The following is a 288,358-nucleotide window of genomic DNA, read 5'->3' as shown; positions in this document are numbered from 1 at the left end:
CAACTAAGAGTTTGCCTGCTGCAACTCGAGTTCACCTGCTGCAACTCGAGTTCACATGTTCTGCAGCTAAGACCTGATGTAGCCAAGTAAATAAATACAAAAAAGAAAAGAAGCCAGGCATCAAATCCAGACTCGGGAGGAGGGCAGTGAGGCTTCACCTCTTGAAGAGAGGAATGTCAAAGGGCAGGTGGACATACTGTGAAACCACCAGATGTACCAAGTGTATTTTGAGGTTTTAGTATCTTTCCTTAAAACTGGCCAGATGATAAAGGAGGAACTCTATTTGTTAATTAAAATAGTATCTTAGGGACTTCTCTGGTGGTCCAGCAGTTAAGAATCCACCTTGGAATGCAGGGGACGCAGGTTCAGTCCCTGGCCAGGGAACAAGATCCCGCCTGGTGTGGAGCGACTGAGACTCTGACCCACAGCTGCTGAGGCGTGCACCACGCCTTATGCACAGCAGAAGTTCTCGACTGACACAGCTAAGACCCGATTCAGCAAATAAATAAATAAAAATATTTAAAAAAATAAAGTAATATCTTAAACAACAAGGACCTACTATGTAGCACAAGAAACTATATTCAGTATCTTCTAATAATCTATGGTGGAAAAGAATCTGAAAAAGGATGTATTTGTATATAAGTAAATCAGTTTGCTGTGCTCCTGAAACATAAGTCACCTATACTTCAGTAAAAAAAAAACAAAACTTACAAATTATTGTTTTTCAACCTTTCATGTACTAAAATATAATATCTACCAGAGGCAACACAGACAACAGTTTTTAAAAATGTGGCGAGTTGGTATATGTGCTTTTCCACACTGGCTTGAGTCAGAGAAGGTGGAATCAGAAGAGGAAGCGTGCATGCATGCTGAGTCACTTCAGTCGTGTCCCACTCTTTGCAACCCCATGGACCATAGCAGGCCAGGCTTTTCTGCCCAAGGAATTCTCCAGGCGAGAGTACTGGAGTGGGTTGCAATTCCCTTCTCCATAGAAGAGGAAGACTGAGGAGACAAGAGGAAGATGCCTGCTGTTTGAGCTATGGCAAATGACTGAGGTATTAAAAGTCTTAAAACACTATGTCACAAATGCAAGTCTTCGCGAGATCACTGCGTGTAGCTTAAATACTTGGCTTCTTAATCCCCATGGGAAAATACCCACTGGTGTGTCTTTATTATCTGTTATCTCTCTACACCTCATTTTCTGCCTCCCTCATGGATCAAGATTGGAAGCAATGTGTCCAGTACTCAGCACAGCATTTGCTTGAGCATAAATTGGAGATGAGGCCATAGAGGCAGGCTGTGGCAAGGTCACAAAGAGTCCTCAAATTGCCATGCAAACGAGGTGCTGGATTTTATTTTATTTTTAAAGCCAGGAAGCATTTGCTATCATTTAAAGATCTGTGTGGCCACAGCATTAAGGATGAATAGTTTCCTTTGTTTATACTCTAACCCAGAGCCACATAATTTGACACTTCATAGATTTTGATTTCCATATTTGTTCATAGGCAGAGAAGATTCTGTCTGGAAGCAGGGCAGTTGGTAAGGAGTTTACATAATCCATACTAGCAGTGAACTTGTTACACCTCTGTTTGTGGGGGTGAGGGATTGATTTGATGGAGGGTTAAGTGGAAGGAAGAATGTAGAATACTTTCTAGGTTTTTTAGGTAGATGTGATGAGGGAGAATTGTGATATTTCCTAAAAATAGAATATGCAAAAAGAGAATTGGTTTGTGGGGATGGAAACAGTTGGCTCTTTGGGGGGCAGTGGGTGTGTATGTTGTTTTACTATTACTTTCTCCTCTCTCCTCAGGTCTAGTGGTGTGTCCCCATCCCCACTTTAGGAGGTGATCTTGCTTACTATTTCAGTGAAAAACAGAGCAGTTAGAGGAGTCCTTCCACAGAGCACTTGCCCATCTCTTTTCCCCACTCCTGTATCTGACTTTATACCCTCTAGATTACTGCCTCCCCCCTCCCTTTTTTTTTTCTTTCTTTTTTAAGTTAAAAAAAAAAAATGTTTAGCATCTTTCCATGTATTTGTTAGCCATCTGTATGTCTTCTTTGGAGAAATGTCTGTTTAGTTCTTTGGCCCATTTTTTGATTGGGTCATTTATTTTTCTGGAATTGAGCTGCAGGAGTTGCTTGAGATTAATCCTTTGTCTGTTGCTTAGTTTGCTATTATTTTCTCCCAATCTGAGGGCTGTCTTTTCACTTTGTTTATAGTTTCCTTTGTTGTGCAAAAGCTTTTAAGTTTAATTAGGTCCCATTTGTTTATTTTTGCTTTTATTTCCAATATTTTGGGAGGTGGGTCATAAAGGATCCTGCTGTGATTTATGTCAGAGTGTCATCGCTCATTATCAGAGAAATGCAAATCAAAACCACAATGAGGTACCATTACACGCCAGTCAGATGGCTGCTATCCAAAAGTCTACAAGTAATAAATGCTGGAGCGGGTGTGGAGAAAAGGGAACCCTCTTACACTGTTGGTGGGAATGCAAACTAGTACAGTCGCTATGGAGAACAGTGTGGAGATTTCTTAAAAAACTGGAAATAGAACTGCCATATGACCCAGCAATCCCACTGCTGGGCATACACACCAAGGAAACCAGATCTGAAAGAGACACGTGCACCCCAATGTTCATCGCAGCACTGTTTATAATAGCCAGGACATGGAAGCAACCTAGATGTCCACCAGCAGATGAATGGATAAGAAAGCTGTGGTACATATACACCATGGAATATTACTCAGCCATTACTAAAGAATTCATTTGAATCAGTTCTAATGAGATGGATGAAACTGGAGCCCATTATACAGAGTGAAGTAAGCCAGAGAGATAAAGACCATTACAGTATACTAACGCATATATATGGAATTTAGAAAGATGGTAACAATAACCCTATACGCAAAACAGAAAAAGGGACACAGATGTACAGAACAGACTTTTGGACTCTGTGGGAGAAGGCAAGGGTGGGATGTTTAAAGAGAACAGCATCGAAACATGTATTTTATCTAGGGTGAAACAGATCACCAGCCCAGGTTGGATGCATGAGACAAGTGCTCGGGGCTGGTGCACTGGGAAGACCCAGAGGGATCGGGTGGAGAGGGAGGCGGGAGGGGGGATCGGGATGGGGAATACATGTAAATCCATGGCTGATTCATGTCAATGTATGGGAAAAACCACTACAATATTGTAAAGTAATTAGCCTCCAACTAATAAAAATAAATGGGAAAAAAAATGTTTAGGGTTTTGGGGTTTTTGCTGGTTTTTTTTTTTTCAATTAAAATTTTTTTTTGACCAAGTAGCATGTGGGATTGTAGTTCCTCAACCAAGACAGAACCCTATGCCCTTGCATTGGAAGCTCAGAGTCCAACCACTGGACCATCAGGGAAAGTCCCCTCTGATTCCCCTTTGACTTTAACTGTTTGTGAAATAGCAAAGGTCAGCCTCGCAATTGTGCTCTCTCATCCATCTCATCTGCTCAAAGACAGCCCAGCAACTCCTCCCTCTATGTCCAGAATCACCAAAATTCACCTCCTCCACCAAATTGGTTTGTCAGCATCAGTTCAGTTCAGTTGCTCAGTCGTGTCCAACTGTTTGCCACCCCATGGACTGCAGCATGCCAGGCCTCCCTGTCCATCACCAAATCCCAGAGCTTACTCAGACTCATGTCCATCGAGTCGGTGATGCCATCCAACCATCTCATCCTCTGTCGTCCCCTTCTCCTCCTGCCCCCAATCCTTCCCAGCATCAGGGTCTTTTCAAATGAGTCAACTCTTCGCATGAGGTGGCCAAAGTATTGGAATTTCAGCTACAGCATCAGTCCTTCCATTGAACACCCAGGACTGATCTCCTTGAGGATGGACTGGTTGGATCTCCTTGCAGTCCAAGGGACTCTCAAGAGTCTTCTCCCACAGTTCAAAAGTATCAATTCTTCGGTGCTCAGCTTTCTTTATAGTCCAACTCTCACATCCATACGTGACCACTGGAAAAACCATAGCTCTGACTAGATGGACCTTTGTTGGCAAAGTAATGTCTCTGCTTCTTAATTTGCTGTTCAGGTTGGTCATAACTTTTCTCCAAGGAGTAAGTGTCTTATAATTTCATGGCTCAATCACCATCTGCAGTGATTTTGGAGCCCCCCAAAAATAAAATCTGACACTGTTTCCACTGTTTCCCCATCTGTTTGCCATGAAGTGATGGGACCAGATGCCATGATCTTCGTTTTCTGAATGTTGAGCTTTAAGCCAACTTTTTCACTTTCCTCTTTCACTTTCATCAAGAGGCTCTTCCGTTCTTCTTTGCTTTCTGCCATAAGGGTGGTGTCATCTGCATATCTGAGGTTATTGATATTTCTGCTGTCTGTCTTGATTCTAGCTTGTGCTTCATCCAGTCCAGCATTTCTCATGATGTACTCTGCACATAAGTTAGATAAGCAGAGTGACAATATATAGCCTTAACATACTCCTTCCCATACAAACATGCTATTATTTCTCCCATCTTAAAAACAAAACCAAATGCTCATTGGACTGCACATCTCCTTGCAGAGACCACCGTTTCCCTGATGACCACAAGAGCTAAACTCTTTGAAAGAGCTGTCCCTGTTTGTCGTTTCCATTCCTCCCACTCTCTGGAGCATAATCCACCACAGCCTCCAGTCTCACCGCTCTATGGAAACCACTCTGCAGGGTCGCATGGCATCCACGGGGCAAGAGCTAGTGGTGAGAATGCATTCTCACCTCACCCTGTCTGTGGGCGGCCTGTGACGTGGATGAGCACTCCTCCCTCCAGGACAGATTGTCTTCGCTTGCTTTCCAGGACTGCATACTCCCCAGTTCTTTTCTCCTGTCTCTCTGACTGCCTCTCTGTCACCTTAGCTGCTGCCTGATCATCACAGTGGTGCTAAATGGCTCAGCCCTGGGCCCTCTGCTCTGATACGTAGTCCTTATGTGATTTTATTTACTCTCATGGTTTTAAATACAATTTGTGTGCTGACCAAACTTGTATTGCAGTTGTATTGTTTCTTCAATGTCAACTCATATATTCGACTGCTTACTTCTCTACCTATATATGTCTAATAGGTGTCATAAACTTTAACATATCTAAAACATCACCCCTGATCTTCCTTCCCTCTGAACCTGCTCTGTACTTCAACCCCATCACAGTTAACTTGTCCATCATCCCAGCCATTCAAGCTAAATTCCTTACAGGCTAATCTCAGGTGAAATTCATGCCCCCCGCCCCAGTATATATGCAGCTGTCAGGAAAACTCTTGATGTTCCCTTCAGTCAGTGATCTCCACCTGCAGTTCTGCCTCACTGGAGCCTCGGCATGGAGCGCCTGAATTATTACAGCAGGCTTTCCCACCCCAACTGATGTCCCTACTTCAAGCCTTGGACTTCCTGCAATCTAGTCTCAAAATGTGTTTTATAAAACTTGTTAGATCTCCTCTCTCCCCTGCTTTAAACCTTGCAATGGATTTCCCCTTCATGCTCTAAGTAAGAGAGGTCCCGCCTGGCCCGGCCCCCGAAGCCCCTCGGATCCCACCTGCTCTCTCCCCACCGGTCCTCTGGAGGACTGCTGTGTTCTCCGCAAATCAGGCGAGCTCCAGCCCTAGGCCCTCTGCATGTGCTGTCTCCTTGTCTGAAGTCCCTTCACCTTGTTCTCCACGTGGCTCACTGTCTCATCTCCATCAGGCTTTTTTTGTTTGTTTTAAAATATTCGTTTATTTATTTTTGCTGTATCAGGCCTTAGTTGCATCAGGTGGGATCTTTTGCTGGCTCACGCAGGCTCAGTAGTGGCGGCACATAGGATCTTAGTTCCCCAGCCCCAATCTAACCCACATCCCCTGCGTTGAGAGGCAGCCACTGGAGCACCACTGAAGCCGCTCCGGGTTTTTTCTCAGGTGACGTCTCAGGATGAAGTCCTCAGCCGTCCGTTCTGACTGCTGCTGCGCTGTGCCGTGCCCAGCCGTGCCCGGCTCTTTGCCACCCCGCGGCTGTAGCCTGCCAGGCTCCTCTGTCCATGGGGTTTCCCAGGCAAGAATCCTGGATTGGGGTGCCATTTCCTTCTCCAGGGGATTTTCCCAGTCCAGGGATTGAACCAGCATCTCCTGCATTGACAGGCAGATTCTTTACCTACTGAGCTGCCTGGAAAGCCCCTCTTTATTGACCATCAACCATTATTTCCATCTGTGCTAGTCCCCATTAGACATACTGTATGTCAACTTCCTGGTTTCTTTCAGTTTCTCCTCCCGAGACTGAAGACTCCATGAAAGCAAGGTGAGACAAGAATGCTTACCAAGGAGATGAGAGGGTGACATTTAAACTGCACGCCTGGTGTGCAGTAACCTAGTTCACCTGAAATCTACTTAAAGAAAAAAGTGTATCTTTGCCAGTTTGGAGCCTGGAAATGAAATCAGACAAATAAAAGGGAAATTTAATTTAAGAAGAAGAAATTTAAGAGTAGAAACTTAATCAAGACTATGCAGTTAATAGCAGTAGTACTTGGATCTTTCTGCCAACTTTTAGAGATCAGAAATAACTGTTTTGTGTTGACATCGTCATCCCCATCTCAGATGAAGATTTAAGGACTGGGTCAAGTTAAGGAAATTTCCCAATATTTCATAAATGTAAAGTGGGAGGGCTGGAATTCAGACCCATGTCATCTTATTCTAAGGCTGCATTCTTCTCACCATGAAATAGTTACCTTGTTCATCTTTATTCATGATTGCACCTGAAAAGCTACCAACCAACTCTTGTACTATTTTAGTTTTGGAAAATGCAAAGTTATGGACTGGAATAATAGAATGATAAAACCCAGAGTTGCCAACAGTGATTCCCAGTTAATTATTCAGTGTATTATGTGCACAGCTGTGTGGAGGAGAGCCCGTGTCTGTGCTGGTAACGCCTACTGCTCGGAGTTCTGCTGGTGAGACTGGTGTCTGTTTGCATCCGAGCTTTTGTGTATGGTTATCTTTTAAGGCTCATCCTCCATCTTGGAGGAAAAAACACTTAGAGATAAAATACTATAAATTATATTCTCTATATGAAAGATTTGTTGAATGTAAAAAAAATTATAAACACACACAGATTTTCCCCCTGGGTCTCTTAAGTTAAATGTTGTGAATATCCAGCTTCCGTGATGTGAATATCTAACTGGCGTGATGCAGTTCGATGGGCTAGTAGACAAGAACACTGATCTAAACACTTAGTTCAGCTCCCATTAGGAAGGTGTTCCCTCAACCCTGTGATACCAGCTTTAACTTGTAAATGAGGTTCACCCTGTTCAGTGTCTTGATGCACGAAACTCGCTTTCTGCCACTTTTGCGGTTGCTTCTCTTCTGTGTGTGTTAGGTGCACGTTATGGGCACACCCCTTTACCCTGTAATTATCAGAGAGCTTCTCTAGAGCAGCATCCAGCCAGGCTGTAGAGCGTGGACCTGTTTTAAGTGTAGGCAGTGCCAGAACAGACTCCATCCTGGTTTGATGGCATCCAAACCCAACGGCACTGTCCGGGTGAAGCCTGTGCTTCTGCGGGCCAGCACCTGGCAGAACGCAGGACCTCTCCCTGAAAATAAATCTTAGCTGTTCAGTAGATCCCAGGCTCTGAAGTCATTTTGGGCAATGACATGTGTAAAGGTGGGCGTCGACAGTGATCGGGTTATTCTGATACAAAGTGCAAGTGAAATTTGTACAATCTATATTGAGTACACACATTTTTTATTGTTATTTTGGACTTGCTCCCAATTAGCCAAGTGAGATCGAGTTCAAAGGAGAGAGTTACAACCGTAGTAAAAACAGCTTAGTCTTGAGGGCCGGCTTACGGTCAGTGACTGCTGAAGAACCTCTCTTCACCTCTCTGTGTGAAGGTGACTCGTCTGGGAAGCTTCAGCGGGAGGTGCAAATAGCGGCAGTTTTGACGGGGTCCTAGTGAGACAGGAGTGTGACAGTGCCCACCGCAGGGCGTGTCGCCTGATGAGGGTCAGACAGTGTCCGCGTCCTCCTCGTGGAGTGATGCAATGGCAGACAAATGGAGGGATGGAAAGTTACATAAACACAGCAAAGGCTGAGAGCTCCCTGCCGTGGCAAGGACAGCAGGCTCTTTTCTGCTGTTGCAGTTTGTAAAGGACAGAGGAGGAGACAGTTTGCTCAGAGCAGCTGTGTGCGGCTCTGTCTCAGACCTGAATCCCTGTATCCCTGGGATAGAGACGGTTTAAAAGGAGGAGGCAGGTGCCTGTGGTTCTAGGTTTCAGACCTTCACCTCATCACTTAAAAACTGGCGTAGCAGAGGTTGGCTGTTGGCAAAGAAGAGGAATTTTTTTTTTTTTGGTGCAAAGGGATAAGAATAAATACTCGGGTCAAGAATTATGCCCAGCATCCCCTTGTGTGGAAGGAATCCAGTCTCAGGTTGGCACCACTCCCACTGGATGTTCCCAGGGCGGGACAGCTACTGACCCCCAGGGGTGGATGTGCCCCGGCGCGGCCCGGCAGCCCCTGCTCTGCCGGCAGCACGGCGCGCGTGGTCAGAACCTCAGCTCGTCCCTCCGTGACCGGGGCAGCCGGCAGCTCAGCGCGTGGACCGCCACCTTACAACATCGTCAGCAGTCACCAGCTTACTTCTAAATACTTTTTGAAACTAAGGTAAAGTTTACATACAGTGAAATATGTAGGCCTTTGTGTATTGTACAATTTGATGAGTTCTAGCAAATGTTTATACATCTGTGTAAATAACACCCCAATCAAGATAGTGAACACTTTCATCACCCTTGTCAATGTGCAAGAGCCATGGGCTACCCAGTTCTGACTTTTATCACCATAGGCTTATTTTGCTTTTTATTGAATAATCTACTTATTTTTGCAATTGCATTATTATCTAGTTCCCCCTGAAACATAGGACTTTTATGTTATGTAAGTAGTTCTTGAAAATAAAAACGTGTCACAAGATTTATAATAGGGAGTCTAAGAAAACAGAACTTTAAGCAGCCACTTTGGATTTGATTTTGTCTCGTTTTAAAACTGTTCCATTCCCTTTGATGAAAGCATGCATTAACAAGATAAGCATATGTATAGTGTCTGAAGACAGTCCTGGGTATACTGGGAAAATGTTGGTCTTCATGACTCCTCTGGTTTAAATCCTAGTACTTAGGAACCTGTATTTTATATTAGTTCTGGCTTCACTTTCCCCTGCAGGGAGTAGTGGAAAGATCATGGACTTATGGGGTTATACCTGGAGAAGCTTTGGGCTCTCCACATTCTTGCACTGCCTGGTTAACTTTTCTGAATATCAGCCGCTCTTGTGATGAAATAGGAGTAATCATATCGACCCAAAAGTGTTGTGACAACGATTAGAAGGATTAACAGGGAAAGTACCTGTTACATTGCAGACCGTTCCTTCTCCTTTTTTTAAATGGCAAAGTTCTTGGCATTATAAATTTCTTTCCTTTTTTGACCAAGAGTGGGTTTTTTAACTATATTAGAGCCACTGGCCATTGATAATGTATTCCTGATGCCAGTTATCTTCAGGGCACTGCTGTTTATATCTTGCAACTTCCTAAAAGTTTCTTTTCACCCTGACTGCCTCTTCTTGGCCACCCAGGCTGCGAGAGTAAAAGCATCCACTCCTGTAATCTTTCTTGTCTTGTCTCCCAACTCAGGAAGATCCATAAACATATTCTTGAAAGAAATAGGTATAGCTTGACTTGTGCATAATAGTTGGATAAAATGGATCACAACCAAGTAAAGTCAGCCTTACCAGTCATTTAAAGAAATAAGAAACTTTGATTCTCAAAAAGCCAGACAATTCAAAACAACAGTGCAAAGGTCAAAATTGGCAAAGATACACATTGGCAACACAGAAAAAGAGAACTGACATAGCCAATAATAATTAAAAAGTGTTCATTCTCTGTAGTAATCAGGGAAATGCAAATTAAAGCAATAATGAGATACATTTTAACCAACAGATTGACAAAGATTAAAAAGCCTAATCATACTAGGTGCTGGTTAGGATGTGAGGTTAACATAACTTTTCTACGCTGATGATAAAGGTAAAAATTATATAAACCTTGGAAGCTTTCATCAAAGAAACTCTCATGTGTGTGTGTGCATACTATGTCACTTCAGTCGTGTCTGACTCTGCAACCCCGTGTACTGTAGCCCACCGGGCTCCTCTGTCCATGGGATTCTCCAGGCAAGAACACTGGAGTGAGTTGCCATGCTCTCCTCCAGGGGATCTTCCCCACCCAGGGATCAAACCCATGTCTCGTGTCTCTTGCATTGGCGGGTGGGTTCTTTACCACTAGCAACACTTGGAAGCCCCAAAGCTCTCACACATGTGTACAAAGAGTCCTGTACAGATATGTTCATTGTGGATTGTTTGTAATAACAAAAAACTGCAAATATCCCAGACATTTGGCATGAAATACCATGAGACTGGGAAGGGAAAAGTCCAATTTGATGTTTTCGTAATTTAACTTAAAAAGAAGAAGCATTGCCAAATACTAACATTGAGTAGTTCTACATCAGCGGCTATCGAAGTGTATTTTGTCCGTAGACCAGCAGCATTTGGCATCACCTGAGAACTTTTAGTAAACTTTTAGAAAAACAGATTCTCGGACACCAACCCAGATCTCTTGACTCCGACACTCTGGGGGTGGGACCCACCAAGCAGTGTTTTAACAAGCCCTACTTTCCTACTGTTTTAGATGACAAGGGATAGATGTTTACTGCCTCATTCTCTGTGATTTTCTATATTTAAAAAATTAAAACAGTCTCAGACTTTTCTTTCACACTCTTCCAAAATCCTTTTAGGCTATAAGTTTCAACTCCATAGCTAAAGACTTATTAAGAGTGTGTATTTCTTACTGCCACATACGTTTCTTATATGAGGACAGAACTCTTAATAGCAACTGAAGAAGAGAGGAGAAATGGTGAAATATTATGAACTGTTATTCGGATGTGAATTGTCCAGTAGGCGCATGTGTGCTGAGTCACTTCAGCCGTGCCGACTCTGCGACCTTATGGACTGTAGCCCACCAGGCTCCTGTGTCCTTGGGATTCTCCAGGCACAGATACCGGAGTGGGTTGCCATGCCCTTCTCCGGGGGTCTTCCCAACCCAGGGACCAAACCCGGGTCTCTTACATCTCCTGTATTGGGAGGCAGGTTCTTTACCACTAGCACCAAAACTCCAGTAAGTACATCACCCTAAAACACTTTGATTTCTCTGACCCTTCTTCCCTTATCATCAACAGCAAATATCTGTGAAGCATTGAAAACAATGCCAAGGCATAAGATATAAATCATGTCCTTAGGAAAAAATTGTGTTGCAAATATAGGATGTAAGTAGAAGGAATGAGGTTAAAAATGAGAATACCTCATCACCAGATTATGGCACGCTTAGCTGCCACACAGAATTTTAAAGGACTTTGAAGGCAAGCTCTTTGGAGACAGCCTTAGTTGAGAAAGTGGAAGATAATTTTTCAAGGGATGATGTGCGCCAAGGTCATTGTGGCATTGTGTGTCAAAGACCCTTGTAAGTGATTTTAGTTTATGTTGAGTGTATGGAATCAGAATCTTCCATTTTTTTTGTGCTATAGATGGATGGATGGAACCATTAAAAGCTTTGAATAGTGAGATAATTTTTGTGTGCAAAATAGTGTTCCAAGAAGAACACTATAAATTTGGCATAAGTGTCAAAGGTGGACTGAAGGCAAGAACACAACAGCAGTGAGATGTCAGGGCTTTCAAAGAAAGTGAGGATTTAAACGGTGATGCACAAGATATGATATGGGGTGAGGAAGAGTGCGCAGGAATGGGAGCATGTGAGGGTAATGCTAATGGGATGTGGTAGTTTCTTACTGCTGTTGTGAGAAAAATATTGGGGTTTCATGGCTTAAAACAACACAAATGTATTATCTTCGAGTTTTGGAGGTCAGAGTCTGAAGTAGTTCTTAGCAGGCTGGCTCAAAGTGTCAGCAGGGCTGTGTTTCTCTGCGGAGTCTCTGGAGAAGAAATCTATCCTCTTACCTTTCCTGCTTCAGTGGGCTGCCCACATCACTTGGCTTGTGGCCCCTTCCTCATCTTCAGAACCTGCAGCTGCATCTTAAAATCTCTAACTCTGACTTGCCTGCCTCAAACTTTCTGTCATAAGGATTCTTATGATTACATTGTATGTGCTTAGTTGCTCAGCTGCGTCTGACTCTTTGTGACCCCATAGACTGTAGTCCGCCAGGCTCCTCTGTCCATGGGATTTCTCAGGCAAAAATACTGGAGTGGGTTGCCATGTCCTTCTCCAGCTGATTTTCCCAACCCAGGGATGGAACCTGAGTCTCCTGCATTGGTAGGTGGATTCTTTACCACTGAGCCATCAGGGAAGCCCTCTGATTACTTTAGGATCACCCAGATTATTCAGGATAGTCTCCAGATATATAACTTACTCACATCGCCAAATCCCTCTTGTCATTTGAGGTCACATAGTCGCAGGTTCTAGGGAATAGGATGGGACATCCTTGTAAGTCTTTATCTTGCCTACTGCATGGAACGTGGCCATCGTTTGCTGATTGCCTAGGATTTGGAAGAGAGGTGAAAAAGCCTGGAGTAGTCAGATCAACCTATCTGTTTCATTTTGTCTGTATAATAGGTGTGGGCAGGGGCACGGGAGTAGGATTCCCTTCCAAGTGTAACAGCCTGACTAGAATGTCAGCTCCATGAAGACCAGATCTATGTCTGTCTTGTTCACTACTGTGCCCTCTTCATTGTCTAAACCAGTGACTGGGACTTTCATGGTGCTTACTAATTATCTGTTGAATGAAATATTTGTTGCTGAATGAATGACTGAGTTGGGAAAGCTTGAGGCAGGGCACTAGGCAGAACTCTCCACTGTCTCCTGTCTGCATTAAGTTCCTGTTTTCTTGGTAAAGTTAGGTTTTCAGCTCAGATTGTAGATGGTCTGGAATAGCGTCATAATGATAGAGACATTCTGCTGGTGGGAGAGAGAGACAGCTAAGATTGTAGAGGCTTTTTCTTCTCTGTCTGACTTTGAGCCTCCATGCCGAGCATCCCCTGGAACTAGGAACAGGGAGAAGCATAGAAACTGATGTATGGCCTCAATGAAGGTCGGGGCAGCTGCTGATGGAGGAAGAAGTCGTTCGCTATGGCATTGATCACTTGTCCCTGCAGCGACCAGCTGTCACATTCCTCATTGCTCACCCAGCCAGAGCCAAGTCTTGCCCTTTGCATTCCTAAAAGAACACTTGACCCTGTGAGGACATGATATGCATTTATGCTGTGAAAAGTGTCAGTGAAATAGAAAACCGAGACGCTTCTTGATGCTTTAAAAGATAGCATTTAAAAAAAATAGCATAAAGCATTGGTGTTCGAGGGCCCTGCAGGTAGTCAGCGGGTAAGCAGAAGTGATTGGGCTTCTGATATGGAAGCTAACATGTTTAGGGGCTTCGCCTCTCAGGTATGAGGTCTGACAAATACTTTGAATAAAAGCTGTCTTTGTAAACTGACAACTTTAAAAACTTTGAAAACCTTGTCTTGAAGGAAATTAACTAATTTGTTGAAAGGAGCAATAGTTGATAGAAAAAGGAAAGACTTTTTATTAACACAAGGAGGAAATGGGGTACATGCTTTGCTGGGCTCTTTGAAATTTGGAGAATCCAAGTCTTCTGGTCTTTTACTGTTTTATGTCACCTTGGACAAACACTGTACCTTTTCTCAGATTTTTATCTGTTGTCTTTATCAGTGCTGTTTTAAAAATGTCATCCATCTAGGTACTGAGGCACATGTAAGTTGTTTTTTTTTTTTTTAATTTTTTTTCACATGTAAGTTTTATATTTTCCTGGTCTAACAGTCTCTTGAAAGAACTTGGCTGTTTTTTTGAAAGACTATATTATTTCTATTTATCATCCCTTAAATTAACCTCTCTATCTAAATCTATAAAATTATTAGTAAGAGAAATAATTGGTTACCACAAAGGATGGAAAATTCATCATTGGAAGTCTTATTCCATAAAGTTGCCTAATGATTAATATCTTGTTGTAATGCTAAGGAAACAAAATTAAATATAGGAAAGAGCTGGTTTTCAGGGTGTACACAGTAGGTTTTAAAGCCTGTGAACAAGATTTCTGGTCAGTTTGCCAGACAGAACAAATGCAGAACACCACCCCACCCCATCCCTATTCTGCAAACAAGTGGAGGATAAAATTTCACCAAAAGCGATTTTTAAAATGACAGATGATCTCAAGAAAGGGAAAACTCAGGTATTAGATAGAAGGAGGGGAACTCAGGGTAAGCAATGTGAGTGACCAAAGTCCAGATGGAGTACCGAGTGGTGAGAAAGTCTGTGGGTAACAATAGGGGCGGGAGGGGATGAGTTCCCTCTGCAGGAGGTGTCCGGGGAGGGGAGGGGCTGAGCTCCCAGGGCAAGCCGAGGCTTGTGACGGTTCCATCCATGGAAGCAGGCCAAGAGAACCCCACTGGTAGCCAGAAGCAGTAGCAGGGAAGCTTGCCTCTGTCTGCAGTTGCCAGAGGCGAGAGCCGAGCCGAGCTTGTGCCCCGCAGGGGATAGAGTTCAGATTCACACCCTGAGTGCGGTGCCAGGTAAGGAGCAAGTTGTGTGCCCGACACTTCATTCTTCAGGGGACGTGGGAATGTACTTATGCTCAAGAGTATGTTCAAAAAGATGAAGGACAACTGCCACTAGTATGTAAGGGAAAAAGGAGGCGATACAGGCAGGTTTGAAAAAAAAAAAAAGAATCAAATAGAAATTCTCAAAATGGAAGATAGTTACTGAACTCCATGAACACTGTTGTGTTGGTTGAAAATTGTCTTCCTTATTAGTACATTGTTTCATTAGTACATGGTTCCAGATACAAACAGCAGATCAATACATACTTTTTTTTTTTTTACTGTATAATTATTTGAGGAGGTTTGCACAACAGTCTCTTTATCTGTTTTAATCTCATTTTCTTGAAAATGGAGATTTAAATCTTTTATCAAATGCTTAGACAAAAACTCAAATGTGATCATTTGTGAGAAACTTTCTCTTTTATGCATATTTGGTCACCCTTCTGTGCCCTTAGCAATCTGTTATAAAAGTAATCCTGTCATCCTCTATACTGTTAAGTGTATGTTTATGTGTCACCCATTCTTGAGCTCTTCCAGGTAGCCTTTCTTCCAGTTTCATCACTCCTTGGTACACAGCAGGACCCACAGTATTGTTGAGTAAAAGGATGAAGACGTAAAGTCACCCAGTTTTACCGGTAGCACTATGTATTAGACCCCAGACCTTCCCGAGGCTCCCCTCAGTTGTGTTTAAGTGAGTGTGTCTGTTGCAATCCTGATGTTCTGACCTCAGACAAAAGCTTCTGTAAGCATTTAGTCATTGAGATTGGAGCCTTGAGAAATCTGTTAACCAAGAACTAACGAGTGTAAGATAGGTACGGGATAATTGGATGATTCTGCTTTTTAAAAGTCAGTGTCCTTGTACACTGTCATGGGGTTGTAAAGAAATGTGTTGAGAAGAGCAGAAAACCGCATCAGACAAGAATGTTTCCCCTTCCTTGCTCCCCTTCCCCTTCACAGGATTACTTCCTTGTGTTAGAGAGGAATTTTGTTTCCATTTCTTAAAGCTAAGGGACTAGGATGAGCTAAGAAAAAAGGATGAACTGTCCACACAAAACTAAGGACTTTATTCCTCAAATATAATCATTTAGAGCATTATAGCTTTCTCCACTAATTAAATTGCAGAAGGAAGAAAAGAGTGGAATTTTTAGTAATAAAGAGGAAGCAAAAGTAAGTTGAAGGTCTTTATAAAACTGAGGTAATAATGGAAACTAAGTTGGAACTAAATGGGTAAGTAAAATATACTTTAAGCAGAAAAATGAGAAGGTTTTTAGGAGTCTTGGTAAGTGTTTTGTGGAAATGTAAGGCACATTTCCAGAGTTTAGCTCAGTCTTCTTAAGATGTAGTTTATCTTTCAAACACTTTCTGATTTGAAATCAGGCTCAGTCTGTTAATTTCTTGTTTGATTTTTCAATAAAACTTCTTCTCCCCCAAATAAGTCTGTTGATGGTAAGATAATTTTCAAGGTCAGAAATTTCCAAAGAAGTTAGACAACATTCCTACATTAGGAATTATTTTTACCCTAATTGGTTCTCCTGTATTTTAAATTCTGTGACTGGGCTGTTGGTCCTGTTTCACTTGCAATAAAATAACATTTAGCCCATTTGAAATATTATAGTTAAAACCAATATAAAATGTTCATTTTGTCATATATTTTATTGAAATGTAATATAAATTGTGTTTATTTTTTATTAAAAAGTCATGAAAAATACAATAAAAGTGATTGCCAATAAATTTCTTTCACAGAGCAGCATGAAATTCCAAAATAAAATATAGTTTGGGACTCAAGAAATTAGAAACATTGAACTCTTATGAGGAAAAAAAAATCTTATAAAATGCTAGGGAACTAGTTTCAATGCTGAGGGATTTAATTTTGTAGCTATTTGTTTTAATTTTGTAGCTTATTGCTATTTTAAAGCACATGTAGAAATTCTTCTGTAAACATGCTTTGGTGAACTTATACCAATAATTTCTGTCAATGAAATTATCAATGTTCTCTTCTTTTACCAGGTTGTTGGTGTAGCCCAGGCCATCAACAAGAAATCAGGAAATGGTGGGACATTCACTGAAAAAGATGAAAAGGTACCAAAACTTGTGCCTGGTATGATCTCAATTTAGGAAGATGCTTTCTCTTTAGAGTGTATAGACCTTTGGAATTGGCAGTTGTCAAAACTGTTGATCACAAAAGCAGTATGGTTTGAAAGGATCTGAAATCTTCAGAGGGGTCTCTTTCCTCTGGCTAAATCAGTACTGACCTGTGGTCCTCAGTCCACAGAACCCCCACCCCCAAGCCTTCCTCGCCACGCCCCCAAGCCTTCTTCAGGGCTGTGTGTATGCTGGGGCTATCCAGAGAGTGACATGATATTTTAACTCTCCCATTTACTTTTCATCACTGCTATAAAGAAATTCAACATTAAGTTAAAAAAAAAAAAAAAAGCCCTAAAGCACTGCTCCAAGTTCAGCACTCCACGTTCGCTAAAAATTGGAATTGCCTCCTGGTGAAGCAAATTTCAGAGTATTTTATAAGCTTTGCACACAGACGATGGGGCGCCAAGGTGTGAATTCAGGCTGGATGATGTGAATTTAGCTTCAGAAAGGGCGGCAGTCAGCGTTATTTTATTACCTTTCTCGTCCAACTCTGAAGGGATAGATTCCTTGCACCACATCGATGTGTTTTCCGTTAAGGACGGAAGCCCTGAAACCTGTTTATAACTTCATTCTGTCAGTAGGTTTTATTATTTCTCTTCCTGGATATGTAATTATATGTATATCATGGAGCCCACTGAATTCTTCCTCTTTAAGCCCGTTGCTATTTCTGACCCTCCACTGAAAATTAGCAGGAACTTTTGGAAGACATTCCAATAGGACAGAGTTATTTTTGTCTCCTGCTGTAGGCTGTATTGGCACTGGTGTTGGTCCCCATGTCTTAATTGCTTCGGAACATAGCAAGTACCTTTTAAAATGTGTAGTAGTCATCTAGTCTCCTATTCTGTTAACGACATCTGAGAATATTTGGTGGGAAACATGGTCCTAGATTGGCTGTTTATTCGATTATTTGTCTATAATCCATTCAGGTAAACCCCTCTTAAAAGATTGTCATTCTTAGTCTGTATCATCTCTTGGCAGAATAAATTCATGATTGTGAATAAAATATGCTACTTCTTTTAATCAATAATTACTATTAACTGTGAACAGATCACCTTGGTATAGTATTGTGAGGGTGGTAGCCCGTGTTTAAAAGAATATATTTAATATTTGCAACTTAGTATGGGACTGCTGTTGCCAGTATTCATTCTTCTAACAAGTATGTGAGCTTTCAGTTTGCCCAAGTAATAAGGTACGGACTATTTCTATAGTCTTAGCTTAAATCCAAGTCTTAATATCATTTAGAGACTACACCAACTTTTGCATAAAGTAAATTCCAATATTAAATCATGTAAAGAGGTCTGTGTCTCTTTCTCCTTGCTTATTTTATAACTATTTTATGAAGTTAGGCAATTTTATTAACACTTGTCATCTACTGATTGTATCATTTAGCTAACACTTGCTTTGCATCAGTTTCTAATTTTATGCAGAATAAACATCTACTGTGTTTATTTGGTGCTGTTGGCTTTTTAATATTTATTTGAACTATAAATATTTTTGGATGCTGTTTGTGTTTCCAGCAATATAACAAGACAGGTTTATTGACAGTTCTTACTTGGCTGTTGTCTGTTTTCTAGGACTTTGCTGCTTACTTGGCATTTTGTGGAATTGTTCTTCATAATGCTCAACTCTATGAGACTTCACTGCTGGAAAACAAGAGAAACCAGGCAAGTCTGATTATAAAGAGAGAGTATAGAAATTCTTTTTAAGAAAACAGTTAAATTTTTATATTATATATATCATACAGATTCAGTTTCTAAATATTTTAACTGTTTCTACTATTCTAATAGACATTTTTTCCATTTTGTATTTTTCTGTGAGCTATTGCGTTATCACTGTTAACAGATTAAGATTTACTTTTAACTTTACACCACGCTTTGTCATCATGGTAACAGTATTATGATGTCACTGTTTTAAGTTATTGAATGAATTGCACTTGTAATATTAAGGATTTAGTTCTTATTTTATCACTTAGAGATATCATCTCTTGATTCCCTGCTTTATAAGATAAGGATCTTAACATCCGTCATCTCTCCTTCCAAATTACTACTCCTTACCTCTGCTTTTCCTATCTGGATTTTTTATTTTATGTTGCCCACACTGATAACATGTACACAGATGGTCTTCAATTTACACTAGTTATTTAGACTTACATTTTCAACTTTGTGATGGTACAAAAGCTATACACATTCAGTAGAAACCATACATCACATTTTGAATATTGCTCTTTTCCTGGGATTGTGACATGTTCTCATGTTGCTGGTCAGTGGCAGTAACCAAAGCTCCTTGCAGCCATGCCATCATGAGGGTAAACAACTTAAAACCATTCTGTTTCCCACACAGCCATTCCAGTTTTCACTTTTAGTACAGTATTCAGTAAATTCATTAGATATTCAATACTTGATTATAAAATAGGCTTTGTGTTAGTTGATTATGCTCAGCTGTGGGTGAATGTAAGTGTTCTGAGCATGTTTAAGCTAGGCTGGGCTAAGTTGTGATGTTCAGGTGGTTGGGTATATTAAACAGATTTTTGACTTGCAGTATTTTTAACTTACAATGGATTTATCAAGATGTGACTCCATCATAAATTGAGGAAGATCTGTATTGTTCTACAACCATGATTAACTTTTCTAAAGCTTTGTCTGGATTAATTCCAAAGTTGCAATTAAAAATAAAGTCTTTAATAAGTACTATGATATAAATATTGCTCGTATTACCTTTGTTATATAATTTAGTTTTTCTTGTTGATTCTGAAATTTATTCCTTTTTCCTTGAACTGTTTGCGCTGGTGTAGCCTCATGTTACTGCCCTCCCCTGACAAACTCTCCATTATTTAGGCATTCTCTGGAGTTCTTCTTTTTCATGGAGAATCTCCAGATTGAGGTTCTCTTTCTTTCTCCTTTTCAGCAAACCTATTTCTCCTCATGCCTGCTGTGTAGGGTTCCTAGTAGAACTTTCCCTCACTGCTTTCTTAGGAAGACTCCAGTAGTTACCCACTGAATCCCAGAGCTCCTTCTTTCTCACTTTACTCCCTTGTTCTGTTGTAGCACATTCTCAATTAACTACTTGCAACAGGTATTGTGATGTGAGCACCTTACATGTATTAAAATATTATTATACCATCCTGCCAATTTGGCTGGGTATAAAAATTCTGCATTGAAAAATGTTTCTCAGAATCTAAAGGTAATGCTTTGTCTTCTGCCAGCAATTGCTATTGTTCTGATTCCTGGAACTCTTTTTTATCTATAAGCTTTTGGGATTATTTCTTTGTCATTGCTCTTGTAACTGAATTTCACAATATGATTCTTGTTTTCATTCATTATGCTTGTACCCGGTCATTCCTTTTGGTCTGGAGATGTAAGCCTTTAGGTTTTATGTATTTCTTTTTCATTATTTCTTTGATAATTCATCCCCCCACCCTTTAATTTCTCTTTTTAGAACTTTTGTTCATAAGACCGTGGACTTGCCATGGCTTTCAACTGCAGCATCTTCCTAACACCTCCCTGCCCCAGTCTCATCACTCATTAATCCAGTCCTCATTTTATGAACACACCTGTGATCTTGTCCCTTCTCGACTACAATCCATCACAGTCTAGACCGCTTCAAAAGGCAGACAGGGCTTTTGGGGTTCTTTCTCTGTTTACCTCTGCAATATCATCTGCCTAGTTTTCCCCTTTACACTCTCTATTCTTAAAAAATTTGATCAAAACTTACAACATGCTACTTTCTCTCAATGCAGTTCTTTTTGACTGTGATATTTTCCTTCCTAACTTCACCTGAATAATTCCTGCTCATCTTTCAGGCCTCACCTGGCATAGTATTGCCTCCAATAAATCTTAAATAATAACCCTTTGTCTCCCCTCCATGCACAGATACTCCTGTGAGACTAGATGGAATTCTGTGGAGTTAAAGGAAAGAGAAATTATCAGGAGAAACGTGAAAGGAACTCTGAAAATTTTGTTTATTTAGGAAAATATTTATTTCATTCTGTGAAAATGTTGGCAATGTTGGTAAATGTTGCTCTCAGAAGTCTGGATCAACAAAAACAATAGTGTGTTTTATGTATCATACACTGTTCAGTGTTAACTTATTTAGTCTTCACAACAGCCCCATAATTTTGGTACTATTATTCTCATTTTCAAGAAACTAAATCACAAAGCCCACAGGAAGAGAAACCAGAATTAAAAACTCTTGGCTGTGACTTCAGAGTCTGTGATTGTAACCACTGTACTAATTGTACTAACAATCAATAGAGAAGTTTTCTTTTTAAACTTGGTTATAATTTGTTAGATTATATATAAACCACTTACAACCCATATAAGTCATTGTATTGCTTTAGTAATTACTAAATCAGAGCTCTTAATTTTTTTGTCTAGGTGCTGCTTGACCTTGCTAGCTTAATTTTTGAAGAACAACAATCATTAGAAGTAATTCTAAAGAAAATAGCTGCCACTATTATTTCTTTCATGCAGGTGCAGAAATGCACCATTTTCATAGTGGATGAAGATTGCTCCGTGAGTACAGAGTATGACTTTTTTATTTTTAGAAAGACAGAAACTTACGGTCCTTAAAGCACTGCTTTTAAACCTCATGTTGGCCTCAGAGCTCTCTCTCAAGTCCAGCTGAACATGGTTGTTTATGCAAAGCTGCTTAAAGAATGAGTCGTTTGGCTGACAAGGGTAGAGGTGCGGTTGGAGGATGCCCCGTGCACCCTCACCTTGTTGACCCCTAGCTGAGTGGTTACCATGGCAATGTCACTGTGCTGCTTTCATCAGTGGCTGCACTACCTTGATGGAGAAGTGCATCGTCATTACAGCCTGCAGACCTTTTTTGGGCAGGAATAGTGGTGCCCTCTTGCTGTCAGCAGGTAGACCTGTTCTGCCTGTTGATTCTGAATGGAATGGGGGTAAAATTTTTTTACCTGAGATCGTGCGGAAATCATAAGGCATGGCCCAATGGAGGCAGTGCTGTTAAAGGTACCTGTGAGTCCCAAATTCTTCACCCACCAGGGAAAGTTGCTTATTTATTCTAAGCGGTAGATTTCAAGCCATTGATTTGTAATGTAAAGAAGTAAGATCTGTGTGGAAAGATGGAGTGTTCTCATAGAGTGCTGGTTACTTACAGACAGGCCAGCTGAGTTTGCTGTTAGCATCAGCACCTTTAGCCTCAGGCCGTTTTCTTTTATGCCATTTCTTTTCCTTCTTAACTGATGAATCACTGCTTTTGGTATATTTCTTTTTGACATAGTTGTTTGTTTTCTTTTTCCTTTAGACCCTGAGAACATGCTCTTCATTGGTGGGTTAGGAAAGAAAATAGGGATTCTCACTTGCATAAAGTCAATTACAATCTGTATAGAATATTTGAATTGATTTTTTTGGGGGGCGGAATGGGCTATAGTCCATAGGATTGCAAAGAGTCAGGCATGACTGAAGTGACTTAGCATTCATGCATGGAGGGAGAAAAATAATAAAAAATTTTTAATACTTATATTTTAAATTTTTAATTATTTTATTAGATAGGAAGACAGGACTGTGTGCTATAGCATTATTTGAATCATTGTGTTTGTGTGTGCATAACTCTGATTGATAGGAAATCAAATCAGAATTCACTATGCTATAAGTATTCTCATGGAAATTATTTAAAATATTTTCAGTCAGTTATAAACTCCCTAGTATAGAGACAGTTACAAGATTGCAGCTCTCCTTCTGAAGCTCAGGTCTGAATTTACTGCAGGATGTCAGCTCACCGTTTTTGCTCTGTTGACTGCTCTTTGTCATTTAATTTTGGAAAGTTACACACAAGGCACTCTCTTTTTTAGACCATTTAATTATCACTTTAATTAACATTCAGCTTATCCTTCTACCAGTTAACAGCTATCATGGCAGCAACTGACTGGTATCAGAGTTGCTTTAAAGTATAGCTCAGCAGTATGCCCATTAATCTGTTTTGCTCACTTTTTAATGACTTAATTTGTTGGGGGTAGCAATTAAGTGACTTGATGTTCATTTATACTGTAATTATTTTTTGATAAAGACATTTCAACACATGAGCAAAAATCCAAAAGTGAACAAGAAAAAAATGTACTCAGTTCTTCTGTCCCCACATTAAACTGATACCATTGTTTCATTTGTTTCCTTCCAATTTTTTATTCAGTTATAGTATGGGTGCAGATACGTATGCTGCTTTTCAATTTAACATGTAAATCCATGGCTAATTCATTTCAATGTATGACAAAAACCACTGCAATGATGTAAAGTAATTAGCCTCCAACTAATAAAAATAAATGGAAAAATAAATAAATAAATAAAATCTGCTCCAGGAGGAAAAAAAAAAAAAAAACTTCAAAAGTATGTCTCTTTATTGCTAAAATCTTCATAATTTAATAATCTCATAAAATGTTATTGAATTATGTGTCTTTTTTTTTTAAAGACCCAAGAATAGCAGTAAATGTATGCATAAAAACTGAAACTTGAAGATTTTGACTAAATATACAGAAAATTTGAAGCTAACATATTCATTAACAGCTGGTAGAAAAGCAAAAACAAATAGTACTCAAATAAGTACTTCTGTAGGTCAGTATCAGAAACAATAGGAGTATGATTCTTAGTAATGGGAAGTAGGTTTGAGAGTGTCATGAAGTGAGTACTTGGGTTAGTTTTGTCTGAGAAAGTGAAAAAGTACAAGAAGTGGTGTCTCAGTTCCACAGACTTGCACGTCTGTGTCTAGGTAATTTTCATTGTGTTCTCAAACTCATTTCTCAGTATGTGGTGTTGCTCTGTTTCCAGGATTCCTTCTCTAGCGTGTTTCACATGGAGTGTGAGGAATTAGAAAAATCGTCGGATACTTTAGCACGGTAAGAACTTAACGGTCTATCTGTTGTTTTCACATGTACATAATACTGGTTATATAGCTATTTCATGACCTGTTTAAGTCACAGAAGCTGCAGTTGCCTTTTTCCTCCTACAAGTAACTTCATTTGTGAAAATACTTTACTCTTTGATGTTGTAGTTCCAGGTTTTTCCCACTGCAGCTGACCTGTTGGAGAATTCTTTCACAGAGTCAGTGGTGTCACAATTAATACAGGCCTGGGTGCAGTGTTCTCTGTGAGCTGATTCATTCAAGACCCACAGACATATATTTCAGATGTATTTTTTCTTTGTACTTTGGACCCTCAGTGAAAATTTGATAGGCTTCTGAGTCTTTTCTGATTTGGAAACAGCCTTGGGATTTAACTGACCCCAGAAGGGCGCCTGCAGTCTCCATCACACCAATACACATATGCATGGCGAGAATCGGAAATCTATTGTTCATTTCTTTTTCATGTTCTTTGTAATTTTAAAATTTGTGTTCATTTTTTGTTAGTTGGTACACAGAAACAACAGAAAGTCAAGGTTATGTGTATCATGGTTATAGACGTTATTGGCCCAATTTTATATGTGCTTTCTGAAGAACTTTAAAAAGGATTTAGATTAAACTAACAAATGTTCTGTCTCATATTTCTTTTTGTACCCTTAGCAAAATACTGGTGGTGTTTGCTTAAGCAATTGGATAATCCAAGGAATATAAGTCTGCCAAGGTCAAGTGTCAGGAATTCTTGAGCATAATGCCATTTTATTGTATTTTTCATTATTTATTTCTTTCAATTATTTCACTCCCTAAAATAATTCATGTCAATTTATACTACCCTTTATTAGTGACACTGTAATTAAAAGCTGCATATGATCATGGAAATAGAATATTTAGCTTTACTATTGACATTAAAGTTCCAGAGTTTTTACTCTACAGTTGACCTAGCAGAGAATTATTTCATGTTGGTGAATGATGTCACAGTAATATCCTCAGGAACCAAGTTCCTTGGCGGTAGTTCTTGAAAAACAACCTCTATGCAAATCTATGGAACATTCTGTGAGATAACTGGCCTAGTCTCTTCAAAAAGTCAACAGTCATTGAATAAAATGGAGGGAGGGGCTGTCCTTGGATATAACAGCCAAATGCAGTACATGAACCTTGATTAGATCCTAGTTAAAAACAAATAGCTATCAAAGACATTTGTGAGGATAATTGAAAATCTGAATATAGACTGGATACTGGATATTGGTGTGGAATTATTGTTACCTTTTCTTTGGCATTACTAAGTGGTTAGTAGAAGAATGTTCTTATTTTTAGTAGATTCGTGCTGGATTTTATAAGGGTAAAGTGTTAGGATGTCTACACCTTAGTTTAAAATATTTCAGATGGGCCAGCTGGGGAGGGAGTGGGGTGTAGTGGGGTGGGTGGGTGATAAATTAGGAGGTTGGGACTAAACCTATATATACTACTGAATATAAAACAGATAACCAATAAGGACCTCCTGTATAACATAGGGAACTATACTCAATATTTTATAATAACCTATCAGGGAAAAGAATCTGAAACAGGGAAAAGATTCAGTTAGTATGTTTATACATAACATATATGTGTTATACACACATATATACACATACATAGCATATATACATATACGTATATTGTGTTGTACACCAGAAGCTAACATGACATAGTAAATCAACTGTACTTCAATTAAAAAAAAATTTCCTTCAATTAAAAAAAGGTATTTTCAACAAAAAGATAAAATATGGTTCAACCAAAAATAAATAAAACAGTAGATAAATCTAAATATAATAAAGTAAATATATCTAAATTTAGTATAAGTAAATGAATATATTTGCACATATGTAGATATAGCAAATGTGGTAAAATATTAAACATTGTTGAATCTAAGAGTAGGATATTTATTTTGCTTTCAGCTTTCTTATGTATTTCAAAAGTTCACCATAAAAATTTAGAAGAAAATGTTTGTAATAAAAAGCTGGAAATAAAATGAAAATCATCTTTGTAGATCACATAAAGCCAAACTGTCTGAGCTTGCAGCTGCAAGAACAAAATGCTTGCGTGTGCAGCCTGGCTGTGTCCCAGCCCTCCTCGTTAGGACTCACCCCGTGGGTCAGTGTGGGGTCTGCAGACGCTGTCTTCTGCCCGTGTACCCTTTCCTTTCCTCTCTTCCCTTTCATGACATTGCCTGTCTTTTTCTGTGTTCCCCATCAAGATGGAGAAACTGTTGACTCTAGTGGTTTAAAGTTGTTACTTTGTTAAGTGATTGTATTTAAATCAAAACATTATATTAAGAGTATTATTTTAACAATATGATACAGTGAAAGACCTTTTCTTCTAATGGAAGTGCTTCAGGAAGCAGCCCAGGAGCGGATGTAACTTGGGGACAGATAGGGAACATGCTTGACTTGCAGGGCACACCTGACCTAGGCCAGGACTGTGACTTGGGTGTGGAATGGGTAGTCGGGGTACGTAAACCATGGAATCTCTACGCCAGAGATGTTTCTGCTACCCTTGAATTTTTGTTTCATAAAATTATATCAGAATAGCTGACCTTTATTTCCCTTTTGGCATTGTTGGTCATGAACTGAACTTTGTTTCCCATCTCCACATCTGTTCTCTCCTAAGCTGCTATGTCTGTATTTTCTGGCATATTTAACATTGCTTTAGTGGATTTTGAATCCTTTTTGAATATGTGATAGTATGCACATGTCCTGGTGAGTATGTATGTATCTTTCTTAAGTGCTGGTATTGGGCTGTACTGCCTAGGTCAGTTATGAAGTCTTATTCTTAGGGGGAACATTAATAGATACTATTTAGATTTTATGACACCATAACATTTTTGTTGCTTTTTATAAAGAACATTTTAGAAAGCTTTTAAACATTAAATATTTTATTATTATACTTTTGGCTTGCATAAATGATGATTACTATGTAGACAAAAAATGTATATACATGTTTATTTACAAATTTATGTATATACAGAGGAGAATGGGAAAATGAGTATGATAATGCATATTAAGTGTATAAAATGATTCCCTGGCCGTCTAGTGGTTAGATCATGGTGCTTTCACCACTGGGGCCTGGGTTCAATCTCTGGTTGGGGAACTAAGATTGCGCAAGCTATGAGGCACAGCCAAAAAAGGAAAAAAAAAATGTATAAAATGAGGAATTATCTATATTTACCTTTAAATGTATTTGTGTCTCAGCATATTTCTGTGTACTTTTATGTATTCACATTTGGATTTTTGTTATTAATTCAGACAAGTTCTCTAATTCTTCTGATAGCTGAACAGTCACTTGGTGTAATAGTGACCTCTACTGGTGAATATGCATTAAAAAAACTAAAATCTTAACAATATATTTGATTTGTGCTACTGTATATTTGATTTGTTTCTGATGAATATCACATTCCCTCTCTGTAAAAGAAAATATAATATATCTTTCCACTTTTAAAAATTATTCCAAGATACTCTTAGTGTAAAGATTTTTTTATAAAGGATAAATAAGTCAGTATGATTACCTTAAGAGAGACTAATTTACATGGGACATTTTAACTGATTCATTAACTGAGTTTACAGTAATGAAAATTATCCAACATCAACGCCTTACATTAGCTAATCAGTTCACTTCAGTTCAGTCACTCAGTCGTGTCTGACTCTGCAACCCCATGAACCGCAGCACGCCAGGCCTCCCTGTCCATCACCAACTCCCAGAGTTCACTCAAACTCATGTCCATCGAGTCAGTGATGCCATCCAGCCATCTCATCCTCTGTCATCCCCGTCTCCTCCTGCCCCCAATCCCTCCCAGCATCAGGGTCTTTTCCAATGAATCAACTCTTCGCATGAGGTGGCCAAAGTATTGGAGTTTCAGCTTCAACATCAGTCCTTCCAATGAACACCCAGGACTGATCTCCTTTAGGATGGACTGGTTGGATCTCCTTGCAGTCAAAGGGACTCTCAAGAGTCTTCTCCAACACCACAGTTCAAAAGCATCAATTCTTCAGCACTCAGCTTTCTTCACAGTCCAACTCTCACATCCATACATGACCACTGGAAAAACCATAGCCTTGACTAGCCTGACCTTTGTTGGCAAAGTAATGTCTGCTTTTTAATATGCTATCTAGGATGGTCATAACTTTCCTTCCAAGGAGTAAGCCTCTTAATTTCATGGCTGCAGTCACCATCTGCAGTGATTTTGGAGCCCCCAAAAATAAAGTCTGACAGTTTCCACTGTTTCCCCATCTATTTCCCATGAAGTGATGGGACCGGATGCCATGGTCTCAGTTTTTTGAATGTTGAGCTTTAAGTCAACTTTTTCACTTCCTCTTTCACTTTCATCAAGAGGCTCTTTAGTTCCTCTTCATTTTCTGCCATAGGGATGGTGTCATCTGCATATCTCAGATTATTGATATTTCTCCCGGCAATCTGGATTCCAGCTTGTGCTTCTTCCAGCCCAGCATTTCTCATGATGTACTCTGCATAGAAGTTAAATAAGCAGGGTGACAATATACAGCCTTGACGTACTCCGTTTCCTATTTGGAACCAGTCTGTTGTTCCTCATCCAGTTCTAACTGTTGCTTCCTGACCTGCATATAGGTTTCTCAAGAGGCAGGTCAGGTGGTCTGGTATTCCCATCTCTTTCAGAGTTTTCCACAGTTTATTGTGATCCACACAGTCAAAGGCTTTGGCATAGTCAATAAAACAGAAATAGATGTTTTCCTGGAACTCTCTTGCTTTTTCAATGATCCAGTGGATGTTGGCAATTTGATCTCTGGTTCCTCTGCTTTTTCTAAAACCAGCTTGAACATCTGGAAGTTCATGGTTCATGTATTGCTGAAGCCTGGCTTGGAAAATTTTGAGCATTACTTTACTAGCCTGTGAGATGAGTGCAACTGTGTGGTAGTTTGAGCATTCTTTGGCATTGCCTTTCTTTGGGATTGGAATGAACACTGACCTTTTCCTGTCCTGTGGCCACTGCTGAGTTTTCCAAATTTGCTGGCATATTGAGTGCAGCACTTTCACAGCATCATCTTTCAGGATTTGAAATAGCTCAACTAGAATTCCATCACCTCCACTAGCTTTGTTCATAGTGATGCTTTCTAAGGCCCACTTGACTTCACATTCCATGATGTCTGGCTCTACGTGAGTGATCACACCATCATGATTATCTGGGTCATGAAGATCTTTTTGTACAGTTCTTCTGTGTATTCTTGCCACCTCTTCTTAATATCTTTTGCTTCTGTTAGGTCCGTAGCATTTCTATCCTTTATCGAACCCATTTTTGCATGAAATGTTCCCTTGGTTTCTCTAATTTTCTTGAAGAGATCTCTAGTCTTTCCCATTCTGTTCTTTTCCTCTATTTCTTTGCATTGATCACTGAGGAAGGCTTTCTTATCTCTCCTTGCTATTCCTGGGAACTCTGCATTCAAAGGGGAATATCTTTCTTTTTCTCCTTTGCTTTTAACTTCTCTTCTTTTCATAGCTATATGTAAGGCCTCTTCAAACAGCCATTTTGCTTTTTTGCATTTCTTTTCCATGGAGATGGTCTTGATCCCTGTCTCCTGTACAAGGTCACGAACCTCTGTCCAAAGTTCATCATTAGCTAATAGTTAGCTTTTAATCTAATGTCAGAGTACAAGACCTCATAGTGATGCATGTTTTTATTTTAATAAAAATTAGATATCAGGCTTCATTTTGTGAAAACTAAAATGGTGTTTAGTAACTTTAGCATTGTCAAATGACTAGCTGATACTGACCCTTGACCAGCAGATTCTTTATTACATTTCTGAAATTTCTTATTGATAGAATTTAGGCCTTTCCAGTTTTCATTATTAAACACTTTGTCAATCCAAACCTCTTTCATGAGATGAAAGGCTTGGCAGTTTGGTGATGTTAGCTATGAGCAGATCATTCTTTTTAGGCAATTATGTGTCAGTGGAAAAACATGGTTCACTTAGTACTCTTCTAACCAACCATCTGATTAACTTTTTAAAAAGAAAATAATTGTTGAAGACAGTTGTGAAATGTTAAGTATAAAAATAAAGAATAGTGAAGGTGAACATTATATATAATTATTAGAATCGTATTATCAATGGGATAAAACACAGTAAGCTCTTGGGGTTTGTGTCACCCAAGAATTTCAGAAGTGAAGATCATTTCCAGATGGTGGGAGATTTCAGAGTTTTCTGTGCTTCAATTCAGAGAGCCACCTAATTAATAGGAAAAGTGAATGTTATGTTATACAGATTTTGTAAGCTCTTAATTTTAAGAAATAGATGTTTTAGTGCTACGATTCCATATTAGTTAACTTCATGTTAATTTTGTGCTGTGCTTAGTCTAAACTCAGTCGTGTCTGACTCTTTGCGACCCCATGGCCTGTAGCCCTCCAGTCTCTGTCCATGGGATTCTCCAGGCAAGAATACTGGAGTGGGTTGCCATGCCCTCCTCCAGGGGATCTTCCCGATACAGGTATTGAACTCAGGTCTCCTGCATTGCAGGTGGATTCTTTACTATCTGAGCCACCAGGGAAGCCCCATGTTAATTTTAAATGCACATTTTATCACATCATGACAAATCCATGAAATTAGTCCTTTAAGCTCATGTTCTTGGAATATATGTACTACTTGTTAATTATAATTATATTGGGAAACATCATTATAGTTAAATGCAGGGACACCTATTATTTTTAAAATAGTAAAAAGATGTTTACTCCTTTAAAAAATGGTCAAACTGCTTAATTATTTGGGTTCATCTGGCTCCCTCTGTTGAAATAATGATAACAAAAGTCATCTATCATCATCATCATCATGATCATCATAAAAGACATTTGAACAAAGGTATCCTTTCCAGTGTACTTCTTTCTTTTTGTAGATACTTTTTCATTTTTCTTATCTTTTCTGTAGCTTCTTTTCTTTTCCTGAGACTTCCGTTGTCCATGAAATATTTATTGTTTTAAAATAGTTTTGTTAACCGAAATCCTGCACGTATCTCGTAACCTTTTCTTGGGATTCTCCCCCGGGTAATTATGTATGAAGTATTAGGAAGCCAGGAGTATCCTAGGTCAGATATGTCTAACAGATATGCCTTCCCAGATTATCAATTTACACTCAGAAATGTTCAGTCTGAATTTCTTCTATTTCTCTGTTACCATGGTCATTTCCTTTCATTCTTTTTCCTTTGAATATAATACTGTACATATGGTCATTACCTGACTTGGCCAAATTGCACTTAACCTAAAGTGTACATCCAAGAACTGAAGGTCACTCAGTCATGTCCGACTCGTTGCGACCCCATGGACTATAGAGTCCATGGAACTCTCCAGGCCAGAATACTGGAGTGGGTAGCCGTTCTCTTCTCCAGGGGATATTCCCAACCCAGGGATCAAACCCAGGTCTTGATCTGGGTCTCAAACCCAGGAGAGGAGAATGGCTACCCACTCCAGTATTCTGGCCACATCAGAGAAAGGAAAGACTGAAATATCTTGGCCAGGAATGAGGCCATGACTTCAGGAGTCTTTGTGATATCACTAGTGATCAAGAACACCATTTGAGACCACCATCCTAGAAGCAGTTTTGGCAGGCTGAGTGAGAAGGATGGAAGATAGGAAAAGATTGGAAACTTGAGAACTCAGAGCAAGTGGACAGTTTTCCTTAGATACCACTTTATTTTGAAATGTTTCCCACTATTCAGTTCAGGCAGTTCAGTTGCTCAGTCGTGTCTGACCCTTTGCAACCCCATGGACTGCAGCACGCCAGGCTTCCCTGTCCTTCACCAACTCCCAAAGCCTGCTCAAGCTCATGTCAGTCGAGTTGGTGATGCCATCCAACCATCTCATTCTTTGTCATCCCCTTCTCCTCCTGCCTTCAATCTTTCCCAACATCAAATGAGTCTTTTCAAATGAATCAGTTCTTCGCATCAGGTGGCCAAAGTATTGGAGTTTCAGCTTCAACATCAGTCCTTTCAATGAATATTCAGGACTGATTTCCTTTAGGATGGACTGATTGGATCTCCTTGCAGTCCAAGGGACTCTTAAGAGTCTTCTCCAACACCACAGTTCAAAAGCATCAATTCTTCGGCACTCAGCTTTCTTTATAGTCCAGCTCTCACATCCATACATGACTACTGGAAAAAAACATAGCTTTGACTAGATGGACCTTTGGTAGCAAAGTAATGTCTCTGCTTTTGAATGTGCTATCTAGGTTGGTCATAGCTTTTCTTCCAAGGAGCAAGCATCTTTTAATTTCGTGACTGCAGTCACCATCTGCAGTGATTTTGGAGCCCAAAAAAGTAAAATCTGACACTGTTTCCACTGTTTCCCCATCTATTTCCCATGAAGTGATGGGACCGGATGCTGTGATCTTCGTTTTCTGAATGTTGAGCTTTAAGCCAACTTTTTCACTCTCCTCTTTCACTTTCATCAAGAGGCTCTTTAGTTCCTCTTCATTTTCTGCCATAAGGGTGGTGTCATCTGCATATCTCAGATTATTGATATTTTTCCTGGCAGTCTTGATTCCAGCTTGTGCTTCATCCAGCCCAGCGTTTCTCATGATGTACTCTGCATAGAAGTTAAATAAGCAGGGTGACAGTATACAGCCTTGATGTACTCCCTTCCCTATTTGGAACCAGTCTGTTGTTCTATGTCCAGTTCTAACTGTTGCTTCCTGACCTGCATATAGGTTTCTCAAAAGACAGGTCAGGTGGTCTGGTATTCCCATCTCTTTCAGAGTTTTCCACAGTTTATTGTGATCCACACAGTCAAAGGCTTTGGCATAGTCAATAAAGCAGAAATAGATGTTTTCCTGGAACTCTCTTGCTTTTTCAATGATCCAGCAGATGTTGGCAATTTGATCTCTGGTTCCTCTGCTTTTTCTAAAACCAGCTTGAACATCTGAAAGTTCATGGTTCATGTACTATTGAAGCCTGGCTTGGAGAATTTTGAGCATTCCTTTGCTAGTGTTTGGGACAAGTGCAATTGTGTGGTAGTTTGAACATTCTTTGGTATTGCCTTTCTTTGGGATTGGAGTGAAAACTGACCTTTTCCAGTTCTGTGGCCACTGCAGATTTTTTCAAACTTGCTGGCATATTGAGTGCAGCCCTTTAACAGCGTCATCTTTTAGGATTTGAAATAGCTCAACTGGAATCCCATTACCTCCACTAGCTTTGTTAGTAGTGATGCTTCCTAAGGCCCACTTGACTTCACATACCAGGATGTCTAGCTCTAGGCTCTAGATACCCATCATGGTTATCTGGGTCATTAAGATATTTTTTGTATAGTTCTTCCCACTGTTAGGCTTTCCTATTTCTTCAGTTAATGATCTTACAGTTACTGTAGGCACATCCTTTCAGAGATTTATGGAGGAAATTTCCGTAACCTAACCATGTTTGTCAAGTTTATTCCCATCACCAGGGAGTGTAGGAAGTTTCCTAATGAAAAGACATATTCTATTCTGTTTTCCCAACTCTGGCACTAGCATTATCCTTATGAACCCTCTGACATCAGGTTAACTTTTTATGTTCTACCTGTTAAGCAAGAAACTGGAAAAAGAGCTGGGAAAATATTGTAAGTTCAAAAGCATTGTTTTTAATTTAAATACATGTCTTAAAGCACCTCAAAGCAAGAAAATGAAGAGAGAAAAACTTAATAAAATTCTAGACCTGCTCGATTTTTCTCTTCATCTAAAATGTGTAAAAGATTATTTTATTGGAATGAGTAGACAAATTAAATAAGGAATTAAAAACAGACACTCGACTTTAGTCATTCTATAATCTGGTGAGAGAAAAAGACATAGAGGAAAATTCTTATGGATTTCACATTAAATGGCACAAAAATCAACATGACTGTTAACAGTGGTAATAAGATTACCTAATGACATTTTAAACTTATTTTCAATAGCTGAAAAATTGTGAGCCTTTGTTTTTTCATAAAATCTCAGTTATAGTAACTACTAAAGTTGTGCATCATCAAATATGTTTAAAGCTTCATTTTCTAATTAACTTGTACACCGTGCTCTATCACTTAAGACAGATATGTTTCTCTTATAACCATCTGTTCTGCCTGTGTTTTTTCAGTGCTTGGAAAGAACTCATCTCTGTTCTTTCCACAGGGAACGTGATGCAAACAGAATCAATTACATGTATGCTCAGTATGTCAAAAATACTATGGAACCACTTAATATCCCAGATGTCAGTAAGGACAAAAGATTTCCCTGGACAGTAAGTAACCCAGTTTTAGACTTGGAGCTTGCCGGCTGTTTTCCTGCAGACCTGCTCTATGCTAGTTACTCTTGACTGAAGGACTGGCTCTAGCAATGGCTCTTTGGAAGTGACCTGTGCTTGCCCTGATCTGAGGAAGGAAAATAAAAGAGCTCAGAACATCTGTTGAGAGGTGGTCAGCTATACTTATGTATTTTTCTCTGTACTTTTGTCAGTTTTTAAAACATGTACTAATGAAATATCATTAACTTTGACATAGTTTCACTATTACCTACTTAATATCAATTGCCACTCTTTAGATAGTGTTGCTAGAGTTCCTGACTTTGTTTTCAAAAATTAAGTTCCATATGGCTTGAGTGTCTGTAACTGGTTATCTACCACAGTGAACAGCTCGTGAAAAAAAAAATGAGTATTTGTTTTTCTTGAAAGCTAGCCTACAAGGGTCAGTTTCTCAGACACTGAAAACTTTAGATTCTAGTACTTTCTCTCATTTAACTTCAGAAAAGCCTTGCAGTTGGAGGCAGCTGCCTTGACTTGGTTATTTGCATATCTAGGAGACCTTTTTAGGACTGTAGCAATATGGACAATAGAAACAGTGGTAAAACTAAAGAAGGAGAAATTTGTAACATGTAGAATCCTTGGTGGTGTAAAGATTCTGATTTCTACTCTTCTTATTAAGTTACTTGAGACATCTACTACACAGGGATAGTAGGAACTCAGTAAATATTTTGCTTAGTACTACTGTAAGCTACTTAGAAACTTTAAAATGGAAAATAAAAGAAATATAGGTAAATAAAATGGAAAATAAAAACATTAAAACGGATACTTATTATTTTTAGTAAAGACTGATTTCTTTATATTGCATTTATATGAACTGCATTATAATTTGTGCATTTTTTACACTCTGATGTTATGTCCAGCTAATAAAAGATAAGCATACTAATAACTTCATATGTCCAATATAGTTTGTAGCATCTAATGGGCAGACAATCTGTTCATAGTATTTAGCTGTTTTGCTTTTTGTTTTTTTGTTTAGAATGAAAACATGGGAAATGTAAACCAGCAGTGCATTAGAAGTTTGCTTTGTACACCTATAAAAAATGGAAAGAAGAACAAAGTGATAGGTAAAGCCTTTTCATTGACTTCCACTTTGCACTTATAAAAGAAAAACATATATTCCCAGAAACTTCTTTCCAGTATAAATTTAAAAACTAAAATATGAAAAAAAGATGAAAATTGAAATGATAAAGAATTTTGAAATAATTTTACATTGATAAATGTCAACAAACATTTGTTAAATATCTTGTTAAATATGATATACTTCTGTAATTATAATCCTGTTTCAGCAGAGGTTTTGTTTAAAAATGACATGTTGAAAGTTAGTAGACTGAGAGATATCAAATTGATAATATATATTGTTTTAGAGCCTCACATCGTAGTTTATGATTTTTCTTTTTTGAATGATGTGGTTTAGATTGTAGGTTGTATTCATTGAACACTCCATGTTTTCGGCACCTGGAATAAATCAGTGAATAAGCCAAAATCCCTGCCTCAGGGAGTTTACATTCTTATATAAAGTTTAGTAAAACATGTCTACTGCAGGAATGGTGGAAGAAGACATTCTCTGAAAAATGAGATGATGTTTCCTGTTACTGACATGTTTGTTTCTTGGCACTGCAGGTTATATTAAGAGTAGAAAAGAAAATTTATATGCCAGTTATGGCTTCCTTGGTGGATCAGATGGTGAAGAATCCACCTGCACTGCAGGAGACCCAGGTTCAATCCTTGGGTTGAGAAGATCCCCTGGAGAAGGGAATGGCACCCCACTCCAGTATTTTTGCCTGGAGAATTCCATGGACAGGGAAGCCTGGCGGGCTCCAGTCTATAAGTTTACAAAGAGTCGGACATGACTGAGCGACCAACACATGCGTGATTGACACTGTGAAAATAGCCTGAACTGTTAAATATTCCCCCAAGAATTTGAAATAAAGGTTTAAACTTTTAAATAAAAACCCTAATGGTGCAAGATTTAGCTGTATAAATTTACCTTAAAAAATCTGATTAGTTTCCAGGTTGAAAATCAGTTTCCAGAAAAAAAAATTCTGGTTAGTTCCAAGGTTTGACTGTAATTTTATTAAAGAAGAGTGTCAGTCAGAAAGGTGGGGGACGGAGGTATTGTTTATGAAAGTGGGATGGGGAGACCAGTACTAAAACTGCCTCTCCAGTTCTGTCCAACAGCCTGATGACCTTTGCCCCTTCCGTGGAGATGGGTGTGGAAGGCTGGACCGGTGCACAGGGTCGCACAGGCTCTTCTGACCCCTCGACGAGACCACCCTTGGGTGGCCGTGCATGCAGCAGGTGGTCCCTGGTGCTTCCCAGTGATCCAGTCCTCCTGGTGTGCGTCCTCGCTTTGAGACAGATACACCGACTTACCCCTTAAAAAGCCCATCATTCTGACTTCCCTTGTTCTGATTGTTTACTTTCCAAGATACCTTAACTCAGGTGAAGAGCATGCCTTCTCCCTAGCCTCACGAATGCATGGCTCGCTTTGCCAGATGTTCCTTCTCCTAGATCAGCCACCTGGACTTGAGGCCATGGGCTGAGTTACAGGCGCACTGCTCGCATTCCTGAGGCAGACCCATTTCTTGTTGGGACCCATTTCTTGATACTCTTCTGGTTTTATAAGTCAGTCTGTGAGCTGAGGTACTGTTCTCCACCCCAGAGAGCAGGAGGTGTCCGTGGCATGGTAATCTAATTTCCGAGCCTCCGGGGCTGGACTCACTGGTAAATTGCCTCATGAGCCTCTTGGAAGACAGCCTGGCGACTCCCTGAAGGCTGTTCATCACTTGCACACCTCTCAGTTCTCAGAGAAAAAAGGAGAACCTAGTGAATTCATATATTAGCTCTTTTCAAGGGTATCACCGATCAGATCCCTAACAGAAACAAAAGAAAACTGACGGAGGTGCCCTATGGTATGACACTGAGTAAGTGTTTAGATTATGGAAGTTTATATCCTAGGGAGTTTGGTGCAAACTACATTGCAAATGTTATGCTTTTTGATAGAAGTGTAGAGCTTCCAACAAGCTGCCTTTGACCTTCGAAAATGTGAAATGAATTCCAGAAGTGATGCATCATTTATTAATACTAATATGTTTTGGTGAGAAGGAAGACAGAGTGGCAGCTGGCCACATTAAGTCATGTCTTCACTTTTTCTCAGCAGCATCTCTTTGGGAATGGGGAGTGGCTAGAGGAAGTTATAATCAGGCTTTTTCATCACTTTACGCAAGTGATAAATAAGAGTCACTTGGGGAAGCACAGAGATGGGAACAGGACTCAGGATATCCACCTGGTTCCACTCTCCGTTTAAGCACTGAAACAGTTATGGGCACCTTACACAACTAAGTCACACCCTTCAGATCCCTTCAGAAGCCACGTTCTATGGTCCTGTCACTGTTCCAGACAAGTGAACAGGAAAAGAACAGTACCAGCTAAAATAATCAGATTTCTGTTTGCATACATTTTGTGTCTCTCATATTTGATAACAAGGGTCAAAAGTAAGCAAATGTTTTAGGGAAGGAAAAATTCCCTACCAATTAAAAGAAAGAAAAATACCCTAGTGAGATTTCTGGTGAGGGTTCAAGGTAATTCCAATAGGGAAAATTTTCAGTGTTCCCCACTGTTCTGTAAGTGTGACAAAACAGAGAATTTGAATTCTCAACTGTACTTTATACTCACAGATGTAGCATGGAAAATAGCATGGTTGTAATAATTTTTCTTACATGTCACAGACCAGATTTTGCTATTATGTAATTCTAGTACAGAATCCCCACAGAGTTACATGCGGAAAGACAGACGGGCCCATGTGTTTTTTGTAATCTTTCTTTCCTTCCTTTTTTTCCATTACTGACAATTAGATGAAATTGTAGACGTTAGACCAGTGCAGGGCCTGTTGTATCATTAAATGTATTCTCCGAGGTATTTTTTTGTAGCAAATGTTTTCTCAGTGGTCTGGCTGATACAGAATGTTTCCACCACTTTGTTTCCAACACTGTTAAGAAGCTCCTTTCCTCATGAAGCATTCATTTATTTTAACCAATTATTTCCCCTATTTATTAGATTAAGTCTGTCTTTTTCTTACATTTACTAGAAATACTTATGCCTATTTTCCATGTCAGTTTCAGGGCATGTTTTGAAGAAATTAGTCCCATTCCCATCCAAAAAGAAAAGTTGTTGAGAACATTTCTACTTTAGATAACTTACATTTATATCTCTTTTTTTAAGTGAAAAAGTAATACAAATCATAGTGTTACACCACATGTTATTGACACAGTGAAGCTAGAGAGAGAAGTATGTGTTCCTTACTGAATGTATTTTCTAAACTCATACTAATTCTCTGCTCATCTATGTGTGGCAATATGATTCCGAGGCGTAAGTAAATGCTGTAAAATTATATAAGTTTAAATTTGACTATTTAATTTTATTTTTCATATTAAATTATATCATTTGGCAATCTATTCAGTTGTTTGTGAAAATATTTGCTAGGATTTTCCTAATGCAAACATAATTACATTGTGCAGTGTCATACGTGGTACGTATTGCCTATGTTGCTTAAGGTATCCAGTTTTTCCCAGTTAGAGAATTGTAAAATGCCTTTAATGACAAGAAGCACCAGAAAATAAGACTGTAGGGACAGTAGTAATTGGAAGAAAATGAGATATTATATCTTTAACTTATAAAAGTGAGAATCTACAGAATGAAAATAAACATAAGGATTATAGTTTCAAGAATTGATTGAAGAAATAGAAAAATAAGGGAAACTTCATAGTAGCCCTGGAAAACAGAACTTACCTTTGCTGGACCACAAACACTGCGGGATTTCTAGAACATATTAATATGAAGTGTATACTATTTGTAAGAACTTGCTGTACACAAAATGGGCAAAATTTGAATAGAGATAACAATATTAGTATCAGGGTAGATTTTAAGATAAAAGCATAATGTACAGAATCATTTTGCAATGAATAAGTTAAATTCACAGAGGGAAGTGTAATTGTCATAAATGCCTCTAATAAAGTAAATAACATCATTGACATATGAAAGTCAAAGCTATTACAAATACAAAGAGAAATGGACAAAATGGTAGTCACAATGAGAGTCTTTAATATATTTTTCTTAGAATGCTAAATAGGAAAAAAGGAAACATTAGAATTGATTTTAAAAATGAAATTATTTAATTGGCATGCATTTACTTTTATATGTCATAATTTAAAAACACAAATTTCTTTCAAATACCCATTAGAAATTTACAAATACACACATACAACATAAACTTAGTCATTTCTGGAAAGTAGAATTGAAAACCACTGTCATGGATCACAGTGCATTAAAACCAGAAGTGCATAATAAAAGGATAAATTAGAAGGGAAAAGCTCCCTTAGAAACTGAAAACATTCTCCCAAATGTCAAAGAAGAAATCAAAAGTCAAAATGAAAGTATAGAGAGTTGGCTCTATAAGCCCGTGGTAAGAAGTCTCAGAAACCCTTTTCATGAAGATGGCGCCAAAGGCGAAGAAGGAAGCCCCTGCCCCTCCTAAAGCTGAAGCCAAAGCAAAGGCGTTGAAGGCCAAGAAAGCAGTGATGAAAGGTGTCCACAGCCACAAGAAAAAGAAGATCCGGACGTCACCTACCTTCTGGCGGCCCAAAACACTGCGGCTCAGGAGGCAGCCCAAATATCCTCGGAAGAGCGCCCCGAGGAGAAACAACCTTGACCACTACGCCATCATCAAATTCCCCCTCACCGCCGAGTCAGCCATGAAGAAAATAGAAGACAGCAACACACTGGTGTTCGTTGTGGATGTTAAGGCCAACGAGCACCAGATTAAACAGGCTGTGAAGAAGCTCTCTGACACTGATGTGGCTAAGGTCAATACTCTGATCAGGCCTGATGGAGAGAAGAAGGCATATGTTCGACTGGCTCCTGACTATGATGCTTTGGATGTTGCCAACAAAATTGGGATCATCTAAACTGAGTCCAGCTGGCTAACTCCAAATACAAAAGTTTTCACTATGAAGAAAAAAAAAAAAAGAAAGTGTAGCATTTCAGAAAATTAGTGGTCACCTCAACTTAATATAAAAATGCAAGCTGTAAGGTCAAAACTGTACTCAGAGGAGATGTAGAGCTTTAAATATTTTGCTGTTATTCATCAGGAAATAATAAACGAAAGAGCCGCTTGATAAAAGTGAAAGAGGAGAGTGAAAAAGTTGACTTAAAGCTCAACATTCAGAAAACTAAGATCATGACAAATAGATGTGGAAACAGTGTCAGACTTTATTTTTCTGGGCTCCAGAATCACTGCAGACAGTGACTGCAGCCATGAAATTAAAAGATGCTTACTCCTTGGAAGAGAAGTTATGACCAACCTGGGCAGCATATTAAAAAGCAGAGACATTACTTTGCCAACAAAGGTCCATCTAGTCAAGGCTATGGTTTTTCCAATAATCATGTATGGATGTGAGAGTTGGACTATAAAGAAAGCTGAACACTGAAGAATTGATGCTTTTGAACTGTGGTGTTGGAGAAGACTCTCGAGAGTCCCTTGGACTGCAAGGAGATCCAACCAGTCCATCCTAAAGGATATCAGTCCTGGGTGTTCATTGGAAGGACTGATGCTGAAGCTGAAACTCCAATACTTTGGCCACCTGATGCAAAGAACCGACTCATTTGAAAAGACCCTGATGCTGGGAAAGATTGAAGGCAGGAGGAGAAGGGGACAACAGAGGATGAGATGGTTGGATGGCATCACTGATGCGATGGACATGAGTGTGGGTGGACTCCGGGAGTTGGTGATGGACAGGGAGGCCTGGTGTGCTGCAGTCCATGGAATCACAAAGAGTCAGATACGACTGAACGACTGAACTGAACTGAGCTGAATCAGGAAATAATTAAATTATTTCAACTAAGTGTTCATCTCACTCCCCACACTGCCCCCCAAATAATAAATGAGCAGGAAGAAAGAAAGCAGAAGAAAGAAATTGAAAAGAGAAATTTATGAAATGAAAAGGGAAAGTAAAACGAGATGATGGGCAAGCAATAAATGAACATCCAACACAGATAATGAGGGAAATAAGAGAAACACAAATAGGAATGAGAAAGCAAATGTAATTATAGATGCAGAAGAAATATGAAAAGATGTTAGAAGGTACACTGTACCAAAAAAGTGATATGTTTTGATGAAACAGAAATTCTATAAAAATTGATAATAACCAATACTAAGGAGCTTCCCTGGTAGCTCAGTTGTTAAAGAATCTGCCTGCAGTGCAGGAGACCCGGGTTCGATCCCTGGGTTGGGAAGATCCCCTGGAGAAGGGAATGGCAACCCACTCCAGTATCCTTGCCTGGAAAATCTCATGGACACAGGAGCTTGGTCGGCGGCAGTTCATATGGTCGCAAAGAGTCGGGCACGACTGAGCGACTCACACTTACTTACTTACTAACTTAATACTAAAGAGAGTTTAAAATTTCTCATGGAAGTTAGTTGAAAAAGTTATATTTTTTAAGTCATTAAAAAAAAAAGAACACTATTACCCAAAGTAAATTCTTACCAAAGCAACCAGAGGACAGGAAAGGATGAAATAAGGTGAGGTATGGAAAAGGAAATAGCAAAATAACTTACAATATGATACGATTGTTAAATGGAAAAACCCAGGAGAATCAGCTGAAAGTAGCTATCTAAAAAGAGAGTTGCAAAAGCGCCTGGCTTTCAAATCGTTAAAGGAGAATAGCTTTCTTACATGGCAAGACAAATTTGTTGGAAAATAATAATGGAAGAAAATCCCATTTAGTAACAAGGAATAAACTTTGTCAGAAATAGGAACATCTATGTGAGGAAAACTATAAAACTGTACTAGATAACTTGATAGATAACTGTACTAGATAACTTGAAAATCTTTAGTACATGAACTGACAAAACATTCCCTGAATTTTTTTAAGATGTTAAGTTTTTGCAGATTAGGTTTTATTTCAATTTTAATACACGTCCTGATAAGATTGTTTTTCAAAGGGGAAGGGAATTCTTAACAAACATATAAAAGATTCATCTGGAGGATAACATATGAAAAGAATTATTTATAAAATTCTTCTGGAAGGATAGTGTAAAATAATCAGAGTTGATGGATAGAGAATTGCCTTATCAGAAATTAAAATAATGCTGTATAAGTAACATAACTAAAAGTATTAAATGTGTGCTCAAAAAGATGGCAAGATTGATGGAACACAATAGAAAGTCTAAATGCCGACCCAAGTCCGATATAATTTGTGTTGGTATATAATAGACTACATTCTGTTTCTAAGATGTCATTGGTTGAAAGACACCATTTTATGTACCTCAAAGAAAGAAAAACATGATTTCCATTACACCATTACAAGCACTTGATGAGAATGCAAACTGATTTCATAAAATTTAAATGTGAAAAAAGCACATTGTTGAAATAATGTGAATTTATTATTTGAGGTGACAAATTATTAAAGGATGAATAACTATTTAATTTTCGTAAGAATCCAGTAGCAATTTAGTGGGGGGTGGGAGATTAAGTAGAATTAGAAGATTAAATATGATAGAATGAATCTGTAAAAGTGCTCGAAAATATTGGTTTATATGTAATCTTAAAACAGGAAGCTTCTTTTAAAAGCAAGACACTATAGTTGAAAACTTAAAAGATGACTTACTTGAGAAATTAAATCTTTTCTACAGCGAGAAACTTCCTAAATTAAGATAATTGGCAAATATCTTGAAGAAAATATCTTGAAAAAAATTTTTTGCGAGGTAGGTCAGAAGGGTATAAAAGGGCAGGTCTTGTGTGTGTTAGTCACTCAGTCGTGTCTGACTCTCTGTGGACCCCATGGACTGTAGCCCGCCAGGCTCCTCTGTCCATGGGATTCTCCAGGCAAGAATCCTGGAGTGGCTTCCCATTCCCTTCTCCAGGGGATTTTCCTGACCAAGGATCCAACCCAGGTCTCCCACAGTGCAGGCCAATTCTTTACTGTCTGAGCCGTGAATATTAACAGTTTGGGCATCTCCCCATGTTGTGTGGGAAAGAAGGCCTGAGACCACAGGCAGAATGTAAGAGGTGACGCCCTGCTCTGCCACAAAGCCAGCAGGAAAACTGGTTGGTAAGAACATCTGACCCCTGGAGTTATAGAAAAGGAAACTTCAGTGTGTGATTTGAGAAACTACCTAGTTCCCTTCAGCATAATTTCCAGAGGCCTTCAGCTCTCAGAACTGCTGTTGTGAGCATGTGAAATAATGTCTGTACAAGTACTTTGTGAACTAATAATATTACATAACACTGATATTTTATTATCTGTGCTGCTTGGTTTCACCTAATATGTTTTTGAATATTTTATTTTGTGGTTGTACATAGTGATTGATTTTGGCTGAGTGATTCTGTTTTAATTTTGGTTCTGCAGTGACTACTTTGTTTTTATATGTAAGTGCTTCTGATTTTATATCACTTGCTAGTAGATGTGGCGTTTCAAATGACCAGTTTTAAATTGCATTACTATCCTCTTCATCCATTCTTCCACATCTTTAAGAAACACATTGTGAAAACTGTCTGTAAATGGGTCCAAGCTTTACATTTTCTCAAAGAACCCTGTTATAAACCTTTTTATTCTTCATAGATTTTTTTTCCAACTTAGGTATTTCTGTTTAATAGAGTTAAATTTTACGAAGGGTAAAGAGATCAATGAGATTATCATGAACGCTCTCTATAAATGTGACTGCTTTCAAAGAAGAATCAAAAGTATATTCCTAAAGGGATCACTTGTCCTCATGCATTTTCTTATGCTGAGCATTACCCTGTCTGCCGAAAGGGATCACTTGTCCTCACCCCTTTTCTTATCCTGAGTGTTACTCTGTGTCTGCCTGTCTGTCGAGGTGGGTTCTGACACGTGCTCGCTGTTCTGCCCTAAGATGTGGTTGGTACAGACAACTCCTGCTGTTTGTATGCTGAATATGCCGTTTTAGTACCTTTCAATTCCTGGGGTATTAATTAATACCACTTACTGGGCTTCCTTGGTTGCTCACCAGTAAAGAATCTGCCTGCAATGCAGGAGCCACAGGAGAAGACACAGGTTCGATCCCTGGGTTGGGAAGATCCCCTGGAGAAGTAAATGGCAACCTACTCCAGTATTCTTGCCGGGAGAATCCCATGGACAGGAGCCTGGCGAGCCACATTGAGCCTTGTGATCCATGGGGTTGCAAAGAATCAGACACGACTGAGCGGCTAAACAACAATGTATTCATTCAGTGATTGACTGAGGCTTAGATCTGAACCCTTGTCCAGGAAAGAGCTCCTTACCTCGGCCCCAAGCCTAGCAGACCGGGTGATGACCACGGCTTGTCTTCTCCTTTCCATGTGTACAGTCAATCTTACGAAGTGACAAAAAGAAAAATCCTGTTTATGAAAAGTGGCCATCAAACAGGAGAAAACTTAGTAACAACTGAAAAGCTGTTACATTGTGCTATGAAGATAAGGAATGCATGACTCTCAAGAACATGTGATGTGGGAGATAGCCAGATGCCTACATAAACAGTCCCATGTTTATAATTTGGGGATTCACAAAGGTTGGAGGACATAACCCTTGTGTTTGCACTGTACATGGTATGTGGTCTTTTAAAATGATGCATGCTGATTGCCATTTACTCATGGTTTTTACTTGCAGTGTCCAAATTTTAAGTTTTTCTTGATGGAATAAGTGTTAGAGACGTAGCCTCTGCAGTGGTGATACTGGTAGATAAGGATGGCTTTACTAAATAGAAAAACTCCCACAAACAAAGAGCAGAAGGAGGATACAGATAATTTGTAGTGTTAAAAATAAAGTGCACACCAGTGGTGATAAAGGGACTACATGTGCAACCAGGCATCATTTCACACTCTCTGAAATCCTTTTGTGCTCCAGGAAAAATAAAGAGATAGCCAACCACAATCTTCATGGGAAAGTAATTGGGTCAGAACTGTAGTCTTGCATCCTTTCGTTAATTTGGTAAACATTTTTTGAGTCCTGCTGTGTGCCAGGCCTGGCTAGCTAAGGAAGTGGAACTGAAAAATAAAATCTCTTAAGCCCAGGATATGTACAGTCTAGAAAGAGAGACAGAAATAAAGCTCCCCATGATCCTCCAGCTGATAAAAGTTAAGGAGATAGGAGAGGTGTCTGCTTCCCCTGGGGAAGTGGAAGGCCTCTGGGAGCTCCCTGTGAAGGGCAGGTAGGGATCTACATGTAGGGATCTCCTGGACAACAGGAAAGAGACTGGGACCAGTGGAAGACTGCAGGCAAAGGTGTGGGTGAGCAAGAGGTAGTCAGGAAACTGCCAACAGTCATCAGACAGGGGTAAAAGGCACAGGGCAGCTCTACGGTAATAATCTGGTCTTTGGGGCTAGGCTGAGCTGGGGTTTCAATTTTAAACATAAGCACCCTGGAGCACATGACTTGACCTTCCTGAGAATCAGTGTCTTCATCTTTAAAGCGGATGCGAGCGTCCCTTTCTCATAGTGTGAATCATGCAGACCGGAGTCCATGTGTGTCCTGAAGCATCGAGCACTGCGCCTCCTCCACAGTGGGCCGTGATGGAAGTCTGTGTTATGTATGTAGAGACAGAAGAGACAGGACGTTAGCAGCACTGTTACCCAGAGGTACAAGGTCATCAGACTCCTCGCAGAGACCCCTTACGATCGGAGCCCCATAGAACAACGAGTTCAATTATGATTTGACATAGTCTTCCATTTATATATACTATGTGTTTGACTTTCTAAGAAAGACCAGGACTTGAGAGGTTTGGTTATGATTTTCTTCAAAGATTAATTCTGCTCTTATATCTAAGTAAATAGTCATTTCTACAATGCATTTATTTGCAGTATCAAAAATGATTGGAAATATTCTCCTGGATGCAGAGGTACATACTTGGAATTTGAGACTGTCTCTGTGAACTGTTTCCTGCATTCTGTTTTGTGGATAATTGTGTTTTTTAACTTCTGATTTCTCAGTAAGGAAAGGCAGCCTGGGTGACCCAAAATTCTGATGTGCATCAAAATTGTTCTCTTGGCAAGAGTACAAAAATCCAATTAGTCTCCAAAGGACAAATTGTCTTTGGGGATTCAACTGATATAAAACTTGTGACAGAATCTGGAAGAAAATAGTACTCTAGGATCTTTTTGAACATAGACAACATACATTTAGGACTGTGTGAAACAAGTTTGCATGTAAATTAACTCAGTTCATTGTTCTAGCTTATATGTGTGAGGATCCTTTTGCCTATTTGGAGATGCCAAGCACTCCTAAAAGAAAAGCCCTAGACCTTTGGGGGCCTGTGTTTAAGTCAGTGCATATTGTGATTATGAATAGTAACATCTGTTCAATTTCTTGGATTATTATAGGGGTTTGCCAACTTGTTAATAAGATGGAGGAAACCACTGGCAAAGTTAAGCCTTTCAACCGAAACGATGAACAGTTTCTGGAAGCTTTCGTCATCTTTTGTGGCTTGGGGATCCAGAACACACAAATGTACGAAGCGGTGGAGAGAGCCATGGCCAAGCAGATGGTCACGTTGGAGGTGGGTGCTCCGGCAGGACGCCTCGGTCTCCCTGAGCGCGCTCTCGGCCGACACCCCTCCCTGCGGAGTGCTCAGGGGTCTGTTACATCACTGTGCCCGGCCGAGAACCACGTGCTTCCTCTCTCCTCACTTAAACAGCTAAGGAAACTGAGACCCAGCATAGCTGAGAAACTTGTCAAAGGTCATACGACCACATCAAAGCTCAGGCCCCGGGCCCCTCTGTCCTCCGCTCTCTGGGCTGAAAGCGGTCCTTGGACCCTAGTGAGGAGCCGCTCACACTGATGATAGTCCCTGCCTTGTCTGTCCTTTCTCCACTGCCTGAGCCTCCCATTTCTCCTCATGAGCAGCTGTGTTTACACATCAAAACAACAAAACCACGTATCCCAAGCACTCAGAATCAGAAATGAGGAAAAGGGGAAAACTCTTCCAAATTACAGAATTGTGGATCTTGAGAAAATTCTGATTCAGTACGTCCTGGGTGGAGGCTGGGAATCTGTGTGTTCCTACCAGCCTCCCCCAGGTGATTCTGAGTGTGAACTACTGGCCTGGGGCCTGGCCTCAGACAAGACTCCCTCCCAAGCAGGACGCGCCTACCCACGTGGGCCAGCCGTCTCCAGACATCTCACTGACTGCCTGAGAGCATTCACTTTGTGCAAGATGGAAATTTCTTACATCGTGGACCAGTCTAGGGAGTTAGACTTCAGAAAGGGCATTCCCTAGTCATTCACACACTAGTGTGAAATATATTTTAGTGTTTACCTGCTCTTAGCCAGTAGAGATCAGTAGAAATCAATGTTTGAGTTACAGATTATAACTTTTCCTCCAGCTGTTTACCAGTACCCAAGATGGTATACTTTCTAATGTGAATATAAAACTCCAAACAATTTTAGTAAAGTACTATATAAGAGACTTTGGATTAGAAATCAGTAGAAATCTATTTCAAATACACACACACACACACACACGTATACATATATTTTACATTAAATGTATGCATACATATGTATGTACATGTTTGTGCATGTGTATATACAATCTTTAACATATTTTTTTACTGTTTCCATGATGTACTGAAGAATTGACTCTAAGCCAGCTACCAATTAGAAATTAATCTCTTTTTAAACATACTTCTTATTTGGAAAATTTCAAACATAATGCTGAAGTAGAGAGGATAACTAGGAAGCCCCCATGTCTTCATTAGCTGTCTTCAATAATTATTGACCTGTGGCTACTATCATTCCATCCATACTCTTGCCCACTTCTCTGCTCTATTCTTCCCTATTAATCCATTGATTATTTCGAGACAAATCCTAGGTATAATTTTGTTCAAAGTTTCTGAGTATTTTCCTCACTGAGGTTTGTTTCTGCTTTTACACTGTAGTTTTATTTCAGTTAAAAATGAGTACTTGTACTTTCACTTAGTATATACTGATTTCAATTCATTGTAGGAAATCATATCTATGATCACAGATTTAACCTTGAAAATCTTTTCTCCCAAGGCATTGGATAAAACCTAGGGACATAATCCCTTATGTTTTCTTCGGGAATTATTTTGAGCTAGAAGACATCATTATAATGACAGTAAAACAACAGTAAATAGCTAACCTTTATCAAATGCTTACTCTGTGTTCTCACATGTACTAACGAAAGTTAATCCTTACAACCCTATGAGTATGGTGCTGTTTTTATCTTCAGCGTGTGATAAAATTAATTTTTTAAACTTAGCGTGTCATGTTATTCCTTTATTCCTTTGCCCATCTTGCATTGCATTGATTTATACTAGACTAGTTCAGGGCCACCGTCTTAGCCTTTCTCAACAGACCGCCACCCCTGGTGTCAGCAGCTGTGACCTGTCAGTCTCATGGCAGCGGGAAACAGCAGCTCCGAGGTTCCCTAGGTTTCCTAGTGATTAATGGCTCAAACCGTAAGACAAGTCACATGTATTACCGTACTATAATGTTCTGAATCACAGTATATAGACATACTTACCATTTGACTTTAGATTTTTAATTGCTTACAATTTTAAAAACTAGTTCGAGGAAAACTGGTTTGGGCCACTGAATTACTTGACTCACTGTTTAAAGTCTGAAAATGAGGTACCTTTTTATCACTGACCCTAAAACTTTAAGAGATTTTAGTAAGTCTGTGTTAACTCTGTCAAAAATGAACTTTTAAAAATATTTAATATGATAGACAATTTAACATGTCTATTTAACATGACAATTTAACTACCCTGGTTTAGAAGAACATCTAAAATACTGTCCCATCATTTGGAAGTTATTGGTTTTGAAAATGGGAATTAATGATTCACATGTTAAGTTATAGGAAGATAGTAAATCTGCCTTACTATCTTCTTGTAACTCCACCAGGATGGTGAAAAGTGTACGAGATTAGGAGATGAAAGCTGGGTCCCAGGCCCTCTTCTCTCTGGGTGTGAGCTCACAGCCAAGTGATGAGACTCCCTGGGCCGAGGTGTCCTCTGCTGTTAACAGATAGATTTATAGGCCACTTCTGCTCTTCTCCATTCTTGAATCCTGTGAGTGGAAAAGTATCCCTGAATCTGTGTGACATTTATCTCTCTGCTATGCGGTTTTTCCTTATGAATTCTACAGTGGTTATAGGCCTCATCCAAGAGCCACTTCTAGACTGCTTTCTTCCTAGTATCAACATTACAATGTCAGCTTATGCAGAAGTCTTTTATCTTGGCTCAGTACACCAGTAAAATAGCTAAAGTCAGTATTTTTGTTTAAGAAAAGCAACACAGAATTTTCTGCCAAGTTTGAGCGAATAGTGTGACTTATAAATAATGTGTTTGTTGTATCAACATTGTCAGAGGAAAAGTGACAGTTTTGAACACAGGGAGTATAACTTTCCGTTTCCGTAAGAAGCATTTGAATAAAAATCCGAGATTTTCTCTCTGTTGAAGAAAGCAGCAAAGAAGATATGATGTTCTGAGGAGTCTAGATACCTCTGCAGGAAGGCTTGGGAGAATCCCAGGCTTGAAGTTGTGGTCTGTGTTGGGTATTCCTCTCTTGTATAACATGCATTCCTTCTGTTCTCGCCCCGTAGGTTCTGTCTTATCACGCTTCAGCTGCAGAGGAAGAGACCAGAGAGCTCCAATCCTTAGCGGTAATCCTCCTTCTCCTCCTCCTTCTCTGTAGAAATGACTAACCAGAGGCAGCTAATTAAGACGTAGATATGCTTCTCTCAGGGCAGCTGCTGCTGCGGGTAGTGGTCCCCTAGACCTTTAATTAAATGTGGTAAATATTTATATGGACATTTATTTAAAAAGTTCTAATCAAACCTATTTTCTTGCAAGGCTAGATAGAAGTTCAGTGATAACACAGAGCAAATGATAACATTGTATTGATTTTGTAACACATTAAATGATTCTGATATTTTCCCAGTAATTGTTATAATCTTTACATCTTTCTTAAGCCAAAATTAAATTTAGTTTTTGGTTCCTGGGGAAGTGTGGGCAGGGGATTGCAAGGTGGTTGTTTGGTTTGAGTACTAACAACAAAGATTTCATGGCTCATTACTGATAACGTACTCTGCGTTATTAAAGATGGAGAATGGTTTTAATTTCTAACCATACGGCTTGCAGAATGTTATTTGAAATTGGGTTCAAATAAGGTCAATTCCTGAATTCTCACAAAGTTCTTATTTAGGATGCTAGGAGACAAAAGCACATTGATATGTAAGAAGGTCTTGAGTTCGGGGGTTGGTTGAGATTGCCTTGGTTGAGGTTAATGAAAACTCGAAGCACTTCCACACTGACAAGCAAGCCTGCCTTCTCCGTTTCCGCTCACGTGAAACAGCGTAAAGTGTGTGTGGGACGTCCTGGGAGCCAGGTGGGTGAGAGCACCGCCGAGGCCACTGAGATTCCTCCTCTGTCATCGTCATTGTGGCTTGCCAAATGGTCGCCCCTCATGCCCTTACATACGCTTTCCCATGTAAACTGCGCAAGCCGTGCCGTGGATGCCGAAGCGTGCGGACTGGCCCAGGGTCGCCAGCAGAAGTGAAGAGTCAGGAGAGACACTCGCACCGTCGGTCTCCAGAGTGCCGCCCGTCAGCGCTGCCCTGTCTGTGATGAGCTTTAGGGAGGGAGGAGGTTAAAGATGCTTCAGGCGTTCTGGCCTTGGTAGTTCAAAGAATGATCATCCCCTTCATTAACCAAAGTGGAAATATTCAGAAGGAAAAGGTAGATTTGATGCAGAACACGGTAAGTTTGAGATGTGGGTGGAAAACCAAATAGACATCTTGCGCACTGGGAACGGCAGGTGCAGAGTTGGGAGGGGCTGGTGGCCAGAAGAGAGGCGGCGGTTTGGAAGTTAAGGGATAGGGCCTGGGGTGGAGTCCCAAGACAGTGAAATAATAGGAATGGAGCGAGTGCAGGAGAATGTGGAAAGACGCACAAGACTAAGGGCAGAACTGTTGGGGTATAGTGTAGATGGAAGGTGTAAGAAAAGAAACCAGCTAAGGCAGACACATGGCAGTTAGACAGGGAGGCAGATCTAGGGCAGCAAGCAGAACAGTTTTTATGAGGAAGGAGATCCCATCAGTTGTTGCAGGAAGGTTGAGAAACAGGACTGAGAAAAGGCTGCTGGATTCAGTGATTAGGTGATGGTTGAGAAGGCAGCTTCAGGAGTGAAAATGCAAAAGGTCAGACTAGATGGTGAGAAAGTAGAGGAAATGAATAGTAGTTTAAAAAGTATGTTTTGTATGAAAGAATGAAATAGCTACGAAGGGTGTTGGCTGCATCGTGTGAAGTTTTTTATTGTTTTGTTTTGTGTTTGTGAGCAGTTTGCTCACAAGCAGGGGAGGCAACACGTTCGTGGACAAAGGGAGAAGGTCCAGGGTGAGCGTGAGACTAAGAATGTAGGACGGTGACATAGATCTGGGCCTTGTAGTGGTCTAAGCATCACAGAGACGTCTCTTTGGCCAAGACCAGAGAAAAGGGGTGATAATAATAGCTACACTGACTCTGTTAGTCACTCAGCCGTGTCTGACTCTTTGCGACCCCATGGACTATAGCCCACCAGGCTCCTCTGTCCATGGGATTTTCCAGGCAAGAATACCACTCCCTTCTCCAGGGGATCTTCCCAACCCAGGGATGGAACCTGGGTCTCCTGCCTTGCAGGAAGGTTCTTTACCATCTGAGCCACCAGGGAAGCCTCACACTCACTGAGCACTTACCCCACACATGGTGTGTTTGAAGTTCTTTGTGTGTGTTAAGTGTATTAAGTCCACAGCCACCCTGTAAGGTCAGTATTAGCATTTTGAAAATGGAATCTGAGGTTGAGTTTAGATTGCCCTACTCAGGATCTCCCAGGTTGTGAGTAGGTACCAGGACAGACTGTCCAGACCCAAAGAATACACATCATTGCACAGCCCTGGAGAGAATGAGCTAGGAAAGGAAGGAGGGACCAGACGTGCAGATTCTTGATTAAATCACTGAGTTTGAAGCTGAGTCATCTGCCAAGAACAGTCGAAGGAAGCTGATTTCATCTGAAAGGTTAAGCTTCTCTGGGGGTTAGCCTCATTGGAATTGGCTGTATTTCTTTTGTTCATGATGATGTTTGAAGGAATGAGTTGTTTTTCAATTATTTACAAAGGTTTAAAAGTTTAAAGTATCTCTCACATCAGGCTTAATTGCCCATTTGTCTAATCCTCCTAGAGTGCTAGAGTTTTGCACTAACTGCATACTGTGAGCAGGAAATGATCACATGGAGAGAAGCATTTTGAAGTGCTTGCAAGCTCTGTGGGATTAACATTACTGCAAAACGAGGCTAGGTTACACTCTTCCATGTGTTGTTTTAGATAAAAACTAGCAAAGATAATGCTAAAAAATTCATTAGGATATTAAATTTTGCTTTTTACTTTGAAAATAGCATGTCTTTCAGAAAAATCTGAAAATTATTTTCTCAATCATGTTTATAATTTTAGCAAGAGAAAAACACTTTGGAAAAACTGAGCATTGCTGTATTGCAGTATTGTTCAAAACCATCTGTTGTTCCATTTGGAAAAGAGATTTCTGGCAGCTGCATTGAGAAATTTAGGATAACATAGGATAACATAGGTCAGATAATTCATTTAAATTGGTTGAAATTCAGAAAATGATTTCAACTCTGTTTTCTATCAACCTAATAAAAATTCCTTTGCAGCCCCAACTACACAGGTGCCTGCCTCATCCAGTAATTATCAGAATTGCTATCTTAGTCATGTGTCTGATGGTTCATCTCAATTTAAAACCTAAAATAATTCTAAAGCTGTCAACTGCTTAATTTTTATTTTTAGAAATGCATTCTTGAAATACTATGCTTAAGTACACTAAATATTTCTGTGTTCAGAAAAGTCTCAGTTACAGCAGAAAGTATAACAAAATTGATGGGAAATTCAGAATCCCTTTTTTGCCCTTGCATTACTTGACATTTTTGTCCTATTTTTAATCTTATTTTTTGTTGGCTTAAGCCTTATACAAGCATTTCATCATATGCCCTTTAATGATCTTTTGTCACAAGTTTTGAGATAAAAATAAAAGGACCCCAGCTGACCTGGCTATGATCATTAGAAAGTCATAGTTAAGATATCAGAATGAAATGAGTGTTTATTACAAGTAGCTGCGTATCTGATTGATCGGTTGCCTTTTCTGCCTTCTCTTGCTAGAATAACAGTAAATAAATATCTAGTAGAGCTTAGTTTTTTTAGATGAGCTTCCCAGTTTTGTCATGGAGTCAGTGCTGATTCAGTTCCAGTCCCTATAGCTTATTCTATTTTATAGCAATTTCTTTAATCACAGATGTTGTATCTAAAAGCAAACTAAGACCCTGTTGTGATCCTGAAAGTTCTGTACCAAAATAGTGAGAGAGGAAGAAACTACCCACTCAGACAGGATTTCCTAGGACAGAATTTATACCTCATCCTGACCTTCCCCTTTCAGTAACTTCACATGAACCCTCTTGAACAGGCATGTCTGTGAATGCCACAGGTACCAGCAGTAAGGGGCAAAACCAGATGCCTAATTCAAATCTCTTAATGCCGAAGGCAGTGTTAGAGGACAGAGCCAGTTCCTTATGTCAAGATGCTCATCACATTCCTTCTTTGGGACTTCTTTGGGAAAAATCTCTATGGATAATCAAATTTTATAAGTGGAAAATGTTGAGCAGATAATAATGAAGGAGAGTTGACCCTGTGAGCTTGACAACCAGTGTCACTGAGCTGTGTATAGTAACAAGGCATCCAGTAAGGCACCTGCTTCCTCACCAAGTGCTGGACACGTTTTTGAACAGTTTGGGTCCTTCCACTTCCTCTACATGGTCAGTTGATGCATCATTTTTATAGATGTCTATAACATGAATTGGGCTGTATGTCTTCCAATTGCCAGATTTAATAGATTCTGTTTGGTTCTTCCTACTTTCATTTGATAAGTGGATTAATTCCAATGGCAGTCTTAACTCCAAAGTATGGTGGCACTGTTCTTGAGCTTCTTATGTACTAACTGGATGTTAGCCAGATCTGTGTATTAGTCCCAATTGCAGTCACACATTTTCTCTGAAGTTTTACTTATAAGCAGGTATGGACTTTATTAGAATCTTGACACAGTCATGTGCCTTCTTTACATGGTTTTAAAAAACTTTATGCGAATTTTTCAGGGTTTTTTACAGTCTGTGCCTCTTCTGTATTGCGATTTAAAGGAATCCATTTATATAATGTTAAAAGGAAGGGAGAAATCATAAAATACATTGGTATAGTTACTGAAGAAAATACACTAATCTAGTCCCGGTGTGCCTTACTCCCTTCTTCATTCTCTTTAAGATTTGGTTCCATGTGTTGAGTTGGAGTATTCACCTCTTTTTGTATGAGTAATGTTTCTTTCTCATTTGCATTTGAATCTTCTTAGAGAAAGATATAGTCTAACAGCCTTATACACTAATTGTGTGGGGCTTTTTCTTTAAGAACACATTTTCTGTGCACATTAAACACGAGGAAGACATTAAACGTCTGTAAGGTGTAACGTGATGGCTGCAGTGTGGCTTTGTTCAAAGACCTGGCCCCAGACTGCTGTGTACAGAATGCCTCGGGGTGAGAGAGTGACTGAAGACTGATGCGGAGAGCTTAAAATACCTGGCTGGGCGTCTCTCCTTGCAGCTGCCAATAAACATGCCAAGTATCTTAATTTTATTCCTGTAGATAACTTCCTTAAATAATGTATCATTGGGGAAAATCTCTTTTCCTCTTTACATTTGTGTTGAATAAACATCAAAGAGGAATGTAACAAAATGCCTTCATAAAACACTGAAGCTAATTGCAAGAATTTGACATTTTATAGAAGACCAAGTTCAGTAGCCATCCTTCTTTTCAGAGTTATTATGATAAATAACTTTCTGAATAAGGAGCCTGTTGTTAACAGTTGGCTATTAGGAGTTGTTTCTCTGATTTTTGTTTTACCTCCTGATACTTGATATGTCAGACCTAAGGCAGGCCGAATGCCTTTGACTACAGTGTGACCTTTTTTGTCTAAAGATCATACAGTTGAGCACATTGTGTAGCCACATGTCTGTATTTTCTTCTGAGGTTATCAGAGACTTTGCCACAGGCTAAATATTAAACTTTGTTCATGAGCATCCACCAAAAATATGAAACTCAATAATTTTTAAATGACCGTTACATTTACCTTACCCAAGTGTATCATTATTTTCCATGAGCATGTGCTTTATGCTCATGGAGACTATGCATTTTTAAATGCATTCTCGCCTATCAAGTTTCTTTGCATGGTTGTGTAGCAGGGACTCCAGGCTGTCCCCGTCCGTTGTGTGAAGACTTGCTTCATAATAAGCGATAGTTGAGTAAGAGAAGGGCTGGCATGTGCCTTAAGTAAGGTACTGATAAAGCTCAGGACTGACTGTCCTTGACTTTATAAAGATAGATGACTTCATTAGTCAGGGTTCTCCAGAGACACAGAACCAGTAGAGATTTTGTATATACATGAGAGAGATTCTTAGGAATTGACTCGCGTGATTACGGGAGCGGAGAAGTCTGGCAGTCTGCTGTCTGCAAGCCAGAGACCCAGGAAGCCAGTGGTGTCGTCTGGTGGGGTCTGAGGGCCTGAGAACAGGGCAGGCTGATGGCTGAAATCCCGGTCCAAGAGCCTGAGAAGGTACGGGATGTCCCCACTCCAGCAGGGTGGAGGCAGCAAAAAGGGGCGAATTCCTCCTTTTCCCACCCTAGGCTCTGTGCAGGCCCTCCGTGGCCTGGCTGGTACCCACCCCCCCTGGAGAGCAGTCTGCCCTGCTGAGGGAACTGACTCAAATGCTCGGCTCCTCCAGGAACACCGTCACAGACACACGCAGAAGTGCTTAATTTGGGCACCCTGTGGCCAGTCAGAATTAACTATTCGAAATGACTTTAAAACAGTAAATGTGTACTTCAGTTCTCCATCACTGTGTTAGCGATCACTCATGCAAACTATCAGCATACTTGTGTTGTCGTTACTTAAAAATCTGTATATTTCAATTATTTATGTGTCTGTCTTCTCCATCAGACTGCTAGTCCTTGAGTCATATTTTAATAATAATAATAGAAATAGCTACTATTTAGTGATTGCTTAGCAGGAACCTGGTTTACATGCTTTGTTGAATGATTCTGGAAAATTCAGACTTTTAGAAAGTCTGTAATCTAGCATGAAATAACACAGTTCATAATCCTTTAAAGCATTCAATAAGATTATACTTTCTTTTTCCTTAAAATGATTATGAAGCTAGAAATAATTTAATAGTTGAATAAAACCACCTGCTAACTGGTCATAGAGCTGGTCGTGTTGAGGGGTGCTGAGATACATTTTCGTTGTCAGCTTTCAGTTTCATGAATATAGCATGATGGTTAAGAATGTGAGTCTAGAGAGAGATGTCTGGGTTGAGATTCCACCTCTGTGATGCCAGGCAAATCTGTGCCTCTGTTCTTTATGCCTCAGTTTCTTCCTCTAAAAAGAGGATAATAAAGGAACTTCCTTCAGAGAGTTGTAGTGCCCAGAGTTTCTGGTGCATCTGCCCCCTCCACATACACATTAAGTACCAGTTACTGTTAGTAGTGGTGATACTGGGAAGAAAGTCAGTTCTAATACAGGAGAAGCAACATTGAGGCCTTCATCTTCCCTGTCATGTTCCAAGTCTTTTTGCTTAAGCTGTCCTAATTACGCACACCCAGGAAAGCTGCTCGAGTAGGGGAGGAACTGAAAGTGCCCACTGACCTGAGAAGGTCTCTTTAAATGAGGCAGGCAGCTCCATATAAGCGATGGATCATTTTAGTGTAAGGTAACTTAGAGGGTGGGATCAGATGAGCAACAGTCTGGAAGCATCCAGTGCTGCACTCCACACCACAGGGGCCCATTGGGACAGTTTTATAGCCTCCCTGGGGTATGGGGGGAGGTGCGTAGAAGCAGGGAGTGCATTCCTAGGTCAAGATTTATGCATGGGTAACTAGTCTTACAGGTACTGGGAGTATGTTAGGGAAAGTCTTCACCATTGTTTGGAGCTAGCAGAGCATAGAGGTCACCTGGACCTAAACGATATCTATTAACTACAAAGCCCTTGATGACAGAGAAATTATTTACTACATAGTACAGTCCTGGGGAGGGTCAGTGGAAGGTCGACATGGGCCCACGCTGGTGTCAGTTGTGCTAACAGGTATATAAAAGTATATACTCATTTTTAATTAGCCAAAGAACAACAACAGGTAGGTGGAAAACTTACTGGTAGAGAAAAGCACCATGTGTTCTAAGATAAACGGAAACCTTTTGTTTATGAGTTATATATAACCAGTTCTCTACTTGAGGGAAGTCACCTTGAGTTGACCATTTTAAGTCACTTCCTATGAGAGCTGCTAAAAAAAAAGCAGAAAAGTTTTGGTAATTGTTTTCCCATCCTGAGTTTCCAGTGTTCTCGCCAGTGAATGAATCAAACTTTATTGCCACTTACACTGAGTTTTTAAAATTATAATGTGAAGTATTCATTGTGCAAATGAAAGAAGGAAGTCAGCTATAAATAAAAATTTTCAAAAGTAAATAAAGTGAATACTTGAACTATAAGAGAAGGCACAGTCTACAGTTTATCTGTTGTGTCTGACATAGCATGGTTCATTACCAATTTTAATGTTTGTATTATAGCTCTTACCAAATTAAATTATTGTTAAATATTATATATTATTAAATATTGTGTTAAAATATTATTAAATATATTTAAATATTATTAATTGATTAGGTGCTTGATCACAATTTGTTTTTAACATTCATATTTATCTCCTGTTTTATGTTAGGTGTTGCAGATATAACAATGAATAATCAATCTCTGCCCTCTTGGAACTTAAAGAATAGTGAGGGACTATATGTATAGCATAAGTATATAATATTATGTAATTATAATCAGGAAAAAAGGTGCTATGACTGTAAAATACAGGCACTGTAAATTATACTATAGAGACATATCCCAGCATGAGCGGTTTGGTGTGTGTAGTTACCCACCCCTTAGATATACCCCGGCCTGAGTGGTTTGGTGTGTGTAGTTACCCACCCCTTAGACATACCCCGGCCTGAGCGGTTTGGTGTGTGTAGTTATCCACACCTTAAACATCCCAGCCTGAACCGTTTGGTGTGTGTAGTTACCCACACCTTAGACATCCCAGCCTGAGCGGTTTGGTGTGTGTAGTTACCCACACCTTAGACATCCCAGCCTGAGCGGTTTGGTGTGTGTAGTTATCCACACCTTCTCAAATGTCTCAGTGTCATTCCTGGTGCCTCACTCGCTCCTGGTCAGTGCTCTGATGTTCATGTATGAGGTGTGGCAAGTCTGATTTCATCCCACTGTAATTCAGCAACCTGTAGGATAAGATTGAGCATGGGTTTTGGCTGCATTAGTGCTTCAACAAATAGAATGTTTTAGGAATGCCATAAAAACTCTTTCCTTTTCTGATCATGACTTGGCCTCACAGTTTATAGCCCAGAGCTTCTCCTTCCTTTCTGTAATCCTTCCACAGCAGCTGGAAGCAGCCTTCCCCCACCGTATGAACGGCAGCCATCACGGGTCCTCAAGAAGGATTTCCTTCTTTATAACTGCAAGTGATGACTTCAGTGACTGTTACATGCTATTGGTTATTAATAACCACTCTAATGCAGCAGTTCTCACAGCTCCACACTCATCAGAATCATCTGGAAGTTTCATTATAATACACGTGGCTGAGCGCCACTCCCAGAGTTTCTGATTGAGTAGTTCTGTGTGGTTGGTGGCTGTTCAGCCAATAAGCCAGGTCCGACTCTTGGCGACCCCGTGGACTGGAGCCTGCAGGCTCCCCGGTCCTTCACTGTCTGTGTTCTGTGTTACAGTCCAGGAATTTGCATTTTCAGCAAGTTCCCAGATGCCACTGCAGACGCTGGAACCAGACTGTGAGAGGTGCTGCTGTAACGGAAACTTGATTCTCTTCTGCCTTCAAGTCCAAGAGAGCTCTCTGACCCAAAGGCCTCACCCCGAGAACCTGTTGCCCACCGACACTTTGCCCAAAGAGCGCCATCAGGACTCAGTTGCAGATAACAGAAGCTCCTTGAGCTGTTTAAAGCAGAAAATAATTAAGTGCTTACACATAATTGGAGCGGGTGGATGGAGGACCTCAGGAATTAGTCCTGCAACAGAACTGTAGCTTTGGCTCAGTGTGGGAACCCCCATGGAAGCCAGAGCCAGAAACCCATTACAGCATCTCCTCCCAGAGTCAGCCAGGGCAGCACGGTTTGGGAGTCAGAAAGCGTCCGCTGGAACTGCAGCCTCCGCAGCTGCTGACGGCCTCTGGAGCCACATTTCAGGAACATGGGCTCCTCCTGTGTTGGTTTGAAATCCAGGTCTCCCTCAAGTACACCTCATGGGAGAAACCAGATTTCATCTGGAACCCTAGATGAGAGGGAGTCTGGGAAATAAATTTTTGAGCTTTCTTGACTCTTTGGAAAACGAGGGCTTGCTCGGAAAAGGTGGATGTAGATATTGTGTTAATAGAGCCTTGCTATGGTGTCTACCACAGACTGTTTCTCGGGTGCAGCTGAGACATACGAAAACGGGAAAGAACTAGCTATATGACAATGTGAGGGCTGTATTCCAGGCAGAGGAGGAGAAACAGGGAAACCCAGAAGTGAGGGGGTGTTAATTAACCTTGAAAACAGATGGCCACGATACAGACACCTCCCTACCCCTACATTAAAATAAAAAAAATAGATGGCAATTTCTGAAAGCTCAATTTTCATTTAGGTGTTACTGCAGTAAGTACAGAGGTCTCTCCCTCCTCTGCTCTCGTGGTGGAGGCTGGGATCCTGTGAGTGAGCCTTCTTAGAGGCGGAACGGCTCTTCCCCCCTCTGTGAGGAATCAAGCATGAAAAGCAGAGTATAACCATAACAGCTACGGTGCAGCATCTATCTAAATGGTTAGAGAACTGGAGACAGAGCCTGGACCTATACAAGAATGTCACTGGCAAGATTTAGTGTCACTCACAGGGGGGCCTTGGGTTCCAAAGTGAAAAGGCAGTAAGAAATCCTAGTTGTGTGGTCACAGAGATAAATTAAACCTTAGGGACGATCTGATCCAGCCCCCTCATTTTACAGGTGAGAAAACAGGCAAAGGTTGAATGGCCTGTTCAGGGTGAGTCAGTGGGACATCGGGACCAGATGTCCCTAACAGCAGACATGGCTTCACCATGTGCTTCACCTTGCTTTTAGATTTCTCTTTTTATGATCATTACCAGTTCAGCCACTCAGTCGTGTCTGACTCTTTGCGACCCACAAACCGCAGCACGCCGGGCCTCCCTGTCCATCACCAACTCCCAGAATTTATCCAAACCCATGTCCATCGAGTTGGTGATGCCACCCAACCATCTCATCCTCTGTTGTCCCCTTCTCCTCCCGCCTTCAGTCCTTTCTAGCATCAGGGTCTTTTCAAATGAGTCAACTCTTTGCATCATTATGCCAAAATGCAAATGTGGTGGCTGATCGGGGATGTTGCTGGCCTACGATCAATTTATTATGTAGTTCTTCATCAGTCAGATGGTATTCACAACTGTTTTTTTTTTTTTTAATATTTATTTATTTTTGGCTGCAGTGGGTCTTAGTTGTGGCATGTGAACCTTTCGTATACAGGCTCCGTAGTTGTGGTGCACCGGCTTTAGCTTAGTTTCCTGAACAGGGATTGAACCTGAGTCCCCTGCAGTGGAAGGTGAATTTTTAGCCACTGGACCACCAGGGAAGTCCCTTTAAATAAAGTGTTTGTTCATGGCTGGGCTGGGCCTTCCGCATGCCGGCTCTCTCCACTGCAGTGCATGGGGCTGCTCCCGGCGGTGGTCCTCTCGCTGCGGAGCGCTGGCTCAGGCGGCTGTGGCACGTGGAATCCTCTCCCACCAGGACCAAACCTGTGTCTTCTGCATTGGCAGACAATTCTTAACCACTGGACCACCGGGGTCGTCCAGAACAACTGGTTTTGATTAAAGATCACTGAGCAATGTGTCCAGTTTCACCCTTAATGAATTTCACTTCCAGAGTTATTTGCCTTTGTTTTTAATTTTTGCAAAAATGGTGAAAAGCGATCAAGGCCTTAGAAAAAGGAGTCATAATAAAAAAGGGACTTAAAATGAATTTACTCTAAAGAGTCATACAAGGAATAATTTCTTTATTAATAGTTTATTACTAGTTTCTTTATTAGTTTGAGTGGCAGATGTAATTAAAGGACTCAGAAGAAAAGTGACATTATATTACTAAACTGTTTGCCAGGTTAAATATTTAATCCAAGGAGCTTTGTATATTTTTTTTACATTCAGTATTTGGTTAATTTGACAGGGATTAGAATGCCCAACTCAGAAAGGCTTAACTCTGTCCAAATTAAGCAGGCAAATACCTAATTGCTTTTGCTTAAGAATTCACAAGCACTGTGCTCTCACCTGGGAGAATAAGCAGTGTGGAACTGTTGTTGTTTAGTCACTAAGTCTTGTCCTACTCTTTTGCAACCCCGTGGACTGTAGCCCACCGGGCTCCTCTTGTCCATGGGACTTTCCAGACAAGAATACTTGAGTGGGTTGCCATTTCCTTCTCCAGGGGACTTTCCCAATCCAGGGATCGAACCCGTGTCTCCTGCATTGCAGGCAGATTCTTTATCACTGAGCTACCAGGGAAGACCTTTGAACAGTGTTAGGTGGTATCATAGTTCCAGAAGTTCTGAACTGGGTTATTCAGTTATAATGCATACACATACTTATAGCACTGTATTGCTTTACAGAATCTATAAAATGTTATTTCTGTTAAATCTTCAATATCATAAGTTATATTATCCCCCAAAGATTTCACTTTGCAAATTCTGACAAATCAAACCATCCCTGAAAGGCAGAAGCTATGAAAACCCAGAATTGTATATACATAACCTCTCCCAGACACACCACATCTTTCCCCCTGCTTATTAGTAAGATGTAGAATATTATATTTTATAAATGGTAAGTTAGAATGACAAGCAGTATGTTTTATTTCAAATAAAGTAGTATGTTTTATTCAAATCCGCTGTATCCCAAGCCCTTTCAGGGCAAACAAAATTGAATTCTCTCATGATGGTCAGAGAAGCAATTTATGAGAGCTTTAATGATGTATGACTTTCTCATGACTTACTAGCAATCATTCCCAAGAATCCGGAACCTCTGTATCACTGACCACAAGGTCCTGAAGGAAAATGTCTGCACATCCCCCTTAGGTCAGCTCGAAAGGCTGAGTCATGGTGTGACGAGGCTGATCAAGCAGAAGAAAAGAGTCTTCTCTGGGAGGAGAGTGGTCAGGAATTAGTGCTGTGTAACAGAGCAAGGCACCAGGCATGTAGGCTGTCCTCATCCCGTGGTGTTTAGAATATCCTTTGTGGAAGGAGAGAGAGACAACTTCCTGCTCTAAGAATAATGAAGCCCTAAGGAATGAACATCTGTTCTCTTATGCAATGTTTAAGAGAAGCAGCTGTTTTCTGCTTTGAGTTAAAGGTGGGTTTGCTCCCACCTCCACACTTCCGAGCTCCATTCCAGTGCCGGCTCGGTCTATGATGCTGAAGGCTGCTGTAGATACCGCAGCCATTTACCCAGACATTTGTCTTCCTCCCTTCCCCTCCTCAGCCCATGCCTTAGCCCGTGCAGTTGGCTGGACAGAGGGCTTATTTTCTTGTGAAATTTGGGCTTGGGGAAAGAGACTTAGTTTGGAGTATGAGGAGGGTGACATTCTTTTAAAGTTGAAACACGTCTGGTATGCGTAAGTAAAAGATGCCAGTCAAGATGCACAGCGAACGTGCACGTGCCTGCAGCTTGGTAGTGGAAAGCTCTAGGTTGCTCCATAAGGTTTTATAACTCTGTGTGTGACCTTTTCACTTCACAAAAAGACGGAGTGAGAGCAAAGAAGTCATGTGGCAGATACTCAGAGGAAACTTCAGGGGGTTAGAGAAGAGCAAGGAAAAAACATCAGCAGGAACCTGGCTGAGATTTCTGTATTTTCTCCCTCTGCCCCACACCAAGTTAAAGCCTCTTTTTATCAGATGAATTTCAGCCAGATGTGGCTAAGGCCGCTAAAGTGCTGGCAGAATAAATAGTCAAGAGGGTTGAGGAGTGAGGTTCTTGTAAGTTTTCATGTGGTGGGGGCCTGGCAGAGAATCTGGGAGTGAGACCTGCTCAGTCTGAGGGGGCCAGGGGGTGTGGGGTGGGGGTGTGGGGGAGGAGAGCTGGCTGTGGCTTCGTGGGAACTGAAGCTCAACGTGGCCTGATTTTTCAGGAAAGACCAGAAATAGTGCGTTATTGTTAAAATCTCCCAATTTTTAAATAGTATAACAAATAATGGTGATTTTTAAAAATATTCAGTACCAAACAAAAGAGATTGGAATGCATGCATCTGCTAGTTTTCTAACTCAAAATTAATGGACTTCACCTTTCTAGGAGGATTTGGGACCTTAAAACCAGACCTTATAACTTGTAACTCAAATTAAGTGAAGAGAATGAGATTTTTTTCCCCCCTCCCATTCATTTAATAAGTATTCATATTAACAAATATCAGAACTATATCCATCAGTGGACACAATGGATACAAAGATGTGTAAGATTCAGCCCCACCTGTCAGTCCAGTGTGGTTAGGAGCAGATAAACAAGAAAGTACATTGAAATGAATTTTGTGTGATTAAACAGGTATTCCCACAGTGGGCTTGGCTCTGAAGGGCATTTATTAATAACTTTAATTTGGATGGGAACTGTGTCTTAAAGAAGTCCTTTAGTTAAAGAAAGTAGGAGAAGCAGGAGGTAAAAGGAACATTGATTTTTTTAAAAAGAGCAAGGTGTGTATTTGAAGAAATTGCAAGTGTTTACTACCACTAGATGATTAAAAATCAAACCAAGGATGGAGCTAAAGTATCCATTTCATAAAGTTGTCTTGAGAATTAAACATAAAATGCCTAGAACGTCATCATTATCCTGCTCACTACTTATTCTCAGTCCATAGTACTGGGATGGGAGCAGAATAAGTACTCAGTAAATACCTGCTGAGTGAATTGACACTGAGGAAATATAAGGCGGTCGGGTCCCTGGACTCCTTAGATCTGCCTAGTGTTCCAGATACAGTTACCCTCTCTCCACCTGGCCTTACTTGGAAACATATCACTTACCCACAAAGGGCTCAGTTTAAAAAAAAAGAAAAAAGGAACAACTTGTATAGTAAAATATTTCTAGCGTATGACATTAAAAAGAAAAAATTAAGTCCAACGGGCCATTTCCGAAAGCAAAGCGAGAAAGCGCGGTCGTTTGTGCCGCTCTGATTAACAGCTTCACTTCGTTGCTTCCTCTTGCGTCTCCCAAGGCTGCTGTGGTGCCGTCTGCCCAGACCCTTAAAATCACCGACTTCGGCTTCAGCGACTTCGAGCTGTCCGACCTGGACACAGCGCTGTGCACAATCCGGATGTTCACGGACCTCAACCTCGTGCAGAGCTTCCAGATGAAACATGAGGTGGGGACGCAGCGGTGTGCTCTGGAAGTGGGGTGTGTGTGTGTAAGAGGGTTAGTTTCGGGCACTAGCATGGAATGAAGTTTCAGTATGAAATGAAGATGAACCAAGTATGAATGAAGATTCATATACTGTCACCTAATACAGACCCAGGATGTTTGAAGGGAAACCATCAACCACTGGGAGGGCATGTACTGCGTCCCCCACACGTCTGGAGCAGCAGGTTGCAGAACAGGGCAGGGTGTCCCCGGCCCAGGGCACGGTGACGGGGGTGGGGCGGGAGCGCTGTGCGGGGTGACGGTGTCGGGAGAGCAGCTGCAGGGGAAGGAGAGAAGCCGGCTGCCTGGGTCCTCGTTCGCTGCTTAGAGGAGTTTGCATTTTATTCTGAAAACAATGGTGAGTCACTGAGGAATCTTACGCAGGGAAGTAATATGATCTGAGGTTATGATAACACAGTAGAAAGAAGGACCCAAACAGAGTGAATGCCTTTGGAAAGGAGGGAGCCGAGGGGCTGATGTGAAGCCAAGCTCTTGGTTCAAACAGGGTCACACATGTGGAGTGAAGATGAAGACTGGTTTTAACTCCAGTCAGTTACCTTACTTGCCTCTCAAAAACAGCAAGACTGAGATCAGTCCCTTCTCATACCAGTTGGGGGGATATCAGGGAATTCTAGTTTATTTCATAATGCCTGTGTTATTGTATCGAAGAATAAGGGAGAACAGAAAGGCCTATATGAAAAAGAAATTTAGTAATTTGCCTTTAAAGCCGTCTTTTTTTTTTTCCCCAATCAGTTGAATGTCTAGTCTCCTTGTATGGATTTCCTATATGGATATGTAAATACCTTGAAGGCCTCCACTATCCAGCACTCCATTAATTCATAAAATGACAATTTATTAACAATAAACCATGTGCCCAGCATTGTGCTAGGGATGCACTTTAGTGATGAGTTGTCCCTGATCTCAGAGACTTACTGAGGTCTGAGAACTGAGCTCTAATATAGTTAAGGTTAATACAGTGTCATTTCTGGTATTACTGGAGGCCCAAATCTGGTTCTTCCTTCAATTTAACCAAAGTTTATATTGTTCTTGGGTGAAAATAGAACCTGTACACTCCAGTAATCCTTCACTCCTATTAGAGTGTGTTGATTAAGGGATATCATATCATTTAATTATTTCAAGAACCTCTCAAGAAAGGTTCTTTGGCTATTATTGTCCCTGTTTTACAAATGAAGAAACTGACATAGTGTGAAAGTGAAGTAGCTCAGTCGTGTCCCTACTCTTTGTGACCACATGGACTGTACAGCCTACCAGGCTCCTCTGTCTATGGAATTTTCCATGCAAGAGTATTGGAGTGGGTTGCCATTTCCTTCGCCAAGAGATCTTCCTGACCCAGGGATCAAACCTGGGTCTCCCGCCTTGCAGGCAGACAGACGCTTTACCGTCTGAGCCCCCAGGGAAGCTCCAGACATAGCATGATGGAGTAGAAGATTCTTGGATTTGAGTCATAGCTCTACTGGTGATTAGCTCTCATTTCTTTGGGCAGTTAATTGCTCACATTTTCAAGTTTTGTAATCTGTTAATTGGAAATAATGGTATGACTTTCCCTATGGGGGTCTTATGAGAATTATACATGCATCTGTGTGATTGTCTGTTGGTATGTGTCCACACTTGTATATTTTGCTTAATACAAAAGTATTAAGTAGAAAGTTAATCCCTTCAAGTCAAATTTGACCATGGTTATATTACCCATGGTCAGATTTTTCTGTTGTAAGTCACAGGGCTCATGCATTAAAGCCTTTATTAATGGAATGAAGATCTCATATAGAGCCAGAAGATCTAAATGTGAGTCTCAGTTCTGCTGCTTGCTAGTTATGGGACTTACATAAATCTAGATAGCAACTCAGGTCCCTTTCCATTCCTGAGATCTCCCATACTTTGCACCGGTAATGGCTCTGTTGAAAGGGCCCGGCCAGAACAGGAGTATGATCCTTGTACCTACTTATGAAATTATTACATAAATTGATTTATTTCTTAAAAACATAAGCTCTAAACAAAATTCTGTAAAGCAATTTATCCTTCAATTAAAAGTAAGTTTTTTTAAAGTAAGTTTTAAAAAATAAGGTTTTAGATAGCATTTGAGTGTTAGATAAGAAGGTAGTCCTTAGAATTTCTCTCAGTGTTTTGTTTTTACCTTTTGCTGAATGTGTGTCCATTAGGCAGGTGTCTCTCCCCAGCGTCTCGTTCATCTCCTCTACTTTTCCACTTGAGTAACCACTGTTCCAATTCTGTCCGGTGTCAGCTTGAATGTCTCTGTTACTCTGATGGACCTTCCTGCCTTGGTGATTCATCCGTTTTATTTCAGATATTATTGCCACTATACAATTCAGATATAATTTTAGGATGGTAATTAAAATGTTGCTGCTAGAAAAGATGTGAGCATCATAAAGTGCCCTGACAAAGAATCCTCCTACTGAAAGATGCGACAAATCTTGTCCCTGTTGGCTTCCAGACCTTTTCTCTCCTGTAACTCTCATGGATCTCTGAGACAGATTCTTTTGCTTTCCTCTACCAATCTGCTGTGCTATGCCTGCTTTCCTTTGCCTTCTGTCTTTGACACATTATTCCTCCCATGAATGGACAGGATGGTCCACTCCCCAAGTGCACTCCACTTTGTGCCACAGCATACTTTTTCCTTGAAGCATGATGCAGAAATCTCTATTCCTGGGAAAACTCTAGGACTGACTTCATGCCACTTGGAATCCTGTTGACAGTTTATAAATTCGTGTTCTCATTTTTATGTGAATTTATTTCCTTTATATGTGTGCTTTTGTTAGTTTTGCTACTGATTGAAACTCTTGAAGGCAGGAGCCAGGCTGTGTTTTCTTTCTTTGCTTTCTCCCACAGAATCTTAAGTATGTTGCTCAGCACTTAGGAAGCCTTTGTCATTGTTGGAGACTGATTCACTGTATTGAGCATGCTCCCTAGGGTCTTCAAACTGCTCACAGCTGTTCACAAGTCCTCTATGAAAGGCTATTACAAGTTTGAACATTCCAGGCATATCCACCAAGCATTTAACAGATCTGACCATAATTTTCCTAAATGCTGTTAAGAACATTCTGATAACAGAATACAAAACTGTACTTGAATCTAGTTACTAATTAGATACAATGGGGTGGTCATTGGGTCACTCAGTTCAATAGGCCCATCTCAGTAGAAGCAGAATCGGGAGTTCCCTGGTGACCCAATTGTTAGGTCCACTTAGGATGACCAGGTTCAACCCATGGTCGGGAAACTAAGATCTCACAAGCTTGCAGCATGGCCCCCAAAAAGAAGACTAGAGTAGTCCATTAGGAATTAGGTGTCATAGTTATTTTGTCCATTATTTCCCATTATATGCTATACATGCCTATTTAATTATGCCTACAGATTTTATGATTAGTAGAGAGATATGCAATGGCAATGCACTCCAGCACTCTTGCTTGGAAAATCCCATGGACGGAGGAGGGCTGGTGGGCTGCAGTCCGTGGGGTCGCGAAGAGTCGGACACAACTGAGCGACTTCACTTTCACTTTTCACTTTCATGCATTGGAGAAGGAAATGGCAACCCACTCCAGCGTTCCTGCCTGGAGAATCCCAGGGACGGGAGCCTGGTGGGCTGCCGTCTATGCGGTCGCACAGAGTCGGACACGACTGAGGTGACTTAGCAGCAGCAACAGCAGAGAGATAGTCCCAAAGGTTAAATATCTGGGCTTTCCTGCTTATTTTCCTTGATTCTGTGATTAATCGCCAGTAATTTTCTACAATGGGAGTTCCCAGGTGGCTCAGCGGTAAAAAATCTGTCTGCAAGTCAGGAGACATGGGTTTGATCCCTGGGTCGGGAAGATCCCCTGGAGAAGAAGGAAACAGCAACCCATTCATTCCAGTATTCTGCCTGGGAAATCCTGTGGACAGAGGAGCTTGGAGGGCTACCATCCAGGGGGTCGCAAAAGAATCAGACACAACTTAGCAACTAGATAGTTTTCTACAAGACTTCACTGTATACTTTCTAAACAGATCAAAAGAAAGTTAATAATTCTTACTTAAAATTCTCCTAATAAGATGAATCTGTTATCTTCAGGGTCAACTTTATTCAGAGATGGTCATGCTATAGTGTATTTCAGGTCAGCACATGTCAGTCTTAGCCTTCGAAAATCCTCTGGGAAATATGGTTACTCAGGGGTGGGTAAAAGAGCTTGGGGACACTTAGGTTCCTTTTATCAGAATTCTCTGTGAACTGCGTCATAGAACAGGAAGAGAGAGACCTGAGAAGAAAAGGGAGGATATGAAAGCATTGATTTTTCTGCCAAATCCTCTATAAGCAATTTTGTACCAACAAAGAAGAAACCTTGTTTTTTGGCCTACTTTTGCAGCCAATCAAACTGTGTTGAATATTATTAAAGCAGGATTCTTTTCCCTGGTACTTTTTCCATTCCCCAGAGCAATGGCTTTTGTGTATGAAATATCCCCATAAATATACATAGGGAGAAGTACATATTTATTTTTAGAGTGCCTCCAAAGCATAGTAAATCATTCAGAATTGAAGAGAGGCAGACTCTGACGCTAACACAAACAAAATTATCATGCTTAGGGCCCATGAGTCCCCTGGGCATTTTGTTAAATCCACCACTTAGGAGTTGAATTAAACCCAGCTTGTGAGATTTTCTGAACAGTCTGTCCTTTTTCCCTCCATCTTTAAAAATATATAGATTAAACACACACACACACCAGGGCTTTATGTGTGTGTGTGTGCTTTAATTACTTCTTGGTAACCAAGCAGTAACTCTGCCTGAATATTTAAGAACCGTTTAAAGGGGACAGAGACTGCGACTTGGAGTTTTAGTTTGTCCTTGGATATGTGCTGCGTGCCTGTCTGTCCTGGAGAAGCCTCACGAACACCTCCGCAGACATAGAGAATGAGGGCATGAGAAGCGGAGAGTGACTGCCTGCACGGCCGCTGAGCGGAGTCCTTGCGCCTGTGACTGCTGGACTGCCCTGACTGATTGCACGGGGACACAGCACCCTTTATGAAGCCCGTCTGTGCCCCGCATTTCTTAGCGCTGCCTTGCCTTTTACATCTAGTTTAGTTGGCCCCATGGTTTGCGTGGTGGACTCTGGAATCAAACTGTTGTCAAGATCTGAATTTTGGCCCCATCCTTTACGTGCACCGTGAGCTTGGGCAAGCTGCCTCTCGGAATGTCAGTTTGGTCATCTGTAAAGCTGTCTCAGTTGCAGTGCGTCCCTCAGAGTCCTGGGGTCAGATGTCAGTGCTCTGTACAGTGCATGAAGTCAGTGTAGGATAAGCGTTAGCAGTTATTTTGACTACTTACCCTTTGTCTCCTAAAGGTCCTTTGCAGGTGGATTTTAAGTGTGAAGAAGAACTATCGGAAGAACGTCGCCTATCATAATTGGAGACATGCCTTCAATACGGCTCAGTGCATGTTCGCTGCACTAAAAGCAGGCAAAATTCAGGTACTTCTCAGAGTCATTTATATATTTAAGACGTTTTGTTGCTTTACCGCACATCCTTCCCGTTTTTTTTAATGTGCACTAGTGCTGATTGAGAATAATACTTACTGCCACTTAGAAGCAAATTGTGTCGTGTGCGCTTGTGCTCAGACATGGCCAACTCTCACAAGCCCGTGCGACTCTGACCCACCAGGCTTCTCTGTGTGTGGGATTTTCCCTGCAAGAATACTGCAGTGGGTAGCCATTCCCTCCACCAGGGGATCTTCCCAACCCAGGGAGTGAAAACCCTGTCTCCTGCGTCTCTTAATTCAAGAAGACTAATATGGCAAAATAATTTCTAATTTTCTTTCATATATAATATACATTGCATATTTAAAAAACTTTTTTTAAATAGCTTCATGTTAAACTTAATAGTCTTTGGCCAAATAAATGCCTCCTTCAGAGGAGACTCTACGGTAGAAGGAAAGTATCCCGTTTCTCACAGTCACAGTAAAACTGCTCCACAGCAGATCTTCTCAGAAACCACCCAGGTCCTGAACTCTGCTCCATAGATGGGCCCTGGGTCTTCCACCTCATTTTCTCTGGAGCACTAATTTTATATCATTTCATGGAAAAGGTTTTGGTTTCATACATGTGACCAGAGACCTTTATAAGGAAGATCAGTGCAGAAAACATTCAAGTAATTCGTTCCTTTCCAGGTCAGATTTTTCATATCTCTGGCCTTAGATTCTAACTTCAGTGGGAATTGACTAGTTATTCTAGGTAAGTGATTCCAGGCATCCATCACATGACTGTTTTTAATTCAGAGCTTCCATGCTCTTTTTTATTTAACAAACTCTAAAAATGTTATCCTCTGTCTTGACTTTCATTGAATGCACATTTTAACTGGCTAGAGCTAAAAAAAAAAAAAAAAGTGATTGTTGTCTTAAGAAGCCATATCAAATACCATGATTGTATTTTCCTACTCTAACATTTATAAGAAATAGGGTGCATTTATTTTGGGGTTTGAGACGGTCGTGAGGACTGTATCACTGAAGCCTGTCCCTGCTTTTTGTGAACAATAACAGAATGGTGATTTCTGTACCTGTTGTAGACATTACTATGTAGGATGTTAAGAGGTCCAACAGAACAGAGCTGATAATAATTTCACCTATGTTTTCTTACTAATGAAGGAGAATAGTTGAGTAGATAATACAAATGGCAGGTATTAAAAATAACCTGTATTTGGCTTTGGAATATATTGTGCAACTTTTCAAAGCCAAATTTTCACTCCTCATCTTTTTTTTCCTATTGTTGGCTAATAATCACATCTGTGCTTCTAATAAGAGTGAAGTATATAGCAACTGAAGTATATAGCAACTGGCAGACAGAAAAGGCCACAGAATCTAGAGGGAACTGCAGAAAGTTCCCTGCAAAAATTCAGAGAGAAGACAGTTGTTGAAAGTTTGGATTATTCTACATGTATGTAGATAATTAAGAATTAAAAACATTGACTGCACATGGACAGATTGTTGATTATGTGAGTCATCTTAATTTTTTCTGTTGATAATAACGATCCCATTCTGAAGACAAAATATGACTGATTCAGTCCTTGTAGGAAAGGATTCTAGCGTGAGTCCTCTGTGACTAGAAAGAAGCACGTATGTCAAGTGCTGAGGACAAAACCATGTGCTGGGTGAAAAGAGGTAGTATAATGCGCTTTACCAAATGGTTCTTTCTTTCTCTCCCCCACGGTCTTCGGTCTTGTAGAACAGGCTGACGGACCTGGAGATACTCGCACTGCTGATTGCTGCCTTAAGCCATGATCTGGATCACCGTGGTGTCAATAACTCTTACATACAGCGGTAAGACATTTGCCCCAGTGGCAGAAGAGGGTGTTTCTTTTAAATTGTTGGGCTGTCTTGTTAAAAGTAGAAGCCACAGCAAATATTAATGATACGAAATTTCAGTTGGTCAAGGTCCCGTAACATACTCTGGTTTTGTTTAAGGGAAATGGAAAAAATAGTGCAAGTCCAACATTATATCGGGAACATCTCTGGCCTGAAGTTTGAAAAGTATTTACGTTGAGAATCTTATTTCATTGGAGAATTACCAGGAGTTTTTCTTTAGTTTATGAACACCAGGCTTAAGAGCGTCATTGGAAAACTATTAAGACTAGTACAGAAAAGGTAGAATTTCACCCTGGAATAAAAGATAGTACTTGAAAAGTGCTTAGCTCAATCCTAAGTCCTTAGTAAGTGCCATCCATGAAGAGGCTTTTGGTCTCAGTGAAGGCAGTAGACCACGGTACTGGCCAGTCAGGGCTCTGAGGTCAGACCTGGATTTGCGTCCTCCCCCTCGCCACAGAGTCCCTGTGTGACTGAGCAGGGGCGCTCACCTCTGTGAAGTCAGGATTGCAGCATTCCTACTCATGGGGTGGACCTAAGTTTTTTAAGACATAACGCACATCACTACCAGGTAGAATGCCTGGCACATTTTTCAGTGTTAAAATCAATCTTAGCTTCAGGTGCTAGTGATAGTCCTGTCATCATCAGAAGCCTGCTTTGGGACTGATTTTGAGAGTAAGATACTAATTCTTCAGACAAGATTTCCAGGCTCTCTTGTGGACCGTGCTTACATAACATTTGCAATGGCAAATGTGATACTAAAGGTAATCATCAGATTTATGACATCATAAATGCTATCATGACATTTTTGTTTTCTTGGAGCAAATTAGTTGAAAGCATACATTTTTTGGTGAAATTTCTTATTATTGAACATTTTTTAAAGTATGCAAGTGATTCAGCTAATGCATGTATCTCGCTAGGAAATTCCAGATATCTGATATCTTGAGAGAACTTCAGAAAGCTCTCTAGTCACATCCCCCTCATCTAAATACAGTAAGTGGAAAACTTGATGTAGAAAGAACTGTAGCAATGCAGCAACCATGCCTTCTGCTAACCACTGATGGGAAAAGATAGCAAGCTCTGGCCTGGCTGCCGGAGGCTAGGTGTTTGCTCTCTAAAATCGAAGGTTTTGGAGAACTGGCTGTGTGACGTACCCTTTGTCCTCGGTGCTGTGTCACGTGACTGGTCCTGAGCTCCCCTCAGCACAGGAGCAGTTCCGAGAGGGAACGGTGATGTGGAGACATGTAGCGGAGAGTCTAGAGCAGCTGAGGGTCAGCCAGCCGGGCGGCCTTCTCTTCGCTCAGCCCTAAGCATTGTGTCATTAGGATGTGGACTGTTAGTGTATGGATGGCCATACTGCCCTGCTTCAGGGCGAAAGAAAGTACTCAGCTATTTTTTCCCTTTGTTTATTTAAAAATAATCACCCACAAAAAACATCTGGAGAAACGTCATCTTCTCTTCAAAAAAAAAAAAAAAAAAAGTCCTGGGAAAAAAACTGCAGGATCTTACTTCCACATATACCACAAAGTAGACTTGCACCAAGTAATAACAACTTTTAAAAATAAATTAAAGGAGTTTCAGAGATACTTATTTTTTCCTACATCCCTGTGGTTTGAGTAGAGGAAGCCAAGAATGTTCCAGGGATGTTTCTCTTTTTCTTTCCTTGGTGATAAACAAGTGGTATCTCCAGGAGGATTTTCTTAACCAAGGGACTCTTGGGAGACTAACAGTGTCAGAAACATTTCCATATAAAGAGCTGGCTTCTACAAAGGTGTACTGTGTCCAGACCTTTATCAAATATTCAAACACTCTGTAAAGAAACCAAAACAATAAAAGGCGGCACAGAAATGAAAGTTAATACATCAAAAAGAGAAAAAGCCCTTATGAAGTAGCAATGTTAGAAAGAGAACTAGTGTCATTTGTTCTTCCTGAAGATCTCCTCAGAAAATCTGAAGTAAGCTATCCCTTGTTTAGGAAACTGTTTAGATTCTTGATGGGATTCTCTGGTTCCTCCCTGGTTCAGGAGGAGGGCCTTTATGAGGAGCACTATGAGTATGCCAGTGAAATACTCGGAGGGAAAGGTCACTGCCTGTGCCTTCCTCCCCCACATGGCTGGATGATGGGAAGAGTGGTTTCAGATAGATACCGGATTATTCTTTTAAAAACAGACAGTCCCAGAACAAGTGGCTGAAGAACAGACATCTGCGTGTGCAGAGACATTTTCCCCCATTAGGCCTGTAGTCCGTATAGGAGGACTGTGGTAGATACATTTACTTGGTTAGATTCAGGATTTGTGTTTTATAAACATAAATATAGTGAAATTATCCTACATTTTAGGCAGATGGATAATGTGCGGTTACTGGGGCCTGTACTTTGTTAGGCAGAGAGCTATAAACGTGTAAAATTCAATCCCTGTTCTCCAGGAATGTTTATTATAGTCTCCTCAAACAGTGGTGATTAATGTCAAAGTATCTGGTAAGTCCTCTGTTCTTTAATAACATGGGCTGGAAGTGTTCAATAGAGGGAGATGGGTCATGATCAGCGTAGCCTATCTTTACTGTTAATGGAAGAAGTCAGAGTTAAACCAGATCTTTGAAGTGAGTAAGACGTGGAGAGGAGAGAACATGAAAATATTCCAGAAATACCAGGAAGTGGGCATTTTCATTGGCACAGCAGTGATGGCTAGCCTGACTAGTCAGAATGAAAAGTAAGAAGTCAGAAGACCCTTTCGAGGGAGGGCTAGAAAACCAGGCTGTGCATTTTATTTGGTGTAGTGACCACTGAGTGATTAATGGCATTGCTTAAGAAGAAAAAATCTGAACGTATGGTGCCAGGTAAACAGGTAATAATTAGAACCACAGAGTTCAGCCAGAAAGCTGTCAGGGGAAGCCTGGTGTATACGAACATCACATACCAGCTGGAGGAAGGAAGGAAACTGTTTAAATCTAATATTGAACAGTTAGTGATTTGCAAGAAGGAAGGGGGAAATCCTAACGCTGGGTCCAGGAAATGAGCAACACTGGTGCCACTGATGAGAGCAAGCGATCTGGGAGGGGTGTCGGCACGCCGTGTCCTTGGGGGAGCCCGAACACGGGACGGTGGTTAGGAGACGTAGGATGGCCAAGTAAGGCTTTTTCTTTCAAGATTAGAGATTCAGCCAAGCCAGAATGAAAGAACTTCCTGGTAAGCACAGCCCGATCACGTGTGTGTGAGTGTCCTGGAAGAACTCGCTCCGCACCGTGGTCCCCTCCACTCTCTAACGGAGGAGCAACAGTGAGCTGGGTCATGAATGGGCTGGTGGTCACAGAGGGTCAGCAGGATCTCAGAGGCTTCACAGGGCAGCAACGACAGCACAGGAACCACACAGTCCGAGAAGTTCAAACTGAGTCGTGTGCCTGAGCCAGGAATGAGGTCATCCTTGGTAACGCTGGAGAGCCTGAGAGACTGGAGGTCTGGATATGAAGAATGTGCAAGTTCAGTTAGTCTTAATGTCAGTAGCTAATAATAATAGTAATAACAGTAATAGAAGTTAACCTCAACATAGTCATAGCTTTTAGCCTTGTGGCATTTGGAACTCTTTCTAGCACTTTATATACGTGAGTTCAGTTAGTCCTTAGACCGGCCTGAGTGCACGTTCAAATCCTGACTCCTCTCACTATATGTCTTTGAGCCAAGTCATGGAAACTTCCTGTTTCCTTCTCTGTATAGTAGAATAATGACAGAATAATACCTGTCTCACAGGGTTTCCTATGAGGATTAAGAAGTATAAACCGATGCAAAGTGCTTGGAACAGTACCTGGCACAGATTACCTGCTCAGCAAGTTTTAGCTATTTTCACAGGACAGACAAGAGCTCAAGACCTTGCTCTGTCCCAGAGAGGGACAGGCACTAGCAGAAAGACTGTGCCCGGTAGCAGCTCGGTGCTGTGGAACAAAGAAGGGAATGTCTCCTGCTGTGAAAGAAAGACAATCAGTGGAGCCCAGGAGGTCAAAGAGCTGGAGTCACAGGGTGAAATGATTCCTCAGCTTGAGTGTCCGTGATCACAGAAAACAGGAACATAAAATAAGCCCTGACTGACAGGCGATCGTGGTGACTTGGAGAGAAATTATGAAGTTGAGAACTAAATGGGTTGGCATGGGTTACAAAGAGTAGCTGAGAGATTTGAGCCCAGAGCAATATATATGGATGAGAAGCCAGATTAAAGGATGGCTGTTAGAGCCAGTGAAAAGGAGTACTGTGCCGGGCGGCTGTGTTTTCTCCCAGCACTTTCATTTTCTCCTGACTTCTAAGGCACTGGTCTGATTGCCGCACCAGCGTCTTACTGCCGGTCAGAGATGGAGCAGCGACTGCAGGACAGGAGGAGGGGCAGGGAGGGTGTGCTCGCCCATGACTGGTCACGAACCGCAGTGGGGACAGTCCTGCAGCAAGTGGTTTAAAGGGTCCTTGTGACATGACCTTGAAGAAGGAGGCGATGTAGCCTCGTGTTTCAAAGAGTGAGAAAGTGACAGGACGGAGGATACACTGATTTCCAGGAATATCTTTGTAAAGACAGAATTTGGGGCATTTGTCACCCTGTCATTGATTCATAAATCCATAGTTTTAGAACATAAGGCAAACCATGTGTGTCAACATGTAAAAATGTCAGTAAATCTGCATTTGTTTATCTCACAAGCCAAGAATCTTCTCTAATGTGAAACAGTCCTTTCTGCATGGTGTAAAGACGCAAAATGCATTCGAAATTTTAAACGTGTTTCCACTGTACCTGCCTCGTGTTTCTAGTCTGGCTGCTAGGTCGGTGAGTAGGTGCTGGTGTCACGAGCCAGCGTCACGCGGTAAAGAGGATGTGTCTGAACCCCAGCTCTGCCATTTGTGTTGACCTTGAACAAGTTAGATGATCTCTCTGAACTCTAGGTTGTCTAAAAAAACAAATGCTAAAATGCTGTAGCGACGCCTGGGGCTGGGTCTCCCTGGAGCATAGCCTGGGACAGAAGCCGGCGTGCATAGAGCTCAGGGGTGCGTGTGATCCCAGGGGGCAGAAATGCAGGCCTGAGGGTGGGAAACGGACCGGAGGGGAGGCAGGAGGAGGCCGAGGGAGCCAGATGTCCACCCGCAGGGGCGCCCGGCACGCAGTCCTGCCAGGAGCTTGGGAGCGGTCTCAGGACAGGAGACGCAGAGCTGTCTGCAGAGGGACAGAGGACGGACGTAGCCGCGGTCACAGGTGACCTCCCCAAGCCTTCGCGCCTCACACTCGGGCTGAGCGGCTGGGGGCAGGGTGTGCCTGGGGGCAGAGATGAGAGGCGTTCTCGCTGGACCGGCGAGCGCCTCCTCACGGGCTCCTCACGCCTGTGTCGCAGCAGGCCTGACGCTGGACGCCACGACAGCGGCTGCAGTAGGAGGTGGGACTGAGGATGTGACGCGGTGAGCGAAAGCGTCCTATACCAGAGTACCGTCAAAATCAAACCAACTGCTTCGCACAGGGCCGGACATGTCACAGGCTCTTAGTGGAGAGTACTTGTTATCATTAGGGAAAGGGAATCTACCAAACTGAAAAGGAATACAGTCTGACAGGTAACAGACTTATAGACCACCAGCAGAGGAAGACAGATGGTGATACTGGATGTGCTTAGGTTTCTCATATAAATGAAAATAGCAGATACTCTAGGAGCTTTGCCTTTCCTAGGTGAAGGGGATGAGGAAGGCTGCAGTAGTTTTACTGAAGTGTAAACATGAGCGACACTAGTGGGTCTGGTCCGAGCGGAGAGAAAACACCGCTGCCACAGCAGACTGTAGACTCCAGGCAGGATGTGGGGTCTGTTTATGCTGGGCCCTCTGTGAGCCCAGGCCACCTCCCTGGAGACCTCATCTGCTTGAACGGCTGCATGCCAATGTGACCCAAGTCTTTCCAGTCCAGACATTTATACCCACGTGGTTGGACTGCAGCCGCCTTAAAATCAATAGATCGAGCGCTCACCCAGTCGGCTTCCCTTCTTCACCCCCATTCTAAATCGTCTTCTCCCTTTTTCCCCTGGGTCAATAAATGACAGTCCTGAAACTCGGCCTCTCTGCTTTCCCCCTTCATCTCTCTCAGCTCCACTAGTTCCCAACACCAGGACTCACTGCCAGCTCCTGACTCATCTACCTCCTTAAACAGCTCTATTTGGGATTCTACCAAGTCCAGTAGAATCCCAAGTTCTACCAAATCCACTCTAATCCAGGCTGTCTCTTACCTGGGTACTAGAACAGTTTCCCACTAGGTTTCTAACTAAATCCCAGTAGACTCCATGCATCTCCAGAATGGTTCTTATAGACCTGCTTGTTTTAGTTCATCCCATGGTCTTCCCGTTGTCCAGTGATCAGCACAGGATCTGACCTATGGTACAACTTACTAGACATGAAAGGAGCAAAGAAGACAAGGCAGGAGCTACTTTGGGAGAAAGGTTGCGACAATGAAGAGACGTGGCATCTTGGGAGTCGGCAGCGTTGGTTGTGCTATCAGGAGGAGATAAATTATCCATTCTCTTACCTTTATTTTCATTTTACTGTTTTTGTTTTCCCTTTAGCTGCTCTCATTCTTAGCTTATTTTTTCCTGTGTCACCTTTTTGGGTAGTGTCTCTATCTTCAACAAATGAAATGCAGAGTAAAATAATGATTCATAGAGTAGTATAAAGGAATAACCAATCAGTTGTATTATCTAACACTTGTATGATGCTTTACAATTCATAAACCCCTGTCCTCTAAATTTAAGAAACAGACTTTCAGGAACTATAATTTTCTTCTGTTGTTTTGAAAGAACAAATAGTGGAAATGGTGCTTTATATTCCCACGTGAAAGGTCATGAGAAATAGGAGACGGAGGACTCTGCTTATCATGCTTCAGAATTTGATTTGTGACTGTTACACATAACAAACTGACTGTAATATCCTCTCCTCACCCCTTTACTTAATATGGGCTTCTCAGGTGGCGCTAGTGGTAAAGAACCCACCTGCCAATGCAGGAGATATAAGACATGTGGGTTTGATCCCTGGGTCAGGAAGATCCCGAAGGAATCTTCGGGAAGGAAAGGAAATGGCAACCCACTCCAGCATTCTTGCCATGGACAGAGGGCCCTGGTGGGCTACAGTCCACAGGGTCACACAGAGTTGAACACGACTGAAATGACTTAGCACACACACACCACTTCACTTGGCCAAATGGTTCAGCATTGAGTCCTGCGCTGAAGTAAGCTGCATCCCACAGGGGGCTTTTTCTGACTTGGCTGTCTCCTTCCTTCCTCCAGTGGGCGAGACGTGCACGCACTGTCCCCCTTTCCCTTGCTTCTCACCGCTCATAACTCTTACATGCACGTGCAGAGACACTGCCTTCAGCCTTATTTCAGAACAAAGACTCATATGGAAATTTATTTCAGATTTTAAAGTAATTGCACTTTTGAAATTGCAAAGTATTGTTGGTACAGCTGTTTCAGGTGTTTTTATTTTTTCATGTGTAGAGAAAGTAATCCTTTGTTCTTATTCCTTCTACTATCATTATCTTAATAAATATAAAAATCAGTGAAATTGCTCGTACTGTGAACAGGGAGCAATTACATTGATATTTGAAAACAATTTGACTCTTGACATGTATTTCCCAGAGATGACCTCAGTCTTTCCAGCAGAAGGAGAGAAAATTGCTTGATTAATTTTTATGAAGTAGCCTCTTTTTCAGTTAACCAGTAAGAAATTGATAACTGATATATGTTGGGGAGATTGGTCATATTTTAAACTTTTTTTTCTTTCTTCAACTAACCACGTTTCAGAAGTGAACACCCACTTGCTCAGCTGTACTGCCATTCAATCATGGAGCACCATCACTTTGATCAGTGCCTGATGATCCTTAATAGTCCTGTAAGTACCTAATTTATGGTTGTGGACTTCCAAAAGAGAGTTTATAAATTCAGTTTTATTTTTAAGTTTTGGATTTATTCCCAGCATCATAAATTCTTGAGCACGCTTTATTCCTTTTTGGGTAAGAAAGGCAAAGCCAAAACATTTGAGATCTTCACAGCCTTACTTCTCTAGAAACCAGAAATGTCTTAATGTTGCCTGATAAGGGAAAACTGGTTACTTACCTCAGTTTGGTTATTCCAAATTAGAAACAAATAAAACTGGTATTTTATGGTTCTCTGTTAGTTGTTTTCGTTAAATGATGTGGTTTATACTGCTCTCAAATGTCTTTCACAGGCAATACCTTTTCCTCTTTTTATTGAAACTTCTGACCACTAATAAACATTTCTGTTAAGGAATAAAGTTATTCAACACTGACTAAATGAATATCAATGTAAGAGAGCATGTGATATGCTATGCTAGTCATATTTATGTTAAGGAAAATATTAAAATGATATACACCAAAATATTCACAATGGCTGTCTCGGTCTACTTAAATTATTAGCTTTTTAATTTTCTGATTCGAATTTGTTCATTATTCGCATTATCCATTGTATGCATATATTACCTTTATAATAAGAAAAAAAATGAAAGTTGTATACTTTTATGTTGAAAAGGCACAGTGCGTGGCATGTGATTTTAAAGCAATTTTATCTCCATCTCTTTATATTTGCCCACTGGGTTCATCTTCCCTGAGCCCTAGAAAACTTAAGAGGCTTATGACTTGTGGTGACTCTTTTTAAGTAAGCGCTTTCTAGTTACTGCTTTACATCACAAAATACAGTATACGGTTTCCAAGTTAGAAACCAGAATGTTCAGTCCCATGGAACAGCACAGATCTCGGACCCGACTTAAAGCTTCGGGTCCTTTTCCTGCCCTGGCTGGCCTCCCTCGTCCGTCCCTACGCTCCTTTGACTCCTTTCTCACACCCAAGTCCCCACGTCCTGGAGAACAGGGAAGAAGGGGGCCCAGAACGCTCAGCAGGCTGGTGGCCTTACGCCTGCCCCCTCTGTGCCTCACAGGGGTCTAACACGGGTTCTTTTCTCATGAGTAATTCCATGATCATGGCCACACGACCTATGTGGGCTTTTCCACTGACGTCCCCTTGATACGCGTGGCCACCTCTCGCAGTGTATCGCCTTATGACTTCCTCCTCGGCTCCTGGAACTCTGAGTAGTGACTTTCATCTCCTTTCTGCTAAGGTTCCTTGGCTCTCTTTGTGGTCCTCTGGAAAAGGACAGGGCTTCAAGGGACCTAATGCCTCCAAAACTCAGAAGAGGAAGGCCATCCTGAATGGAAGCAACCTCTCCTTCCTGCTCAGTCACAGGATCTAGCCAGCCTGGGTCTTATCTTTTCAATTTTCCAGACGTCAATGAGACACGAGTGCACTGTAGCCCCAGCCCACCCACCCAGCTCCAGGAGACACACAGCGACTGCAGGCCGCTCCCTCCTACTTGAGGGAAGAGGAATGCAGGCCTAACTCTCAGTGTGGGTGAAGGGCTGAGTTCTGTGGCCAGTTCTGGCACCTCCTTGTAAATTCTGCACATGCTCTAGTACAGACTGTCTGCTACAGATGTGACTTTTAACAAGAATTAGTGTGTGACTGGGAGGTAGGGGGATGATGTTGGTAAAATGTACAAATTGTACCGTTTCGTGCACAAGTTCTCTTGGGTTAGGTGTCAGAATTATGGGAGCTGAATTTCAGCCTTCAGCAAGAAAGGAAGAAACGCTCTGCTTGGCTCCTGCCCGAGCAGCCCTTTCCGTTGTTACAGGAGTACTGGAAGTGGGCACTTGCCCCGAGAGGCACCCCCTCGCCCTGGACTGTGCTGGGCCGTGGGGCGGAGGCTGCTCGTCCTCCAGGGCCGCCCGTGATACAGCCCCACTGTCTCCGCGGTCCAGTTCTATCTGCACTGCCCCGGGCCTCCATAAACCAGCATTTCCATTCCGCTGCTTTTGTGTCCGCTGCTTTAATGTCCTCAGAGGCAGCTGCCAGACGTGTGAGCCTGGCCTGTCCAAGTTTCCTTCAAACTTCCTAATCCGTGGTTTGTCTCGTGCTCTGGTTAAAAAGCTGCACGGGCTTTGCGAGGTCTGCCCAGTACTGTTCTTCCCATACACCATGTTATTTTTAGTGTGTGGCTTTTCTGAACTGAGACTTGTCAGGAATGTCTATGCTGAATTATAGCAGAAACATCTGTACCTTCATTGGAATTTGCTGTCTTTGCCCTTCAGCTCAAACTTCATTTTTAATATCCTATTTAGTTTTGAAGAAAACATGCTTAACCTTTTTCTTAAAAAGCATATTGTACAGTATTCCTATCACACTACTCTCTGTTATCAGATGACATAACTTAACGATGTAATATATTATAACATAAAAGGAATCTTGCTGTATATATGGCCGGCCTCATAAGACCCATCTCTACATTCTGTCTTTGTAAGCACGAACACATAGGAATTTATAGCTTTTGCTCATGGAAGGAAAAATTAAAATATAATACCAAAAGACATTTCTACTTTTCCATTTAACATAGTCTTATCTTAAATAAAAGTATCAGAAGCTATCTTCTGAACAGTACTGTTTTGTCCAGAATCTAAAGTGATTTAATATTTAAAATAGTATTTCTTGTATAATCACAGATTATTAATTAGACATGTATTACAGTTTCGGCATCTAATTATCCTCTAACCAATGTCTGACCCCAGCTCAGTAGCTTTCTTTCTTCAGAGCAAATCCTTTGCCTCTAAATCCTACTTCTAAGCTTCTGGGTTTTTTCCCCTCAGCGCTCTGGTTTAGGAAGCACATCTGATTCAATTTACAGATGTTGTTTTGAGTATAGTCTGAGTACCCAAAGTATGTTTCACTTAGTTCAAGATCAGTGAGTCACTGTGCTTTAAATTACAGGCAAGAAATTTAAAAAATGGTGACGTAGCAAAAACTTTAGATAATTTGCACATGGATTAGCCATCTTTGAAATCCTCCTTATAGTTGTTTCAAACTCTTCTTTTCTTGAGGAAGCACACGTCACTCATGCCTGCTACCCATCTATGCTGCACATGTCCCTAGGAATAAACACTATTCTCAATAAGAAGTTAAATATATATAAATCTGCCCCAGAAAGGTTATTGGATTTGTTACAGAAACCAGAGAAATGATTTTTAAAATAATCATTTACAGTTTCATCCCTCTGTTCTTCACATCTATTATATATTAAATCTATATGATTTTGATTTTTCAAAGTTTTACTGTCAGATTTAGCAGTTAACTTTCCCAAAGGAAAAAGGTATATAGTCATTAACTTTTGGACCTGGACTAAAGCCAAGAAGTACAAGAGTTGGAAAAACATGCTTACTTTGGTCCATGAACCATCATGAAGGTATTTTTTTTCCTCAAATGACAAGGTGGTGGGGTGGGTGCCTCAAGGGGAAACATTACTTAATGCTGTTTACTTGTGTAAGGAGGTGTCCTCTGTCTTCCTGAGTTCGGAATGTGTGTAAGAGATGTGACTGTATTTTCAGATTTTGTTCTCAGCAGCAGCGTCTCCAAGTGGAGTGCTTACGATGGTTTTCTTTTTTATAAAGGGCAATCAGATTCTCAGTGGCCTCTCCATTGAAGAATATAAGACCACGCTGAAGATAATCAAGCAAGCTATTTTAGCTACAGACCTAGCACTGTACATAAAGTAAGTTTTAAGAAATATCTTGATAAATAGATTTCGGATGTGTTTGCACAGTTTCCAACTTTAAAAATCCCCATTGGGATATTTTTAGATTATAAGAACCAATGTCCTGGAAAAGCTGCTTATCACACCATGGAGCAGTTTGTTAAAGGAAGCCAGAGAAGTATACTCAACGCTAGAAATGACAGAATACAGAATTGTTTCTGATATCTGTCTTTGAAGCTCTGCACAAAGCAGATAACCATCTCAAGGTCATTCTAAGCTTGGCTGGCCAATCTAAAGGATATAATAATGCTCTCTATAAAGGGCATCTGCTTCTTCTTCTGTCCTTCATTCCCCCAACTTCTGACCATCTCACAGTCCCTTAAACTGTTACCCAAGCCCATGTGGGCAGGAAAAGGAGCTGAGTCCCAAACAAGTAAATCTTATTTGTTTTTATTGGATTTTGGCAGAAGAGTATTAACGTAGAACTTTATAGTTAATGTAGTTAACGACTTAAGAATTAAAGTATGCTTGAGAGTGTATCAGTGATGTGGGTGTGTGTGTGAGTAACTAAACTTACTTTCTAAAAGAAAGGAACGATGTTGCTGGGTTTGGGCAGCGTCTGTTACCCACACAGAGTCCGGGCTCTCTGCTGCATGTGTGGGGGTGGAGGCAGATGGACAGTCACGCTCACGGGATTTCCTGGGAGCGAGGGCCTCTCCCCGCTGTACACAGATGCACACTGTGGTTTTAGCCACTCTTGAGAAGTAAAAACAAACAGAACAGACACACAAACCCGCACGCCAGAGAGCCACCACTGTACGTCCAAAAGTAACTTACGTCTAAAAGAGGCTGTTTTCTCGGACTTTGGAGCACTTTAATTAGGGTAAAAAATATATATTGTAAATTTCAGCTCAAAATGACTGCAGGATGATTGGTAACTGTCAAGCTACCAATAATTTGAAAAGTACCTGAAACCACAACGACTTCCTGACCTTTCCAGGCCACATGGTCTCCCCTCTGGATCCTTCCGAAACCTCTTTTCATTTTGGTACACAGTCACAGACAGGCAGTTTTGTTATGCAGGTTTCTCTTCTGTGTGTCTTGTGACTTTGACTAGTTTAAATGTTATGAAAAGAATTCATGTCTCGCTGTTTCCCAAGATGCTTAACCATGTTGAGCACATGGAGGTATTCACTATACAATGAACAGATATTAGTTTATACTTGGTCTTTCTTTGCTTCAGAAGAACTTCACAACTTCATACTGACATATTTTGGTATATAGTAAAAAATTATGTGAATGAGACATATGAAATGAAATTGAAGCCATGGAGATCTTGCACCATATGCAAAATTTCTTAACTCATTCTCGGCATCAGAATTTTAACTCACATTGTTTGATATTCAACTAAATCATATTCGGGAATCGAAATTTCCATTACTTGTGACTTTAGTTAAAAGTGAGAAAAGATTTAATATTTCGACCAAAGGATATGGTAGAAGAGAGGAGAGTAAAGTATTCAGGATTTTTATATGATTCTTACATTGGATTATATATTCTTATATAAGAATATAAGAATCTCATATGAGAAAAACCATTAGAGATTCTTTCCCTGAAATTTTACTTGACGAGCCTTTGTTGACCAAAGGGATAAGATCTCAGGGGACTCACCATAGCTTAGGGGACTCATCGTAACTACCAAATATTTTTCTTTATTTTAAAGGAGACGAGGAGAATTTTTTGAACTTATAAGAAAAAATCAATTCAACTTGGAAGATCCTCATCAAAAGGAGTTGTTTTTGTAAGTAGGATTACTATCCTTAAAGATGGTTTTGCTACCCAATTAATTTTACTGCAATTATTTGTTACAATGTGATGATCACAGAGGCTGTCAGAATTCTTACAAGTGTTATACAAAGGGCTAAATATGAATATTTACTTAAAAAGGAATGCATTTGCAAATTCAAAAGAATAAATTACTCTTTTTGTCCTAGAAGGACCTTTAAATGTGGTAGAGTAACATACAAGGCTGTAGGGGTCCCTTGTTCACACTCACAGTTCTTTTGAATGAAAGAGCTGAAAACAGCATCCTGAAGATTGCTGGAGCAAGAACATGACTGTGAAGTGTCTACTTCCCTCACGCGATGGCAGAGCAGCAGTCAGACCTTCAGCTCGGCTGGCTGCTCAGTCGAGTCCAACTCTCTGTGACCCCATGGACTGCATCACTCCAGGCTTCCCTGTCCATCACCAACCCCCGGAGCTTGCTCAGACTCAGTCTAGAGTCAGTGATGCCATCCAGCCATCTCATGCTCTGTCATTCCCTCCTCCTGCCTTCAGTCCTTCCCAGCATCAGGGTCTTTTCCACTGAGTCAGCTCTTCGCATCAGATGGCCAAAGTACTGTAGCTTCAGCTTCAACATCAGTCCTTCCAATGAACACCCAAGACTGATCTCCTTTAGGATGGACTGGTTGGATCTCCTTGCAGTCCAAGGGACTCTCAAGAGTCTTCTCCAACATTACAGTTCAAAAGCATCAATCTTCAGTGCTCAGATTTCTTTATAGTCCAACTCTCACATCCATACATGACTACTGGAAAAAAATATAGCTTTGACTAAATGGACTTTTGTCAGCAAAGTAATGTCTCTGCTTTTTAATATGCTATGTAGGTTTGTCATAGCTTTTCTTCCATGGAGCAAACATCTTTTAATTTCATGGCTGCAGTCACCATCTGCAGTGATTTTGGAGCCCAGAAAAATAAAGTCTGTCACTGTTTCCATTGTTTCCTCATTTATTTGCCATGAAGTGAAAGGACTGGATGCCATGATCTTCATTTTTTGAATGTTGAGTTTTAAGCCAGTTTTTCACTCTCCTCTTTCATCAAGAGGCACTTCAGTTCCTCTTTGCTTTCTGCCATAAGGGTGGTGTCATCTGCATATCTGAGTTATTGGTCTTTCTCCTGGCAATGTTGGCTCCAGCTTGTGCTTTATCCAGCCCAGCGTTTCTCATGATGTACTCTGCATATAAGTTAAATAAGCAGGGTGACAATATACAGCCTCGACGTGCTCCTTTTCCTATTTGGAACCAGTCTGTTGTTCCATGTCCAGTTCTATCTGCTGCTTCCTGACCTGCATACAGGTTTCTCAGGAGGCAGATAAGGTGGTCTGGTATTCCCATCTCTTGAAGAATCTTCCACAGTTTGTTGTGATCACACAGTCAAAGGCTTTAGCAGAATGCCTTAGTAGTCAATGAAGCAGAAGTAGTTGTTTTTCTGGAATTCTCTTGCTTTTTCTATGATCCAACAGATGTTGGCAATTTAATCTCTGGTTCTTCTGCCTTTTTTAAATCTACCTTAAACATCTGGAAGTTCTCAGTTCACATACTGTTGAAGCCTGGCTTGGAGAATTTTAAGCATTACTTTGCTAGTGTGTGAGATGAGTGCAATTGTGCGGTAGTTTGAGCATTCTTTGGCATTGCCTTTCTGTGGGATTGGAATGAAAACTGACCTTCTCCAGTCCTGTGGCCACTGTTGAGTTTTCCAAATTTGTTGGCATACTGAGTGCAGTACTTTCACAGTATCATCTTTTGGGATTTGAAATAGCTCAACTGGAATTCCATCACCTCCACTAGCTTTGTTCGTAGTGATGCTTCCTAAGGCCCACTTGACTTCACACTCCAGGATGTCTGTCTCCAAGTGAATGATCACACCGTTGTGGTTATCTGGGTCATTAAGATCCTATTAGTATAGTTCTTCTGTGTATTCTTGCCACCTCTTCTTCATATCTTCTGCTTCTGTTAGGTCCATACCATTTCTGTCCTTTATTGAGCCCATCTTTGCATGCAATGTTCCCCTGGTATCTCTAATTTTCTTGAAGAGATCTCTAGTTTTTCCCATTCTATTGTTTTCCTCTATTTCTTTGCATTGATCTCTGAGGGAGGCTTTCTTATCTCTCCTTGCTATTCTTTGGAACTCTGCATTCAGATGGATCTATCTTTCCTTTTCTCTTTTGCCTTTGACTTCTTTTCTTCTCTCAGCTATTTGTAAGACCTCCTCAGACAACTGTTTTGCCTTTTTGCATTTCTTTTTCTTGGGGATGGTCTGGATCCCTGCCTCCTGTACAATGTCATGAACCTCCGTCCATAGCTCTTCAGGCTCTGTCACATCTAATCCCTTGAGTCTACTTGTTTCCCCCACTGTACAGTGAATGGTGAGGGATTTGATTTAGGTCATACCTGAAGAGTCTAATGGTCTTCCCTACCTTGTTCAATTTAAATCTGAAATTTGTAATGAGTTCATGTAATGAGCCACAGTCAGCTCCGGATCTTGTTTTTGCTGACTGTATAGAGCTTCTTCGTCTTGGACTGCAAAGAATATAATCAATGTGATTTCATCATTGACCATCTGGTGATGTCCATGTGTAGAGTCATCTCGTGTTGCTGGAAGAGAGTGTTTGCTATGACCAGTGCATTCTCTTGGGAAAACCCTGCTAGCCTTTGCCCTGCTTCATTTTGTACTCCAAGGCCAAACCTGCCTGTTACTCCAGATATCCTGTGACTTCCTTCTTCTGCATTCCAGTCCCCTATGATGAAAGGACATCTTTTTTTGGTGTTAGTTGTAGAGTCAGAGCTTCAGGGTTCTGTTTTTCCTCACCTATTTTCCCTGTCCCTCCCTCCCATCCTTTGCTATACCATCACTGCCTTTTCCATGACGAGAACTAGACCAATAAAATAGAACTTAGTGTGAATAATAAAGACAGAAGTAGTAATAAGACTGAGGATAGTGCTCTATTACAATTTTATAACTAAATCTCTTAGATAGGTAGGTATTACTTCACATGCAAACAAATACACAAATAAGGAAACATAGGAAACATAAGGAAACTGTTCTGAACAGTCATGCTTCATATGAGAGCCTCAGCATGTTTTTTAGAGCAGTGCCTTAGAAAAGGATACACACACTACTGCAATCTGCGACCAGTTTTTCCCAATAACAAAGTTAAATGGAATTCCACCTCGATTCCAAGTCTGTGCCACCGTCTTCACTGCTATGCTCTCCTAACTTCCAACCTCGCGCAGAGCAGCGGCTAGTACACCCAGCGCTCAGGTGGCCTCTTCCACTCTTCACTGTCCAGACTGTAGTTAAGCTTATCCAGACACTGCATGGTCTTCTTTGGGGGAGACAGTTTGCATTGGCAAGCATTATTGAAATCCTTCATGATTAAACATTTCTCTGGTGTACTCATTACCTGTGACAAGAGTTGGTGTAAGAGAGTCTGAGGCCAAAAACCATTTTCTTTGTGGCCTAATATGGTTAGGGAGGATGTACTTTTATTTAGATTGTCCCTAGAGGTACAAGTGACACAGTCCTTTACCTTGAGTGTTCCTATATATGACAGTGATGACCTTTTTGCCTATGTCTTCAAACAGATTGAAAGAATTAGATAGCAGGTATTTAGACCTGACTTGGAAAAACACTACACCAAAGAGAAACCATTTTCACACAGTAGTTAGAGTATTGAGTTCTAGAGCACCTTGCCACAGACTCCAGAGTCCAGCATGGTTTTCAACTTCTCTAACAAGAGAAGGAGTAAAGAGCACCATATCCTTTCATTTCCGTCTTCTCTTCAGCAGGTACTGTTCAATAATTTAAAGACTTTTCACATAGGAGCCATGACGTGTGCTGAGTGAATTAGGATGACCCATCACAGTTCTTGCTGTCACGGGGGTCTTATCAATAGGATAGCTGATGATGTTTAACAGTTAATTATTAGTAATCAATGTGTTTTCACCATACTGTCACTGAGAATGGAAGGCCAGAGTAAAAAAAATAATAATAGCAGGCAAGTTTTTGCACAGAGGTTGGTAATTTCTCTCCTTCTGCTAATCTGGAGATACAACAAGGCAGTTTGAGGGCAAATTCCAGTAGTTCACTGGGTAAGCAAAACAACTGACACTGTGATACCATTGTATCAGTTCTGCTTCTATATAAATTCTATTTCTGTTTCTTTAGTCTTTGTAAACTGCCATCTCTATAGTTTATGGGGTTTTAACTTTTTATCAGCAACTAACTGTTTACTAGGGTTTATAGTCACATAAAGGTATATAGTCACATAAAGGAGTATTGGACCTCTTTTTCCTTAACAGAGCGATGCTGATGACAGCTTGTGATCTTTCTGCAATTACAAAACCCTGGCCTATTCAACAACGGGTATGTTGTTCAGTGATGAAAAAGTAGTAATTAAAAAGTCAAAGTATGTGATGATTTGGGAGAATAGCATTGAAACATGTATATTATCATATATGAAACAGATCGCCAGTCCAGGTTCGATGCATGAGACAGGGTGCTCGGGGCTGGTGCACTGGGACGACCCCAAGGGATGGGATGGGGAGGGAGGTGGGAGGGGGGTTCAGGATGGGGGACACATGTGGACCCATGGCTGATTCATGTCAATGTATGGTAAAACCATTACAATACTGTAAAGTAATATAGCCTCCAATTAAAATAAATAAATTTTTTTTAAATGTCAAAGTATGAAAAACCTTTACTCTTAAATATAGTTTTTAAAGTATATGGGAAACTTAATCTAAATTTTAAGTAGTATTAGAAACAGATAGTTGGACATAAACACTTTTTTTCTTTTTTTTTTTCACTTTTCTTTTTTATAAGACTTGTTATGACTTAATAATATTTGTAAGACTTATTAAGAAAGAGAGCATCTATATTAACACAGCAAAAACCTAGCTGCTGATAAAGTTTAATTCCAGTACTGCTTCTACCTCAGTTTTTTTTTAAGCACATCCCTTTATTAGTCTTAATAATTAGAAGATGCAAACTCCATTTTCTTGTGGTTAGCCTATTAGGCTATACTTCAACTCTAAATAGGCATTAACAAGTAGAACTTAAATCTGGTGCTCATAAATATAGGACATGTTGATATTAGATATCCAGAAGGTTCTGATTAGAGCCCATGATCAGGTGGCTAGAAATATATCGTCTCTCTAAGTAAGTTAACTGCCGTAACACTGTGCTGAGGCATAAAGGCCCTAGGCTACATACAAGGCGGGGGGCTGGGTATACATGCAATGATGTGTATATTGTGTTTGTTTTTTGAGACTGCATTTTCAGTCCTAAATGTACTGAGATTATTGACAGTCGCTGTTGGTCACAACTATGGGATACATAGTCATGGAGCCCAGGAGTGATAGGCTCATCTCCTGAACCACGTGCTGACAAAACAGCATCAGGAATGCACTCTCCAGGCGCCAAAGCTGACATGCCATAAGCACGCAAGAAATGTCTCTACAGACCTTCCTGCTCCATAGTAAATAAGACTACATGCCCATTTCAAAACAGGAAAGAGAATGGAAGAGGAAAGAATTTCTTTCTTTCTCTTTCTTTTGAATCAAACTCTGAAAACACAGCAGTGAAGCTAGGGTCCAGATAAAAAGCAGCACTATAAAGCCTCTATAATTAAAACAGTTTGGAATTGGTATCAGACCCATGGAACACAATAGAACACTGAGAATTGCATAGAACATTTACATAATTAAGATAGCATTTCAAATAACTGGGGGAAAGACAGACTTTACTCAATAATGTTAGGATGGTTTTCCCATTTTCCATAGCCAGATGGCAAAAGATGAAACCGGATCTATTCTGCATACTTAAATTCCAAATGGGGCATAGAGCTCAGTGTAGAGAATTAAACCATACAAGTACTAAGTAAAAACATTTGTGGATTCTTTTATAACTGAGGAGTGAGAAAACTTTCCTAATTACGGCTGCACATGCAGAAACAATAAAGACTGACAAATTTGATTACATGAAAATAAAAAATTAAGAAAACTTTTTTGCATGACAAAGACACATTAAGCAAAAACAGACAATGCTGCTGCTGCTAAGTCACTTGAGTCGTGTCCGACTCTGTGACCCCATAGACGGCAGCCCACCAGGCTCCCCTGTCCCTGGGATTCTCCAGGCAAGAGCACTGGAGTGGGTTGCCATTTCCTTCTCCAATGCATCAAAGTGAAAAGTGAAAGTGAAGTCGAATTAGCGACCCCATGCACTGTAGCCTACCAGGCTCCTCCGTCCATGGGGTTTTTCAGGCAAGAGTACTGGAGTGGGGTGCCATTGCCCTCTCCGAACAGACAATGAGGAACAGGTAAAAAAGTTGATAGAGAAAGAAATGCAAATGGCTCTTACTCATTTGGAAAAGGTCTCAGAACCTCAATCACACGGAAAGATACAAATTAAAACTGTACTGACACAAAAGGACTTGTACTGAATCTCATGACAGCATTATTCCTAATAGTCAGAAACTAGAAACCATCCAGATGCTCCTCAACAGGAGAGTGGGTCAATGTATTAGAGCACACTACCTCACACAGTGCCGCTCCGCAACAGGAGAAAGAAGCTGGCGCTGGTACAGGCAACGCCAGGGACAAGTCTCACCAGCAGTGTATGCTGAGTGAAAGTAGCTGGACGTAAAGGAACACATGCTGTGATGTCATTTACGTCACGTTCTAGGAAAGGCAAAACCAATCAGTGGTGAAGGAAGTGAGGATAGTGGCTGAGCGGAGAGGAAGCAAAGTAGGTTCCGTGACTCACACAGAGGGCCTGAGGGCAACTTCTGGGTGATATAAACACTGTTTCTTGGTTGGAGGGTGTGTTAACCTACTCACATGCATTTGTGACTAAAGACCAATGATCTATGCAATTCATTGAAAAAAAAAAACCACACTAAGACCATTTCTCAACTGTCTGATTGGCAAACATTTAAAGATTTTACAGCATACTCTGTTGGGGAAGCTGTGGGAAAACAAGAAATGCAAAATACTGTAACTGTTTGGAAGTATATGATTATACATAATCATTTACTATTACTTCTAGGAATCTTATCTCAAAGATATACTGGCAAGAATATAAAAATGCATTTACATAGGCTATTCATTTTAGTGCTGTTGGTAATAGCAAAAACAAGAAACAGCCCAAATGTTCATTAATATGGTACTAAGTAAGCTGTAGTATTTATTTATATGATGAAGTCTCTGCAACAGTAAAAAGAAAGGAGCACTTTCTATATTTCTACGGGGTGATTACAAAGATACAAGTGAAAAAGCAAGGAAGAGAAAATGGGTATGGTATGTTACCATTTATCCGAGAAGGCAATGGAATATGAACGTATGTACTTATATGTGCATATATTTTTAAAAAGCAGGAGTAACTGTAAAAAAGTTAATGATTTCCCACAGGGGAAGGAGGGAAAAAGATTGAGGAACAGAGGTATAAGGTAGAGTTCCTTGCATGTACTTGTTTTGTAGATTTAATTTAGGAACCATGTAAACTGTGTTTATAAAGTTGAACTTAAAAAAAAAAAATCACATAACCTGGGAAGTAAAATGAAACAATGTGATTTTGGTTGCAAAACCACACTGATGGGGACAGTTTTATTCCAAGAGATTTAAAACCATTACTTGACCATATAACTCCAGTGGGATGTACACTAAGAACAACAACAACAAATCCATTAGAGCTGTTTTTCAGTAATCATATTAGGGGTAATTTTCTATATATATTCAGTCACCATAGTGGGTGATGTGGGATAAAAGCAAATGAGAATTTATATTGATATTGTTGAGAGGTAGGATTTTCAGTGTGAGTAGAAACATAGAGATCCAAGATGGATAAGGTTTTGCAGAAATCCTGCAGTCCTGATTTGAATAGGAAATACTGTATAAACTTACATTGTGTAAGCTCCATTCATTAAAAAGGCTTAAAAACAATGATCACCCTGGTAGAAATGAACGAACCTAGTGCCCTGATTGAAGTTTCTAAATAACCTCAGTTTAAGAGAATGAGGACTCCATGAAGAAATGGCTGATTGCCCGTTCCAAAACAGGAAATGTACAAGATGAGCTAAGAACATCTTGTTATAGCAGAAAGCAAGAACTATCAGACTGATAACAACACCGTGTCAGAAAAGCAAAGAAGCCAACTCAGTTGGCCAAAGTGGAACAATGTGGGCATCAGTAAGGATTGAAATACGTTAAATATGTTTAAATCCAAAGTTCAAAATAATAATAACAATAATAAAACCTTCCTTAGTCATGTTTGTTGGATGCTTGAGAACTGAGTTATTATTTTTTTCTAATGGTAATTATAATAGAGAAAATCAAGTTATTTCTCCTTTATTTATACAAATTATACTTCAGGGTAACTAAAAATTGATGTGGGGGACTTATTCTATTTCAGCTATAACGAAAAAAGGAACGATTGCTTTGTATATTACCTTTTTGCAGCCTCTAAATTAATGGATCCAGGCAAAGCTCATGAAGGACTGTTTATATCACAAAGAGAGGCAACCAGGCATTCCATTGTCGACCAGGCATTCCATTGTCAGAAGTACATGGCAAAGTCTGAGAAACAGTCGTAGCAAAAAAAAAAAAGCAAACTCAATCTAATCAAGTGTCTAGATCTCATTACTGGTGTATGGAAATACAGGAAACAGAGAAACATTCACATTCATTATGGAAACACAATCAGCAAAATCCAGACAACAGGAAACTATAGGATAAACAACCCAGTTTATTCAACAACAGTCAAAATTATAAGGACATTTTTTAAGAAGAGAGAAGAGGAGGAATTGGTAGACTGAAAGAAACCTAAGAGGCATGTCAATCAGTCTCAGGATAAGGACCTGCCTGATGCTGTGCTTCCCGCGGGGCCTGGGATGGCTGGTGCCTAACCCCTCACTGATGACGCCCACAGGTGGGCACGCAGTGCTGTCTTCCCACTGCTGCTGACGGTGAAATAGCATGTTGCTCTTCTCTCTGAATTACAGATTACAGACTCTAGCCTTTGTGATTAGCTACACATTAAAATAAATTAAATATTTACTAGGTACACATTAAAATATTTCCTGTTCCTGCTTTATTCTAATTTTACTGATGTGGTTAAAAGCCACAGATTTGCTGGGTTTTATTATCTTCATTTAAAGTCTTTTACTGAGTGATATGCCTTTAATTACCCATACTTAGTCTGTTATTGATTTCAGATAGCAGAACTTGTTGCCACTGAATTTTTTGACCAAGGAGACAGAGAGAGAAAAGAACTCAACATAGAACCCACTGTAAGTATGAGACCTTGTTGGTAGGAATTATTCATATACATGGTTTTGTTGTAGATTCCTTTTTGTGCTTCTGTGAGATTTTAGGAAGACGATTTCTCATCTTTTATAAAGTCCTTTTTCTTACCTGAAGAATTAAACATGCTCATTATAGAAAATATGCAAATAACAGAGGACAGAAAAGACTCTGAGTTATCAAATCATACCTACTTTTTGTAATTTTTTCCATTTATATATCATAAGCCACTTTTCATTCTAACAGATGCTCTGTCCTATATACCATTTATAATGGTTACATGAAATAGTGCATGCATGCTCAGGCATCTCCAACTCCTTGTGACCCCATGGATTGTAGACTGCCAGGCTCCCCTGTCCGTGGGATTAGCCCAGCAAGAATACTGGAGTGGGTTACCATTTCCTCCTCCAGGGGATCTTCCCGACCCAGGGATCAAACCCTCGTCTCCTGGGTTTCCTGCATTGGCAGGCAGATCCTTTACCACTGAGAAGTGGTAAGCCCCACATGAAACAGATGCAACCATTATTTACTGTTTGGTATAGTGTCTGTAGAGTTTACTATTACAAATAGCACTTAGATAAACATCTCTTGTTAAATATTTATATACTGCATTTTTTGTTTAGGGTAGGTAGGGAATCTCGAATACAAGAAGATTCTTCTCAAACCACTGAAGAAGTTTTTCCTGAAATGGGTGAATTTTAGTTTTTCCTGGAGATGGTGCATAGAGTCATTCTTTTACTCAAATGAACATTTATTGAGCCCACATTAAACGGGCCGAGGTTACGAGAGGCCCCTCCTCTGCGTACCATTCCCTCTGCCTTACTCCTAAGCCGCATCCGGGCACACCCTATGTCTCATTAGTCTTCTGCAATTGTTTAGTCTCCGAGACACAGTCGTCGGGGCTTCCCTGGCGGCTCAGTGATAAAGAACTCGCCTGCAGTGCAGGGACACGGGTTTGATCGCTGCGTCGAGAAGATCCCCTGGAAAAGGAAACAAGAACCCGCTCCCGCATTCTTGCCTGGAGAATCTCATGGACAGAAGGGCCTGGCAGGCCACAGTCCATGGGGTCACAGAGTCAGAAATGACTGAGTGACTAACCACACACACAGTAATAGGCTTGTCAGAAGCGCGGAATCCTCTCAGAAAATGGTGGGTAGTGGAGTGATGGTCACCGCTAACGGAGAATCTGCTTCATTCTAAACAAGCACTGAGACAGACTCTGCTCCCCTCAGAGGTGCTGGCTTTGTCTGATGCCCAGGCAGGAGCTCCTGAGAATAAGCAGCAATGGTGTCTGCGTACTTTTCACTCAGAGAGCTCTCTCTATGAACTGAACTGTGATCGGCCGTGGCCTCAGTGGTGTCTTTCATGAAGCGGAGAGTGTGTGACTCCACATCAGTAGACAGTCAGAAGGCATGTGCGTTCTCCAGACACCTGTCAGCAGTGGTCTCTGGTCAGGGCCCAACTCTAGGTCACCAGCTGATCTGAGGCCAGTGATCAGTTCTGGGGGTCTCGCAGGGACAGTCACAGCCCCGGTGAACGAGAGACAGAGGAGCATGGCTTGGTGCAGGGGCGTCGGAGCCTCCAGAAGGTGAAGGGGCAGGTAGGCAGGTATCTGGCCTTCCTCAGCTAACCGAGGGATTCATCGTTTCAGGGCCAACTTGTGTTGCGTTAAGTAAATGCAGATCTGTGTGTGTGTTTCTGTGTTTTCAGGATCTAATGAACCGGGAGAAAAAAAACAAAATCCCAAGTATGCAAGTTGGATTCATAGATGCCATCTGCTTGCAACTGTATGAGGTATTTACTCTGAAAACTTCTAGAGTTTTGACTGTGTTATGAAGTAAATTGAAGCAACACATCAGGCACATATTTTTTCCTTCTTAATCAAGAAACTAGAAGTAAAATAATCAGGACATTTCTTTTACTAATGAACATGCTGTTTGTACTGAACAAGGAACACATTTTATATTTACTATTTCTCAAAAATGTTAATTCATTGATGTGTAACTACCTAGTGAGTGCCTACTGCATCCTAGGCGCCAGCAAATTCATGTAGCGAAGGCTGAGAAAAAGTATGTGCCGGTGCTATACTCAAAGGAGGAATATTCTGCATACTCTATGTTAGCATATTCTTTTTAAGGCTAAATTTTGGCCTAAATAAGGAAAAATAGTTATCTAACTGCGTCTCATACTGTGACTTTATTACTATTAAGAAAATTTTTATGAGGATTACAAGAAGGCAGCTAGGAAAATATTGCAGGTTCCCATTTTCATATACTTATTAGTTTGGGTTTTTTAAATTATTCTCCCTAACATATCCAACTGACTAGTTTAGATGTTATGCCCCAAATACAGAAAGTAGATGCTGTCTTCATCTTTATACATTTAAATAGGAAACTGTCTTAAGTTTAAGTATTTTGGGAAAAAAATATTTATCATAGGAGGAATCATAGACTGCCAAGACCGGAAGAAAGGCTAGAAATTTTTTAATCCAGACGTTTCACAGATTCAGTCATTGAATCTGTAAAAAGTCCATCTTCCAGGGAGATGGGATGCTTGTCCCAAATAGGTAGGTAAGAGGGAGAACTGTGTTTAGAGTTCAGTTCTCAGCCTGGGCCCAGGGTTCTAACCATCCGATGAACTGAGTAAAGAAGCTGTGGCTGAAAAAAAAAAAGAAGCTGTGGCTGATGAGGAAGAAAAGAGGAGGGAGGGCCAGGAGAGACAGCAAAGGAAAACAGGACGAAAGCGCGTGTGAGGCCCTGGCACCCCTGCCCTCCCTGCTCGGCAAGCTGGCTGTTGACTGCTCTGCAGAAGCGCTCCCAGCAGTGTCTCCATCACCTCCAAACACTCATCCTTTCTGTAACAAATGCCTTCCTTATGGACTGGATTAAGAGCTCCTCAGCTGGAGATACTAATGTCTCTCTTCATTTTTTTCCCATGCCCATAAATATAGTCAAATCACTCATTGTAAATTTTATCCTTCTACATTTCCTATTCATTTTATTTGAATCTACAGTTAAATTCTATGTGATATAGACAGGCATTTTTACTATTATTACAGAAGTAATAGGTTCTTACAGAAAAATTGGAATAACAGAGAAGCAAAAAGATAAAATCACTTATAATTCTACTACTCTGTGATAACCACTGTTATTTTACTATGTATTCTTTATGACATTTTCATATATTTTTCATTTAACAAAAATTGCTCTTTGAAATCTGTAATAGAATGTACATCTTTCTGTTTCAAATGTGTTTTCTATGACAGTTTTAATGGCTGCAGAATAGTAACACAGTATTTCTAACCCCACTGTTGGGTATTTAAGTCAATGTTTGTCTATGACACAGAAATCTAAACTGAACGTTCTTGTAAGCTGAATATTTATGGAGCTATAGTTGGTAAATAATAATGCCATATAGAGTTTAATCTTTATTATAATCTTGAATAAAAATCTAAAGTATATTGGATAAAATTATTTTATAGAAAATCCCAGAAACTAAGCACCTCCCCATGAAGTCAACACTTAGGGAGAGCCATCTGTATATATAAAAGCAAATGGATTATTTCTCTGCAGAGCCGATTCCACAGAGATCTGTCTCCACTGCTTAATAATGTTACATTGAAATGTGTGCATTTGCTCTTTGTCTCAGCATGTGTTGCCCGTCTGTATAGCTTAAGAGGAGTCATTCATAAATGATCTGTGAACACAGCTCTGTGAGAACAGTCTGTGAGAACCCCAGGAGTGGGTCTGCTTGTGAAGTGAGTGTGTGATGTGACCCTCTGGGACAAGCCTGGGGAGAGGGCTTATTTCCCAGTCGCCATCTCGTCGCCGGCTTTCTTTCTCCTTCTTTAGGCCTTGACCCATGTGTCGGGGGACTGTTTCCCTTTGCTGGACGGCTGCAGAAAGAACAGGCAGAAATGGCAGGCCCTTGCAGAACAGCAGGAGAAGACACTGATCAATGGTGAAAGCAGCCAGACCAAGCGGAACTGAGAGGCCTGTTCACGCAGAGCTGAAGTTGACAGATGGTGTTTCTGCAGTATGCCTAGTTTTGCTATACACTGTACAGATTTGGTGTATACTTTGCCACTGCTGTATTTTTATTTTTGCACAACTCTTGACAGCGTAGCATGAAATGTTTTTAGAGGACTGTTGCATATTTTCTGTGTATCTGTTTTATGCCACTGAACTGAGATTATCAATGACACCCACTCTTAGCACATGGATAAGAGCACTGTTTGTAATATTGTGTGTACTGCGAAGTACACGTTGCATTCTTGCACGGAGGCTTTTTTTTTCCCCTGGGGATTTTAAGTAATTGGTTTTGTGTTTTCTGAATTATCAATCTTTCAAGAATGTTTGGAATCTTTTCTTTCTTAAAAGTAATCTGGGAGAAAACTGAATATATTCGGTGACATTTACAACCTTCACAGAATAGAGAAAAATGTTAGCTTTTAAAGCTTGTTGGATTTTAAAAGGAATGGGCTATATTTTTCAACACTGTATTACCTTAACGAAAGAAAGTTAAAAGTCTAAACAAATGGAAAGTACTATAAGGCAGTATTGTAAAGAAAAGGCATTACTGAATTAATTTGGTTTTTTTGTTGTTGTTAGAGAACAGGCAAGAGAGAAATTTCTTATTTCAGTGCAATACATCTACCCAAAGGCTACCCGTAAATGCTCGCTTCGACCTAACAGACCTGGTGGAGAGCAGGAGCCTGGGAAGAAGACCCAGCCCCTGAGTCCCCGGGGGATGAGCAGCTGCAGAAATGGAGCGGCCAGGACAGCTCCACTGAAGACACTCCTGACAGTCAGGGGGTCACACACCGAGCTTCCTTTTCGCTCACCTCACGGGTCACAGTTGTAAGTCAACACTTTGAAACCCAACAAGGAAGAGAAAGAAAGAGATCACGGGCGCACAGGCCCGAAGTGAGCTGTGACCACTCAGGATAAGGGGGTATGCGCCCTACACTGGCCCCTGACCTCATACTTGGTAGGATTTATTTCTCAGACATTTAGAAAACGCTAATGTTTTCTTAGAACTTGAGCTTATTTAACTGTATTCCCACTGTACATATGTGCCCCTAAAGACACTTGTATCCCATATGAGAGAAGTAGATAACGAACTGAGAACCTGGTTCGGGAAAAGAAAATCTGCTCTAAACTTTAGTGCGGTAATGTTTAGACTTGGGGAAGAATAGGAAAACAGGCATTTCATCTGTTCACGTCCTTCCACATCCCTGAAAAAAGTTTGAGTTTCTATCACTGGTTTGGATAGAAAAGCTTTTGGGGATATGATAATGCAGCATTCTAGAAGAATTTTCACTAAAACATATTTTCCATTTATATGGAAAATAAGATAGGATGTTTTTCCCTAAGCATCCTAAAATTCAACATGTAAGTTTGTAAAATTCTAAGTGTGTATATGTATCTTGACATAAAGTAATTTTATTCTTACCCTTCAGTTTAAACAAAACCAAACAAAACAAATTGTATTGCCATCATTTTGTAGTGGAAGGGAGAGTCTAGAAGGTCATCAGTTGTTTAATGCTGTATGTGTTGCTGTGGTGACACTTGTAGCTTCAGCGTGTTCTTCTGGTTTTTTTAAGTCATACACATGAGATCTGAGAGTTTGCCTCTTGGTGGCACTGGTGTGTAAGTTACACAGACTGTCACTAACATATCTTCATACCAATATATGCCCATGCATGCATACTCAGTTTCTTAGTACAGAAAAATCACTTGAAGAATAACAGGCTTTTTAGTAACCTATCATTTTACCATACACATTGTGATTTAGTGGTTATGCTAAAATCTGTAGTCAAATATTTCAGCAATTTGTTCAGAGCCTCTCATGTATGTCATTAAGATTTTTACAGACATAGTAGACTATGTATAGAGAATTTGTATGTATGTCATTTTAACAAGTAAGAGGACATATTTAGAAATTCTTGGTTTACTTTTAGATAATGGCTTATTTTACCTTACTAGTTTAGAAACTGAAAGAAGTTGGGCAATGCTATGCCTATTTTATCTTTGGATATTTTAGTTCATACAGAAGAAGACTGCTTCTTGAAGCCTGGTTAGTTGGTTCAAACAATTTTTAACTCTTAGGAAAATCATTCCATACATGGATTAATACCTGGTACATGGGCACAAATTTTGTTCTTATGTGAATATTTCCTTTCCAGTATCTTCTCAAACCCTACCCTATATTTATATTTCCTGTAACTAGCAAGAAATTGTTCTAGATTAGTTTGCTTTTGTTATACCTGAGTAACATGATACCATTTCATTTCAATTTTCAGCCCCAGAAGTCCCCACTACTTTGCTAAGTTGTGAATGATGTCTGTAAGATTGCCTGCCCAGCCTTATACTTTCACAGGACTGACCTTTGCCAGTCACTAACCTGTGTGAACTCTAGTTTAAGTGTCTTAACTGCTGTGAGCATGAACAAGTTGTGCTGTTGAAGGAGTTGTGTTTGGGCTAAGCCTTCCCTGCAAGGAGGATGTCACAGAGGACAGCTCTGTGTCAGACCTGATGGGCCCCGGAGACCACTGTCAGAAATGAGATAGCAGGCCCCAAAGGAAGGTATCTAATCCCATATGTTATTTCCTATGTTGAGTTTCCAAGACTGGGGAGAAAAAAAAAAAAGTATATTTCTTTGGTTCCTAGTGCAGATCATTAGTTGTGTGAGATTTAGAGCTCTCTGAGCACCTCGCCTCAAGGTACAAACACCACTGATCTCCCTACTACAAATAACAGTCTCCTCCCATGGGAGGGCTGGACAGTGTCCTGGAGATAATGGGCTGCGGGAGGAAACGGGTCACAGATACATTCGCACCTAGCTGTGAAGTGCCTTTATTTTCAGCAAAGAGCACAAATGTCAGACCGACTCCAATTTTATGTTCTGTTTCCCTGTGTTTTCCACCAGACTGTACTCCTAAAACTTTATAGGCCATCAGAAGAAATGCTGTTTGTTTTGTTTTACAAGCTTGATTCAAGATGGGACTGGGGGAAGAGTATAGCTGCTCTCCTCTCCTAGGAATAATTATAGTTAAAACAAGGTAGTGTAACGCAATGCTCAGCATCTGGCGTGCCTCAGTCCACCTTTCACTGAGCTCCTGCCACGTCTGGTACTGCGCTCACAGTGGAGGCCAAGCAGTGACCTCATGGAGTTCCTAAGTCTCCGCAGGGAGTGCTGGATAAGAGACTTACCAGCTTCTGATTCTGCCGATTTAATGTGAAAATACAGGGTACAGTTATCACTTTCACTTATAACATGTGCTATACAGTTTTTCAATGACCTTCTTTACTTGGAACTTCTTAAGAATCCCTCAGTGAACACCCTGTCTTCTTATAAGTATGCTATCACTTAGCCTGTTGATAGCTTAAAGAACACATTATGTAAGTATGGAGTCATATATTCCACTATATGGATTATTTTTCCATGTGCTAGCCAGGTAGAGATTACTCAAGAGTTCTCTCAGACCGTTAAGCTGCACACGGTTTTGGACCCCTTCTGCTCCACCACAGGGAGCGAGGAAGAAAGTATTAAAGCTCACTTTGCCCTTCCCATATGCTTCTCAAAAGCCTATGTAAACATGTCTTAATGAATGTTGTTGAAAGCCATGTAAATAGTTAAAAATATAAATTTCTAATACAGTTTAAGGGAAGAAAAAACTTATGAATCATCACTAGCCACTTAATATCTATTTCTTATACCTTTTCAATACATTTGAACAACTATATAGTTTCTAGCACTATTTTTGTACTAGGATAAAGAGTTATTACTATGTATATTATGTTTAGCATTTAAGTCATTTAAAATAATTGTGAATGTTGGTTTCTTGTCTTTCCTCTCCCCCACCATGAAAACCATTTCATATGACTTTGACAAAATCACTTTAAAGGAACACTTACCCACCTGTGATGCCAATGATAAGGGTGGTTTTTCCATTGTGCAGGCTCATCACTTGTCAGCTGTTTCCTCATTTTGCCATGCTGTGTAAAAATAAAAAGAAGAATTAACAAGTAAGTATGAGTACTGTGTGATTCTTACAGGACTTTGAATTTTAGGTGAGGAGAATGGGCCCAAGAGTTTGAATGACTTTAATCCACAGCTAACCTGTGGTCCTATTAGCTGGGGCGGGGTGGGGGGAAGGAAATGTGGTCTAATAAACTCCTTTGTTCAGCCGAGACACCCGAGTAAAATAATCTTTTTGTTAATATCCTTTGCTACCAAGTGGAGGCCAACATTTTCCATACACCCCTCAGCATTTCAAGTCTCTAACAACAGAGACAGTAACTGTTAGCATCTTCAGGTTGCATGAGGAGCTAAGGCTTAGGAATTAAAGACTTGCCAAATGGCATGTTGGATGTGAGCCCAGACCTGTCTAGTTTGAAAGCAGGTATTTATTCCACTTAGTTCTCTTCTCGAATTTTAATTGTAAAAGATCCCGAATCCACTCTTAGTGGATCAAATGGGTTACCTAGGAGCATGAGATACAAGATTTCCTGCAGATGTGGTTTCACTGGGACTTTAGAGTTAACATTCCTTTGGTTCATCTGGTAATAGCTAATGCTATGCCGTCACAGAAGCCCAGGTACCACTGTGCTTCAGTGCTACTAGTCTAGAGGTGTGGAGGTATAATTAAAGGCAGTACTTCTGATTCGTTCTTCAGTTTTGCCACTAGACAAGCTCTCATGTTGAGCACAGAGCCTCTAGTCTATGCCTAATTCACAAAGCTAAAGACAAAAGTAAAATGAAAGCTCATGTAAAACAGTATTTTAGATAGTCTAACCACTAGATAGCACCATAATTTCAGTTGTATTTATTGAAGTAATCTTAACTGGGTACAATGAATAAACTGCTTTTAAAAATATTTTTACCGCCTAAAGACAGACAGGGCTCAGTTGATAAGGAATCCGCCTGCAAAACTGTAGAGCCCGGTTTGATTCCTGGGTCAGGAAGATCTGCTGAAGTGATTGGCTCCCCACTCCAGTATTCTTGGGCTTCCCTGTGACTCAGCTGGTAAAGAATCCACCCGCAATATGGGAAACCTGGGTTTGATCCCTGGGTTGGGCAGATCCCCTGGAGAAGGGAAAGGCTACCCACTCCAGTATTCTGGCCTGGAGAATTCCATGGACTGTACATGGGGTCACAAAGAGTTAGACATGACTGGGGTGACTTTCAAAGAAAAACAAATGGAAAAAAAAATCAATAGAGAATTAAGATTTGCTTACTTACTTCTGGCCAGTGATCATTTGATTAAGATTTTCCGCAAATAATAGCTGATCATCTGAAGTCTCTCTGATTGATACTTAATAGTCTATCCACAGAGACATCATCCCTTCTTGTATAAAATCCACATTTTTGCTATTAGCTGTGCTGCCTTCTCAGCAAACAGGGATATAGTTGATATATACATATATATTTGTTATATGCAAATATCAGTGTGTGATTTTCTGTTTTTAAGGCGTGTAAAAAATTAACAAACACCTTGAATTTGCAGAGAATATGCTCTGATTTTAAGCTAGATTCGGTCTTGGCAGGAGAAAAACTATGTTTCTAAACCCATTTTTTTTTTTTTCCAAAATAAAAATCCACTGGAATTATGAATGGAATCAAAATAATAATTGCCTGAATCAAAGGAAATCTAAAAGGCATGCCTGTCTCATTTTTAAGTGTATGTATGAACATGTATGTGTGTGTGTGTGTAAATATTCAGGAACTAAGTTGACTCTTTTCAATCATCTAACAGCAGCCCCAATGGCATGTTTTAGGTTTCATCTTTCTGTCTGAATTTAAGGTACAAGAGCACATGGCTAAGGGCGGGAAGTGGAAGGAATGAACTAGCACATGAACTACGACAACAGCTTTAAACTTTAATATCCCCTATATTAAATACTTTTAGAGCCACATTTCACTTCATATCGCTGTTTCCCTTACCCAACAGGAGTGTTTTCTAGGCTTTATACAACCCCCATCCAGCATACTGCTGTAAGCCACAAGCCTCCCCCTTTACCAGCCAGCTCTCTGAAGGCAGGAGTTCTCTGGTCATGCTGATGCGCCTTGACCAGGGAGGCGAAGCGCAAAACACGCTCACCAGTCACCTCTGCAGCTGTAGCAGCTCGCTCCCCAGAAAACCCAACGGAAGTGTACACCAAGGGTGCTCTGCCAAGTCTACCAGAATAAGCAATGTACTTCTCGGGGGAGTGCATGAAGGCAGGGCTGTGTCCCGTCATCATTGCCTCTCTTTCTTAAACCTCTGTTTCTCTTTTTCTATTCTGGCTCCATTCATAAGGCCTTCAAACATACTTGATTCTCCTGGCCCTAAAGAACAGCTACCTGGATCACACAGCCCTCCCACCAACATCTCTTCCATTCTGTTTTTGTTAATACTTTGAAGGTACTCAACAGTGAAAGAACACATTTTCATCCAATTCCCTTTGACATAAAATCAGATCTTATAAAGAAAGGATAAAGTAATTCTAGTGAAGGGCAACAGAAAGATCAATACAGCATTTTTAGAAATTCTCAGACAAGAGCTAAATTTTAAGATGGAAAAATAAACTGAATAAAATAATTTGGGGAAAGAATATTTGTTTTCTATTGTGAACAATAAGTCACCAGGCTTTCATTAATAAACTGATAACCACTGGTGGAGTTTTACTCTTTGGGAGTTTCACCATTTTGCTAGGAGCCAAGGAAAATTCATAAAAGGCTAACTAGAGGTCAGTGATCTTCTGGAGAAGATAAGACTCACATTTAAAAATAACAATACCCAACAAAAGTCAACAGAAGATGTCGATTCATTTCTAAATACTTGATTCTTTCCTAAGTATCAGGCTCGGGTAAACTAATACACATGGTCTCACAAAGCATCTAGTCCAGCAGAAGCTACAGAGGAGGGCAAACAGTCACGTCTCTGCATCAAGTGTGGGAGTGGAGGGCTCATGGGTGGCTTCCTGAAGTGTGTGACGACTGGCTCAGCTAAGTGCAAAGGAGGGAGCGCATCCCAGGAGTGAGCGCATCCCAGGAGGGAGCGCACCCCAGGACGGAGCGCACCCCAGGACGGAGCGCACCCCAGGAGGGAGCGCATCCCAGGAGGGAGCGCATCCCAGGAGGGAGCGCATCCCAGGACGGAGCGCATCCCAGGACGGAGCGCATCCCAGGAGGGAGCGCATCCCAGGAGGGAGCGCATCCCAGGACGTAGAGCATCCCAGGATGTAGAGCATCCCAGGAGGGAGCGCATCCCAGGAGGGAGCGCATCCCAGGATGTAGAGCATCCCAGGACGGAGAGCATCCCAGGCTGAAGGAACGTGTTAAGGTCTAGAAGCAGCAAATGTGAGAACCCGAAAGGCTTCCCACAATTTCAGTTAATTTTTCTAAAATTTATACTTTTAAATGATGAGGGTTACAAACATATTTATAAAGTATAAGTATTACGAATACTCATAAATGTATAAAATAAAGCAACTGTCCTTTATTTTTAAATTGAAGTTTAGCTGATTTGGGGCTTCCCTGGTGGCTCAGATGGTAAAGAATCCGCCTGAAATGCAGGAGACCAGGGTTTGGTCCCTGGGTTGAAAAGATCCCCTGGAGAAGGGAATGGCAACCCGCTCCAGTGTTCTTGCCTGGAGAATCCCATGGACAGAGGAGCCGGGGGGCTACAGTCTCTAGGGTCACAGAGTCAGACACGACAGGGCACCGAACACACACACACAGCTGACTGACAGTGTTATGTCAATTTCATCTGTACAGTATGATTCAGTATTTTTATAGATTATATATTCCAGCAAAATCTTTAAATGTATATCTGAGTTTTTAAGAAAATATAAGAGAAATCTCTAGAGGCCAAAGTAAGGCTAATTAAAAATCCAGTGTACGCACGTGAGCTGATACTATGTCAGGGCCAGGAGTACCTGCAGATCAATATCATGAAGGGATTTTAAATCAGACCTGGAAACATGGTCTTGAGAGTCAGGGAAGCACCTGGGAAATGGCCCTCCAAGAAAGACTGAACACTCTGAAGAGCTGTGCTCTCAACATAGAAAAAGTGCGGGGAAATTCACTCAGAGACACAGGACAACTAAAGGAAGCCTGCCTGTCTTAATCTGAGCTCTGGTTAAAAAATAATAACACACAGAGTCCATCTTCACATTAACCCAGATTTGGGGTTTGAAGCTGATGCAGGACTATCCAAGTTAAACAGCAAACAAGAAGTCTCAGGCAGGTAATATCCATGAATAACCGTTGAAAGCAAAGGCAAAATGTCTTTGGAAGAACACATCTTCAAACAGGCCCATGAAATTTCCACACAATCTATACCACTAAAGACAAACTCATAATTGCAATATACACGAAACAGTAATTCACAGTGTACAAAGTCAGAGTCCATAAGACTGTAGGACCAGATCCTCAAGCAATTCAGGCAACAGAAGCCCTAGACAGAGGCTGTGAGGAGGAATCACTGGCTCCTCACTGCTGTGCTTCCAAATGCAGGGACACCCCTCAAGTGACACCCGAGGCCTCCTGGTCCACCCTTCACCCAAACAAGCGGCTCCTGAACTTGAACACTACCACCATGGATTGATTTTTACATGGTAATAAACTAGGTAAATATCTCTTCTCTACTCAATTTCCTAAATTTTCATTGGAAAAAAAAAATCTGTCCTCCAAAACCGTGTTCTGGCATGAGACCAGCCTCAAACATCAGTGGGCAGACGCCAGACACAAGAAAACCACGCTCACACAGCCCACCCACAATGGGCCAGAGGCTTCCTGGGGCAGCAGGCCAGCACAAGCTTCTCCACAGCCTCATACCCAACTGTGTCAGGAGGCAGTCCGCCTGCACTGCCAGTGATCTGACACCTGCCCTGGGATCCCTGGGCCCGACAGCCCAGACTTCAGAACTCAGTCTGCCAGCAACTTGGCACCAACCCTGGAGCATTCTGGACCCAGATCCTGCTACTAGCGAGCCACCACTAGCCCTAGGGCCTCCTAGGACTCTGCAGCCTGCTGCCTCGAGACCAGGCCACACTAACCAACAGTCAGCGAGGCAGGGCCTGACAACCAACCAGGCTAGGGGCCTGAGAAAGCTACGACACCACCCACTAGTCAGCCCGTCACAGTAGGACTCACAGCTCTTTTACGGAGAACCCCTAGAGCATACAGCTTGGGTGATGAGAGGGGAGTGTGCGGTGGTGAGGCACAGTATCTACAGAAGGACACTTCTCCACGATCAGTAGACATAACTAACCTAGCGCGTGTGTAAAAATACAAACAGCGCTTAGAAAAAATGAGGCGGAAGAGGACCATGCTCCAGGTGAACTAACAAGAATAAAACCCCAAATCTACCCAAGAAAGAGTTTAGGTGTAAAGCGGACCAAAGAACTCAGGAGAAGGCTGGAGGGAGAGCAAGAAGTTACAAGTTTTTAACAGAGCTACAGAATATAAAGAACAACCAAAGAGAGGTGAAGAATACAGTAACAGAAATGAAAAATACACGAGAAGGAATCAGTGAAGAAAGGCTATATATATATAGACTACTACAGATGACTATCTTCAGTGTTATTTTAGATTCCTTCTTTGTGTGCGTGCGTGTGTGTATGTGTGTGTGTATACATACATATATATATATATGTGTGTATATAAATGCTTACTTTGTGTTTTCCATGAAGTGTTTGTATATATATAGACTACTGTACAAAAGCTGCTATACAAAAGCTTCATGGTAAACACATATCAAACATCTATAGTATATATATACACAAAAAGAAGAAGGAATTCAAAATAACAAATGATACTCATCAAATCACGAAAGGGAATAAAAGGGGGAAAAATACCTATGAAAACAACTCTAAAACAATTAACAAAATGGCAATAATAACATACATGTTGATAAATCACTTTATGGTGGACATCTGGAGCCGACTGAGTGAGAAATCTATCCTTTAAGATCACTTTTCCCTCTTCACTTTCCAACCTCAGTGAATCTGCGAAGGGCTTCTCTCAGTCTGTCTAGGAATTTACCAGGAGCTTCCTTCTCCTCCTGTTCTATGTCTGCCGATTTGCCATAGTTTAAAGGCTTAGAACGTGCCTGCCTGAGTCCTTCAAGAATACACCTACAAAATGACTCTGATCCCATCTTCCTTTACCGTGTTATAGTCCCAGGCTGGTTCTATAGTCAGGACCGCCTGATTCCCAGTGGGGAGGACGACTACCTAGTCCTCCTTCTTCCCTACTGATTCATTACCAAGCCATTCATCTCCACAGACAACCGCTTTCCCCAAAACTCAAGTTTTTGAGTCGGGGGTTAGCGTTCGTCCCAGGACATACATCACGTCCTTCCAAGCAAGGTCATGAAGCAGAGTAACACCCTTACAGGCTCTAATGTATTTTTCCGTCCTCTAACTAGTCTCCCAGATCCTCCGAGATTCTTTGTATTTCTTGGTAAGAAAAGGGCTTGTTAACTCTCATAGACTGATGATTTCTCCCGGTGGGTGCTTCATGAAGAGACAACAGCTTGTGTGGCTGTTCCTCAGCCTGTCTGGCTGCTTGGCGCGTATGATCCCAGGGAGAGATTGGACAGACCTGCTTTCCTTTTTCTCTTTGTCTCCTGTCCTCCATCTCATCTAGCAAAGTAGGAGGACAGGAGGGAGCTGAAGGTTTCACACCCAAATCTATACCCTTAGGACACAAGTCTGGCATATTTCACAGAGAGAAAAAGGGCAACACATATGCTACTTCCACCCATTTCCCTTGTTTCCTACAGAACCGGTCTAACCGTAAAACAGTATTATACTTAAGAGACCCTCCAACCAGCCACCGTTTGCCATCCTCCAGTGGATACCGCGGCCATGCAGTATCACATAGGAAGACCAGGTGTGTCTTCTTTAAGCCCTGGGGATCAAATCTATCCCAGTTTTTCAGGATACAGTTCAAAGGAGTGAGGCTGGAATTGTTAGCTCCCATCTGTAAGAGAGAAAAAAAAGCACCCAGCGCCAACTTTCTACCAGAGGCGTCCCCCCTGCTCTAGGTGGGGGTGTAGACAGACTTTACATCAAAGCTTTCCTTTTTTGGTCAGACTTAGTCTGTCCTTTACTGACGCAGATGCCGTACCTCCCTCCAGGTTCTACCACCGAGACAGGGTGGGGATGCACCAGGGGTAGACCTGATGGCATCCCTGACTGACGTCCAGCTCTTCACCTTTAAAACCTCGCTTGCCTCTGATGCCACTCGGGGTGCAACCAGAGTAACCTTCCAGAATGCCTCCCAAGCCAAGACCTCTGAGGGAAACATTCGTCACCTGAGTGCCTGTGCAGGACCCTGAGTATGTTCCTGACCACAGTAAGACCGATACAAACATGAAACTGAGATGTTCCTTCCAAGCCTCACCACACCGGTATAAGAGCCTCCTCTGGTCCACTAAGAGCCAGCGTTACCAAAGGGAAAAAAAAATCCCTTGTAGTTCCAATCTGAGTAAACTTTAACCTCAGAGATGCTCTTGGAGCTAGAGCTCCATCTAGCTTCTGAACTTTCAATTCCTAGCAAGGCTAGGTGCTTCCTGACTACCAATCCAAGTTGGGATCTAAGAACGGCACACAGTAACAGCATAGATCAGAAGTCCCTTGCAAGTCTATGATGCAACAGATTAGGTTAATACTTCTAATTTCCAAGGAGTTATGAAATGGTCAAAGAGACTGAAAAGTTTGTCCGAGAAAGGAGAGTTCAGTCCACACGCTTTGCCTATCTCTGGTCGGTTCCCAAAGGAGACGTTGGGTGCCTCTTGGCATTGGCAGGTCGGTATAAACCCCCAACAGGTTTCTGCCATAAGCCGTATGAGGTTACCATGGAACCACAGAGCAGTGCTCTTCACTAGCTTCACTCAGGCGTCTCATTCATTCATACAACCACACCGTAGCGTTAGTAAAGTACAGCGGAAAACGTGTTCACTAGGAGAACAGGGAACTAGAGCTCCAGGCATCCTTACCTTATCCTGAAGGATCCCGGATGAGCCCCCAAGATGAAAGGTTGTTGCTGAATCCACGAAAAGATGTCGGGATTCTTGGCCACTGGAGGAGAAGAATTCAATCCGGGGCCAGAGACGAGGCTTGATCACTCAGAGCTTTTGTGCAATACAGTTTATTAAAGTATAAAAGGGATAGAGAAAGCTTCTGACACAGACATCAGAAGGGGACAGAAAGAGTGCCCCCCTGATAATCACTTTAAATGTAAATGAACCAAATGCTCCAACTAAAAGCCACAGACTGCCTAAACAGACACAAAAACAAGACCCATATACATGTTGCCTATAAGAGACTCCCTTCAGATCTAGAGATATACACAGACTGGAAGTGAGGGAACAGAAAAAGGTTATTTACATGCAAACAGAAACCAACAGAAAACCAGAGTAGCAATACTTATATAAAACAAAATATACTTCAAAATAAAGACTGTTACTAGATAACAAAGAAGCACTCTATATAATGATCAAGGAATCAGTCCAAGAAGATACAATTGTAAATTTAGGTGCACTCAAGAGAGGAGCACCTAAATAAATAAACAAAATATTAATGGACATAAAGGAGAAATTGACAGTAACAAGGTAATAGTAGGGGACATCAATACTCTATATCAATGGACAAATCATCCAGACAGGAAAGCAATATGGAAACACAGCCCTGAAAACACATTATGAACTTAAAAGACACCCAGTGAACTTAACCCAATGAACTGATTTATAGAGAGCATGCCACCTGAAAGCAACTGAATATACACTCTTCAAGTGCACATGGAAATTCCCCAGGACAGATCACAAGCTGGGCTATAAAACAAGCCTCAGTAACACCAAGGAAAACTGAAATCATATCAAGCATTTTTTTTTTCTGTTCACAACACTATGAGACTAGAAATCAACTATAAGGAAAAAAAATGAAAAAAAAAAAAAAAAAAAAAAAACCCACACAAACACATGGAGGCTAAGCAATGTCACTAAGGTGATGGATCGCTGAAGAAAGCAAGTTAAAAAACACCTGCAGACCAGTGAGAATGAAAACTCAGCAATCCAAAACCTGTGGATGCAGCAAAGTGGTTCCAAGAGGGACGTTTAGTGATAAACGCTTAAGTCAGGAAACACAAAAAATATCAAATGAACAACATAAAATAGAGAAAAAAGAACAAGCAAACCCCAAAGTTGGTAGAAGAAAAGAAATCATAAAGATTAAAACAGAAATAAGTGAAACAAGGACTAAAGAAAAAACAATAGAAAAGATGACTGACACCAAATCCTGGTTCTTTAAAAAGATATCAAAAAAAGAAAATGACTCCTCAGGAAAAAAAGAGAGAGGGCCCAGATCAATGAAATCAGAAAGGAAAAGGGAGAAGTTAAACTGACACCACAAAAATACAAAGGATCACAAGGTATATGAGCAAATATACACCAATAAAACTGACAACCTAGAAAAAAGGGAGTATTCTTTTCTAAAAAAAAAAAAAAAATTCTTAGGTATACTCTCCTAAGGAACCAGGAAGAAAAAAAATATGAAGATACCAATTCAGTTCAGTTCAGTCGCTCAGGTGTGTCCAACTCTTTGCGACCCCATGGACTGTAGAATGCCAGGCCTCCCTGAGAGACCAATTATCCACACTGAAATTGAATCTGTAATTTAGAAACTCTAGAAACTCTCTGTAAACAAAAAGTCCAGGACTACATGGCTTCACAGGTGAATTCTACTGAACACTTAGAGAAGAGTTAACACCTATATGGGATTAACACATACAGCCTACTGTATTTAAAATAAGTAACCAGCAAAGACCTGCTGTTTAGCACAGGGAACTATACTCAACGCTTTGTAATAACCTGTAAGAGAAAAGAATCTGAAATAAATAGATGTATGTGTGTGGGGCTGAATCACTTTGCTGACACCTGAAACTAACACAGCATTGTAAATCAGCTATATTCCAATTTTTAAAAGTTGGGAGAAAAAACAAAACACTCAGATTGGCTCAGGCACAAAAAAGACACACAGATCAATGGAACAGAAGAGAGAGCCCAGAAATAAACCCACACACCTATGGTCAATTAATCTACAACAAATGAGGCAAGAATATACAATGGAGAAAAGACTGTCTCTTTAGTAAGTGGTGCCGGGAACACTAGACAGCTACATGTAAAATAATCAAGTCAGAACATTCTCTAATACCCTATACAAAAGTAAACTCAAAATGAATTAAAGAACTAAATGTAAGACTGGATACTATAAAACTACCAGAGGAAAACATAAGCAGAATAGTCTTTGACATAAGTCGTAGCAGTGATTTTTTTCAGATCTGTCTCCCAGAGTAAAGGAAATCAAAGCAAAAATGAACAAATGGGATTTAATTAAACTTCAAAGTTTTGGCACAACAAAGGAAAGCATTGAGAAAATGAAAAGACAACCTACTGAATGGGAAAAAGCATTTGCAAATGATATGACCAATAAGGGATCAATATCTAACACACATAAACAGCTCATACAACTCAACATCAAAAAAAAAAGGCAAACAATCCAATTAAAAAATGAAATGCAGATGGTCAAAAGGCACATGAAAAGATGCTCAACATCACTAATCATGAGGGAAATGTAAATCAAACCCTCAAGGAGATATCACTTCACACCTGTCAGAATGGCTAACTTCAAAAAGAGCAGAAATAACATGCCTGCAAGGATATGGAGAAAAGAGAACCCTTGTTTGTGTACTGTTGGTAAGACTGTCAACTGGTGCAGTCAGTGTGGAAAACAGTATGGTGGTTTCTCAAAAAGCTAAAAACAGAACCACCAAATGACCCAGCAAGTCCACTCCTGGGTATTTATCCGAGAAAAAAAAGTAATTAAAAAAGACACACACACTGCAATGGTAGCATTCACAGCTCACAGCAGCATTATTTATAACTACCAAGATATGGAAGCAACCTAAATGTCTACAAACAGATCAATCATTAAAGGTGGTATATATATTATATATTTTACACACACACACACACATAGATAGATATAATGGAATATGGGGCCCTGGTGGTTCAGTTGGTAAAGAACCTGCCTGCCAGTGGAGGAGACACGAGACGTGGGTTCAATCCCAGGATCAGGAAGATCCCCTGAAGAAGGAAATGGCAACCCACTCCAGTATTCCTGCCTGGAAAATTCTACGGACAGAGGAGCCTGGCGGGCTACAGGCCATGGGGTCACAAAGAGCTGGACACAACTGAGCATGTGTGTGCACACACACACACACACACACACACAATGGAGTATTATTCAGCTATAAAAACAAGAATGAAGTTTTGCCATTTGCAGCCACATGGATGGACTTGAAGGGCATTACACTGAGTGAAATAAGTCAGACAGAGAAAAAGATATTATCTGCTATCACTTTTACGTAGAATCTAAAAAATACAACAAACTAGTGAATCTAACAAAAAAGACACCCACAGATAAAAAGAAGAAACCAGTGGTCACCAGCAGGAAGGGGGACAGAGGCAGCCGCGGGGCGGCAGAGTATGGGGCACGAGCTCTAAGGAATGAAAGAACCCAGAGAAGTAAACGTAAGGCTGGACGCTGTGAGGCTAGCAGAGGGAAACATGAGCAGAACACTCTGACGTAAACCGCAGGAATAATTTTTGTGCAACACAGGGAAGACAGTATTTTATAATAATTACAAATGGAACAAAACCTTTGAAAACTGTGAATCATCTAAACATACACCTATATTATACATCTGTAATTTATATAATATTATACAGCAACTATAAGTCAACAAAACATACACACACAGACAGACACACAGACACACACACACACAAAGGAAATAGAGTTTGGGGTTCACAACAAAACTGAAAACAAAGTACAGAGCTCCCAGATACCCCACACCTCCACAGGCACAGTCCCCCACCATCAACATTCCTTAGTGGTATTATTTTTTACAGTTGATGGGTCAACACTGACACGTCACGGCCACCTAAAGTCCAAAGTTTACATTCAGGTTCACCCTTGAAAGTGAAAACGTCAGTCACTCAGTCGTGTCTGACTCTTTGTAGCCCCACGACTGTAGCCTTCCAGGCTCCTCTGTCCATGGAATTCTCCAGGCAAGAATATTGGAGTGGGCTGCCATTCCCTTCTCCAGAAGATCTTCCTGACCCGGGGTTGAACCTGGGTCTCCTGCATTGCAGGCAGATTTTTACTATCTGAGCCGCCAGGGAAGCCTCAGGGTTCACTCTTGGTGTGGTACACTCTATGGGTTTGGACAAATGTATAACAACAGGGATCTATAACTACAGTATCAAACAGTAATTTCACCACCCTAAATATCCTCTTCTACCTTGTCATCACCCCCAACACCTGACAATCACTTTTTGTTTTTCCAGTTTACAGACTATTCTTTTAGAGCATTTGAGGTTCACAGCACAACTGACAGCAAAGTATGGAGACCTCACATGCACTCCCTGCTTGTATCACTATAATGTCACACGTGCTCCACCGCCCTAAAAACCCTGTGTGTGCTGCCTATTCATTCCTCTCCTCTCCGTCAGCCCTGGCAACCGCTGACTTTTTTACAGTCTCCACAGTTTGGACTTTTCCAGAATATCACATGGTTGGAACCATACATTATGTATGTATGCCTTTTCAAACTGGCTTCTCCACTTAGCAACATGCATCTAAGCTTTTTCTATGTCTCTTCTTAACTTTCTAGTCCATTTATTTTTAGCTCTAAATAACATTCCACGGTATGAGTGTACCACATTTTTAATTCAAAGTGGCATATACACGGGCCTCACAAACCCAAGGAGGCTGCCGCGCCCCGAGGCCTCAGGAATATTTTCACCAGGTGAGGCGTGTACATGGTAAAGTAGGCTTTATGAAGTTTCTGAAGAATGCGTTAAGTCCCCCACACAGAAAGTACAATGAATAGGAGATTAGTAAACTTCTATTGTGGAGGTGATGGAATTCCAGTTGAGCTATTTCAAATCCTAAAAGATGATGCTGTCAAAGTGCTGCACGCAATATGCCAGCAAATCTGGAAAACTCAGCAGTGGCCACAGGACTGGAAAAGGTCAGTTTTCATTCCAATCCCAAAGAAAGGCAATCCCAAAGAATGCTCAAACTATCACACAATTGCACTCATCTCACAGGCTGGTAAAGTAACGCTTAAAATTCTCCAAGCCAGGGTTCAGCAATACGTGAACTGAGAACTTCCAGATGTTCAAGCTGGTTTTAGAGAAGGCAGAGGAACCAGAGATCAACTTGCCAACATCCGTTGGATCATTGAAAAAGCAAGAGAGTTCCAGAAAAAAACATCTATTTCTGCTTTATTGACTATGCCAAAGCCTTTGACTGTGTGGATCACAATAAACTGTGGAAACTTCTGAAAGAGATGGGCATACCAAACCACCTGACCTGCCTCTTGAGAAACCTGTATGCAGGTCAGGAAGCAACAGTTAGAACTGGACATGGAACAACAGACTGGTTCCAAATAGGAAAAGGAGTACATCAAGGCTATATATTGTCACCCTGCTTATTTAACTTATATGCAGAGTACTTCATGAGAAACATTGGGCTGGAAGAAGCACAAGCTGGAATCAAGATTGCCAGGAGAAATATCAATAATCTGAGATATGCAGATTATACCACCCTTATGGCAGAAAATGAAGAGGAACTAAAGAGCCTCTTGATGAAAGTGAAAGAGAGTGAAAAAGTTGGCTTAAAGCTCAACATTCAGAAAACTAAGATCATGGCATCTGCTCCCATCACTTCATGGGAAACAGATGGGGAAACAGTGGAAACAGTGTTGGACTTTATTTTTTTGGGCTCCAAAATCACTGCAGATGGTGACTGCAGCCATGAAATTAAAAGACGCTTACTCCTTGGAAGGAAAGTTATGACCAACCTAGACAGCTTATTAAAAACCAAAGACATTACTTTACCAACAAAGATCTGTCTAGTCAAGGCTATGGTTTTTCCAGTGGTCATGTATGGATGTGAGACTTGGACTATAAAGAAAGCTGAGCACCGAAGAATTGATGCTTTTGAACTGTGTTGTTGGAGAAGACTCTTGAGAGTCCCTTGGACTGCAAGGAGATCCAACCAGTCCATTCTAAAGGAGATCAGTCCTGGGTGTTCATTGGAAGGACTGATGCTGAAGCTGAAACACCAATACTTTGGCCACCTCATGTGAAGAGTTGATTCATTGGAAAAGACCCTGATGCTGGGAGGGATTGGGGGCAGGAGGAGAAGGGGATGACAGAGGATGAGACATTTGGATGGCATCACCGACTCGATGGACAGGAATTTGAGTAAACTCCGGGAGTTGGTGATGGACAGGGAGGCCTAGCGTGCTGCGATTCATGGGGTCGCAAAGAGCTGGACACGACTGAGCGACTGAACTGAACTGAAATGAAACTTCTATTATTGTTACTTTCATTATGATGAAGATAATGATGAAAGACTTCTATCCCAGATGTTAAAAGATAGTGGACACACGTTCGATCCCTGATGGGGGAAGGTCTCACATGCCACGGGGCCACTAAGGCCCTGCACCACAATACTGAGCCAGTGCTCTAGAGCCAGCGCTCTGCAACAGAGAAGGCGGCACAAGAAGGCCATGCCCCGCAGAGAGAATGCCTAGGCAAAACACAGCCATGAAGACCCAGCACAGCCACAAATAAATTAAAGAAAAACGAAAGTACACCTAGGATGAAGCAAACTTAAGACTGTGCTTTGCCATATACCAAGCTCTTCCACAGGCATGACTTCATCTCATTTTTAGAGCAGTTCTGAGATGCAGGCATTGTTTTCATTCCTGATTTTCAGAAGATGAAACTGAGTTTCTGAGACTCAGTTGTTTCAACTCTTACAACTTGCAAAGTTGCCATCTGAGTCTATATCAAACCTGGCGTAGTTTGCACTACAAAATAACGCCTCTCTCTAAGGTTCCAGATGGTCAGGCCGCTCTATAAACCAGTCACCTGCAAAGTGTGCTCCTGGCCAGCAGACTGGCATCACCTGCTGAAACTGCAAATTCTGAGCCCAGTGCCTGATGTACTAAGGGTCAGGCTGAGCACTCTGAGTTTTCATGAGCCTTTCCTTTTATTCTGATGAAGTCTGAGGACCACCAAGCTAAGACACTGCTCTTTTCTTCTGCTAACAATCCCAAGATTAAAGAGAAATAAAATACTTCCAAACAGAACCACTTAAGCAATGATTAAAGCTACATTTTCATTCAAGAGAAATTTGAAACAGCAAACTCACTGAAAACTCTTTTTGCCCTCTAATTATGTGGATCTTTCATCTCAACAAAAGCATAACATATTCCACCTATGTACGGAAGAGATGTCAAAATACTGACAGTTTGCATTGAGTTTCAGCAGGGCAGAAGCAGGACGGTCATGATGGTCTCCAGAATTTCCTCTCCTCCTGATGATCTGCTGCTGCTGCTGCTGCTAAGTCGCTTCAGTCGTGTCCGACTCTGTTCGACCCCATAGACAGCAGCCCACCAGGCTTCCACATCCCTGGGATTCTCCAGGCAAGAACACTGGAGTGAGTTGCCATTTCCTTCTCCAATGCATGAAAGTGAAAGTGAAGTCGCTCAGTCATGTCTGCCTAATTAGCGACCCCATGGACTGTAGCCTATCAGGCTCCTCTGTCCATGGGATTTTCCAGGCCAGGAGTACTGGAGTGCCATTGCCATTCTCCATCCTGATGATCTACAATTGCTTAAATAGGACTTTGAAAGATTGGCTCCATTATCAGCCCTCCCCCTCCTCCCCATGGATCATATCCTTGGAGAACACTTGACTGCAAAAGGTCAGGATGATGAGATTAAGTCCTCTCACAGTTGGAACAAAGAAAAATTAGATGTGGCTGAGAGAGGAAAGGGAGGGCTGGCATTTCATATGGCACAGATACTGCTTCCTGGTAATTCTCCATACTGTTTCTAGATCTGGGAGGAGAGGGCAAAGGTGCTCTTCCTGATTCATCATCTACATATGTCCTGATGGCGTGGATCAACAACCAGTAGTAATTTGGAAGAGCAAAGTTTCCTGCCAGCTGCTGCCCCAGAGGTCTGACAATCACTTTGCATTATCAGAACCAAGGATCAGCCCAGCTTTGAAAAAGGCCCTGGCAGAAGACTCAGGCAAAAACCATCCCTGAGCACGCAGTCTGTTCCAAGTTCATCAGAGAGAAAGCATTTCAAAGTAGATTGAGAAGAGGAGGTGAAGCTAGCGGTGCTTTCATCCGAAGCAGAAATCCAGGGGATGGCTGGTCCCCCGCTCAGCCTTAGGCCTCTCCTGCTGTGCTAGTTTGGAGCCTCTTAAAAACCCAGGGCAAGCTCCAGATGAGGGTGGGGCAATCCCAGCTCCACGGGGATACAGGGCTCTACCCTGGCAAGGCTCAAGGCCCCCCGACCAGCCTGGTGTACTGAGCAAGTGAAGTATCTTTCTGGCTCCTTAGAAGAGCTGCACCCCAATGTTCATCGCAGCACTGTTTATCATAGCCAGGACATAGAAGCAACCTAGATCCCCATCAGCAGACGAACAGATAAGAAAGCTGTGGTACATATACACAATGGAGTATTACTCAGCCATTAAAAGGAATTCATTTGAATCAGTTCTAATGAGATGGATGAAACTGGAGCCCATTATACAGAGAGAAGTAAGCCAGAAAGATAAATACCAATACAGTATACTAATGCATATATATGGAATTTAGAAAGATGGTAACGATAACCCTGTATGCAAGACAGAAAAAGAGACACAGATGTATAGAACAGACTTTTGGACTCTATTGGAGAAGGCAAGGGTGGGATGATCTGAGAGAACAGCATCGAAACATGTATATTATCAAGGGTGAAACAGATCACCAGTCCAGGTTGGATGCACGAGGCAAGTGCTTGGGGCTGGTGTACTGGGAAGACCCAGAGGGATGGGATGGGGAGGGAGGTGGGAGGGGGGATTGGGATGGGGAATACATGTAAATCCATGGCTGATTCATGTCAATGTATGGCAAAAACCACTACAATACTGTAAAGTAATTAGCCTCCAACTAATAAAAATAAATGGAAAAAAAAAGAGAATTCAGAATAATAGAAAAAAAAAAAAAAAAAGAAGAGCTGTGAAGCCTGAGTCCTGGGATTTCACACCAAAGAGGCCATGTCTATAGAAAAGAGCTACCAGAGGGCAATCCGCGGAGTCGCAGAAAGGTGGAGGGAAGGAGGTGAATGTTTATTGAGCAGAAACGATGTGGCAGGCTCTTTCCATAATTAACTCATTTTATCCTCACAACAGTCTCATTTAGTAGATATTTGTCTCCCCAGTTTTCAGACATGAAAACCAGAGAAGGGTTACCTACTCAAAGTCACACACCTTGTAAGTGGCATGGCTAGAAAATGAACTCAGATCTGACTCCAAAGTCCCTGCTGTGCTGTCCCAGGGGAAGGGACCCCACTGGCTAAGCTCCGGTACCTGAGAGGCCTCCTCTGGCCTTTCTGCATGAGCGGTGGTCCACAGACCAATGGCGACTGCAGCCTACAAACATGCATCCTAGTTACTCCGTACGGAGACAGGAGTCATGAGCTTCTACAATCGCAGAGAGAGATCAAAAGCAGCTGAGCTGGGAGTTTTTCTCACGGATGATCTCAATGTAGGCTGTCTATTCCTCTTTCTCCATCCAAACCTCTTTCCTCCTTCCTCCACATTACCTCCCTGCATGCGTACTTGTCATGTCCGACTCTGTGATGGACTATAGCCCGCCAGGCTCCTCTGTCCATGGAACTTTCCAGGCAAGAATACTAGAGCAGGTTGCCATTTCCTCCTCCAGGGGATTTTCTCAACCCAGGGACAGAACCCGTGTCTCCTGCACTGGCGGGCAGATTCTCTACCACTGCACCACCTGGAAAGCTGCACACCCCAGTTAAACAGAAATCCATACTCAACTTTTTGTTTTAATCTCTTATGTGAGGGGTAAAAAAAGGCCGAGGTGAATGAGCTTTTGATTGCAAAGGTAACCAAAGGGCATTTGCTGCAATCTGCTTATTTCAGCATGATCCTTCAAGTGCGCTCTTACTTGCCCTGAACAAGCTTGATATACAACAGAGTCATAATCATCAGTGATATTTAAGCCAGTTAATCATTCATTTATGATTTATGATTGCCTAAATCGTAAGAACCATTTTCTATGAAGTTTATTTTCCCATTTTCACGTTGGTCAAATTAACTTCTTGTAAAAACAGACTTCTTTCTTGGGGTATACTGGGGATTTATTTAACTATTACAGAATAGTGAAGCATTAACTAATACTCTAATATTTCACATTAGAAATTCTATTTCCCAAGAGACAAATAGACAAAGTAAGAAGTTACCATCCTGCAGAAGTAACCGACGCAGAGTATCAGAAGGAAGGCTTGCTCTTACACAACAGGAGCAGGAAGGAATATGTTTGGTACCCAGATGACCCACTGGAAAACTGTTTAGTATTTCTCTGCCCCGACACTACCCACACACAGAACCACAGCACAGAAGCACGGGTCTCCAGGCCGGCAGACCGTCCAGCGCTGACAGCGTCAGGGTACGGTGAGGTGCCCCCTGAGCCTGGCCTGGGCCTGAGGCTGCACCCTCTCTCTCTCCAGGGGCAGGCTGTGTCCTATTACTGGTCCATGAGCAGAACAAAGACCCAACCCCTCCGTCTAGCTGAGGAACAACCCTACAGGGCTGCTTCACTTCCCCAGCCTGGTCCTGCAGCCTCACTCACGGACAGGTTTCTCCCACGAGCACTCCCGCAGAACCTCCAGGCACTTACTTCTGTCCTCAGGTCTGGTTTGCAGGGTACAACCTGAAATAGTTGGTGATAATCCCTAAATGGGGGGATTATCGAAGGTTATTGTCTCCTTTTAATCTATATTTATGACTTTCAACAGTAAGTATGTATCACTTCTGTAGTAAGAGCTTCATACAAATATCTACATATGCGCATACACATAAAGTTTCTTAAAGTCACTGATTTAAAAGTTCCTGGTGGCCTTGATCCCCTGGCACTTCCAGCATACCCCACCTGCAGGGACTAAGCATGATTTTTTTTTAACTAGAAGGGCTAAAATGGAATTTATTTGGTTATGCTTTGTATTATATGTGTGAAATGTATTCTTTCATATCAATGCTAATATTAATAAAAATATTCAGTAAATGTGTATGTGCTTCTTGAATTTCTATTTATTCTCTGCAAAATGTTTTGTTAGAAATGTGGACTTTGTAATGTGTGTTCATGTTCACAGACCTTCTGCTCACTTGCAGCAACAGGGTTACAGACTCCCTGGTGTCACTGAGCCCTAAATCAGTTTCTGAACAAGTTAGCCTTTCACTGCAGGAGGGTTACTGTAATTAGATTTAAATATGGTCATTTATATATCAGCAGGAACTGGTATGCAAGAACTCTTTTTTGACAGTGTATTTTAGGAAAACATCATGGCATGAAATTCAATTCAACTTATGTGTTTGTTCTGTCATTATGTGGATAATTTTTACATAGTTATGATTTTGGCATTTGGGGTCTCAGAGGTCATATGCCTTGGGCTAAGACAACTTTCTGGATTATAATTAATTCAAATCTCAATTATGCTCTCCCAAGCAGGAATGGTTCTATAAAATCCTCCTTGCTGCGGCCAGCATGTTCCAGTTTATTTAGTTTATTAAGCCAAATGCACTACAGGCTGTGTTGATGAAGCTGGGTCATTCAACCAGAGCTGACAACCCAATACTTTACAGAACAACACACTGCATCTGGACTTAAGAAAGAAACTCACTAATTTGTACCTGGTTACATAAACAGGCAGAAGGTGCCTGAATTGATTTCAGAGAATTATCTTTGACCACTCAAAATCACTGGCGCCAACTGCTCTGGAGGAAGTTAGCTTTACATAGCAAATGTTTACAGATTAAATTACCCTTTTAATAAATACATCAGCTTGAAAATAAACTTAAAAAAACTCAATGCTTATACTGATCTACATTATCTGTGCTCCTTCAGACAAAGTCTGACTTCATCCTTAGCTAACAACTACCTCTAAGGCAGCTGAAGGGTAATAAAAACACTCTTTACAAAGAAACTGACAACCAGCTACCTTCAGGGCCCTTAATTTTTCTCTGACAAAGAGATGGGAATACCAGACCACCTTCTCTGCCTCCTGAGAAATCTGTATGCAGGTCAGGAAGCAACAGTTAGAACTGGACATGGAACAACAGACTGGTTCCAAATTGGGAAAGGAGCACGTCAAGGCTGTATATTGTCCCCCTGCTTATTTAACTTTATGCAGAGTACATCATGCAAAATGCCGGGCTGGATGAAGCACAAGGTACAATCAAGACTGCTGGGAGAAATATCAATAACCTCAGATCTGCAGATGACACCACCCTCATGGCAGAAAGTGAAGAAGAACAAAACAGCCTCTTGATGAAAGTGAAAGAGGAGAGTGAAAAAGTTGGCTTAAAGCTTAACATTCAGAAAACTAAGATCATGGCATCCGATCCCATCACTTCATGGCAAATAGATGGGGAAATAATAGAAACAGTGAGAGACTTTTATTTTCCTGGGCTCCAAAATCACTGCAGATGGTGACTACAGCCATGAAATTAAAAGACCCTTGCTCCTTTAAAGAAAAGTTATGACCAACCTAGACAGTGTATTAAAAAGCAGAGACATTACTTTGCTGACAAAGGTCCGTCTAGTCAAAGCTATTGTTTTTCCAGTAGTCATGTATGCATGGATGTGAGAGCTGGACTGTGAAGAAAGTTGAGTGCCAAAGAATTGATGCTTTTGAACTGTGGTGTTGGAGAAGACTCTTGAGAGTCCCTTGGACTGCAGGGAGATCCAACCAGTTCATCCTAAAGGAGATCAGTCCTGGGTGTTCATTGGAAGGACTGATGTTGAAGCTGAAGCTCTAATACTTTGGCCATCTGATACAAAGAGCTGACTCATTGGAAAAGAGCCTGATGGTGGGCAAGACTGAAGGCAGGAGAAGGGGACGACAGAGGACGTAATGGTTGGATGATGTCACCGACTCGGACAGGAGTTTGAGCAAGCTCCGGGAGCTGGTGGTGGACAGGGAGGCCTGGCGTGCTGCAGTCCATGGCGTCGCAGAGTCGGACAGGAGTGAGCGACTGAACTGAAATGAATTTTACTCCGAACAGGGCCAGACTCATCATTCCACTTCTGAAGACCTCTTTTTACACTGACAAGCTGATCAGACACTGTGGAACGAGCTGTTTCAGAACAGCTTAGTGGGCTGGCTACACAGGTGAGCAGAACAGAGGAGCTGGTAACATGACAATGGTTCAAGGACAGGAAGGTGGAATGCACTGTGGCTCCTTTTAATTTTACACATCAATCTCAAGGCCTACTTGTGAGGCAGACCGATGAGTATCTCCTTTGTAACTGTACACATTTCCATCTAACAGTCATAGTTTGAAAAGTGAAAGTGAAACTGCTCAGTCGTGTCAGACTCTTTGCAACCCCACGGACTGTAGCCAACCAGGTTCCTCCATCCACGGGATTTTCCAGGCAAGAGTATTGGAGTGGGTTGCCATTTCCTTCTCCAGAGGATCTTCCTGACCCAGGAGTCGAACCCAGGTCTCCCAAATTGTAGGCAGACGCTTTACCATCTGAGCCACCAGTGAAGCCCTTTAATCATCTCTTAAAAGGAATTAAGCATTAGCATTTGAAGAGTGTCTTTATCCTCTTTCATACACAACCCCATTAAATGACTAGCTAGATGGATATAATTTAAACTGGAAATTTTGACTGATGCAACAATACAAAAAAACAAACATTTCAAAGTGAGCTGTTAGAACACAGAGCCTAAATTTCAACATAGATATAATAGAGAGTGCCAATTGAGAGAATTTTTTGAGGATTACTTCACTGGAAAGAAGATGCATTTTGGGAGAACAATGATGAGGGCTGTTTGTGATGCACCTCAACAGTCACAGCACTCAATGAGCATCTTTTGTTCTAATGCTGTCTTTATTCATAGTTTTGATACCTTGCTCATGTTTTTTTGCATTAATATTTATTTTTAAAATATTTCATTAAAATATCGCTTATCTTAATTGCTGAGTTTTTTGGCACCCACTCTCATCTTGCACTCAAGGCGACTGCCTCAGCAGCTTCGCTGCAGCCCCAGTCCTGACTGCCGAGCACAAGGTAAAGCGTCTGGCCCTCACCTGCACCTGCTAAAGCAAGCTAGGAGAGCAGACACGCAGCGGTGCCTAAGACGGTCCTGCACTCTCCTCTGGCAATGGGTCAGAAGTAGGGGAATCCTCGGGACTAGATGAAAACCAGTGGTCTAAATATCCGCCTGGGGTCATTTAAAAAGGTCTCCAACAGGAGAGTCTGAGAAGGTGGAAGCCAACCTGGGAGCAAGCGGTTCTGTGGTAACTGCCACAGGGCAGAAGCCAAGGGGCCCTGGGAGGAACCGGCCGAAGAGGAGGCCCTGCCATGAGTGGGGACTTAGGCTGCGGGCCAGGCCGAGCAGAGCGGCCGCCTCCAGCCCTCTCCCCAACTGTACAGCCCGAAGGGCTGAGCAGTGAGACTTACAGTATACTCTCCCCTGAAGAGCGCTCGTGTGTCTCCTGCCAGGCCCTGGAACGAAGGCAGGGCGGGGAGGAAAAGTCCTAACTGAATGAAGAGCAACGTATTCTTCAACATATTAGATGAAACATATCTATATACTAAATTAAAACTATGATTTTGATATTAAAGTGACCTTAGGACTCAAGGCCATGTTGCAAAACTCCAGTGGCATCATTCCCGGTATTATCTATTCGAGTTGGGGAGGCTCATTTACAAAGATTACAATGTAAATGGTGTCCCCTACAGTTGTGCAACTTGGAGGCCCTGACAGAACATTTTATTACTTGAAGGGTCAGAAAAATCATGAGACTGCCTAGATTTTTATGCAGGCACAGGAAAATAAAAAACTCCCAGTGAAAGATCAAGACAAAAAGGAATTCACATTTTAGCTAAACTTCATAAATTGACTTATACAACTTATGGTTATAGACGGATGAATGGAGGGAAGAATGAATGAATTCAAAAAAAAGAAAATAAAAAGCAATTTAAGTTCTTAAAGAGAGTCATTCTATTTCAGTTAACCTGTTTTCTTAACAGGGAGATGATTCAAGAAGAAAATTCCTGTTGAAAAGCATAGAAACATTCATTGGGGGCAAATTTCAATGTCTGATTGACTGATACTGTTGAGGGACTTTATCTGTATTTCAAAGGTTGGTCTCCCATACAGAGGAGCTAACTGAAAGGAGAATACTGTGCCCTGACGCCCTTGGGAGATACAGACCTGTCTGGCACAGCTATCAACTGCTGTCTTGTCTGCTATCCTACTCTCTGACACCACCAGGGCGTTCCCACATATCTGCGGTTATCTCTCCTCCAACCTCATTTTCATCATCTTACTTTCAGTCCTCATTTCTCACCAAGACCACAATAATATTTAATTAGCCTTCTCTTCCAGATGTGTCCCTCAAATCTTTCCCATATTTGGTGCCAAATGAAGCTTTCTAAAATATAAATATGATCAAATATGAAGATATGCATGTGGGTATCTACAGTACACACACAAACCTATATGAATATATACATATACACACATGTATTTGTATACATACAAGATGTATATACATATACACACATAAATATACACAGGAATATATGAAAATATACACATACACATAAACTTAAACTGGAAGAACCATATGTAAACATCACAGCAATTATGTTCAGTTGGTGGGATTATGAGTATTTAATTAAATTTTTCTTCATGCTTTTTTATATCTTCTAAGTTATCTGTAATGACTGCTCAATATAATTTTTAAAAATTTCTTGATATAGAACATCTCATGAAATGAGAAAATTTTAAATAGTTGTCAATTTTTGAAGTACTTACAAAATAGTATATATAGTATGATCTCATCTCTCTGTGTAAAATGTGTACTTTATATAAATGAATGGTGTGTGTGCATTTATATTTATATAGAAACACACACAGAAATGCTAGCACTGATTACCTTGGGAGATAATCCTTTTGAGCAATTTTTGCTTTTCTTTTTGCTTAGCTACATATTCAAAACTATCTATAATGAGTACATACAGTCATGGTAGTCTCCGTGTGTGATTCTCTGTGGCAAGAGGTAAAACTATATATAAAAGATATAGCAAAGCCAACTGATGTTTTTCCTAAAACTGGTAAGATGTCCTTTATTTCTGCAATACTACTTCTGCCAAGCCCAAAAAGTAGTTCTTTGACAACATTATTCTTTCCTTCTGAGATGAAATTTTGCTTCATTTCATCAAGGAGTCAAAGTTCCTTGCAGCATTTGACCAACTAGATAGCTTTGGAGTCAATTATCTGCAACTAACTTTCTTTTGGAAATTTGCAAATGGGCACTCTTTACTCAGACTGCAAAGTAGGCTGAAGCCAAAATACTACACAGGGTAAGCCCATGACCTTATTATAGTGTCAGAATAGAAAGGAGGGTATGGTGGAAATCAAGATGGCAGAGTAGGAGGACGTGGAGCTCTTCCCCCAACAAAAACATCATTTCTACATGTGAAAAAATGTTCATGGAAAACTAGCTGGAAGCTGACAAAGGTACTCTTGTACCACCAGAGTTTCAATAAAGATCAATAATCAGGTAGGACAGGCGATAAAAGGCATTGGGTTGAGACCTGTGTCTCTTGGGGGGATCTGTTAGGTACAGACCCACATGGTCCACATGGGTGGACCCCCCAACTAGGGAGAGAGCAGGTGGAGCCACAAGCTGGGCACCCCAGTCCTAAAGTCCTACACAGAGGAGACGAGCTCCCGTACCTACTAAGAAATGACCCGAGAGAGACAGGGCTGGAGAAGCCTGGATTCTACTTGTAGGAGGTGCTTATGCGCTGGCTTGCTAACAATCAGGGCACTGCTCTGGCAGCTGCCACCCTGATACATTTCCCAATCCGAAGGGCAAACATCCTAGCCCTGCTCCCTCCACACTACAGCCTGGTATGAGATCCCCTGAGACCTGGGCAAAGACTTGGTCTAGCCACGCAGAGACAGACGGGGGCACCTGGGGAATGGTCCAGGTGCCAAGGAAGCAATGTCAGTGCACACACCTGGCGGCAGGTGGGGCCTCAGTGGCCATCTTCAGTATCCGCAAGAACACTGCCACAAAAGCACTTGGCAGCGAAGTGCTGAATCTCAGGCAGAGAGCCCCGGGAAACTCATCTAGCTGCAGAGAGACAGCTTGAGGGCCTGAGGTATTGTCTGAATGGGGCGATGACGGCCCCTGGGAGCATGCTCAGAAGTAGGCAGAAGCTCTGCTCTCACAGGGAGCTCTCTGGCTCCACCACTCCACACAGTTTAGCACTAGAGCTGGGGTGGGGACGTCCTGGGAGAAAACTGCCACAGAAGCAGCCCAGATCTTAGACAGAACGGCCACATCAGCTCCTGCCGCTATGAACAACCCCAGTCCCAGCCCTACTCTCCTCAATAGCATGCACTAACCAGATCTGGGACAAACACAGAGAGAAAGAGACATGACCCTGGGCCACTTCTGAGCAGACTGCAGACACCTACAGAGGCGGTGTGCAGGTCCTTTGTGATTGCACAGGCCTCACGGCTTCAGCAATCACCTCCTCTGAGGCAGGACAAGGAGCCTGATTACTCAAGGGTAACAGAACTGATCAGCCCCAAACTTTGCCACGTTTACTCCAACACCTGGGGAGCAGACCCTGGCCCTGACAGGGCAGAGAGGAAGCCTCACTTCACATCTAACACAGACTCTAGACACTACAATATCCACACTCCCTATCAACAGGTTAACAGCCAGTATATCCTGAGGAAAGGCGTGGCTGGCATCCATACCAAAACCAGCCCTCATATCAAAAATATTAGACATCTACACAGAGACTCTCCCACATAAAAACAATGTTTCAAAACCACAGCAGATAACTGTTTTTCCTAAGGTCATAGAGACAGAGAAACTCAAGTAAAATGAAAACACAGAGGAACTACAACTGAAAAACCCAGAGAAATCCCGAGAGAACAAATGGAAGAGTTTATCAGTGTACTAGACAACAAGATAAAAAGGACATAAAAACGCTAACTGAATTTAAAAAGATTGTTGATAGGTACACAGATTACTGTAAAAAGGAACTAAAAACTATAAAAATAAACCAATCAAAATTGACAGCTTAATAGCTAAGATAAAAACCAATCCAGAGACAGTGAACATCAGACTAAATGACACAGAAGGATGAATAAGTAATCTGAAAGGCAAAATAATGGAAATCACTCAATCAGAACATCAGACAGGAAGACAAATGAATTGAAATCAACATATAAGATCTATAGGATAATATAAACTGTGTCAATCTACATATAATAGACGTTACAGAAGAAGAGAAAAGAGGATTGAAAATGTATTTGAAGAAATTAAGAAATTCCCAAACCTAAAGAAGGAAACAGATACCCAAGTCCAGGAAGCAGAGGGTCCCAAAAGAGATGAACCCAGACGGACTCAGGCCAAGATGTATCATAGTTAAAACGCTAATGGCAGCAAGAGCCAAACAAAGAGTCAGTTACAAGGGCATCCCCATAAAGCTATCAGCTGATTTATCTGCAGAAACTGCAGACATAAAGGAGTGGCAAGATATACAAAGTCCTGAAAGGGCAAAACCTGCAATCTAGAACATTCTACTGGGCAAGATTATCATTCAGAATAGAATGAGAGATAAAGAATTTCTCAGACAAGCAAAAACTAAAAGAGTTCACCAATACTAAACCTATCTTAAAAGAAACATTGAAGGGTTTTCTCTAAATATAAGAAAAGTAAGAATCTATAGGAGAGGGAAAATCACAATATTAGAGACAAATACATAAAAGAAATGAAGATCACTTAAACAAGCCAGATAGAGAAAAAAATCAAAAATATATAAAAATGATAACTGCAATTAACAGTAACAGGATAAGCATTAAGATATAAACCAGGATCTTAAAGTCACAAAATGTGGTGGAGGGAGTATAAAAATGTTGATCTTTTAGAACAGGTTTAAACTTACATGTCTTAAAGTAGGTATGATTACAGGTCAACATACTGGAACTTCATGGTAACCACAAATCAAAAAAATACAACACATTCACAAAAAACAAAAAGAAAGAAATTTAAGCATTTTACAAAAGAAAATCATCAAAGCACAAAAGGAGAAATAAAAAGGAGAAAGAAAAACGATGATTAAAATGGCAATAAGTACATGCCTGTCAATAATTACTTGAACTATCAATGAACAAAATGCTCTGATCAAAAGACAAAGAGAGGTAGACTGGATTGAAAAAAACAAGAACCTACAACATACTGCCTACAAGAGACGCACTTCAGGGTGAAAGGCACGCACATAAACGGAAAGTGAGAGGAACTGGACAAGAAAGCATAGCAACACTCATAAAGACAAAACAGCCTTTACGACAAAGACCGTAAAGACAAAGAAGCTACTACAGAATGACAAAGGAATCGACACAAGAAAAGAATATTGTGCTTATTAACATATGTGCTCCCAATATAAGAGAACCTAAATATGTAAAACAAATACTAACAGACATAAAATGAGAAATGGACAATAATACGAGGAAACTTTAACACCTCACTGACATCAATGGACAGATCATCCAGACGAAAAATCAATATAACAGGTCCTAAATGATACGATAGATCAGTTAAGACTTAACTGATACCTAGAGGATTCTACATCCAAAAAAAAAAAAGCACCAAGAACAAAAATAATAGATTCTTTCAAGTGCATATGGATTGTTCTCTAGGACAGAGCACACAGTCAGTCACAAAACAAGCCTCAACAAATGTAAAAGAACAGAAATTATTTCAAGCATCTTTTTTGATCATGACAGCATGAAATGAGAAATCAACCACAGGGACAAAAAAAAGGAAAAGAATGAACACATGCAGACTAAATAACATGCTACTAAAAAAGCTATGGGTCAAAGATAAAACAGATCAGAAAATATCTTGAGACAAATGAAAACACACCCTTACAAAATTTATAGGATGCAAACAAAAGCAGTTCTACATGGGAAGTCACAGATAGAAGCCTTCCTCAAATTTAAAGCTTTTGCACAGCAAAGGAAACTATAAACAAAACAAAAAATAATCTGGGCAATGGAAGAATATGTGTAAATTACGTGACTGACAAGGGGTTAATATCTAACATATACAAACAGCCCATGCAGCTCAACATGGAGAAAACAAACAATCCAATCAAAAAATGGGCAGAAAAATTATACTTAATGAAGTTAAGTCAGAGAGAGAAAGATAAATATTATATGGTATCAGGTACAGGTGGAATCTAAAAAAACAATACAAATGAGTCTATATACAAAACAGAAACAGACTCAGACACAGAACACAAATGTATGGTCACCAAAGGGGAGAGCGGAGTGTGGGAGGGACAAATCAGGAGGATGGAATTAACAAACTACTGCACATAAAGTATACATGTATGGTGTATACACAGCTTCCATGCTGGCTCGGATGGTAGAGTCTGCCTGAAATGCAGGAGACCTGGGTTCCCGCCCTGGGTCAAGAAGATCCGCTGGAGAACAAACGGCTATCCACTCCAATATCCTTCCCTGGAGAATTCCATGAGCAGAGGAGCCTGGCATATGTGCTACAGTCCATGGGGTCACAAATGGTTAAACACAACTGAGCAATTAACACTATACATACATAAAAACAAGGATTTACTATCAGGGAATTCTATTCAAAACCTTATAATAACCTATAATGGCTGTAACAGAAAAAAACCCGACATCACTGTGCTGTCCACCTGAATACCTGAACCTAACACAACACTGGAAATCAACTAGTCATCAATAGAAGGTCTAAGAAAAAAAGCACCCGCGTACCGCTCATGATCAAACAATCTGTTCACTTCAGTTCAGTACAGTCTCTGCTGTGTCTGACTCTCTGCGACCCCATGGACCACAGCACGCCAGGCCTCCCTGTCCATCACCAACTCTCGCAGTTTACCCAAACCCATGTCCATTGAGTCAGTGATGCCATCCAAACGTCTCATCCTCTGTCGTCCCCTTCTCCTCCTGCCCTCAATCTTTCCTAGCATCAGGGTCTTTTCAAGGGAGTCAGTTATTTGCATCAGATGGCCAAAGGATTGGAGTTTCAGCTTCAACATCAAACCTTCCAATGAACACCCAGGACTGATCTCCTTTAGAATGGACTGGTTGGATCTCCTTGCAGTCCAAGGGACTCTCAAGAGTCTTCTCCAACACCACAGTTCAAAAGCATCAATTCTTCTGCGCTCAGCTTTCTTTACAGTCCAACTCTCACAACCATACATGACCATTGGAAAACTCATAGCCTTGACTAGACGGACATTTGTTGGCAAAGTGATGTCTCTGCTTTTTAATAAGCTGTCTATGTTGGACATAACTTTCCTCCAAAGGAGTGTCTTTTAATTTCATGTCTGCAATCACCATCTGCAGTGATTCTGGAGTCCAGAAAAATAAAGTCAGCCACTGTTTCCACCCCTTCCCCATCTATATGCCATGAAGGGATGGGACGAGATGCCATGATCTTAGTTTTTTGAATGTTGAGCTTTAAGCCAACTTTTTCACTCTCCTCTTTCACTTTCATCAAGAGGATCTTTAGTTCCTCTTCACTTTCTGCCATGAGGGTGGTGTCATCTGCATATCTGAGGCTATTGATATTTCTCCTGGCAATCTTGATTCCAGCTTGTGCTTCTTCCAGCCCAGAATTTCTCATGATGTACTCTGCATATAAGTTCCCCAGGTTGGTAGGCGCCCAATATGCTACTGGAGATCAGTGGAGAAATAGCTCCAGAAAGAGTGAAGTGATGCAGCCAAAGCAAAAGTAACACCCAGTTGTGGATGGGACTGGGGATAGAAGCAAGGCTTAATGCTGTAAAGAGCAATATTGCATAGGAACCTGGAATGTTACGTCCATGAATCAAGGCAAATTGGAAGTGGTCAAACAGGAGAGGACAAGAGTGAACATCGACATTCTACGAATCAGTGAACTAAGATGGACTGGAATGGGTGAATTTAACTCAGATGACCTTTATATCTACTACTGTGGGAATCCCTTAGAAGAAATGGAGTAGCCATCATAGTCAACAAGAGTCCGAAATGCAGTACTTGGATGCAGTCTCAAACATGACAGAATGAACTCTGTTTGTTTCAAAGGCAAACCATTCAATATCACAGTAATCCAAGCCTATGCCCCGACCAGTAATGCTGAAGAAGCTGAACAGTTTTATGAAGACCTACAAGACCTTCTAGAACTAATACCAAAAAAAAGATGTCCTTTTCATTATAGGGGACTGGAATGCAAAAGTAGGAAGTCAAGAAATACCTGGAGTAGTAGGCAAATTTGGCCTTGGAGTACAGAATGAAGCAGGACAAAGGCTAATAGAGTTCTGCCAAGAGAATGCACTGGTCATAGCAAACACCCTCTTCCAACAACACAAGAGAAGACTCTACCCATGGACACCACCAGATGGTAGATACTGAAATCAGATTGATTATATTTTTTGCAGCCAAAGATGGAGAAGCTCTATATAGTCAGCAAAAACAAGACCAGGAGCTGACTGTGGCTCAGATCATGAACTCATTATTGCCAAATTCAGATTGAAATTGAAGAAAGTGGAGAAAACCACTAGACCATTCAGGTATGACCTAAATCAAATCCCTTATACAGTGGAAGTGAGAAATACATTTAAGGGACTAGATCTGATAGGCAGAATGCCTGATGAACTATGGACAGAGGTTTGTGACAATGTACAGCAGACAGGAATCAAGACCATCCCCAAGAAAAAGAAATGTAAAAAAGCAAAATGGCTGTCTGGGGAGGCCTTACTAATAGCTGTGAAAAGAAGGGAAGCAAAAATCAAAGGAGAAAAGGAAAGACATACCCATTTGAATGCAGAGTTCCAAAGAATAGCAAGGAGAGAAAGCCTTCCTCAGCGATCAATGCAAAGAAATAGAGGAGAACAACAGAAAGGGAAAGACTAGAGATCTCTTAAGACAATCACAGACACCAAGGGAACATTTTATGCAAAGATGGGCACAATAAAGGACAGAAATGGTAGGAACCTAACAGAAGCAGAAGATATTAAGAAGAGGTGGCAAGAAAACACAGAAGAACTGTACAAAAAAGATCTTCACAAACCAGATAATCACGATGGTGTGATCACTCACCTAGAGCCAGACATCCTGGAATGTGAAGTCAAGTGGGCCATAGGAAGCATCACTACGAACAAAGCTAGTGGAGGTGATGGAATTCCAGTTGAGATATTTCAAATCCTAAAAGATGATCCTGTCAAAGTGCTGTGCTCAATATGCCAGCAAATTTGGAAAACTCAGCAGTGATCACAGGACTGGAAAAGGTCCGTTTTCATTCCAATCCCAAAGAAAGGCAATGCCAAAGAATGCTCAAACTACTGCACAATTACACTCATCTCACACGCTAGTAAAGTAATGCTCAAAATTCTCCAAGCCAGGCTTCAGCAATACGTGAACTGTGAAATTCCAGATGTTCAAGCTGGTTTTAGAAAAGGCAGAGGAACCAGAGATCAAATGGCCAACAACTGCTGGATCATTGAAAAAGCAAGAGTTCTAGGAAAACATCTATTTCTTCTTCACTGACTATGCCAAAGCATTTTTTGACTGTGTGGATCACAATAAACTGTGGAAAATTCTGAAAGAGATGGGAATACCAGACCACCTGTCCGGCCTCTTGAGAAAGCTGTATGCAGGTCAGGAAGCAACAGTTAGAACTGGATGTAGAACAACAGACTGGTTCCAAATCGGGAAAGGAGTACATCAAGGCTATATATTGTCACCCTGCTTATTTAACTTACATGCAGAGTACATCATGAGAAACGCTGGGGTGGATGAAGCACAAGCTGGAATCAAGATTGCCAGGAGAAATATCAATAACCTCAGATATGCAGATGATACCACCCTTATGGCAGAAAGTGAAGAAGAACTAAAGAGTCTCTTGATGAAAGTCAAAGAGGAGAGTAAAAAAGTTGGCTTAAAGTTCAACATTCAGAAAACTAAGATCATGGCATCTGGTCCCATCACTTCATGGGCAATAGATGGGGAAACGGTGGAAAAGAGTGGTTGACTTTATTTTGGGGGTTTCCAAAATCACTGCAGATGGTGACTGCAGCCATGAAATGAAAAGACGCTTACTCCTGGGAGGGAAAGTTTTGACCAACCTAGACAGCATATTAAAAAGCAGACACACTACTTTGCCAACAAGGTCCATCTAATCCAGGCTACAGTTTTTCCAGTGGTCATGTATGGATGTGAGAGTTGGACTATAAAGAAAGCTGATTACAGAAGAATTGATGCTTTTGAACTGTGGTGTTGGAGAGGACTTTTGAGAGCCCCTTGGACTGCAAGGAGATCCAACCAGTCCATCCTAAAGGAGATCAATCCTGAGTGTTCACTGGAAGGTCTGATGTTGAAGACAAAACTCCAATACTTTGGCCACCTGATGCAAAGAGCTGACATATTTGAAAAGACCCTGATACTGGGAAAGATTGAGGGCAGGATGAGAAGGGGACGACAGAGGATGAGATGGTTAGATGGCATCACTGACTCAATGGACATGAGTTTGGGTAAACTCTGGTAGTTGGTGATGGACAGGGAGGCCTAGCTGCTGCGATTCATGGGGTCACAAAGAGTCGGAAACAACTGAGCAACTGAACTAACTGAACTTATCTGAGCCACAATCAGCTCCCAGTGTTGTTTTTGCTGACCATATAGAGCTTCTCCATCTCTGGCTGCAAAAAATATAATCAATCTGATTTTGGTATTGACCATCTGGTGACATTCATGGGTAGAATCTTCTCTTGTGTTGTTGGAGCAGGGTGTTTGCTATGACCAGTGCATTCTCTTGGCAGAACTCTATTAGCCTTTGCCCTGTTTCATTCTGTACTCCAAGGCCAAATTTGCCTGCTACTCCAGGTGTTTCTTGACTTCCTACTTTTGCATTCCAGTCCCCTATAATGAAAAGGACATCTTTTTTGGGTATTAGTTCTAGAAGGTCTGGTAGGTCTTCAAAGAACTGTTCAACTTCAGCTTTTCAGCATTACCGGTTGGGGCACAGGCTTGGATTACCGTGATATTGAATGGTTTGCCTTGAAGATGAACAGAGATCATTGTCATTTTTGAGATTGCATCCAAGTACTGCATTTCAGACTCTTTTGTTGACTATGATGGCTTCTCTGTTTCTTCTAAAGGATTCTTGCGCACAGTAGTGGATATAAAGGTCATCTGAGTTAAATTCACCCATTCCAGTCTATTTGAGTTCACAAATTCCTAAAATGTCAACGTTCACTCTTGCCATCTCCTGTTTGACCACTTCCAATTTGCCTTGATTCATGGACCTAACATTCCAGGTTCCTATGTAATATTGTTCTCACAGCATCGGACTTAACTCCCATGACCAGTCACATCCACAACTGGCTATTGTTGTTGCTTTAGCTCCATTTCTTCACTCTTTCTGGAGCTATTTCTCTACTGATCTCCAGTAGCATATTGTGCACCTACCAACCTGAGGAGTTCCTCTTTCAGTATCCTATCATTTTGCCTTCTCATACTGTTCATGGGGTTTTCAAGGTAAGAACACTGAAGTGGTTTGCCATTCCCTTCTCCAGTGAACCACGTTTTGTCAGAACTCTCCACCATGACCCGTCCGTTTTGGGTGGCCCTACAAGGCATGGCTCCTAGTTTCATTGAGTTAGACAAGGCTGTGGTCCATGTGATTAGATTGGTTAGTTTTCTGTGATTGTGGTTTTCAGTCTGTCTGCCCTCTGATGGAGAAGAATAAGAGGCTTATGGAAGCTTCCTGATGGGAGAGACTGACTGAGGGGGAAACTGGGTCTTGTTCTGATGGGCGGGACCAAGCTCAGTAAATCTTCAATCCAACTTTCTGTTGATGGGTTGGGCTGTTTTCCCTCCTGGTTATTTACCTGGAGCCAAACTATGGTGGAGGTAATGAAGATAACTTAACGGTGCTGTCAAACGGGAAGGTAGAAGAGTAGAAGAAACAAACAGGTTAACAGACTATTACAATCAATACAATAAATGTAAAGTAAAAGAGTTGTGATAATACTGATATGAAGAAAAGTTAGCCCATGCAAAGAGGAAGGATGTAGAAAAACCAGGCCTATTGGAGAGGTGACACCACTGAGCCAATTCCCAAAGGCTGAGTGGATGTTAGGCACGAAAAGCATGGTGTGAGGGGTGGGATTTCCAAGCAGAGGAAAGAAGATATGCAAAGAGAGATGTGATGGATGACAGCACCTTGTGAAGGAGGAGTAAAAGGGGGTGCAGGAGAGGTAAGGGATTTGGAACTTTATGCTGACAGCAATAGGGTATCACTCAATGTTAACAGGGAAGGACAAGATGCAGTCAAATTTGCATTTTATAAAGATATTCTCTGTACAAATTAGATTCTGGAAGACCAGAGAGGGGAAAATCATTTAGGAGAGAACTGCAGCTATCTAGGTGGAAAATGGTAATTATCTTGGAATAAAAAGGAAGGGAAAACATATTTAAGTGATGTTAAGGAGTTAACACTGTACTGATTTGTTGATAAAATGGAAAGCCAAGGATAGAGGAGAGGAAAGGCTTTAGAATGATTCCAAGGATGATAGCACCGTTCACTGATACAGGATCTGCAAGAGAGAACAAGGCCGAGTGGAATGTTAAGGTCCTTTCCAGCTTGTGGGGTTTGAGGTGCCAATTGAACACGCAAATAGAGCAACTTGGTAAGGAATAGGTACCTGGTAGGAGAGAGATCTGGGCTGTATCTTAAAATTTCAGTCACACGGATGGAAATTGAAGACATGGGAATGGCAAAAACAAAGAGATCCTAAGATGCAACTTCAAAACATAAAATGTTGGTTGAGGAAGAGCTGCCCATGTGAGAGCCTGAAAAGGACACTTAGAGAAAAGGAACATAAAGAGAGAAAAAAGTCAAGAGAAGAAAAGGAGAGACTTCAAAAACGGAGGAGTCCACGGTCTAGAATGCTGTAATGACATAAAATGAGGGCCAAGGCAAGTGTATTGGATTTGGCAGCAAAATAATTCATAAACCAACTTAATGAGTAGTTTCAGTGGAGGGGTGGATATGAAAGCTCCACTGCATATTAGCAGACTGAGACTCTAATAGAAGGTAAGAATATGGAGACAGTACAGATCACTTTTCCAAGAAGACTGGCTATAAGGGGGAAGGAATAAGACGGAGCAGGATATAGAAATGCCAAGAGAATCCACAGAGAGTTCTTTTCATTTCTTAAGATGAGAGAAACTGGATTATCATAATGTGAAGGAGAAAAGATACCACCTCAGCCAAATAAATATAAAACAAAGACATACAGATAGGAAAATAAATCTCTGCAGGTACCAAACTATTCTAATTTCAAGCCTTGCTTTCTCTTGACTGAAACTGTATGCGTTCATGATTCTATCTCTGTAATTTAGCCCAGTGCCTAGGTCATAATGAGAACTCCAATATATGTTGAGTGAATACGTGGGTGAAGAATTTAGAGAAGTAAATAAAGTAGTAACAGGTAATACTGAAAATGAGAACACACAAACTGAGTGAGTTATTGCTTGCCATTTTATTCTTTATTTTGAGGTATACAAAAGTCTTGCCAGGCAGGGTATGATTCAGCTGAAACTAGAAACCATGCATGTGAAATAGCACTTGGGACAGCAAAGGAAGTATTTTATTGCCAACATGTATCGATTGGATAGAGGATGTAAAGAAACCAGGAGGCGGCTCCAAACTGGGAACATAGAGGAAATAACTGAAGTTCTCGTCAAGCTAAGAACTGATGTGTTAAGAAAATGAAGGAGCCGAGCGATGAAAATCTGTGAACACAGAGCGGCATGCTAATTTCACAGAGGGAAAAATCTCTAGTCGTGACAAATCACAGGCTGTAGCCCTGGATGTAGGATAAAGTGTAGGAAAGCTAAAGGTTATTAGAGATTAGGAGATTAGTGTAACATGAGGCCAGAGTGACAAGTATCTTATCCACATGGACTTCGAGCTCACCCAGGGTGATGGCAAGACACAGCAGGACAATGAGATGATGGTGAGCCCAGTGCCATGATTCTCTGTGATAGATGGTAGATAACAGTGATAAATGGGGACAGACGGTAGATGATGATAAGATGGGTTAGATGGTAGATAATGATGATGAAGTCAGATGATGATAAGATGGGTTAGATGGTAGATAATGATGATGAAGTCGGTTAGAAGCTGACAGCCAAATGGAAATGGTCTCAAAGGAAAAGATTTCCTTAAACGAGAAGGAAACAGCAACCCACCCCAGCATTCTTGCCTGGAAAAGTCCATGGACAGAGGAGCCTGACAGGCTGTAGTCCATGGGGTTACATGATTGAGTACACATGCACGAGGGTGGAGGGAGATGGGTTGGTAGCAATAAACTGGTAGAACTAAAAAAGAAAAAAAAAGGCAGACACATAATGGATGTGAGAATGGGGAGCTGAGATAATGCAAACCTATCTTCCTCTGACTGTGGTATGAGGGGCACAGGAAATGACAACCTCTCATTCAAACTTCTGGAGGGAGACTCATTTGGGTGAACAGACCCAGATTAAAGAAGATAAGGCAGAGACTTCCCTGGTGGTCCAGGGGTTAAGACTTCACGCTCCCAATGCAGGGGGCCTGGGTTTGATCCCTGGTCAGGGAACTAGACCCCACACACCACAACTAAAGACCCCGAGTGCCACAACCAATGATCCAGCATGCCACAACTAAGACCCGGCACAGCCAGATATATAAATATCAAAAATAATCATATAAGGCAGAAGACGCAGTCATAAATCCTTCTCGCAACATCATTTAACCAACACATGTGGATCCTATAAAATGGTTGCCTTACTAACAAACACATGAAAAGATGCTCAACATCACCCATTACCAGAGAAATGCAAATCAAAACCACAATGAGGTACCATCTCACGCCAGTTGGAATGGCTGCTATCCAAAAGTCTACAAACAATAAATGCTGAGAGGGTATGGAGAAAAGGGAACCCTCTTACACTGTTGGTGGGAATGCAAACTAGTACAGCCACTATGGAGAACAGTGTGGAGATTCCTTAAAAAACTGGAAATAGAACTGCCATATGACCCAGCAATCTCACTGCTGGGCATACACACTGAGGAAACCAGATCTGAAAGAGACACGTGCACCCCAATGTTCATCGCAGCACTGTTTATAATAGCCAGGACATGGAAGCAACCTAGATGCCCATCAGCAGATGAATGGATAAGAAAGCTGTGGTACATATACACTATGGAATATTACTCAGCCATTAAAAAGAATTCATTTGAATCAGTTCTAATGAGGTGGATGAAACTGGAGCCTATTATACAGAGAGAAGTAAGCCAGAAAGATAAATACCAATACAGTATACTAACGCATATATATATGGAATTTAGAAAGATGGTAATGATAACCCTGTATGTGAGATAGCAAAAGAGACACAGATGTAAAGAATAGACTTTTGGACACTGTGGGAGAAGGCGAAGGTCGGATGATTTGAGAAAACAGCACTGAAGCATGTATATTACCATATGTGAAACAGACTGCCAGTCCAGGTTCGATGCATGAGGCAGGGTGCTCAGGGCTGGTGCACGGGGAGGACCCTGCCATACACTGACATGAATCAGCCACGGAAGGGGAGGGAGGTGGGAGGGGGTTCAGGATGGGGACACATGTATAGCCACGGCTGATTCATGTCAGTGTATGGCAAAACCACCACAATATTTAAAGTAATTAGCCTCCAATTAAAATTTAAAAACGGCTGCCTTGTTATTAATGACAATTAGCAGGCTGCACTCACCATCAGTTGGTAGATGCCTCCCTGTATACTGCTGTAACTCTACAGCCTTTTTTGGAATAAAATCAGCCAGCAGTCTCAGGCACAAAATCCTAAAACATAATTTAAAAGGTCTTAGTATTTCTAAAATTCAGAGGCTTATGGTTAAAACAGAATGAAGTAAACTCTGTAGGCAAACTTCAGAATTCTCCCTCATTCCCCATGCACTGCTAGGAACTGGACAGTAGCCTTAAGACTTTTCTGTTGCTCCTTACATCTGTCCCCCAAATCCTTCTCTTACACGGCCCTCAGAGAGACCACTACCTTTCTCTGACATGTAAAAGTTAAATAACTTGGCACTGAAAAGCAGGGTTCAGAAATTCTGAAAATGCTATTTCCCATAAGTGATATATATTTTAAAAAATAGAAAAACTTTCCTTTTGGCTTTACAACAGGGTAAAAGGGTTTTTGTGATTTCTAGAAAGCCATTTCTTGTAAATGAGCCTGAAGCATTATATTGTCCCTCATCATGATATCGCTCTCTGTACTTCATGATGATACAAATGATGGTCAGGCATCAACTACTTTTGTCTCTTACGAGCTATGCTGAGACTCTTAGAAGGTCACTGCACTTGAAAGAAGTGGACCCAACTGACCCAATCTTTGTGGTTCAGGACATGTTTCCTGGAGCACCCAGATGACCTGAAGCAACAGAAAGCAGGCACATTCACAAGACTGAGGAGTGCAAGAAGCTCAATGTATTAAATCTCAGAGTCCGCAGTAAGGAATGATAGGAGACCGAAGATATAAGAAGGGGCTTCAGAAACCACGTTAAGGAGTGTGGTTTGTACTTTCTCCTGGAGGAATGGGACAGGGATGAACAGGAGCTTCTGCTGATGTCCACTACTTTCGCACAACTCAGTGGCTGATGTGGACTGTGGAGTCCAGACAGCATCAACCTCTATAGCATGAGTACCGCCCACCACCACCCACCCCAAGCACACCTAACCCACCCACTTTCCCAAGCTGCAGGAGCAGGACCCTAAATCTTCTAGTATCATCAAAGAAGAAAATAAAGGACTGAGTCGGCCCTCAGCTGACTGGCCCAATGGCATCATCAGCATGAGAGGTGCGTAGGGGAAACTGGTCACTGGTTCTGCACAACCTTTTCCAGATGGGGTCCAGGTAAGTGGTAAGAAACGGGGAATACAGAGTTTGGAAGCTGCAGGGAAACGGGTAATGTTAAAAATTCCATCTAATCATTTTTTAAAATGGCAGTGACTCCACGCTATAGAGATAACAGGGATTCCTAGCTGATTTTAAATTTGGTTACTGCTACTGATAAATGGAAGATGAAAGTTTAACATGGCCATTTGTTAGCAGGTCTGCATGAGTCCAAGTGCTATTTGCCCTCATCTAATCTTATTCTGCTCTTCCTGGGAAGCTCAAGGTAGCCATGAGGTAAAGGGCACTGTTAGGTGAACAGTGGTGAGAAGCCACTCTAGCTTTTCCCTCCCCACCTTCCAGAGTCAGGCAGTTTTATTCCAGTCACTGCGAGATCACAGAGAGGCAAGTTGTATTTCCAAAGGGAGCTAGAGCATGATGCTGATCTTAACAGGCAAATCCAAGTCCTATCTGGTCCCAAGTTAATCACTAGTATGTGTTAAAAACTACCTAAATAAACACACTTTAGGTGACTTACTAATAGAGAGTAGAAAAACAAGGATTTTCTTAACCAAATATCAAAGTGGTTTGAGTACTGGGAGAGTAAATACAGGAATGGTTTTAGTTAATGGCACAGCTGACATCTGGCTTTTGTTTTTTCTGCACGTGGCAGATGTCTAAAAATTCTTTCACTTATGGGAGTTTTCATGACATCCATCCACGTTTCTACCTCTTGAAATTTTTCTCAGTGGCCTACCATCATTTAAGACCAAAACAAAAATATAATGGGTCCCTATTGTTGTGTCATGCACTGTACCAGGTGCCAGGATATTTACCCAAAGTCCTGGAAACCCAAAAACACAATGCAAAAGGACATATTAGAAAAATAAATACAATTTCAGTCTTAATATCCTATTAACATCAACTTTTCAGCTGTATTTGATCATGAAGTCTTACATTAGTTACAAGGTAATTGCTATTATAAAAAAGGGATAGGTCATTAATAGATTCATTTTCCAGAACCTATTAAATTATGCTACATCCAACAAAGTGTGCACTTTGAACCTGTAAGCAGAAAAACTATCTTCATATAGTATGCATTCTAAACTCTTGAAATAATTGTACCCATAAGTCATAGTTTAAGATAGAATATGTATGCTTATCATGTTTATTGCGGTTGAATTTCAGAAGGGGAGCTAAGAAATTTATAGAAACCAGAAGGTTTGGCATTAATGAAGTCAGGTGACCTCTTGAACTTTAAACTTCCACATCACAATATGAAGCTGGTTCTAAGATAAGAAATAGAATAAATTCTCTCCTAAGGACAGACCTGAATCTCTGATTGCTCAGAGGCTGAATTAACTGGAGACCATGGCGTTTGATGGTACTTGGAAGGTAGACCGAAATGAGAACTATGAAAAGTTCATGGAAAAAATGGGTAAGTGCTTAATACTTTCACGTCTTGTTCTTTCGTTTTTCACAGACATCTTTAACTCCTTCTAAACCTCAAGGCTTAGGCAATGGCACCTGTCGTGCTAGTGAGGATCAAGAATGGGTGCTGGTTCAGAGTAGGGAAAACCACAGTCTCACTTCTTACATTAGAAAGAATATACTCTCACCAGTGGAAGAAAAGATTCTTGGACACTATTCTCTAAAACACAAAAAACATCCAGATATGTTTCATTTATGTTAAGTGGTGACTGAAAATTGATAGTTTTTTGTTTAGAAAGTAAAATATGGCAGAGCATAATGATAACTTTTATACTTTTTTTTTTCTTTTATGTTACTAGTTTATTGTGGTGGTTGTTTCGTTGCTAAGTCATGTCTGACTCTTGTAACCCCATGGACTGTATCTTGCCAAGTTCTTCTGTCCATGGGATTCTCCAGGCAAGAATACTGGAGTGGGTTGCCATTTCCTTCTCCAAACTTTTATACTTTAAAATATTAAATTCTATGGGATGGAAAAACAAAGGCCATAAAATAGAGCAATGAAAACAAATGAAACTTAATTCTCTTCCTCTGACTTACAGCACTTTTGGAATAATCTCATGACGGCATATAGTTTCTACAGAAGTTTTAATTTAAAATTTTAATATCTACACCAATACTCTGGCAGCCCATACACTGAACACTATGAGCAAAAAGATTTGTCATTCCCTAAAAATAAAAATCTGCATCAATTATATCCTGTAATTTAGGGATTTCAAATTCAAATTTATGGAATTTGTCAATTCTTATCATAATGAATTTGACTGTAATATTTGCGAATTTTCTCATTTCTATAACAGAAATACCACAATAAGCAAAGAGAATTATGAAATTCAAAATTTTAAAGCCATGGAAAGCAAAGGGACATTAAAAAAGAAAGTGTACCATATACGTGGAATTAAAGAAGTATATCCTTATAAATATATAACTGTACTTTCTTAATCCTTCATTTGATATCCCTGGAATTTGACTTACTTAACATTGAAACAAAAATATTTATAATTTTTTAAACAATTAGTCAGTTCTAAGATTCTACAATTCTACGCTTCATTTAATTTTTTTAAGTTTTAGAAAAATAGTTTGATATGATGGAGCTTGAACTCTACAGAAGCAATCTGAATGCTCCTGTGCAAAGGCAATATCATCAAGTATTCCTCTTCACCCACAAAATATTAACTGGTTAATTAACTAGTTACAACAGAACTTGGAAAAGTAGCACTTTCCATGGCATTTTGACTTTATCTCCTCCAACCTCCTTCCCTTTGCAGGTATTAATGTGGTGAAAAGGAAGCTTGCAGCTCATGATAATTTGAAACTGATAATCACACAAGAAGGAAATAAATTCACAGTCAAAGAATCAAGCACTTTTCGAAGCATCGAAATTATTTTTGAGCTTGGTGTCACTTTTAATTACAGCCTCGCAGATGGAACTGAACTCAGTGTAAGAAATTTTTTATAAGCAAAGCATTCCTGATTTTTCTGCATACTACAAAAATAATCTCAGTTTTCTTCCACTGGATGGCTTAATGAATGTAGGTCTCCTTCATTTACTGAAGCAGTCAACGGAGTTTATCCATATCAAACATCATACAAGTTAGCAGAGTATTTAAAAACAATGTTTTGATTTTCATAGGTATCTATAAAGAACCTGGATTAAACAACAAGATAATATCTAGATAATAAGATATTAGAAAAATATCCTTTGAATGACTGAGTATACACCTATTCATAAAAAAAATTTCAGTGTTTTCAATATATCTGACAGCAATAAAAGCTTCTAGGGCTATCTAACTTAAATACAATAGACATGTAATTGAAAAGATAAAATAAATGAATAAATTAGTGAATGAATGTATGACCAAATAGAAAGGTCCAATGTTACAATGTAGGTCACTGGGAATTCACTTTTTACTATTTAAGATATAAAATGGGGTCACATTTTTCAACTGATTTTTAAAAAAACTTGTTTCCACTTAGAACTTTTTCTGGTTAAATTAAACATGTTTGCAATGAAAATTAATCTGTCAAATATTTTATCAATTATGGTTGTGTTTTAACTGTTACTACAATTACATAAATTAAAACAATCACAAGCTTGTTAACTTCTCTGTGAAACTAATACGAACCATGATTAAACTTAGAACACTCTTTTTAATGTGAAAGACTGAGTAGAGAAGTCCCGACCATCTGCCTTACAATTCAGCATTTGGAAACTACGGGGCAAGATGCTTACCGCATGTACTCTGGCGCCCCGGTACCCTAGGTGCAAGCTGGGCTTTGTGACTTTAATTACTGCATTTCAGTTTTCTCATCTGTGCAATGGAGATAAACATTTACTTCACAGGGTTACAGTGAAGTTAGAAGAAGTAGATCTGTAGGCCTCAGGGCAGTGCCTGACACATGTAAGACCCTTAACAATTTTTTTTTATTATTATTTTGAAATCTTACACAGGGGGCTTGGACCCTGGAGGGAGATAAACTTGTCGGAAAATTTAAACGGTTGGACAACGGAAATGAACTAAATACTGTCCGAGAAATTATAGGTGGCGAAATGGTCCAGGTGAGTTATTTTCCAAAGACAAAAATAATTACATAGCAATGATTTTTATCTGGGGGGGTTGCTGAGTTAAATCATCAATAAACAGACTATTACTTTCTCATAAATCTTACTGAGCTTTATAAAGTATAGGTATTTTCTGATGCCTATTTGAAGAGAACTTACATACATCAACACATTGAGCCCATTTTAACTGAAAATGTGACTACAAACCAACACATTTTTAAATGACTGTCTCCTTTTTCTGTATAAAAGTGTGGCTATCAAGTACAAGAAAAAAATACATTCTGAAGCTAAATACTACTAATATTTTTCTTAATTGAGCCTTTAATCATAACGGCAAATTCTGTTTGTGAACACCTTTCAGACTTACACATATGAAGGTGTGGAAGCCAAGAGGATTTTCAAAAAGGAATGAGCACTGTTCCCGGAGCATTGCCCAGAAGACAGATTAGATGGAAAATCTATATTGAACCAGAAATGCTTTCCTCTCCTCATCTGGTATAAAGTTGCTGATTGATTAGATCTTTTATAAGCATTGGTCAATGGCTTATATTTCCAGTCTCACCAAAGAAAAACACGTAAAAGCTAATTAGGATTTAACTTGTTTTACACTTTCTAAGATGTACATTTACTGGTGTTCTAAAAGAATGTGACATTTTAAAAAACATATGAATAAATATTGTTCCACATTGCTTCAAAAGTAGTCTCTCTTTAAAAAAAAAAAAGCTATGTGACATGTGCATTAATAGACTACTTTGGGTTCTTCCCCACATTTGGTAAATTAAAGACATATATTGCATGGGGGTCTTTATAATCTTGTACTGGTTGTATTTCCCTTAGTAACATTTATTATAAAAATAATACATATTTAACCAGAAAGTTTAGAACTAAGAAAAGCAAATGCAAAATAAATATTTAAGCCAGAGATAATCACTATTCTGATTTTAATAGAGATCCTCCATCTTTTTCTCTGGCTGTGGATTTGTTTATTTCTCCATACATACATACCACTCTGAATAAAATGATAGGAAATAAATGATGTGCTAAGGTAAAGAAGTGCATTTTATTTTTCTACATTGCAGTGATTCCCAGACCTGGGTAAGTCTCAGGAGCATCTGAGAAACTTAAGAACTGTTTGCATGCTTAATCTCTACCATTATCCTATCAGATCAGAATCTCTGAAAACAGAACCAGGGATTTTAGAGGACTTCCAAGTGATTCTGATGCAGCAGGTACACTAACTAATCAGTCTGAGAACAAGCGGATCATCACACACCAGAAGTGTCATATTCAAGTGTCATCCCTCCTCTTTTATTCATAAACACAACACTGACAGTTCTTCTGGGCCCCCCAAGTCTTCTCTCACTCATATACTCACATAATACACTACTTTATGTATTTCAACCAATTGCATTTTAGGTTGGTGTGTATACAGGGCGCAGAGGTGGTAAATTTTTTTTAGCATTTGGCTCTATGGACTTTTGGTTTGACTATTTTTCACATTGATGAAGGTAATAGCTAACATTTATATAGTTCTTACCAAGTTCCAGGTACTGTTCTAAGTTGTATATAAACGTGGCAGATACATTACCATGTAGAAAGAAAAATGTCTGTGTACATGTTGAAGGTGAACAGATTAAATATAACCTTTCACAAAAACAAGAACTTAAATCCACTGTTCATTTTATAACTTTACTAAAATCTTCATATTGAAAATAGTTATTAGAGTTTTCACACCTTAGAAATAAAGGTTCAAAGTGCTTCTCCCTCTGGGATCTTGTCTACATATGTGAAGGAGGAAACGGGCAGGTATTAATCTCATCTGACAGTGGAAAATCTACGCTGTGGAGGAGTTTACTCGCTTGTCTAACGTTGCAGAGTCCACAGGGAACACAGGAATTAAATGCAGGCCTTGACTCTAGTACATTATCATCTATGCTACTACTCGGCCTATTACAAAGAAATATATCTTAAAGAAAAAAAATAAAACACTTAATTCCTTCATGGCACCCAAGAATAGCACTCCAAAGGAGTCAGGTCAGACTGTGAAACAATGGCAATTGAGTGGTCAGGCACCTATCTATTTCTAGCCTTATTGCAGGCTCACTTTTTTTTTTTTTTTTTAAATAATTTATATCCTTTCTTAGCACTAAATCGCCACTATTTATTAGTACTGGAGAGAAGCGTATTGTTTGCTAAGTGACTGCCATTGTCATAACCTCTCTCTGGGAAACTGACCTTGACATCATGCCAACTGAAAGGACCGAGAGAGGGTGTCTGACCCAACAGCGGCCTCTCTAACACAGTCTGGCCAGTTTACGAACTCTGTGCAGAACGAACAACAAAGTGAACCTAGAATGAATTTCAGAAATACACAATGACTGGTAGAAAGAAAAAGGTTTCAAGAGGACAAAGAGGGCAGACATTAAGTAAAACCCATGAGTACGAGAAGCTATGAGCAAGCAAGAGCCGCAGGGTAAACTGCAGAATACGGGAGCAGTTATCACAGGAGCAGCTGGGTGGTAAAAGCTGAAAATTTACACATGGAATATGACGCTTGGGGTTCCCTTCAAACTGCTTCCTCCCCAATCGATTGGGGAGGTAGTGGGGAGTAGTACAGAAGAAATGAGGTTGGTCACAGTTGACAATTATTGCAGCTGTTTAAAACAATCCCCTTATTACCTACCCGGCATGCTGACATCTGACAGGTTCACTGGGTACCTAGCAGGAACACGGCAATTCATTAAACTTATCTCCATACTTCTGAATGTATTTGACACTTTCTGTAACAAAAGGTTAAAATGTTTAACACATGCATATATAAATCCAGAGGTCAATCACTTCCCATCACTTCCACTGCTATCACCCTGGTCACCACTAATCTTTCCCCTGATTACTATAATAATCCCTAAAAAGCCTTTTTCAACACAGCAGTCAGAATGATCCCTTAAAAATCAAAATCAGATGAGGTCACTCCTCTGCACAAAATACTGCCACGTCTCCCAATGTCCTAAAATGACCTATAAGACCCTCGGTGATCAGATCCCCTTATTACCTATCTGCCATGTGTTCCTTTTCACGGACTATCTGGGGGAAGAATGTTTCAGGTGGAGGAAATACCCTAGAACAAAGGCCTTAAGGCAGGAGCAGGCCTGTAAATCTGAAGAACACAGATTACCTTGTAAGAGTCCCCAAGGTCGTTTTCCTCCCTGGCTGCCTGAAGATCAGCCGCCATCAGGAACGACACAGTAACTATCTGGACTAGGACGTTCAGGACCAACCGACTGCTTCAGCGGAAACAAACGGTCATTGATGTTCTTCACCCTGGAAAGGCAACAGTACCTAAAACAGAAATCCGGGAAAAACTGGCCAAAATGTACAAGACCACATCAGGCGTCATCTTTGTATTTGGATTCAGAACCCATTTTGGTGGTGGCAAGACAACTGGCTTCGGCATGATTTACGATTCCTTGGATTACATGAAAAAGAATGAGCCCAAACATAGGCTTGCAAGACATGGCTTGTATGAGAAGAAAAAGACCTCAAGAAAACAGCAAAAGGAACGCAAGAACAGAATGAAGAAAGTCAGGGGGACTGCAAAGGGCAATGCTGGTGCTGGCAAAAAGAAGGAGTAAAGATTCTGCAGTGACTGTATCTGTGGTGCTTGTGCAGATTTTTCATGAAAGAATAAACTAAGACCTTTTACAAAAAAAAAAAAAAAAAGAGTCCCCAAGGTCATCTAGAGATTATAAAAAATGAGACCAATGTTCAGGAAATAGAGGCTGACTCAGCGTTCCTAGAACTCGGGAATGATGTGGCAAAAAGGGAATGGGTTTTAGACTCACATATACTTTCCCAAACTCTTATCTTTCCCATTACTGACTAAAATTCAAGTTCTGAGCCTTAATTTTTCTCACTTGAAAAACAGGGAAAGTAGCAATGATTTTCTGATGTGGAATCAACTGCGGTATGATACAGAGAACATCCAGCAGAGTGCTCAGCACATTAACTGGTACACAGTAAACGTTTACCAAGTAATACGCTCCTGTGCCCTTCTCTTGTAGCGAAAACAGAGCAAAGTCTGGCTGGGGGAGACAAGAGAATTCCTTTCTTAACATAGCCATCACGAGGCCTGTGTTGTAGATGGCCCCTGGCTGGCAGATGAACTCTCAGTTCTGATTCAAGCTGCAACTACTAGATGGGGACTTGGGGCCAGTCATTTCATCGCGTTGGAATTTAGTTCAATCATCTTTACAATGAGCTAACTAGACCTCCAGTGCTAAGATACAGTCCTGAGATGCTGTTTCTGAAAAACAATCAGGGACTCTACCCTAAGTAGCCCCCCTGGTATGCATCACAGGGACGTGTTGCAAGGACAGAGGGTGGAGTGGTGAGAGGAAGACATCTTCCAAATTCTTAAGCCTGGCTGGCTTCGTGGCTGTGTGACCTGTGCAGGCCCAGGAAGGTTGGGTGCGTCACTGAATGCTCTGAATGCTCTTCACTGAATGCTGCGAGAGTCTCAAGATTATCAATAAAGTTTGAACGAGATCTGCATTTTCATTTTATAGTGAGACCTGCAAATTATGTGGTCAGTCCTGTTGCTAGGAGATGAGTATGAATAAGTAAGATATTTTTCTGTCATTAATTAGAGACTGGCAGCAAGACACCCCTGGTGGGTGAGATAGTTGTCTGGGGCAGAACAGAAGTGGGAGGGGGTTTTGAGGGGATCAACAGGGAAGGGTGATGACGGATGAACTTTTCCAAGTACAGCTGACCCCTGAACAACAGCAGGGGTCAGAGGCGCCACCCACCTCCTAGGTGAAAATCCAAGTATTACTTTACAGTCGGCCCTGCATATGCACTGCTCCACGAACTCAACCAACCGATCATACATAGTATGTATTTACTGAAAAAGAATTCCATGTGTAAGTAAGTCCACGTAGTTCAAACCCGTGTTGTTCAAGGGTAAACTGTGCTCTGAAATGTTTCTTTACCTTCTGCGCCTTGCTTCCTCTAAATTACAGCACAAGACTGCCCTCTGGTGGCCAATGACATGAATTCTTTCAAAGATTTCCAATATAAGGTCTTCGCATTTCAGCACCAACAGGGTGTTCCAGAAAAATCCGACATACTATACTGTGTAGTTTGTAATCATTATTAAATGCTTTCCTCAGTTTCAACTTCCAAAATAATCACAAGTAATATGAAGACCCCTTTTCTGTTTTCCTGAATAATTCCCTAAGGCTGCTTTCATCTGCTCAACAAGAAATGATTTTTAAAATTTTTAAAAAGTACTAGTAGCAAGTATTCAATGATGAACAGCACTGGTCATTAACAGTGCCATCAAACTGATTCAAATTCCCAGGTTAATTCTGGGTCTGAATCAGAATACCCAGAATATCATCATCTTCAAAACTGGATGATCATTCAGGGTAGGGTTACGCTTTCATTCAGTCTGTGCTAATACACAGGGTGATATTCAGACCCGACCCACGTTCAGGCTACTGGCTGAACAGGCATTACTGAACAATTAACTGGAAAAGAAGAATAAGCAACACAGTGATAGAAGATGAAGAAAGTGAGGATCCTTGGAGCAAATCAATAGTCACAGTGTTCCAGGGGGCGTCTCTCACCCATACGCATCCCCACTGAGAATCCCACCAGATGAAAGGGTTCCCGAAGTCCTCCCTTCCAGATTACCAGGAAGAAAAGTGGGAATCCAAATATTATCCGGGGATTAGTGCTTAGGACCCCGTGCAGGGGGAGGAGAGGCAGACGTTTAAAGAGGGGTGAGGGAGTTCTCCCAGGATCTCCGCCCCAGCATTAAGGCCACACCCCTCCGACGACAGGAGGGGGAACTGGTTCTTTTCAAACAATTCAGATATACTCACTGCACTGACTGGAGAAGATATCTGAGCGCCAAACAATACTCTCTCTTCACTCAGAGACAAGAGTCCTCTAAGGAGAGAAGTCTTTACTTAATGCCACTTCTTGTTTTGTTTTGGGAAATTTTTTTAAACAAGACCTCAAGATAACAAGGATATCAAAGGATATAAATGTGGCACTGAACTTCTTCTCTTTAACACATCCTTGGGGCAGAAAAACCTGAGTGAGGATGGGTCTTGTTCCACACTTCCAATCGCCACTGAGTGTTCATCCTGCGCTCCCACAGCAGGACATGCTCGCTAATATACCGTTTCTCTGTATTTAGTTTGCTTGTCTGTCTCCTCCAGTCTGTGACCTCCATGGGGGTGAAGATAGAGTCTTATATCTATACCCCTACCCCCACTATATCCCTTTAACACACAGTAAACATCAGGAACTGCAAAGGTGTGACTAAATGGAACATGCCGAACAGTCTCAGCCTCAGCAAGCCAGCCTTTCCCGAGTCCTTACACACAGACTCTCTACTGAAGGAAACAGCCTTAGCTGTTTCTGTACATAGATAACCTTGTTCTGAACTAGATCAACCCTACCTAGGTTGTACCAGGTTAGGCCACTTGCTCCAAGAGCAGTCAATCTATACACCTGAGAACAGTCTATGAGAACTTTGTCTAAGACCAGTAATTCTAACTAGTTAAACTGACTTAAATACATACAAAATCTGACTTACATACATACGAAAGTCGCCAGCTAGTAACAATGGATGGTGGAGGGGAACGAAGTTTGCCACCCCCAAAATATATCTCTTTGGCATAATGATTAATTTAGGTTGATAATTTTTAAGAAACAGAAGATGTAGAAAGTCTTTCTTTCTACTTTCCTCTTGGCTGCCTAAAATATCTAAATAAAAGGATTATTCCCAAAATAGAGGTATCACCAGGAATATCTGCAAAGAATATGGGCTAGGTATGAAGGGGGAAATTCCACGGGGCCTAGAGATCAGGGGCCACTCAATGTCTCATTTTCTCTGCGTGGCCAGCAAACATTTATTTATCAAACATTTGCTTTTTCATCTTGAGAATTGCCTTACTCCCCCTTTTAAGTTCCAACATCCTCTTTTATCTCTTGCTGAAGATGGTATTTAAGCTGAAGGTTCTGGCCAGTTTTGGCAAGTTACTCCATTTTCCTAGGTATGAGAAAGTGAAAGTGTCAATCACTCAGTTATGTCTGACTCTTTGCGACCCCTTGGACTGTAGCCCACTAAGCTCCTCAGTCCATGGAATTCTCCAGGCAAGAATACTGGACTGGGTAGCCATTCCCTTCTCCAGGGGATCTTTCTGACCCAGGGATCGAACCTGGGCCTCCTGCATCGCAGGCAGATTCTCTACCATCTGAGCCACCAGGGAAAGCCCTCTTCTATGCACTCAAGTTATTTAATTTGCCTGACTTTCTCTTACTAACCTATCCCATGTCAATTTAATTCTCAGTCCAGCCAGAACCAAAATGGGCAGAGGAAAATTTCCTCCTCTCAGACAATGCACCGAAGTAGAAAGGCACAGAGGAAAGACAGAAAGCAGAAGACAAGAGGTAAAAGGAAGCACAGTGGGTTCTAGCAAACAACACAGAAGAAAAGAAGGTGAAGTAACAGGTTCTTAGAGATGGAAATGATGAATTCTTGCTTATGGTGAGTAAAACTGCAACTTGTTTACTATAGCCTCCTCAGAACATGGTTGGCCAAGAGAACATATTTCTTAAATATGAATTAAGCACCTACCATGTGGCACATATGAGTTTTAGATATAAACAAGACAGATCTATTTGGTTCCCAAGGAGGTGTGAATCCAGCTCAGAAATGTACCATCTACAGGTTGAAGACTGACATTAAACAAATAAAAATGACAGTGATAAGCAATACAAAGAAATAGTGTAGGCTCTCACAGAAACATGTAATACCTTGAATTATATTTTCCACTGGTCTATTTTTGCTAAGTTCTCTGTTTATACGCCCTTTCCTGCACTCTAATGAGGCCTGATTTACAGTTGACATTCTTTTCATCCTTATTTTCAACTGTAACTGTACATGTAAAGGCTACTTCCCCAAGGTCTACAAAATTTTCAAAATACAAATTGGCTCTAAACTCAAAGAGAAAATAGTAAATTTAAGTAAGTGAATGTTTTATCAGTAAAACATAGCACTCACTCAAATGTACTTCAATGCAACTCTCACTACAAGGTAACACGGGGTTTACAATGTGCCAGACATTTTTCAAAATGCTTCACAAAAATCAACTCATGCTGTGTCATACTGAGTAAAGTCAGAGAGAGAAGGAGAAATATCCTATGGCATCGTTTATATGTGGAATCGAAAGAGAAATGATACAAATGAACTCACTTAAAAAAGAGAAAGAGACTCACAGATTTGAGAATGAACCCATGGTTGCCGGGGGACAGGGAAGGGAGAAGGATGGAGGGAAGGGATCGTCAGGGGGTTTGGCTGGGACTGACATGTCCACGCTGCTATATTATGGGTAACTAACAAGGTCCTGCAGGAGAGCGCCAAAACTCTGCTCACTGTTACACGGCAGCCTGGACGGGAGGGTGGTGTGGGGGAAATGGACACGTGTGTATGTATGGCGGAGTCCCTTCACGCTTCACCTGAAACCGTCCCAGTGTGGTTTGGTAATCGGCTGTTTACCCCAATACAAAACAGAAAGTTTTTTAAAAAAATCAACTCATGTTAATCCTCACAACAACTCCTCTATACTATAAGAACTAGTAAAACTATTTTCATTTTACACATTAGGTAGATGAGGCAAAGAAAAATTATATGTTAGCCGAAGGTCAGAAACTAGTAAGTGACTGAACCAGAATTTGAACCCGAGCACTCTGGTTCGAGAGTCAATACATTCTAGAGTCTAGACTCAGTTTTATTTAATATGGTTTTATCGGTAAATTCTCTTTCAAAATACTATTCAACAAATATTTATTGAATGTTTATTAGATGCAAGTGTTGATCTAGGTGTTAGAACAGTGAACAAAACAGACAAAAACATCCCTGTTCCCATGGAGGAAGATACAAATAACATATAAGAGAAAAAGGTTAAATATAAAGTACATTAGATGGTGTAAAGGCTAAGGAGGAAACAAGGCCAGAAAGAGGGATGAGGAGTAAGTATGATTTTAAAAAGGTGAGGGGATATGAGTACAATTTTAAATAGGCTGATCAGGAAAGTAACCTGAGTAGGTGACATTTGAACAATGACCCAAATGAAGTGAGGACATGAGTTGTTTCAGCTAAGCTTTATAAGATAACAGGCAGAGTAAGAGCCCTGGGCTTGGATCCCTGGACCCTTTAGACTCATTACAGTCTAAAACAGCCCTGGAGTTACATTTAGAGTCTCTGGGGTGTGCACAGAACCAGTGCATTCTATGAGGGCTTGATGTTGCCAGTTTAGGAAATGCAGAGTTATGCAACTGAATGAGTGTTATGAAATGAGCAACAGCTTCTTCATTCATTCTGATCAAGAATCCATGGAGGATTATTTCATGAGGTAGCAATGCTGAACACTTTGTGAACTTCATTCTTCTCAGTTTCTAAAGTCAATACTCTTTATTTTAATCTGCCTGGGTTAACAACTGATGTAGTATATTCTGCAGCTTTTGTGTGGAGTACTGTACACATTTCTATTATGTTTCATCGGTTTATAGTGTCCTTCAAGTCCTCTATTTTCTTTTTTTTTAATTGAGGCATAGGTGATGTACTATATAAGCTTCAGATGTACAACACAGTGACTCACACTTTTAAAGGTTATACTGCATTTATAAAATGTTGTCTGTATTCCCTGTGTTGTGCAATGTATCCTTGCAGCTTACTTATTTTATACCTAGCAGATTGTACCTCTTATTCTCCTACCCCTAACCTGCCCCTCCCCACTTTCCTCTCCCGGTTGGTAACCACTAGTGTGTTCTCCACATCTGAGAGCCTGTCTCTTTGTTATATTCTTTGTGTTGTTTTTCTTTCAGATTTCACATGTAAGTGACATCATACAGTATTTGATTTTATCTCCAAGGCCTCTGTTTTCTTACTGATCTTCTCTCTAGATCAGTTTTGCTCATTACGGAAAGAAGAGTACTGAAATTTTCAAGTTACGTTAGATCTATCTCTTCAGTTATGCTCAAGTCTCACACATTTTGACTCAATTTGCTTAGTTTCTGGAAATCTTTGACTATTTCTAAGAGTTCTGACAAACTTGCTTCAAATAGTTTCTGCTTATTTTTCATTGTTTCTGTGAAGGGACAGGGGCATGGAGTTGCTTATCCCACCATTTTGAACACGGCTCTCCCAAAGTGATTTTTTTGTCAGACCTCTCACCAGACAGGAAAACAATAAATCTGTTTTCTAACAGAACATGTTTATAGATATGAACATAAAAGACGAGTTTCCCTAGCAGAGGCCTGAAGCCTCGTTCCTTACATCTATCCCCTCCATTTCATGTTGGCTCCTCTGTCTTCCCATGGAGCTCCATGAAACAGTTTGCAAAACACTGTTATAAACCATTATCATCGCCTGACACTTGTGTGCCAAGTGCTTGTGATCAGATGTTAGAAATAGTTAAGTAATCATTCTGACCTAGACGATTTCTTGTTTTGTTTCCTAACTTATTTCAAAAAATGTTCTTCCCAACTCCCCAACTTTGCAGAAAAGCCACAATAAATAAAATGATCTGCCATTCCCTCTCCCAGAGTTAACTGCTGTTAACATGTTGACATTTATCACACTTATAAAATAAGTGTAATTCAAGTTAATATATAGCAGTTATCATCTTGACCTCTATGTGTTTAACACTGTTATTCTAGTTCACACCTATGTCAATACTGTCATATCTACTCTTGGAAGATTATATAACTTTTATGAGAGGAGACATGTCATGTATTGACCAACCTTTCAACCTGCACCTTCCTAACCATCCCTTCAGTATCTTTCAATAAAACAAAAACAGGTTGATTGCTCTATAGGCTAACACAGTGAGACTTCAAGTCTGTGGGTTTCAACATCTTTGTCATCTATGCCTACCAATGAAGCTTGGCCATATTGAAGTTGTTTTTAAACTTCAAAATGCAGCAAAATGCCATCTTTATTTTGAAATCAAACATTTTATGAAATCCCAAAATATAAATAAACACAAAAAATAAAATAAAACTGAGTGCTGAAGTCTGTGTATGTGCGAGTAGGTTGAGGGAAGTGGGTAAGCAGCTTATTCAGCCAGTCCTGCTTAGCCTTCCTAACACCCCAACATGATGCAGAACCCCAAGGCTCTGGGACAAGAATGTTTGAATATCCCATACCTCTGAGATGTCCTCAATCAGTATTTTTAATGAACTGGATGAATATTGCATCTGTATCTCTTCTGGCTTCTCAAACAGTACCTGACACAAAGTAGGCACTTACAAAGTATTCACTGAAATAAAAGACATGAAATTCAAAATGAGGGAATGGGTTAGTACGGATCCATTACTGGTACTTGAGAAAAACCTAAGAAAGTACCCCCACTAAGAGCAGTAAACCAGGAGTGGTAGCTCTCAGTGGTATCATTATACTATTACGTTACAAAAGAGAGAATTCAATTACATTTTTTGACCAAGATTCTATCAGTGGTTGCAGAAGACAAAATATAAACATTTAATTTCTTCCACATTCAAGGTACTGTCTGAAGGACTATGGAGGCTGCAAAGATGGTAAAAGTACAGCCTCCCTCCTAAAGAATACTTAATACTCTGGTAGGGGAGATAATTTACATAAAATTGTGCTACAAAGCTAGCCAAGGCACCAAACAATATGTAAAGAAAATTTTCATGTTTTTTGAGCTGAGGTAGAGAAATTTTGAGAAATGATCAACAGATAGCCTCATCAACAGGTGGCTGTTACAGAATGTAGAGGGTAACTGACGCAGAAGAAAGTCAAAACACCATGGGACAATTACTTCACTAAAGAAAGCATGGCGTATAAAGCAGTTGGAGATGAGTTACATGTTAACTTTTTGTCACTGGTGTGTTAAAAATACTGAGAATGGAGAGATGACATGAACTGTAGTGAGAAAAGCTTTTTAAAGTTGATATCTGAACTGAAAAAGGAGGTGGAGGATTAGGGTAGGTGGGGAAACATTTCAGTTTAATGAAAGCAACATGCATCAAAGGCCAAAGGCCAAGAGGAAAAAGGTCTCCATGAGGAATAAGATGAAAGCAATCTGGCTGAAGCAAAGGGTGTTTTCTGGATACCAGGCTTACTGAGTGGGGTGGAGCCATATTAATAGTGGGAGCAGCTAAAAGGCCAAGATGAAGATAAAGAAGTTGCAACAAACAGCAATTAGTTTTGATGACTGTACAACTCTCAAAGAAAACAATGACAGGTATGTAAAGTAGTAATGATGGAAAATAAATAAAAGAAATGAAAGTCTTAAAGATGCTGAGGTGGGCATGAAGTCATCTCATTGCTTGAGATGTAGGCAATGAAACAGATTACCCAGAGAATTCGACAGCTTGGATAGAATCAGGGGTGGCAGGCAGAGACAAACCCTCTGAATGGATAGTAAAGTTGCACCAGTGTCAACTAAGAAATCCAGTTTCTGATTCTCTACTGTAAGTTTAATTGTTAGATCTGGGGTCCCACTGAGAATCAGTTGATCCTGTCATTTGATGGCGTACTGTCCCTCAGACAGGGGAAAATGTACCCTCTGAGGGTGCTGGGGTGTAGAGAGATTGTGTTTTAAACTTTTCTTTTTCTACAGACGTTAGATATAGAAAACAAGAGTACTCTTAAGAGAAGACTCCAGAGTCACTATAATCCCCAAAATGATTCACAGAAATTTTTTCTCTTGCTAATCAAAATTCAAAAAGGGAAAAAGACAAGGAGATACTCTTACCATTCTCATCTGACTGGATACCACAGGCAGAAGCCTGGGAGACTGGCAGAATTCTTACCTTCTGCTGGCGTATGTTAGAGGTCGCAGCACTTCTCAGCAACAGCGGCAGCCCTGGAGGGACCAGTGTCCGGTCAGTGACATGCAGCCTTGACACCGAACTGCAGGGAAAGAAATGCTCTCCTGTACCACACTGCCCCCTGCAGGACACCGGATGGCCTCCATGGTTTTCCTTTCAGCTTTAGGCTATTCCCAGTGGTTTAGCATGTACATGGTGACAGATGAACTAAATGCTACCCAAATGGACAAGCCAACACCAACACAGTGGTGCAGAAATTAGCACCTGGATTATTTCTCATTTCGGTATTCCTTTATGGACTGAGTCAGACCAAGGAGCTCATTTTACAGTAGAAACACATCACAAACAAATTACAAATCAAAGCTTCTAAAAGCTTTGGGGTACTCATTAAAATTCTAACCCCTGCACCATCCCCAATCCTCGGGGCAAACAGAATACAAAAATGTAAACATCAGAAGGACTTTAGGAAAAGTTTATCAAGAAACTGGACTTAATGGCCAGAGGCACTAGCTCTGGCCCTTATGAAAATGCAGCATGCTCCAAACAGAGGCTGTGAATTAACCCTTTTGAAACAGCACTTGGTTGCCCTCTGCTTAACGGCATCTCTAAATCTTCCATTTCTGATTCAGTGAACAGTCCAGGAACTTAGGTAAGAAATCTGATACCATGACTTGCTCTACAGGAACTAACCGGCATACTTGGAGATTATCAACAGGTAAAAAAGGGTGTGGCATCCACTGACTGGCAAGCCTTGCTATCCCCTTTGACCAGAAGACTGAATGTACAGTAAGCTTTTTAGAAGAAAGTACGCATTGTTATCAAGCTGGGTCAGTCCTTACAAACTGCTGACCATTTGCACTGCCTTCCTCCTGGATTCAAGGAGCTCTGCCAGCTCTGACCCAAACTGGCAGCACTCCCAGGACAACTGGAAGACCATCCCTAAGGTGACCTTAAACCAAGCATTTTCAGGGCCAATTCCCAGGTCCCAGAAGCAGACAAAATCATGAAATAGACAGCTTTTCTCAAGATCACAGAAGATGAAGAAACTTCCTTCTACCTACTCTCTCCCCCTATTTGGTCTCCCTGCTCCCGGGGTGTGGGGTGGGGAAATCTTCCTTTTAACAAAGACTTCCCGTTCTTTAGCCATTGATTATAAAGCTGACTGGAGATTGCTGATTTCAATCTATTTTTCCCTTCCACCATGGACTCTCCTTCAAACTTTGTCTTCACTCTCAATAATCCCACTTTCTCAACAGGTCAAGCACAAACCAGCTAACTCTTTATATCAGTTTTCCAAAGCCTGGTGACATTAGGTCATCAATCTGTTCGCTGGTTATGTCTCCATCTAGATTATGCAAAAGAACCTGAACTAATTTTTGTTCTTGCCAATCCAAACAGCTGGGGACAACTCAGGAAAATGGATGCACAACAGGTAAGCATCCATGACCAAGAAAGCAATGTCACTCTTTACCTCTATAGAAGATCAAGGCCTGTCCTTTGCTCAGGTAAAGACATTAGAAGGGAATTTTTCCTTATGCACTGAAAACAGGCATAGGGCTTCACCTCCCCAGGTCTAAGGCAATACTGCAACCAAACCTTGTGGTTTGACTCCAAGATGCATATTCCAGCCTCTAGTGAAGGTCATAAATGGTCAGCATTGACTCCTGCAGGGGTACTGGCCAAGTCACCAGCTGTTCTGGCTCACTGCTAAGCCACCCTTATGGAACCCAGGGTAGCCCAGTTGCTTACATCATTAGCCATCAACGATTACATACAGGCAGACCAAAAATACAGACTAAGCTGGCCAAGTAACAAAACCAAGCTTTACAGCTCCGATGGACTAACTGTAGGCCTTCTATATCAGCTATTTCAAAACCTGTCCTGCTCCTCCAGACTGACAGGGATATCCAAGATGGAGATGTACAGGTGTCAACATGACAGGTGACAAAATACACTAAACCCCAACCTAAGATGTCACAAGTTCCATTCCGACCTCATCCAGGAACAATGCCAGTCTTCTGAGATAAGGTGTATAAACAGTTCCTATCTGGATGGGCAGAAAAATGTGGACTTGAATTCCTGATACCCTCTGTCACCTTAAAATTCCAGTCCAATTATAAACTCTGGTTTCTTTGTTCGTAAAAGTGAAAGCCGCTTAGTCAGGTCCGACTCTTGGTGACTCCATGGACTATACAGTCCATAGAATTCTCTAGGCTAAAATACTAGAGTGGGTAGCCTTTCCCTTCTCCAGGGGATCTTCCCAACCCAGGGATTGAACCCAGGTCTCCCCCATTGCAGGCATATTCTTTACCAGCTGAGCCACAAGGGAAGCCCTACTTTCATAAAAGCACTACTACTTTTTATGAAAGTACTACTTTCATAAAAGTAGCGTCACAAACATTTCAGGCCAGATCTCATAGAAAACTGGCTTGTTTATCACAATTCTAAGTTCTTTGCAGTACTAAGATCCCTTTTCCTAGCCTTTGGAACTTATGAGTTGAAAAAGGCAGTTCTCAACTTTCCATAGTAACAGGAGTTCAATATTACTATGCAAATGTTGGTAGACTTTCAATCAAAAGTTAACAGCCTCTGTTGGACTCGAAAACTGCCTTGCCCTGGACATACTGACAGCCCAAGGAGGAGAAGCTCGTGCCATCAAGAATGCTGCTTCTATGTAAATCACTTGGGGCAAAGAGTATCTAATCTATACCTTTTGCCCATGGAGAAGGGAATGGCAACTCACTCCAGTATTCTTGCCTGGAGAATCCCTATGGACAGAGACTGGCAGGGAACCGCAAAGAGTCGAACACAACTGAGCAAGTAACACTTCCTATACTTTTTGAAGACAAGATAAACACGCTCCATCAGATAAAAATGAGGCTCAGCCATTCTATTGGACTGAACTACTCCTAGGGAAGGGAGACTGATTTCATGGAATATGGGGAAATGGGCTTAGATTTGTTATTTTCTGTTTATTCATTCTCATTCTAATCTATGTTCTTCTCACCCTTTGCAGATCTCTTGCCACTCAGTTGCTAACCCAATTCTTCTCTCCACAGTTACCAACTCAGATTTTACTTCTAGGGACATTTCAGACAGGGGAATGAAGGAGTTCAGAGTATGTCACCCCAAAACATGTCACTCTGGCATACTGAGTATTTTGAGTTAAAGGCAACAGAGAAAAAGCTGACAAAAGAAGGGCACTCTGACCTTCCTTTTTCTTCCAGAAACAGGTAAAATTCCCATGTAAAAGATGCCCTCCCTATACCAGGAAGAACATTTTTTATCACCAGAGATGGAAAATTGGACCAAGAAATCCCCATAAAAATAAACCTTGTTAAACTAACCCTTATCTTCCTAGTCATTTCTCCACATTTCTCCTATCAGAAGTCTCGTCTTTTTCTTTTATAAGCTTTCTGCCCCGGTCACTTCCTCAGGTTGTCACTCTTTTCTGAAAGTTTCCATGTTCACGTTAAAAAAAGAAAGAGAAAACAAAAACTTCTATGCTTTTCTCTTGTTAACCTGTCTTATGTCAGTTTAATTCTCAAGTCCAGCTGGAGACCCAAAAAGCGTAGAAGATAATTTTTCCTTGTCTATAATGCTAAACCGTTTTCTTTTTGGTAACATTGTAATGTCATGGGGAAACTACACTCCCAAACCCTTGGATTACTTTTAAATTCACTCCTTTGAAATACATACAGAATTCTCATTTTGCTCACTGGCCCCCTTAGAAACTCACGTTCATACTTATAATGTCAACCTCATTATAGTTGTTTCAAGAATTAAATAAGTGTAACATGCTAGGACGGAGAAGGCAATGGCAACCCACTCCAGTACTCTTGCCTAGAAAATCCCATGGACGGAGGAGCCTGGGGGGCTGCAGTCCATGGGGTCGCTAAGAGTTGGACACGACTGAGCGACTTCACTTCCACTTTTCACTTTCATGCATTGGAGAAGGAAATGGCAGCCCACTCCAGTGTTCTTGCCTAGAGTCCCAGGGATGGGGGAGCCTGGTGGGCTGACGTCTATGGGGTCGCACAGAGTCGGACACGACTGAACCGACTTAGCAGCAGCAGCAACATGCTAGGAAGTGAAGTCCATGGGATTTTGCAGGCAAGAGTACTGCAGTGGGGTGCCATTTCCTTCGCCAGAGGATCTTCCCGACCCAGGGATCGAACCCGGGTCTCCCGCAGTGTAAGCAGACACTTCACCGTCTGAGCCACAAGGGAAGCCCTGTAACATGCTAGGAACAGTACAAACCCCATCAGAGGCCCTTTTAAACCCTTGGCATAAGGACGCAAAAGCAATACAGGGATAAGGAGAGGTGACCATGGCTGTTCCAAGGTGGAATCCATCACCTGTCGGGAACGGGACGTGAGTAACTTCTGGTCCAGCCACCGAGTTATTCTCCTAGTGAAACCTGAAAAACCGGCTTCCCTTCTGGACGCTGCAGGGCGGGGGGCCTTCTCTGCTTCCGCTTCCGGACGGAAGCTGCGATCTCTGCCTGCAGTCACGAATGCAGCGGAAGGCGCCTGCGCACTGGGAGGGACGGGCCGCGGGCCGTTTCCCAGGCGGGGAAATGCGCATGTGCGTGGGGTTGGGCCTTGTCCACTTTTTCGCAAGGGGAACGCGGAAGTGCGGGAGCTGAGGCGTTTCAGCTGCTCGGATTCTGGCGCGGCTACTGGTGCGAAATGGAGGTGGACGCGGCCTCAGAAGGTGGTCGGGACGGCCCCCGGCGGCGGCGAGGCTTCGGTGAAGCCGAGAGGCAGCCGCAAAACCACGAAGTGCGGCCTCAGTCCGGGGCCGCCTCGTCTCCCAAACACTCCTACTGGTTGGATCTCTGGCTCTTCATCCTCTTCGACGTGATATTGTTTTTCTTCGTGTATTTTTTGCCATGGTGAGTGATCTGAATGTAAAGGGGTGAGGGGCTTAGGAACTTTCTCCCCAGTCTGGGAAGGTGGGTGGGAAGAGGAAAGGAAATTGTGTTCCGAAGAATATGGTCTCTCCGCGGTCTGTTTAGTGGCAGGGTCCGGCAAATGGGGGAGTTGGAATGAAGACTAGAGTGAAAGTGGCTTCCTTGGCACCTCAGTTGACGGTGTTCAGAGGTGTGGAGGCAACTTGGCTTCATAATTTTTTTGTGATGTTTTGAAATGAAACCGGCTGGGTTTGACTTCCTGCACTACCATGAAGAAACTGTTTGAGTTATTTGACTTTTTGGAGCTTTGTAGCTAGTTTCATTTATAGGAACCAATAGTAAACCTAGTTATAGGGCTGTGGTGTTTTAGATAAATCGCTAACTTATCTCAAAGCGATATATTTGCATATTGCCTTGCAGCGGTAAGCACTCAGCTAGTTTATTGTTGTTATTTAGTCGCTAAGTCGTGTCCGACTCTTGCAACCCCATGGACTGTAGCCCGTCAGGCTCCCCTGTCAGTGGGATTCTCCAGACAAGAATACTGGAGTGGGTTGCCATTTCCTTCTCCAGAGGATCTTCCCCATCTAGGGATGGAACCCCCATCTTCTGCTTGCTAGGCGAATTCTTTACCCTGAGCCACCTGGGAAGCCCAAAGCTGTTGTCACTACACAACAATTTGACCATGAACAGGGTATCTAAAATAGGTCCAAAACTCAGTTCCTAACTTCTTATCCATTAAGTGTTCCCATTTCAAACAATGTTAACTTTATCCAATCCTCCTCCCAGAAGCTTGGGACTGTTTTTGACTTAATACACATCCACGCACTCCAAAACAATTGGTAAGTCACAAAATTCCTTAGAAAATCCATGGTCTCCATTTTCATTGCCACTCACTCTGAAAAGACAGTTTTGGCAGAGGGTAAAGGAAGGGAACTTAGAGAAGGGAGATGGTGGAGCAGAACAAGAGGGACACAGGACTGAGATGATAAGGGACAAATTCAGAAGACAAGCCCTGGGCTGAAGGAGGAAAGCAGTGCAGCTCATTTAGTTATTAAACAGCTCTCCTGGACTTTGGAGCTAATTGTTGACTCACTTAAGTTACTCTTCTCAATCTTGTTACTGAATTTGTCACTCCCTGAAAGGTAATTGTCTTCTTTTCTCACCCCTGGTCCCCAGTGTTGGCCAAGATCTGGGCATAAACTCTCTGTACCTGAAGCCTCATTGTCTGTGATTCTTGTATTTCTTGAATGGTGTGGCAGAGGGTTCAATGGGACAAATGGGAGATGAGTATTTATATAAAACCCTCCATTGAGTCACTTGTAAAGGAAAATCTTTGCTCCTGATTTTTGGTGTTACTTCAAATATAGTGATTTTTTTTTTTTAATCTAAATTTTCAGCTCTGGGTAGAAAATGAAAGACTTAACAAGGAATCAGTTCAGTTCAGTGGTGTCTAGCTCTTTGCAACCCCATGGACTGCAGCATGCCAGGCCTCGCTGTCCATCACTAACTACCAGAGTTTAATCGAACTCATGTCCATTGAGTCAGTGATGCCATCCAACTATCTCATCCTCTGTCACCCCCTTCTCCTCCCACCTTCAATCTTTCCCAGCATCAGTCTCTTCCAGTGAGTCAGTTCTTTGCATCATGTGGCTAAAGTATTGGAGTTTCAGCTTCAGCATCAGTCCTTCCAATGAATATTCAGGACTGATCTCCTTTAGGATGGACTGGTTGGATCTCCTTGCAGTCCAAGGGACTCTCAAGAGTCTTCTGCAACACCACAGTTCAAAAGCATCAATTCTTCGGCACTCAGCCTTCTTTATAGACCAAGTCTCTCATCCATACATGACTACTGGAAAAACCATAGCTTTGACTAGATGCACCTTTGTTGGCAAAGTAATGTCTCTGCTTTTTAATATGCTGTCTAGGTTGGTTATAACTTCTCTTCCAAGGAGCAAGCGTCTTTTAATTTCATTGCTGCAAACACCATCTGCCTTGATTTTGGAGCCCCCAGAAATAAAAGTCTGTCAGTTTCCATTGTTTCCCCATCTATTTGCCATGAAGTGATGGGCTGGGTGCCATGATCTTAGTTTTCTGAATGTTGAGTTTTAAGCCAGTTTTTTCACTCTCCTCTTTCACTTTCATCAAGAGGTTTTTTAGTTCTTCACTTTCTGCCATAAGGGTGGTATCATCTGCATATCTGAGTTTATTGATATTTCTCTGGCAGTCTTGATTCCAGCTTGTGCTGCATCCAGCCCAGCATGTCTCATGATGTACTCTGCATATAAGTTAAATAAGCAGGGTGACAATATATAGCTTTGACGTACTCTGTTCCATTTCCAGTTCTAACTTTTGCTTCCTGACCTGCATACAGATTTCTCAAGAGGCAGGTCAGGTGGTCTGGTATGCCCATCTCTTTCGGAATTTTCCACAGTATATCGGGATCCACACAAAGGTTTTGGCATAGTCAATAAAGCAGAAATAGATGTGTTTCTGGAACTCTCTTGCTTTTTCAGTGATCCAGCGGATGTTGGCAATTTGACCTCTGGTTCCTCTACCTCTCCTGAAACTAGCTTGAACATCTGAAGTTCACGGTTCACATATTGCTGAAGCCTGGCTTGGAGAATTTTGAGCATTACTTTGCTAGTGTGTGAGATGAGTGCAATTGTGTGGAAGTTTGAGGGTAATTTTTGCTCATATCAATATGTAAATCATTTAGGAATAGGCAAACGACTAAGATGATCAAGATTTTCAGAAGTTCCCTGGAGAAGGAAATGGCAACCCACTCCAGAATTCTTGGCTGGGAAATCCCTTGGATAGAGGAGCCTGGCAGGCTACGTAGTCCATGGAGTCACAGAAGAGTGGGACACAAATTAGCGACTAAACAACAGCAGCACTAATATGTGACGTCTTAAAAAACAAAACAAATGAACAAATTGAACGGGAACAGACTCATAGATGCGGAGAGCAAACTGGTGGTGGCCACAAGAGACAACAGTGATCATTGTATGATAGGGTTCAGGGAAAATGACAAAGGCAAAAAGATTCAGGTACAAAATTCCAATTTAAAATAAATAAGTCATAGGTTATAATGTACAATTTTAGGAATACTGTCAATAATATTTCAGATACTGTTTGATGACAGATGGTTGCTGGACTTATTGTGGTGATCAATTTGTAGTGTATATTAACGTGAAATTACTATGTTGTAACATGGAACTAATATAATTTATGTTAACTATATTCCAATAAAAATAAAGCATTATTTTATATGCAAAAAAAAGATTTTCAGAAGTTTACATAGGTATTTAAAGGGGGGAGAAAAAGGAAACATTGTTGAAATATGTTTGTTTTTCCAGAATGGTTTGCCTGATACCTAAAGAATTCTGTCTACTGGAGTGGATTCCTGAAGATGACTACAGACTTCTTCAACAAAGACGACCGGGCTGGGCACCAGAAGGATTTCAACCTCGAAGGGACCCTCCTTTCATTTTACACGTTCTGTTGTTATTTGGGGGGGATGGGGTGGGAGAAACTGTATTAAACGGGTAATGATCTCACCCATTCATAGCTAAGTTCGTAGAACTTTATTCATGTTTTAAAAGTTTTTTTCAGATTGTCTGATGGCTTTACAGGGGCTGAATCTAAAAAGTATTTTACATGGGATTTATTATACTCATTAATAAATACCTTAGTATTTTTCTCTTTAACATTTTAAGAGTTGGCCAGAGTTTAGTATGATGCAAATAATACAGTAAAATAATGTGAAATATTTAAAAACAAATTATTCAAAAGCAAGGGAAGAACGTGGGGAAAAACAGGAGTAAAAGCTATACGAGAAAGTCCAAGCCCACAGTGTATTTGCTGTAAATGGCAGTTTAGTTTTTCAGTGGCCCTCTGTGGTTGCTAGGTTGGTACAATTTTAGAGAAAGTATATAGTATCCAGTGGTGGAAGGCTAGAGGGCCTGTCATCTTTACCTGGATGCTTCCCCTCACTTTCAAGCTCTTGAACTCAGTGAAACACAACTATATGTTTCAAACCTAATTTTCATTAGGTTTGCATTAAGAATGCTTGTGGCCAAAACATACTTATTATAATGTCTGTAACTTTGAATACTTCAGCAAAGTCACCATATTTACTCATTGAGCAAATATTTGAGCACTTACTGTGGGCCAGGTACAGCACCGAACAAAACAAAAATCCTTACCTTCATGGAGCTTATATTCTTTATCTAAATATGTTAATAATTTTATTTCTAAGAGTGATCAGCTAGTATTTCATCAAAATGTCACATTCCCAAAGCAGCCCTTCAGAAGCTATTCCTATTGTATGTATAACATATTAGAAATGGGCTCTCATCCTTGAAATTGGTGATATTTTATATATTGGAATTGCCTAAATATTTTTCAGTTCCCTTAGAAACAGGGTGTGGGTCTGGTAAACTCTCCATCCTCTACTTTTTAGAATGGCGTTTAGGGTAGTGTGACATCTGAGATTGATTTTGGAGGACTCTAGCCTAATGCCGACTATTAGATTAACCGTTATGCCTTCAAAGAACCTAATAAATCTGCCTGAAGAGAACATTTTACGCTTGAAGCATCTAGACAAACAGAACTGGGATTTCATTGAGGTTACCAAACAGACTGAATGAATAGTTTCTGTGCTGCTTGCTAATAATTTTGTCCAGTAAATGTTTATTACACAGATAAATTAGGTGTGATTTGCTTTCATTTTAACTAATTACTTGTGTATTAGGTCACACACAAAGATTTATAATCCATACCACCTTTCTGAGCCTAAAATCAGCCTACTACCACAACTCTTGAATATTTCAATGTCCTACAGATGAAATCACGCCTACCACTCTGCCATCTCAGATAATATAGTGTACTTGTAGGCTTTTAAACTGGGTAAATGGAAAAAAATAATAAAAATAAACTGGGTAAATGGGACACCAGGAACAATTTGGCAAACTTGCTACAATAAAAATAAAGACATCAAAAGAATAACATCAAAGTGATTTTAGTCTGATCAATTCCTTTGTAAATTTCAGTTTCATTAAGTGAAATGATTGTTTTAACCATTTGAAATCAATTGGCTAATGAGCAACTGTGGTGAAGTCTTTAGAAGTCTATTAACCTGAAATTTTTAGGATGTAAAGTGCTCCATATACCTAGCCCCTAAATGGCATGGGAATAACACTCAGAGGCTACACAATTATTTAGTGAGGGCATTTAATGTAGATGTTATGCTCTAGGGAAAGGGTCACCAAACTACCCAAATCTGGCCCATTTGCCTCCACCTGTGAGCTAAGAATGATTTTTACATCTTGAAATGATTGAGAAAAAAAACAAAGACTATTTCATGACATGAAAATGATGTGAAATCCATGTTTCAATGCTGCTGAAGTTTTACTGGAGCAGAGACGAGGCTGTTCATTAGCATATTGTTACGTAAGTGTTGTGTTCTGGCTGTTTTCACACTACCCAGGCAGAACTGAGCAGCTGTTAGCGAAATCTTAGGGTAGTACACAAGGCCTAGGTTATTAGATTTACTCTCTGACTCTATCCGCTCCTGTGGGAACTCTCTCCTTTAGACCTCACTGAAGTTGAACTCAAGTCTCCTGTGATAAATTTTTTTGATCAGTGATATTCCAAGTTCACCCCTGAACTTTAAATTGACCTACATTTCCCATAAAATACATAATTCACAGGGATGAGAGGAATCAACAGTTCATGAATGCAAGAAAAGTCCAACCATATTAAAAATCAGTTTACCCCCCTCCAAAATTCTGAACCAGAAGAAACTGACTTCACATGAAAATACTCCAAAGTATTGTGAACATTACAGCTGTTGGTTGTGTTATTTTGAAAGTTCTAACCAGAAGAAAACATGTATAAAAATAGTCACCCTAGAAATAAAAATTTTACATATGAATGATTATTAGTAAATACATATTCTGTCTATATTTGGAATGTTGTGTCAACAAAAACAAATGGTTTCTAGTTTGTAGTACTACAACATAATTCAGGAGGTTTTAACTGGACAGCAGTACTTTTTAAAAAGCCCCAAAATCAGACATTTCTGTGTGATGTCTGCAACTCGATTGCGAGTTAAACTTCATACAAACCTATGAGATTGTTAAGTATAAGAAATCAGTTTAAATGGTTCAAATAATACATTTTCAACTGGACATAAAAACAAACTACACAGTTTTTGAAAATTATTAAAAATACTTGAAGCTCATTTTTCTAGTATTTTACAATATTACAAAAGCAGTAATTAAATACACTGACATTACAAGTACAATTTTACAAAACTTTACAATATTTACAAACCTTCCATACTAAAAGCTATGTTAAAAAAAGCTTTCTTAAAAGATAAAATTTTACTTAGTTGATATTCAAGTATTTCTACATCAAGAGAATATAAAATAATAATCACCTACTGTTACAGTTAGAAACTTCTCTAGGTGGAAGACAGAATTTGATCAAGATCTGATAACTGGGTGAGCTTAGACTTGAACAGCAATTATGTTCTGCTTACTTAGAATTATTCAGTTTTAATCATTAACATTTTGGAATACTTTAACAATTTATGGAACTGGTCAAAATATTGAATTTACTAATTTACAGAATTATTATGTTTTATATATAAAATTTATCCATGTTCTCAGTTCTCTAGCATGGACAATATAAAACTATTCTAAACCACAATTAGTTTACCAGCTTAGTATAAAATTAAATGACAACTATGAGATAAGGCAATTAAAGTACTTATTTCCACTTGTAATGATAAAAAGGAAAACTATTCTTTTTTAAAGAAAGCCTCTGTGAAAGTAGGTGGGGTAAAATTATTATTTGTTTAGAGAAGAAAAAAGGGAAGGATGCTCAATTTAATGCATTTCATCAAAATTAAACCTATATGAAAGGCAAATATTTAATCTGGAAACCCAGAAAGGTTTTCAAATTCAAGACTATGAATATCATTAAAATGGGCTGACAACCTACAAATAGATACTATTATAGCAAGGAAAATTTAGGCAGTCACAGTGATATTCTTAAAAAAGGCTTTAGGTTAATTCCTAACACTGGTTATTAGCAGCCCAAAGTAAACCAAACCAAAATAAAAACCTTTCATATAAAACTAGAAAAAAATGTAACAAATAAATATACTACAGTGAAGTATTTTAATTATTTTTAGCTTACATGACTGAAGTAATGTTTATAAATACAACAAAGGATATTCTGAAGGTAAAAATTCTAGGAGCAAAATTAAGTCTCTTCTGACCTTGAGAATTTAATTAAAAATTGCTTTATCATTAAGGCTTTTTTCCTGAAATGCTATCAATTTCATGGGTTGATTTTTTTTTTTAAGACACTTAAGGAATCATATATAGTAGACTATCACAGAAGTCAAAAGCAAATGGGTGAAGCCGCCTTTTGGCTACCCATTAGAAAGTGCTTCCTCACAAAGCAAATACTACTTGGACTTGGCAAACTACCTACCATCTGCTATCTTTCAGTTAGCACAGGTTACCAATCTACATATGAGTGCTGCTTAGTTTAATACTTATATGAGTCTACCAGTCAAAAAATAAAGGGTCAAATTACATTTTTACTCAACTGCAGTGTGTGAAAAATGACTTTCTGGATACACCCTGATTTTCTATTTTTTGAGGCATGCCAAGGCTATTCAGAGGGAATTTCCAAAATACCCAAAAAATTGATTTTCACAAGATAAAAGATATGCATAGAAAGTTAAAGTGATGAATGGCTAATGATGCCATGGTTTTAATTTCATATAGCACTAGGTTTGGTCAGTTGATTCTTAAATGGTCTCTGAGAAGTGAAAGCCCACTGGAGTCACCATTTATCTATTAGAGCGAATACCAGCCTTATATTTTTGCTCAGAAGGGCAGTTTGAACCAAAACTACTATGTAACACAGGTCCTAGCTCTCTTTCATTCTGAGACAGTCAGTTATCATTACAAAAGCCACTGCTCTCTGGAAAGCAGAGCTTGGGCCTCTGATGGTATTTCAATCTGTATGTATCAGTCATGCAGTTATCAACCGAAAAATAGGTAGTTAATGAAACTGTCTCATTTGGACATGTAGAACTAGAGTCTGTTTCTGGCTGGCAGAAAGCACCAACAGCTGCACCTGAGTCTGCCTGAAAATCTTTAGTCGAAGAGTTGGATGGGGTCTTTGATGTGTTGCCGACATACTCTTTTGTTTGAAATGTTTCCTTAAATCTTTGATCGTTCACATACGGACTCATGTCTACGCCTCGCTCTGAAGCTGTAGTTAGACTGTGCTTCAGAAGACTAGAAGAGTTAGTTTTAAATGTCTCTGTTAGTTTGACATCAGGAGAAGAACCATTTTTCTCTGACTGTGGTACACTGGTCATAGCATATTTCTTTGGTGGCAGAGGGGGTGGTGCATTCTGGCAAATGAGTTTCGGCATCTGACAGCCATCAGACCTACAGGTTGACTGAACCAGATGTTCCCTGGGTAGAGAGTTCTCAGAGTAACATCGTTCCATCATATGTTGCTGCTGGATGAGGGGAGCAGTTTCTGGCTTTGACCCCACAGTTCTCATGTGTGAAGACCACAATGAAGATGGTGAGACTGTTTCATTACTGTTCACTCTCTTTCCAGAACCAGAGTTATCATCAATGTGAAAAAGCAAACCTGTTCTCTCAGACTTTTCTATATTAAGCCACTCAGAAAACTTGGGTTCACTTGATTTTTCAAGTTTCTGTTCATCTAACTGGTGGGTAAGCTCTCTAACTGTATGGTCCTTGAGTATTTCTGGATTGGATGAAGGGAATGTCTTTCCATTGGTTTCATGTATATGTGACCTGAAAAAGAAAAACAAATCTAAAACACTGTACGCAAATATGCAAAACTGGAGGGAAAAGAAAAACACTGGTCCCATTGTTTAACTTCCCAATATAGTGTTTATGTTATTGGCATAACAGAAATGGAAAGATACCTGCAACCATTAACAATTTACACACTGAATCCAAAACTATGCTAGAATACGTAAATGTTTACCAGAAACATCATTACCAATATCAGATTTATAATAATTAGAAGTATAATTCTTTTAAAAAAGCAAATTTCCAGGAAATCCCTGGTAGTCCAGTGATTAGGACTTGGTGCTTTCATGCCTGGGCCCGGGGTTCAATCCCTGGTCGGGGAACTAAGATCCCAGAAACTGTGTAGTATGACCCCCCCCAAAAAAGTTTCAACTTACAAACACTGAAATTACATTTATTGTTATAAATAATAGCATAGACTTAAGGAAACTGTTATCAGCAAATAATTCAATACTCTAAAACACTTCTCAACCAACATTACAATGTTTATAGCAATAAAAGTACTTTTATTTATGATGCCATAAGGCTAGGATACTAATTAAAAATAACTTAATCAGACTACTTTTACTTAATAATATCCAAGATGAACAGAAATAGTATCACATTACAAATTACTTATCTTCATGTGATTATTTTCTCCTGTGAATTGCATGAAATTCAGTTACAGTACAAAGATGAAAAGAGTTGAGGCTCTGACAAGTAGATCAGAACTCTACTGAAATCTTGGCTCCATTGGCTTGGGGCAAATTACTTAATCTAAATCCCTAATTTTCTCTTTTGTAAAATACCATCTACCTCAAGAGAATGCTGTGAGGATTAAAACAAACAATCATATATTGTACAAGGAACTTTGTATGCTCCCGTATCATTAAAGTCTACATCCTTTTAATGATCCCCAATAAAATATGTAGTATCATAACACTCTAGACCCACAGCTTTCAGGTAAGTATGCATGCCTATCAGGTAGCTAAGAATGCCTTTCTGATAAAGAATTCCTATTATACATGCATTTAGAAGATTCTAGTATTTCCAAACAGGTATGATTACCTTTTTATCAAAGGATTTTTTATTTGTAGATGTGATTCTGGGTGGAACTCATGAGCTTTATAGGCTACATCTAAGTTCTTGAGTTCTCTTTTAAAGCCTGAGGAGGAAAATGAGAAAAACAAAATCATGTAAGTGATCTTTCAGAATTTACTCCATCTATAAGTGAAGTGAAAGCCGCTCAGTCGTGTCCGACTTTTTGCAACCCCATGGAATAGAGTCCATGGGATTCTCCAGGGCAGAATACTGGAGTGGGTAGCCCTTCCCTTCTCCAGGGGACCTTCCCCACCCAGGGATCGAACCCAGCTCTCCCGCATTGCAGGTGGATTCTTTACCAGCTGAGCCACAAGGGAAGGCCATGAATACTGGAGTGGGTAGCCTATCCCTTCTCCAGCGGATCTTCTTGACCCAGGAATCAATACTTTTCCATAATTTACGTAAGGTTTTCTATAAACAGGTAATTCTCTTCCAAATTAACAGACAAAAACTAGTTCTTCAAGCCTTTGCTCAAGTAATACCTTTCCTGAAGACTTTATACGAAATTAATGGTTCTTTCCTCAATTTATTACACATGAGAATGTCAGCAATACTCAAAAAGTGTTATTCTTGATGGGTCATGTGGAACTGTATTTCCCGTTTACTCTTTACTGATGAAAGGGTGGGAAGAGCCTACATTTGAAAATAGATGCCTTGAGTTGCTTGCCAATGCAGGAGATATAAGAGAACTAGGATTCAATCCCTGAGTGGGGAAGACCCCCTGGAGGAGGGCATGGCAACCCACTCCAGTATTCTTGCCTGGAGAATCCCATGGACAGAGGAGCCTGGAGGGCTACAGGCCATGGGGTCAAAAAGTCAGACACGACTGACGTGACTTAGCACAGGCACACAACTTAAGTTGAAGTTTGGATTGTTTATTGGATGGTTACTTTATACTAAAACCAACTTTAAAACGCATGTCACCTTACATTCTAGGTGTCTGCCTTTACATAATGAGATACTGCTGTCTACCTGCTTCACAGGAGTATTAGGAGCATCCACTGAATTAAAATGGGTGAGAGGGTATTAAGGTAACAGGTAAAATGTCATTCCACCATGAACTAGCTACCATTTATTGACTGCTTACTCAAATTTTAAGAAGTTGATAGTGGTTATTTCACTTAATCTTTACAGTTGAAAAGCATTTTTACTTGAAAAGACAATGGAACAACTTCAGTTATTCAGAATTGAGTATCTGACATACAATTTCTTGAAAATGAAAGAAATGAACCTGTCATTTCAGGAAAACAAGTGGCAGTACTTACTGCCAATGATAAAATTCAAGCTTTTGGATGAAAGCAAGAGTTTTGGAAAACCTGTATTTAGCACCATGAGTTTTGTAGTTTTCTAATAATTAAGACTTTCTGCTAGTATCTGTGGTAATATTTTTAAATGTGTTCTTTAAAAAGATATATACAGAAATGTAACAACATTTGGAAGATTTGCATAACTTAGCAATCTAAGCGTCTCTCTGACAGCTACTTTGACTAAAAAAAAGTAGTATAAGAAAGAATCTTAACTATTTTTCATTTTTTAAAGTCTGAGAAATTTCTAAGTTGAAGTTATAATTTTCCATCCACTGTGACTTTAACTACAGAATGTTTATTTACTTCTTAACTTATCTGTAATAAAGTTTAATATTTACAAATACAAAAAGAATTAAATACTTGATTCTCAAAGTATCCACACACTGGGCAGCAGGAGGCAGCAGAGGTTTTATAAATATGCTTGAAATTTTAATATCACTGGCAGGCATTCAACCAAGTGGTCTGACTTCAGAATTCCAACTAACTTAAAAATAGATGTGTTATTTTTCTCTTCTGCTGACACAGACATCCATGTGTCTTTACCGAGAATTTTGGCTCCAGGTTCTTTGCAAATCTAAGAGTTGGGTTTTAACACTTGGCAAAGAAGCTACTTCAACATCAACACAAGGAGCTTTAATTAATAATGCTAATTTTGGTACTGTATACAAACAAACCTAAAGCCGAACAGTCAAGAAATCAAAATATATGTACTTTATTTGAAAAGGTAACCGAGGTTTAAAACAGACTTACATAACAAGAAAACCAAACTGCTATTCTAGACACTATAATCCTCACTCTTGTTGGATACGAAGATTTCAGACTAAAAAAATAATACTGCAACTACAAGGCCTAGAAATCCAAGAGCAATAACCTAATCAATGACCTAATTTACAATAAAAAGATAGTTAAAATTTGAATGCTCTAGGGAAAAAAAAAAAAATCACAAAACTTTATCTGTATAAATATTTCTGGCTAAATTTACTACATGCCAAAAGGAACAGATACTTTAGTATGTAATAATCTACTCTATCAGATACCAAATTTGGGGACAATATGAAATAAAAAGCAATGAGTCTTCTTTTCTCACTGGTATTTTACTTTCAAGAAAGAGCAAATAATACTATTTTGCTACAAATTAAATTTCAACACTGAAAGTTTATGGTTTTTAAAAATATGTGAATATTTGATGATGCTGGGCCACAGAAACTACCTCTCAATGGTCGGTGAAGCTCCTAGAGAAAATAAACTTAATATGCACAGAGACAAAAATCAACTGCTAAAAGTACCTCTAAAGTATATTCTTTAGATATACTTTCTAATGTATTTATTTTAAATGAATATACTCTTGAAGTTTGCAAAAAAATCTTAGAGAAAAAATCAAACACGTATACAAATATACTTTTTGATGAAAATATTTTTCATTTACTAATTTTAGGATTTAATAACATTAAGGATAGTGTATTTCACTTAGCATAATGGAAGTACAGATTTTTTTATAATAAGAATTAAGGAGATTAACAAATTTTTTTTGACCACTGATTAAGTCCTTTCACTCTTACTTGTCCTTTGCAAGATCAAGACTCTCAGCTTGCACCAACCCTGACTTCTATGATTAACTGAGGTTAAGTATTACAGATTCCAAAGTAAATGGCAAAAGTTTTTGAAAGGCATAATTCCTTTGTGATTAGTTACTTACAATCTGTAAATATCTTAACATACATTTATTTCAGTAGATAACCTTACTCCACAGAGAAAAGAGTCCATTAGGTATGAACTCCTTCAATGGATTCATCTAACATAATACATACTGAACAGTACCCATACTCATCTTTATCTCTCCCATTACAGAAAAACTACCCCTCCTTTAATTCAAAGCCTTCTTTGTTTCACTTTCACTCTACTTCCAGAGATCTTATTCCATTAATTACTGTTCTTTCCTACTCTTAATTTTCACATCTTTCTCGTCCTCTGTACAACATCAGTCCCTTACCTTCTGTAACATAAACGCACAACCAAGCTCTTAGTTTCATTTTTCTCCTTTCATTTCCCTGGTGGCTCAGCTGATAAAGAATCCGCCTGCAATGCAGGAGACCTGGGTTCGATCCCTGGGTTGGGAAGATCTCCTGGAGCAGGGAACAAATCCACTCCAGTATTCTGCCCTGGAGAATTCCACGGACTATATATAGTCCATGGGGTTGCAAAGAGTTGGACACGACTGAGAGACTTTCACTTCACTTCTTTACTATTCACAGCAAGGATTTTGACAGACACGTGCATTTATTTACTGCTTTTTTATTTACTTTTTATTTTACTGTAATCTTTTCTGAAAAACTTTTAGTTGGAAGATAACTTCAAAAAGTTCAGAAAAGCGAAAGACTAAGACTAAAACTACTACAAAGAACCTACCTGTATATCCTTTACCCAGATTCACCTATTACTATCATTTTACCTCTCTTTTTCTGAACCATTTGAGAATAAGTTACAAACATCATGGCCCCTTACTTCTAAACACTTCAGTTCTACCACATTCTTGGTTCTATTCTAATGTGCCTCTAACACTGCTTTCACTAGGTCACTAATGCCTTATTAGCTGCTGAAGCAAACCAGCAGTTTTAAATCCTTATTCTGCTGTGCCTGTGACCGTTTTTCTTCTTGAAGCTCCCCATTTTCCGAGTTTCCATGTGATGATCCCTCTGCTGCACTCTCCCACGCCTTCCACTTGCTACTCCTTCTTTTCCAAAGCTGCTCCTTTGCTCCACCTTAGCTCACCTCTCCTAATCAACAAACCCCATGATCCTTCATCTACCTTCTGCCCTGAAATCTCACGTTTTCCTAGGTGATGTTGTTCCCGTCTCTGGCGTTCAATTCTCATATATGTTGATGGCTACCGATACATAATGTTTCCTGCATTCCAGACATTTGTAACTGTCTAATAAATCTATTTACCTAAAATGACAAACCAAACAAATCCAAAACTAAATCTGACATCCCCACTCGATGCCAAAATATTAGGGCTTCCCAGGTGGCCCAGCGGTAAAGAATCTGCCTACCAGTGGAGGAGATATGAAGATCCCTGGAGGAGGAAATGGCAACCCACTCCAGTATTCTTGCCTGAAAAATCCCACGGATTAAGAAGCCTGGTGAGCATCAGTCTATGCAGTCACAAAGAGTCAGACACAACTGAGCGACCGAGCACTCTCACCCCCCAAATTTGTCTCTTCTTCCTGTATTCCTCCAAATGGTAAATGGTGAATCCACTTACGTAAGACCCAAATGCAGCTACTCCTAACTTCCTACTTTTCCTGCACTGTGTACATCTGTCCTAGAACCTGACTCCACTCTCCACATATTCTTATAATCTCTGAAATCTTCTTTCTTGACATAGATACAGCCTTAGTTTATGCCCTCATCTTTTCTCCCCTAAGCTATTAAACTCTGTATCTAACTTTTCTCCCACTGCTCTAAATTCACCCTCTACACAACCACTAAAAAGTCTTTTCTAAAATGCAAATTGGAGTACACTACTCTCCTTGTCCTTTGGTGCCTTTCCACTTCTTACGATTTAAAAATAGCATAAAAGTTTCATCACAATTTGGCGTCTCTCTAGCCTCTATCCATCATCTCAGAATTTCCAGGGATGCGGTTCAGCCTTGTATATAACAAATTACCAATATGTGGTATCTTCTCCTGACCATGTTCTTTTGAACATGTCATTTCTTCTATTTTAAATGTAATTTAAGTCATTTGAAATTATCCCCATTAGTGACCCATTTTTAATACAGGAGCTAAAATAATCTAAATAATCTAAATGACATTGTGGAATTTCAACAATGTTTCCTAATAATAGCTTTAGGCAATGTAAGTATTTTTTCTATTTGCAACAGAACCCATAAATATAATAGGCTATATAGTATCTCTATCAGTGAAATAACTACAATGGCATTACTTTAGATTTTAAGTTCTCTACCAGTACATAAACTTATACAGACTAATATTAAAAGCGGACTTAAATGTCAAACAGAATATAGAAATAAAAAATTTTTTTCTAAGGTTCTTTAACTTTGTGAAAGTCTTTTATCCATGGATAGAAAGTGATTCTTCAGGCCAATAATGTATGTGAGCCCAATTTTATAAATAAGAAACAGGAGAAATCCAAGAAAATGATACCATGCCACAAAAAAACTAAATTGTGCTTTACTGGGGAAAAAAAAAATCCACACAGGGCAACCTTTTAGCTTAGGAAATAAACTGCTATACCCACTTTAACATGTTCTCAATCAAAGACTAGGGGAGGGGAAACACATATGGATACCATAAGGTATGCACTTTAATAAAGGTTCCATAAGCAAAGACACTTTGGCCACCTCATGCGAAGAGTTGACTCATTGGAAAAGACCCTGATGCTGGGAGGGATTGGGGGCAGGAGGAAGGGGACGATAGAGGATGAGATGATTGGATGGCATCACCGACTCGATGGACAGGAATCTGAGTAAACTCCGGGAGTTGGTGATGGACAGGGATGCCTGGTGTGCTGTGATTCATGGGGTCGCAAAGAGTCGGACATGACTGAGCAACTGAACTGAACTGAACTGAAGCAAAGACTGGGCTTCCCAGATGGTGCTAGTAGTTAAAAAAAAAAAAATGCCTACCAATGCAGGAGACTTAAGAAATGGGGGTTTAATCCCTGGGTCTGGAAGATCCTCTGGAGGAGGGCATGGCAATATTCTTGCCTGGAGAATCCCATGGACAGAGGAGCCTGGTGGGCTACAGTCCATGGGGTCACAAAGAGTCAGACATGACTGAAGTGACTTAGCATGCATGCACACAAGCAAAAACTAGCTTAAAGAACTCTTACAGGTTTTGAAGTTTATTAAATAAGAAATAATATTTATAATGTAATGCAATTAATGTAGTTAAATAAAAGGTGGGTTACATAAAACCACAAAACGATACCATCTCATACCCACTAAGATGGCAATTATTAAAAAAAAAAAAAATAGAAAATAACAAGTACTGGTGAGGAGGTGGAGAAGCTGGGACCTTTGTGCACTGCTGGTGGAAATGTAAAATGCTGCAGCTGCTATGAAAAATAGTGTAGTGGTTCCTCAAAAAATTAAACATAAAATTGCCAAAGGATCCACAAATTGCACTTCTGGGTATATACTGAAAAGAGCTGAAAGCAGGGATTTCAGGTATCTATATAAATAGGAGCATTTCATACAATAGCCAAAAGGCAGAACTAACCCAAATGTGGACAAACAAAATGTGTTACATCATATAATGTAATGTTATTCAGCCTAAAAAAGGAGTGGAATTCTGATACACGGAGGAATTCTGAAGACACTGTGCTAAACGAAACAGTGTAAGTGAAAGTCGCTCAGTCATTCCTGACTCTGCAACATATGAACTGTGTAGTCCCTGGAATTCTCCAGGGCAGAATACTGGAGTGGGTAGCTGTTCCCTTCTCCAAGGGGATCTTCCCAACCCAGGGATCAAACCCAGGTCTCCTGCATTGCAAGAGGATTCTTTACCAGCTGAGCTACAAGGGAAGCCCAAGAATACTGGAGTGGGTGGCCTATCCCTTTTCCAGCGGATCTTCCCAACCCGGGAATTGAACTGGATTCTCCTGCATTGTAGGCAGATTCTTTACCAACTGAGCTATGAGGGAAGCCCATTAATGAATGAAATAAGCCAGTTGTAAAAAGACAAATACTGTATAATTCCACTTATATGAGGTATCTACAGTAGTCAAATTTGAAGAGCCAGAAAGTAGAACAGCAGTTGCCAGGGGCTGGAGGGAGGAGGAAATGGGGAGTTGTTTAATGGGATAGAGTCCAATTTGAGAAGGTGAAAGAACTATGGAGATAGATGTCAGTGACCATGGCAAAACAATGTGAATGTACTTATTATCATGCAATCTTTACTTAAAAATGATTAGAATGACAAATTTTGTTATGTATTTTATAATTAAAAAGAATATTTTTAAGTGGGTTACATATATATTCTTTCATATTAAATGGGGAAATCCACTACAGAGTTCTTATAGCAAAGCACTCCGAACCATCAAAATTTCTGTGACCCTGTGTTTTTATTAATGCCAGGAAGCAAGCATCATTTTGTACAGAGCACTGAACTTGCAATTATTGTTCAGTTTTTACTGACTTTGGCTGTTGATTTTTTGGCCAACCCCTTACTGTTTCCTGTAATACTTGGTTACCAGACTTTTATCAGATTTTTAAAACAGGCGAGACATTTTATATGGGAAAGGAAGGTTATTTCCTTAATATAAGTGCTTCCTTCTGATATTATACCATCTGAAGAAAACAAAATACTTAAAACATTTAATCATATTTAACATCTGCAACCTGAAAAATAATCTCCATAAAAGCCTTAAGGAAGATAAAGACTAAAAACAAACTTTAAAATGTGTTCATCACGGCTGTTTTTCATTGTTGAAAATCATATCCCTTCTAGTCCTCTGAATTCTAAAATTTGAAGACAATGTCTCTGACTGCAACCTCTGTAATCCCCTTGCTCATCCATTTTCCTTGAACCCCATTTCCCAAATTCTTCAGATATAACCTCAGTAACAATCCCAAATTCTGCACACACTCAAACGTCTAATTTTCTTTGCTTCTGAGCTGCTGTATGTTGCTAACAAATCACCTGTAATCATGTCACACCATTACACATTTACTGCTTTCCAACAGGGTGTTTATCAGGTCTTCTGTCTACCTTAATGCATGTGGCAGACATCAGGAGTGTTCATACAGACTGAATGCACTGGTAAACCACCCGTTCCCACGCTCTGTGATATTAGCCTGACTGAAGAGCTGCTCGGCCAGCGAGATGTGGGCGGAAGCACCTGGATCGTTTCTGGGTTGAGAGTTTTAAGACCCCACACGTGACTGATTCTCCACACTGTGTCCCCTCACTGTCCACTCCCACAGTACTGTAACAAGTAGAGAAACACTGGTGGAGATGCGGGTACCATGCGTCTCAGGCCCTGAGTGCTCGCCCGGAAGAGACATCACGCTGACCTCGACTGGACATGTGTTGTGAGCAAGAAACAGTCTTGTGTTAAGACCCTGAGATTTCAGGCTGTTACCACTGCACAGCCCAGAATCCAGCCTCGCCTGGCTGACACACTTGCCTTTTTCCTACTTCCTGAAGTAGCTCTGCATCCTTTAAGACTTCAAGCATGAACTCTCCCAACCTCCATCCTCATTACTCATCAACTCATCAGCAGAAGGACTGTCTTTAGCTACTTTACTCTTAATATCATGATTTAATTTTTACTGCTACTATTACAATATATTTAAATAAAAGTTTTACCTTCTAAGTGATTTCTGCTCTCTTGGGAGGAACAGTTCCCACGTTCTGCGTTTAGGTTGCTCGTCTTAATCTGATCACTAGAAAATAAAATAAAACACACACCAAACATATCAGCTATCATGGATTATTATTTACTTTACCCTAAGAAAAATAAAGGAAACAACATTTGTTAAACAATTATTATACACCATTTGCTGCTCTAGGGGATTAATTACATCTCACAACAATACTTAATAGTAGTTAATATCCTCATTTTACAACAGTTATCCTCATGTCACAGATTAAGGCTGTGAAAGTCAAATTAATTTGCTCAATAACTTAAATATAAGCCTATCTGGTTACAAAGTCCTGATCTTTCTAATACCTTAAGAAGTATTATGATATCACCCTGCCAAATATAAAAACTTCCCTAAGTCTTCATCATAATGATCATTTTAGTAAAACATGGGTGGTCATTTTTTGCAAATCTGGCTTTTCAATAATCAATGTGATAAAACACCAGCAAATATCAAATTAAGATGTTTTAGACTAATTAAGGGAAAACACAGTGGGTTAACTGACCTAAGCTGTGGACATATTTTAGAGGTTACACAGAGATGTAGAAGTAGACTGCTAACAGTAATATAATAAACGTTTTCAGAATTAAGAATTAATGGAACACAAACTTAGTTACTTGGCTGTATTCTTTAATATTTGCTAAAGGAAAAATATCTCCTTCATGGAACTGGGTTATGACAGAAGAAAATAACCCCAGCTCTTGAGTTACAGATGTTAGAGATGGGATAATGAGCATTAAATAGATTGAAGAATTAAGCAATGAGCTTAATGACAGATTATACCAATTTAAATCTGTGGTTTAAAACTTGTAGTATATATCAATAGCTTTTAGTGGCAAAATGATAATGCATTTTTACTTTCTAAATTTCTTCAAAATAAAGTTATCATCTTGGGATTGAGAAAATAACTATTAAAAAGAGAAACTCAAAATATCAAATAACCTGCAATATCCCAGGTTACTCTGAGCTCAAGCTCTTTGCTTTTCATTTAACTGACCCCAATCTTTGAAAGTTCCTTCAAGTAACTAAAAAGAGAGAATGGATGGGGGAAAATCATTTATATAATTTGTGTATTACCTGATAGATGTGGTTTCTTTATCACCACTGATATCCACCACTGTACCATTTCCATCAATAATAGGCGAGTCCAAATTAGCAGAGCCATTACTGATATGATCACTGCTTTCATATCCAGACTCTGTCCTTTGCATCTGCCAGTTGTCAGCATGAACTTTAGTTTCTTTGAGGGCTTTATTTTTCTCTGCTACTTTTCCATTAAATTCGAGGGAACTCCTGCTTCCCATTTCCTGCTTCATTTCATCTTCATATATAGTCATTAAACACTTTTGCTTTGGATTCTCTTTTGGCCAATTGTTAAAACTCTGATCTTTGCTACATTTAGACTTGTTATTGATATTTGATTTATGCCTTGGACTCTGCTGCCTTTTTTCACTTTCACTAAAAATACTATCAACATTTAACGTTTCTCTCATAGGTTTCCAACCTCGGTTTCGGCTTTTATTGCTGCCATTAGAGTTGCTTCCTTTATCACGAGAATCCTGGCTACTGTCTGTATCATACCCAGTACCACTGTCACTCTTAACTTTGCCAGTTATTTTCTCTCCTGAAGCAAGAATCTGGGATTTACTTGAACTTAAGGTTTGTGCAGAAGCTCGACTCTGATGGGCAGTTCGGTCATGCTTACATGGTCCTTTTCCTTGACTATGATACAGATGTGGATTCCCATACTGTCTAAAGCCATTTAGGGTAGGAGGTGATCCAGTCGTGAAATGTGGAGGGTCTTCATCAACCAAATCTTTAAAAATAAATAAGTAAACAATGATACATAAGCTCTTCAGAGTCACTTTTTAATCACAAGCCAAACACCTTCTTTGGGAAGAAAAGTTAAACAGTAATAATCATAGTTATTTAAATCACATAGTGCTTTGAGATTAAAAATTGCTTTTGAAATCTCTATTTATGCTTGATGTGATACATTTATAACATAAATGGTTATATAATGATTTTAAAAAATCATCTGCAAAGCAGCTCACAAGGTAATTAGAGAAGTTTTTAAAAAGTATTCTATCTCATTCATAATAGAAAGCATAAAAATAAACATATCTCCCCACCTATTATATTAGTAAGATTAAAAGTTTACTAAACCAATTATTGTTGGAAACAGATATCTAATCACCATTGGTGGGAGTGCAGACTGTCAAGTATTTTAGGAGGGCAACTGAGCCACACCGATCAAAACTGAAAATAAACATACTCTAACCCAGTAATCATTCTGAAAAAATTTTATGCTATGGCTACATGCAAAAAGTACACAAAGGTAACTGTGAAAGGATTTCACTGCAGCAATAATATTAAATCAAGTTTTAAAGCCTAGAAGTATCAGTTAAATCATGATATGTCCATAAAGAAAATGGTATAAAACCATAAAAGTAAGATATGATCATGGAAACTGTTAACAGCGAAACAGAGCAAAGGTCAAGGGTTGCAGGAAAAAAATTTCTTTTTATTTAATTGTATAACCTTCCTTGTATTTGAATGTACCATACAGGTGAATTGAATTTATAGTTAAAAGGTGAAACTATAAAAAAACACAAATTTTCCAGGCTATAATTGACTAAGAACTAGGAAAATTTTACATTTATAGATGTAACAGGCATATTATAGAACTCATACTAAGATATATAACATACCTAAAGAAATTATATTAAATTGTATTAATTTATAAAAGTTAGCTTTAAAGTAAGATTGTGGCTGCCTTTTTCCAATGAATGCTACAAGTTCTTAACTTACCTCTATGTCTACCCAAATCTTTTCTCTGTCCCCTTTCCAAATCTTTCCTTTCTGAGGAAAGTAAGTTTTTCTGTTCAATGGCTTTTAGAGCACATTCTCTGGAAATGTCTTTTATTTTTTCCCTTTGATCACTGTGACTTGACTTAACTAAAAAAAAAAAAAAATTCTTATAACAACACAGATCATTTTTCATGCCATTCAATAAAAGTACAAACTGCACTACATTTAAAATTTAAGATGTAATACATTAACAAAATACAGATGAATATATAAGATGGAAAAAGGTATAGTTCCATTAAGAACTTTAAAAAGCATTTATTTTAGTTTTTTGTTAATGATAATTGTGAATTCTGAATCTTATCACTCTTGCTTAAATGGGTTACTTTATGGTTAGACATTATTTCATTAATATATTTTAAAGCCCTTTATAAAATCATCCTCAAAAGTCACTCAATTAGTTATATATATTTCTAAACCATAATTATACACCATACTTTGATATCTCATGTTAGATCCTAACCACAGATCTTCATTTGTGAAAATTAAAGTTGTAGGTTGATAATGACAAGAGAGAGTTGAATAAACAAGAGGTTAAAAATAAACTACAACAATAGTAAGTTCAAACTCCTGTTGCATTCACTAATGCTAAATTTAATTTTGGCATACGAGCCAAACTATTAACTAAATGTTTTTCCTCTCCAAGTTAATAACTAACTCCTTGAAGGAAAGGCCATATCCATATCATAGCTTTCTTTGGTGACAGTCCAGATTGCCTCCAGCCTATTAGGTACAGCCTTGAGCACACGGAAAAACCACTACCAGTCGAATCAAAGTTCAAACAAAACTACAGGTCTCAGACAAATGCTTAAGTCAGAAGACAAAATTTTGTTTCTACTTGCTATTTTCTCCTCATGGCCAAGAAAAGCTAGTTAAGGATTCTCTTCCTGGTCTTTAAAAAGAATTACATACAGCAAGTGAAAAGCGGGGAAGCTTAACCACTCAAGGACAATGTAAAAATGAAAATTTAAGTATACACCTGGTCGGGAGTTCCCTGGCAGTCCAATGGTTCAGCCCCTGGTTGGGGAACGAAGATCCCACGTGCCGCACAGAACCCCCCAAAAAACACATACCTGGTCCTCTACCGCCACTTGTTTGAATGTGGCTCCGATTAAATGATGACATGCTGTCTGCCTGAAATCTCTGATTTTCTCTCTGTTTTGTCTGATCACCAAATCCGTTTTCTTTTGAATTTTCTGACTTAGAAATTGAGGGCTTTTCACATCCTTAAAAAGACCAACAAAAATGTTTCATTCCCTTCATCCTCTCTACCACAAGAAGAGAGATTTAAATCATCTTTTCAGACGCTTTTAATACTAATGAGAAAATTATTTAAAAAAACTTAGAGGACTGACATCTTTTAAGGATTTCTACATGCGCTGTTAATACATTCAAAAGTGGCCTAGCTCCTCTGGACTCTTCTGGCGTACTAACTTACTTGAAATCTCAGTACTCATCACTAATAAGAGGTACCAGCCAAGTAACCCCTCCTGGGCTTGTGTGAGCAGGGTGGTGGGTGGCTGCTGAAGGTGCTTCTGAGGCCACAGATGAGGAAAGCTTCTTTATAAAGACTAACTCAAAGTATAGAATTTTCCTGGACTCCACTGAAACTAAATTTTGAGATTATCCACAACATTCATTTCATATTCAGTATATTAGTATTCCTAGTGTGATTCTGACAATGAAAAACACTAAAAAAAACTTTTAAAGAATTACCTATATTTTCTGCAATAGATTTATGATGTGACCAGTTGATGACCTGCCTGAGTGCATCTTCAGTGGAAACCGCTGTGCCATCTGGGTTCGAATAAAACAAAAGCAATGGCTGGAAATGGCATCGGATACACTTGGAGACCACATCTTTCCATTTACTTCCAACCTTAAAAAATCACAATGAATAGAAACAGAACTTTGCAATCAATGCATTACATGAAAAGGCAGAGACTGAATTATTTTGTATATTAAAAAAATTTTAAAGACACCCAGATACTCAGTTCAACTATTCATCAGATTATACAATTAATTTTATTTAGAAACTAGTCAACATAAAAATCTTTTAAAGATTATCATTAAAACACTGATGAGCAAGATTATACACTTTCTGTATCAAGATCTAGAATATCAAATTTTGAAAGGCTTCACATACACATGGTTGACTGACTTTTGACAGACTTCAAGCAGTTTAATGGAGAAATATAATGGTCTATTAAACAAATGGTGCTGGAACAAGTGGATGGCCATATGAAAAAATGAACTTTGACATCGTTTCACTAAAAGCATAAAAATGAAGTCAGAATGAGTCATGAAGAAACTATAAAGAAGAAAGTGCTGTGAAAGTGTTAGTCGCTCAGCGGTGTCCGACTCCTTGCAACCCCATGGGCTATAGCCCGCCAGGCTCCTCTATCCATGGGGTTTCTTAAGCAAGAATACTGGAGTGGGTTGCCATTTCCTTCTCCAGGGGATGTTCCCGACCCAGGGATTGAACCCAGTCTCCTGCATTGCAGGCAGATTCTTTACTGTCTGAGCCTCCAGAGAAGCCCTATAGAAGAAAACAAAACATAAAATCTTAACAACCTTGGGGGAGGTAAAGATTTCTTAGATAGGACATCAAACAAGTCAGAGAAGAAAAAAATCATAAAACTGGCTTCATCAAAATGAATTAATAACTTCTGCTCTTTGAAAGACACCATTAAGAAAATGAAAAAAACGAAAAAAAAGCCACATATATCCAATAAAGAACTGGTGACCAGAATAAAGAATGACTACAACTGATTAATAAGATAATCCAATTTGAAAAATGTACAACACATCTGAACACTTAACCGAAAAGACATAAAAGATGGCCAATAAGCACATGAAAGAATACTTAAGACATTATTAACCATAAGAGAAATGCAAATTAAAACCACACTGAGATAACGTCATACATTCACTGTAAGGACTAACGTTAAGATGACCACCAACACGGAGTGCTCCTGAGAATGTGGAGCAACTGGAACTCCAGTACATGGCTGGCAGGGATGTAAACTGCACAATCACTTTGGAGATCAATTTGTTGCCAGTCCCTTGTAAAGATTAACACACACCATACAACCCAGAAATCCAACTTCTGGATGTTATCTAAGATTAAGGGAAAAGAGGACTTTCACACGAAGACTGTTCATAATTCAAGTGAATGGATAAACTGTTATTTGGTCATAAAATGGAACACAACAATAAAAATAACGCACTGATACACACAACACAATACACATTATAATATATGACTGTATGTTAAGAGGTGTATATATATGCTTAGCAAAGGAGGCCAAACACAGAGAAAAAGTATTATAAGATACCACACATATAAAACTTGTAAAATGAGCAAAACGAATCTATGGTGAGATCAGTGATTTCCTGGGGCCTAGGCTGGGAAGCGGAGAAGGCAATGGCACCCCACTCCAGTACTCTTGCCTGGAAAATCCCATGGACGGAGGAGCCTGGTAGGCTAAACTCCATGGGGTCGCGAAGAGTCGGACACGACTGAGCGACTTCACTTTCATGCACTGGAGGAGGAAATGGCAGCCCACTCCAGTATTCTTGCCTGGAGAATTCCAGGGACAGGAGCCTGGTGGGCTGCCGTCTATGGGGTCACACAGAGTTGGACACGACTGGCATGACTTAGCAGCAGCAGCAGCAGGGTGGAAAGGTGACGATGGCAAAGGGACAGGGCAGGATTTTCTGGAGTCGTGAAAAGGCTCCATACAGTGAACGTGGAGGTTACACAGGCATGTACGCAGCTGTTACTATCCACTATAAACTTACAACGGGTGCATTTTAATGTTTGTAAATTACACCTCTCTAACATTCATTCAAAAACAAAACCAATGAAACAAAAAAGCTTTCTAGAATATTAGTTGTTTTTTTTTTTTTTTTTTGAGAATGTGCATCTTTAGTTTATTTCAGTCACTCAGTCATGTCATGGACTTCAATTAGCTTAGAGAAGAAAAGGACCTTTAAAAATTCCTGAGGAGCCTGTTCACATTACACACATTTAGCTGTTTACTCTCTTTACTTGGGATTCGGAGATACTTCAAAAACTAGACTAATTTGAAAACAAAACAAACCTAAAACTCAGAGTGACCATATACCCAGTTCTTTCTTCAAATTTTGACAATTTAAACTATAAGGATGCAAAATAGGAGTGCCAAAATGCTGCTGCAAACTGACTCAAACAGAACTTCTTAATAAACTGCCATATCAAAGTATTAAATAATAAATAAGTAGAGTCTGTCACTGTTTCCACTTTTTCCCCTTCTATTTGCCATGAAGTGATGAGATTGGACGCCATGATCTTAGTTTTTCGAATGTTGAGTTTTAAGCCAGCTTTTTCACTCTCCTCTATCACCCTTAGCAAGAGGCTCTTGAGTTGCTCTTTGCTTTCTACCATTAGAGTGTTTATCATTTGCATATCTGAGGTTGTTGGTATTTCTCCTGGCAATCGTGATTCTAGCTTGTGAGTCATCCAGCCTGGCATGTCATATGATGTACTCTGCATATACATTAAATAAGCAAGGTGACAACTGATAGCCTTATGTACTCCTTTCCCAATTTTGAACCAGTCCATTGCTCCATATCCGGTTCTAACTGTTGCTTCTTGTCCTGCACACAGGTTCCTCAGGAGGCAGGTAAGCTGGTCTGGTATTTCCATCTCTTTAAGAATTTTCCACACTTTTTTGTGATCCATACAGTCAAAGGCTTTAGCATAGTCAGTGAAGCAGAAGTAGATTTTTTGGGGGGAATTCCCTTGCTTTTTTCTATGATCCAACAGATGTTGGCAATTTCATCTCCAGTTCCTCTGTCTTTTCTAAATCCAGCTTGTACATCTCTCATTTAGCAAAATGCTTTTGAGATTTTTTCCATACTCAATAGTTGTCTGTATCAATAGCTCATTCCTTTTATTGATGATTATTATGTTCCATTGTATGGTTATACCACAACTTCTTTATTTACCCGATGAGTTATCTTTGTCTATTTGAGTTGTTTCTAGTTTTGGTTACTATAAATAGAACTACTAAGAACACTGAATTATAAATAATGTATGGATACATACTTTTTACAGGAATGGAATTGCTAGGTTGTATGCTAAGTATACATTTGAATTTATAACTGTTTTCTCATGTGATTATCCAATTTTGCACTTCCATCAGCCTCGTGAGAGATCCAGCTGTTCCACATCCTGGTCAGTTTTTGGTGTAAAAAGTCTTTTTAATTTTAGGCATTCTAATAGGTGAGTAATGCAATCTCATTGTGAATTGAATTTGTACTTCTTTTATGCCTAGTGAGACCTGTATGCAGGTCAGGAAGCAACAGTTAGAACTGGACATGGAACAACAGACTGGTTTCAAATAGGAAAAGGAGTACGTCAAGGCTGTATATTGTCACCCTGCTTATTTAACTTATATGCAGAGTACATCATGAGAAACACTAGGCTGGAAGAAACACAAGCTGGAATCAAGATTGCTGGGAGAAATATCAATAACCTCAGATATGCAGATGACACCACCCTTATGGCAGAAAGTGAAGAAGAACTAAAGAGCCTCTTGATGAAAGTGATAGAGGAGAGTGAAAAAGTTGGCTTAAAGCTCAACATTCAGAAAACTAAGATCATGGAATCTGGTCCCATCACTTCATGGCAAATAGATGGGGAAACAGTGGAAACAGTGGCTGACTTTATTTTTCTGGACTCCAAAATCACTGCAGATGGTAATTGCAGCCATGAAATTAAAAGACACTTACTCCTTGGGAGGAAAGTTATGACCAACCTAGATATCATATTAAAAAGCCGAGACACTATTTTGCCAACAAAGGTCCGTCTAACCAAGGTTATGGTTTTTCCAGTGGTCATGTATGATGTGAGTTGGACCATAAAGAAAACTGAGCACTGAAGAATTGATGCTTTTGAACTGTGGTATTGGAGAAGACTCTTGGACTGCAAGGAGATCTCCTAAAGGAGATCAGTCCTGGGTGTTCATTGGAAGGACTGATGTTGAAGCTGAAACTGCAATCCTTTGGCCACCTGATGTGAAGAGCTGACTCACTGGAAAAGACCCTGATGCTGGGAAAGATTGAGGGCAAGAGGAGAAGGGGATGACAGAGGATGAGATGGTTGGATGGAATCACTGACTCGATGAACATGGGTTTGGGTGGACTTTGGGAGTTGGTGATGGACAGGCGGGCCTGGCGTGCTGCAGTTCATGGGGTTGCAAAGAGTCAGACATGACTGAGCGACTGAACTGAACTGATTTGGCTTTCTAATTTTTAATACTGAAGGTCTTTAAAGATGCTATTATAATTAAGTCCACTTATTACTAATTTATATAAGCATTTGCATATAATTATTATTTTTATATAATTTTATCATTATTATATCATTTACCCCTCAAAAGTAAAAACCACAGTAATTATACCAGTTAGTCAAGTGTCACTTACCTCTTTCACATTTGCATCATCAAAAAATACCCATTTGGAACTCTTGGTATGAAAAGCAAAGGCACAGTAATGTCGGCTGGTGTAGCAAATCATGCCAACAAGGTGAAGTTCACTATTTTTGGCATTTTCATCAGTAACTCTATAAAAAAGCTGTTTAAAAATAATGTATATTTAATAGTTATCTTTTCAAAGACGAGGAACAATCATCTGATGAGTCATGCATTTGATTCTCTATGACAAACATTTCTCATGCATACTGTCCCAAACTGGTATTTTATTAGTACTAAAGACACCACATCACAGTTAACAGAATTATTCTTTTCAATTAGTCTATAAGAAACATGATGTCTAACAAAATGTAATTATTACAACTTAGTTCAGTAGCACAGCATCTTGAATACAGAACAGAGACTTTATATACATAAAACAAAATGAGATAAATCATACATTTCCTGATAATTGATGGTTGAACTGCATATTTTAATATATATTAACCATACTACCTAAAAGATAACTAAAAGTTTAACTGTAATATAAATCAATTTAAAATAAGATAGTAATATGCACATTAAAAAATCAGAGCTACAGATAAATTTTAAACCTTAATATTTTCTAGCTTGATATTTATAATTTATAATCATTATCATATACACCCAAACAAGCATATACACAGATGCATACAGTATCATATCATCATTATTCTAGAGTGATAAAAAGGATAGAGTATATGATGGATTAGTTTATAACAGAAAGCAAGAAAGGCATGCCAGTTAGCCTGATCTGATGTAACTTTATCAGAGTTACATCTGCAAATTATTTCCTTTAGAAAGAAAATTTAGTTCTGAAAAACAACATACAGTGTAATATATGAAGATGTTTCAGAGGAATTTAAAAACAAAAAGGAAGAGAATGAAAAGAATTATTATACCCCAGGAAGATAAAGCTGGGTTGCCAGATTCCGAACAACATCTTCAGTCAAGTCAGAATGCTCGGAGTCCCAGACTAAACCAATTGTAACAATCTCTGGGCAGTTCATTAAAACACGCCGAATTTTTATTTTCTGGCCACAGTTACTCTAAGGAAAAACAAAAAAGACAAACTCTTGAAATTATCAAAACAAATATATCAAAGGTAATGCCTTACCTAGCTTGTATCATGCAAAGTATGTATCAGAAATTTATTCAGCATATTAAAAGACTTCTAACAAACTATCAGTTTAATTATTGATTAAACAAATTTATTTTAAATCAAAGAACTTTTCTTTGGTACTTTTGTAGATCTGTTAAAATAAGAATTCAACCTTAAGAAAAGCAGAAATAATGACCTTAAAGTCACTAACAATATCACCTGAGAAAAGAATAATACCATTTGTAATGTTTAAAGAAAAACAGAAATGAAATTTTCAGTTTAGTGAAATGACAGGCTTCAGAGCTTAAAAGTAATCAACGTATGCCACCTTAAATCCTTCACAAAGTAACATGCCTTTTTTTTTTTTTTTATTAGTTGGAGGCTAATTACTTTACATCATTACAGTAGTTTTTGTCATACATTGATATGAATCAGCCATGGATTTACATGTATTCCCCATCCCGGTCCCCCCTCCCACCTCCCTCTCCACCCGATCCCTCTGGGTCTTCCCAGTGCACCAGGCCCGAGCACTTGTCTCATGCACCCAACCTGGGCTGGTGATCTGTTTCACCCTAGATAATATACATGTTTCAATGCTGTTCTCTTGAAACATCCCACCCTCGCCTTCTCCCAGAGTCCACAAGTCTGTTCTATACATCTGTGTCTCTTTTTCTGTTTTGCATATAGGGTTATCGTTACCACCTTTCTATATTCCATATATATGTGTTAGTATACTGTAATGGTCTTTATCTTTCTGGCTTACTTCGCTCTGTATAATGGGCTCCAGTTTCATCCATCTCATTAGGACTGATTCAAATGAATTCTTTTTAATGGCTGAGTTACACCATGGAATATTACTCAGTAACATGCTTTTAAAGAAATAATGTTGAAGTAAAGAGCTCAACGGTATAAATTACCTCAAGAACACTAAAAAAAAGTAATTCTTAGAATTAATTCCAGATTTAATTAATATTTGCATGGCAATTTCTATTCTCAAATTTACAAACACAGACGCACACTAACATTTTCTGAATTATACTTACAGGACATTTCCTGTAGTCATCAGTTGTATTTGCTGCTTGCAGCAATTCTGCGAACATTTCAGGCTTAAAGCGCTCATGCCTTTCCATCATTCTCTCAACTTCATTGCTACGAAAGAAACAAACGGTCCCAAATCTGGCCTATGAACTTAAAAAAGATCTAATATTTTTGCATCAAAATATTAAGTTATTAATATAGGTATGATCATTTTTTCTACCTTAAAACATAATTCTGTTAGAAAAGTTAACCATAAAGTAAATTTCCATGACATGAAACATAATGAAATTTGGCAGTATATGATGAAAGAAATTAGGTGAAAAACAGGATAAAATAACATGAAATCACACACCATTGTTTGGAACTATATGAATTGATGTAAGATGCTCCATCTCAAGGTAATTGTAAGTTAACTGTTTCTTCTACATTATTACTTAACAAATAAAGACTTGAGTTTCAACTTTTGCCTAACAAGAACAACAAACTTTAGGAAAGTCTCCCCCTCTAGCTTAAAGTTTCCAGACACAAAATTATTTTCACCTACGAGAAGGCCCTTTGATGATTAAAGCAGAAATCATAACCAAAGCTACTTAAGCCAGGTTTGTGCTTTTTGTTCCTATTACGAATGCTAACCATTTCTTAAAGAATCTAGGGAGGGTTATCTGTGCCAATTTCTATCCAACCTCTCATAGAGTCTAATTTTCATGTAACAGGGTATTAAGTATCATTAGACAACTACTTATTTAACTTATATGCATCATGAGAAATGCTGGGCTGGATAAAGCACAAGCTGGAATCAAGAAATCAGGTAGAAATATCAATAACCTCAGATATGCAAATGACACCACCCTTATGGCAGAAAGCGAAGAAGAATTAAAGAGCCTCTTGATAAACGTGTGAAAGAGAAGAGTGAAAAAGTTAAATTAAAACTCAACATTCAGAAAACTAAGATCATGGCATCTGTTCCATCACTTTATGGGAAATAGATGGGGAAACAGTGAGGGACTTTATTTTGGAGGGCTCCAAAAATCACTGTAGATGGTGACTGCAACCATGAACTTAAAAGATGCTTGTTCCTTGGAATTTTCAGCATATTAAAAAGCAGAAACATTACTTTGCCAACGAAGGTCCGTCTAGTCAAAGCTATGGTTTTTCCAGTAGTCATGGATGGATGTGAGAGTTGGATTTAAAGAAAGCTGAGCACCAAAGAATTGAGCCTTTGAACTGTGGAGCTGGAGAAGACTCTTGAGAGTCCCTTGGACTGCAAGGAGATCCAATCACTCCATCCTAAAGGAAATCAGTCCTGGGTATTCATTGGAAGGACTGCTGCTCCTTCCAAGAAACTCCAATACTTTGGCCACCTGATGCGACGAACTGACTCATTTGAAAAGACCCTGATGCTGGGAAAGATTGAAGGCAGGAAGAGAAAGGGATGACAGAGGATGAGATGGCTGGATAGCATCATGGCATCACCGACTCAATGGACATGAGTTTGAGTAAACTCCGGGAGTTGTCCAATGAACAGGGAGGCCTGGCGTGCTGCGGTCCATGAGGATGCAGAGTTGGACACAACTGAGCGACTGAACAGAACTGAACTGAGACAACTACTTAGAATTTCCAAAAAGATACATAATGCAAGCTCAATACTCCTACTAGTTTCTATTCTTGGTGCTCTGGTTTTACTTTATAGTAATTTAACCTTCCCAGAGCTAGATTTATTTTACAGTTCAATAGTTACAATAATAGGCAATATTCAATAACAACTTAATGTACCAGTTCCTCTAAAGCACTTCACAAGCAGACCAGAAATCACTAAATCTGACAGGCTCATTCAAGGTGTACATAATGGTTTTTTTTTTTTTTTTACAAAATTGACAGCATCATGGTGATGTTTAACCAGACATATTTTGAATTTGAAATTAACCTAAGGGGAGACCGGGATGGGGAATACATGTAAATCCATGGCTAATTCATTTCAATGTATGACAAAAACCACTGCAATGATGTAAAGTAATTAGCCTCCAACTAATAAAAATAAATGGAAAAAAAAAAAAGAAATTAACCTAGACCCGGGTTTCAATCTTAATTCATCCATTTACCAAATTAATCTTATTAAGCCTATTCTTGAACAACAAAAGTTTTTGTTAAGATTAAAAGCAACAATTTATGTAAAGCCTAGAACATAATAGCATTGAACAACTGTATTCAATATTTATTACAAATGAAAAGAAAGATAATTAGAATTCTAAGTCTGGGCTCTTACAACTGAACAATTGTATTCAATACTTATAACCAATAAAAAGAAAGATAATTAGGATTCAAAGTCTGGGCTTTTGCAATTCATGTTGTGGACCAGGAAGAAACAGATGGAGCTCTAATTCTTTTTACCTAAGATACTGTCTCAGAGCACTATAATTTTCCACTTTCAAAATAGACCTAAAGTTTTACAGTTTTTAATTTGCAGTCTATCCTTATTCAAACACCATTCTACTTTTCTTATCAGATGAATGAAATTGACTACAACTAGCTAAAGTTTAAAGACTGTTCCTTTAAACCAATGTTTCCCAACTCTGTATATATACAAATTACCAACTTACTACATTGGATGGTCTTTAAGAAATAATGTGCTATATTCAAAATATCAAGGAAGTTTAATAACAGCATGAAATTGATGAGCACCTAACACTTTGTACAGAGATAAAAACCCTGGTAGCATTTAGCAGCTAACTGCTATACTGACGTATTCTGATTGATAATGACTGCTCCACGTTTTATATTTTGTATTAAAGCATTAAAGTATCTGCAAACATTTATGATCTTATTCAATGCTTTCATACATCAAATACTTATACTCTCAAATACCTGTTGCAGTGTTCAAACAATTCTTATTATGTAAAGCCTAGGCATCACCTTTGGATCCCTAAGCTAGTTCAAGACCAGGAAGGGGGCAAGGAGACAGACAAGCCTGGCAAATTTTTATTTCAGGTGAATGTTGAAGCTTTAAATCCAATAAATCTAACAGAGGGTTATTTTTATTTTTTTCTTCCTCATCTGCTTACCCTAGCTTCCATCACCACGCAGGGACATTGTCACTGCAAAGGTAACACCTTAGCAAAAATGAAGAAATCACGTACTGTTCCATTTACCATTCAACTTAGCTCTCTTCCATAGTTCCAAAACCTTGCTATAAATAGATAAATAAACATTTTGACTAATATTTTGCACATTTGTCATTACTGAGTGACATCTATATTTGGTAAATCAGAAACAACCAAAACTGAGATAGACATCACTTAGTACCTGTGATGGTAGCACATTTGTGCATCTCACAGAGTAGATATTCATATATGCTATAGTTTCATAAAGTAGACGCTCAATGTGATCACACACATTACTACTAACATCTCTGGTAAATATGCTTTAATAAGCTCTTACCACAGAGCTGTTGTAGAAATGTACCGTACAAATTCTGTAAAGGGTAGAGGATCTGATGATGCTCCACAGCTACGACACACACACTGCAGGTAAAAACACATGTCAAATTTGTCAATCATAAAACATAAACATGTCCTCTACTAAAACAGTGAAAACCCCTCTCACCTGTTCATACAGAGTCATAGCAAACTTCTGGTGAGTGATACAAGATTTAGAGGTACACATGTCTGCATCTCTGCTTGGCACTATGTGAAAGTGAATCCTCTCCAATATATTTTCCTAATTGAAAAATTAAAAGACAAATGAATTGCAAATCTTGCATAGGACACTTCAAAATACAACTCTTTTTAGCTTTACAAATTTAAAAATCTAAAGATTTTCCAAAATGGTAAATTGAGTGTCATATATGTTGTCAGTTTTTCAGTTTTCCTCTTTATCCAAGCCTTCAAATGCTGCTCAATTATTCTTTTGTAGTGTCAGCTTAAAAAAAAATTCATAAAAGAAACATTATAATGTAACATAATTTTAATAAAAGATTTTTAAAAAATCAATTCATGGTGGCTGACATCTAGAATTTAATATCAGAAAACTAGACTTCCTATGTTCTCAATGTTTTCCTATTGAGAAGAAGCTATTAATTAAAAAAAAATACTCTGCTCAGATCATTTGGATAGTCTATACAACTTAAATTAAAACATCAATGATAAAGGTTTACAATACCTGAACTAATACTCTAATGCAAGGAATCTACTCTTCAACAAACTTCAAATAAAAGGTTGGATTTGTAAAACAGATCAATAAGAGTTATTAATTTCTTTAACAAATTATTCTTTTCACCAAAGCTTACCCAATGAATTCTTTTAATTAGTTAATATCCCTTCCTTTGCCTCAGGACATTTATAACAATTCATTAAATTAAGTCTGCATTTCTGGATATCCTGTGAATTATCATATCAGGGATTAGTATATTTCATTTAAGTGAAATCAGTATTGTGCAAAATCTATCTATATTTTAAACAATGGACAATTGTAAACATGAGAAGTATGAAAAGCATATTTCATGACTGTGTGTGCTATTTTTGTCCCACTTTAGTCAACATGGCAAGGGCACTAGTCAAGGAGATTTCCACCTGTCTGAGAAAAGATTCAAGATGTTTATTTAAAAACATAAATGACAAATGAATTCTATAGAGAGTAATAAATTCCTTGGAAATTTGGAGAATGTACTGGGGTGCTTTGATGATACATTATCTAGCAGGCCTGAGAGGCTGAACTGTAACAAATAACAGATTAGGAAAGTTTTGAATATTTCAAGAACTTGAGCAAAGTCTATAAAACAGGAATTTAAAAGACATGTTTCAGGAACAGAATGAATCTATCTCACTAAGGGAAAATTCAGAAAGAAAACAGAGATAAGCTGGAGTATAAATGTAAAAAGCCTTAAATGTCAGAAGAGAGTCAGATTTGAATCACATAAATATTTGATGTGTAAGCATTTATCTGAAAAAAATTCTATTAACATGATGGCTGTTAAGAACAAACTTGAAGGACAGGGGTAAAAAGGACACTAGTGGCCAGGGATTCCCTGGTGGCTCAGTGGTAAAGAATCTGTCTGCCAGTGAGGGAGATGCAGGAAACACGGATTCAACCCCTGGGTCGGGAGGATTCCCTGGAGAAAATGGTAACCCACGCCAGTATTCTTGCCTGGAGAATCTCATGGTGAAAGGAGCCTGGTGGGCTACAGTCGCAGAATCAGACCATGACTGATCAACTGAGCACACACACATCTTAAGTAAAGGTGACATCTATGTTACTGAAACAATTAATCATCAACATGCACATTTCAGAAAGTATACAACCTATGTCCTTCAGCAAAGAAATGCTCTATTTATCAGTATGGTGGTAACAGAGTCTCAAAACATCAACCTCAGTCAGTGATTCTCAACCTGGAGTGAGCTGGCTAAGAGAACTGCTGCCCCTGACAGCTGCACGTCAAGATCCTCTTCTTTTCCAGAGAGAATCACTGCATGAAATGAGAAATGCTACTGGGAGAGCGTGTTGTGTGTGCAATCCCTGCGGGAACAGAACAATGACTTAAGTGATATGATTTATACATCGTAAGCCTTTTTGCTCCAATAAACAATGTTAAAGTATTTTAGTATCCTAGCTCTCAAAAATTAGAGCAGCACAAGCAAGCAAAAGCAAAAGTACACAAAACACGTGGAGCTTTGAAAACTTTGAAAGGTAGGTAAGACAATGATCTATGTTCTGATGTTTTTCCACTGCTAAAAATTTATGCTTCATTTGTCTCAAAAGGTACATCATTTAAGGGATACAAACTACTATCCTGACCTAAGGATTATCAGATATACTTACAAAGCATTCTGCAGCATCATCCATAAGGCCAAGTTGAAATCGCTGCTCATCTTTGAAGCTTTCTGCCAGAGCATGCCTTATGTTATCCGAGGGAAGTGCTTTTTCTCGACTGTGTTGAAATTGTGCAAATATTGTCTGGGAATCAACAAATATATGAACCAGTAAGTTTAACACCAACAACTAAAAAACACTTGAGTAATTTCATTACAATAAATTTGAAACTCTACACTCAGAAGCTAATACAGTCTTTTGCTCTAATATCCTGTGCAAAGAATTATGTAGAAATGGTTGTCCCAGCCTCTTAATCAAGGGTTAGTGCATAAGAATTAAACATAAAAAGTTCTTAAGTACCATTCTCAGAGATTCTGACTGAGATGTGGCCCATTTCAAACTGTTCCCTAGCTGAGTACTGTAGTCTATGTTGTTTAGAAAGAGTTTTAAGATATTCTGCTTTAAATGTTAAAGTATACTGTAGGAATTAAAATTATGTTATTCAAAAATAAGTATATAATCAAATAAAACAGCAGGAACTTCACAAGGAGTGGGAATATTATTCAAGAATATGTCACATAGGTGTTAATCTGGTCTTCTATTTTATTGCATTCAAGCATGCAAAACTTTTAATAAGTTCTAGTTTTACAACAATCATCTTAGGTGAAGGGAAGTGAGGAGAAAAAGGTTTGCAGTGGTAAACCAACAAATAAGGATGGGTCATATTATGTTCTGCATCAATTAGTTCAAGGGGTGAAGTGAAGTTGCTCAGTCATGTCCGACTCTCTGTGACCCCATGGACTCTAGCCTACCAGGATCCTCAGTCCATGGGATTTTCCAGGCAAGAATACTGGAGTGGGTTGCCATTTCCTTCTCCAGGGAGTTCAAGGGGTATATCATCTCAAAAAAAAAAATTTGCTCTTAAGATCAACATATAGTAGGCTAGAAAATAAGAATCTGTTCCATCAACATAAGAAAATTTAATTTACAAATAAGAAACTATTAAAATAAGAAAGATGCTAAATGGTATCAGATATCTAGAACTAAACTTTTTAGCTACAATTACAGATGCTAAAAAGTGAAACATATTTTCACAAGTCACTTCTTATTTGGGTAGTCAACTTTTCCAGGTAATGTTTAAGATATTAAAAAAAATTTTAGCTACAACTATAGATGCTGAAAAATGAAACATATTTTCACAAATCATTTCTTATTTGGGGTAGTCAACTTTTTCAGGTAATGTTTAAGGTATTAATCCTGCACAAAACTGATGTTTATTCAATATCTGTTTTTCTTCTTTCCTGGTATATGTGGCGTTGCTCTACATCAGAAAACAAAGACCCTGCCTCGTAGAATGCATATTCTAGTTGTAGTAATGAGGAGAGAGCAAGTAAGTAATTATATGTCAAGAGGTAGTAAGTACAACAGAGAAAAAACAAAGAAATAAAAAACAAGAGAGAAAGACAGGGTAGTGCAACAGGGACAGGGACGCCAGGGGGAGAAGGGGGGGAGGGAGGTGACCTACTGCCTAGGGTCGTCAGGGAAGGTCTCACTGATGGAAAAAACATGTGACGGAGAGGCATAAAGGGAGTTAGGGTGTCAGCCTCGGGGACATCTGGAAGAAAATCATTCCAGACAAAAGGAATAATAACGAAGACACCCAGAGGTCAAAGGCAGCTCTGAGAAACTTCGAGGAGGACAGCACTGTATGTGTGTGTGTGCGCACGCGTGTATGCAGGCGTGCACACAAGCACGTGTTTTGAGGTGGGGGAGGCAAGCAGGAGGAAGAGGCAGGTGATGCGTAAGGCTACAGTTGGATAAAACATTCAAAGTTTATTGTAGAAGACTGTTCTTCATGTCTGCGTCTCCACCGCTGTCAGTGGGCCTGGGGGGTGCGGGGGGTAGAGGAGAGAGTCTGACGAATGGAGAGCAGCATGGAGACACATGCACAACCATGTGTAAAACAGACATACGGAGTTTGCCGTATGACTGGGAACTCAAATCAGGCCTCTCTGACAACCCGGAGGGGTGGGATGCGGTGGGAAGTCGGAGGGAGGTTTAAGAGGGAGGGGACATATGTAGACCTATGGCTGATTCGTTTTGATGTATGGCAGAAATCAACAATATTGCAAAGCAATTATCCTTCAATTAAAAATAAATAAACTATAAAAAAATTTACTGCTGAGGAAATCAAATGCAAAACTGTAATTTGATTTAAATTAATTCTTCATCAACCTTATTTTGCCATTTAAAAAAGGGAATATACAACTGCCTCCTTTGGTGACTTACTCAGTCTTTTTAGGAATGTAAATCAAAGTGTGAAAATGACCTTTCATTTTCCTCTATTATGTATATTTGTGTGTGGTAAGAATATTCAAGAATGTAAGGGCTGAAATATTTACTTCTGAAAACAATAATCAAATCTTAAATTCTTGGGCAAAGATTTCAATGACATTAATGAGTTGCTAATATATACTGGACTCGCCGTTTCCACTTTCCATCCCTATTCTATTTACTCTCATCCAAGAAGCCAGAGAGAGCTAGTGCAAATATTATACTTAGTTAACACAGGTTATATCACAGCTCTACTCAAAACAATATCCACAACTCCCTAAACCACTCAAGAGGAAAAAATCAAGGTCCTCACAAAGGCCTAGAAGGACCCTTCACAATCCAGATTCTTGTTCTAGTTATTTTTTGCTCCATTAACAAAACCACCCCAAATCTTAGTTGCTAAAAAGCAACATTTATTTTGGCCACAAATCTGCGGTTTGGGTGAGCACAGCTCAGCTCTGCTGCTCTTGCAGTCATCTGTAACAGTCTGAATGCTGGGACTCACTGGTCACCTGATAGTCCTCTAGAAGCTGATGCTGGTGGTTGGTGCTGCCTGCTGGCCGAGATCTTTGCTGTAGCTGTAATCAGCATAGTCACTCATGTGCAAGAACAAGCACCCCGACAGAAAGAGCCAGGTGAAAGCTTTATTGATGTTTCTAATCTAACCTAATCCCTTTTCTGCCACATTCTATTTGATGGAAATGAATCATTAAGGGCAATGCATTTCAAGAAATTAGATAAAAGAGTACAAAAGAATCTGCAGACATGTCTGAAGCCACGGGCACTCACCTTACCTCTGACCTCATCTCCCATCACTGTGTCCCCTTGCTCATGAAGCTTCTGCCAGGGCTCAGGTGTCCTTGAGCACCCACCTCAGGGTCTTTGCACTGTGTCCCTGCCTGCCTGGAATGCTCTAGACCACTCCATCCCTCTTCCAAGTCATGAATTAAATGTCACTTTCTCAGTGAGGTTTTCCTTGCTACTCAACATTCACCATTCCCTTCCCTGATTTATACTTCCTCCTTTGCAATTATTACCTAACATACTTTATATTTGGTTTACTTATTTTCTTCTCCCCCATAAGAATACAAGCTACATGAAAACAGTGTTTTTTATTAGTTCAATTCACTGCTGTATTCTTAGTAACTATAGCAGCACCCAGAATTCAGTAGTAACTCAAAAAACATTTGTTAAAATAAATAAAGGATTATTTCAAAATAATGAAAAACATAATGTTTCTAACAATGCTACACTGTTTAGACTATTAAACTGTTCTTACAGGAAAATGGAAACATAAACCTGAATAAGTCATCCTTTAAGAATTCATCTTCAAAACTCTAAGTCACTGACAATAACTTTAATTACAAATAAACTAACCAAATATGTCAAACAAACCAAACTATCAAATAAAATTTTTGAGGAACAACAGTGCTTTTTTAGAACTATTAAAAGTTACCTTCAATGCACAAAATATGCAGGCATCTCCCTGACAAACATGTCCAGTCAGAACCCGCAAGCTTCTTCGGAATATATCTAATTGCCATAAAACCTAAAAAACAGTGAGATGTGAAGAATGAAATACAGTTACATTTTTCTCACTGTGAATTAAAGACAGATTTAAATATATTTTTTAAACTGCAGGAGGATAATAACGTCTTTTAATCCCTTGTACATAATCAGATATATACAACCACTAAGAATAATAAGTATAAACTGGCTATGTATATGTAGTTCATATATAAAAGATAGATTTAGAAGCTATTTCTGTTGAGTCACAAGTAAAAACTATGAGGCATAGAACAAGAAAAAAATAACTCCTCTGCTAGGGAATTTATATGAATAGGAAACACACAGATACTGAATGGAGCACTTGGCAGAGACTTGAAAGAGGAAGTGATTATAATAACTTGGAATGAACTGAAATTTAGGAAGGAAGTATAATTGCACTTAAAAGTCAGGGTGTACCAAATAAGGATCAGTATGTAGTGGCAAGGAAAAGGGGCAGAGGCCTGTGTGGCCACTGTATAAAGAATGAGAAAGGGAACATATGTATTGTAATGGGGGTACAGCAGAATATGAAGTAGTAGTTAAAGAATAACCTGAATATATTTGCTGCAATTATCTAATCACCATTTACTACTAAAAAACAAAAACAGAATTAAAAGGACTGTGTTGTTTAAATAAATCAGTCCAATACTTAAAATCATTCTAGAAAAATCTGAAATCTATACAATGAGGATAACTCACAGACTTCTTGTAAGAATGAAATGTGTAGTATGTGAAGTGTCCAAAATAGTATCTAGTACAGAACTGGCATGCGCTGAATTCAAGCTGCTACTTGTTCCTGTAAATAGTACACAATTAAGATCTTCAAGTTTCTCTATACCTTTCAGTTATTTCTTCAAATGATAAAAATAAGAAAATTTATTCACCATCTCGCACTTCTTCTAACTAAAAAGAAAATTTTCTCTCCAACTAAAAGCAAGTAATTTAGAAGTTTCCAATATTTTTAATTACTCACTAAAAGCCAGAATTTCAGAGTTTCTCTGAGAGTTGTTTTTTTTAAAGCATAATTAACAGGACGCATTTATGTATCACAAATAACACAGTGTTTTGCAAAGCACTTGAAAATGTTTAATAACTTTCTTGCACACCATATTCTATCATACCATAAAATGAACTACACTGAAATTCATTCATTTGTCAAGATGACTGGCCATGATGGCCCAGCAGTGGAAAGTACACAGTACTGTGGTTAATGATACAACCTCTGAAGGGAGAGCTCCTGGATTCCAATTCTGGCTTTACTTTTAACAGCTCTTGGACTGCCTTGAGCAAAATATTTTCTGAAGCTCAGCATTCTTATCACCATAAGGAGGATAAAAGTAGTACCTACCTTTTAGGATCATTGTAAGAATTAGATTATGTTGTACAAACACACAGTAAGAACACAATAAATATTGGCTTTTAAATATTTCAACTTTGCTTTTACCTTAGAGATCTTAAAACCATACCAATATGTCAGATCTACTTAACTGTACCACTTCCTCATCAAATAAAAGCTTAAGATATTCAGCCAAAAGTATCTCTATAATCTGCTTAGAAGGCTAACAAACTAAGTCTTTCAAATGTAACTGGAATGTTTTATAGGATTAGCAAAATGTTTAAGTCATACTGGATCCAAACCATAGAAAAAATATTTTATGTGACTTCTCTGAATATCACTTAATATAAAAAGTTTAAAAATTATTTCACAAATCCATACCAAAAATTATCTTCACTATAGTTAACCTTTATTCTAATTCATTTGCAAATGTTGACTATATCGTACCACCTGTTTTAAAAAGTTAGAGTCTAAGCTAGTTGTTGAACTAGTTTTTAACAATATAATTTTATAATATAAGCATTTTTATTTTGCATTATTTGCATGTTGCACTTTAACATGGTATCTAACAAAATTAATGTATTTTGAAAAGATTAATATGTATATGCAAATGTATTTAATAACATAAATATAAACCTTTTATACTATTTCTTACTTCAAAATAATATAAGAATAAAAACTAAGGGGAAATGGCATTTAAATTCATTTTTCTGACTTATGTCTAAAATATTTTAATAATGTCCACTTTTAGTAATTTCTTACAAAACATATTTCACAGTTTATTTCAAGTTTTAAGAAGTACTGAGCAACTGCGAACACAAGCCTGAGTCAGCTGTCCGAGCACCTGACCCAGGCACGATGCTCTCATTCATCAAATAAACTCTTTAAGCAGTACTTCACTTTCTGCTCTCAAGTTTCAGGGGTTGATGGTGGTTTAGTTGCTAAGTCAAGTCCAACTCTTGCGACCCCATGCACTGCAGCCCACCAGGCTCCTCTGTCGATGGGATTTGCCAGGCAAGAATACTGGAGTGGGTTGCCATTTCCTTCTCCAGGGGGTCTTCCCCACCTGGGGACTAAACCCAAGTGTCCTGCATTCTAAGCAGTCTCCTGCATCACAGGCAGAGTCTTTACTGACTGAACCACCAGGGAAGCCCCTGGAGGGGGACATAAAGCAACAGAAAGAAAAATATGTGAAAAGCTACTTATTTTCAATAAAATCTTTTAAGGTACATCCTAGGGTCAGTAGAATAACGTTCTAATATTCTGAATCTTCTTTACCTTTCCAATGGTCAGAAGAATAAAGGCCACTATGAAATCTGAAAACGCTGAATAAAAGCTATCATATATAAGAAAGGATATTTGTCTAAGGCAGAAAACTGGATTAATACATATTTGCTAATTAAAAGAATCTCAACAAAGACTGAAGCAAAAGGAATTAACTGTAAATTTAACTAAAACAGTGGTGTCCAAATTATAATTCTAAAAAGGTGATTTAAGGCCACTGTGGGAGGTGAAGGGAGTTTGAGAAATGAGGATTAAAAACACATTCATTCTTATTTTAATCCAAGCAGCTTGGTTTTTTTTGTTTTTTTTTTTGTTTTTTTTAAATGCTATTAGCAGACGAAACCACCTAGAGGATTCTACTGAATTTCTTAACCAAAATAAGGGTGGGGCAGGATACAGTAACTAATCTAAAAAAAAAGGAAATTTTATGTATTTTAGAAGCATTCTTACTTTACCAAGTGAACATTTAAGCTACAAATGTTTTTATATCCTAATAATGTATCATTTTGTTGAAAAAAATTTCCATTTATTATAAAAACCAAAATGCTCAGTCAAAATATCTACTACTATTAAAAGTGATATTAAAAAGTCATTCCAGTCAATAATAGTAACTTTATTCTTCATTTACAAGTTAAAGAAGCATTAAGAATTTCCTGAAAGGCACTTTTTAAAATTTGACAGGAAATGACCGTCTCACCTGCACAGCACTGTTCAGAAAGCAGCTGTTTTGTCCTGGTTCATTCAACAAGCCTTTGGTAGGGGCCAGGGACAGCATACTCCCAGGCTGGTAAGCTTTTCCGAGATTGCCACCAGGTTTCCGTAAGAATTTTACCCATGCCATTTTCAAGCAACTTTGCTTGCATTAAAGCTAGATGTGTGTACTTATGTGATACTTCTGATGATAAAATGGACGGGGTCTTGAATGGTCCACTTAAATCTGCTCCAGTCTATTACAATAATGTAAGTTTCCAAGTCCATATCTTTACTGATGCTGTAGTTTTGAGGACTTTGCCGAGTAAAAATAAGATACAAACGCATTAAGGTTCTGAAAATTAAACATGAAAGCTATTTTAAACAAGGCCTTAAAGATTTAAAAATCTCTGTGCTAAATTTTGTAAGAGTACAATTTAAGATGAAAAAGATTAAAAGATTTTTTAAAAACTGTTAAAAATAACATCGATGAGGAAATCATATTCTTTAAAGCACACGTCCTTTGCTTTGATGGTTTTAAAAACAGATGATACAAAACGATGTAGAGTTAGCATTTGGTATGATTCCTTTGGTCATCTGTTTTCCTTATGTTTTTTTAATAAGAAAGAAGACTCTTTTCCAGGTGAAGTTATTAAAGGTGACTCCATATTTCATACCAATGTGACCTCAAAGCATATCTATAAGAAAAGAAAAGAAATGTTTAAATAAAAGGCTAATCAAGAAAATTCCTTTTTTACTTTATGAAAACAAATATTGAATACATAAGTAAAATAGTATATGTACAATTATAAAAGGATCAGAAAAAAGTTCTTTCAAATTAAGAAAATGAAAACATAGTTCATCATTTAAATTTTCAAAAAATATCAAGGTGATATTAGTCATTATCTATTTCAAGATTTCAATGGTTGCATGATGGTTTCATAAAGACTATTAGAATTAACTTAGATTTCAGGTAGTCTTTTGAATAATACTAACTTTACTGTCAATACTACTATATATTTTGTTTATTAAAACAAATTAATCTACAGAGACTCTATATTGTCACTTACCCTACACAGAATCATATTTCTCTAAGAATGTCAATAGATTTTATGTAAATTGACATGCATTAAAACTCAGGGGAAACATTAAATTGATAAATCTTAGGGAATAAATTTCCACACTGTTCATGAACACATGCCCCTGGCTAAAAGGATTTCAAAATGTTCAACTTCTTAATTAAAAACAATCAAGTATTACTAACAAAGTTTAATCAACTGAATTTACTTCTGCATTCATTCATTCAACAAACATTAGACTGAGACAGGTTCTGTGCCAAGCACTAGAACACTATGATGAGAAAAGATATACCATAATTCAGTGAATAATAGACTGTAGCGTGTACTAGAAGAACTGTGCCCCGAGTGCTAACACAGAAACAATGTAAGCAAAGGGGATGAGAAGTGTATACAATGGGAGATGGTTTGAACTTTTAAACAGGACAGTCACAGAGTGTAATTGAGAAGGTTACCTTTACACAAAGATTTGAAGGAGGTGAAGATGCTATCTTGGAAAAGACTTTCCTAGCAGACTGAACAGCATGCCTGGCATACCAGAAGATTGTAAGAATCCCAGCACGGCAGAAGAAATCAGAACAAAGAGGAGTAGATAAAAAGAGAGGATCCCTGGGAAAGAGAGAGCATGGTGGGCCTCAAAAGTCCTGCATAAGGACTTCTTTCAATCTGAACTCTGGGTGAACATCACTGAGTTTCACTTCACAGCACAAAAACATGAGAGGACAGAATATCACCGGTCTGTTCAATGCCATTGATCAAATGCCCAATATGATGGCAAAGCACTGAGGAATAAGGAAGAAAAGCAGTAGTCTTCACAGAATTCAGGTCGAGAGACTTGTTTCCAGTCCCACATATTACTGATCATGTCTTAGATGTTTGGTCTTAGATAAATTCTTGTCATCTGATTCATAGCTTCATCTATAAAATGGGAACAACAACAATAATTGCCCTGCTTAAGATAGGTTAAAAGTTTCAAGAGTTATAAAACACTACATTATGTTAGCTGTTTTCTTCTTTTTAACTCTGTGGATTGTAACTTCTTCTAAAGTGATCTAAATGATCCTGAAAATTTTTGTAAAAATTTTTAATAAATGCAGTCATGATTTTACAATAGGAAGGGAGCACTGTGTCAGTAGTAAATTTGTATTTTTAATGGAAGAAACCTTTGAAATGAGTCTGACTTAACCTGAACAGTTCTAAGACTTATGAAACAATCCCTACCATAATGAGTTCGGTTCTGTGATGGACACAGACACGAACAGATAATTTTAAAAATATTTAGCTGCTGTTCTTGGGCAAAATGTCAAAGTAATAGGTCCTCCTGATTTTCTTCCTCCAATGCAACTCTGTGGAGATTATAAAAAGCAACAAATAGTCTAAGTAGAAACAGGGAAAAGCATTAAGTACAATAACTGGCTTATAGACTGGGTGAGAAATAGCATGTTACAGACTGGAAAGATGTTTCTAGTTGTGACCTTTTCCATTCTTCACACTGCTCTAGGCAGAGAATTCCCACCCCACACAATGCAATGAAACAGGAAAGTTCTGTTACCACCCCAGTGCCATTTGGAGGGTAAATGAGATTTAAAACATCAGGTAAGCATCAGAGTACAGCCAGTGGTAACAAGTGCAGTCAATGAAGCAGAAGTAGATGTTTTTCCAGGAAGTCCCTTGTTTTTTCTACAATCCAACAAATGTTGGCAATTTGATCTCTGGTTCCTGTGCCTTTTCTAAATCCAGCTTCTACATCTGGAAGTTCTTCATTCATGTACTGTTGAAACCTAGCTTGAAGGATTTTGAGCACTACCTTGCTAGCACGTGAAATGAGCGAAACTGTCCAGTAATCTGAACATTCTTTGGCATTGCCTTTCTGTGGGTTTGGAATGAAAATTGACCTTTTCTCGGAGAAGGCGATGGCACCCCACTCTAGTACTCTTGCCTGGAAAATCCCATGGATGGAGGAGCAGTCCATGGGGTCTCGAAGAGTAGGACACAACTGAGCAACTTCACTTTCACTTTTCACTTTCATGCATTGGAGAAGGAAATGGCAACCCACTCCAGTGTTCTTGCCTGGAGAATCCCAGGGACGGGGGAGCCTGGTGGGCTGCCGTCTACGGGGTCGCACAGAGTCAGACACAACTGAAGTGACTTAGCAGCAGCAGTCCTGTGGCCACTGCTGAGTTTTCCAAAATTTGCTGGCATATTGATTGCAGCACTTTCACAGTATCATCTTTTGGGGTTTGAAATAGCTCAGCTGGAATTCCATCACTTCCACCAGCTTTGTTCATAGTAATGTTTCCTAAGGCCCGCTTGACTTCACCCTCCATGATGTTTGACTCTACGTGAGTGTGAGTGATCACACCATCATGACTATCTGGGTCATTAAGACCTTTTTTCTACAGTTCTGTGTATTCTTGCCACCTCATTTTAATCTCTTATATTTCAGTTACGTCCTTGCCATTTCTGTCCTTTATTGAGCCCATCTTTGCATGAAATGCTCCCTTGGTATCTCTTTTCTTGAAGAGATCTCTAGTCTTTCCCATTCTATTGTTTTTTTTGCTATTTCTTTGCACTGTTCACTTAGGAAGGCTTTCTTCTCTCTCCTTGCTATTCCCTGGAACTCTGCATTCAGCCGGATATATCGTTCTCCTTTGCCTTTTCTTAGCTATTTATAAAGCTACCTCAGACAAACACTTTCCCATCCTGTTATTTCTTTTTCTTGGGGATGGTTTTGGTCACCACCTCCTGTACAACATTATGAACACCCTCCATAGTTCTTCAGGCACTCTGCCTACCAGATCTAATACCTGGAATCTCTTCATCACCTTCACTGTATAATCATAAGGGATTTCATTTAGGTCATACCTGAAAGGGCTAGTGATTTTCCCTATTTTCTTCAATTTAAGCCTGAATTTTGCAATAAGGAGCTCATGATCTGAGCTACAGTCACAAGCAGCAACAGTTAGAATCGGACATGGAACAATGGACAGGTTCAAAATTGGAAAAGGAGTATGTCAAGGCTGTATATTGTCACCCTGCTTATTTAACCTATCTATCATGCAAAATGCTGGGCTGGATGACTCACAAGCTGGAATCAAGATTGTCAGGAGAAATATTAACAACCTCAGATATGCAGATGATAACACTGTAATGACAGAAAAGTGAAGAGGAACTAAAGAATCTCTTGAGGAGGGTGAAAGAGGAGAGTGAAAAGGCTGGCTTGACATTCAACATTCAAAAATGTTAAGATCACAGCATCAGGTCCCACCACTTCATAGCAAACAGATGGGGAAACAATGGAAACAGTGACAGACTATTTTCTTGGGCTCCAAAATCACTGCAGATGGTGACTGCAGTCACGAAATTAAAAGACATTTACTCCTTGGAAGGAAAGCTATGACAAACTAGACAGCATATTAAAAAGCATCACTTTGCCGACAAAGGTCCATATAGTCAAACCTATGGTTTTTCCAGTAGTCATGCACGGATGTGAGAGTTGGACCATAAAGAGGGCTGAGTGCCAAAGAACTGTTGCTTTAGAACTGTGGTGCTGGAGAAGACTCTTGAGAGTCCCCTGCACTGCAAAGAGATCAAAACAGTCAATCTGAAAGGAAATCAGTCCTGGGTGTTCACTGGAAGGACTAATGCTGAAGCCAAAGCTCCAATACATTGGTCACCTGATGCAAAGAGCCAACTCACTTGAAAACACCCAGACGCTGGGAAAGATTGAGAACAAGAGGAGAAGGGGGTGACAGAGGATGAGATGGTTGGATGGCATCACTGACTCAACAGACATGAGTTTGAGCAAACTCCAAGAGATAGTGAAGGGCAGGGAAGCCTGGCATGCTGCAGTTCATGAGGTCGCAAAGAAGCAGATATCACCGAGCAACTCAACAACAAGTGCAGACACCTTCGAGGCCCCTGTATGTTCTATCCTCTACCCCGACAATCTACCAGTGTGTCAAAAGAATAATATGCCACTGGAAAATTAATAAGATTTATTCTAGGAATGCAAATGTAATTCTCTATTTATTCTTTCAATAGATATTGGGGAAGTTGTGCAGAAAAGAGCTAGCACAGCAATATTTACAGCAGCTGAAAGGTGGAAAAACAACCCATATATTTGAAAAGAATAAATAAAATATGGCATATGTGTGTATATGAATATGTGTGTACACACACAACAGAATATATTATTTAGCCATAAAAAGAAATGAAGTACTTAAACATGTTACAACATAAACACCAAAAACATGTTGATAAGTGAAAGTCAAAGAAGACCACACACTGTAAGATTTCATTCATCCAAAATGTGCAAAAGAGAGACCTCTAGAGACAAATAGTAGATAAGTGGTTGCTTACACTGGAGATGTGAGGGCTATAGGGAACAAGAGAAAACAGGGCTAGAAAGTGATAGCTAAAGGGTATTCAGATTTTTCTCCTTCCAGTTTTCTTGAGACATAACTGACACATGCACTGTATAAGTTTAAGGTGTATAGTACAAAGATTTGACTTAATACACGATGAAGTGATTATCACAATAAGTTCAGTGAAACATCCATCATCAAATATAGATACAGAATTAAAGAAGTAGGAAAAAATATTTTCCTTGTGATGAGAATTCTTAGGATTGACTCTAAGAACTTTCATATAACAAATAGCAGTGTTAACTATAATCATCACATTGTACATTACATTCCTAGTTCTTATTTATCTTATAACTAGGAGGCATAACCTGTACCTTTTGACAACCTGCATCTAGTTTACCCACTTCCCCGAGTCCCCACTTCTGGTAACCACAATCTGCCCTTTTTCTATGAGTTTATTTGTATGTTTGCTTGTGTTTGAAGTATAACTGACCTATAACATTATGTTAGCTCCTGTTATACAATATAGTAATTTGGCACTTCTACACATTTCAAGAAAAAAAAGTTACAATATGTCACCTTACAAAAATATTACATAGTTATTGACTATATTTCCCACCCTGTGCATTTCATACCCATGACTGGTTTATTTTGCAAATGGAAGCTTATACCTCTTAAGCTCCCTCACACACTTCCTTCTTTCCCGCAACCTCGGTCCTTGGGCAACCACTTGTTTACTCTCTGTATTCATAAGTCAGTCTCTATTTTGCTATGTATAATTGTTTTGTTTTTTAGATTCCACATATAAATGAAATCACACAGTATTTGGTTTTTTATACATGATTTATTTCAGTTAATGCAATACTCTCTAAGGTCCGTGTAAGTTGTCACAATAGGCAAATTTCATTTTTAATGGGTGAATAATATTCCACTGTATGTATATAAATACATGCAGCACCTCTTCTTTATCCATTCACCTGCTGATGGGCACCTGGGTTGCTTCCATATCTTGGCTGTGGTAAATAATGCTGCAATAAACACAGGGGTGCACATATCTTTTCAAAATAGTGTTTTTGCTTTCTTCTGATAAATACTCAGGAGTGCAATTACTGGATCATATGACAGCTCTTTTCTTTTTTTTTTTTGGCAGTCCTACTTTTAATTTCTTGAGAAGTTTCCACATTACTTTCCACAGTGGCTAACCAATTTATATCTCCACCAATGGTGCACAACAGTTCCCTTTTCTCCACATCCTGGCCAACACTTGTTTCCTGTTGTCTTTGTTTTGGCTGAGCTGGGTCTTAGTTGTGGATCTTCATTGAGACATGCAGGATCTTTATTGGACACACATGGGATCTCATTCCTTGACAAGGATCAAAACTAGGCCACCTGCATTGGGAGTGCGGGATCTTAGTCGCTAGACTACCAAGGAAGCCCCTGTCATTTTTTTTAAATGACAGCCATTCTGACAGGTATGAGGTGATATTTCATTGTTTCTGACTTGCATTTCCTTGATGATTAGTGATGCTGAGCATCTTTTCACGTGCCTGTTGGCAATCTATCTTCTTTGAAAAAATGTCTATTCAGATCCTCTGCCCAATTTTTAATCAGCTTGTTTTCCTTCTGATATTGTGTTGTATGAGTTCCTTGTATATTTTGGATATTAACACTTTATCAGATATATTATTAACAAATACCTTCTCCCATTCAGCAGGTAGCCTTTTGCTTTTGTTGACAGTTTCCTTCGCTGTGCAAAAGCTTTTTGGTTTGATGTAGTCCCATTTGTATATTTTTACTTTTATTTGCTTTACCTGTGGAGATACAGCCCAAAAAATATTACTAACACTAATATCAAAGAAAGTATTGCCTATGTATTCCCCCAGCATTTATGGTTTTAGGTCTTATATTTACATCTTTGATCCACTTTGAATTTATCCTTGTGCATGGTGTGACAGATTCGTCTAGCGATTCCTTTGCACGTAGCTATCCAGTTTTCCCAGGACCATTTACTGAAGACTTTGTCTTTCCCACTGTATATTCTTGCTTCCTTTGTTATAGATCAACTGTGGGTTCACTTATGAGCTCTCTATTCAGTTCCACTGATCTATGTATCTGTTTTCCCACCATATTATATTCTTCTGGTGACTGTAGTTGTGTAATATAGCTTGAAGTAACAGCACATGATATGCCGAGCTTTACTCTTCTTTCTCAAAATTGTTTCAGCTACTCGGTGTCTTTTTTCCATACAAATTGTAGAATTATTTGGCCTAGTCCTGTGAAAAATGCCACTGGTATTTTGATACAGATTGCACTGAATCTGAAGACTGTCTTGGGAAGTAGGATCATTTTAATATTAATTATTCCAATCCATGAACACAGTACATCTTTCCATCTGTTTGTGTTGTCTTCAGTTTCTTTAATCAGAGTCTTATAATTGTCCAGTGATCAAACAGGAGATGGCAAGAGTGAACGTAAAATTTTAGGAATCAGATAACTAAAATGGACTAGAATGGGTGAATTTAACTCAGATGACCATTATATCTACTACTGTGGGCAAGAATCCCTAAGAAGAAATGCAGTAGCCATCACAGTCAACAAAGGAGTTTGAAATGCAGTACTTGGATGCAATCTCAAAATCGACAGAATGATCTCTGTTCCTTTCTAACGCAAACCATTCAATATTACAGTAATCCAAGTCTATGCCCCAACCAGTAATGCTGAAGAAGCTGAAGTTGAACGGTTCTATGAAGGCCTACAATACCTTCTAGAACTAACACCCAAAAAAGATGTCCTTTTCATGATAGGTGACTGGAATGCAAAAGCAGGAAGTCAAGAAAACACCTGGAGTAACAGGCAAATTTGGTCTGGAATACAGAATGAAGCAGGACAAAGGCTAATAGAGTTCTGCCAAGAGAATGCATTGGTCATAGCAAACACCCTCTTCCAACAACAAAGACAAATCTACACATGGACACCACCAGATGGTCAACACCAAAATCACACTGATTATATTTATTGCAGACGAAGATGGAGAAGCTCTATACAGTCAGCAAAAACAAGATGGGAAAGTGACTATGGCTGAGATCATGAACTCCTTATTGCCAAATTCAGACTTAAATCGAAAAAGTAGGGAAAACCACTAGACTTTTCAGGTATGCCCTAAATCAAATCCCTAATGATTATATAGTGGAAATGAGAAATAGATTTAAGGGACTAGATCTGATTGACAGAGTGCCTGATGAACTATAGACGGAGGTTTGTGACACTGTACAAAAGACAGGGATCAAGACCATCCCCAAGAAAAAGAAATACAAAAGAGCAAAATGGCTGTCTGAGGAGGCCTTACTAATAGCTGTGAAAAGAAGGGAAGCAAAAAGCAAAGAAGAAAAGGAAAGATATACTCATTTGAAGGCAGCGTTCCAAAGAACAGCAAGGGGAGATGAGAAAGCCTTCCTCAGTGATCAGTGCAAAGAAATAGAGGAAAACAACAAAATGGGAAATACTAGAGATCTCTTCAAGAAAATTAGAGATACCAAGGGAACATTTCATGCAAAGATGGGTTCGATAAAGGACAGAAATTGAATGGACCTAACAGAGGCAGAAGAGATTAAAATGAGGTGGCAAGAATACATAGAACTGTACAAAAAAGATCTTCATGACCTAGATAATCACGATGGTGTGATCACTCACCTAGAGCCAGACATCTTGGAATGTGAAGTCAAGTGGGCCTTAGGAAGCATCACTACGAACAAAGCTAGCGGAGGTGATGGAATTCCAGCTGAGCTATTTCAAATCCTAAAAGATGATGCTGTGAAAGTGCTGCACTCAATATGCCAGCAAATTTGGAAAACTCAGCAGTGATCACAGGACTGGAAAAGGTCAGTGTTCATTCCAAATCCAAAGAAAGGCAATGCCGAAGAATGCTCAAACTACTGCACAATTGCACTCATCTCACACACTAGCAAAATAATCCTCAAAATTCCCCAAGCCAGGTTTCAGCAATATGTGAACTGTGAACTTCCAGATGTTCAAGCTGGTTTTAGAAAAGGCAGAGAAACTAGAGATCAAATTGCCAACATTAGATGGATCATTGAAAAAGCAAGACAGTTCCAGAAAAACATCTACTTCTGCTTTATTGACTATGCCAAAGCCTTTGACTGTGTGGATCACAACAAACTGTGGAAAATTCTGAAAAAGATAGCAATACCAGACCACCTGACCTGCCTCTTGAGAAAGCTGTATGCAGGTTGGGAAGCAACAGTTAGAACTGGACATGGAACAACAGACTGGTTCCAAATCAGGAAAGGAGTACGTCAAGGCTGTATATTGTCACCCTGCTTATTTAATTTATATACAGAGTACATCATTAGAAAAGCTGGGGTGGATGAAGCACAAGCTGGAATCAAGATTGCCAGGAGAAATACCAATAAACTCAGATATGCAGATAACAACACCCTTATGGAAGAAAGTGAAGAAAAACTAAAGAGCTTCTTGATGAAAATGATAGAGGAGATTGAAAAAGTTGGCTTAAAGCTCAACATTCAGAAAACTAAGATCACGGCATCCGGTCCAATCACTTCACGGCAAATAGATGGAGAAACTGTGGAAACAGTGGCAGACTTTATTTTTTTGGGCTTCAAAATCACTGTAGATGGTGACTGCAGCCATGAAATTAAAAGACGCATGCTCCTTCGAAGGAAAGTTATAACCAACCTAGACAGCATATTAAAAAGCAGAGACATTAATTTGCCAACAAAGGTCCATCTAGTCAAGACTATGGTTTTTCCAGTAGTCATGTATGGATGTGAGAGTTGGACTATAAAGAAAGCTGAGTGCCAAAGAATTGATGCTTTTGAGATGTGGTGTTGGAGAAAACTCTTGAGAGTATCTTGGACAGGAAGGAGATCCAACCAGTCCATCCTAAAGGAGATCAGTCCTGAACATTCATTGGAAGGACTGTTGTTGAAGCTGAAACTCCAATACTTTGGCCACCTGATGGGAAGAGCTGACTCATCTGAAAAGACCCTAATGCTGGGAAAGATTGAAGGCAGGAGAAGAAGGGGACAATAGAGGATGAGACGGTTGGATGGCATCACCAACTCAACGGACATGAGTTTGAGTAAACTTCGGGAGTTAGTGATGGACAGGGAGGCCTGGCATGCTACAGTCCATGGGGTCTCAAAGAGTCAGACATGACTTAGTGACTAAACAACAACAGGTCTTTTAGCTCCACAGTTAGATCTTTTTCTAAGTCTGTATTCTTTCTAATGCAATTGTAAATTCTAACCACCAATGACAGGCTACTAGATTAGTCTCAGTAAATGGTCACTGAAATTGGACTCATTATAGCTGTTATAGGGCTTCCCTTGTGACTCAGACGGTAAAGCATCTTCCTACAATGCGGGAGACCCAGGTTCGATCCCTGGTTTGGGAAGATCCTCTGGAGAAGGAAATGGCAACCCACTCCAGTACTCTTGCCTGGAAAATCCCATGGACAGAGGAGCCCAGTAGGCTATAGTCCATGGGGTCACAAATAGTCGGAGATGACTCAGTGATTTCACTTCACAGTTGAACTGTGCTCCGCCCCCCAGTATTTTGAAGTCCTAGCCTCTAGTACCTGTGAAGATGATCTCATTTGGAAATAGGGTTTTTACAGATGAGATTAGATTATGATGAGATCATTAGGATGGGGTCTAATCAAAAAGACTAGCAGAAGTCATTAGAAGAAGAGACAGAGACAGATAGAATATCATGTGAAGATGACAAGCAGACATTAGAATGATACAGCTACAAGGAAAAGAACATCAAGAACTGACAGCTACGACCAGAAGCTAGAAACTGGCAAGGAAGGATTCTGTACAGAGCCCTAGAAAGGAACCAATACTCCTAACACCTTGATTTTGGAGTTCTAGCCTCCAGAACCGTGGAGAACAATTCTATTGCTTTAAGCTGTCTGGTTTGTGGTTCTTTGTGATAGCAGCCCTAGGAAACTAACACAATAGCTGATAAAGCCTTAGAGACTCCTTTGTTCTTTAAGTATGTTGTTTTTTTCTTGATTATAAAATAGTATCTTTTTATATATAGATATCTAAAATATACATAAATATTGTGAACAGAAAATTAGACATACAGTCTCATAGAAGGAGAGAATCACTGTTAATAAAGCTACTGAAATACATTCTTAATAGTACCCTGGCCTAGCCATCAAACTCTAAAGTGAAATTTCATTTTAACATCTTTTCACTAATAAGCAATATAGCTAACTAAGGGAAACACTGAAGACTTTTCAGTGATATGTTACAACCGTCCACCTTACTAGTAAAACTATTTAAAGCTTTATTTTAGACAGTTAGATAGCAAGCTATCTATAAGTATATAGATACATATACCTATACATAGGTAAGTGTGCATGCTAAGTCACTTCAGTCATGTCCAACTCTGCAACCCTATGGACTGCAGACCACCAGACTTCTCCATCCATGCAGACTCTCCAGGCAAGAATACTGACTGGAGTGGGTTGCCATCCCCTCCTCCAAGGGATCTTCCCATATGTAGGTAGACAGCAAGTTAAAGCAAAGAAACAAAAAAAAAATCATTCATTATAGGGCTCCTTTTTATTTTTTAATTTCTTTTTAGGTCTCCTTTTTATAAAGTTGAAGGATTATAGTAAGAAAGATAATAGAAGAAGAGATGTTTTTTGATATAGAAAACCACTGTCACTCTACAAATGGAGGAACTGGAGAAGACGATACTAGAAAATTTATTAAACACAAAATAAAATTAAAGTAATAAGGACAAACTATACTACCACCACCCCAAAAAGCAAATTTTAAATAACTTTCAATGTTTTGTATCTTTTTGCTTAACTTCTTTATGTCCAATAAAGAACTGTGCTTTCTTTATTCTGGCTATTACTAATCACTCGTTTCCAATGGTAACCAATTAGGGAAAAACAAGAGTGCATATGTATCCAGAATACAGAGTATGAACATGAAAGACAATGGCTTATGGCAATCTGCTTTAAGACATGATCTTCACAAGAAAAGTATGCCAAGGCAGGTATCACCTAACATTCCTTTGCCTTGACAAAGCCCCAAACTGAACTCCTGCTTTACCTCTATCTTCTTTCCCATCTTAGTTGATGATAACTTCATCATTTTAGTCACTCAGAAGAAATAATCTTGGTATCATCTTTGACACCTCTTTCTTGAATATCTCAGACAGAATGTGCCCAATTCTTACCACCTCCACTTCTACTATTCTGGACTAGACCATCATCAGATTTTTCTGGGATTGCCAGATAATGTCCTAATCGTCTCCTTGCTTCTACGATTAACTGTTACAGTCTATTTCCAAGATTAGACATAAAACTTCTAAAATTAAATGATAAAGCCATCCCTCTGATCAAAAAATTTTAATGGGTCCTTATTACATTCAGATTAAAAACCAAAAGTCTTTACAATGGCCTGCAAAGCTTATACCACCTGCTAAAAGTAAAAACGCTTTTTTATAAACTCACACCACTTCTGAGCCCAGATGTGTGGGTTTTTACACAATAAGCAATTCTCTAATTCTCAAAGGACACTACAATTTAATTTGATTTGACACTACTGGAGTTAGTGTCAGATTCCACAAGCCAACGGCTCAGTCCCACTAGCCTGACTCCCCATTTCAGACACCAACCACAAGTCCCAAGTAGTCATTTGTATTTCTGATCAACCACCAGTAAGTTAGGGGTTCCCTCCAACCTCTGCCAAGGATTTAATTAATTTGCTGGTATGGCTCTGGAAAACAGCTTACTTGAGTGGATTTCAAGTTCATTATAAAAGGATACAACTCACGAACAGTCTGATGGAAGAGCTGCACAGGGCAAAGAATGTGGGACAGGGCAGGAAGCTTCCACACCCTCTCAAGAGCACCATCCTCCCACACCTCTACAAGTTCACCAACCCAAAAGGTCTCTAAACCACTTCACAGTTAGGATTTTTTAATGGAGGCTTCATTGTGTAGGCATGCTTGATTAAATATTTGGCCACTGGTGAGTAGCTCAACCTCCACCTCTCCCCTCTCTGGAAGTGTGTGTATATGTGTATGGTGAGGAGAGGGGGTGGAGGGCTGAAAATGTCAGTCCTATAATCACATGGTTGGTTTCGTGGCAATCAGTTCTCACCGTGCGGCTAGCACCCAGTCACCAACACACATTTATCTCAACCATAGCCACCTCAACACACATTTATCACCTTGTAGATTCCAAGAATTTTCGGAGCTGTGTGCCAGGAAACAGGCAGAGACCAAATATACATTTCTTCTTACGTAACACCGGCCCATCTTCTCAGCTCTAACTTCATCCCTAACTACTTTCCCTTTACATTCTTCGTTTTCAACTTTATGGGCCTCCTCGGTATTCCTGAACAAAACACACAAACTCCTGCTCTAAAGCCTTGACACTCTATTCCTCTGCCTGGAATACACTTCCTCTTGATACCCACGTGACTTCTCCCTGGCTCACTTCATGATTGCTGTGCTCAAAAATCACCTTCTATATGAGGCTTATACTCAAAGTTGCAACCCCCTCCATATTCCCAACTCCCCTAGTCCTGCTCTACTTTCTCTCTTCCCCTTGGCATTCTTCACCAACTGAGATAGCATACAATTGACTTATTGTTTTTACCGCTGTTTATCATTGTTTCTCCTCCCAATCCTCTAAGAATATAAACTCAATTCCAAGCAACTAGAACAATACAAAGTACGTGGTAGGCAGTCATTAAATACTTACTGAATGAAGCTCAGGAAATAAAATGAAACCTCAATTAACAAACCCTATGAAATCAAAGAGACCTAGGCATCAAAGGTATAGGACAATTTCCCACCACTTAGCAGCTAGGTTAGTGTCAGTAGTATACTGACAAGGAGGTAAGATTATTTCAGGCCTATACAGCAGTACCTTTTAAGAGGAAACATCTTCTAGGGTTCAAACAGACTGCTCATCTAAAAACAGGGAGGGCCAAGATTTTACTATGCAGGGTGAGAAGTTTAGAAGAAGATAAAGCACAAAGTACCTGGTTAACAAAGAATGCCCTGATGGGTTCTTGACAAGGATGGAATTCATGTTCTGATACTGACCTCATGATTTCCAATTATTCTACCTCTGAAAAACTTCCACCAACACAGCATATTACTGAACTACTCAATCATTAAAAGCAAATGAATTCCATTATCTATAATTATAATCTATATTAAAAAGTTCATAGAATTATTCTAAGAATCACAAACCATATCTAAACTAATAAATGCCCAAAACATGGCAGGCACTCAGTATAACAGCAAAAACACAATCTTTGATATAAAATGATTTTTAACAATATAAAAAACACATTTGAAGAAAAAGTAAAAGCTGTATTGATATTTTACACCCCATTTTGTTATTCCTCCATTTCTTTAAACTTGACTAAAGACTTAATCCAGATTAGTGGCATCGGATAAACTGTACAATGAATTATTAACTTCCAAATTTAAAAATCTATTAATAAGTCATTCTTAGTAGAAAATAAGCAGTTTCATTTATAGAGCTATACTACTTTAAGAAAACTTAAAATATGAAAACTTCTAGTTACAAAAAAAAAGTTTGGAAATGCTTCACAAGTGGATTCACCACAGTATTATTTTAAACATTCATTTACGAACTGAGCTAGAGAAAGAGAAATGAGTTACAATGTTAGAAGGCAATGCATCCGAAATAAAGTGAAAGCAATTCTGAAATAATGTAACAGAGATTTAATTTAGAAGAATTCAACCTATGTACAACTTCTCAGAAAAATTCAAAACTTCCTTAATGACAATTTTAATTCATAAATAACACGACAACCATGCAGCCATAAACAATAACTAGCAACTTTTCTTAAGTAACTCAAGTAAAATAAAAGTTCTTCAACCATATGCAATGGTTTGTAGCACGTTGGGGTATGTCACGGAACACCTTTGATGGCAGCCTATGGACCCCTCAGGATAATGTTTGTAAAAACATAAAATATAATTCGTGGGATTACAACTAAAAAAGGATGAAAAAAATGTATAAGATTCCCAAGAAAACCAGTTACATTAAAATTCAGTTCTAATCACAGACCACAGTTTTAATCATGAGTCCTCAGTTAATAAAAGAACTGCTGATAGAGGATATGGATTAACTTGGAAAAGCAAAGAAGAAATACTTTTGCCTAAATATTCTATACATGTAGGATTCCTAGTATTTAAAAAAATAACTTGCCAAGATTAGGATATTATATAGTTATTTAAAGTTTAAATAACCTTTGAAAGTTTTTATCTCTAGTAGAACATTTCTTGTTCCTACTGTGTGCATATACTATAATGCAAAATAACAGTTTCAGCAGGAAAATAACTTGTGATTTGACTACTGAATGTGTACATTACCTTAAAATAGAATTTTCATTTTTGAAATCTTTGGCTAAAAAAAACTTCTAAATCATTATTCCCAAAATATCCTGGTACTGAACAGTTTAAAATAAACATTTGACACTAAAGAATGGAAAAGATCTTGAATCACAGTCTTTACTAAAATCGTAAGCTTTTTGATTTTTTAAGAAAAAGAATAAACTAGGTGAAAAATGGTGCCCTTACAGCATTAAAATAGCTGTCTTTTAAAAAAACCACTTTTTTGTATTTTCTAAAGAAAATATTAATAAATGACTATTAATGTTAAGTTACAAGAACTATACAAATCTACCTACATTTATAAAAACATTGTTTTAATTAATAGGGAAAATGAAAGATCTGTTCTTGGTTGCTTATTTTTCACACTTTAGGAAAAAACACACATAACTAGTGAGTTGAGTAGAATAAATCACTTTCATGTTTTATTAGTAGTAATTGTGAACCTAAACAAACTGTACAGTGAGTTCATTTTAAAAACTAATAAAATTTAAAATAAAAACAAAAACCTTTTTTTTCAGAGCATAACTAACTCCTTCCTACAGTGTGCTTGTCTATTTGAAATTATAACAACGGCAGATAAATCATATAATGCTTTCGCAATATGTTTCATTTGTTTTTATTTCTCTTTGCCTTGACCATCATCATGGAACCAAAAAGAATAGAACATTACACTAACAAGAAGTATTTAATATTAACTTAGCCAAAAGTTCATTTCAATCTGAATTTCGTTAGGAATTTTTCCGTCTTTTAAATACTGAGAATTACGAACGCTTTTCTTTAAAGAACATTACTAAAAGTGAATCAGACCCTAATCACAAAGAACCTCCTAAATTTAAACATCCCTCAGTAATAGCCTTGAAAACTCACTGGAAAAAAAATACATATTTTCTTCCAGATAAGGAAACATTTGGCAAACTCTTATCTAACAAAGCCTTGCAGTACGTTTGCAAGCATTAATGAGGCTTCGCACTGACGGAGAAAACCTTGGAGGGGAGTAACAAAACCTCAGAGCACGCTCAGATTGCAGGCTTTAGAAACCCTCTCTGATACACCTGTGCAAGTACTTCCGGTTCTCCAAAGATATTTAAAAGTTGTTTGGTAAACGTCCCGTTGGTGAAAGAAATGGCAACCCACTCCAGTATTCTTGCCTGGAAAATCTCATGGACAGAGGAGCCTGGTGGACTATAGTCCACGGGGTCGCAAAGAGTCGGACACGACTGGGCACACACCAGACCAGAAATGTCCCCTAACTCGCCATTTAGAAGCTAAACATTAACTTCGTAAATTACTACTACTAAATCACTAAATTATTACTACTACCACTCAGAAATCAACAGTCCGAAGAGTCTCACGAATCATCTCTTCTCCAAACAGAGCAACAAAACCCCTTTAAAAAGCTGCTGCTCGAGAGGCAGTGGCTTGGAAAGAGAGGGGAAGGCGCCAGGTAAGCATAATATTCATAATTCCAAAGCACTAAGCGATCCAGCAGGATCCCAGGTTCCGCCTCTGGCCAGCCCTCAAACACAGCAGCAACGAACAACCACAGCCCAGTAAGTACAGGACCTCCTCCCTCCGCATTCGCCTCCAGCCTGGCCGAAGGCATCTCCGCCAGATCCCGGAGGAGGCGGGAGGGCGGCAGGAGGGCTGGGTGACCTCCGGAGTCTGCCCCGAAGCGGGTGGGGGAGGAGGTCGTGGGGCAGCGAGGAGAGACACCGAGTCTGGGACTGGAATGAGGGTCTTCCAGTCAGGCCCGCGGAGGTCGCAGGTCTTTGGATCTCCAGCCAGGGACTAGTTTCGGAGACTTACCCTTTTAGCGAGAGAGGCGCGCGGTCCAGGTAGAGAAATACGGGCCTTTTACCTCCACAGGGCAATCTCCCGCTGGCCCAGCTCCGCGTCAAGCTGACACCCGGCTGACATGCCAACAGCTGCCACCGAAACCGAGGCTCACCGGGAACTAGAGCAGAGGCGACTGGTCTCCGCCGCCCAGAGCCCGACCCAGCGCACGGAGCATGCGCACACTCCTCAACACCCCAAGGCCAGTCAGGCCAGTGACACCTGCGATCAACAGGTCCTGGGAGCCCCGCCCAAATCCCCGCCTCACCCCCGCCCCGCCTCCTCGAAGCTGACCCCGCCTTCAGGCTCCAGGAGCTGGCTCCGCCCCCACACGCGATTTCCCGGCTTCCCGGACCTGCCGATCTGTGTTCCCGCGCGGGTTCCATAGGGCTGGCGATCCAGTTGACTTACTCGGAGCAGCGAGATCCCGCGAGAGCAGGGACTTGACCATTTTTCTTAAGGCGGGAGCAGAGCGCTGGGGTTAACTGTTGTTCGAGAAAGGCGGCAGCAGGTTGGTTTTTGTGGTGTCGAGGGAAGAAAGGAATAGTTCTTCAGGTGTAAGTGGTTATTCTGATACTCTTGGTCATTTATTTATTCATTTTCTAAGCTCAGGAACACGAATCCACCAAAGACTGGGCTGTAAGTTAGTTGTGGTTACCTCAGAGAAAGTGACCGGTATCGGTTGGCCTCGAAACCCTAGACGATTTCGCAGTTCTCTTTAGCTTTCTGTGAATCCTTACAGTCTGTTTACAGTTAAATGATTCCCATTGGCTTGAATGTATATTCCCCAACTGGTTTGTTTCGTGACTATTTAATAAAATGATAGGCTTAATAAACATGTCGACCCTGTTAATGGTTAATTGTGAGAAAAATTAACCATTAAAAAAATGTGGCTGCCTCCTTACTGTGCTTTCAACAGGTTTTAAGTTGCAAGCTAAAGTTTGGGAAATGGGCGAAACGTCGTTTTGTAATAACTTGTTTCTTAGGGATAGTAGTAAAAGGACTACTACCACTGTCATCTTTAGTATAAAAGATCCCTCTCAGTAAGTAGTAAAGTTTTGACTCATTTCAAAGCTGTTGCAGGTTCAACATACAGATTCTAAAAATTGATTTAACTAAACTCTTAAACAGGTAGGTAACTCTGTTTGAAGAAACAGGAGGAAACATTTTAGATTGGTATAGGCAAGTAGTACCTGTGACTGAATCAAGGAGAATTTGTTGAGCATTTATTTTTCCCTTTACTGAGTTGGGCCCTGAAGAAAATACAGTGAAATTTAAGATACAGTTCTTGCCTTCAGGAAATTTAAAACTTGGAGAATGAGAAAAACAGCTACATTTAAAAAATAGCACCATTAATTCTCCCCTTGCTTTCCCTAGTGCTACTCTCTCCTGGTTTTGCGACTACCTCTCTGAGGCACTTTAAATATTTTTATTTTTAACTGTGCCCTCTGTGTTCCCAAACTCTCCATTTTCTTGTGTTGTTACTTCTTCTGTCTCCTTGAACAGTCTTTTCCCCACGATGGACTTAGCTACTAGGTATCCTGGGCACCAAGGACTCCCAAATGGATATCTTCAGCTTAGACCCTTTTAAGCAACAGCATTTTTGGGTGTCGTGTACTGAATCACTTCTGTAGTGTCTGACTCTTTGCAACCCTATGAACTGTAGCGCCTCTATCTGTCCTTCTGTCCATGGGATTCTCCAGGCAGGAATACTGGAGTAGATTGTCATTCCTTTCTCCAGGGGATCTTCCCGACCCGGGAATCAAACCCTCGTCTCTCATCTCTTATGGCTCCTGCATTGCAGGCAGTCATAGGTACTTCTGTCCCAAATTGACTTGGACATCTTTTCTGTTCCCTACTCCTAGTGCCATATCTCTTCCCACCCATCTAGAACCTACACTGCTTTCATTCCCTGTTTTAGATAATAGCACCCAGTTGCCCAAATCAAGAATCCATGTGTACCCCTATATTACATTTCCTTCATTTCCTCTGTACTGATAACAAATTTGATTAATTCATCTCCTTAAGGATCTCTCAACCCCCACACCCTTTTTAATTTCCATTCTCACTGTCTTAATCTATCGACTAATCATCATCTCTCCTAACTCATCTCCCTTGGACCACTGCAATAGGCTCTAGTATTTCCCACTCCAGTCCAACATCCATGTCTGCTAATAATTTTTCTAACATGAAAATGTGATTACAATATTACCAAGATTTTTTCAGGAGCTCCCCATCTCCTTCAGGACCTGGCCCCAAACTTAGTCTCATCTACTACTCTTGCCCATTTACTCCACACTAGCTCTATAGAATTCCTTGCTCATCTGTGTTTCTGCTAGGTTCTCTCAAGATCTTTTAGGTCTCAGTTGAATAGTTATTTCATACATGGAAACTTTCATAACTTCCTGTGACAGATTTGCCCTTCCTTCACCCTTTTTGGATTTATTTATAATAATTATGTTGTACTATAGTTATTTCTTTGCAAATGTAACTGACAGAGCACTCGTGAAAAATGATTTGAACTATGGATAATAAAGACTCATACTATCTCCCTGCCTCCTTTCAAGATTATAGAAGAATGCCCTTCAGTTTGCCATGCTCAAGAATTTGACAAAACCGTGACTGTACAGCTTTTTAATCATGTAACTTCAAACTTTCTGCTGTTACTTGGCATATTTAAGTACTGAGTTTTACATGGTATGTGAGGTCACAAGTTAGAGTCAAATGGGAAGTCTAAAGCAAACAGATGAAAAAAAGGAAAATTGACAGCGCACTGTATTTTAGGACAGGAGTTGCTCCCAAAAACTTTGTGGTTAGAAATGTCACAACATAAGTTTTAAATATACTGCCTCTGAGAATTCTGTTTGTTCGGAGTGTGTATATGTTTAATTCAATAGTTATTTTACTGGGCAGACCTAAATTAATGAGGAAAAATCTCTGCACTTCTCACTGACTTGAGATCATGAAAGGAAAGATTTGGAATGCCAAAGACCATCTTATGTTGTTTGAATGAGGCCAAGCCAAAGTTTACATCATCAGCACCACCACACTTACATGCCTCCTTATTATTCTGGAGTGATTATAAAGCAGACTTCGGGAGATGTACCATCTTGTGGTTCTACTCACCCTATTCACTAATAAGTGGTAGAAGTAGCAGTATTCTATCCTGAGAATCTGTCATCCGGTAGTTCCAGGAGGTAAACAACAGCTAAAGACATGGCAAACCATGAATGAGCTAGGTAGGATAAAGTGAAATACAGTATAGAGAAGTTGTAGCTAAATGGCTGGCTCATGATTGGATGTGAGACTAACTCCTTTCTTCCTAATTGCATAAAAGAAATGTTGACAAGTGTTATCGTCTTAGTAAACTTCTAGAGAACAGGGACTATATTTTTTCCACTGTGTATTTCCAGAGCATAGCACAGTGCCTGGCATAGATAGGTAACAAATATGTTCAGTGGATGGGCTGAAAAACTAGAAGTTCTGTTAATTTTTTAGAGAATAGAGACATCTGTGTGGACCAGAATTTTTGGGCAAAGTTTGTATTGTATGGGAGATCAGATATGAGCTTCAACTTGGAAGGTTCATGGGTAGGCATATTTGAAGGCACTGTGGAGGAGATATGACTACTCAAGAGCAAAGTTTTAGAAACAGGAATTAACAAAGCCAAGGCAGGGCTATAATAGGAAGCCTTTTAAGTTCTTGAACAGGATGTTTAGTTTGAAATTATATACAGATTTGTAGGGGAAATTGTAGTAAGGCAAGAAGATGAGCTAAACCAGTGCAATTCCAGAGAAACCTTCAGTGATGATGAGGCCAACCAAAAAATCTAGTCATAATCAACCACTTCCTCTTTGACTCACATCCCAATTTTTGTAACACCATCCTCTTACATGGCTTTCCTCCAACCTATTTGGTTGTTTCTTTTCAACCTGCTTTTCTCTTACACTTTCTAGATGGTGTTCCATAATGCCTGGCCCTAAGACCAGGTTTTATTCTCATGGTTTTAAATATATATTTCCCACACAGCAGCCAAAGTAGCCTATTTTAAATGTTGACATGTTACCCCCCCCCTTACTTAAAATTGTTCCAAGACTTTTTAACTATCTACATAAAATAAAATCCAAATAGATACCTGAAGGAGCTGTTCTTCCCTCCCTAACAGCATCTCATGCTATCAGGGATTTTGCACTCTTTATTCCTTATGCCTAGATCCCTGGCTCTTAATGGGGGGTGATATTGTCTCTCAAGGGACATTTGGCAAAGGCCAATACATTGCTGATTGTCACAGGGTAGAAGGGAGTGCTGCTACTGGTGTCCAATTGGGATGAGGCCAATTCTGCTGCTAAACACCCTACAACAGACAAAACAGTCACCCACAACAAAGAATTATATGGTTCAAAATGTCATTAGTGCCAAAGTTGAGAAACCCTGACCTACAGTGCCTTGCCTTGAGTCTCCAAGTGGCTGACTCCTTCTCATCCTCTATACTCTAGTTTTAACTTTGTCTTCCTAGAAGTCCATCTTTGACTTAGAACTTCCTGCCTATCTCTATCAGTGTTCTGTTTATTCATCTCATACCACTTTTCACAACCAGTGATTATTTAGTTTATTTGTTTATTGTCTTTCTCACTATCTAGAAAGCAGATCCCATGAAAAGCCTCTCTCCATCATTATTTCTGTAAAGGCTAATACAGTGGCACAGAGTAGGGCATCAATAAAGAGTTATTTGACACCTGAATCTGGATCTACAATATGTCACAGAATGAAAACTTAACAATAAGGCTTTTTCTTCTTTTTTTCTGTAAAATTAAAATAGGCAGTTACTGAGAGAACAGAGTGAAGACACCTGGAAGGAAGTTGTCATCACTCAGTGTGTCTTCTGGAAGTCTGCTGGTCTGAGGTCAGTATTCAGATGTGCACCACAAATACCCTTCCTTCCTAAGTAGCTTCTCACAATCAGAACCAAAAGTAGAATCATACTTTGGCCAATCTAACTAATGTCTGTGAAGTAAAGAGAATCAATCAGGAAGGAAAAAAGAAACAAGGATGAACAGTACCAAAAATGATATAAAATTGTTTGATCAAACTAAGAAGTTTAGAAGACCTAATTTTTTAATATGTGCATGTCTTTAAAAAGCTGTTTCAAACTGTATTTAGAAGTACCTGGTTAATATGCATTTTAATTTTTTTTAATTAAGAAAATATATTGTTCTTTCCTGCTTTTATCAGTAATAATCGATCCATACCACTTAACCCCAGGATGGGCATAACTCCATGTTGAGCATTTCATCATTTTCTGGCTGTGGTGATTATTGTATGGGTGATTTGAGCTACTCAGTATTCTTTCTCAGGAGTATTCAAATTATTATTAGAGCTTACAGGAAAGATCCTTTTTTTCCTCTGTGTACAAAGCTATAAAATTGTAAGCTCAGAGGTGCTTGTGGCAATGTGCCTTGTCATTTACAGTATCTGGTCTGAAAGAATAAGGCAGCTTTGGAGGAGAGGGGAAAGAGAAAAGTTCCTAAGGGTTCTCTGCTGCTGCTAAGTTACTTCAGTTGTGTCCGACTCTGTGCAACCCCATAGACGGGTTCTCTAGCCTCTTATAAAATAGGTAATTTAGGAACTGAATGTTCACTAAACTTAAAGCTCTGCAGCATGACCTTTGGTTAAACATCAGAGGATCAAATTCAGTATCCATAGCATCTTAGCCAGCTCTTCCTTAGGCAAAACTTTACTGGCTTTACATTCCAGTCTTTCTAAGCCTCTGCTATAATAGAGTCAACATTAGCTAGTTAAATACATTGAGTTGTTTAACCAGTAACCTCCTTAATTTTGCTGACTGATTGTCAGCTTAAGCAATTTCATTTCCTTTGTTATTTCACTTTGAAACATCCTAATTTTCTTATCTGTAAAATTGGGATGAAAAATAATACTTATATACGATGTCTTTTGATGATGCCCCAGATAAAAGCAACTGTAAAGTCTTATACTGTGTTATTATGGCCGTTAGTGTTGTTATTACAGTTACCAATACTGCTGTCATCAATGATAATGTGTTGCTATAAGAACCTGTATATTGTTTTTCTTGCTATAATATGTATTTTATTACAGCCTCAAAGATACACAAGGCTTTAGATTCCTTCTGGTCCAGCCTCCTACTCACTAAAGGATTATCCCTGCCAGTAGTTGTCCAACTTCTGTTCAAATATGGTAACAGTGGTAGAAAACTTGATGTTTTGTGAGACATTCTCCTCTTTTTAAGACTTCTTTAACTACTGAGAAATTTCCGTCACAGTGAGTTGAAATTCACCTTCTGGCAATTTCTATACACAAATCTTATTTCTGTCCTTTATAGCAACAGAGATCTATATTCTCATTTTCATAAGACACTACTGAACTTTGAAAACAAGTTTTGTGTTTTCAAACTAAAAGTTTTCTCAAAAAATTTTTGAAGGCCTAGTAAAATATTAAACTAATCTTATCATTCATTCATTCTACTTCACCTTATCCTACAAAGATTTAAAGTAAATTCTAAAAAATAAAATAAATTCTAACATATAATATAAAACAATGGTCAAACATAAATAAGAAAAAAAATCAGAACTATGGGAAAGTAGAATATGAGTAGAATGTAAGGAGTGAGAATGAAAGAATAGAAATAAGCATGAGCTTATGGCTTAAGTTTGTTTGATCTGAAATTGTAAGTGAATATGATATTTAAGTTATAAGTAACAGAAAAACATTTTTCTGTCATCATCTAAAATGCTTTTTCCTCTATGTTGGGCCTCATCTAAGAAGGCTGTTATCTGTGTTCACTGACAATAGACTCATCCACATGTCCCTGGAAAATGCACTGACAGGCATCATAATCCATGAAACTGACTTCAAGATCTAATTGTGTTGTCAACTTCTGAAAAAAATATGACGACAAAAAAAAAAACAAAACACCAAACAAATTTCTGCAATTAGCATGATTTTCAGGTCAGTTCGTTTGCTCAGTCATGTCCAACTCTTTGCGACCCCATGGACTGCAGCACGCCAGGCTTCCCTGTCCATCACCAATTCCTGGAGCTTGCTCAATCTCATGTCCATCGAGTCAGTGATGCCATCCAACCATCTCATCCTCTGGCATCCCCTTCTCCTCCCACCTTCAATCTTTCCCAGCATCAGGGTCTTTTCCAATGAGTCAGTTCTTCGCATCAGGTGGCCAAAATATTGGAGTTTCAGCTTCAACAACAGTCCTTCCAATGAATATTCAGGACTGATTTCCTTGAGGATTGATGGTCTGATCTCCTCACAGTCCAAGGGACTCTTAAGAGTCTTTTCCAGCACCACAGTTCAAAAGCATCAATTCTTTGGCACTCAGCTTTCATTATAGTCCAACTCTTACATCCATACATGATTACTGGAAAATACATAGCTTTGACTAGATGGAGCTTTGCTGGCAAAATGATGTCTCTGCTTTTTAGTATGCTGTCTAGGTTGGTCATAGCTTTTCTTCCAAGGAGCAAGTGTCTTTTAATTCCATGGCTGAAGTCATTTTCACCATCTGCAGTGATTTTGGAGCCCAAGAAAATAAAGTCTGTCACTGTTTCCGTTGCTTCCCCATCCATTTGCCATGAAGTGATGGGACTGGATGCCATGATCTTAGTTTCTTGAATGTTGAGATTTAAGCCAGCTTTTTTACTTTCCTCTTTCACTTTCATCGAGAGGCTTTTTAGTTCCTCTTTACTTTCTGCCGTAAGGGTGGTATCATCTGCACATCTGAGGTTGTTGCTATTTCTCCCGGCAATCTTGATTCTAGCTTGTGCTTCATCCAGCCCGGGAATTCTGCATGATGTACTCTCCATAGACGTTAAATAAGCAGGGTGACAATATACAGCCTTCATGTACTCCTTTCCCAATTTGGAACCAGTCTGTTGTTCCATGTCCAGTTCTAACTGTTGCTTCTTGACCTGCATATAGATTTTGCAGGAGGCAGGTCAGGTGGTCTGGTATTCCCATCTCTTGAAGCATTTTCCACAGTTTGTTGTAATCTACACATTCAAAGGCTTTGGTGTTTTCAATAAAGCAGAAGTAGATATTTTTCTGGAATTCTCTTGCTTTCTCTATAATCCAGCAGATGTTGTCAATTTGATCTCTGGTTCCTCTGCCTTTTCTAAATCCACCTTGAACATCTGGAAGTTCATGGTTCACACACGGTTGAAGCCTGGCTTGGAGAATTTTGAGCATTGCTTCACTAGCGTGTGAGATGAGTGCAATTGTGCGGTAGTTTGAACATTCTTTGGCATTGCCCTTCTTTGGGATTAGAGTGAAAACTGACCTTTTCCAGTCCTGTAGCTACTGCTGAGTTTTCCACATTTGCTGGCATATTGAGTGCAGCACTTTCACAGCATCATCTTTTAGGATTTGAAATAGCTCAACTGGAATTCCATCACCTCCACTAGCTTTGTTCGTAGTGGTGCTTCCAACGGCCCACTTGACTTCACATTCCAAGATGTCTGGCTCTAGGTGAGTGATCACACCATCATGATTATCTGGGTCATGAAGATCTTTTTTGTACAGTTCTGTGTATTCTTGCCACCTCTTCCTAATATCTTATACTTCTGTTAGGTCCATACCATTTCTGTCCTTTATTGAGCCCATCTTTGCATGAAATGTTCCCTTGGTATCTGTGATTTTCTTGAAGAGAGGTCTACTCTTTCCCATTGTATTGTTTTCCTCTATTTCTTTGCACTGATCACTGAGGAAGGCTTTCTTATCTCTCCTTGCTATTCCTTTGAACTCTGCATTCGAATGGTTCTATATTTCCTTTTCTCCTTTGCCTTTAGCTTCTCTTCTTTTCACAGCTATTTGTAAGTCCTCCTCAGACAACCATTTTGCCATTTTGTGTTTCTTTTTCTTGGGGATGGTCTTGCTCCCTGCCTCCTGTACAGTGTCACAAACCTCCATCCATAGTTCATCAGGCACTCTGTCTATGAGATCTAGTCCCTTGAATCTATTTGTCACTTCCACTGTATCATTGTTAGGGATTTGATTTAGGTCATAACTGAATGGTCTAGTGGTTTTCCCTACTTTCTTCAATTTAAGTATGAATTTGGCAATAAGGAGTTCATGTTCTGAGTCACAGTCAGCTCCCAGTCTTGTTTTTACTTACTGTATAGAGCTTCTGCATCTTTGGCTGCAAAGAATATAATCAATCTGCTTTCGGTATTGACCATCTGGTGATGTCCATGTGTAAATTTGTCTCTTGTGTTGATGGAAGAGGTGTTTGCTATGACTCGTGTGTTCTCTTGGGAAAACTCTGCTAGCCTTTGCCCTGCTTCATTTTGTTCTCTGAGGCCAAACTTACATGTTACTCCAGGTATCTCTCTTGACTTCCTACTTTTGCATTCCAGTCCCCTGTAATGAAAAGGACATCTTTTTTTGGTGTTATTCCTGGACAATCTTGTAGGTCTTCATAGAACCATTCAACTTTAGCTTCTTCAGCATTACTGGATGGGGCATAGACTTGGATTACTATGATACTGAATAGTTTGCCTTGGATACAAACAGAGATCATTTTGTCATTTTTGAGATTGCACCCAAGTACTGCATTTCAGACTCTTACGTTGAATGTGATGGCTACTCCATTTCTTCTAAGGGATTCTTGCCCACAGTAGTAGATATAATGGCCATCTGAATTATATTCATCCATTCAAGGTAAATTAGAAGTGGTCAAACAGGAGATGGGAAGAGTGAACATTGACGTTAGGCATCAGTGAATTAAAATGGACTGGGAATGGGTGAATTTAATTCAGCATGATAATGGTTTGAGCAAATTATTTCCTCTTTTGGTTCAGCAGTTTAAGATTATTTTAAGGTATTTTGTAATGATGTCATTTCATTAGTTTTAGTCCATATTTCTTAAGATTTAGTATTCTTCCTCCATTTTTATACTGCCAAAATTAATGACATCTTCTTTAACTTCAGCTAAATCATTGAGGAAAATGTTGGTGAAGGTTGGATCCCTGTCATTCAGTTCCAGCTATAGCCCACATTAACCACTAGTGGCAGCATTAAAATTATTTAGAAAGCTAAGTAGAGACCATGTTTAAGGGCAACATGGTATCATAAAAAGCATGACATTTAGATTTGGACAGACTTAGGTTCAAATCCTGACTTTACCTTGAGCAGTTAGTAACTATTTGAAAACCTAGTTTCCTCATCTGTACATAGCAGTGTGTCCTAGCTAATCCCTTACTGGATTGCTGTTGACAGGCAGGCCACTGCTATGAGCATATATTTGCTTGATTTTTTTTTTAAGCAGTGTTTTGTAATCTGAGGGAAAGAATGAAAAAAAAAAAAAACAGACGGTGAAATTGCTTGTGTTCAAAAGCAACATATATGATAGAAAGAATGGATAGAGAATTATGGAACTCTCTTGCTCTCAAGTAAATGTGTGCTGTGGGGAGGTTAGTTTACCTCTTTTAACTTTTCTTGATCCTTAAAAGAAGAAATTGGACCACATGATTCGAAATTGTAAAAATGTGAAATGAAGTCTTTTCCCAGTTGTTACCTAATTACAAAGTATGTCAGGAACTAAGTGCTTTATGCAAAGTATTTTATTTAACTTTCCTAGCAGTTGTAAAGTATTAATATTTAGATATGATTAATATCCTGATTTTAGAAACAGTGAAAGTGAGGTACTTAGCACAGTGTCTGCCATATAGTAGGCACTCAGTAAACAAACTGAATGATTTAATAAAAGAACTATCAGTTAAGTATGACATCTGGTTACAGCCAGGAAATATAGTAATGCAATGTGTGCCATACTAATAAATCCAGAAGTAAAGGCCAAAACCATCTAGGTTTTGATGGAAAGCTATTGCTAGAATTTTTGTGCATGAATTTAATTTCTCTTTAATTTTTTTGAAACCAAGTTTTATAACATGTTATATTTGTATAGTTCTTTAGAATCTTAGAAATGGAAAGGATCTGAGAGATTAGTTTGCCAAAATCCCTTATTTTACAGATGAGAGCACTTAAACTGAGGGACATGCTAGACACTGATAGAAGCAGGACTAAAATTCAGTTTCTAGTCACTTGGAATTTACCTGGTATAAAATATTTTCTATGATATATTCTGAAATTTCACAGGAGATAGCACTCTTTTGTTTCTTAAAGTACAACCAAATTTCTTCCATATTCAAACACTGGTGATGAACAAAATTGACACCTTTGTCCCTTTCTGAAAGACAACAGAAGGGAAACAAAAGGAAGAAGTCAAGAGCATTTCATAGGTAAAGATTACCTTTTTCTGAATTGTGATATCTGTAGTAGTATTCTGACTTTATGAAAAACAGTAAGGTGTTCAGAAATTTATCAAACTTAATTTCCTACCTCTTTGGAATCTAACAAATCTAAGCCTCTGTGATGTATATGTGCACACACACACACACATATGCATACACACACATACTGTTATATATCTTAGACTGACTTGTTTTTGATGTAGTTCTTTAAGAAATACAATAGTGAAATAACACTATGTCTTTCACTCATTGCATATTGGCTGAAGCCACGAACCCAAAGGAAGTTGCCCTGGAGAGCACTTTGCTTTGTAAAGATGGCAAAGATATTCAGGGCACCAGTGTTTTCAAGTTGAACTTCCTTGTTGAAATTCACTTCACAAAAGAAAATAAGTTTGTTGTTTAATACAGTAATAAAATTATTGGAAAATATTCAGTGATAGAAATAATTCAAAGAATTATAGGTAAAGGCATGAATTAAATTGAGAGTATTTAATTTCTTTTTTCCTTAACTGTTAGTGGTCTTGAGTTTTCAGTCTCTTGTCTGTAAAACAAGCCCTCAAACTGAAATTGTGCTGGAGGGAAAAAAACAAACTTTTGGCAAGTAATATCCCTGGAATGCCTTTTTGTAAATTTTTAAATCAAAGTTTCTGATTAAATTGTTTTCTACACGTTTCGCCCTGCTACTGTTTCAGGTTCTTTTAATTCTGAAGAACTCTATTAAATTAGTTATAATAGTTTTGATGTGGTGGAGAAAAACAATTCCAGTTACCAATAACAATGCTGACATTTCAGTTTTAAACAGTATTTAGTAGTAGGTAGAGCAGTAATTTTCAAACATCTTAGACCACAACCTAGAATAAGCAGTGTATTTTACTTGTGATCCAGTTTACAAGAACACTTATATATTAAAAAAAAAAAAAAAGTAGTTTCCTGAAATAATACTGTTTCCAAGAGTGTTATGCTCTGATATTCTCTTTTATTCTATTCTATTTCATTTGAAAAGCTTCTAATCTAAGTTAATTTTTAAATCACCTAACAGTACACAACTATAATTTGAAAGACATGGACCAAGAGGTTTTTAGTGGAAGGAGCAACATTTACTCTTTGCTTTAATACTAAGAGTATGGAATTTTATTCCCTTCCAGTTAGGAAGAATATTCGTTTTGTTTCAATATTGTCATATTAACATTTTTTTTTACTGTTTAAAGTAAAATTTTTTAACATTGTTTTTTAAAAAAACTTTACTCTCTGTTTCTACATTTTACTGACATTATCCTGACTCACAGTTTTATTTCTTTGTGGCTAATAAATAAGGTATACAAATTATATAAGGCTATATTTATATAGATACAGATAAATATGAAATCATGTACAGGATGTTATGTCACCAGAAAGTGTGTTGATTGTGCCCATGGTCTGGATGATTGTGTTCTCCACTGAGATAGGAGAGGGAATAAGATAGTGGGAGTAGTGTTATTAAAAGATCAGAAGCAGAACCCTTGGGTTCTAATTTTAGGCATGCAATGTGAGACAACGTCAGTTTCTTCTCTGATCTAAGTTTCTGTTCCTTAAATGAGGGAATTGATATAAAATATTTCAAGATAGAGGCTAATTCTAAAGTGCTGTGGTTCTAAGTAAATGATTGTTTATTTAAACCAAAGAGAGTATTATGCTAGTAACAGTACTAGTGGCTTGTATTTGGTAAAAGAATAACTGTTTTGATTATTCTAATTATCTATATATTAATATCTAAAATATCCTTTTGGATTAATAAGAGGACACTTAAACATCAGTGTATGGATTTGTATAAGCAGCATAGTCTAATACATTCTGATAATTATGATCATTAGCCATAATTAATATTATATGTAAATGCATCTGAAAACATGATAATTTTTCTGTGTTGCTATGCATCTTAGTCTGTTCAGGCTACAATAACATAGATTGAGTGCGTTATAGACAACAGAAATTATTTCCCATAGTTCTAGAAGCTGGGACGTCCAAGGGCAAGGTGCTGACAGATTGGTGTGTGGTATGAACCTACTTCCTGATTGTATTTGGCCATCTTCTCTCTGTACTCACAGGGGGAAATGGGCAAGAGAGCTTTGTGGAGTCTCTTTTACAAGATACTAATCCCATTCATGAGCACTACATGCTTATCATTTAATTACCTCCTAAAGTCTCCACCTCCTAATACTAATCATATGGGAGATAGGATTTCAACATATTGATTTTAAGGGTGCCATGCACCTTGTCTATAGTATTTTAAGTTTAATGTCTCTTTAATAGATTTTGATGAGTTTTTGAGGAAACTTATTGTAATAATCATAAATTATATCCACATCCCTTTCTATGTATCAGAAGTAAAGAATGTTTCTTGAATAATTGTGGTCCATGTTTGCATTTGACTTTATGTTATGAAATAGCAGCCGAGCCTAGAGTGCTCAGCTGACCCAGAAGACAGCCTTGCCCAGGAGACATGCAACCTGAGGCAAATAGACTAATGAAGATTAGCTCTAGTTTTTCCATCCAGGTAGAAGAAAGGTAAAATAGATATTAGGTACTGAGTTTAAAGTTAAGCTTGGAAAGTTGTCCTGCTTTTTCAAGATAAGTTGAAAAAGAAGAAACAGTTTTTCAGGTTGGTTATATTTAGGTAAGTTTTCCATTATGTTAGCATTAGTGCATAGAGGAATCAGCTCCTTTCCCTGTTTATGACTCTCAGATGCCTCAGTTCTTTAAACAACATGGAAACTTCCTCAGAGAAAGGACTTTGGGGTGAATGTTTTTTTTTTTCATTGTACTACAGAGATGACTGTGCCAAAACATTAGAATTCAGGGGCTACATACTTGATAATTTGAAATATTCCTAGCAGGTGCATGAATGAAAAGTCATTTTAGTTTTTTTTTTAAAAATGAAGGAATATGTAGCCGTCTGTCCTTGGGAACTCCTTTCTGGTTGTATAATGTGTTTTCTAAAAGAGGTAGGGTATACTGATTGAGAGAAATATCCATCATATTGATTTTTTTAAATTCTCAAATGACCTACAAAGTATGTGAATGCTCAAAAGAAATTGCACTGTTTTAGCAAGATCCTAAAAAGTCTATGCTAACTGAAAGTTTGAGTCTGAGAGCAGAGTTAGCATTAATGCTTATCCTAAAAAATAGTCAGGCCATGTTAGTGTTTCTGATTATACATGTGTTTAATATACTCACTGTATACTCATTGTATAATAAGTAAATAATAAGTAAATATTAAGTAAGTATTAAATATTCACTTAATCATATTTATACAATAATTTATATATTTATAATTTATTATAAATTATAATATAAATTATTGTATAAATATATTATATATAATTTATATATTTAATATAAAATTATATTATTAATTAAGTAAGTAAATATTAAATAAGTTAAAACATATTTTACTTCTAAATCAGGGTCAAATATATTTATCCCAAAGCAGTTCCAGTGTAACCTAATCTAATTTCATTCTAAATGTCTTTGCTTTCTTACTGTGTGGTCTTGATAATTTTTTGTTACTAATAATAGCTAATAATAGCTAATTATCCCCATAATTAAGATGAATTTATTTATTAAAAAAATTTTATTGTTCTTCACTATATATCAGGCATAGAGGATACAGCAGCTAATAAATGAGGCAGTCTCTATCTTCAGAGAGCATTCATTCCAATGGGTGAGATAAATAATAAAGGAGTAAATATATTGTGTGTGGCGGCTACAACTTGCGGGTCTTAAACAACGTAGCTGACTGAGGGCCCCAGCTCTCCTTACTCTGACTTCCATCACTGCATTAGTGCTGAGTCTGCCTTTCACAGTCTGCTCTCAATCCATGAGTAACCATGACAGTGACCCTAAGGCAGACATGCTGTTGAGAAACGCTGGACTTCTCCTGCAGATGATGTTGGCTTGCAGATCTTCCAACAAACTTGCTAAATTTTCCCTGGACTGTCAGGCAGTCTAGAACATATATCCTTACAGTTCTACCTGAGGTCCCTTGGATCTCTCCCAGCCTTTCTTTGACCTGTCTCCCCATTTTCCTAATACAGTTGTTACAGATTTAACTGCATCTTGGCTTCTGCTTCTCAGAGGACCCAGACTAATACATTATGTTAGGAAGTAACAAGGGTTATACAGAAAACCAAAAGCACAGTAAGGGGTTGTATGTGTGCTCTCTTAAGTGAGTGCGGTCAGGGAAGGTCTTAGGCGGAAGTGGCCTGTGAAACAGAAATAGTTGGAGAAAATTCCAGAGTAAAGTAAATTGCTTGAGATTATATTATTAATTAGTGATAAATCATCAAATAGCTGGCACATTTAAATGCAACTGCTTTTTTATATGCAGTTTATAAGTAAGTGATGATAAAAAAAATGTATGAGAGTATCTATTTAGGTGACAGTTCATATTAGACAATTGATATACATAGAACAAAATACTTCAGAAGGAGTAAGGAGAAAGCTCTAGAAAAGTGGCTTAAGCTCTAGAAACCATAGAATAATGCAACTAATTCTTTTTAGCCTACTTCATTCTGGCATTCCTTTCTTCCCCCTGTTCTTTTAGATTTATTTTACTAGTGCTGCAGCTTCTATACCAATTCTTCTGTACCAAATCAGCAGAATTTACCTTTTTTCTTTCTGACGTTTTCCGGTTCTGTTTCCTGAGCTGTCTCCATCTCCTACACTGCCTAAGTTGTTGTTGAAATGTGTTTCAAAATATTACACAATCCAGAATAATAAGCACATTCATTTTGAATCTGAACTGTAACCTCTTAGAAATAGCTCCCCCGCCAACTGCTCTTTGCCCATATGCACCAAATCTTCCTGTTGAAATCACATTATATTGAGAAGTCAGGGGAGGTTTGTATCCTGAGTTGAATTCTAGTTCTTTCATTTAAGGAATTTAAATAGGGACACACCTTTTTACTTATCTAATAATACATCATCTTCAGCTATTGTAATTCTTATACAATTTTACAATTTTGCTTTTTTCTTACCTCTGAAAAGTTAAACTTTTTAAAGCATTATAATTTTCTAAAAATCCTTTTATGTGTTTGTGAAGTGCTTTGATCAGTTAGTTTGAAATAGATTCCCCTTGCTTGTTCTTTTGGCAAAAGCCTGGCATTCTTCCACCTTTCATGGAAAGTAAACTGCCCTTCTTCCTACAGAATAGAGCATGTGGAGGTTGAAAGTATTTTTCATAAGAAAAGGGGCATTCAGAGCAATACTTAGCTAAGCTTAATAAAAAGCAGTTGTGACTGAGAAACTGCAATGATGTCATGTAAGTTTTATCTTGCATAAGCAGCAGAGTGAGGAAATTCCAGAATTAATAAGTCTGCTGGTACAGCTGTGCCCTGATTTGGAAAGTTCAGGATGTACTTTTCATTCTCACTGACTGGACATTTTGCTCCACATCAGCCTTTGTGAAAGTAATTGGCTCTCACCATTTCCAAGCTGCTAAAACATTTATAAATGAGCCTATTTAGAAAATGTGAACTTTTAAGTGGATACAGTAATGATCATTTTGACTAAAAATTATTTTCCATACTTGCCTTGATTTTGTAATAACCAATAATTAGTTACTTTAAATTATCAAGTCCTTTCAAATATTGAGTTAAGAAATGGAAAGTATTAGCCTTGAGAAATGATTGAAGGGAGTGAAGAGTTAAAAGCCAAGAATGAACCACTGGTCTAGTTGTTAATGTAGCTCTAGTATTATCCAGAAAGCAGCTGACCAGCTGATCAACAAGAAATTGGCTAAATAAAATAGATATAATTTTATGACCCATAAGTCTATTGAACAGTATAATACAAATTCTTCTAAAGTTTTGAAAAGTAGAAAATTTAAATGAATGTGTTTGGTGTGTTATTACACTAGGTTTCATTCAGCCTTATGGGTATTAGTGTTTTGTATTTCTATCCTCTTGGGCACAACTAAAAAAAAAAATTTCATAATTAACCATGCATATTGCTTGTTTGAAAATCCAAAAAGTTTAGCTTTTTATGATTATGAGTGCCTGAATGACTTTAATGGATGACTCTAAAATTACTCAATTTATAGGTATATTTCCCAAAAGTTAATATGATGGAGATTTTTTATTATTTTGTCTAGTAATAAAATAATTTTGAGGTTGAAGTTATTTCTGAAGGAGAAGTTATGAACTATGAGTTCTTAGAGCATATGTTTTAGATTCAGACTCACCAAGTTCTTCCACTTTGGAGCTAGTATTAAGCTAGTCACTCTAGTTCCCTGAGGCTCACTTTTCTAACACAAAATGGAGATTATTTATAATACAGTTCTCACAGGATAATCATGAAAATAAAATGACGTTAAAAATACAGGAAATTCCCTAGCAGTCCAGTGGTTAGTACATGGTGCTTTCACTGCAGTGGTTTGGCTTCAGTCCCTACTTGGGGAACTAAGATCCTGCAAATCTGTGTGGTATGGTACAGCCAAAATAAATAAATATAATATTTTAAAATACACATTAAGTAGCCTTTATTAGGCTTTTTTCAAAATAGTCACTATACTGTTAAGTAGTGAGTATAGTACCATCAGCAAATGTTATTTTTATTCATTTACTTTTTCTTTTAACTTTTTTAATCTTCTGTTTCATTTTCCGTATGTACAAATGTGGGTGGGAAAAAAATGCCACAGTCTTTCACTGTTCTGAAAAGGCTGTCATATTTCTTCAGACTTAGAAAGATTTAGCTGCATTTCAGGTCAGTGAAAAACCCATTCAAAATTCCTTTCAAATTCTAATTGTGTAGCAACCAGAGTGTGAAATTTGGCATTTCTAAAGGTGTCAGACAGCTGAATTAGAATTAATAGACACTTCCAGGAAAGGAAGAGATACAATAGTGAGCAGAGGGTTATTCCATTATTTTCTAACCAATTAAAAAAAACACTTAAAAATTTTAAAATTTTCCTTTATGAAATGGAGAATACTGTTCTATAGCTAACATATTTAATATGTTAACCCCTTTTGGTGGTTGACGGAGTGGTGACACTGAGCAGGGAGCTTAAATGTTTTGAGATAATTACAATAACCTAATAAAAATTCAGTGTAATGAAAAATAGTAGCATTTTGAATTGCTAATAAAGAACTAAACCATTTCTTCAAAATACATAATACAATATGACTATTTTTCTTTTTTAAAAGATTAAACAAAAAAAAGCATGAAGGTTCTCTGATATCTAGAGTTTATTACAGATGCCAACATTATTATTTTAAAACAGGTAAACTGGGTAATTGCCTGGCAGTCCAATGGTCAGGAATCTGTGCTTTCTCTGCCAAGGGCCCAGTTTCAATCTCTGCTCAGAGAACTAAGATCCCACAAGCGCTTGGTATGGCAAAAAAAAAAATTAAATAAATTAAGTAAAAATAAATGAGTAAACACCAAAACATAAATAAAATTAAAATATCTTAAAGATATATTTTAAATAAAACAAATTCCCTGCAATGATAATATATATAAATAAGATATAGTGATATTGTTCCTTTCTAGAGATTGCATTTTTCATAAGCATATTTTTTTTAAAAATTCCTCTGCTTTCAAGATTGATGATCATCAAAACAACCACCAATTTCAGCATTACATACAGATTCTTTTATAAATATGCGATGTTGTTATATGGCATTTTTATTACTCTGTTGTGCACTTTCCTTCTTCCAGTCTCCTGAACTTAATCTGGGAGGTGGTTTTCTGAGACATTTCTTCTCTGATATAAGCATCTACCACAGAACTTTTAACTGAATTGAAATGGGAAGAATTGGTATTTATTTCTTTCCAACTCCATGTTGTATATTCAATCATTTTAAAATATACCTATAACTTTATATTAATTTGAGTCTTTTATACCAATATTTTCATATATTTATGAAAGAAATGTGCTGTATTGCTTTCAAATGCTCTTGTCTTCTTCCATTTCTTGTTTTTGTTTTATAGCATATACTCCCTCGAGCTTAAGGATTTGAGCAGAATTTAAAGATTCAGCAGAGAAAGCTGCCAATTCAAATTATACACTTTCTCTTTCCCTCATATACATACACTTATTTATATGTCTATTAGCAGGTATCTTGTTATTACTCTTCTAAAAATGTATTCATAAAGTTGAACCTAAACAACACACAACATTAGGGTTTGTAGAACTTGAATTCCAAATATACCTTGGTCATGAAAACTACAATAGTATGATGTTCTTTGAGTCATTTTCTCCTCCTATCCTTGACTTAATACTAAACAACAATAATAACCCAATTGAACTCTGGAGACTGTTATCTGTCATCTGATGATTCAAAGCACGTTGAAAAATACAAAACAGTTTCAAAGTTATAAGAAATTTGAAATTTTAAGAAAGACTGTTGAAAAGACTTCATCTAGACAAGTTATTTTATCATGGAAGCTTTTCAGAAAAGAAGAACCCAACCCTTTTCTCCATCAATAATGCTTGTATATCAACTTCTATGGCTTTCATCCCTTAAATAAAACTCTGAATTAATCTAAATATTTTGCACTGTATTTTGATTCTAGATCCATCTAAAAACTTTATTCAGGAATAGCTTATATTAAAGGCAACAAAGATGAAACCCTTTGTTGTCAGTAACTTTTCTGGACTTTCCCAGTGTGGAGACCGGATTGTTTAACCAAGTGATAACAAGATTATGAGTAAAGACAAGTGAGTTAAAAGTTTTTTTTTTTTTTTTAATAAGATTTTGAATTGTTTATTAGATTTTGATCTGAGATTGAAGTTAAATGCCGTAAAAGGAAAATTGCTAAATTGTTATTAAATTATTGCTACTAATGAAGAGTGTTAGTGGCTTTGCCAATAAGTAAAATAATTATACAGCAACATTTATGTTCAGAGGTTTTTGTCACACATACAACTTTCTTTTATAGGTCTTCTGATTCTGGTATGGTGGTATCCTCTGTAGGTTCAGTTGTTATAACTATAGGAATATTCTCAGATATCCATCCCTTCGGAGTCCTATTAAAGGACCGTCTGCCAGAAAGAGGATTGGCAAAGGCCATGAACCTGGGATCTGTTAGAAGTAGTAGGTCAAAATCTGGAACCTTGAATTTAACCATTTTTGATGCTTTTTCAAAACCTCCAAATGGGGTGGCAACTCTGTGAGGAGTGAAAAGAAAAAGAATAAATTAATATTCAAATGTATTTGCCAGAAAATAGCAAACAATATAATGCATCAACTTATGGGCATGTTATTCTGTTATATTCTTAGTAGGAATTCAGTTTTTGACCTCTGAAATAAGCGTTTCCATTCAAGGACCATGCCTTTATGATAAAACAGATATTTGATAATTCATGTAAAGACATTTTGTATGTACTCTTAGTTTTGGACTGAACTAGTCTGTTACCTGGACCCTGAGTCATCACAAACATTTCTTGCCTTCCTGCCTTTGCTAACAATGTCACACTTGCTTATTTCCTCTGGGGGAGAAAAAAAAAGGTATTTCCTCTGTGCCTCCTCTCCACCTGTATATATTCTGTGGCCTTTAAATTTTAACTTCCCCCTAACTACCCCAAGCCCTCACTCCCTTTCTTAACCAAATTCCTATAGAACTGATTGTTTTATGTTAGTCTTATAGTGCATCTATTAATAATAGGGCATTTGGTATTTTCAGCTTCTGTTTTTCAGAATATGATGTGGTTTGGGTCATTTGTGAATTATAAATTCTTTGAGGGCAAGAAATATATCTTTGCATTTTTCTAGCTATGCCTCAAAAATATCAAAATCCTTCTACTCATCTGAAGAAGGTCCACCTTCCTTATCTTGGCATTCAAGATGTCATATAACTGTTTAGCTTTCTTTGATTTAGCAATAATTAGTCATCCAGGGCCAGACACATTTCTAAATGCTGGACATACGGCAGTGAGCAACGTAGTCAGAGTGTAAGGTTTTATATTTCTAGTGAAGGAGATAAAAAAATAAACTTGTATGTCAGCTATAATTCAATAAAAATAATAATTTTTAGTTTTTAATAAAATTTTTAATAAAACACTAAACATACAGACAAACATTCAGTAATAAGAACTATGAGAAATTTAAAATAGGGTGATAGAATAGAGCATAACTGAATGACTAGATAGGGAGAAAAGACTTCTCTGGAAAGGTGACATTTAAACTGCCATCTGAAGGTCAGAAGTTTGCCATGGACAATATAACAGAAGCCCTTCAGCATTTCAGATAGAGTAGCTAATGCAAAGAATCTAAGGCAGAAATAATGTTGACCTTTTCAGAAATGAAAGAAAGCCTATGTTGCTAGACAGGTAAGTGAGGGGGATGGTAGAAGGGAGAGGGGACAGAGGGGTAGATTGTGTGGAATTTTGTCCAATAAGGAACATGGATTTCATTCTAAGTGTGAAGGGAAGCCATTAAAAACTGGAAAAGGTCAGTTTTCATTCCATTCCCAAAGGCAATGCCAAAGAATGTTCAAACTGCCACACAATTGCACTCATCTCACACGCTAGTAATGTTCAAAATTCTCCAAGCCAGGCTTCAACAGTACATGAACTATGAACTTCCAGATGTTCAAGGTGGATTTAGAAAAGACAGAGGAACCAGAGATCAAATTGCCAACACTTGCTGGATCATAGAAAAATTAAGAGAATTCCAGAAAAAAATTCTAATTCTGCTTCATTGACTACGCTAAAGCCTTTGACTGTATAGATCACAACAAACTGTGGAAAAATCTGAAAGAGATGGGAATACCAGACCACCTTACCTGGCTCCTGCACAACCTGTATGCAGATCAAGAAACAACAGTTAGAACTGGACATGGAACAACAGACTGGTTCCAAATTGGGAAACTAGTACATCAAGGCTGTATACTGTCATCTTGCTTATGTAACTTCTGTGCAGAGTACATCATGTGAAATGCCGGGCTGGTTGAAGCACACCCCAAATCAAGATTGCTGGGAGAAATATCAATAATCTCAGATATACAGATGACACTAGCCTTATGGCAGAAAGTGAAGAGGAATTAAAGAGCTTCTTGCTGAAAGTGAAAGAGGAGAGTTAAAATGCTGACTTAAAACTCAACATTCAAAAAACAAAGATCATGGCATTTGGTCCCATCACTTCATGGCAAATCGATGGAGAAACAATGGAAACAGTGACAGACTTTATTTTCTTGGGCTACAAAATCACTGCAGATGGTGACTGCAGCCACGAAATTAAAAGATGCTTGCTCCTTGGAAGAAAAACTATGACCAACCCAGACAGCATATTTAAAAGCAGAGACATTACATTGCCAACAAAGGTCCATCTAGTTAAAGCTTTGTTTTTTCCAGTAGTCATGTATGGACGTGAGAGTTGGACCATAAAGAAGGCTGAGCACTAAAGAATTGATGCTTTGAACTGTGGTGTTGGAGAAGACTCTTGAAAGTCCCTTGGACTGCAAGAAGATCAAATCAGTCAATCCTCAAGGAAATCAGTCCTGAATATTCGTTGGAAGGACTGATGCTGAAGCTCAAGCTCCAGTACTTTGGCCACCTGATGTGAAGAACCAACTCATTAGAAGAAGACCCTGATGCTGGGAAAGATTGAAGGTGGGAAAAGAAGGGGATGATAGAGGATGAGATGGTTGGATGGCATCACCGACTCAATGGACGTGAGTTTGAGCAAGCTTCAAGAGATGGTGAAAGACAGGGAATCCTGGTGTGCTGCAGTCTATGGGGTCACAAAGAGTTGGACAGGACTGAGCAACTGAACAGGACTGAACAATAAAAACAGGAGTGGTATAACCTGAGAAAATTTGAATTAAGATCACTCTGGCACCTGTTACTGTGTGAACAAGTATAGGTGGACAAGAATGAAAGAAAAGGACATATGATACCGATTCAGGTGAGAAGTGATGGCAGCTTGGATTTTAGGTGTTTTCCTTGAAGAAGTGGGTGGTTTCAGGACGTGTTCTACAGGTAGGGTCAACAGGATACGCTGACAAATTGGATGAAAATTGTGAGGGAAATGTAAAAATCAAGGATTATTCCTCGGTTTAGAGTTTCAGTAGCTCGCTGGTAGAAGGCAAGGAGGAACAGGTTTCGTGTATGTGTGTGTGTGTGTGTGTGTGTGTAAAAAAATGACTTTGACATCATAGTGGAAAGGTCAATCCTGCTAGTTTTACCCTATACACTTTCATGTAGTCTTTGTTCCAGTCAAACTGATGTACTGCTTGCTCTTCTCCTTGTTGGAGAAGGCAGTGGCACCCCACTCCAATACTCTTGCCTGGAGAATCCCATGGACGGCGGAGCCTGGTAGGCTGCAGTCCATGGGGTTGCTAAGAGTTGGACATGACTGAGCGAATTCACTTTCACTTTTCACTGTCATGCATTGGAGAAGGCAGCGGCAACACACTCCAGTATTCTTGCCTGGAGGATCCCAGGGACGGGGGAGGGTGGTGGGCTGCCGTCTGTGGGGTCACACAGAGTCAGACATGACTGAAGCAACTTAGCAGCAGCAGCAGCTTCTCCTTGTGCTCTCCAACGTCATTGCATTTACTCACTCATTTTTCTCTGCCTGGAGTGCTCTGTCATTACTAACATTTCTAAATCCCCTTTAAGTTTTAAGTATGTTCTTTAAGTAATTTATACTTAAGTATTTGATATTTAATTTTATTCTTGAAGCTTTCCCTGATCTCCCACAACCAGAAATAAACTCTTTCTCCCCTAAGTTTCCATGAGCTCTATTTTTACCTCACTGTAACCTCACTTTCCATCTTTCATTATATTCAGTAGTCTGTCTGCCTAATTTATGAGACTGTACTCCAAGAGGACTGGAATTCTCTCTGATAAATCTTTGTATCTTGCTCAATATATGTAATTGTTTAATGTATTTTGCCTAGACAATCCTCATAAACATTTGGATAATGGAATTGGCAGGACTATAAATTCTCCAATATTGTGGAGATCATTTTAAAGCCTAGAAGAGATCTGATTTTCTTTGAAGCTCAATCACCTGTGATCTTTCCTGAATATCTTAATTTCTGGATGATAATAGTAAGGGACTAAGGACTCAACCTAGCATATTAAAAAGCAGAGACATTACTTTGCCAACAAAGGTCCGTCTGGTCAAGGCTATGGTTTTTCCAGTGGTCATGTATGGATGTGAGAGTTGGACTGTGAAGAAAGCTGAGCGCCGAAAAATTGATGCTTTTGAACTGTGGTGTTGGAGAAGACTCTTGAGAGTCCCTTGGACTGCAAGGAGATCCAACCAGTCCGTCCTAAAGGAGATCAGTCCTGGGTGTTCATTGGAAAGATTGATGCTGAAGGTGAAACTCCAGTACTTTGACCACCTCATGTGAAGAGTTGACTCATTGGAAAAGACCCTGATGCTGAGAGGGATTGGGGGCAGGAGGAGAAGGGGATGACAGAGGATGAGACGGCTAGATGGCATCACTGACTCAGAGGGCATGAGTTTGAGTAAACTCCGGGAGTTGGTGATGGACAGGGAAGCCTGGCGTGCTGCGATTCATGGGGTCACAGAGAATCGGACACAACTGAGCGACTGAACTGAACTGAACTGAAGGAGTCTAGTAAAGTAAGGAGGAAATGAATGATGGACTTTGAAAAATGAGATGGCTTTGATGTGTGGTCTGAAGCATTATTGAGATAAGTAATAAATGAAAAAATTAAAGAAAATGTGGTAGTGAGATGCTTGAAATTTAGATTTTGAAGATGATGCAGATATTGGTGGGCTTCCCTAGTAGCTCAGTGGTAAAGAATCTGCCTGCAATGCAGGAGACCCGGGTTTGTTCCCTGGATTGGGAAGATCTTGCCTGGAGAATCCCATGGACAGAGGAGCCTGGTGGGCTGCAGTGCATGAGGTCACACAGAGTCAGACATGACTCGAAGTGACTAAGCGCAGCAGTAGCATAGATGTTGGTAATGGCACACTTGAAGGAAAGTCAGTAGTGACGAAGATGGGATTGAGAGAGAGGTCCTTTGAAGCAATACAGTCAAGGGCTTAAGAGAGCTGAGAGTTCAGTGAACCATTTAAGCCACCAAAAATTGATGACAGGGATAGTCCTGCGGAAAAAGATTGAGAGCCAGATTAAATCTTCAGTGTCCGCAGGGTAGATAAGTGACCTCAATGATGGCTGTAGCACATGTAACTATGTCATCTATTGGATTGGCCAAAAATTTCGCTCCTTTAGGGTTTCCATAAGATGTTACAAAAAAAACCTGAAAAGAATGCAGGTTTTGGCCAATGCAGTAGTAGTATAGAATCTCATGTCTTGCTGTGTGTGTTTAGTCACTCACTCGTATCTGACTCGTTGCAACCCCTTGGACTGCAGCATGCCAGGCTCCTCTGTCCATGGGGATTCTCCAGGCAAGAATACTGGAGTGGGTTGCCGTGCCCTCCTCCAGGGGATCTTCCCAACCTAGGGATCAAACCCAGGTCTTCCACATTCCAGGCAAATTCTTTACCATAAATGAAAGTGCCAGTCACTCAGTCATGTCTGCTTTTTTCTATCACAAGGACTGTAGCCTGCCAGGCTCCTCTGTCCATGGAATTCTTCAGGCAAGGATACTGGAGTGTGTAGCTATTCCATTCTTCAGGGGATCTTCCTGAGCTGGGGACTGAACCAGGATCTCCTGTATTGCAGGAAGATTCTTTGAGCCACCAGGGAAGCTCTCATGTCTTACTAGCCCACAATTTTCTTGTCTTCTAGGTTTTTTTGTTTTTGTTTTTCTGAAGAAGAACAGTATGTTTTACTTTCTGTTGCATCTTTTCTCAAGATGGCTGGCCTCTTACAATATTTCCTCAAATCGCTGTGGAAAATATGGATAACAACAGGTTACTGAGTAATGCAGTAACCTCAGTCTAATGCAGCATTTCAGCAATCATATCAGTATAGTCTTTCATGTCCAGAGCCTAAAACCATTACTCTAGCGGTGAGAGAGATTGGTTAGGAAAAGAACTTTAAGAATTTAAATTATCAGTCAGATGCTTTATAATCATTAAACTTCAGAAGGCATAGTAATAATGAAAGCTAGTATTTATCAGCAGAGTGCTGTGCACCTGCTCTGTTAGTATGGAAATCACCTTGTGATCTTTTTAAGCTACAGATGCTAATTCAGTCAATCTAGTATGTGTCCTGAGATTCTTCATTTCTAACCAGTTCCCAGGTGATGCCACCACAACTGGTCTCACCACACTTTGAGTACCAAGGCTTTACATGATTGTCTCATTAAATTCTCAAAACAAATATTTGAGTTGATTATTTTTCTATCCCCTTTTAATAGATGAAACTGAAACACAAATAGTTAAATGACTTACCCAATGTCACCCACCTAATAAAGTATAGAATCAGAATTTAAACCCAGGTATTCAGACTCACTGAAGCCTGCTCTTCTATACTACCATATGTTGTACCCCTTAGACATAATTCTTAAGGAGCATTGGGCCTTCTGAGATTGTTTCTAAGTAGAGCAGTACATTGAGAAATCATATCTGTTATATAAGTGAGTGATTTAATGTCCCACATTTTGTCCTTTGATTTAGTGGATTGAAGAGTCATTAAAAGTCAAATTTGACTCACTGCATAAGGAAAACTTCATATTCTTGGATGTTCAAGATGTCCAAGACAATGTTTTGTCATTTTGGAAGTTTACCATTATAAACCTATAGTTGGTTCATTTGTTGGTTCATTCATTTACTCATATAAAAAATTGAGTGTGTATATGCTAAGTTGCTTCAGTCATGTCCAACTCTTTGTGACACTGGTCTATAGCCCGCCAGGTTCCTCTGTCCATGGGATTCTCCAGGCATAAATACTGGAGTGGGTTGTCATTTCCTCCTCCAGGGGATCTTCCTGACCCAAGGATCAAACCCGCATATCCTGTGTCTCCTGCATTGACAGGCAGGTTCTTCACCACTAGTGCTACCTGGGAAGCCCGATTATATCTAGACACTCTGCTATATGCTATTAAGTCAAAGATGGAAAGATTGTAGTAGGTTTTAATTTCAATGAACTCACAAACAAGAAGAGTGAAATATAAGCAGGGTGTGGGGGAACACATCATGGATTAAGATAATTACTTTAAGGGAACATTTTCCTGAATACAGAGGAACTTAAGGTAAAACTTAGAGCCTGGGATCTGATCTAAACACTTGTAGGGCACAGTGCAAAATGAAAACTCAGGACTCTTTGTTTAAAGCTTGTTAGGAATTTCAAACATTAAAGCGAAACTTTAAATCAGCTATGGGCTTTTTAATTGTGGGGCCCCCTGCAGTTGCACAAGCCACACATCCAAGGGAGTATAACAGTATATTGTTATCCATTGAATACAAGAGGCTGGAGTTGAACATTGTCAGATTTAGGCTGAATTTGGTCAATTAATCTTATATTTATTAATTCCAAAAATCACTTATTCTTTTATTTATTTTTTCTGAATTAAATGAGAAAGAAATGTTCCTCTGCCACTGAAATCCAATATTTGAGTTTGGTATTTAGTGCATTCGCTTTTCCCTTTTCATTCAGTATGTTTTGTTTTTCCCTCCCAATTTGTGGGTCATTTTCTTCTGTAAATGAAAACATTCCCGTCCATTTCATCACCCATCTTCTACCTCCTACCACTTATCCAGTGAAAGATTGTTGTTTGAAAAGCAGAATTTTCTTTTCTTTGGCACCATTTGAGACTGCATCCTGTTTGTTTAACTTTTTATTGCCTTTGGACACAAAGTAAACTTTTTAACAGAAATGTTAAGCATTCAAAGTGAGAGACTATTTGTAAGATTTTTAAGATCTCTGAAAATAGTTGCAAGTTTTATTCAGTTAGAAAAGCAAAAAAAAAATTCCACTGAAAGATTTGGAATATTCTACTAAAAAATAACTGTGCATCTCTGTAATTCCCATAATATAATTTCTTTGAGCACAGATTTGACTTAAAATGATTTTTTATACTTAGTCATCTATGTAGTGACTAACAAGATTGTTTGGAGCAACATATAAACTAATATCAACCTTCACATTAGAAATCAATATTAAAATTGCTTTTTAAAATGTTGGAGATTATAACAGTGATAGTTTGTGAATCATAGCCTTCATTTTTATAATAAAAATGTACCATATTAGTAATACTGCAAAAATGAGTCTTTGCCTAGGCAGAGATATTATATATTGCTTTTAGGTTTTTTTTTTTTTTTTTCCTACCAGAGGATTCAGTTCTCCATACCGTGATATAACAGCCTTTGTATTGCATGCTGAAGTGCCACTGAGGGTAATTGAATTACCTGTTAAAGCTCCTGTAATCAGGCAATTCTGCCTTTCCTTCAGGCTTGAAAAATTTTGGGTATAAAGCCTCTAAAAGCTCCGGATCATTGCTAATGGCCTGTTCCCAGGGCGACTGGTAGTACTTAGGGACAGCTGTGGTGTTGAATCTTTCAGGAGGAATTTCCTTCAGTGGTCCAGAATATCCTTTGGAAAAATATTGCAAGAATAAGTAAACACAGAGTACCTGAGAGTTACTAAATTCCATCTAGCATTTTACCATGTTTAATTTTTCATGCAGGGGTAAATTTATGAAGAATGCTTTCTTTTTATGATCTCTCAGAAAAGAGTAGTCTGACAGTGTTAGACATTTTTAAATCCTTTTAAATTTATGGAATTTTCAAAAGAAAGCATTTAGCATTTCATTTTACCAAGTTAAACAATTAGTTTCTTCCTTGACTATCATAGTATATATTTGTTCAGTGAAACTATTAACTTACTTGTGCACCTTACATTAATTTATGCTAGGCCTTATATACCACAGTTACTACATTAATTTAGAAACTAGGTTCTTTATATCAATAAAGACAGAATTTCCCTCCTCTGGGAGCTGATTCTTTATAGGTAATGTTCAGGTGTTGACTATCTAAAATTGCTGCATGCTTACATGAGGCTAAGTTGCCTCAAGTTGTGTCCGACTCTTTGTACCTCAGCCCGCCAGACTCCTCTGTCAATGGAATTCTTTTGGCAAAAATACTAGAGTGGGTTGCCGTGGCTTCCTCCAGGGCATCTCGTGACCCAGGGATCAAACCCACGTCTCTTATGTCTCTGCATTGGCAGGCAGGGTTTTTTTTTACCACTAGTGCCACCTGGGAAGCCCAATTTTTTTTTTTTTTGTCCTTGCATGTGGGATTTTAGTCCCTGACCAGGAATCAAACCAGCACCTGCTGCTTTGGAAGTGCAGAGTCTTAACCACTAGACTGTCAGGGAAGTCTCAAGAATACTGGAGTGGGTAGCCATTCCCTTCTCCAGGGGAATCTTCCCAACCCAGGGATCGAACCCAGATCTCTCACATTGCACATGGAGTCTTTACTTTCTGAGCCATCAGGGAAGCCTGACATTGCTGAGTGGCCTGTAGAATGTTCAGGCTTCAAAATGGTGAAGTAGCTTCTCTGCACTGTCTTCGTCAGGCCCTTCTTATTCCCTGATGTGTCTGTCCTTTGTTTACTTCGTTCCTGAGGATTTCTAGCCTGACTTTTCTGCTTCCAGTCTCACCTCCTCAATTTATTCTTCTAAAAGTATCATTTAAAAATCACACAATTCCTGGCATAAATGTGAAACCGTTTTCACATACATTAAGTGACATTCTTCAGGTCTTCAAAAGCAGAACTGTTTACTTTCCAGCTATGCTACCTTACTGCCTAGTTATATCTTTTAAATAATTCTCTCTTCTACCATATCAAAACCTCTACTATGCAGTCACTCCTACTTTTAGGTTTCTGTGATGCTCTTTTCCTTCTTTAAAATGTTTTCTATTTTATTGTGTTAAACCATGCCTGTCCTTTCTATACACTAAAAATTAGTTTCTCTTTTCCAAAAACTCTTGATAATTCCACCAATAGGCAGCTATTTGTAGTAATTTAATTTTCTTCTGACTGTCTCCAGTATCAAATGGCAGTCTCTTCAGTAGGCTGCTTTACTCTGCTTAGGAAGTTTAACTTATATATTTGGCTTTAATTGTGACCTACAACGAGATCCAACCAATCCATACTAAGGGAGATCAGTCCTGGGTGTTCATTGGAAGGACTGATGCTGAAGCTGAAACTCCAATACTTTGGCCACCTCATGCAAAGAGCTGACTCACTGGAAAAGACCCTGATGCTGGGACGGATTGGGGGCAGGAGGAGAAGGGGACAACAGAGGATGAGATGGTTGGATGGCATCACTGACTTAATGGACATGGGTTTGAGTAAACTCCGGGAGTTGGTGATGGACAGGGAGGCCTGGCGTGCTGCAATTCATGGGATCGCAAAGAGTCAGACACAACTGAGCGACTGAACTGAACATACTGATGATTCCAAGGTTTGTTTTTTATCTTGATTCCCTTCTATTCAGCCACCTATTAGATTCATCCAAAATACTATTCCCCTGACACCCTTTATAATCTGTTTAGACCTACATGCAGCCGTTTTCTGATACATTGTGCTTCTTTCTGTATGTTGATCATCTTAGAAAATGTTATCACTATTTTTAGATGTCTAAGACAGAAGCACTGTCCTAAACAATCTTTCATTCTCACAACAAATCACTAAGTATTACCAGCTATACTTAAGGATTTCTTAAATAGGCTTCTCAACTTTGCAGTTTCTGAATCACCACGGGCACCTACTTAAAATGTTGATAATGAATTCTTCCCTCCAGAGACAAGACATCTCAGATACGGCTTACACATTTAATACAGGTGATTTACAAACAGAACACTGGGAAGTAACTGTTCTAGCAAATTCTCTTTTTCCTTCTCATTTCCATACCTGGTTCAGGCCCTGTGCATTTCTTGCCTGGGCTTTCACAGTAACCTTTGCTAAATTCAAATAATCTATAGTTTGTACTCTGAATTTGTTGTACTTTTCAACTCATCAACCAAGAAGGAAGGACCCATTACTCTTGCTTCATTATAAGCCATCTGATAACCTTGAAACTCTCCCTTTTCTTAGTCTATATTACAGGCATGCCCTAATATTTAATAATTGAATATTTAAACTTTAAGTAGCTATATGAATTTATACTTCCAAAATTTCTCTCTCTCTCTATATATATATATATATATATTTGTATATATGTATGTGTTTGTGTATAAATACACATAGATTGTTCCTGATAGTAAATAAAATATACATATGATATTGAAGTTTGTATGGCAGAGAGAAAATGAGACTACAAATAAAGCATGGACATTTGTCCTGTGTCCCTGTCTATGAATTCCTTGAGGGTAGAACTTTTTTATTCTTTTTGAAATTTCATAGTTTATAATCAGTTTAGTTGCTTAGTCATGTCTGACTCTTTGTGACCCCACGGACTGCAGCACGCCAGGCTTCCCTGTCCATCACCAGCTCTTGGAGCTCATCATGTCCATCAAGTTGGTGATGCCATCCAACCATCTCATCCTCTGTCGTCCCCTTCTCCTCCTGCCTTCAATCTTTCCCAGCATCAGGGTCTTTTGCAGTGAGTCAGTCCTTTGCATCAGGTGGCCAAGGTATTGGAGATCCAGCTTCAGCATCAGTCCTTCCAATGAATATTCAGGACTGATTTCCTTGAGGATGGACTGGCTGGATCTCCTTGCAGTCCAAGGGACTCTCAAGAGTCTTCAACAAAACAGTTCAAAAGCATCAATTCTTCAGCGCCCAGCCTTCTTTATGGTCCAACTCTCACATCCATACATGACTACTGGAAAAACCATAGCCTTGACTAGATGGACCTTTGTCAGCAAAGTAATGTCTCTGTTTTTTAATATGCTGTCTAGGTTGGTCATAACTTTTCTTCCAAGGAGTAAGCATCTTTTAATTCCATGGCTGCAGTCATTTTCACCATCTGCAATGATTTTGGAGCCCAAGAAAATAAACTCAGCCAACTGTTTCCACTGTTTCCCCTTTTATTTGCCATGAAGTGATGGGACCGGATGCCATGATCTTAGTTTTTTAATGTTGAGTTTTAAGCCAGCTTTTTCACTCTTCTCTTTCACCTTCACCAGGAGGCTGTTTAGTTCCTCTTTGCTTTCTGCCATAAGGGTGATGTTATCTGCATATCAGAGGTTATTGATATTTATCCCGGCAATCTTAATTCCGGCTTGTGCTGGATGAAGCACAAGCTTCTTGTTCCATGTCCATTTCTAACTGTTGCTTCTTGACCATCATACAGATTTCTCAGGAGGCAGGTAAGGGGATCTGGTATTACCATCTCTTTGAGAATCTTACACAGTTTATTGTGATCCACACAGTCAAAGGCTTTAGAGTAGTCAATGGAGCAGAAGTAGATGTTTTTCTAGAATTCTCTTGTTTTTTCTATGATCCAGCAAATGTTGGCAATTTGATCTCTGGTTCCTCTGCCTTTTCTAAATCCAACTTGACCATCTGGAAGTTCTTGGTTCATGTACTTTTGAAGCTGAGCTTGAAGAATTTTGAGCATTACTTGGCTAGCATGTAAAATGTGCAATTGTGTGGGAGTTTGAACATTCTTTGGCATTACCTTTTTTTGGGAATGGAACGAAAACTGACCTTTTCCAACCCTGTAGCCACTGCTGAGTTTTCCAAATTTGCTGGCATATTGAGTGCAGCACCTAACTGCTTCATCTTTTAGAATTTGAAATAGGTCAATAGGTCAATTCCATCACCTCTAGTAGCTTTGATCATAGTGATGCTTCCTAATGCCCACTTGACTTCACACTCCAGGATGCCTGGCTCTAGGTAAGTGATCACACCATTGATTCATAGTAATCAATGGTTATTGATTCGTAATAAAGATTTTAACTTAGTAATGGAAGTACCAGATTGAATCAACATAAACTTTTCTATATGTCTTCCCTTTCCTATTAAAAAACCTTACCATTCCACACATTAGATAGCAGAAGGTTGCAGTATAGTGGTTGGAGCTTAAAGGAAATATATATACTCTATTATGTATTAAGTATATAAAGATGGGTAAGGAAAGGATGAATTTCAACTCAGTATTTTATTGTATATTAGGGACTATACTCACATTCTCACATTTAATTTTCACAACAACCATGTGCAGTGAGATTTATTTTCTTTATTTTACAGATTGAAGAAACAGACTCAGAGATTTATTTTCATTCTCAGCACAGTAGTAAAGTGGGCATGGATGAAAGATCCAGCAGCTTTATTGCTGCTGTCCGCAGTGGTGATGGGACTTACTTTTGCCTTACCTGATCACAAATTATGGGGAGACAGGATAAAGATTTATTATTTCTTTAAATAAAAATAATTTTATTTTGCTCATTTAAGAGCAATGAAAAAATGATGGAATGTTGACTGTGTTTGGTACCCAGGACACTACCATGAAGGTCCCTGTTCTGCATGGCATCCATCAGCTTTTACCCTTCGTCCTTTTTCACTTTTGCTTCTGAGCTTGGCTGTACAAACTTTCACTTTCATTTGATAATGTAAATTCGCTTAATTTTACCATTTGAGAGACTACTAGCAACTAAATACTAAAGAAGGGAGAACACTGAGGGAACTCCTGTTTTTATTATGGAGTGTTGAAAAAAAGGATAAAGTTCTGCCACTACAGTGTGTTTTTATTAAAAGAGGGCTTGATGAATTTAAATTCATTTAAGGATGGTTCATTTACTGGACTATTTTCTTAAAATCCCAGCATACAGTCTTTAGTAACAGCTGTAGTATGTTGAACCATTAATTTGGAGTTTTTTTTCCTATTTTCAGTTGTCCATGTATACAGTCATATTAAAAGTCATATTAACCAAAAAAAAACCGAGGAGATCACAGGTTGAACCCAGACCCGTCAGATTCTTTTTGTTTTTGCCACATGAGCTTAATGTTATATGTGCAGAACCTGTTGCCTGCTCTTCTGTCATAAAAAAAAAAAAAGCTATTTGAAAGCTATTTGAGAATTTTATTACAATTTTATTATAATTTTCTTGACGAAAAACTTAAAGGTATTTGCTTTAAATTATTTTGGAAAGATATTGTCTAAGTAGAGCAGATAATTTTTCTGATTTAATATTTCAAAATCTAACAATACTTCAAGTAGCATGTACTGGTTTGAATAAACATTTACTTATTTTTTGGGCTTCCCTCATAGCTCAGTTGGTAAAGAATCTACCTGCAATGCAGGAGACCCCAGTTTGATCCCTAAATTGGGAAGATCCCCTGGAGAAGGAAAAGGCTACCCACTCCGGGATTCTGGCCTGGAGAATTCCATGGATTGTATGTATATTCCATGGGGTCGCAAAGAGTCAGGCATGACTGAGCAACATCACTTTCACTTTCCTTATTTTTAAAGATAATAAACAAATATACAATATTAGAGGATTGCATTTAAAGCCTTATAAGAGAGCAGAAAATAACAAAAGCAGTCTCCACAAGGTCACTCACTTGATACATCTGTGAATTTGGTATCAGAGCTGGATTTAATTCTTAATCAGTCAGTGTTGGCTTCTAGCTATTCACAACCTCAAGTTCTTAATTTGTAAAATGAGGATTATAATAACTGTCATAATTATTATTAAATTAAAGAAGATAAATACATATAATAGTATTTCATAAATTACACAGTTCTATACAAATAGGATTTCAATATAATTACAAACAAACTTAATTTTTAGTATAATAAACAATTGCCAACAAAAGCTATGGGCCATCTGAAAGAACATAAGACTCCTGTAAATGTGTTACTAAACTCCTCTAGGTCTAATCTTTACATTTGTCCTGAACTTATCTACAAAATAGGTACATAATGTGAAAAGCTGTATCATTCAGACACCATTTACTAAAGAATCCAAGTGACTTGAGTCATATATTTATGTGCACAGCAGTTTTATTATTCTGTTTGTAAGGGGATTAGTTACCTGGTGCAATGTTTTCTGGATTTGGGGGACTTCGTGGATCCGGAGTGTTAGGAGGAGTGAATGGTGCTTGCTGTGAACCACTTTCCAAGTTGCTTCCATCCAGTTTCTCATTCTGCATGGCAATATTGTGCTATATTTGACCAAAAGTAAAGTCAACTGAAAACTCAAAAATATACACTAATAGGACATATCATATATGCAAAACTCCATCTGTATACTTGGAATTTAAATATAATGCCAATTCATTGTTACATATTGTCTCAATAATTTATATGGTACCCAGTTAAGCAATTGAATGAGAAATTTTACTGATATCAATCTAAATTCTGTTTTATGGTGATGATCTACTTAATAATAATTAATTAAGCCTTACTATGTGCCAGGCACTGTGTCCAGGGCTTCATATCAATTATCTAATTTACTATTCACAATATATCCATAAGATAAATCTATTTAATTTGTAAATCTTTACTTATTTAATATCATATAGCATACTCGCCAAACACACAACTTAGTCATTGTTACATTATTAGTTTGCTTATACTTGGGATTTAATTATATTCTTTAATATGACTTGTTTTAAAGATTAATCTGAAATTTGGACATTAGTCATGTATAACAAAAAAATATTTTCACTTTAAGCTGCATAAACTTATAGAAGGAAGAATTTGGGGTTTCTAGAAAATAGAATATTTAAAAGAGCATTTGTCTAAAGTTTTAGGTGAATTTGCTTTACTGTTATAATTTAGGATTTATTTTATGGCAATATAGCCCTTTAAAAACAGTCAGTTGATTTTTAACAGAGAAGAACAGACATTGTAATAGGTTATATCCTCAGAAGTATAGCTAGGATTTACCTCTATAATAAAATATTGTTTTAATTATACATGAGAGATACATATTTTTTAAAAGAAGTCAATCTATTTAATTGCATAAGGTCAAATCATCTTTTAACTTTGTAAAGAAAAATTTACTGAAGGCCATAGCAAATAAACACCAATTTTGAGTTTTTTCTGTGTGACATAAGCCAAACATATTTTAAAATATTTTTTTATTTCTGTATTTATTTATAAGATGAAAAGGTAAAGTCCACTTTTGCAATTTAATAATTATCTAGCTTTATAGAAGTGTGATTATTTCATACTAAAATCCAAATGCTTACAATAACTAAAGATCATAAATTAAGGCCTCACCTGAAAAAATTATGAAGAAAATAGTTTATCCCATTTTCAGCCTTCACCCACCCACAGACACTCTCCAGGTGCCTTTTACATTCACCTTATTCTAGGCAGCATCCTGGCAAAGTTTCTGTGGACATGAGCAGGGCGATGTTAGTAGTTGCAAGCTGACTTGTGGAGACAGGAAGGAAGGCATGAGAGGCAGCTAGGTGAGTATGGGTCTTGATTACTGGCCATATGACTTTGCATTGTATTCAATAGGCAAAAAGAAACAATTTCTAAAGGTAGATAGTGCTATACTCAAATACATCAGTTTTTGGTGTTTTGAATTTAGCCATTATCTTAAGTGTTCAATTTAATTGACTTGATTAATAACTTTTTTCACTTCTGAACCTTCACCACTTCTTAGAAAAGAAAATTCTTGCTAACTTTAATTATAAATAAAAGCCAGTTGAGATAAATATAGAAACCTAGTTTACTTGTATCATGCATTAAAATTACTTTTTCTAAGTTACTGTTCATGAAATGAGTTTCACCTAAACTTATAAATCATTCTTCCTACATTAATTTAAAAATTCTAATACTAATCTCCTTTATAGACAGGAAAATAAACTCTTTCTAGCTAGTCATTAATTATCAGGAGACACCCAGTACCTCTGTTTGTCATTGTTAAGTATACAAGCAAAGTCTTATAATAGTTGGGTAGTGACTTATTTTAGTTATTATAGCCTTAAATGATTTTTATAATGTTATTTTTTGAATAAAATATATATGTTTTTTGAACCTCAGTGTATTTAGTTACGTCTTATTTCAGAATTACTTTTTACGGTATAATTCCCCTTTTTCCAATATTATATAAGATTTCTAAGGATTTTTTTAAGTCTTTATTGAATTTGTTACAATATTGCTTCTGTTGTTTATGTTCTGGTTTTTTGACCATGAAGCATGTGGGGTCTTAGCTCCCCGACCAGATATGGAACCCATGCCCCTTGCATTGGAAGGTGAAGTCTTAACCACTGGGCCACCAGGGAGTGCCTCTAAGGAATTTTAAAAGTGCTTAGTTACTGCAAACATGTAATTTTAACTATAAACTGTGGGTTGTTTTTTTTTTTTTCCTTAGTTCCTTGACCAGGGATTGAACCCAAGTCTCCTGCATTAGAAGGCAGATTCTTTTCTTTTTTTTTTTTGACTGCTCTTCATTGCTTCTGCATGGGCTTCCTCTAGTGGTGGCAAGTGGTGGGGCAGAGCTGGGGGGGGGTGGGGGGGGGGGGACAGCTGCTGTTTGCTGCTGTGTGTGGGCTTCTCATGTTGGTGGCTTCTCTTGTGGCAGAGCACAGGCTCTGGGCTTGGGGCCTCAGCAGTTCAGCACACAGGCTTAGTAGTTGCTGCTCGCAGGCTTAGCTGCTCCACAGGATGTGGAGTCTCCCCAGACCAGGGATTGAACCCATGTCTCCTGCCTTGGCAGGCAGATTCTTATCCACTGTGCCACCAGGGAAGTCCATGGATTGTTTTGGATAATATCCTTTTGTAGTAACTTATAGAAAGGAATTTTAATTATGATGAATCATTCTTTTATTTTCTCTTGTATGCTTATTTTCTTCATCCCTTTTTGTATGTGTATGTGTAAGAAGTTGATCAGTTCATGAACTAGGACTTTAAAATTGGCATGTGTAGCAAGCAGTGTATCTTCATTTTATTTTAAAAATGCATACTCTCTGTTGTTATTTGTATCATAAGGTTTGTGTGGCTTGAATTTACTAGTTTCTCAGCAAGAAAATACGCTGAAAGCTGTGCTTATTTTTTGTAATTATACTTAATATTTTAATAGATGGCATTGATTACCAAAGAGTTGGTTTATATTTTCATTTAATGATACCCTGAAATTATAAGAAATGCATAAATGTAAGTTAAATCATTATTTTGACTACATAAAGCTCAAGGGAAGCAGTAAAAGATTATTTCAGAAAATGTAGTCAACAACATTAATGTGATATAAATCATATAAAGATGATTCAAGAACTAGATTTTAAGTAAATCATTGCTTTCTATTTTTCAGTGTTATTTTGTCCCTCCATCACTAGACAAGGGCTATATTAATTTATCTTTGAAATCCAAGCATAGTTTCTAGAACACAGTAGGCAATCAATAAATTTCTGCTGAAAGTATAAATAAATGAATGGAAATAGACCCAAACCTAATATCATCTTCTAAATTTCTGTCATATTATCAATGCTTGCTTAAAGTTGCAGTCTAAAGCATTGATAAAAGCAAATGTGTCATCATATAATGTAGCTCAGTGATTTATTATGCAGGTCATTTATAAACTTAAGATCAGTGAACACAGATCTTTAAAGCCAGAGGCACCTTACAAAACCATTTGTGTCAACCCCGTATTTTATAAATGAGAAAACAGGACCAGAAAGGCAAAGAAAGTTTTAAATTGACTCCTGATTACACAGTTCGTGGGATTGCCAGGACTGAATGCTAGTCTTCCAGTTCCCAGACCAGGGTTTCTTTTAATTATACCATGACAAGTGTCAGTGTGAAGAACTCTGGAATTCAGAGAGCTGAATTTCAATCTCTTTTATTATGGTGTTACTTAAGCCAAATCAATATGTGTTCTTCCTTAAATACTACTTTCCTAATTTCTAAAGAAGAGAGCAAATTTCATCAGACTCAGAGTATATTATGTAACTCAGTGGCATGTGACTTCATTCCATATATTATTATTTTATGCTACTTATTAGCATTTAATTGTTTCTGTATATTTGGTGTATGTTCAAATATTTCAGTACAGCTGTTTGGGACTATTTAGTTCTCAATCTTATAGGAATGCTGGAAAAGTATTAAGGCATATTCTTATATATTTTACCTATGACCAGAATGTTTGACCACAGGTATATAAGATTATTGTCAATAATTTGAAATACTAGTGATGAGAGAATATGTTGTATTCTAATGGACATTTTAAATCTTATACCTTCCTTCAGAATTGTAATTAAAGCATTATACTTAGAGATATAAATACTAGTTATGAAAACTGGATTTATTTAGATGTCTAGACTTGTAGATGACTTTTCAAAGAATTTCCATTGACACTATATTTCATATTCTTCTTCACAGCTACCTCTGTATTGTCATTATCCATCAGATGAGCTAGAGGTTATTTTAGGTTCATACTATATTAGCTGCAGACATATTCTGATAAGAGGATACTGAGCGTAATTATAGGATACCATAGGATACCATGACATTTATCCATGACTTGAAGTGAAAATCATCCTTCATTAAGTGTAAATACTATGGTTGAGTAAAATTTGATGTCTAACTGAATTCATAATTATAGCTAGATTCAATTCATGGATGTTGAAGGATGCACATTAATGTGAAAAACAAACTATTTAAGATGTTCTCTAACCATTTATTGTTAAGCATAATCATAACAAGGGAAATAGAAATTTCAAGAATGAGTACAACTTTAGTATTTGTGAGTGCAAATGTTAGTTCTGTAGTGTGTTTTATAATAAAAGATCAGTGAAACTGGTCTGTTTGCTATAAAGAATTTAGCTGTCCATTCAAAACAGCTTACTAGTGATGGCAGTGGGAAAGGTTTCAGGTTTAAATTCATGAGTAAACTTGTGAACTTTTCATAGCTATAGAAAGAAACCCTTAGTTTAAAAAGAAAAAAAAAAACCTTATATTGTTGTAGTCTCCACCATCTCCTATAGTGCACTATTCCTTTTTGTTTCTTTTTGATTCTACTAGTATTTTATTTTTAAAATATTTTCCCAAAGCTAATCATTTTTCAATTATGAACTTCTTCCTCTAAAATCTCTCTGAATGACAATTTAAAAGAATGTGGTATTCATGCAACATGTAAAATGTAATTTAATAAGTTTGTTTTAACTTTTGGGTGATGGAAACTTTTGTCCAGAGAGTTTTATCCACATTGATTTTGTCGTCAGTGAGTACCAGACTTCTCTATACAACATGGAATGAATACTTTGAAAGGAGATCAACTGTGTCTAGTTCCCAGGCATGTTTCAATGCCAGGATGTTTTCAGCCAATAAAATGCTTATACTTACTTTATGGAGCACTGTGTGCTTTGGAATTGTTTCCATCCCAAACATTTAACCAGTGGTGATAAGATATGGAAACTTTTAGTTCCACCAGTCTCCACTCCCTCTCCCTCCTCTTAGCAGAACCGACCAGTTCTTCAGTGCCAAATCTACAAACATGCAATGTCTCTACTGAACTAAAAAGATACTCATATCAGGCATAATATTCATTTATACACCTAAATTATTCATTATTATGAAAAAAGTATAACAATCAATGAAAAGAAAATTTGTAAGATACTTGTTTGGGAATTTAATAATACATATAAATTTAGAAATGCTGCCCATTTATTTAGATAACCATATTATCAAGTTATACCTACATTTATTTGTGCTTTAGATTCATACTGGAAATTTTCAAATGTATATTTGTCAGATCTTCTTTGTCGCATCTTAAATAGTCTGGCTCCACGGTTACTGAGATGGGATAATTCTTCCAACATGATGTCTCTGGGGATGCTGACTTTTTTGCCCAGGTGCATGACATCTACATCTGTAAAACAATATTCATGTGTGTGAAAAACCCTGAGATAAGCATTTTTAAATGCTCTGCTAAATTTCATAATTTACTATCTGTTACATGCTAGAATAGGCGTCCCTGGGGGATCAATAGTAAAGAATCTGCCTGCCAATGCAGGAGACACTGGTTCCATCCCTGTGTAGGAAAGATCCCCTGGAGAAGGAAATGACAACCCACTCCAGTATTTCTGCCTGGGAAATCCCATGGACAGAGAAGCCTGACAGGCTACAGTCCATGGGGTCACAAAAGAACCAACACAACTTGGTAACTAAACAACAACAATATGCTAGTATAGTAACTAAAATATAGGTTCTTTACTCAGACTACCTTGGGTTAAATCCTGGCTCTACTACTTTCTAACTGTATGATCATAGGTATGCTGCTTATTTTTTTGCAAACCTCAATTTTCTTATCTCTAAAGTGGGACTAATAATAATAATACCCACTGCATAGGTTTTATGTAAGGATTAAATAAAATGTTTTGTATCATACCTGGCACATAAAAGAGTGAGTGAAGTTTAATGACACTATTAATTTATTCTTTCCTTATTTAGTGACTTATCAAACAATTCCACTCATTATTCTGTTCATAAGCCCTGTTTGACTCCCAGCATTGTTATGTACCAGTTTGAACTGTCTCCATTACAAGAATGCTTATACTTTGACTCATGCCACCCATTTCTCTGTCAGAATACTATTAACTCTATATTTTGCATCAAGGAGCCTAACATAAAGTAGGTAGGTGGTAAGTATTGAATAATCCTTCTCAATCCAGTTTATGTGCCATTTTTGTCAATTCCTTCTCCAAAATTTCTATGCATAATTATTTATGCCTTTTCTGTATTCCCATAGCACTGAATCAATATTACTTGATTCCATTTTACTTACTCTGTGATTTGCATTTTCTTTATGTTTTTGTCTTTGTGTCCTCCATGCCTTAAATAGAGGAGATGTTCAGTAAACAACTATTATTTTCTATTTCTAGTACTGAAGGACTTTTCTGAAATCCCAAAGAAAGAAAACTCCTCCATTTGCTCCTTTAATCAGAAATGCTTTTTTTGGTAACACACAGAGTTCTTTTGCCACTGTGAGCTGCTGTTAAATGCAGAGAAAAAAAATTGGACCATTCATAAAATAAATATTCTGGAAGATTGGGACAACATTTTCTGATGTTACAAATTAACCCTAATAATTAGGCTTTTTGAGGTCTTTAGGGATAAAATAATAAAATTGCTTATAAATTTTCTTATTTTGCTTTGAAGAAATCATTTTGCTTATATATTTTGATGTTAACTGAAGAGGAGCTCTGCTAATTATAAAAATTGTGATATCAAGACTTCTGTTTCTTTGAAGATAGACTAGATATACTTTTCTGTGTACATTTACTAAGTAAAACTAAAAATCCTGGACATTAGTATAAAATAAACATAAGAAGACTAAAAGTTGGAGGGAAGAAGGCAGACCAGCTAGGGATCTCAGGACCAAGGAACAACATGGTACTAATTCTTTGGGTTTCTTTTGGCCCCACATATCCCAGACTTGGAGCTGAAAATGCTTTTAACTGAGAAACGTGCAACAGGTGCAGCCAAAAACCTACAGTAAAAGAGTGTTCTCACCAGTCAAGACCAGAAAGGAGCAACCTATAAAGACAAGAAACTTTAAGACAATAGCTACTCTACTTTAGCCAAATGCCACAGAAAAAAACTAGCCTCACCCATACCAACAAATTTCAAGTGTAGAGCCCAGGATTTTACCCTTGCAAAGCTATAACAAGGTTCCCCAGTGCACCCTTATATAAGGGTGGTATCTGAGATGCCAAGGAGGAAGCTGGGGCGTTCGTCCCTGTTAGCCAGTAACAGCCCTCAATCCCTGCAGAGTTAGTGGAGACTCGGTGGGGATTCTGAACTCCCACCACCTCCTGGTAGTAACTAAGTGACCTCAAGTTTCAATGCGAGCCAACTGAAACCGTGACTTCTTATTTCTACCTGGCAGTGATGAATGAGGTGGCACTCTCCTTCCCGTCCTGAAGCAATGTCAGACAAGTATAGATAAAATTGAAGGCTTAAATAAGAGCAAGATTCTTAAAATATAATATGAAAATGTGCAGGCTCAAATAAAAAACTCATTTGTCATAGAAACAAGAAGATCTCAAACTAAATGGGAAAAAAGACCGATGCCAGCATGAGAAGACTGAGATATTAAAATTATATAACAAAGATTTTAAAGTGGCCATGATAAAAAATGCTTCAAAGAGCAATTACAAAGTTTCTGGAAGCAAATGGAAAATTTTAGAAAACTTTAGCAAAGGGAAAAAAAATCATGACTGAAATAAAAGTTATAAAGACCCAAATGGAAACTTCAGAACTGAAAAAAATACCCCAAATAAAAAGTTCAGTGGATGGATTCAATAGCAGAATGGAGGGGATAAAGGCAAGAATCAGTGAACTGGGAGACAGAGTAATGGAAATTACCCAATAAGAACAAAAGAGAAAAAAAATAAGAAAAAAGGTAAAGAAAGCCTTAGGGATCAGTGTGACTACAACAAAAGATACAGCATTTGTATCACTGAAGTCCCAGAAGGGGAGGAGGTGTGTAGGGCTGGAAAAGTACACAAAGAAATAATGGCTGAAAACTTCCCAAATTTGTCAAGAAACATAAACCTACAGATTTGGGAAGCTAAAAGTTGTCTATGAAAGATAAATCTATAGAACTCTACAACAAAACATATCATAAATTTCTAAAAATTAAAGACAAAGGGAAAATCTTGAAAGCAGCCAGAGAAAAATGACAACTTACCTATAGGGAGAAAAAAATGAGAATGACAGTAGATTTCTCATCAGAAACCATGAAGACCAGAAGGAAGTGGCACAAAAATGCTGAAAGAAAAGAAACGTCAACCCAGAATCTGATGCCCGTCAAAGACATTCTTTAGAAATAAAGGGGCATTTGAGACATCTTCAGATGAAGGAAAAGTAGGAGATTAGTTTTCCTGGAGACCTACCCTAAAAGAATGAGTCATGCTAATTATAACAAAACATCCAAGACTGGTGACTTATAAACAGCAGAAATATATTTCCTATAGATCTGGAGGCTGTAAGTGTGAGATATGGGTTCCAGCATAGTTGGTTCAGTTGAAGTCGTTCTTCTGAGTTGCAGACTGCCTACTTCTCACTTTGTTTTCATGCAGTGGAAGAGACATGGTAGCTCTCTTGGGCTTCTTTTATAAAGATGTTAATATCATTCATGAAGACCCTACTCTCATGGCCTAATCACCACCCAAAGGCCTCATCAGGGACATTAGGATTTCAATATATGAATTCTAGGGGGACACAAATATTCAGACCATAGCAAATAACTAAGTGAAGTTCTTTAAACAAGATGGAAACAAAATAAGAAACCTTTAAACATCAAGAACAAGAAAATATTACAGTAAGCAAAAATGTGGATAAATACAATAAGTTTTCCTTTCCCTCTTGAGTTTTCTAAATTATGTTTGCTTATAGAAGCAAAAATTATAAACCTCTCAGATATAATTATAAATGTATGTAGAAAATAGGTAACAGTTGTAAACAGTAGCAATTATATTATAAACAGGGAGAGGTAAATAGACATAAAGGTAGGTAGGTTTTCTGTACTTCACTTAAACTGATAAAATGACATCAGTAGACTTTGATAAATTAAACATATATAATGTAATAGAACAACTACTAAAAACTATACATATGTGCTTGAAAAACTAGAGATAAATAAAAATTGAATTCTGAAAAATAGGCAAGAAACCCCATAGGAAACTAAGAAAACAAATGAAAAACAGACAACAAACAGAAAGCAAAAACTAAAATGATAGACTTAAGGTCTACTACATCAATAATTACATTAAATATAAATGCTAAAAATATAGTAATTAGAGGATAGAGACTAGTGATTGGATTTAAAAACATGACCCAAATATTAATTGTCTAGAAGAAACCCACTTCAAAAATAAGTACCTTGAGCAATATAGGCAAGTTGAAAGTAACAGGATAGAAAAAGATATCAAACAAACATTAATCAATGGGAAGTAGAAGTGGTTCTATTAATATCAGATAAAGTGGACTTCAGAACAAAGGAAATAACCAGAGAGGGAGAATGTTATATAATGATTAAAGTGTCAGTTCAGTCCACCAAGAAGACCTAAAACTCCTAAATGTGTATTCATCAGAAAACAGAGCTGAATATGAAGCAAAAATTAATAGAACTAAAAGGAGAAATAGATAAATCCACAGTTATAGTTGGAGACTTCAACATCCCTTTCTCAATGAACAGAGAGAAAATGAGCAAGGACATAAAAGAAGTCAACGACACCATCAACTAGTAGGATGTAAATGTTTGTAAACTACTCTACTGAACAGCAAAAGTTACACATTCTTTCCAGGTGCACATAGAGTATACTCCAAGATAGACCATTTCCTGCACCATAAAATAAGCTTCAACAGATTTAAAAGAGTGAAAATTATACCCAGTATGATCTTTGATCAAAATGGAATCACACTACAAATCAGGAACAGAAAGATTACAAGAAAATTTCCAAATATTTGGAAACAACAACAACAAAATACTCCTAAACAATCTGTGGGTCAAAGCAGTCTCAAAGGAAATAAAAAATTCATTGAACTAAGTGAAATTGAAAATAGAGCATATCAGCAATACTGAGCATTTATCCTAGTGAAATGAAAGTTTTATATTCACACAAAAACCTATACACAAATGTTCACAGCTCTCCTACAATTGCAAGAGATGTGGAGTCAATCTCTGGGTTGGAAAGAGTCCCTGGAAAAGCAAATGGCAACCCATTCCAGTATTCTTGCCTGGGAAATCCCATGGACAGAGGAACCTGGTGGGCTACAGTCCATAGGGTCTCAAGAGAGTTGGACACAACTTAGCTACTAAACAACAACAAATGATTAAAAACACTATGATCCATCCATTGCATGGTACTCAGCAATAAAAGCAAACAAACTATTGAAACATACAGCTGGATCTACCTCCAGGGAACTACACTGAGTGAAAAAAAGGTAATCCTCAAAGGTTGCATACTGTATGATTGCATTTTACAGCATCTTAAAATGAAAAAATACATATATAGGAGGTAGATTACTGATTGATAGGAGTCTCTGGACTGCATGAATGTCAATATTCTCGTTGATATTATACCATAGTTTTGAAGATTTTGATATTGGGGGAAACTGGGAAAGCATACTGGGTCATTGCTCTGTATTCTTACACGCCTCTGTACTCAGTCACTCAGCTCAGTTGTGTCCAACTCTTTGCTACCTCATGGACTATAGCCTGTCAGGCTCCTGTGTCCATGGAATTCTCCAGGCAAGAATACTGGATTGGGTAGCCGTTCCCTTCTCCAGTGAATCTTCCTGATGCAGGGATCAAACTCTTGTCCTCTGCATTGGCAGGCAGATTCTTTACCACTGAGCCACCTGGGAAGCCTATTCATTCTTACAGCTGCAGGTAAACTTTTATCTCAAAATCAGAAGTTTAATTAAGAGCTAGCAAGCCATGAAAAGACATGAAGGATCCTTAAATGTATATTGCTAAGTGAAAGAAGCCAGTATGTAATGGCTTACTGTGTGACTCCAACTATATGACATTCTGGAAGACACAACTTTGTAGGAAAGGAAAAGAATCAGTCAGTGGTTGTCAACTGCCTGTGGGGAGGAGTGCAGATGAAGATGTTGAGCACAGAGGACTTCTAGGGCAGTGAGACTATTCTGTGTGATATTATAATGGCAGGTACATGACAGTCTGCATTCATGAAAACCCATTGAACAATAGAACCCAGTGTGAACCCTGACGTACACTATGGACTTCAGTTAATACTACTATATAAATATTGATTCATCAATCATAGCATAATACACTGAGATGTTAATAATAGGAGATACTATATATTGGAAGAAGAAGGGTACATAGGAACACTGTACTATAATTTCTGTTCAATTTTTCTGTAAACTGCTCCAAAAAATTAAGTCTATTCTAATTAACATGTTCAATTTAAAAATTTCTCATAGCACTTCCTAATGAATGCAGAATGGCATTGTCTGCTAAGATGGAAAAAAAAATTCTGTGCTTTACAGTCCCTGGGGATGGCAGAAGTAGCTTATAGAAGAGGAATGAAGGCCAACAGCAGAGTGAATGAGACTATTTTATAGTTTCTTGGGGTTTGTTTGCCAGCTCTGCTGAATTATACAAGAAATATTCACTTCTTTTTATTTGCAAGTGTTTGGAGTTTCTGTTACTGTGTGCTTGCAACATGGGAGGAGGAACTGGGTTATTTTTCAGTGTGTCTGTATCCGTCAGTATTCTAGAAAGTGTGACAAGAGTGAACTGTCTCAGCTTTTTGATTCTGGAATCAAAATAAATTCCCTTTAGATCACAAATGATAGAAAAGCCACAGTATTGCTTATAATAATTTGGTACAATATTAGGGCTTCCCTAATGGCATCTGGTCCCATCACTTCATGGGAAATAGATGGGGAAACAGTGTCAGACTTTATTTTTTTGAGCTCCAAAATCACTGCAGATGGTGATTGCAGCCATGAAATTTATGACTAACCTAGATAGCATATTAAAGAGCAGAGACATTGCTTTACCAACAAAGGTCTGTCTGGTCAAGGCTGTGGTTTTTCCAGTGGTCATGTATGGATGTGAGAGTTGGACTGTGAAAAAAGCTGAGCACTGAAGAATTGATGCTTTTGAACTGTGGTGTTGGAGAAGACGCTTGAGAGTCCCTTGGACTGCAAGGAGATCCAACCAGTCCATCCTAAAGGAGATCAGTCCTGGGTGTTCATTGGAAGGACTGATGCTGAAGGTGAAACTCCAGTACTTTGGCCACCTCATGTGAAGAGTTGACTCATTTGAAAAGACCCTGATGCTGGGAGGGATTGGGGGCAGGAGGAGAAGGGGACGACAGAGGATGAGATGGCTGGATGGCATCACTGACTCGATGGACATGAGTTTGAGTAAACTCTGGGAGTTGATGATGGACAGGGAGGCCTGGTGCGCTGTGATTCATGGGGTCGCAGAGTCGGACACGACTGAGTGACTGAAATAAACTGAACTGAATAGCTCAGTTGATTCTCGGCCTGCAATGCAGGAGACCCTGATTCAATTCCTGGGTCCGGAAGATCCCCTGGAGAAGGAATAGGCTACCCACTCCAGTATTCTTGGGCTTCCCTTGTGGCTCAGCTGGGAAAGAATCTGCCTGTAATGCGGGAGACCTGGGTTCGATCCTGGTTTGAGAAGAACTCCTGGAGAAGGGAAAGGCTACCCACTCTAGTATTCTGGCCTAGTGAATTCCATGGGCTGTATAGTCCATGGGGGCAAAGAGTTGGGACACAACAGAGCTACTTTCACTTTACTTCACAATACTAGGGGATGGAGGGGAAATCACCTTTAAATGCTTCTTGAAAGAATTCAGTTAGCAATGTGTGACAGAGAAGATAAAAAGAATTACAGAAAATTGAAATCCATAGATTTTTGTCAATTAACCTTATAGGAATACACATTCTGTTTAACAGTTGTATATTACAAGTAATGTTTTTAAACAAATTTAGATTTTTCCTGAAAAACCTTTCAACTGGGACATTTTCAGGAACTAAAAAATGCCCCAAACCAGGCAACCACTAGAAAATGCAAAGATGACAGACAGCCTTTATAATACAGTATGTCCTGTATATGTGAAAGAGTTCTGTTCAAAGAGTGCATTCATAAAGTCCAACAAAGTTAGCATAGGTACCCAACTAACACAATCAGCCATATAGCACCATACTGTAATAATTTCACACAAATAATACATAACGGACACACTCAGCAAAAAACATTTATAATTACCAATAAACAACACAGTACCTTGAAAAGTACAGTAGTGCAGTACAAGAGCTGGCATACAGGCATCTTTGAAAGCATGCAGCCTGACAGTTCATATGTAGGGGACTTAACTATAATGGAATCTTTCTCCTTACAATTAATGCTATAAAGTTTTTCCATAATGAAACCAAAACAAGGATGCAGCTTTTCTCTTTCTCCTCTTTTCTGTTACCAGTTTGAGTCATTATAAACAGTTAAATGAAAATAGAGTCTAGAAAAAGGAAATAGTGTATTATTATTTTCTAAAAGTTCTAAATTTCAAGCTATGGCATAAGTGTAATTTGGAGACTCCAAGACAAGGATTTGAGAAAACTTTTCTCTCATTTTCCTCTTCCTAATGACCGCCAATATTAGCTGATTCCACCAATGTTTCTGAAATAACCACATGACCTAAGTGAATCCTATCCCTCTGGCCCCTTAGAGTTACAATAGTCCTCTGAGGTATGTTTGAGAGGAATTACTACTTTTGTGATTGATACAGGAACAGGTGTGTGAGGACCTAGGCCAATGAGAGAAAATACCAGGACTTTTCTTTGTGTACACTGTGCCAAATATACTTTCTTTCCTGCTGCATATAAGCATGGATGCACATTGTCCTGCAGACTGTTGATATGTACTTGATAAAATGATAGAGTCAGACATGAGGTGAAACTTACCCCAAGGAAATCAGAGCCGAGGCAGAGAAAGAAACTGGTCCTTAATAGCATACTTGAGCTGCCAGATGAAGATTTATTGAATCACCTCTGAACTTTTCAGTTATAATAGGTAGTAAATTCCCTTTATTTTTCAATCTAGTTGGTTTCTGATTTTTTGCTATTTTCAACTAAAAAAGCATGCTAACTGATATGGTCATTCTCTTCAGATCTTCATCTCACTGATAAAAGTCCAAAAAGTTTATAAAGACTGGAATCACAAGAAAGAGTAAAGACGCTTAGCCAAGAAGCCCATCAGTAGGAGTCTTGAAGAAGAAAGGGAAAAAAGAACAGAGGTATAAACTATACCTCTGGCCAGACTTGTTTGGACTCATAAGAAACATTCACTCCTTTTTAGCAAAACACAATAATCATCACTCAGGCTGCTGCAGGAATAGATGTATAGCAAGAGCCATGAGGAACCTACCCTCAACAATCAGCTGGTGCAGTCCATTTTTACAGTAAATTTATACCACAAGAGAGAAATAAGGGACAAAAAGGAAAGAGGAGAAGAAGGCACACATAACTGACCAACTCTCAACTCTCTTTTCTTATTCTTCATACTTACTTTTACTTTCTTTAAACCTAAATTTTCTCTCTTACTCTATAAGTAACACTCAAGGAGTTCATTTGCTTTGAGTGACCATCTGAAGGTACTGTGGATCTCTGGGATGAGATAACTTCATGAGAAGTCTACTGGTGTCTGAAGCAGGCTTGTCCTGGCTCACAAGAGTCAATCAATAAATTTCCAGAAATTCTGTGAGCCAGTAGTTAAAGTCAGTGAATATAGCCACTATTAAAATTAAATTATATAAACTTAATAATTACAGAATTTTGCAAACTCTACAAGCCGAAGCATTCCCCACCTAAAAAACCAGTTAAATATTCACTATCTTACTAATAGACATAGGAACATTTTAAGTCAACATGTTTTGCATAAACAAACAATAAAAGACATAAACCAAATTTTCCAAGGGTTTTTTCCCCTTCCTTTCCAGTAGTTGAGTTTATGATGTAACTAGAGCTCGAGTTCCAGACCATCTGTGAGTTGGGACATCTAACATATGAACACTCATTTATTTAAACTTTCAGAGTGAAGAATTCTCTCAACTGAGCACATAGAATCCAAGTTCAGCTGTTGCCTGCTCTTTATTGCAAACCTCTGTGCAGAGTCTTAACAGTGTTTTATCTGGATGCCTGATAAATGATATAACTTATTCAGGGTTCATATCCTTGCCCTGATGGATTAGAAGGTTGTCTTTGTGGCATTAGATCATCTATTGAAAATAATATTGCTAGACATACTTTCCTGTTGATGTCATTCATAGTGATCCAGAATTTTCCATTTATTCTTTAAAGATCTTATAGGACTTAATCCATTATAGCCTGCTACTATTTTAAGGAAATCAGTGGTTACTTTGAAATAAATATCCAATTATAAAAAATATTAAAATACACCTTTAGGGTCTTGACCATAAGAAAATTAATTTCCACAAAAAACTCCACATTTTTCAATCTACTAGAGATATCAAATAATTGTAACTAATATTCTTTATCAGATACATTTTTCCAGTTAGATTAAGATTTAAAATCTTACATTAAAAAGTTCAAAATTTTGATTTTTGAGTGTGCTTTCCTTCCACTTTAGCCACATTACTATAAGTACTGGAAACCAAGTGAAAAAATGCATTTTGGTGGGAGTATCAGTGGTCTTTGAAAATGTGATCAATTTCTTTTTTCAAACCTTCCTTCAATATGTAGTCTTATGAGCAGACCCTGAATCTGAATTCTTCCAAAAGGAAACATTCTTTTTTTCACATTTACTTCATAGGTTTGAAACTTAGTCAGCAAGGATTTATGGATGCACAGGTAGTTCTGTGTTTTTATTTTGAAAATTTGATCCTGCCAATGTTATATATTTAGTTAGATCAGTGAGTCCAATTCACAATTTATAAAGATACTCAAATAATTGTAGTAAGACAAAAATCTTTTAAAACTGTTTCCCTGTGATTCACTAGCAGTTGCAATTCTGGTAGAATGGGTGAAGCCACAGAAGGGGAGATAATTGAAACTGATTAACTTGAGAGTCGTCCTGTCAGTTTACTTAAAAACCTGATTGAAGCCAAGAGATCTCTGCATTTACACAGGACTCTCTGGCCTGCTTACAGTTAACCTATGTGCACTGAATAATAATCCATAAACATACATCATTGCATAATGAAATATGCATATACACATGTTATGTAAAGAAGTTAATAGTCCAAATTTAATTTTGAATAGTGCTTCAAAAGTCTACATTTGATTAAAAGTTTACTAGTAATTTCTGATAGTTTTCTTTACATGAAAAAAGTTGATTTTGAAATTCATCTGGGATTCTGTATTTTCCTACTTCATATCTCTATGCCTTGATTTGAGTTCTCAACTATAAAGTTTTCAAAACTTTACTGTTCTGAAAGCACAGATACATACAGTAACATAATAACCATTTCCATAGCTGAAAAACTCAAGGATTATTTTCTGCAACTTTAAAACTCATACTGAATTACCTAAATCTCAGAGATTTTTGTTTTTCCAAGGATTAAAACTAAGAAACTAGTTTATAGCAGCTATCATCTTCTTCAGTGTCTCTTTTTATCATCTTCTACCTAATAGTTACAAATGTCCCTGCATTTACCATATTTTAAAGTTTGAAATGAATACATTTTAAAACACAATAAAATGAATACTAATATGCTGAAAAAAAACTTTACTGTTAAAAGTATTGCCACTTATAAACTGTGTAAATCTATAAACATTTAAAAAATGAGATTACCAATGTATTGAACTATGCAAATTGAATTACACAAACCAGTAACTCAACCAGAACTGTTTGTAAAATGTACATCTGGAGTATGTTAGAGTGAAAAAAACAAAGAAATTAGGATGATGAAATTATGGCAAGAATTAAACATTATCATTTCAACTTTGGTATAAACTGGAATTTAGCCTGGTTCTCTGCTGCTACTTTTCTGGAGGACCTTATTAGAGGTTTTAGAAATCTATGGCAGGTTTAGAAATATCCACAATTTTACAACATATTACTGCACACTGATTTTCAAAATAAAGCATGATTTTTCTCAGGGTTATAAGAATGCTAGTGTGAAATTTTAAACCAAAGGAAACTCTCAGACCTGTACATTGAAGCATTAGGTTAAGTTCTTTTTCTCCCCCAGACTTTTTACATTTGATCTATGATATTTAAGGCCTTCCTTGTGTCCTCATTTTTATACGGATAACTTGATCAATTACAGTTTAAGATATGCTTGTATAGGAAAAGTAAAAGGGGTCCTCACATAATCTTTCATCTGAAAGTTAAGACATCATGATTATGCTTTTCAAAGCATCCCTGCAATTTGTGTCAATATTATCATTGCCTTTGCTATTGATGGGGAAACTCAAATACACATAGCTCAATACATTAGAGTCATGAAATTTTAGAAGTAGATGTCTCAACAAACCCAACCTCTTCAATTTCAGGTGAGGAATTAGATGTCTGGTCTGGAACCCAGGGCTCCTGGTACCATATGAACAATAGCACTCCATTTAGAACCTGGCTTCCTGTTTTCAGACCACAGACTAACCTCTTTTCCTGAAATCACAAAAAAAATCTGCCCAGTCTTCTTCCATGTACTGTTGCTGTTCACCAGTCATGAGGGAAAAAACAAAAAACATACCAAAGAAGCCCTCACAAAACCCAAGTGGTAAAACTGTAGGGCGGCTGAAACAGTCTTTCTACTTCTGAAAGCTCTTCTTAAGTGTATTTGTGCTTGAAATCAGGGGCCAGCATACTCCCAGTTCTCATGTGATTTTAATTCCTATTCCTTCCCCCACCCCATTTCTGACAGATGCCAGTTGTTCGAGTGTACCTCTCCCCCTTCCATTCTCATTTCCCCTTCTCTTTCTCTATCGACTTACTACTTCCTATTCATTTATCCCACCCACTACCCTTCCTGGGTCTCAAATGAGTTCCTGAGAGAGAAACGTGATCGCCACTGGAGAATGGGTACAGCTTCAGGAGTAAATAGCACAGGACTAGTGGGCGTTACCCACCGTTACAAGCCATCTTTTCTTGCCTCCGTAACTAATTCATGCTCCAATAATGGCAAAATATTTTTGTGTTTTTGTCTTTTAGAATAGCACTTGTTAGATGGTAACAGCATGGCTCTGATATTTCTGTTTAATGCTTATAAGTTTTGTATCACAGCCATAGCACTAAACAGTTACTACCATCACCTCTAACACTTCTGATGCTGATGATGATGATCATCATGATGTGATGATGAGGACTGTCTGCCTTAGTACTAGGGGATACTTTCTATTAGTTACTATTGAGAGTGTAGTATATTTGCTTCTGGTATATAATTTGGCACCAAATCATTATGGCTCCTGGAGAAGGCAATGGCACCCCACTCCAGTACTCTTGCCTGGAAAATCCCATGGACGGAGGAGCCTGGTCGGCTGCAGTCCATGGGGTCGGTAAGAGTATTACAGGACTGAGTGACTTCACTCTCACTTTTCACTTTCATGCATTGGAGAAGGAAATGGCAACCCACTCCAGTGTTCTTGCCTGGAGAATCCCAGGGGCAGGGGAGCCTGGTGGGCTGCCATCTATGGGGTCATGCAGTCAGACACGACTGAAGTGACTTAGCAGCATTATAGCTCCATAATGAATGAACAGTTTGGGGTTTGTTAGAGGCAGGGAGCCATCTACATTTTTACTCAGGCAATCCAGCTCAATGTATCCTAGTCTGTATGGATAGGATTTTTCAGTAATTCTTTGAGGTTATTTCTCCTTCAGATTGAGTGCTGTGATGAAAAACCCTTCTTTTGATTCTTGTATTTTTCTATTGACAGATTTCAAGGCTCACTAGCTATAATCTCTCTCCCCACAGCAAGAACTGGACTGAACTTCTAGTTCAGGTTTAGAAAGCAACTCATTTAGCCATCTCATTGTCACATTTCATTCTCCTGGCTATATGTTTTTGAAAAGTAATGTAAAAAATAAATGAATTATAATACTGAAAAAAAAAAAACCACACAAGAATCTTGATGCACAAGGGGAGAAGGGAATGGAAGAAGAATGTAGACTCGGAGAAGAATTTCTCTGATCATTTTTATAAAAGACAAGTCAGTCTAAATTTTACTTACTTAGTCTTAGAATTAAGATCAAGACTGTTGTGTGCTTCATCATACATTGTCCAGGTTTTTACTGGTATGAAGTGTTTGAAAATTTGGAGAATTTTTCCCAAAAAAGTTTTCTGTGAAGTCCATGTCTCATTTCTGCCTCCTTAGGAAAAATGATAGCCCTCTAATTCCACATCTCTAAACAATATAACATATACAAATAGTAAAGTTCCATATAATATGTCAGAGGAAATAAAAGAGGGAGATTATTTAAGTTATTTCCAAAAGTACTACAGCTATTTTAGTTGAGATGAGTTAAGAAAGAGTCTGCAGTTATCCGTGTGTTATCTGTAGTACTTGACCTCCAAACTAAGGCAGAGCATGTGACTCTACTTAAGGGACTGGAAATCTACCCGTGATTTGGGAGGGAGGCTTTAGCAGACTTTACATGGCCAGGACCTGTTGGTGGTGAGATAGTAGTTTTGAGAATTTTTTTATCCCTTGAGATATAATTGTATTTTTTCTTTATATTTCATTTTTAAAGTTATGTTACAAAAAAAGAAAAAGATACTCTTTATAGGTCTGTATCAGTAATAGAGTAGAATTCAACACATGATTTAAACTGGGAATAAATTAAAATGATGGATTGATTTATGATTATGACATAATTAGAAAATGATAATTTATCCCAAGCCTAGTTTGAAGGTAAGTAAGTTTAGTCACAGACTCAAATGATTATCTGATTTTTGCTTTACTGATCAGAGAATCTGTCAAAACAATTTCAAGTAAACTCCATGAAGCAGGAGATACAAATAAGCATAAAAAATGAAAGGAAGCATGAATTTTGGAACCTTACATTGGTACAAATTTAGTTCTGGGGTCTGATTCAGAATTATCTTCTCTTTATTTCAAGCTAACTCAAAATGATAGCAAAGCACAGGACTAAGTTGAATACAGTATGGTGATTTTGTATTACAAAAAATGAAAACAAAACAAACTTAACTAACAGAATCCTTAAGTAAGACTACATTATGGGAGAAGCATCTAACAGAATCTTTGATTGGTTCTAGTCAGCTCGCATTATGGAAGGTGAAGCTGTAAGTCAACTATACTCCAATACAAGTTTAAAAGAGAGAGAGAGAAGAAAATGCTACCCTTATGCCTGGTCCCAGCTGCCTTCACCAGATCTCATTTCCCTAGGTTTCAGTATTGTTCAGGTAAAAGGTCACATTCCTTGTCAATAGAAGGGAAATAAGAAGATGCCCTGAAAACTCCACAAATACATTCTGGAATGGCTCAAATCAGCCCTTAAAGGAATCTAGATATTCCACTTATTTGCTTTTAAAATTGACACTATCCTTTGCTCAATTTCTTTTATAACAGTCAAATTTGAATTTCCTTTACAACAATCAAAATGCAACATATAAAGTATTAGTTTCTAGAATTTTTGCTAGAACTTAAAGAAGAGAGTGACGTATCATCTTGCATCTTACATTAAAAATTTTTTTGAGTTGTATGTTTTGAGACTATAGGAAATCTATATTTTCCTAGAAATTATAAATAGATTTCCACACAAAATGTTTTGGTAAATCAGTTACTAAATATGAAGACTTATTTCAGTGTTAAAGAAGTTCACAATTAATATGAATTCTAATTTAACAACATTTTTTTTTCCTAAAGGGATAGTAGAACAGATTTTGAATAATTTATGTAATTTATGGTAAAAGAAATCAATATAGATCTGGTGGGATGGACAACGAACGCAAGGTTTCATGAGACCTGTCTGGAAAAAAAAAACAGAAAAAGAAAAAAATAAATGATCTGAAAGTGGTGATATTAACTTATAATGTGAAGTGTGAAAGGCAAGCCAAGCAGAATGTACATCAGCTGTCAGATTGCTTCATTCCTTTAGAACAGTTGTTCATCTGAAAATAGCTTTCAAATGAGAAAGGATGACTACAAAAGGATTAGTTACCATAGGCTTTTCCACACCCCCTAGAGCTCCAGGTTTGTTATGACAGAATAGCAAGAATTTAAAGAAAGTAAACTATAGAATATTAAATAATATCAGGAACAGTCTACATTAGTGCTGAGCTGTTAATGCTATGAAGGATTGTCATTGATACCATTTCCATGGATTTCCTTCATGATGGCTGATGCTTGCTGTTTCCTCTGCTTCACCATGGTATTATGTGATAGCATGATTTTTTTTTTGTTCCCTGTTAAAAATAAAGGAACATTATTGAGGCAATGTGAAGAACTCATTTGGAATATTTTATAATCATCCTTTTGAAGGAGAGCATCTTTGTTCTTTATTATTGCTTTCTACTGGAAGACTCTAATACCATTCCTTGTTTGGTGATAGAGTATGCTGTTCATTGACAGGCAATGTCACAGTGAACAGAGGCTGATTCTCAGAGTTTCAGGCCATCTTATCTACATACTAGTACAATCATTATTGGGCAATAAGAAACAGTGAAAGAGCTGGCTTCCTTTCCCCTTCCTCTCTCACTTTCACAGTTTATTTTAACCTGTCATTGCTTCCTTACTGGCCTTCAGTTCCAGCAAACTGTTAAGAATGAAGACAGGACACCAGATTAAATCAGAACTCTTTGGTGGCAGCATTTTAATATTGGCATCAACAGCTGTCCTTTAAAGCAAAGAAAGCCCATTAATGAGTCACAGCTCTGAACTTCCTTGGACAATTGACTAATACAACATTTTAGAAACAATATACTCACCTTGCTTTTCAGGAAGGATGAATCCCAATTTGTGGAGGAAAGACTGGAGATGGACTATGGATGGCACTTGGGCCCGATGGTTTTTATCCTTGAGCCTGGGACGGCATGGTCCCTAGTTCTGACTCAAACTGGAGACTGAGCCTTTCTGAAGAGACTGGCATCCAGCTGACATCAACTGACTATATATAGCACCAAATACTTCAGCTACTCATATCTTCCTGGTGAAAGGGAGGGACCATTGTGTTTCTATCTTGTGAGATGGTTGAATGAACATACAGAAAGTTTCTATGGAGCACCTTCTGTTTGAAGAGCTAATAGCCAAAAGAGATTTTTTAAACTTTTGAAGATATAACTATTACATTTCGTCTTAATCAAGGTGGCAAAAAATACGTACTTGAATTAGAACAGAATGATGAATTATTAACAAAGTGAAAGCACTGACAGTAATGTCTAAGGAGTTTCAAGAAGAAAGAAAGCAATATGGGGCAGAGCTATCCCTTAAATAATGCCATCCCTTAAGCAAGAGTGAGAACCTATGCTAACTTCAGAAAAATGGGTGATATTTGGATGAAGTGGAGAAGCTTTTTGTAATGGGCATTAAAGGTTAAGCCTCGAATCTATCTAAGTTAAAGTTTAGACTCATAGCTGAGTCATGAGTCTTCCTGAAGAGAGCCTGTAGAGAACAATGCCTGCAAAGTTGCCTGTCTCTTCAAGGTCTGGAATCAAGTATTCCTGTTTGAGAATCAGGATAAGAAGTTGAGAAGGTAGGCCATCTTGGCCACCTTGCTGATCTTTGAACACAGAAGCATGTTCCTGCTGTATCCTTTTTCTTTTACTATGTCCCACTCCCTGGAATGCTCTCATCCTGCTAACACTTGGCTTACTCATGCATTCAGAACTCTTCCCAACTGCTGATTCCTCAAAGTCCTTCCTCAGTCACCCTTGAATCACCCTCAGTCTGAAATACTACACAGTGCCACACTCTAGTCCCTTACTCTGCTCTATCTTTAAAATATTTTTGTATTAGTTTAGATTAAATTCTAATGCATGTGACAGAAAACCCTAAAAACAGAAATTTTAAAAAGATGGAAATTTATTTTTCTCATACATGAACTTTTCCCATAGGTAAAAAATCTAGGGTTAATGTGATTGATATAATTATCAGAAGCTCAGTCACCTCTAACTTCTTGCTCCCTTGTCCCTAAAATGAAGACCCTTGGGCCTAAATTACTGCTTCAGCTCTGGTCAGCATGCTCTTATTTCAGTCAATGGGAAAAACAAAGAGGAATGATATCCTTCAAACATAGCCTGATATGACTCAGATCTCTTTTGTTTACCTCCCTTTGGCAGGACTTAGTCACATAACCATACACAGCTCAAGAGAGATTGGGAAATGTGAATTTTATTCTGGGTGGCCATGGACCCAGTTAAATTCAGAGTTTAACTTACAAAGATGATAATGATTATTGGATGATAACTCTCAGTTTTTGTCACAAGGACATATCCACATTATTTTATCTCTATCAATCCATCTACCTATCATCCTTCCATCAATCTGTCTCTATCTGGTATCTCTTTTTCCTATTAAAATATGAACTTCATAAGGACTTAGGTTTTAAATCTTCAGCAGCAAGAATTGTGTCTAATATATTGGTGGACATTAAATATTCATTAAATGAATAAATGAGCGGTTTGGAGATTAATTGTAGAATGCATTTAAGGTTTGGCATGAGTTTGGAATTATTTTCCTGTTATGTCAAACACTTGGGGAAATAGAATTGTAATAAACAAACAGTCACTTGACTATAAGATGATGGCGGCTACTCAAGGGAGAGGTTTATTTTGTATGAGGCTGAAATAGGTGGCTGATCATAGGCTTGACAGTTCAAGGTGGTAAATGGCAGGTTTAAGTTAACCTATTGCAATTGTTTCTAAGTAAATGTTTGCATTGAAGTTATTAATTAAATACCACTGAGAAACAGTTAATCAAGTCATTGAATTTAAATTTCCTCTCAAGATCTCTCAACTGCTTGTATATTCCTGGATTTAGCATTTACAGTGGTGTGACATTAGTCAAGTCTCTCAAGGTGTTAGTTTTTTCTTCTGTAAAATGGAGGTTACAGTATCTACCACATAGAACCATGGGCATTTTGCATGTAACAATTTTAGAAATTCCTGATACTTAATGAAAGTTTAGAGTTAATTTTTCCTTTTACTATTTTATTCCTGCAATATGAAAGGATTTAAAACCTTAGAACAGTCAACTGCATTATTCAGTAAAAAAATAAAATATATTTAGAAAGATGGTTTTCCTACTTGGTCACCTTTATATGTTCCCAATTTTGTGTTCTATACAGTTTAAAGGTTGAAATGGTTTCCTTAAAAGACAATAATTACTATGTTGATTTTGGTTTCCAAAATGAAAAAAGTTTATTTTAAAAGATTTTAAAAGCTTTGAAGAATAGAACTTACTTGTTTTTATTTCTCAGTGACACCTAAAATTGTTTTGCCTTTTATTTTAAACTCATTTATACATATCTCTGATAGCCTTCTGGTTTTTGAGTTATTATTTGTTCTGAAAAGAAGAAAGAATTAGTCACTAGTATTGTAGCTTTAAGATAGTTATACTATCCGATTGCTTTATGACACAACAGCTAAATTTTAAAAAGACCTTTAATGGTTATTATTCTGCATTTTTAGATAGTCCTCTCTGAAAGCCAGTGCATTTGAATTTTAAATCAAGTCACAGTTAATATAATCCTGTTTCCTCTACACAGAGGTCTGGCTCTAGATTAAACTTCCCTCAAGTTTGTCATATTGCCATCTTTCTTTGTCTGCAGGCCCGACGGCCTCACCTCTGGACCCAGGACTGCCTCCCTCCCTGGATCCCCCCACTGCACCTGTGCGTACTGTACACTGGGAAGGAGTCTCTCTTAGCCCGGGGCCCCAGCACTGCACCGGCCCTACTCAGCATCCCAACTTAAACAGAGTGGTACTTTATTGTCCCCTCAAGGCCTAAGTATTTTGATCTAATTGGTGCTAAAGATAATGATAAAATCTTTTATTGTAGGCAAAATAATGGGATTCTAATGGTGAAATTTGGTGCCTTAGGAGGCTAGTTAAGGAAGTTCTTGACAGAGCTTTTCAACACCCCTATAACCAAATTCTTTCCATTTCTGGGCCTGCCACAGTTGCATTTCCAACTGTTTTAGCACTTGCCAAAAGACAAAAAAATATTAAGTTAATCTTAAAAAATAAAGTGAATTTTACTGCCTATATACCACCCAGCAAAAGTCTACACCTTGAGGACCCATGAAAGACAAGCTTATTCAGCCAGTGGTAAACATGAGCCCTTTTAGAGTGGTAAACAAGGCCTACATTGATCTTCCTCTGACTGAGCACTTTTTCTTTTTTTTTTTAATTCTGTGTTTCTCCTTGTCCCATTTTCGGTCTATATCGGTGGCTGTGGGCAGTTGGAGAGTAGGGCAGGATCCAGGGGAGGGGGAGGGGGCCCAGGATGTGGGGCCTGACTGTCTGCTAGGTGGGCAGGCAGCACATTACCATCACTGAGGCTCAGTTTTGGATTAAAGCACACAGAACCCAAACAGGGCAGCCCCCAGGCTAGTGCTAAACGGCCTGTCTAACGGGGTGACCAGTTCTTTACCAGCCCTCAGGGTCTCGGACAGGGTGGGAGGAAAGAATCTATTTGAGAGAATAAAAAAATGTGTAAAAAAAACTCACAGCTGATGAGGCTGTCTTTGGTTTCTGCAAAAATCCCTGTGAAGTGAAGTGAAAGTCTCTCAGTCATGTCCGACTCTTCGCAACCCCATGGTCTATACAGTCCATGGAGTTCTCAGGCCAGAATACTGGAGTGGGTAGCCTTTCCCTTCTCCAGGGGGTCTTCCCAACCCAGGAATTGAGCTGGGGTCTCCTGCATTGCAGGTGGATTCTTTACCAACTGAGCTATCAGGGAAGCCAAAATCTGACACTTACAGTTTGTTTCCTCCTGCCGCTTGAGAGAGAGAGAAAAAATGTCTGACATTTGTAGCCTATTTCCTCCATTTGGAGACCCCTAGCCTTCCTATCTGTTACCCTCTCATTCCCTCCTTTTCTTTTAGGAGAATTATGTTGCCTAGGGAAAGGGGCGTCATCCCTAAATTGGTGAGGCAACATATTCTCCTAACCCTCATATTGAGGGTCTCTGATCCAGGGGCCCCAAGTAGTAGTTGGAGGAAGCTGCCACAGTGGCAGGAGTTTGAGCACCCATTTGTAACTTAAAAGCCTTCCTGCAGCTGGAAACAAATCCAGTCACACTGTTAACAGATGTAGGAGGCAAACAGCAAAAACAGAATAATTAGCAAAGTTAACAGTCACATTATGTCCACAGTAGAAGTACAGAGTGTTGCACAAGTCCATTTAAGGACTGTTAGATATCATCAGATTAAGAAGAGGCATCACATATGATTGTTGTTGTCAAAGGTATTCACAGACTTGGAGAACGTCCTTTCCTTGAAGTAGAGATGCCAACCATGGGAAGCATTCCACTGATCGAGAGGGGAGCACTCCACAGGCCCAGCAGTTAGACTGATTGTGGAATGCAGCATAGGAGTGGTCTATACAGTCCATGGAATTCTCCCTTTCCCTTCTCCAGGGGATCTTCACAACCCAGGGATTGAACCCAGCTCTCCTGCATTGCACGCGGATTCTTCACCAGCTGAGCCACCAGGGAAGCCCAAGAATACTGGAGTTGGTAGCCTATCCCTTCTCCAGCGGATCTTCCACATCCAGGAATCGAACTGGAGTCTCCTGCACTGCAGGTGGATTTTGTACCAGTTGAGCTACCAGGGAAGCCCAAGTTGCTCAGTCATGTCTGACTCTTTGCGACCGCATGGACTATATAGTCCAGGGAATTCTCCAGGCCAGAAATCTGGAGTGGATAGCCTTTCCCTTCTCCAGGGGATCTTCCCAACCCAGGGGCTGAACCCACGTCTCCCATATTGCAGGCTGATTCTTTACCAGCTGAGGCACCAGGGAAGCCCAAAAGCCCTGTGCATTCTCCTTAATAGCTAGTTGGCTTGCCATGCCTTCCATGGTTTCTATTTCCCTATAATGAATAAGATCCAGTTTATAATTGATCTCCCTACTGGCCCAAAGCAAGGGCAGAATAGTTATAACCAAAGCTGTGGTGATCGTCCTACTAGCTAAAATGAGATATTGCAAGACAGAGGCCTAAGGGCACCAACTAATAGTAAAAGGAACTGTTACAACTTCTTTTTTAGTTAATATTTACTAGGTATTTCTTTTGTTTTGCAGATGAGGAAACTGAGGTTCTGAGAGATTAAGTCAAGTCCCACATGTATCATACTTATAAATTGCAAAGATGAAATTAAAAGCTGTTTCTCACTTAAAGCCTTTTGTGTTTTCACTATATTGTGGAGAAATCTCCAACTTCCTGTCTCTGAATATCTCTGTATTGATACCTTCATGATAAAAATAAAAAAGTAGAGTTAAGAATTGTCAAAATAATCATTTCAGTGTGCTCCTTATTGAGTCCTTTTGGAATTTAGTATCCCGATACTAGGTTTATCTTGGCTCAGGTACTTTTTGCTTATTAACATTTATGGCTCTTTCCCAACTAATGTTTTTCTGGTTAGCAGACTTCTGGAGTTCCTCATGGTGTCTATCCTCAGGGTGCTTTCCTTTCCTTCAGCTGTGCAAATACTAATGTTATTAAAATGCTGAACATAAACAATGGAAACGTGCCATTTGCTATGCAGACCTCTCCTTCCTTTCCTGGCCAGTATACCACACACGTCACTGCCAAAATAAGGATTAAATCTAATTCTATCAAAACACTCCATTTACAGGCAAGCTCAAGTGTTCTACCTGTCTTGCTCTGCAATTTTGTTGTTGTTGTCTTACTGAAGCATTTCCTTCTAGGCCCTTAACTGAAGCCGTGAGGTACACTGGGGAGAACCGGGGCAGCAAACAGAGCTCAGTGGCCAAGCTGGTCGAGGACAGATGCTGACGTAACAGGGTTGGGAACGTGGAAAGAAAGAGAGTTTCATATACAGCAGTATTAAGAAAGAAGTTGCCAAACAAAACCAGCAAATCTTTTTTTTCCTTTGCTTGTATAATCCCAGCATTTATCTAGAACTTTGTCCTATTTCCTTTCACAGTTGTAGCCAACCTGTATTTTTCCTATCATCTACAGAAGCATTTTCTTTGACAGTTTTCTCACCTGCAAGAATTTACTCTGCTTTTATACACAAATTTAGCGTGACCTAATTAAATAAGAGTTAATTAAAGAAAACATGAAGTTTTTTAAAAGAATGTATAGAGTTGAGCTGGAGGAGTTGCTTGTATATTTTTGAGATTAATCCTTTAAACAGACATT

The 288,358-nt window shown here is 39.1% G+C and overlaps 5 protein-coding genes, 1 long non-coding RNA gene and 2 pseudogenes across 9 annotated transcripts in view; 6 read left to right on the top strand and 2 right to left on the bottom strand.

The window, feature by feature from the left end:
• PDE5A (phosphodiesterase 5A) overlaps window positions 1-102,625 on the top strand; it is a gene marked incomplete at its 5' end in the record, with an annotated part of 112,625 nt that extends 10,000 nt beyond the window's left edge. Inside the window, 18 exons of the mRNA XM_070452386.1 lie at window positions 16,635-16,706; window positions 18,347-18,436; window positions 21,146-21,283; window positions 23,555-23,622; window positions 33,746-33,854; window positions 34,891-34,978; window positions 46,286-46,461; window positions 49,531-49,590; window positions 64,338-64,484; window positions 69,863-69,988; window positions 71,735-71,829; window positions 79,665-79,752; window positions 83,371-83,471; window positions 85,177-85,254; window positions 89,594-89,657; window positions 94,504-94,578; window positions 96,302-96,385; window positions 98,443-102,625. Of these exons, the coding sequence (XP_070308487.1) occupies window positions 16,635-16,706; window positions 18,347-18,436; window positions 21,146-21,283; window positions 23,555-23,622; window positions 33,746-33,854; window positions 34,891-34,978; window positions 46,286-46,461; window positions 49,531-49,590; window positions 64,338-64,484; window positions 69,863-69,988; window positions 71,735-71,829; window positions 79,665-79,752; window positions 83,371-83,471; window positions 85,177-85,254; window positions 89,594-89,657; window positions 94,504-94,578; window positions 96,302-96,385; window positions 98,443-98,580 (1,797 nt within the window). The remainder of the gene's footprint in view (window positions 1-16,634; window positions 16,707-18,346; window positions 18,437-21,145; window positions 21,284-23,554; window positions 23,623-33,745; window positions 33,855-34,890; window positions 34,979-46,285; window positions 46,462-49,530; window positions 49,591-64,337; window positions 64,485-69,862; window positions 69,989-71,734; window positions 71,830-79,664; window positions 79,753-83,370; window positions 83,472-85,176; window positions 85,255-89,593; window positions 89,658-94,503; window positions 94,579-96,301; window positions 96,386-98,442) is intronic.
• Window positions 39,096-40,913, top strand: LOC139030248 (large ribosomal subunit protein uL23 pseudogene; annotated as a pseudogene).
• Window positions 102,626-142,990: 40,365 nt separating the features above from the next.
• On the top strand, window positions 142,991-146,214 carry FABP2 (fatty acid binding protein 2). Its single transcript, XM_020893225.2, has 4 exons — window positions 142,991-143,189; window positions 144,508-144,680; window positions 145,692-145,799; window positions 146,164-146,214. The coding sequence occupies exons 1-4, from the start codon at window positions 143,123-143,125 to the stop codon at window positions 146,212-146,214; spliced, it is 399 nt and encodes a 132-aa protein (XP_020748884.1). The 5' UTR covers window positions 142,991-143,122.
• Window positions 146,215-149,035: 2,821 nt separating this feature from the next.
• LOC110137032 (small ribosomal subunit protein eS24 pseudogene) lies at window positions 149,036-149,524 on the top strand (annotated as a pseudogene).
• A 13,714-nt stretch (window positions 149,525-163,238) lies between these two features.
• On the top strand, window positions 163,239-168,301 carry ARLN (allregulin). The gene is made up of 2 exons (XM_020893227.2): window positions 163,239-163,575; window positions 166,950-168,301. Coding segments are annotated over exons 1-2 (207 nt in total). The 5' UTR covers window positions 163,239-163,369; the 3' UTR covers window positions 166,951-168,301.
• Window positions 168,302-168,808: 507 nt separating this feature from the next.
• USP53 (ubiquitin specific peptidase 53) lies at window positions 168,809-224,660 on the bottom strand. Its single transcript, XM_020893224.2, has 16 exons — window positions 224,451-224,660; window positions 206,760-207,450; window positions 203,351-203,443; window positions 199,570-199,704; window positions 197,359-197,472; window positions 197,194-197,276; window positions 193,764-193,869; window positions 192,521-192,667; window positions 191,593-191,742; window positions 186,838-187,000; window positions 186,195-186,347; window positions 185,065-185,211; window positions 183,331-184,069; window positions 182,198-182,274; window positions 173,523-173,619; window positions 168,809-172,454 (listed from the first exon to the last, which is right to left on the bottom strand). Exons 2-16 carry the CDS (start codon window positions 206,901-206,903, stop codon window positions 171,569-171,571), a joined length of 3,234 nt encoding a protein of 1,077 aa, XP_020748883.2. The 5' UTR covers window positions 206,904-207,450; window positions 224,451-224,660; the 3' UTR covers window positions 168,809-171,568.
• A 42-nt stretch (window positions 224,661-224,702) lies between these two features.
• LOC110137041 (uncharacterized) lies at window positions 224,703-287,487 on the top strand. Of its 2 annotated transcripts, none has more exons than XR_011482558.1 (5): window positions 224,703-224,988; window positions 229,297-229,380; window positions 284,802-284,863; window positions 286,613-286,778; window positions 287,275-287,487. It is a non-coding gene; the product is annotated as an uncharacterized lncRNA (long non-coding RNA). The 2 variants fall into 2 exon arrangements; XR_011482557.1 differs by having other exon boundaries at window positions 224,703-225,034.
• On the bottom strand, window positions 242,976-282,118 carry MYOZ2 (myozenin 2). Of its 3 annotated transcripts, none has more exons than XM_020893229.2 (6): window positions 281,962-282,118; window positions 281,347-281,439; window positions 265,249-265,418; window positions 259,629-259,758; window positions 253,051-253,234; window positions 242,976-244,922 (listed from the first exon to the last, which is right to left on the bottom strand). In XM_020893229.2, exons 2-6 carry the CDS (start codon window positions 281,420-281,422, stop codon window positions 244,688-244,690), a joined length of 795 nt encoding a protein of 264 aa, XP_020748888.1. In that variant the 5' UTR covers window positions 281,423-281,439; window positions 281,962-282,118; the 3' UTR covers window positions 242,976-244,687. The 3 variants fall into 3 exon arrangements, with proteins under 3 accessions (XP_020748888.1, XP_070308486.1, XP_020748889.1); XM_070452385.1 differs by lacking the exon at window positions 281,962-282,118 and adding an exon at window positions 268,242-268,321 and having other exon boundaries at window positions 281,347-281,427; XM_020893230.2 differs by lacking the exon at window positions 281,347-281,439.
• Window positions 287,488-288,358: the final 871 nt, after the last annotated feature.

Source organism: Odocoileus virginianus, chromosome 21 (assembly GCF_023699985.2).
Source record: "Odocoileus virginianus isolate 20LAN1187 ecotype Illinois chromosome 21, Ovbor_1.2, whole genome shotgun sequence".
Lineage (NCBI taxonomy): Eukaryota > Metazoa > Chordata > Mammalia > Artiodactyla > Cervidae > Odocoileus > Odocoileus virginianus.
This window is presented reverse-complemented; position numbering and strand designations above follow the sequence as displayed.

Excerpts from the sequence above, each read along its gene's own strand:
- FABP2 (XM_020893225.2), top strand. The coding sequence starts at position 143,123 with ATGGCGTTTGATGGTACTTGGAAGGTAGACCGAAATGAGAACTATGAA. Across the intron at positions 144,681-145,691 it reads CAGATGGAACTGAACTCAGT|GGGGCTTGGACCCTGGAGGG; the intron begins GTAAGAAATTTT and ends AATCTTACACAG. Across the intron at positions 145,800-146,163 it reads TAGGTGGCGAAATGGTCCAG|ACTTACACATATGAAGGTGT; the intron begins GTGAGTTATTTT and ends AACACCTTTCAG.
- ARLN (XM_020893227.2), top strand. The coding sequence starts at position 163,370 with ATGGAGGTGGACGCGGCCTCAGAAGGTGGTCGGGACGGCCCCCGGCGG.
- USP53 (XM_020893224.2), bottom strand. The coding sequence starts at position 206,903 with ATGGCATGGGTAAAATTCTTACGGAAACCTGGTGGCAATCTCGGAAAA. Across the intron at positions 197,473-199,569 it reads ATGATGCTGCAGAATGCTTT|GAAAATATATTGGAGAGGAT; the intron begins GTAAGTATATCT and ends TTTTTCAATTAG. Across the intron at positions 182,275-183,330 it reads AAAGAAACCACATCTATCAG|TGATCAGATTAAGACGAGCA; the intron begins GTAATACACAAA and ends TTTATTTTCTAG.
- MYOZ2 (XM_020893229.2), bottom strand. The coding sequence starts at position 281,422 with ATGCTATCACATAATACCATGGTGAAGCAGAGGAAACAGCAAGCATCA. Across the intron at positions 253,235-259,628 it reads TCCAGAAAACATTGCACCAG|GATATTCTGGACCACTGAAG; the intron begins GTAACTAATCCC and ends ATTTTTCCAAAG. Across the intron at positions 244,923-253,050 it reads GATTACAGGAGCTTTAACAG|AGTTGCCACCCCATTTGGAG; the intron begins GTAATTCAATTA and ends CACTCCTCACAG.